The sequence below is a fragment of the Urocitellus parryii genome, chromosome 7 (genome assembly GCF_045843805.1).
Source record: "Urocitellus parryii isolate mUroPar1 chromosome 7, mUroPar1.hap1, whole genome shotgun sequence".
NCBI classification, from domain to species: domain Eukaryota; kingdom Metazoa; phylum Chordata; class Mammalia; order Rodentia; family Sciuridae; genus Urocitellus; species Urocitellus parryii.
Genome location: NC_135537.1, coordinates 109954247 through 110242604, shown reverse-complemented (window position 1 = coordinate 110242604; position 288358 = coordinate 109954247). Strand labels below are relative to the sequence as shown.

General features: G+C 44.9%; 1 protein-coding gene across 1 annotated transcript; it reads right to left on the bottom strand.

Moving 5' to 3' along the window:
- Positions 1-5482: 5482 nt before the first annotated feature.
- On the bottom strand, positions 5483-9062 carry LOC144255720 (enhancer of polycomb homolog 2). Its single transcript, XM_077800532.1, has one exon. It carries the CDS (start codon positions 9017-9019, stop codon positions 6596-6598), a length of 2424 nt encoding a protein of 807 aa, XP_077656658.1. The 5' UTR covers positions 9020-9062; the 3' UTR covers positions 5483-6595.
- Between the last annotated feature and the right edge of the window lie 279296 nt (positions 9063-288358).

The following is a 288358-nucleotide window of genomic DNA, read 5'->3' as shown; positions in this document are numbered from 1 at the left end:
GGGGCTGAGGGGGAAGCAACGGGCATCATCTCTTCATGGAGTGACTGCAAAATGATGACAGTCCCATTCTGGTCCTCACAACCCTACATTCAATGATACTTCGTTTCCGAATTCTGTGTTAGTCGGCTTTTCATCACTATAGAGAAATACCTGAGAAAATCAATTTATAAAGAGAAAATGTTTATTTTGGCTCACAGTTTGGAGCTTCCAGTTCATGATTGGTTGGCACTGTTGAGCATGTTCTAAACAGTTGATAACTTTTCTGCCATACTGTTGCTTTGGTCCTGTGGCCAGGCAGCACGTGATAGCAAGAGCATGTGACACCACCCAGGGAGCAATCAGAGCAGAGGAAGGGACCAAGATCCCACAATCCCTTTTGAGTACACACCCCCATTGACCTAAAGACCTCTCCTTAGGCCCCACCTTTTAAAGGTTCCACCACCTCCCCAGAGCACAGCACTGGGGACAAAGCCTTTGTTCCTTCAGGAGACATTCAAAATGCAAATTGTAGCAGACCCCAAACTACAACTCATTGTAAAAGTGACTTACTTGCAGACCATATCAGTCTGTTCTCTAGAATAGCAGCTCCCATGACCCATCCCTTCACCCTTACCCCAATCCTTCCCCATCCAAGGGCCTGGACAAGGGGGTGTAGGCTGCAATCCCGGAGTATGTTCTAAATGGTTGATAACTTTTCCATCCTGTGTGGTCTCCTGGGTCCCCGGGCCCAAGCTGGGGTCAAACCCTCCCAATAAGTCTGTACCTTGGTGGTCCCACATCACCGTTCTTCTCTGGCTGGGCCACCCCACAGCCCTCCAGCAGCAGACATGCCATGCTCAGCATCTGCTGTCCCTTGGGTCTGAGTCCTGCTGTGGGCACTTAGGACCTAAGGAGCCACTCATCTCTCCTTGCAGTTTAAGAAGGTTTGTGTTGCTGATGTTGGTAGTGAACCAGGATTCCATGCCCACCCCAGGGAATGCTGACTGTCCTCACTCGGCTCCTTCCCATCGCCTGACTCACAGGAAGTTCAGGCCTCAGTGGGACTGACTGCTGGGCCTTGAAATTAGGCTCTGGAAAGGGAGCTGCAGGAAATGGCCCTTGGGCTGGGGAGGTCACAGGGTTTAGGAAAACCATGCTGTCAGCTTTAGGGTGGAACCTCAAGGGAAGGCAAAGAACAGTGAGCGTGAGGACAGTTAGGGTCGACTGGGCCCTCCTTCCGTCTTGTGTAAGTGACCCAATGAGGTCACGAGACATTTTGAAGCCATAAGTTTTTCCCTTGACCGTGGCGTCTTTTGAGCCATGGATCAGGTGCTCCACGACTTCTGCAAGCTCGTGTCTTCTATCCCTGGCTGAACGCTCTCTGACAGCTGATTGATCTGTTAGGTGGGCACCAGGCCGTGCCATATCAGCAGCACGACCCTGGGGCTCATTGGTTCAGCCCCGATGCCCAGTCAGAGTGGGCATGAGTTCAGAGCGGGCATGAGTTCAGGCAGAGCCTCTTCCTTCAGCCAGCACCTGCTCCAAGGTGGCCAATTCCCCACAGTTGCACCAGCAGATTCAACCCAAGTGTAGCTCAGTTGCTTTGGAGTTTTTACCACCTGGATACGGGTACTAAATCCATGCTACAAAATCCCCTCAGCTGTGCCATCTTAGGAGATTCTATCCAAGGGAGAGGGTATGGGTCAGCAAGTGGGTGGCTGGAACCGTGTGCAGAGAGGGAAAATGGAGGGAAAGAGGAGATGGAAAGTGAGAATGGACGTGTCCTAAACTACTATCCCAGGATTTAGATCAGACAATGCTAGGTGCACCCTGGCCTCCCTAGGCTGCGATCTAATAGAGTGTGGGTGGATACCTCAGTGGGCCAAACCACTGCCCTGGAACAAAGACCAATAGTCGAGAAGAAACCTGCATCTTGTTCAGGCTCAATGCATAGATGGGTTTGTTACAAAGTAGAGTCCTAGGGATGGGTCCACTTCTAAGTGTGAGGGACACAAGCAAGAGAATGAATGACCACCCACAGACCACAGGTCTAACTAGCCAAGAGGAGAAAGTGGAGCCATCCTCCCAATAAATAAAATATGTCCTCTTCTTTTGATTTAGAAATATATTTGTCATAATTACCTATTATTTATCTATATTTATAGATGAAGCAAAATTATGTATATGTGTATATACATATATATGAATATATACATTATATATATATATAAATGTATGCATACCTCTCTTGCTTTATATATAGATAACATAAAATCTTGCTATGTTTACATACAAATATGTGGTGTATGTGTATATATACAGACAATTCATATATATTATATATAAACACATAACTTGCTTTATATACACATATATAAATAATCTGGCTTTGGTTTTTATCTGACTGAAAATCAACGAAACATCAAAGATGACTAAGTTCAATGTTCACTGCACATATCTGGGCTTTCTGTTGACAACCCACTGCTGTTCCAATGAGTAATATAGTGAAAACATACATTATTTACAAGTATTACATATTTATCCCATAAAATTTATGTTTTCCTGTCTTCATGAGAGCACAATCACTAATTGTGTGGTGATAGGCAATATTTTTTTTGTATTATATGTGTTTTATTGAAAGCCCTGTCAGATTAGACAGCTTTGCTTGACTCATTGGGATTTTTTTTTTAATTCATCGCCATTTGGACAAACAGCTCTGCCAAGACAAGTTGGGACTGGGATTGTCAACGGAGGTATTAAAGCAAGGCCTAGGTTCAAAACAAGACTATAAATTTTATATAAGGGTTCAAACGCTGCAACGGGGCTGTGTATGGTAATCACATCTCCGAAAATATTAAAAATGTGAATTTCATGGAAGATCCCTGTCTCACATCCTGCTTTTCATTAGTTTTTAGAGCAAAGTCGGTAACGAATCTGTACCACACTCCACAGATGCTCCACCTACATGTGTACACACACGTGCAAACATGCACCTCCACACACACACTTGAGGGCAAGATAAACTCTGAGTTTTTATTGCAAGAAAAGGCGCTTGGGCTGGGGAGGTCACAGGATTTGGGAGAAAGGTCAAGCAGCATGGCCTTGGCCTCCACCTGCAATGCTCCTGGTTTTGTGACTACCGCCCTCAGTCCTGAGCTCTACCAGAGCCACCCATGTAACCAAAGAGCAAGTGGGCAGATCTGCTCTTTACACAGAAACCACCATTTTCATGGTGTCTGGAAGGAAGGATTTGACGAGGTAATTAATTTCTCTTTCCGCTGGCTGAAGGCCTCTGCGGCTCATCCCCTCCTCTCCCTCGGGGACCGGCAGCCCTGCAGCCCTCATGGCCTGGAATTCTACACAGCTCAGTCTGGGGGGACGCAGGACTCGAGATGGGTGGGAAAGGCCTGTTTCCTGAGAGTGACAGCATTAGCCACCAATGGTCAGTAAGGTTCCATGTTGTTCTGTATCAATGCTGAGCCGTGCATCCGGAGGGCAGAGTACAGAACAGTGTTTCTAGACATTTATTTTTTTGTGCACCATTATCTGTGGGGCCCTGTGAAGACATGGGGTCCAACACAGGCGGCCTAGGAGCTGTGTGGCCCACCCCCTGTAAGAAGTAAGGAGCAGCTGCTATCACCAAGGCCACAGAGGGCAGCACGCACAGGGAGGAGGGCGAGACAGAGCAGGACTAATGACCAGCCACAGGCGACATGTCCATCTGTCTTTCAGCAGGAGGGGCTGGGGGACACCAGGAGGAACTAGCAAGCCAGAAGATACCTTTACTTCATTCTCATTAGCACAGGGACAGCGGTTCAGCCACAGAGGAGGATCTGCCAGCGGCTCACTGCTTATACCTTTGCTGGGGCTACGGAAACGGGAGGGAAAGGCAGGTGGGTTCCAGCCACTGTAGGAACCTCATAGCAGTTTCCTGAAGCTCCTCTTCTAGAGCTCAGCACCGGAGTCCGCTCCAGGCTCCTTCATGAAGGGCAGGACCTGGAGGCTTGAGATACACAAACACCTGGCTTTAGAGAAGGAGAACGCCTCCATATGGCTGTGGTTGGGGACTGAGTGCTTTAATGGATCATCCAGTGCCTTTGGGGGGCTGGTAAGATCTGCCAAGCAATGTGCTGGGCTTGCAGCCTACTGGAAGGTGAACCATGTTAGCCCTCCGAGAGCTTGCTGGGGAGTGGGGGTCAAACACGGGAGGAAGAATAATGATGCAAATAAGGATGTAGAGAGGACGGAAGGAACCAGTGATGCATCAGGGGACGAAGTGTCCGTGGACATCCACAGACCACTGAGCCTTGACTCAGGTATCCCAGGAGAGCTCCCAGGGCCCCCGTGTAGTGCAAGGTGGCTCCTTCAGTCTGGTGATGGCTGGTGGGCAGGGCAGGTGGCAGGGTGGCACGTGACCTGAAATATCTGCTCCTGTCTCGCTGAGCACACATGTGAATGGCCAGTCCACCCAGTGGGCAGCTCTGCTTCCCATTCCCCATGTAATTGAAAATTATCCCCAATCCTCTGCCTGTCGGCATGAACAAGCTTGATCAATGATTAAGATGTAACTTTCCAATGGACCATAGATTTAAGGGGCAGGGCCTATGGAGGGCCTGACCATGGCTCATCAGTGACTCTCCGGAGCCTTTTGTCTGGTGACTGCTTATGTGCTTGATGCCAGCCTGCCTGCCTAGGGTGGCACAGCCAGCCCTGGCTCTGAGACAGCTGCTGGCAGAGTCAGCTGTGGGCCTTCCAGACACCAGCCCCTCATATGCTGAGTGTGTCCCAAGCTGACTTGATGGGACTCTCAGATCAAGGGGCTGTGGCTTTAGGATTATGAGCTTGAATATAAGACCCCACACGTGGACCAGGGAGGGACCTCTGTCCGACATCAGAGCTCAAAACCAGTCTCCATTGTCCTGCCAGGTACACACATAGGAGCCCCCATAGGAAGGCAGGGCTCACCTTCCTGCAGTGGGACCCAAGAGAGGTTTGGGCGCCCTGGACTGGGGAAGGCACCCCCTCGCCCTGACCCTGGCCTGGCCAGCAGGGATTCTGCAAGCTGGGAAAGCTGGCAGACTATCTGAGAACCTCTTTGGGAATCCACAAACTACACTTAGGTAGCAGCCCAGAGGGACCCCAGGAGAGGGACAACAGAATCAGGAAGACGCTATCTCCAGTGGAGCATGCAGTACTCATTTCCTGTGGTGGCAATAATAAATCATCCCGAACCAGGTGGCCTGATGCAACACAGATGAATTCTTTTGCAATTCTGAGGCCAGAATTCTTCCACAGGCCCCACGGGGCTAAAACCAAGATGTGAGCAGCACCCTGCTCCCTGCAGAGGTTTCCCACCCTGGCCCAGGTTTCGGTGGCTGCCACGTTCCTTGGCTTGTGGCCACATCACTCCATGTGTTCTTTTTTTTTTCATGTTTTGATATGTATTTTTTATTTCCCTGCAGTTTTCACTTATCAAGAACAAGTAACAGAGAAAGTTGTCTGAACTAGTGCATAAACAAACATTCTGAAACACCACTACACGTATCTAATTTACAAGAACCGTATAAAAAAAGTCACTAAAACACTATACTATGAAGGTGTCCAACGCTTACAGTCAGACTTTTTCCAACCCGTTACTTGCCTTGTAGCCACAGGAAAACTCTCCAAAATTGAAAAAACAATCTTGCCACAACCCTCCCCCCTCCCAACACCTGGGATGGCTCGATATCTAGACTTCCAATATTTATTGCAATGATATAATGCAATACATACCTGGTAAATATCTTTTATGTGGTGTGTTACAGTTTTAAAGCCAGTTAAAATATGCAGTCTTCAGATAAAATGTAATCCTTGAAAAATTTTCATGTCTGCACAGTTTAAATGTGCTAGATGCATAATTTTCCTAGTCCGTTTTTTCTGTGTAATTATTTTTTATAAACTGGTATTATAAATAGAAAATACATTCAAAATATATGGAAAAGTGAGTTACTACATTAAATTTGCATGTATCGATCCATCCCTTTCCCCTGCACAGTAATAGAAAATACTATTTTGCCTTGAACTTCATATTTGACAGTGAAATGCCACTAAAGTATTTACCAAAAAGTCCATCTAGTCAAATTGTGAAACAAAATGAACCAAGTGAAAACTTTACAGTTCCTTTAGAAAAAAATTACAAGAATTTCATTTCCTAGCTATGAATCTTTAACTTTTTAGACACAAAGTTGGATTTATTTTTACAAGATACAAAATGTAAACATGGCAAAATAAATAGTTAAAACAAGTGATGCAGGATCCCATTTCATGCTCATGATCCCATTAAAGAATTATTTTTTAAAATCCATTCAGTTGCAAATTCAAGTGCAAAAGCATGATGATGAATATCTACTATTCAAGTAACAGAAATAATATTGATGATACAAATAAACTATTTTACAAGGTAGTGATTTTCCCAATTTTACAAAATATACATCATATATCGACTTAACATCCGATATACTGTAGTCCATTTAGGTCCATTGTTACGCTCTGTGATCCACAGAGTGTTGCCTTTTGCATTCAGCTGGAATATGAATGACTGCACACCATCCACACAGGAAAAGCCACATGTTTTAGGTTATGTCACTTCCATAGCTACTGTTGTCTCTGCTATTCCATTTAAACCCAATCTTTCTGGTTCATGGTTCTCTCTTGCTATGCTGCTGATGGCACTACTGGGAGTAACCTTTGGCACTCTGTCCATACTGGCAGCAACTGTGGCAAGTTTTAAGGCTGTTGGCGATGGTGCTGAAGTCCGTGTATTGATATGCACATTGACTGGAGAAACAACACTGACATTATTGAGGTGCACTGCATTTGTCAGGCAGGAATTGTTCATGGGAAGTGTTTGAGGACTGCTTGTGCACAATGCTGGGATTAAGTGGTTTGTAGTAGTGTGGCCAACTGTCCTTACAAGTTGTACAGCTGAAATCCCTGGGCTGGATGATAAAGCCATATTGGTGGAGTATAATGTTTTAGAGGTTCCTGAAGGTTGGACGACACCATTTATGTTGCTGTGGCCTGTGTTCTGTTCCTTGACTACCTCACTGCGACCTGGAACAGGTGCACTGACCACTGCAGATGCAGCAAAGTGGGCGCTGGCTGAGTCGAGTGTTTTAGACATGCAGTCAGAGGTGCTTGAGCCCTGTGCTTTTGGATGTGTCTGTTGCGAGGAATGCTGAGATTGCTGTTTCTGCTGAAGCTGAGCAAGTTGCTGTCTTTGCATTTGAACTAATTGCTGTTGATGTGTCTGAAACTGCTCTTCTGTGATGCCCCCTGTTACTGATATGCCATTCTTGCTGGTGTTCAATAAAGCTACAGATGCTGCAGAAACTCTTTTATTGTTCACAGTCTGCCCTGGTTTTCTTGAGGTACATTCTTCACTATCACTGTCCTGTAAATTTAGTAGCCTTGGCTGGAAACACTGTAGTCGACAAGATCTGATATTGCTTAATATTTCAGAAAGGGACAGTCTATTTTCACAAGGTTTACTGGAAGCATTGGTCCGAGAGAAATTAGAAGAAAAGTCTATATTCTGGGAAGAGCTTGAAAAACTATTCAGCATTTCAGGGTCTATCTGTTTCAGGACTGGGTCATGTTCTGTGGATATTCGGTCCATTATGACTCTTCCACCTCTGCCAATTCGCCTCCTTGCAAATCCTATACATCTTCTTGGGACTGAAAGTGTTGTAAGGCAATGCCTATACCTCAACTTATCCAAATCTGCCAATTCTGAATTCTCACATGTATGGTCAGCTTGGTCCAAACGAGGAGCATAATACTGGCATCCTGCCCGCCTTCTGAAAGCACAGGGACCATCAGGATCATTTTCTTCTTCGGGTTCTGATACTGGGGATGGTACCTGTGGAAATTCATCTTCATCTGAGCTGTGAAAGTCATATTGCTTAATGTCACTCTTATTGATCACAGGCAATGTCTCAGGAGTGGGCTGCTGAGACGTTATCAAAGCCTCTGCTTTAGGCTTCTTTGGGTACTTCTTCTTTTGACGAACAACATCAGAAGCCTCTTCTTTCAAAGATATATGATGAGGGTGCTTAGTTTTACATTCTTGGACTTTGTGATGATTTCCATTATGAAGAGTTGCTGGAGCGGTATACAACTCTTTTTCTGATCTACTGATTTTCACTTCATTAAGGATCTCACCTCCATAGTCTCCCAAATGGTATCTTTTTTCCACAACTTCTAAGGTTAAGTGCAATAATTCTCGTTTTGTTTTCTCTCTTCTCTTAATCATTTCCAAAATTGTTATGGCTCTACTAAACTCTCGTCTCAGTTTCAACATCTTTTCGTAAGAGGCTTCATCATTCTTACGATTCTTTCGAGTTTGCATTTTCTCTGTTCTCCTCCGAAAGGCAACATAAGGGTCATTGTTGGTAGAGCCATCTCTTTTCTCTTGTTTTATCTGAGGGATGAGGGATGGCCCCCTGCAGTTTTTACGTTTTCTCACCCAGTAGTCATATACAGCTTTAATAAGATAATCATCTTCGTTTAGCAGCAGTTTTGCTTCTTGAAGTGTTACAAGCTGATTAGAACTGGCTTTTTCAAGTCTGTCAATCATAATTTCAAATTGCAAAGGCTTAATTTCCATTTTTCTGTTAAGTCTATTTAATAAGGTCTCATCTTCTGAATCCATATCATAATCTGGTTGCTCGTTGTCTAGATTAAAAGGCTGAATATGAATGAACTGTTTGGGCTGTTTAAACTCTCCTTTGTACAAGCGATTGTAATAGTTGACGTTGCTTTCTGCCTCAGGAACGGGAATGACCATGCTTTCTTTTTTTTCTCTAAACACTTGCTGTGCTGAAATAGCTCGCTGTAAATGATGTTCCGATTCCTCCTCCTTCTCCATCCCGGTGGGCATCTGGGGCACGGCCCGGTTGATGGAGACGCAGTCGTTGAGATCAGGCATGTCCTTGCCGCGGTAGATGGGCAGCGGTTTGGCGGCGTCCAGCGCCCGCGCTCGGAAGGAGAGTTTACTCATTGTCTCCCCGCCTTACAGGAACAGCCCGGGCGGCGGCGGCGGGGCGGGCGGGGAGGGGGGGAGGACTCCCGCCGCCTCCTCCACCTCCTTCCTCAGTGCAGCGCGGCCGGCCCGCTCCTCCTCCTCCTCCTCACTGCCCCCGGCCACAGCATGGGCGCCCACCCCGCCCGAAAACAGCCCCCCGCCGCCCGCGGCCGCTTCCACACACTAGATCCGCCGCTCGCCCGCCCGATCCGCTCCCTGCGCCATGGCCAACATGGCGGACATTACCACAGCGGCGGCGAGCCACTCCATGTGTTCTTCATGTTGCCTTCTTTCCTCTGGAGCCTAATCTCCCCCTGCCTTCCTCTGCCTCTCTCCCATAAGGATATTGTGGGTGATCTGTTGATGATAATCTCCTTATTGCAAAATCCTAGACTTCATCCCATCGGCAAAGTCTGTGTTGTCACACAAGTAACCGTCACAGGTGTAAACCCTGCTAAGCTAGGACTAAGTGTCTTTAGGGGGCATCCTTCAGCCTACTGCAGGTGCTGAACTGTTATTTGATAAATTTGGTAATTCCAGTTTGCGCACAGACCCTGCCTTAGACGGGGGGCTCCTTCTGATAAAGAACACCAACATGGTGGACATGGGCCTCCCCTTGCGGCACTTTCAGGGTAGCTGGGGAGGCAGATGCATAATCAACTAGTTGCTCCCAGGAGCAGGAACCTCCCAGAGACCCAGGACTGAGGACTCTGGACTAATTCAGGGACCAGCCTGCCGGGCTTTTGTTCAAGAGGTCTTAGGGACACTCTGTGTAAGAGTGTCCATGTGACATCTGAAGCCGGTTGCTAGGGACCTTCACACAACGAATTGATCCCTGATGCTCTGGAAGCAGAATCTAAGAATACCTGATGCCGAAGGGTAAGAGAAGGAGGAAAAGATAGACAAGGAAGAGATTCACACCCTTTACCTGATGGAGAGCAGGGATGGATGGGGTGGAGGGGGAGGAAAAGAGGGAGGGAAGAAGGGAGTCTATTCCACCTTCCCACCATGCTTTTTATTTTATTTGTTTATTCAATTAATATTTTTTTGAGAAATTAGTGTATGGAAAAATTAAGCAGAAAGTTTAAACTGTTCTCTCCTCCAATCTACTTTCCCCTACTGTGAACATCTTATATCTCTGTGGTACATTTGGTACAACTGATACACCAATTTTGCTACATTATTACTAACTAGAGTCCATAGTTTGCCTTAGGGTTCACTCTCGGTGACAAATATTTAATGACATGAATCCACCATTACAATATCATACAGAATAGTTTCACCATCCCCCAAATCCCTTTTCCCCCCCAAATCCTGGCAACCCCTGATCTTTTTTTAACTATCTATATAATTTTCCCAAATGTCATATACAGTTGTTTAAATCACACAATATGTAGTCTTTTCAGACTGACTACATTCATGTATCAATGTATTTGGGATTCCTCCATGTCTTTTTGTGGATTGGTAGCTCCTTTTTTATCACTGAATAATATTCCAGTTATGGATATACCAGTTAGTTTAAGCATTCACCTATTAAAAGACATTTTGGTTGTTTCCTATTTAGGATAATTGTGGATAATGTTGCTGTAAATACTTTGTATGTGTGTAAATGTAAGTTTTCAACTCATTTGGGGATATGTCTAGGATCTTGATTACTTGTACATATGGGTAAAAATACATTTGAGTCAGGTACGTTGGCACCAGCAGCTAGGAAGGGAGGCTGAAGCAAAAGTATCACAAATTCAAAGCTAGCCTGAGCAACTTAGTGAGGCCCTAAGCAACTTAGAAAGAACCTGTCTCAAACTAAAAAAATAAATAAAAAGGGCTAAGGATGTGACTCAGTTGTTAAGCCCCCCTGGGTTCAATTCCCTAATTCCCTAATGTATATTTGGTTTTATAAGAAACTGCCAAGTTGACTTCCAAAGTGGCTGTACCATTTTGTATTTCTACCAGCGATAAAGGAGAGATCTCTGTTCCTAAACATCTTTGCCAGCATTTGATATTGTCAATGTTGTGGATTTTGGCCATTTTAGTAAGTGTATAGCAGTAGCTCATTGTTTTAATTTATAATTCTCTAAGAACATAAGAGGTACAACATCTTCTCATTTGCTTTATCTGCCATCCATCCAGATCCAGACTATGAAATCAGCGATTAAAAACAAATGGACCATCAAGCCAAGAAAAGACATCGATAAGCCTTAATTGTATCAATACTTGCTATTTTTTTCTTGGGTGACCTCTCTGTTCAGATCATTTGCCCATTGTTTTAACTGGGTTATCTGTTTGCTATTGCTTAATTTCAAAACTTCCTCATCTATTTGTGGATATGAGTCCTTTACCAGATACCTGATGCACACATTTTTCTCCCATCTGTGTCTTGTATCTTCCTTCTCCAAACTATCCCGCCTGTTATTTATTTATTTATTTATTTTTGGCTTGATGAAAGTTCTAGGAGTGTGCAGTATGCAAATACTTGAGGAGGAGAGAAAAGATGTTAGGTGAAGTGGTGCTGAGATTCACTTTAATTTCCTTCAAGAGATAAGAGGGCAAAACGCAATCCATGTTCAATCTTAATTTTAATATGCTTGCTCTTTGAAAGGGCCGTCCCTCAAAGGGGCCACCAGCCCGGGCTGCAGCCTCCACAGGGCTGCATGTCTCTGCAAAAGAGATCCCACTTTGTGAATCCATCCATATGCCCATCTCTCTGCCAAACTGTGACCATGTAGGGAAAAGGACTCAGCTCCTCCCTCACCATCCCCCTGTGCCTGCTCTGCAGCAGGCAAGTGTGGAATGTTGAAAGGACAACTTTAACAAGAATAAAATCAAAAGCATCATCATCCCTCTGTGCCTGCTCCTTCCTCTGGCTTCTCTGGATCAGCTGAGAAAAGTTCAATGTCCAGCATTCCCACCAGCCATTTGGCCTTCCTCTCAGCATGCCTAGAACATCCCCTGAGTCTTATCATTCTATAGGTCAGTCCATTCTCTGCAGAGGCAGCCCCTCTGCCCCTCCCTCAGCCGGTGTAATTGTGTCTCCTGTGGACTCACCTGAAACCATTCTGCACCGGAACCAGGGGAAAGGAGACTCAAATAACGTCAGGCTCCAAGTCGAGAAGAACTCAAGAAACACGGAATTGAAACATCATGCAAAAGAGTTGGAAAAAACGCAAAGGATGAAAACTTAAGGGATGGAGAATGTTCGTGTTTAAATATTCCAGCACTTTAATATTTCAGGAAAAAAAAATCAATGGGTTCAGAATTTTTAAATTTCAATCTTAAAAGCTATGCCCTTGAGCTAGTTCCTCTCTTAGATCTCAAATTCAGCATCAGTACAAAGGGCAGACTGGCCATCTGGTTTCCAAGCACCTTTCCATATCTTACCTTTTCAGAACGCAAGCAATTTCTGTTCTTTCTGGAAGGTGTTTTCATCATTAAAAAAAAAAAAAAAAAAAAAAAAAAGAACCCCCAAAATAGTTGTTTTCCTTCAGCAATTCCTGGATTGGCCACTAGATGGCAGAATGAGACCACAATGGGGCTGGCTGGAGATCTGTATGCAGCCTAGGTGGCAGCAAGCTAGCAAGCCTTTCTCCTGCAGGCATCTGATTAATAATAGAGCTGTAATTATCTTTATACAATCCTGATTGCAGCTCTGTTGTAGCCTAGCTGTTAAATTAAACTGCACAAATAAATATGCTGGGCAACTCTGCCTCCCTGCAGTCCCCACTCTGGGTGGCTTCCAGGCTTATTAACATATCAAAACACAAACTCAACCCTCCCAGCTCCCTTCATTTTCATAACAAAAGAGACCCCCTTTCATCTCCCCAGCAACCCATTCTGTATTTAAATAGCTCTGTGAAGACTGATAACATTATTACTTTATTTCCCCAGTCTAGCCCAGGGGATATCTCCAATCTGTTACCTCTGGAAATTGGATGGATGTGTTTTATTAGGAAAATGAATCACCCTCCACCCCAGCTGCCTTAAGCTCAGGGATGGATGTAGGTGGGAAGGAGAGCAGGCGGGACACCTCTCTTGGAAACTCTAGAAATCACTGATCAACCCTGCTGTTTCCCTCCCAGGCCGATCAGTGTTGTCTGATCTTTCAAAATGATCAAAGTGGAAATGAATGAAAAAGTAAAGACAAAAACCAAACACAATATAACATCCAGATGCATTCTGCACGGGTTTGGGGTCACAGGCATGGGTTAGAGTTACAAGAGTAGGGTCCTGGCACTTGGTCATCTTGGAGTGATTAACCACAGGACTCTGGGGAATTAAGACGTCTTAGGAGCTGAGAGTTTACTTTAAAAAAAAAAAAACAACACTTCCCCCCAGGCTCTTAGGGGGCTGCTGAGTACACTTAATTTATTTTGCCACATAGCCTCTGAAGGAGCACATCTGCAAAGAGCATCCATTTTTTTCCACCGAGGTGTTAAGCCTTAAGAACTCATCTTCCTTGCCTTGCAATCTGTTCATTGAAGGATGAGGAACCAAAGTCCAGGAAAGAGAAGAGTGTGACCCAGGGTCTCAGGCTGAATCCTTTGCAGAGTGGGACAAGGCTTCTCTGGGTCCTCTAACTCTACCACTTCTAATCGCCTCAAACTTGATCTCCGCAAGCCTGTGTCCCCCTCAGGAATTCTGAAGACCTGTGCAAAACAACCCTGTTCCCTAGATCTAGACAGACCAGGTCAGTAATAAACAAGAGTTAGGAGAATAAGTGAAGGAATGCATGAAAATCCCAGAAAGGAGCCGCCTTAGATCAGAGAGAGGCTGCTACCCAGAGCTGGTCCCCCAACTGGAGCACCCACAGCCCACAGAGAAAGTAACCCAACCCAGAGAGTCACCTGCAGTAATACTTCAGGGACAACTTAGCTGAGCCCCCGATCCTGTGTCTTTCTTCAACTCGGCTCAGGGTGGGGACAGGTCTGAGCATAAAGGCAGTGGGTGAGGGAATGGAGAAAGCAGAGCAGATATTACAGCCCACTCTCAAGAATAATTCTGGGTAATTTTATAAGGAAAGGTTTATTTATTTGACTCAGGGTTCCAGAGGTGGGGAAGCCCTAGGGCATGGCTGGGTTGGATTCCTGGTGAGGGCTTGAAAAGCCAAACTAACCTAAAGCGGAGCAAACCTGGGGTCTGCAGCAGTCTGTAGGCAGCGGTGGAATGGCACCTTTTCAGAGGGGTCTGTGTTCATAGGTCTTAATGAGAGTTAACCATACCAGGATGTGTAGTGTGACTTAATCCTTAGAGGCTGAGGGCTTGCCTTGGGGGCAGTCAGGAAGCTAATTTTGCAAGTTAAAAATCCAACTCAGGAAAACAGTTGCAAAGCTTGAAACTCATTGCTCCTGGGTTGAAAAATCCAGAGCCCAGAACCCATTTGTTTGTTTTCTCCTCTGGGACTCAGTGTTACTGGGAAAGCCCAGAGCCCAGGCCTATGTTCACCTTCTCTCTCCTCAGGGAACCCATTGTTCTCCCTCCTCCCTGGGGACTGTCCTTCCCCTTTTGGTGGTTAGGGTTAGGGTTAGGGTTGGATGAGAGAGTCAGGGGTCATGCACCAGAGTCCTCGGCCAGGCCCTGGGGTACAGCTCTGGCTTTGAGGGTTTTTCCTGGCATCTGAATGGCACCACAGGGCGGGGGGCGGGGGCCAGCCGCTTTTCAGTTTCTCAGCTTGTAGTGATTGCCTGTAGGAGGCTGGGATGGAGAAATGATTTAAAAGGACAGCTTCCAGGAACAAAGTGGAGTCATTCTGGACCACGGATCGGCCTTCTTAAAATCCTCCAATTTTAAAGGAGGTGCTGTTAAGCATAGAGTAACGATTCCAGTCTTCGGAAGAGAGAACTCACTTACTCCCTTGAGAGTTCACCCCTCTCAACCACCTATCACCTCCTAAAGGCCCGACCCCCAACCTGCCAAGGGCCACCAAGCTCCTCTTGAGTCCGGGAACTAGCCATGGTCCTAGCAGTAGGGCATCTGGCACTGTGATAGGTCATGGCAGGCAATACAAAGATGTCACCCTTTCCTCCCTCAGGGAAACAGGTCCATCCAGGGACAACTCCGTGAGGTGTGGGAAAGAGCCATGGAGATGAGGGCAGCCCTGAGTAAGAGCCCTGCGCAAGGGCAGGAGCAGCAAAAGCCTCGACCCACAGAGCCAGTGTGGACAAGGGATGCCCAAGACCCGGCCAGGGGCAGTGAGGACCTACAGACCCCACCTTGGTGCCCCATGGCCACAGGAGAGCAGAGTTGTACTCTCTGTCTCTCCGTTACAGAGCACATTCACCTCCAAGATTCATGGGACCTATACAAGGACACTAGGAGGCTGAGTAGAGATGGTCTTCACAGCAGAGGACACCATGGTCAAGTTGGCATGGGTCTATTTTCAGTCCTCTCAAAGTATGTTCCTAATTCTCAGTGACTTTTTTTTCCCCACTCATTGATTATTCAGTAGCGGGTTATTTACTTTCTGTATACTTGTGAATTTTCCAACTTCCTTTCTGTTCTTAATTTCTAATTTCACTTCCTTGTAATCAGTGAACACATTTTGAATAATGTCAGTCCTTTCACATTTATCAAGGTTTGCTTTGTGGCCTAGCATATGGTTCATCATGGAGAATGTTCCATGATAAAACAGAGAGAAAAAAACAATCATGAAGGCCCTGGAGGGTTAGGCCTGATTTCTGTAGAGTGTCCTTCAAGTCTTCTATTTGTTTGTTAATCTTCTATGTTCTCACCATTATTAGAGGTGTAGTATCAAAGTCTGCAGCTCAGTTGTGGAAGTGTCTCTTTCTTTCCTCAGCTGGGTCAGATTCAGCTTTACATATCTTCATAATTGTTACAGCTATCTGATAGGGTGATCATTTTGTCATTTTAAAATGATGTTTTGCAATGATAACTTTTTTTGTTTTAAAATCGATTTCATCAGATATTCATAAGCCACTGTAGTTGTTTTGTGCCTTTTTTTGCATAATATCTCTTTTTCTATTCTTTTACTTTCAACATTTTTCTATCTCCAAATCTGAACTGTGTCTCTAGTAAATAGCATATTGATTTTTTTTAAATTGACTCTGACAGTCTCTGAAGTAGGAGGAAGTTGGGTCTGCCTTGATGAACCCCAAGAGTCCTGGGGTTGCTCTAGGTCTTCCTTAGGTAGTATATTGCAGCAGATATGGATGCAAATAATTCTCCCCACCAGGGTTAAGCCTCTGGTGCTTCTACATAGCAGGCATAGTCACCCCTGGGTGGCAGTGGTTTTAGCAGAGTTCTTTAAATGCCTCTTACCCATCGTCTCTGCTAAGCTGTACACCTTATTGGGTCTCAAAACTAGTAGATATGGGAGGATGGTGACCAGGGCACCATCTGGTCAAAAGTGATCTGCTGTTTCTACATTTAAGACCAACCAGACCCCTCATGCCTGGGGACAGCTGTGTTCTGGGCCACTCTGCCCATTTCCTAGTTGCTAATCTCTAAGAAACACCCCATATGAATCCACAGTCCCCATCCTGAAGTTGTTTCTTGTATTGTTCCAGTCATTTAATCTATTCACCTTTGTGCTTTATTGATAATTCCTTCGTGTAGCCATCTTATAGAAGATACTAAGTTAAGTATGGCTCTGTCGATTTCGCCCTCTCTAGAGGAGATCAACTTGTCCACCAGCCAATTTTCCAGCATATACTCTCATTAATGCTAACAGGAGAGACCACAGGGCAGAGGTGGGCTCAGTAGGTGGAGTGAAGGGTCAAAAAATCCTGCTTCAACCAGGCACAGTGGGCCCACCTGTAATCCCAGCAGCTCGTGAGGCTGAGTCAGGAGGATTGAGAGTTCAAAGCCAGCCTCAGCAAAAGTGAATTCTGAGCAACTCAGTGAGACCCTGTCTCTAAATAAAATACAAAATAGGGCTGGGGACATGGCTCAGTGGTTGAGTGCCCCCCGAGTTCAATTCCCAGTACGCTAAATAAAAATCCTGCTTCAGCTGCTGGTGAAGATAAGTAGGAATCAGCCCCAGCTTACAACGTCAGGGGGCAGGGCGGAGACATTCTGGGTAGTGCAAATAGACTGTCGTTAGAGAAGCCTAAGCATCCATGTGCAGAGCTGCAGGTGGGTCCCTATGGCAGGAGCATGAGGGACAAACTGGGGTGGACAGGGGTATGACCAAGATGGATCCGGTCCCATTCTTGCTTTCTTATGTCTAGGATGATCTGAATGCTTAAAAGACCCTGGTCCACAACTGGCCTTTACACTCTCTCTGTTCATGCTCAAGTGAGATCCAATTCCAGGCCCGCTTCTCCCAGAGTCCCTGGTGCTCAGAAAGCACCCTCAGGGTGCTTGTAAGTTCCAGTCTCAATCACTGGCCCTTCCTCACGGCAGGGAAGTCAAGCCTGATATGCTCACTCATTCCATGGGCTCCATCCAGCTACCCCTCCCCACCACTGGGCCACCCAGCAAGGATTCATGGGTCAACTCATTTCTCTCCATCAGCCCACACAGATCCCCTGTCTGAAACCCTGGCAGGGCATCCAGCGTCGAGCTTCAGGGGCTGTCTGAAAATCAGCAAGAATCAGTGCTACAGCAGGCCTCAGCCTGGGCAGGCTGCTCGGGGCTGGGTTTGCAGCGGTTATGTCTGAGTAGAGCAGGAGAAAATTGCATTGTCTGTCACTGTCAGTGTTATCACCAGCAAACACAAACATTTTAGAAGCCAAGATGGATAACTCTGGCTACAGGCAATGCCCAGAGATGTTGCTCAGTGCCTGCCCAGGCTCTCAGGGACTATTTCATCCCCCTGCATCAGTACCCCCATATCTTTATGACCCATCAGAAATCTCCAGGGTGCTGAATTTCAAATCTTCCCTCCACTGAATTCTGTAGCCCAGCCAGCAAGAGGCCCCCAAACATGCTCATGGCCCCTACCTCCTGGATCTGATTTGGCCCTCCTCTTAGCCCATGTGGCAGGCACGATGACTGTTAACGTCCCCACTTCACGGATGAGGAACATAATGCGTCAGTTGGTGATCCGAGGCTATCAGATGGAGGAACTGGACAGCAAAGCAGATGTATTGGTTCCAAGGAGAAAGTGCTTCCCGGCTTATCAGTCCTTCTTGGCCTAACAAGGGAACCAAGAAATTTAGGATCTGGAAGCAAAAGGAGTGTCTTTCTTACCCCTCATGTCTTGGCCTTCCTGGATGCCCCTTAGAGAGCTCTTTGCACTCCCAAGGCTTCCTGCCTCCACCTGAGCAAGCACCCACTCTGGAAGCTAACACAGGGATGAGTAGATGTAAGGTAACAGGTGAGAGGGAGTCCCTGGGGTGCCAAGGGGATCTTAATGCAGATAACAAGGTGTGTGTCTTCTCACTTCTTGCAATGACACAGTCCTAGGGGCACTAGGATCTGTATGTTCAGAGATACCAACAGAGGCTTAGAGAGGTGGAGTGATTGTTCTCCACAAAGCCAGTCCCATTTGGTCCTAGAACCATCCCCACACTGTTTTGCAGGGGCTGAGCCATATGCTGCTGGGTCTCCAAGGGAGATTTGATGAGCTAATTAAAGGGTGTTCTTGGAATGTCATGGTTGCAACATCTCCCTGTCATCCTGCCCTGAAGGAGAGGGAAAGATCTGTTCCCATCTTTCCCAATGGATTTCTAGCCTCCTAGCTCCTAGTTTCTGTTGTAGCCAAATTATTGACACAAATTTTGGTCCTTGGGTGGCAGAGCTCTCTCTTTTTCAAACATAGTTGGGCCCCCCATCTCCATTATTCTAGCTCATTCTTCAAGCCTCAGGGAAACCAGTGGCCACCCAGACACCCTGTTATCCTCCCTGTCTCTGAGCTCTGATGGCTACCATCTGACCTGCCCTCTCTTCTGTCCATCTTTCCTTTCATTTTTATCTTATTAATGCAGTTCTGACACTCATGGCTTGCCCCCCCCTCCTTGCCAGAGGTTCTGGCCATTTTGGTAGCTTCTTCAAAGTCTTCCATAAAGATACTCACTGGATGCCTTTGGGAGGTCTCTGGGAGTGGACAAGATTCAGCTCAGCTTCCCACCTTCATAGAGACATCTGGATGGGAGCTCTGAGCCAGGCTTAGAGGTTGGGGACTTGCTACAATTTCATTGAGTGATATCTCTGCAAGGGCTGCTCTCCTGGCTGTCATGCACTTGGGGTTTAGAATGTGTCCAGAGCTGTGGTCACCTTTATTGAGGGTTTTAAAGTCACAGCATCACTTTCTTCTCAACTGTCTTCAACAATTTTATGGGGAGGGGAGCTGAGACCTATGACCTGGCACATTTATTCTGTCTCGGGCCCCTGGTTCTTCATACTGAAGCAAAGAGCATTTTTGTCTTAGAAGCTCAATTCTCTTTGACCTCGTCTTCCTGGTGCAGTCATGCTGTCAACTTTGCAGTTTTCAGTTGGAACTGGGATTGTTCTTCCCATCTTAGATAAGGGCAGCCAAGGACAAAAAAATCATGGTGGTTTGGTCTTTTCTTCTCCATAAACTTCAGAAACATTTCAGGTCAAGCCTGATATGTGAGCTACAGGTCAAAGACATGGACACGTTCAACCTTGAAAAGGAGAAAACTCAAGAGCTGACTTAAACCACCAGAGGACGGTTCTATAAAGACTCAGTGAGACTTGGTTAGCTCCAGGGGGAGGACCCAGAAGACCCAGAACCAGTTGGTGTAAATGCCAGAGAAGAGTTAAGCATTGTCTCAGTTTTGTCCTCCCGTGCCCTCAGCCCAAGAAACAGACCAGAGACAAGAATCATCAGGTGCAGATGGTTTACTTGAGAGGTGTGAGGATAGCAGGTAGAGAGGCTAGTGTGAGTGTTGCAGAGGGGCGGTGGTGGTGAGGATGTCAACAAGGGACTTGACATCAAGCCAATTTCCACTGAGGGGGATGTAGCTTACTGCTCCAGAAATGATTTCAAGACCTGTGTACCCCCACCAACACCGCTAAAGTCCCCCCACTTGAAGGTAGCGAGCTGGTTAATTGTATCCCAGGTGCTTCTGTGTTAGTAGGCAGATTCAATTCTGGCAGCCCAAGGGTAGATCAGGTGCTGTCCTTGGGAATATACAGAAACATAAGGGGTCCTTGGATATGGAGAAGATTAACAGCAACTGCTGCGAGCACCACATACAAGTTATGTAATGATTCAAACAATCCAGAGGAGGAGGGGGCTCTCTGTGAGGTGGTGAGCTCTCCACCACCAGCCCCAAGGCCAAATGGACTGGGCGGGGTCTCCAGTTTTGAGTAAGGAGTTGGACCAGATATCCTCCCAATTTGACTCTATAGGCAAGGTCTTCAGGTCCTCATGCTACTGAGAAGGTCCCCTGGCTTGCCACAAAAATGCAAGTCCTTCCTTTTTTAGTCTTAAGGGCTAATAATCTCAATTTCTTACACACTGCTTTTTTTTTAGAGCTTCATGGTCATTCATGGTAGTGGGTTTCTTTCTGACAAACTCAACATGCATGGAAATAATTTCAGTTCACGATCCCCTCTGTTCCCTCCCCCTTCTCCCTACCCCCCTCACCTTCTCCTTTCTCTACTGGACTTCCTTTTGCTCTTCTATTAATTTGTATTTGATCAGTTCCTTATATAATCTTATCCTTCCCTCCCCCTTTCCTTTATTTTACTTTAGCTTCCGAATATGAGAGAAAATATTTGAACTTTGAGTTTCTGAGTGACTCACTGTTTCTTATGTGGGTGGATTAACACTGAACCAGCAAGCTGTGATCCCGCGCTCCTGTTTGGTTCCCGTCAATTTTTCATTGAGTTCTCCCTCCCGCCCTGAAGTGGGCTTGGATTGGAGAGGCAGGGTCATTTCCCATATCGAATTGGATGGAAGTCTAAACGGTTTGCAAAGTGAGTTACTTTTAGGTCTGACTGGGACTTTGGTTCACTTTCCAAAGAAGTCACCCTTTCCTGTACCTGGGGAGAGTGGACACTGCATGCAGGTGGATGCCTCCCCATAGTTTTAGGAATCCGCTCAATAAGAATGGCTACCATTGGACATTCTACTGCACACATTGGCTTTCTCTGAATCCTCACAGCCCAAAGAGCAACGCACTCTTTATATCCCTGTTTTAGATGAGGAGGTTGAGGATCAGAGAAGTTAAACAGACCTATAATCTGTTGCAGCTTACAAGAAATAGTGTGAGTTAAACCCTGATCCAAAATTCTAAGAATTCTCCTAGTCCATTCAAATTCAAGGAAGCCAGCCAAGCCTCTCCCAGGGACTTTGACTTTCTCTTTAGGAAAGAGACTGAGGGTTCTACCAAGGTCTTTGGAACAGGGGATTCCCAAGGTGGTTTAAGTGAATGGTCCTAGCTTAAAGAGAGCAAACTGGGGACACATCCTGTCCATAATAGGGATGTCTGTGCTGTGGGAAACGAATCTGATGGACTGATTAAGATGTAAAATGGGCATATATTTGATCTATAATCCTACCGCTAATATTCCATCTCACAGAAGTAAAACCTCAAATGTACAGGGAAAATGTAGAACAGTAGGGATACAGTCGGGTTTATTATTTTTATTTTATTTTATTGGTATTAGCAAAAAAGAAAAAAGAAATGGAAGCAATTTTGACATCTGCCAATAAAGGAATAGATGAATAGATATGCTGCATTCAAGCAACAGTTTATTAGGCAACATTAAAGACTGTGCTATAAATGCTAAAACTTAACAAATCATACATTTTATTGTATTTCACACTTCCTCAATAAAGCCACTTTAAAAAAAAATCACATTAGATCCATGTGTGCATCTTGATCACGAAGATGTCCCTGATACGTGCCTGGTTGAGTAAAAGCAAGCTTCAGGGTAAAACGTGTGATTCCATTTGGGGCACAGTCGTGTGTGCATCTGTACGTGGGTTTATGTGAGTATCAGGGATGTTGGAAAGGACACTCTATAATGATCTTGGTGAGGAAAATATAATGGGCAGGAAAAACAGGAAGACTTAAACTTTTCTATATTTAGTTCTCTATTATTTGCCTTTTTACAACATGCTTCAATTGCTTTTGTAATAAAAAATACTGTAAAAAAATAATAGTGTCGGTGAATCACCACAGAAGCAAGCCTGTCTATGGATCCAACTAAGATCACTCGCCTCTAAGGAGACAGGTGCCTGTGGGTTTCACCGTCCCCTGGGGTTGCCAAAAACACTGAGGCAGGGGATTGTCCTGGCTCCAGCCATTGAATATACAGTCGTTGATGGGACAGTCTGAGTTTGGAATAGAAACATAATGGTCAGTCGCAATAGAAAATGTATTTCCTTTCCAAATGCCTGCATGATAAAATATGGAATTTTAATAATTTCACAGGGTGGGAATTATAGCTGCCTAGCTTTTATCACTGCCTCAGGCATTGGACTTACCCCAGCAAGACCTCACATTTCCTCTTCACCAGCAGGATGATTTTCTACTTCATCATCTTTTCTGTCATTGTGGGAGGAAAAACAAATTTCCCAGGTAGCCTTCCTGCAACCCCAGCCCAGCAGAACCATTGGGAGCAGGATTTCGTCCATTTGTTCAGCCAGCAAACATTTACTGAGCCCTATTGTCCCAGTTTTCTTACTTTGCTTGTATTGAACACTGAGGATACACAAATTCCAGGAGATCTTCTGGACAGCACACTTAAAAGTGAAATTACTGAACAGGCAGTCTGGGAAGGTGATGGTGACTATGAGAGTCGAGAATTCATTCCTTCCTTCATGCATGCATGCATGCATGCCAAAGGCAATTTTGGAAAAACAGAGATCTCGAGCTTTGAAGATGGAAAAAAAAAAAAAACTGTGAAGTTTTCCAAGGAAGGAAAATAAGATTCATTAGCTGTGGTTCTTAAGTACAGAACTAGGACCCTGGAGTCATACAAAGGGGCAGAGTTGGTAGAAAATGTGATGAGGTTGATCCAGAATCTATGCAGATGGCAGTATTCCAAGAGTAAGGGGGATGTGAAGGGCACCTGAGAGGGCAGTGTGGGTAATGCATGAAGAAAAATGAACATCGCAGGGGCAGAAGGATGGAAGGCAGGGCACAAGAAGGGCTGGCCTCAGACCAGAGCTCAGACTGTCCATCCTCTGTACCACGAGGCCAAGAGCATGCATATGTGACTGTCTTGGGAGGTGGGAGATTGATAGATGTTTTTTTTCTGGCTCCTTCTATTTTCTCAGTAAAATTGAATTCAAGGCCCTCAACCAAAACCAAAGGAGGGGTGCTGTCCTGGAAGTTCCAGGGCAGAGGAGAGAGTGGGAAGAAGTCATCTCTGAGGACAAGAGAACAGCTTGACCTGGGATATAGGACAGCACTGTGGAGCAGAGCCCGGGCTCACTGGATGTTGGTGGCCATAGTGAAAGTGAGACCAGTCGGCATGATGGTGCATTTTTCTCCAGATGCATTCCCTTCTCAGATCAGGGGGAGAGTAGAAAGGTAATTTCATCTCACCAGATTAGGATTTAACCAGGCAGCCCTAAAAGATAGAGAGAAGGTGACCACTGTTACAAGTCCCAGAGGCTCAGTGGGGTATGGAGAGGAGTGACAGATGGAGAAAAGATGGTAGGTCCTTAGCCACGGCAGGAGTGGGAGATGGTTAGCCCCATTTTGCCAGTGAACTGAGACTCAGGGAGGCAAATCATAATCTCTAGAAAAGTCGTGTTCCTGGGACTTCAGGATATGAGAAGGTGAGAAGCAGAGAGTAAAGTATTTCTACTACTGATGTCTCCCTCTCTGTCCCTTTCTCCCTCTCAGGGAGCTCAACACTGTGGTCAGCTCTCCCACTTGTCTGGGACTGGGCCCTATCAGGGTGCAAGACGTTCAGCACTAAAACTGAGAATGTCCCAGGCAAACAAGGTCGATAAGGCCCCAACCAACACACATGTGCATACACGCAAATGCACATGGGGAAAGAATTACAATTGATAATTCTGTTGACAAGGCCATCAAGGGGTTCCTCTCTTCTGCAGAGGTCAGAGTTGGAGGTGAGGGGGGCAGGCTCAGAAGCAACAGTTACATTCTATGCTACCATCTTATAAACACATCGAAATTATATTTTGGAGGGATAGGTAACAGCCAAGTGGCTCAAAATTCAAAGCCTTCCAAAGAGTAAACAAGGAAGGTTCCTGCCCTCTGGCTGGAGTCAGAAGTGGGAGGAGTGAATTGTGTGTGCTTCCACTGAGGCGGAATGCATAGCCGGCAATCACCTTAGAGTCTGCAACTTGATCTTTCCGTGTGGGAAAAAAAAAAAGATCACAGAGTTCATTCTCTCTGGGCACATCACCACCAGAATATAAGCGCTGAAGGTCAGGGACTGGGGCTGTTTTCTTACCGATAGCTCTTCAGCACTTAGAACAGTGCCTTGGAGGTGGGTGGAATCCAAGGATGTCCCACTAATTGAAGGAGTCCTTTGTTCTCCATGGCACCCCACTGAATGCCTGTGCAGCAATGTCTAATTGTACCCTTTTCTGCTTTCCTATTGTTTCCACACTTTTGATCTTATAATTAATGTCTCAGTGAATAACCGCACACATATGCCACTTTACATGTGTGTGAGCCTATCTGTAGGATCAACTCCCACAAGAAGAATTGCTGAGTCCAGGATCTGCACGTCTGTAATGGTGATGGACAGGACCACATTATCCTCTATGTAAATTTTCAGTTATTTCATGGTTTGCATTCGTCATACATTTTTCCTATCACCATTTGTCTTTGGTTTTAAGCCACCTTCAAGTGTTCTGTCCATCCGGCCCTTCACGGTTGGCCACTGTAGCTTACCACCTCCCAATTTTGGGACCATCCTTTTTTATGGGCTTTGCTGAGCATCCTGCCCAGGAGCCAACCTTCCCCAGGGTGGGGGAGGGCGCACGGGAGAAGAGGAAGTTCTGCATCCAGGTATCTGGGATTCCTGGAGTGGTGTGCAGCAGGAGAGAGGGCCTAAGCCAAAGTACTATTTAGAGACAAGCCAGGAACATCTGAAAACCTCACTCAGTTCAGCCTTTCTCAGAAGCTTTTGCTTAACATCCTTGGAAGGGGGTGATAGCATCCCATTTACTACTAAGCAAACTCTTCCCATCAATTCTGTTTCTTAAATCCTCAGCTCCTTCTAATTGCTTATTGACTAGTCCCAGGAGGACTCTAGCATAGATGGGGGCAGCAGAGAGATTTTTTTCTGGGCCTCAGGAGAGAGAGAAATTTTGTTCAAACTTTGCAGACTCTTGACTCTCAACTAATTTGGACCCAACTCTCTTTCCCTACCCCACCTGATACTCAGTCTCCCTCCAACACTCAATTCCAGGGTGATGCAGGAACTCCCAATGATATTTTAATTCCCTCTAATGAGTAGCACTTCTGTGGCATTGTCTGGCTTGAAAGCCAAAGACCATCAAAAGCCTCCATAGGTCTACTCTCCAAGGGACATTTGAGAGGGAGTAACCAGGGGTTTTGTTCTCCCTAATAAGTCTCTGCTAGATATTTCCCTGTAACTGGAGTGTTGTGATGATCCTTGGAAGTGGTGGAATATACATAGGGTGGCTGTGCCCTTGTGCTGTGAAGCTCATTTATTCAGACTCTGGTGCATGCACTGGTTCACCCTGTTGGCTCACTTCTGAGCAGCAATTGAGCGTCCATTGTGAGGTGGGCATTGTGCAGGACAGGCAGAGGAACACAAGTATGAACCAAGATGAATGCTGAAGATCAGGAACCAGGCACCGTTGCCATGGGCACTGTGAAGAGCTGGATCAATGTGAGAACACATCAAACCTCTTCTCCAAAGGAAGAATGGGGGAGGGGAAATACATTTTTCAGCTTTGATATTTGGTCCCTGTGTCTTAATCTTTGAGCTCCCCTCTATCAACATCAACCACAGAGAGATAAGAGACAGTGTCAGATGCGGTGGGAGATACAAACAAGAAAAAGGAAGGAAGGAAAGATAAGAACTGAGTTCAAATTCTTCAACCAGGACAAATCCAGGTAAAAATGTTCCTGCCACATCTCAGGAAAGGGTTCATGAGACAAATTAGCAAGGTAAGCAAAGGCTCAGGAGAGAAATGTTTTCCATACCAAACAAAAGCTAATTTTTCCAGCCTCTTCAAGCATTTCAAAATCATTCATTTACATTCAAGTGGCTAATCAGATAATTTTAGATCAGGATGAATGAGTTCCGTGAACCGGGTTTGAATTATTGTATGGTTTCAAAGTGACAAAGCAGCACGGTGGATTCTCAGTTCCGACTTTTCCGCTAACGCAGCCTCATTCTCCCACAATTAGTCCTCATTAATGAGACCTCACTGTCATCGCAGGCATTTGAGATCTGAGGTCCCTGGAGAAATGGTTGCATTGGAAAATCAAAGTCAGAAGTCTATTAAGCAAATTAACAGAAGAGGCGCAGTTTCAAAAGAAATATTTTGCCAATCAAAGGAGGTAGGAAGAATTTTTTATAAACATATTTTTTTAAGTCATCTATTCACAGGTAAACTATACAGGTGCTAATTAGAAGCCATTCTTTTGAACCCATAAAGTCTGTCCCCACCGGGCCCATATTTCAATCTTTGTTAATCACCTGAAAGCCCTGAATGTCGCTTAACATAATAAAATAGTTAAAATAAAGTATCCCAGATTTCTGGCTAGAGTGAGGCAGTGAGGGATGGGAAAAATCTCAGGCTCTCCATTTAAATGCCAGCATTACCAATTTCCAAATGCACGGCAGGCTTCAAGGTTCTAAACTGAAGAGCTGCATAATTTGGATCAACTTTCTTAACCTCTTTGAGCCTCAGTTTCCTTACCTAGACTAATACTATTGGAGCGATAAGAGCCATCCATATGCAAAGTCACACACACACACACACAGCATGAGGCTTTACTGCAGGTGCGGACACACAGCAACTCACAGACTGCTCTTTGCAACCCTAATGGGGGTAGTTTGCTAGCCTGCAAAGAGGAGGAACTGGAGAGAAAGTCAGGGTAAGGAATTGGCCCAGTTTGCATGGCTCGGATAGCAGATGCAGACTACGGCCAACCAAACTTCTGGAGTCTGTGGGTGTAACTCTTACCCTGCACTACCTCTCACATGAGCTGTTTAGAGAAGCCTAGAATCTCACCAGCAATATAGTACCCACCTATCCAATAATGGGTATTTTTTTTTCTTTTCCACTTCTCTGGAGTTAGGTGAATAAAGTTGAATTTGCTCAGTGATGATATTGTTGGGGATGGGGGGAGGGCCCAGCAAAGACTGAGAGCTCTCAAGTCCAGAATTGCACCTGCTGTTAGGAATTCTGCATCTGGGGCTCTGAGCAGTTCTGGGGCCCCCATGGCCTGCCCTGTGCTGCTCCTTTGTAGATGATGATCCCTTGGGTATAGACCCTGGAGGCTTCAAGACAACTCTTCCCGAGCCTTTCAACTCAATAGGATCTGCTCCCAAGACACATTCCCTCCCTAACTCACAGCTCCACAGCTATAACTCACTCTCACCTGACTTGCTTTGGAGATGTTCCCTAGGGCCCTGGACCCTCCTCAACAGCTAGACGGTCCCTGAACTGTCACACAGACCCCATCACGACCTGTAGGTCCAGATTTTAAATCATATGTACACCCAGAGAAAACCAATTTCCTTTTGTGATCAGTTCTGTAAGGAAAGGTCAGGCCCATAAATAACTGTGAGGGAGGCAAAGATGTGGTCCCTAACTGCACGCTACCTGGTACAAGGGAGCCGGCCTTCCACAAATGGTGCTTCTCCTTTGCTGTTAAAGCAAGGTCACAGAGGTCAACCCTTAAGAGTAACATGAGGAAGGAGGAGCGTCAAAGCAGAATGTCATTTTTAGGTGAAGGGAGTTCCATCTCAGCCTGATGCCATGGGGAGCTCTGGGGTATTGTTTACACGGCAGGATTTGTCCCATCTGGAAGCAAGCCCCTGGGACTCCACAATCTCCCAGGAACTTTGTGTGTCTTCTGAGGGAGGTGCAGGTGTGAGCCGGGCAAAGCCTGCAGAAGGAAAGACATTCCAGAGGGCAACAGGGACCTCAGGGGATCCTGGAGAGGACTGGCACAGCCCCATGCTCCTTCTCCCATACGCCTCCCTTGTTACGTTTTAATATTCGGTTTGCTCACCTTCTCCCTAACTAGCCTTTGGAGGGCAAAGATTTCAAACCCCAAGGTGCCTGAAGAACACAGATACTTGTAGGGGAGCAAGAAACAGCTTAATTCTGCTCTTCTTGTTATTTGGCTGGGCTACGAATTAAATTGACCCATTGCAGAGTCACAGGAGAAAACATCCTTTTAATTACGCATGTCAACCATGGGGTCCCACAAAATAGGTGAGTTGAGGAAGGGTAACTGAGGCTGAGATAGCTTCTGAGCTACTGCAAGGAACAGCCACGCGGGGCTCTGGAGAGGGGACAGTGGAAACCCAAGTTACCAAGCAGAGGGGAAGTAAACTTGCAGAAGAAAAGTCACCCAGGTAGTAGAAGTTGCCAGGCTCCGAGGAACAGGTGACAGTCTCCAAGGAATAGGTGACTACACTGAGAGACACCTCCAGTCTCCACTTTGGTTGATGTGATTCCTGCGGTGCAGATTTGTGACAATCGAGTTCCCTTTGAAGGGTCTGTCCTCAGGTACATTGGGGGAGCTCAGAGAAAGCTGGTTCCGCATACACTGTTCCCATGGTACCCTCAGTTCAAAGTCATTGGAGCACCAAAGTGTCATATTTTGGAGTGGCATTTCCCGAACTTCTTCATGTTCCGTAAATATTTGCTGATGCCTGGGAGATAGGAATAAAGTCTGGCTCACCCGCAGACTACTGACAGGTGCCTTATCTTGAAGAAATTCCATCCTCCAGAGCTGAGGAAGCTCACACCAAAGGGCCACTTTAAATTTAGCATAAAAAAAGTCAAACGATTTATGCCCATTTCAGGTCATGATAATGTACTATTTATTTTAATTTTAATTTATTTTATTTTCTAGTACTGGGGATTGAACCAAGAGGGTACTTAACCACTGAGCCCTATTCCTGGCCCTCTTTATTTTTATTTTGAGATGGGGTCTCATTTTTAAATTGCATAAGATAGCCTAAAACTTGAGATTCTTCCTGCCTCAACCTCTGGAGTCCTAGGGTTAGCGATGTGCCACTGTTTCTGGCTACATATATTGTTTTGCCAATAAGAGTTTAAAAGCACATTTGGTGCCCCACACAGATGTGGATTTCCCATGTTGTCCTCTTCAAGACTGAGAAACTGAATTTGGAACTCTCCAGGAAATTTGCCAACCTCTTGTAAGCCATCTCCCTTTATCTCAGCTGTACCTTCTCTATTAATAAAATTGACCAGTTCAAGGGTTTCTACTATTTTTTGAGTAAGAGACCTGTTTATGAGAGCAAAGTATCTTAAAGGCTCACCTTTGTTATTTATTCACCTCTCTAGTTGATTTTGGTATTCATTGAGAGAATATATAATGACAAAAAGCTCCTAGAAGATTCAGGCAGTCTTTTAAATAAATTTGCATTCATGAGTAAGAGCAATTTTTCAATTAGTAGCAGCAGGCAAGCAAGATGTATTATTTACTTATTCTACTGAAAAATTATCAGTGCATCTGGAGATGGTCACAGACCAGGTGTCCCTCAGCTTCCCTTCTGCCCTGAAGTGATCTTCTATAATCAGCTCATAAGGAGGTTCCACCCTTCCAAGTAATTTTAACAACTAACAAATGACTTTGCACTTGGATTTCTCTCATTTAATCATTACAGAGCCGGGAGTCCCAGCTTGTGGTTGGCTCAGGGATCCCTACAGAACTGTCAGGCCAGATTGCAGGTGTTACCCGTTGTCGGAGGGTTTTACAGCTGAAGGAGAAAAGGGGCCAGACCTTTTGAAGGCAATCTTGAGGGGAAGAAGAAACGAGGACCATTTATAGTGTCTCAGAATGGAACTTCTTCCTGCTCCCTAGGCAGGTGTCAGTAAATTCTTGCCCCAATGGAGGGAGGGTGCCACAGTCTGGCTGGGCACAATTCATGAGCCACTTATCAAGCAGAAACAAACTTTATTTGTAAAACATACACTCTGCACCACACGAGCTCTTCAGGAAGTCCCTCAAAGCCCAGCTGCCACCACTGGCTTCCCACAAGCCTCTCAACCCCCCACCCGCCTGCTCTTGAGGCCGATTGGCTGGGTTGCATGGGCGGAGCCAAAAGAGTCCCCCAATGAGCAGCTCCGTGGTCTGAAAGGGCAGGGAAACAGCCCAATGAGCATCACTGCAGAGGAGCCAATCAGCTGGCAGCTGGAAGTTTGCTGGTGTCCCTTCGGCTGTGGCTCTCAACAGGAGGGAGGTCCACAGGCTGCAGCTGAGGAGGCTGCTTAGCAATGGTGCTTTTGGAGAGGGGGGACTTCCTCCCCCCCTTCATGAGCTGCAGAGATGCTGGCAAACTCTACCTGCAAGGGAACACAAGCCACCTACAGCTGTCCTCATTGTTGCATCAAAACAACCACCTTTTTATTATCCCTCACAGTTCTAGGAATTGACTGGGTTCAGCTGGGTAGTTCTTCTGCTGGCTCTGCTTGGGTCTCTCATGCAGCTGTGGTCAGAGGGCAATTAGGATGCTAGAACTGTGGATCCCCCCCCCCCACTTCCCTTCTAATTTCCCTCTCTGCAGCTTTACAAACTTTCTACATGGCCTTTCTAGGTAGCCTTTTCTGTGGTCTCTCTGGAAGTCTTGGTTATTTCCTACATGGTGGTTCAGGATTCTGGAAAGCACAAAATGCAAATGGCAGGCTCAGAAGCGGCACCGCCTCTACCTACCTCCTGTAGGTTAAGCAAGTCACAGGGTCAGTTCACTTTCAGCTGCCAAGGAACCATACAAGGGTACAAGCATTGAGCGAGGAAGCTCAGGGAGTGCTTGCTCACAGCCCTCTAGCATGGCAGGGTGCCCCAGTTTGGGGCTCCTAGGAGAACGCACCTTGGCATGTCCTTGAGCTTGCTCCTGCACCAGGAAGCTGCAACACTGGTGAAGTGCTCCCTCAAGTGGCACCCTGAAGGCATTGCAAGGCCAGAGCACACCCCTGGGCTGCCTGTGAACCTTGGGCAAGACACCTTGAAATCCCAGGGAAATCTTGGAGTGGGTTGATGTTGCCAGCTTCCTGAGTTAAGAAAGAAATGTAAAAACAAACAAAAAAGTTATCTCTTAATGTTGGCACAATGCAATTGTGTGCACATGCTGAGGAAATCTGGGATGGGGTGAGAAGAGGGAAACAAGACTCAGCATTCTCAGTGTTCACCATAGCCCACGCTTCATGGAAGGTTCCCTCTGTAACTCATCTGATTTTGACTATGATATGACCCTATCTATGGGTCAATTTAAACGTGCAGAAACCAGGTCTGGAAGATCCCACCAGCTAGCAAGGAGCAGAGCTGGTCTGGAAAATCAGGCCTGTCTGACTTTAATGCCCTGAATGGAACCTCCTAATGAGCCTGCGACCTGCATGTTTAATGTTGTCACTATGGTTTTTCTTCCTTTTAATTGAGGCCCTTACCAAAATGACATGTCCCCTACTCCTCTGTGTATCCTGAACAGCTCCCTAATGGTGTGTTTACTCAACAAAGGACACAGAGGCTATTTGTTCTGACAGTTGTAGCACCTGCCGGCCAGCCGTTCCCCGCCCCCCCCCCCATTCCCCAGCGAGAGAGACTGCAGGGAGCAGAGCTCCATTAAGGAGAGCAGAAAGCAGAGGGCACCCAGGAGGATGGCCTCACGTTGTGCCAAGCCCAGGGACACGGGGGCCCATGAGGATCCAGGGAGGGTGTGGTGACAAGCTCGGGAGACCAACTTGTCTTTCTCATCTCAGCGGTTTTGCAGAGAAGCAGCATGCATGTTGAGTCCAATAAGTGTTAAGAAGACTATTATGGCTGGAGCAGATTAAAGGCAACTTCAGGATCTGTCTTCCCCACGGGGTGCAGCTGGATGACTTGTAATGTTCTATAGCTTAGTAGGGTAACTGTGGCTGAGGACAATTAATCGTGCATTTTGAGAGAGCTGGTAGAGAGGATTCTGAATGTTCTCAACACGAAGAAATGATCAATGTCTGAGATGATCTGCCAATCACCCTCATCTGATCCTTGCACATTGCATACATACTGAAATGTTACACTGCACCTCAAAAATCTATCCAATTTTTTATGTGTCTATCAAAAATTAAAAAAAAATAAGAAAAAAATTTTTGTTTCTTTCCTTTCTAAGAAGAAAAGGAAAGGTAAGAGATGTTTTATTTAAGCCAATGTGTACGTGAGCACCTGTGTGGATGTGTGGGTGGGTGTGTGCATGTGTTCAAGTTGGTGGATATGGATATGGTATTTATTAATCCTAACTCAATTAGGCAATAGCCTTTTTAATATTTCATTGGTGTCTAATAGGCATTTCACACTTACCGGGTTAAAAATAAAGTTCTTGCTTCCTCTCATCTCTCAAACTGCTCCTGCTCTGGTCCTCCCATCCCAGGTACTTGGCAGCCATATTCTGCCAGACGCACAGCCAGGAGGTGTTGGATTCTGCCCTGAGACTCCCGTCCACTCTCCACCGCACCCTGCCTTCCCCACTTGCAGCATTCACACAGGACCCCAGCCGTGCTCCTTCACCCTCCCATGACGGGGTCACCTTCAGTTCTCCCAGCTCCTCTTTCTTGACCCTTCACCCAGCCCACCTGGATCCCACCTCTGTCTTGCTCAACCCACAGAACCATCCCTTCCCAACATAAGACTGACCACGTCTCTGGCCTGCCCAGAAACTTCCAGAGGCTTCTTGCCTCTCTCAGAAAGAAATCCTAAGTCTCCATATGGCCACAAGCTCCCACCAGATCCAGCTCTCTTCTGCCTGGCAGATGGCACGTACCCTCCTGGTGGTTCTCTCCACTGAGTCACAGTCCACAAGCACTAACATGCACAATTCCAAGTGTGTGGCTCAGTGGGATTTTGCCCGGGTACGTAGCCAGGTGACCACCACCCGGTCCAAGATGCTGAGTATTTCTATTGCTCAGAAAGGTCTCTTATGTCCCTCTCTGTTAATGCCCACCTCCACCATGGGGGACCGACTAGCCTGGCCTTCACCACCCAGGATCCACTCTCTCTGCCCTTATCCTTCATTTAAGTGGAATCCAGGGTATGGGCTGTTTTGTGTCTGGATTCTTTCATTCAACATATTTTTTGAGTTTCAACTTCTGGTATCAGCATTTTGTTCTTTTCCATAGCTGAGAGATACTCTATCTTATGAATGAACCACTATTGATTTACATATTTGGCTGTGGATGGGCATTTATCTTTGCTTTCGGTTTGGGGGTCTATGCATTTTTCTGCTCATTTCCCCTGGGATATACCTAGGAATGGAATTTTTGGTTCATAGGATATGTTTACTTTTATTAGCATTGCCAAATAGATTTTCAGTGTGGTTTTATACTCCTATGAGTATAAAACCACAAAAATGAGAGTTTTGTTTGCTTCCTATTCTTGCAAATACTTGATATTTTTCAAGGTGTTTTTAGTCATTCTTGGAGTGTATTATAGTATCTTGTTTTGGCTCAAATTTTCATTTTCTTGAGAAATAATAAAGTTGAACATTGCCTATTCATATCTTTTACCTGTTTCTAAAAGTTAGGTAATCTCTTTATTATGGATTTTTAGGAGTTTATATATATGTATATACATGTATGTATTCAGGGCATGAGTTCTTTGCAGGTGTGATCACACACGTCTCCTCCAGGCCTGTGTGACTTTTGATGTGACCTCCTGCTTTCTCAGTCACTTACTATGACCCAGCTGCACTAGTCTTCACGCTGCTCCTGCCATACATGACATGCTCTGACCTCATCTGACCCCTCTGTGCTCACTCTTCTTCTTTTCCAGAATGTTCCTTCCCCAGATATCTGGATGGCTCACTCCCTCACTTTATCCAGGTCTCTGATCAAACCTTTTTTCTCAGAAGACTTTCTCTAACCACGGGTTCCCCAAAGCTATCCCAAGCCTCTTATATGTCCTTATAATAGGTGTCCCCTTAGGTCCATATTTTGTTTGTTGGTGTTCCTCCACTTGACTTATCTCTGTATGAGCAGGAACTGGGTCTGTTCTATTCCATATGGGTCTCCAACACCTACCAAGTGCCAGGATTTTTTTATTTTTTATTTTTTTTCAGTACTGATGATTGAACTCAGGACCTAACACATGGTAGGCTACATCCCCAGCAACTTTTATGAAGTCTTAAAAATATCTGATAAAGTGAATAAAAATGGATTGACTGTATCAGTCAGATAAGTATTAGTATGGTGTAGGAACCAACAACCCCCAAATATCAGGGTAGGAAGCCTCAAAAGTTTTATTTCCCACTCATGCCATGACTAACGTTGGCCAGAGGGGGCGTTCTTTTCATACATGTTACCCAGGGACTCTGGTTGATAGAGGAGCTATTATCTTATGATGCCACCTTCTCAAACCGACTCTGACATTTGCTATGGTGAGGGCGAGAGAGCCCAGAGAAAAGAGCAGTGACCATTAAATTGTGTTTCTCAAAGTCACAAGCATTGCCACTGCTCATGTTTTGTTGCTGAAAGCAAAGCAGATGGTGATGCCCAACTTCAAAGGGATGTGTGCCCAGAAAGAGGGAAGAATAGAAACTTCTGAGGAATACCATTAAGGTCTGCGGCAGTGAGTGAAAGTGTGAATGAACACCAAAGACTCAAACGAATGAATGAATAGAAAGCCAAGGGATGGAACTTGGCAGGCAGCAGGTTGGACAGCCAGTTCTCGACTCTCCTCTGCTTCTAAATCCCAGGCAGCACAATGGGACCAATGTCATTCTCTGTTGAGAAATGGTCATCTTGAATAATGCCCTTGACCATGTTCTGAGGATTAGAAGAATAGCATTGAAGGTTTGCTTTGCTGCATTTTTTTGTTATTTTCCAGACAGTGACCATGGAGTTCTACATTAATTACTTAAGTAGATGGTATGTGCCCCCATTGAACAGCTGGGTCAAGTAAGACCCAGAGAGATGAAGTAGACGGCCAAGTTCTCACCGTGGACTGGACCAGACCTTGATTGACTGTAAAGCACCTGCCCTCTGACTGCATGCTGAGAGACACACCCGGAAGCCATCACGGGTATCACCCTGTGATCCCCTCTCCCCACTTACGTCCAGCTGGAGTCACAGGCATCGTTCCAGTGTTGGTCTCTGTTGGCTATTTACTGAAGCCCTGGGACCTCCCCCACCCACCACTCAAGTTATCCCAAAGGAGGTCAAGCTGGCTAATTGGGGCACTTCCTCCATCCTATAATTTAACCAGGCTGCCCATTCATTTATGTTTATTCACTTTTGTCATTCACATGGCCACTCTTGAGCACTCCTGGCATGTCACATTGCTCAAGGTCCCAGGACCCAACACTGTCGTCCATGAATCAAGCTGAGTGTTCATGAATCCCTAAGTAAACACGTGACATTAAGTCACCTAAAACTTTGTCTTGCAATTTCTTCGTTTGCAAAATGAGGATCGTAGCCACTCTGCCTTTCACAGAGGAAGTATTGGGTGAATAAAATGATCTGATGAATATTAAAGCTTTTGGAAACTGGAGAGAGAGAGAGAGAGAGAGAGAGAGAGAGAGAGAGAGAGAGAGATGGATTGTTGTTTTGTAACGATGTTGATTGGCATCAAAGGAAACTCAAAACTGACTGCTTTATCACTGCTGTTCCTGGAGACACCACTTACTTTCTTTTGATTGTTTACAGAACAATACAAAGTGGGCTGGGCAACTCTTCTCTTTCTAACCGTCTCCCTTGGCCTAACTGGATAATATGCATTCCTTTTAGCTGTGCAGCAGAATTCTTGAAACGGGAGTGAGTTTGAAGTTTGAACTAGAAAGAGCAACAGAACTGAAGCTCCTCTGGTCCCTCCCAAGCCCTGAGCTTATTTGGGGAGCTGATTCTCCTGCCCTCCACCACGCCCAAGGCAAGACTCTGACTTACTGCAGCCCCCAACTACATCCAGCTTCAAAGTGTTTACTGAAGGCTTCGCACCCGACTGTGGTCTGTATGCTGGCAATGGGCCATCTCTCACTTTGCTGACATCTGAGACATATGCATTTATTATGACTGTTTTTCTAGCAGGTGGCAGTAAAATGTCTGGTTCTAACAAAATCAGTTGTGTTATGACAAGTTTCTGACAGATGCAAAGTAAGCATCTTGAGAGGGGCACTTTCTTCTGATCTGCGGGAAGGAGCCCGTGCACCCTGGGTGTGGGCTCTGAGTCAGGGATTGAAACTGGCTGCGTTGCCCATGACACGATGCCGGGCAGAGCTGAAATCCCTTCCTAGCCTCCTGGGTCCTGGCTTACCAGGCTCTCTTCTGTGGTCCCGGTGACCAAGCCCTCTGTGGTCTATCTTTCACTGTTCCTTGATCCAGGCCAACTTCAACCTGTAAAATGGGACCTAATACTTCAATTGCAAAGTGAAGGCTAACGATCTAGCCCGTCACCCTGTCTTTCCCTCCCACAGTGCAAGGACAGGAAGGTTCATCAGTTCTCACCAGTGCACCTCTAGGCACCAATGTGCCCCCAGGGCTGCTGAGCTGCCTGTGTGCTCTGGTACTGGTGATCTACAAAGTTCCCACCAGGGTGACTCTGACAGCCTTGCCCTTGTACCACTGCCAGATAAAGGTGATCTAATAGGTTTCTATGATGATCCAGACCTCAATGATGGAGGTCAGGGCTGCAGGTGGCATGCCTGGGCATCCCTGCTCCTGGAGCTTGCTGACTCCTCTGATGACAGACAGCAGTCAGCTGAATCTTGCTTGGGTCACCAGATACTCCCACAAGGCAGGAAGAGAAGGGGAGATGGAACCTCAGCTGCTACATTTACCAGGTAGGTCCCAGGGTTCTCCCTTTACTTCCTCTACCCCCCATCTCCCTCTACCCCCATTTCCCTCCTCCTCTGGGTAGACATGAGTCCTGTGTCTCTGCAGGATCATGTCAGGAAGCCGAGCGCTAGTACAGAATTCTACCCACAAGGACATTTCTTGCTGGTTAAGCTAAGCCACCCAGTTTTTGCCCTACATCATGCGGGAAGTAGAATAGGAGCTTGTACCCACCCTTATATGTTGGGGTGGAGGAGGAGGCCTTTACCACAGGGGCATCCTCTCAGACTTCTGGGTCATCCTGAGACCTGGCAGGTGAGGGAGCTGATTCCATTTTGGGGCTTTTCCCAGACCCCTTCCACTCTCCGCCTAAGAGCCCTGAGAATGTGCAAAGAAAAAAAGAAAAATTTACTCTTTCCATAAATAGATGCCCCTCTTGAAATGGTAGAAACAGCTTTGCCATGCCTCGGGATGGTTTCATAAAGTTTGAGTCACTGTATCGCTCCCTTTGATAATCATTTTTAATTGGCTTACTCCCTACAGTAATAAGTAATAATAGGAGGATAATACAATAACCAGAGAAGAGCTACCACGTACTAAGTGCCTTCACTGAGCTGAGCATTTTATATCCATTACCTCCATTTAGTTCTCACAGCAACCTCTTGAGGTTGGAGGAGTGGCTTGAGGTGTCCTTCAAGGACTCATGAGTTGGAAGCCTGGTGCCCAGTAGGATGGGATGAGAAGTGGTGGCTTCTTCAACGGGTGGAGCCTAGTGGAAGGGGATTGGGTCATGGGGGAGCATCACTTTTGGAAGGTACTGGTGTGGTTCCCATGGGACCCTGGTTAATTCTCAAGAGAGGCTTGTGATAGAAAAGACAACTGACCTCTCCCCACCCTCAGGCTTCATGTCTTAGGATGTGATCTTTCTCTTTGCCCTGAAGTCCCCTAGTGATGCCATCCACCATGTGGTGACCCAGTCAAGAGGGTCCTCATCAGAGACTGAACTGATAGGGCCTCCCCATCCTGGACCTCCAAAACTCCAAGCTTCTCTTCTTTACCAACTACCTGGCTTCAGGTATTTTATTATAGTAACGGAAAATCAATACACCTCCATTGCAGGGAGTAATTGTCTAGGATGTAGAGAAGCTCTCTTTATGAGCACAGAGAGAACCATTGGGTCCTCTGAGACTTAGGCTGGGCAGCTCTTCTCCTTTAGTTGAGGTTAGAAGCTGCATTTCATGACTCTATAAATGTATCTTGGAAGAACAGCAGCCTTGAAAACCCCAGGAATCCAATTAGAGCAACTTAGGTCCATCCTGGATACAGGGCATTTGGGTTTCCCAGAGTAGAGAGCCAGTATATCACTTGCTCCACTTGCTCCCACTTTGATTTGGACTTTCAATGCTCTTGGTGGGTGGGGAAGCCTCTCAGAGAGGCCCAGGCACCTCTGTGTTGGAAATGTCAACTGCAGCTGCACATTTGCCAAGCCCCTGTGGGCTAACCACCTTAACCATTCTGGTCTTGTGTCCCTCAGCAGCAGACTCCCATTCTATTTGAATTTGCTTACTACCTATATTTTGAGGGGGACGAAAAGTGTATTTTCCCCCATAACATTCATTTTTACAGCCATTTGATACAAGGGCTGAGAGTTGTCAGTGCGGTAATGCATTGCATCAAATTAACATATTTTCCTGAAATGTAATTACGCCCCTTTTGTGTGCTTCTGAATACACATTTCTTGAAGTGTGAATGAGGCGCTGACACCAAAGTCTCACTTTAAATCATCATTATTAGTGCATCTGTCCAAATGATTCAAGGGAAATGTCTGGCAGAGGTTTTCCAGCTTAGAGGAATTTAAAGGTGAGCCACGGAGCTTCTTTAGACATGCTGGAGAGCCCAGTATCTTCCATTCACACCTGAGAACCATCTCCAGGCCCTCTATGCTATTGAACTCAGCTCCTCTTTAGGAAACACCTACAGTATGGAAGCACTTGGTTAGATTAGAGATTCCGAGAAGACTCCCTTCCTATCCTGATAGCCCTGGAAGGAACGAGACAGAGGACTTTTAAGAAGAATCAATCAAATGACATTTGAAAATAGAGGATGACTCTGAGTGTGTGTGTGTGTGTGTGTGTGTGTGTGTGTGTGTGTGTGTGTTGGGGCAGGAGATGCATTTATGGAAGCCCCCAGTAGGTGGCATGAGAACCAGACCTTGAAGGATGGCAAAGATGGAGAGCTGATGTCAGTAAGGACATTCCAAGTTCAAGGACAGATGATTAAAGCCCATGTTTAGAAAGGCACCTATCGGATCCAGTTCTCCAGCACCTGATGTCACAGCGAGGGATCAGGGCTTCAGAGATGTCCTTTGCCTTGTAGATCCTTCAAACTGGGTGTATCAATTGCAGTGTGGCTGAAACACAGGGAAGAAGTGGACAGGTGGCCAAAAGCCGTCTTCGAAGGGCTTTGCAAAGCCACTCAAGAGTTTAGTTTTCATCCTAAAGGAATAAGAAGTCTCTGGAAGTCTGAGGAGGGACATGATCAGATTTGATTGTGAAATAATCTTCTGTTAAGGAGATAATGGATTAAAAGCAGTGGTGTGTCAGGAAGAATCGGTCAGAAGTCTGTTACTACCAGCTAAATAAGTCATTGAGGCCTGGACTCTGATGGTGGCTGTTGAGACGGATATACATGGATGACTTTCACAGGTGTTTAGGAGATGGATCAGGGAGTTCCTGATGATCAGTTGATTATTTGTAGATAGTAAAAGATAAAGAGGTATTAATCATTGTGTGAGTCGGCACTTTCACTGCTGTGACCAAAAGACCTGACAAGAACACTTTTAGAGAATGAAAAAGTTATTTGGGGCTCATGGTTCCAGAGGTCTCAGTCCATAGACAGCTGGATCCATTGCCCTAGGCCTTAGGTGAGGCAGAACCTCAGGGCAGAAGAGGGTGGTGGAGGAAAGCACCTCAGGATGTGGTACCGGGAATCAGGGAAGTGACTTACCCTCACCAAGGGCAAAATAGATACCCTAAGGGTATGCTCCCAGTGGCTCACCCCCTCCAGTCACACCCTATACAGTCACCACCCAGTTGATCCTTATAGGAGATTCATTCAGTGATTAGGTTCAGGCTCCCAGAACCCAATCATTTCACCTCTAAACTTCCTTGCATTGTCTCAGGCATGGAGCTTTTGGGGGACACCTCCCATCTAAACCCTGGCAATTATGATTCTGAGTTCCTGGCTTCTGCAATCAAGGAGGGGAACAGAGGATTGATCGGGGCTGCAGAAGAGTCCATGGGACATTGTGCATTCTAGGCCCTCTGAGTTGTTCTGTTTCCGTGTCTGGAAGATGCCTCCATAACGTTAGGAACCGTTTGGGCTCTTCTTCTGATGCTGCCCCATAAGGACAGGGTCTTGTATGGGACGTGGCTGTTTCAATTGCAGTGAAGCAATGTGCACTAGAGCCAGCTATGGAAAGGAACGGGAGGAAGCCACTGAAGGGTGCAGCAATGGCCGACAGAAATCCAGCACCAGTGACTGAACAGGGGCAGGCTTCACGTGAACCAGTGTAATAGTGAGCGGCCTAACAATGAAAATCTCTAGGGCTCCGTAGCTTAGTTGCAACCCAGGACATGAGTGTTGCTCATCAGCTCTCTGGCCTCTTTCTCCCTGTCTCTCTGGCCAGGGAAACAGCCCTGCTTGGGCCCATGTAGGTCACGCCCTACACAACCCCAGAGGGCTGCATTCCCACAGAGATTTAGTCTTGCCTATTAGGACATTTTCTTCATTCTTTCTTATTATTGAAAGTTGAAAAGGTGGCACACGCCTGTAATCCCAGCGGCTGGGGAGGCTGAGGCAGGAGGATCGTGAGTTCAAAACCAGCCTCAACTAAAGTGAGGTGCTAAGCAACTCAGTGAAACCCTGTCTCTAAATAAAATACAGAATAGGGATGGGGATGGGGCTCAGTGGTCGAGTGCCCCTGAGTTCAATCCCCAGTACCCCTCCAAAAGTCAGAAACTTACCAAAATTATATAACAAATACTACTGAAATAACAATATTTGTTTGCTTTTTTAAAAGCTTCTTTAAAAATATGTGAAAAAGAAATAGGATAGTACTGATAAAGTTGAAATCCTTGTTTTCCTCTTCAGTCTTATTCTCCTCCCTCTGTGTCTCGAGTTCATCAAAACTCATGAATTTGGTCAAATTCCTTCCTGTTCATGGGTTTTTAACTTTTACTGCACATATCCACGTCCATAAACATAACATAGCCTTGTTTTGTGTGTTTTTATTTAACATAAATAGCATCATTCAGGTTGTGATGGTTTGCAATTTGCTTTATTTTTCACTTGATTTTGTTTCCAATATCCAATTCTATACATTCACATAGATCTGGTCTCTTTAATTGGTGTACAATATTCCACTTTAGGAATATATGCCACCATTTACTTACCGGTTCTGCTACTGAAAGGCATTTGCATTGCTTCCAAATTTTGTCATTACACGCAATGAACACTTGCAATGAATATCCTTTTAGAAGCTTTATTGCATGCATTTACCTAAGTTTCTCCAGGGTGAATTAAGTATGTATTAAGTGTGTAGGTAGAGATGGCATTGCTGTGAATTGGGAATTGAGTGAGAGAGTCAGTTTAAAATTGTTGAAGATATTTCCAGACATCCTCGGGTGGGAGGAGGGGTGAAGGAGCCCATGGAAAAATTACATTCAAATACGTCACCCACCCAGAAATTTGTACATATTTTGTAGAGCAGGCACTTCTCCCCTCTAGGAAGATGTGGGTCCCCCACCCCATGAGAACCACTGCGTAAGTGAGACATAACTGTTTTCAGGGAACGTGTCCCTGGTTCAGATATATTTAAGGAGAAAAGGAATGGAGAATAACTGACTTTAAGATTAAAACAAACAAACAAAAAAACCCCCCCAAAATAAAAAGACATAACTGATTTGCTTGGATGTCTTTACCTTAGTTACCAAATCTCCCAAAGTCTTGTTTGGGAGAAATATTGTCCAGAAATATTGTGCAGATCTCAAGGGATTAGAGGACCAAAGTATAAAGTGCTTTACTCCTAATAATCCCTTGATCAAGTTTTGGGGTGAGGATGCTCCTGTAGCTGGTCCACTTAGAGGCACCAGGGAGCAAGTAACCAGATCCTTCTGGTGCCAAGTTCGGGCTTAGGAACAAAAAGGGTCAAAAGGGGAGTACAAATACGTCCAGAGCCAGGGAACGGAAGGAAGAGAATGAGAAGCTGTGTTAGGCAGCTGTCCTAGGTTAGAGAGTGTCCTCCCTGTACCTGAATCCATGTCTACCTGGAACCTATGGCAAGTGGTCCTATTTAGAAATAGTGTCTGCAGGTGTGATCAGATAAGGAATCAAACGGGATCAGGGTAGGTCCTAAATCCATTGTTACCGGTGTCCTGATGAGAGGAGAGAAATTTGGACAGAGACACACACACACCGAGGAGAATGTCATGTGAAGATGGACTCAGAGGAGGAGAAGACAGTGTGGTGGTGACGGAGAGGTTGGACCCCTATCACTGCAAGCTCAGAAATGCCAGGGGTTGCTGGGAGTCACCAGATGGTAAGAAGAACCCAAGAAGCATCCTACCTGGGAGCTTGCAGAGAGAGCATGGACCTGCTGAAACTGGGAAACTGACAGAGCCGCCTTCCAAGGTGGTCCCCAGAGACCAGCCTCCTGGTATTCACAGCGCCATACAGTCCCCTCCCATCTCATGTGGACTGGACCTCGTGACCTGCTCCTAGCTAGTTCAACAAACACGATGGGGTGTCACTTTCAAATCATATCGGAACCACAGTTCCTTTGCTTCTGCTGATGGGAGGGGTCTGTGTAAGCTGCAGGCCTTTGGCATCAACTCCGAGGGTCACAGCAGGCAAAGCCAGATTCTTCTCTACTAGTATCCAGAGGTATGTTGTAGCTCTCAAAGATGGGCTATGCCTGCCAGTGTGGCAGCAGATCCCAGAAGCTCACTGCCAATTTCTTTCTGGGTTCTTGTCTCACAAATCTGAAGAATGAAATCTGTGGACATGGAAGGTAAGAGTGAAAGAAGGAGGGTGTATTCAATTGTGAAGAATAGAGGTAGGGCAATCGGGAGACCCTGCAAAGGTTGCTGCCTCAGTATGCTAGTCTCGGGATTTATATAGCTCTTGGGTCAATGGATATTGGTCCAAATTTATGCTGATCAGTTTTCAGAAAAGTAGCCACACTATTGGTGCAAATGTATGATAATCACATCTTGGAAAATGTATGATAATCACATCTGTTCAGCCCGTAAGTAACTTTCCTGCAATCTCCATTCATTCCTGCCCCCACTTCCATTTTTTCCAAAGCTCATCAGGCAGGCAGAGCCACTGGCAGGAGAGGCGACAGGTTGGGTGACCTAGATCGCCTTGACCCTGTCTTGCCTTGGCCCTGGCTGGCTGTGCCTCAGGCCCACATTACATGGCAGGCTCCATGTGGCTGTGGCCCATGCACATCACCTAGGCTGGCCTCCCGGGCTTCAGCCAACCATGCCACCACACTGGTGCTCAGGGACTTGGCTTCATGGCTTGGCTTCAATAGTATACAAGACAATCAAATTCTTTTTGTTTTTTCTTACCATTTTTCTTGCTCTCTGATAACTGGTAAAAAGGCATCACACTATGACTTAATGGAGAGGTCCATATGATAAGAACTGAGGAAGGGCTTCAGCCAAGGAGGAACTGAATCCTTCCAACAACCACGTGACTTGTGATGACCACAGTCCTAGTTGTCACCCTATGTACTGTGTGAGATCCAAGAGGCTGAGAACCTGCCAAACCATGCCTGGATTCCTCACTGGTAAGACACTATGAAATAACACGTTTTTTACTTTAAGCCACCAAGTTTTGAGAGTGATATGTTTGCACAGCTGGTATAGAAGCGCATTATAGACCAACGTGGGTGACATATGTGGCCAGATGGTTCAGAAGGGAGAGGGATGGGCTCAGGGTGCATCGCGCTCCTGAGAGCTCAGGCTGGACTTCAGATGCCACAGAGGTGCACCTGCCCCACGGGACCTTGAAATCCTTGTCCAAGCTCAACAGGACTCTCCCAGTTCAAAGAAGCCTCATGCCTAGCTTGAAACCAATGCTTAAAAAAAATAGCATGTTACGTATAATCCAGGGTCCATAGTCGGCAACTAATTTGGAGAACAATTTGGTGAACTGAGAAGGGGGAAGGCTCATCATTTTTGCTAGAAAGACCAAAATCATTCAAGTAGGATTTCCCCAAATATTCCTACCAATATGCTTAACCAGTTCATAATCTTCCTTCTGCCTCGGTTTCCATATTTGCAAAATCAAGAGATTAGCTTTTTATCATCCTTACAGTCTTCTTCAGCATTTATATGTAATCATTCCTTATAGAATAATCAGAAGACCTGGAAATAATGTAGAAGCAAATGGACATTCATGTGAATCACTTCTCATTCTTCAAAACTTAGACCTGACCTCCTCTGGGAAGCAGTCCATAACCTCACCAGATTAAAAAAAACCCAACTGGGTTCTCCTATTGGTGACACCACTCAGGGACACATCTGCCAATCATGATGTACATGGTGCTTGCTGACTTTTCCAGATCTTCTTCCTCCACTAGCCAGGCAACGACTTGGGACATTTTGAGACTGATTTATGTCAAATTCTTCTTTGTATGCACAGGACCTGGCAGGCTGCTTGGTACATAATATCTATCCGGTAACTATTTGCTGAGTGAGTGAGTGACTAGACAGATTCATGGAGCTCCTTGGCCCATGGTGAGAACTTTGATTCCTGGGGAAGCAGCCTAGGAAGCTGTGTGTGTCTCTCTTGCCACATGGCTTGCTGGTGGTTGTGGCACAAGGTGGTGAGCCAAGGGCACACGTTGGTGCAGAAAGTCTAATCCCAGGATCCAGCAGACTCAAGAAGTTGGGTAGAAATTCCTCTCCTTTCTGCTCCAACCATGTATGGAGCTTGGAGCAGAGATAATTAATTCACAGCATATGGGGAGACAGATGTTAGGGAAATGTAACAAAGATAACAAGGTCAATACAAGAGAAAGAGGGGGTACAGATGCTGCAGTAATGGAGTGAGTTGTCTCATCGAGTCCTGAGCACCCATGTAATGAGATTTCCTAACAGAGGAGCCACACCAAACAGAAATAAATAGCTGTTTGGAAAGTTACGTAGTTTGTCCAAGGGCACAGAGGAGGTGACTTGAACTTATTCTGTCTCTTTGCATATCCAGGGTACTTTATTACCCCGGATCTACCCATGAGAACATCAGTTTCCCCCCAGTGCAGAGGCTATTTCAAAAGCAATCCCTTAGTGGGGAATCCTGGGTTCTAAGCCATTGTTCAGACCAGAAGTAAAGACATGACCTCACCAGTCCTGCTCTCTTCAGACGGTTATGAAAAAGTACCAGGGACTGGGTGACGTATACACAACAAAAACTTATTTTTCAGTGTCTGGAGACTGGAAGTCCAAGGTCAGGGCATCATGGTTGGGTTCTGGTAAGGACTCTTTTCCGGGTCGCAGACTGCTAACTTTCACTATCTTCCCATGGCGGAGGAATGAGCTAGCTCTCTGACTTCATCTCTTTGAAGAGAGCTCCGTCCTCATGACCTAATTACCTCCCAAAGGCTCCTTCTCCAAAATGCCATCATATTGGGGATGAGATTCCAACATGAATTTTGGAGGACACACAGACATTCGGTCCATAACAACAACCAAGGTAGGTCAGGTAATGGGCTTTGGTGGCGGTAAAACTGCCAAGGTTCGGAAAAGTCAAGAGTAGTAAATACTGAGTGTGGATGAAAAGAATCTCATGCATTTGTATCCTGTGTATATACCACTGATTTAGTAGAACAGGTAGAGCAGAGGGGAAGACTGGAGTGAGTATCCCAAAAGCCTGTGAGGGACTTTAAATTTTTAGTAACCTGTTTTTAGTATGATAAAGCAACTTTAAAGGCCATTTTTATTATACCTTGGATAGTTCTGGTGGGACCCGGTGTGGGCACTGACAGGAGAAGAGAGGAGTGAATGAGTGGAGAGATACCTTAGTACTTGTTACTTCAGCAAGGGGGCAATGGTCTGAGAACAAAGGAGGTTTGGGTTCCATTAGGTAGCCCCTGTATGTTCACATCCTTATGACTTACAGAAGAAGTCGGTTTTTCCCCCACACAGCCATGACTGTTTGTGGCTTTGATAGTCCACCCGGCAAACATAGTAATCTAGGTTAGCCAACCTACATCTGGCTTGCGTGTCCCTACATCCATAATGTTTGTTTCTATTATCTATGGTACGGAAGGGATTTAATGGAATTTTAGTGGGATCCTCTTCATCAGGGATACCCAATAGAAAATATCTATAGCCAGCTGACATGATTTGTGATTAGCCATCACTGTTGTACCGGCTGATGAGGGTTAGGACTATTGGTGGTCAAGGGGAGAGTCTATAGTCCTATCCACACAGCGAATACGCAGTTTGAGAGGGTTACCAGTTTTTTTTAATTCCCAGTCAGAGTCTGGACAGGGCGCAGGAAGTGATTCCATCTACCTTTACTGCTGTAGGTGTTATAAGTAGCACCTGGTATGGTCCTTTCCAGAGGGGTTCTAGGGATGACACCTGATGTCGTCTTACATAGATGAAGTTTCCCACTTGATATTGGTGTGGAATTCCTTCGTCCCCAGGTTGGTAGGCAGTGGCCAGCTGTTTCCACAGGTATCGCTGAGTTCTTTCAAGAGCTTTAAGTCTGTCAAGCAAGGGGGTGTGGAAGGGATTGTTAGGTCCTAGAGTTGGGGTTAGGTCCCTTACTGGAGGAGGGGCACCATAGAGAATTTCATAGGGGGTGAGGTTACACAAAGAAACAGAGGGAGTATTTCTTGCACTAAACAGTGCATAAGGCAGGAGCATAGTCCAATCTTTTATGCCGGTCTCCAAGCTTAATTTCATTAAGGTCTCTTTAATGGTTCTATTTATTCTTTCTATCTGTCCTGAGCTCTGGGGTCTATAAGCGCAATGTAACTTCCAATTAATCCCCAGGGTCCTGGCTAACCCCTGACTTACTTGGGCCACGAACACCAGTCCATTATCGGACCCTATTACTTAGGCAGGCCGTATCTTGGAAAAATATCTTCCAGGATCTTCTTGACCACCATTTGCGCCGTTTCTTTTTTTTGCGGGGAAGGCTTCAATCCATCCTGAAAATGTATCTACAAAGATTAGGAGATATTTAAGTCCATACCTTGCTGGCTTAATTTCAGTAAAGTCCACTTCTTAGAATTGTCCTGGTCTGGTTCCTCGAAGATGCCTTCCTATAGGAAGCTTGGAGGGGTAAGCATTAACCAATTGACAGACCCCGACAGGCTTTTGTTACTCATTCAGCTAATTTTTTTCACTGTAAGCCGGTTAGTGGAAAACTGTTCTTGATCTTTTAGGAATGCCTGCAGTTTCTTTGAACCAAGGTGAGTGAGTTGATGTACATTCTTAACGTAGTGTAGGGCTTTCTGAAATTGCAAGTTGGGTTCAGTGTTGTCAAGGAGTTCAGTGTTAGTGTCCTCAGATGTTAAGTTGTCAGGGTGCTCCTATGTAGTTAAATCTCCTGACTCATATTTCCCCCGTATGGAAAGTGTTAACATGGTTACTCTGTTTAGAGCTGCCAATTTAGCCTCTTCATCCGTCCTCCTGTTCCCGACCGCTACAGGATCGTTTCCTTTCTGGTGTCCTGGACAGTGCACTATTGCTAGTTCTTTAGGGCTTTGTATTGCTGAGAGGAGGCGGAGGATCTCATCTTTGTTCTTTATTTCTTTTCCCGCTGAGGTTAATAATCCCCTTTGCTGGGAGATAGCCCCATGTATACGAGCAGTAGCGAAGGCATAGCGGCTATCTATGTATATGGTGGCCTTTTTGCCTGCTGCCAGCTCTAATGCCTTTGTGAGGGTGATCAGCTCTGCCTTTTGAGCCGATGTTCCCTCTGGGAGGCTAGAGGACCAGATGACTTTAGTTATGATAACAATTGCTGCCCCAGCCCACCGCTTACCGTCCTGGAGAAAGCTGCTGCCATCAGTGAAACATATGATCTCAGAGTGGGGCAGTGGCTGATCCTTGAAATCCCATCGTATACTGGTTTCTTCTGCCAGTATATGTTGACAGTCATGAGTGACGGGTTCTGATGATTGTTCAGGTAGTAGTGTAGCCGGGTTAAGCGGGGCGGGGGGTCCCAATATTATTTTGTCCTTGTCAAGCAACAGGCTCTGATAGTGTGTTATTCTAGAGTTTGATAGCCATCTGTCTGGTGGCTGGCGGATGATGCTCTCTAGGGCATGGGGGGCTATAACAGTTAGCTTCTGCCCCAGCGTTAACTTATCAGCATCTTTGATTAGTAGGGTCGCCGCTGCTATAGCTTTTAGGCAATGGGGCCATCTACTAGCCACTGGGTCCAGCTTTTTGGATAAGTAGGCTATAGGCCTTTTTTAAGGTCCTAAAATTTGAGTAAGCACTCCTCGTGCTATTTCTTTCTTTTCCTCAATGTAGAGAGTAAAGGGTTTTTCTACATCTGGGAGTGCTAAGGCCGGAGCAGATAGCAGCGCCCTTTTGATGTTATCAAAAGCTTGTTGGTGTTCAGGGTTCCATTGGAATTGGGCATTTCCCTTTAACAACAGGTATAAAGGAGCAGCTAAGGTGGCAAACCCAGGTATCCATAACCTGCAAAAGCCAGCAGTCCTAAGAAACTCTCTGAGTTGCCTCTTATTAGATGGGGGTGGTATCTGCACAACAGTTTGTTTTCTGGGCTCAGTGAGCCATTGTTTATTGCCCCTAAGGGAATAGTCCAGGAAGATTACTTCTTTCTGGTAAATTTGGGCCTTTTTGGCAGAAGCTCTATACCCGAGTTGAGCAAGCTCGGATAATAGTGCTTGGGTCCCAGACTCACAGTTTTCCTTGGTATTGGCTGCCAGTAGCAGGTCATCCACATATTGAAGCAGGGTGACTTCAGGGTGCGTAGTTCTGAAGTTGTTGAGATCTCTGTGGAGGGCTTCATCAAAGAGAGTGGGGGAGTTTTTGAACCCCTGTGGGAGTCTGGTCCAAGTTAGTTGACCAGAGGTTCCGGTTTTTGAGTCTACCCACTCGAAAGCAAACAGCAACTATCTTTATGCAGAGGCAAGCAAAAGAAAGCATCTGTTAAGTCCAGGACAGTATACCATTTTCGTTCAGGGTTCAGGGTGCTAAGCAGATTGTACGGATTAGGTATTGTGGGGTGAATGTCCTGCACTCTGTTGTTGATCTCTCTTTAGGTTTTGAACAGGGCAATAGTCCCCGGTTCCTGGCTTTTTTACTGGTAGCAGGGGAGTGTTCCAGGCCAATTGACAGGGCCTTAGGACCCCTAAGGCCAGATATTTCTGAATATGGGGCCTTATCCCATCTTTAGCTTCTTTGCTCAGAGGATATTGTTTAATATTAATTGGGGAGGCTGAGGTTTTTAACTCCACCATTATTGGAGGTTGTTTTACGGCTAGGCCTAATTCAACAGTTTCTGCCCAGGCATCTGGGTAATCTGTTATCCATTTTTGGGATAGCTTGCCTGTTTGATCAGTCTTGGGGGGTGTGAAGAGTTGATGTTCATCTTCTACTGACATAGTTAAAGCCATGACTATAGGAGTTTTTACTGAATGATTTAGAAGTTTCATTTGGGGGCCTTCAGGGTTAAAAGTTATTCTGGCCCGGAGGTTGGTGAGCAGATCTCTGCCTATCAATGGGGCTGGGCATTCTGGGATCACTAGGAAGGAGTGATGGACTTTTCCTTTTCCCAGGTCCATGGTCCTCTTAGTTGTCCAAGCCCAATATTTACTGCCATTAGCCCCTTGAACTAGAGACCTTTTAGTTGATAGAGGGCCCAATGAGGCCTTAAGGGCTGAGTATATTGCCCCTGTATCCACTTCAAAATTTACTGGGGTCCCCTCCACTTCAAAAGTTATCCTGAGCTCAGGGAGGGGATCTGAGCCCCGACTTTCCTAGTCATCTTCCAGAGTTAAAATGGCTGGCTGGCGTGGCTGTTTCTTTCTAGGGCACTCTTTGACCTAGTGTCCTTTTTCTCTACAGTAGGCACATTGATTTGAGGCCAGATGTGGCTTCTGGCATGGGCCCAGGTATCCCTTTTTGTCTCCCTGTCTCCTAACTTCTGGCCTATTTGTTGTTGTGACCAGGACCTTAGTCAATGCCTCAGTCTGTCTTTTGCTTCTTTCATCCTCCCTTTGTTCCTTGTCTTCCTCAGTTTATCTCTTATAGTATTCCTTATCGACTTCTCTGACTAAATCTCTCAAAGTCATATCTTGTAATCCATCTAAGTGTTGTAACTTTTTTTTAATATCCAGGGCAGCTTGCCCAATAAAGGCCATCATGACAGATGCCTTTTGATCCTCTGCCTGAGGATCAAAAGGAGTATATCTCCTATACGCCTCCATAATTCTCTCCAGAAACATAGAGGGTGATTCATTAGGCCCCTGAATAATCTCTTTTACCTTGGTCAAATTAGTTGGCTGTCTAGCAGCTGCTCAGAGACCCGCTATTAGAGCCTGGCGGTAAGTGGACAGATGCTCCCTACCTTCAAAGGTGTTGGGGTCCTAGTTAGGTCGGTTCAAGGGGAAGTCAGCTTCGATTATGTTGGGAAGTTGTGTCGGTCGCCCATCTGGTCCGAGGATATATTTTTTTTTGCTTCCAGGAGGATTCTTTTTTGTTCCTCTGTCATGAAGAGAGTCCCTAGGAGTTGTTGGCAGTTATCCCAAGTAGGCTGGTGTGAAAACATCAATGACTCAATCAGACCTTTGAGCCGGTGGGGTCCTCGGAAAAAGGGGGATTGTTATTTTTCCAGTTATATAGATCTGAAGAGGAGAAAGGCCAATACTGGTAGGCTTGCATTTCTCCACCATGGCCATCCTCTATCATTGGCCCATGAGGACGGAGGGGAAGTATCACGGGGGCTTCAGGATTTTTAATCATTCGCTGCCGGTGAGTTCCTTTAGCTGGGCCAGCTTCCTCCAGGGGAGGAGGGGCTATGTGTGCCTCGGGTAAGTCATCTGAAGGGTGCTGGGCTTGCTTAACCTCCTTCAATGGTGGAGAAGCTGAGTCAGCAGCAGGAGAATCACTTAGAGGGTGTTGGGGGTTGGGGAACGGAGGCAGGGGATAAGGAAAGGGAGGAGAGTCCAGCAGAGTCAAATCTTGAGACTCAGGCAGAACAAAGGGTGGAGGAGGAGGTTTGAGAGATAGAATCGCAGGGGGAGGGGTAGGAGCAGGAACAGGGACAAGAAAAGCCTTCACCCAAGGAGGAGGAGATTCACAAAGGTCCTGCCAAGTTAAGATATACGGTTGTTGATCTGGATGGCTATGTGGCCCCGGCTGAAAGACAAAGACAATATCTCTGACTTTTCAAATTAGTGGGAAGTAGAAAGATCCTTCTGGAGGCCATCCAATTCCAAAGGCGGGCCATTCTGAGGCACAGAGAGTCTGCCAGGTCTGGTGTTTTACTGAAAAAGAAAGATTCTGAGTCCTTAAGCGGACTTCAGTCCAGTGAATGACTCTGTCCCATAATGAAAGTTACTTGAACAAAGACAGGGACAATACAAACGTGACACAAACATGGACACACAGTAAACAGTAAACGTGTAACACAAGTTCAGAGGCAAAGATTAAAAACAGACAGTGAATTCAACCTGAGAGAAAGAATAGTTGCCGGCAAGACCAGATGGGTTGGCAGCAGAATACAGATGAGGGCACCTTGTCCCTCCCAGATGGGGGCACCTCCGTCCCCCCCAGAGTCTGCCAAAGCGTCCTTTGAGGAGACGTGGTCTGTGGCTTCAGGGACACGTCTATCTACCACCGCCAGGGGGAGCTTATGCTCTCCGCTGACAACCACACTCTGCCAACCCAAAACCAGAAAACCAGAAAAACCAGAAGGCTCTGAGAGCTCACGCTCTCCAGCCCAAAACCAGAAGGCTCTGAGAGCTTACGCTTTCCAGCCTAAAACCAGAAGGCTCTGAGAGCTTATGTTTTCCAGCACAAAACCAGACTCTGAGCGATTGCAAAGGAAAAACAAGAAGGAGAAGAAGAAGGAGGAGAAGAAGAAGAAGATAAGGCGCCTTACTTACCCCACTAAAGGAGTCTTGTTGAGGTCTCCCTGTCCCGCGATGCGCAGTTCCCAGCCAATGCACCAAATGTAAGGGTCCGGCGAAACGTTGGAGTAAGAGACTACAAGAGACTGTCTTATGCAAAAGCAGAAGGGTGGGTTTATTTGGAGACCAGCATGCTGGGGCCCGAGCTCTCTATAGCAAAAAAAGATAGAGCCCTGAGAACAGCGTGAGCAGAGCTTATATACTTTCCCTGGAGAGGGCAGGGAGAGAAGTTACATTTTGTAGTTTGGCAGTTGGGGACAGCTCATTCTGGGAACAAGATTAGCAGACAGTCCACAGTTAGGATCAGCACATTCTGGGAACAAGATTAGCAGACAGTTCTTAAGATTTCAACAATGTTTTGTTAAGCATATAGAGAAACGGAATGACAAGTACCTATTTTATTAACCTTTCACGCTGACCACAGGATATGGATGCATCAGCTTTGACAGTCCGTTTCTTTATCCATGACATGGTGAAAATAACCCCTACCCTATAGAACTGTCATCAAATATTTTTTAAAAAGTGTGTGTGTGTGTAGAAGCATCTAGTAAATGAGTGGGGGTCCAAGTTCTGTTGACAGGTCTGGATCAGTCAGGTGAAATGCCTCAGCCACAGAAGCTGATCCAGGTAGGATATTTCAGAAGAGCTGGAGCAAGGTCGACACAGGAGGAGGTCTGAGGGAGAAGGGGCAGGTGTCAACTTCTTCTCATGAATATTTTTCTGCTGTGGAAAGTCCCCCCTGAAGCCCCAGCTGACTTCGCTCCTGATCTCATTGGCCAGGTTTACCTCTCATGCCCCTGGGTCATCCCTAGCAAGGAAGAAGGGATTCCAGTGACTGCTTTACATGATGAGACCACTGTGACTTGCCGCAGTCTGGCTGGGCACAATTCAGGAGCCACTTGTCAAAAGAAACGAACTTTATTTTTAGAACACACACACTGCACCACACAGCTCCTCAGGAAAAACCTTCAGAGCCCAACTGCCACCACCGGCTTCCCACAAGCCTCTCAACCTTCCACACTCCTCCTGCTCTTGAGACCGATTGGCTGGGTCATGTGGGTGGAGCCAAAAAAGTCCCCCAATGAGCAGCTCCGTGGTCTGAAAGGGCAGGGAAACAGCCCAATGAGCATCACCGCAGAGGAGCCAATCAGTTGGCAGCTAGAAGTTTGCTGGGGCAGCTGTGAGCCAATCGTCAGCTGGCACTGGAAGTTTGCTGGCAGCTGGAAGTTTGCAGCCCTTCAGCTGTGGCTCTCAACAGTGATTGGGATGGGGCACTGCCTCCCCTGGGTGCAGGCCTCATTTGCCAAATACCAAGATCTGATAGCTAGCCAGTCAGGTAGGAATGACCTGGGTGGACAGATAGAACCAAAGTCACACAGAGATCCATGAGTTTCCGGTTGCTGTTCTATAACTAACGCATCACCACAAGCACCGTCTTCAAACAGCACTCCTTTATTGACTTATGGTTCTGGAGACCTGAAGTCCAAAGGGCGTCCCATGTGGCTAACATCAAGGCCTTGACGGGGCTGGTTCCTTCCGAAGGCTCTGAAGGGAGAATATTTTCTTGACTTTCATCTTCAGGAGGCGACCTGCCTTTGTTGAATGGTGGGCTCTTCTTATCACATAACTCCAGCATTTTGATTCCATTATTATTTTATCTCTGACCCACCAGCCTCCCTCTTATAAGTATCCTCACGATTACATCGGGTCTACCTGGATAATCCAGGATCACCTTCCCTTTCAAGGTACTTGACAATCGAAAAGTCCCATCAATTCCTGGGAATTGGAGGTTTAAAACTTGCAGGGGGGCGGAGGCTGTTGTTTTTATCTTACATGAAAGACACATGGAACTTCATCTTCCAATTCAAGATGGTGAGGCAAAAGTGGAAGTAAGAGAACCTGGCAGTGGGAGTAGATACTGGGAAGATGAAGGTCTGGGAAAGCTTTGGTTTAAGGCATGATTCCATGAAGAGCCAGAAGGATGTGGCGCCTACCTTTTAGAAGGTATGGAATTATGTTGTTTTTATCCATGCTGGATACCTCCCCCACACCCCACCCACCCTCACATACAAAGAGAAGTCGGTCATGAGGCTTAACATTTTTTTTTTCTCATTTCAAAAGCTGAGGCATCAGGCAGGAAGCCAAAAATTGGACGTCAGACATTGTAATTATGGGATGATGGAGAATCGGCCCAACTAGATATATCTAAAACAGGTCTCCTGCTTGGTCCAGGAAGGAAGCTGGGGGCGTATGTAAAAGATCATTAAGTAGAATCTTGAAGACGTGGGGGAAAGGAGTTTCTCTGACCAAAATCACCAAGGAGACTGTGAGCCAGGAGGAGGAGAGGGAAGGGTGGGATGCAGAATGGCAGGATGGGGCGGTGCAGAATAATGAGACGTTTCTTTGCTGCACAGCCAATAGGGAACAGAAGTGGGAGCCACCTACCTGCACTTGGAAAGAAGTTTGGGGGCCACCAATTCAAACAAGGAGATACTGGCTTCGGCGTTAGAATAGTGGAAGAAAGAAAGAGTCAGATTCTTATAAAATGTGGGCCATAGGCATCAGTTGTTTCCTCTGCTCTGATCCAAGACCCCAGTAAAATAAGTGTCATGAGGTTTTTAAAAAGACACACACTCATGAAAACAAAGACCAAGTATGCAAAAAAAAAACAGAGGAATATCAAGAGAACTTCAGATGTTAATAAACAGATGGATAATTAAATTTTAACTTTGCGTGCCAGATAAATATAATGCCCATAAGGTTGCTGAGTAGAACAAGAAGCCAACCAATTTCTATTATGGAATTCTGTAAACACTCTGGAATTTAAAGCAATAGATGTCTTAAAAGGAAGGTATCCTTGAAGCTGAGAAGTCAAGGATTGGTTGAAACTCTGTGAGAGAAGCAGTCAGATGTGGTGCATTCCCCACTCCATCCAGAGCAACCAGCATTCCCACTCCCCTCCCTAACGGGAGGCTAGAGGTGTGCTAAGCCTTGGAAGAGCTATACTGGAGGAACTTAGGAGTCAAGAACACCAAGATCAGTTTGGGAAGAGTGGGAGGTGCAGTTAGTAACTATTGGGATTTAGGGAGTAGAAAGATGTTAGCCCTTTGACAGGAGATTGGAAGGAGTCACGCTGGCCCATAGGAGCAGAGTCTTACAGATACCAAGAGAGGAGCCTTGGTTAACAAAATACCTTGATGCTTCCAGGAGCATCCCACTGGAAGTCACTAATGCACAAGAACATCACATGTGCATGGAGCTTCTGTTCCTCCCTTTGGAATGTGAGAGGAGACCAGACTCTGAAACATTTGAGTGATGCCTCTACCTGAAAAGAGAAGAATAAAGAAAACTGACACCAGGCAGAAAGAAAAGAAGGAAAAATCTATGAGTGGAAACTTCTAATTTATATGCTCAGAGAGATAAGAAAATACATTAAATCCATGAAACCAGCATTGCCTGATTTTTTTAAATGGAGCTTTAAAATAACAAAATTTGTCTTGAAAATTAAAATCATGAGAGACAAATTACAAAGATAGAGGGATCTATAGATACAAATATAAATGTAGATATATAGATTATCAAGACAGAATGGAAACATAATGAAAAAGAACAGGGAAAGATAAGTGTCTTAGAAAGTTAATTCATTCAGAAGGTTAAAAATTGAACTGAGAAAAGTTTCAGAAAATGAATATATTAGAGTAGAAAAAAATGTTCCATAATTAAAGACTGTCGGTGTTCAGATTCAAAAGACTCACTTTGTGCCAGCACAATAAATACATCATTATGAATTTCAGAGTAATGATGTTAAATGAAAATCTCAAAAACTCTCAGGAAAAAAATATATCTATCACATACACACAGATGATCAGAAATAAAGCAATCATTAAAATTAGCTGCAATATCAGAAGCTGGAAGACAATAGAAATACCTTCAAAACTTGGAGGAAAATATTTGCCTAAATTTCTTTGTATAGCTAAGATAGAGATATGCAATAAATCAAAGTATTCTACATCATGCATCTTTTCTTTGGAAGCTACTATAACATCAAATCTTCATTTTGATAAGGTAAGATGAAGAGTGAGATAAAAATGCACAAAATGGCAATTTAAAAAGAAAGAGAAGGATGTCAAGAATGAGAGACAAGTTACAAATCTAGAAACCAACCACTTTTTATTGGATCAGGAAAATGGAGAGGTCTAGGAAGGGTGTTTTCAAGATGGAGGTGGGATGAAAATCATAGATTTTCTCCTATGTTTGAACATATTGAGAAACACTTTTTATTTCTGGAATAGAGTTTGGGGATGCAGGTGATTATGTATATGGAGGGAGTGGAAAATTTTTGAAATATTGAGGCAATTATTAACTCCAGGAAAAACAAAAGGTAGTTCAAGAAGGGAAATATAAACATTATAGTGCTGTGAACTGAACAGCTGAGAATACAATTTGAACACAACAAATCATATAAAATTATTTAGCCAAGAATTATATTACAGTTATTTGGGAAGATAAGTTCATGATGAAGAAAAGGGTACTTGTGTGCATACATATGTGAATATCACATATTAAGAAGGCATAAGAATTTAAAATTCTTTTTTTAAGGGGGGACTGGGGACTGAGCTCAGGAGCACTTGGCCACTGAGCCACATCTTCAGCACTATTTTGTATTTTATTTAGAGAAAGAGTCTCACTGAGTTGCTCCTGACTTTTGCTGAGGCTGACTTTGAACTCAAGATCCTCCTGCCTCAGCCTCCTGAGCTGCTGGGATTATAGGTGTGTGCCACTGTGCCTGACTTAAATCCTTTTTTAAAACAAAAATATCAACTCAGCAATTAGGCATAAAAAGAAAAGTTTTCACAGAGACTACTCCAAGATTTAAAATATTCACCTCTGGGGAGCAAAACGAAGGGTTTGTAAGGAGTGGGATAGTGAATCTCTGTTTTCCATTTCAACCCTTGAACACTTATTAGTTTTCTGTGACTTCTGTAATAAATTACCATAAAGCTGATGGTTTTAAACAGCAGAACGTTATTCTCCCACAGTCCTGTGGTTAGAATGCCAAAATGGATTTCCCTGGGCCAAACCCAAGGTGTTGGGAGGGCTGTGGTCTGTCTGGAGGTCCTAGGGGAGAATTTGTTCCCTGCCTCTTCTGAGTTCAGGTGGCTACTGGCACTACCTGGTTTGTGGCTATGTCACTCCAATCTTTAAATCTCTCTCCACTCCATCATCACAAGGCTTTCTCTCTGGGTATAAAATCTCCCTCTCCCTTCATCTTATAAAGATACATTTAGAGCTCACCTGGACAACCCAGAGTCACCTCTTCAATCATGATCCTTAATTTAATCACGTCTCCAAAGACCCCTTTCCCAAGTAAGATGACATGCACAGGTTCCATAGATGGGGCCGTGGGGATTATTCCTTAGCTAACTATGAACATTTTAGAAACATGTTAGTACATCTCTATATGATACATTAATTAATTAAAGGAAAGAAGGTATTTCAACATTTTTACTGTGATTATCCTTGGAAAGTTCTGGGAGGTTTCCCGTGGCCTCTCTAACGTGGTCTTGCATTTCGAGGATACATGAGTCATGTAAAATGTTAATTTGTGAATGGGGGAAAAAAGAGGCAAGGAGAAATATTTCATGCTTTGGCCAATCTGCATTTGCAGCTAACTGGTTCCAAGTTTTCCGCTTCAAATACAAACCCCAGGCAAGTCTCCAGTGAAGTGACACCGCCATTCACGTTGTTCTCTGGAAGACATGTGTGTTGCAAACACACGCCTCCCGGAAGCCAAGAGCTCAGGGGCTGGAGGGAGATTTTGTGGGGTTTCAAAACTGAAAAGAGTACTTTGAAACCCAATCTAGAGAGTCCTTTGCTCTCAGACGCACAGCCTATCTGCTTCCCACCGTTCAGCTTTTATCTATTTTTCTCAGACTGGCTGAACCCCCACATGACGAACGGATGATTTCCCAGGCAATGGAGACAGGACGTGGACCTGGGGCTCCTGATTCTGGATGCCCAGAGCACATAGGCTCTTCTTTAGTCCATGAATCTCTGCCCTTTGCTTCTCTGTAATTTAGGAAGTCCTGGCACCTTCAAAGAACAGGAAGATGAGAAGACAGAGTGACTTGGGCTCAGGGGAAAAATAGAAAAGTGTGCTGGAGATTTGGTAGTACTAAAAAGCCAGGTCTGGATGAAATCTAGGATCTTTATCCAAGTCAAAAACCTGAGGCCAAGAGGACCAATGGAGATGTGGGGTGAAGATCTGAGCCTAGAGCTTTGACCTGGCCCCTCTAGCTCTGGAGAAGAACAGAAGCAGGACTTCCCAGGAATCGTGGGCTCTGAGGGGCACCCTGAGTCTAAAACAGAACAGTGAATAACACTGAGGAGTAGGCTCAAGGCTCAGTTCCGTATCATGCCCTCCCCTGCCTAAAGCCTTCCATAAGTTTTCATTTCAGTTAATTAAAGTCAACACACTTTGTCATGATGCACCGAATGGCTCCTGTCTCTCCAGCCTCAGCTCCTCTCACTCTGGCAGGCATCTGGCTCTCCGTCCCTCCAACACACCAAGGTCATTTCTCCCTGAGGGACCTTGTACTGCTGTTCCCTCTTCCTGGGAACCCCTCCCCCCTCCCTGCACCCAACACACCATCCTTTTTGTGTCTGCTTCCTTTTTATCTTTCAATTATCCTCTTAAAGTAGTAGCCATCCCAGAAGGGGCTTTTCTAGGCCACTATCAAAATTAACCCTTCCGGAACCTGAGCACCATCCGCAATCCTGTTTAGTTTCTTCATGGAGCTTACTGCTGTCTGATCTTATTAGTGTCTAGTCTCTCAGCCCCATGAAAGCAGGGACCTTGTCCTGAAGCCTCCAGTCCCTGGTGCACAGCCTGGAGCGGAGAGGGTGAACAAATCACTAACTGTCCTGGGTTCAGTTCCAGAGCAGGCAACAGATGACCCAGGCACAGCTAACCCCGTCACTGAGTCTCCAAGTGAATGTGGTTGTGCTGTCTGTACATAGATGCTGCAGCCTCTGGACTATCAATGAGTAGGTTCCCTTGCTCACAGGATCTCCCCAGCTCCTCCCTCATGGCATGTCCACGTCCTTTTGAACAGAGGTGAAGGGTTACAGTGTGTACTGTTATTTTGAAAGCTGATGGTGTTGCTCCGGTTCTGCTCCCTTGATGGAAACTTCAGAGGTATTTGGGCTGCTCAGATTCCAAGTTCAAGTGACCTGTGCTGCTGGGAATTAAGAGATGCAGGTTTTTTTCTACTCTCCCCTCACAATAGGCTCCTCCTGCCTTGCAATCTTGGTTCCATGGTGTTTAATGGTTAAAATCAGAGGCATCCACTTCCCAGGAAGACAAAGGAGAGAAATGTGACTTTGTAGCTGCTACTCTGTGCCAAGCACCATGCTCAATCACTTGGTCTTTGCATCCCTTGGAGAGGTTGTAATCACCATTTTAAAAATGAGGAAATGGAGGTAGTTGACCAAGGCTCAAAAGCTAGTATGAGCCTGGTGTGGTGGTGGACACCTGTAATCCCAATGGCTCAGGAGGCTGAGGCAGGAGGATTGCAAGTTCAAAGCCAGCCTCTGCAACAGCAAGGTTCTAAGCAACTCAGTGAGACCCTGTCTCTAAATAAAATACAAAACAGGGCTTGGGTATGACTCAGTGGGTGAGTGCCCTTGAGTTCTATCTTCAGTACCAAAAGAAAAAAAGAAAAGTTAGTATGATTTCAAGCCAAGACACAAACACACATTTTCCTGATCCTAAACCAAAATTCTCTCCAGGATGGAAGACAGGAGCTATTGCCTTCCAGAATGAGCCCTGCTCCTCACCACATCATCAGGAGGAACACCCTGCCTAGTCAGTACAGCCAAGCGCCCGCCAGTCCACCAGCTCCCGCCATCTGTGGGGCTCCAGCTGTCACATAGACAAATTGGACTTTGGATCAGGAGTATTGACAGTGAAAGGCACACATCTTTGGTTGATCCTGAGACTAATACAGATGGATGTGGGGAGGCAGTCAGGAAGACTCCTCATGAGGGGACCATTGATGGAAGAAGCCTGATTGCCATCTTAATCCAAAAGCTTTCTCACTGACAAAGTGACTTGCAAATACATCACTCTGGCAGTCCCTAATGATCAAGTGAGTTGAACTGAATTATCCAAGGTGGCACTACAAGGATTATCTCTGCTTAGAACAGCCATGGTTGACCCTGACTAGGAAAGAGTCTACCTGTGTCAAGGTGCTTGAGCCCTACATTGAACTCTTCCCAAGTCAAGATAGGTGCTGAGATCAATGCCCTGCAGAGCTCAAACTATTGCTTAGAAGGTAGACACTGTCCTACTTCCTGTCCCTTGTATAGAAGTGAACTGGGCTAAGTACTGTAACACACACATACACACACACACAACACACACACACACACACACACACACACACATATATATGTGTGTGTGTGTGTGTGTGTGTGTGTGTGTGTGTGTGTATAAAACTGAAGTTAGGTATAAATGTAAATGGTATGATCCAAGGAGGCTTGGCCACTCAGATACTTTGTGCAGAACTGAATATTGAACCTTGAGCTGAAAGATTATTGCAGTTCCGTTCCCTTCCAGCAGGGGAGGCCTTGTCTCCCTGCCTCCACCATACACATTTTTCAGGGTACTCTGGGCTCTCCAGCTGATCCCCGGCTTCTCCATCTGCAGAGTCCCCAGCTCTATGCTATCCCTGATGATGTTGTGATTCCATAAACGATGATGTATTCTAAAGTCAGAGCGGACTGACCTCTTTGGGAACCGTATATCAAAATGATAGCTCCACACTATGACATCAGAGACATTATGCCTCTCTCCCATTGGCAACTGCTTTTAAGAAATTATTATGGTGAGGTTATTAGTTTTACAATAAGACTTAGAATGCTCCCAAAACTCTACTCTTTACCTCAGCCTTGGGAAGTCACATTTTCAATCTATAACAAAGGGGAGCAATTTTCGCGTGATAGCTTCAGGAGTCTGGGGGGATGCCAGGCTGGCAGGAACAAGCCTTCATCTCCTAACCTCCGTCCATCAGAACTACTGTCCCCTCTCCTTTGAGCAATATGGGGACTGCATTTCCAATTTATTTTCCCTTCCTCCTTGAATCTACTAAAACAGAACGGTAACACTCATGTAAGAGCTAACATTTATTAATTGCTTACTACATACTACTAGCTTTGCTATTTCTTTATTATTGGTGACTTATCCTTTTTTCTTTGTCCTTGTGTGTTTTAAATGACTTATTTCTCCATCTGGCAATTCCATTGTATTGGAGACTGCTGTCTGACCATGGATGCTATCTGCTGCCTCCTGTTCGTGGGGTACCACTTTTTCATGTGCTTTGTCATGGAGTTCATCTTTGGCAGGACCCTGTAAGAGTCCTGCGTAGGCTGGGTTAAGGTTATATCCATTAACCCAGAGTTTGATTTTATTCTGCTGGAAACTCTAGGGGTATTTCAGGCAGGAATTTCTTTATGTTGATGTCCTCTAAAGGTAAAGGTTCAGTGTATGTAAATAGCAAATCTAAGTGAGGTCAGGGTCATGATGACAAGCATCATTGACAGGAACAACAACTCCTCCTCCTCCTCCTCCTCCTCCTCCTCCTCTTCCGCCTTCTTCTCCTCTTTTTCCTCCTCCTTCATCTCCCTCATTTCTCCAGTGTTCAGAGGAAGGTATTCAAAGTTCCTTGCCATTTTTCTGAGTGGGCAGGGAAATTTCTTTATCTTCTATTCAGTTACTGAAGGTCCCAATTTACTCTGGAATCTGTTTCAACTCTTGGCCTGATATGAGTTTAAGAACTCATAACCTGTATCCAAGGGAATGTTAAAAATTCAAGCTACTTCAGTAAGTCTGTCTTTGTCTCAGGGCAGCAAAAATATGAGACTCTATTTAACCTTCTACGTTTCTGGGTTTAGTTTTTCTCATGAAGGACAGATATGCATTTAAAAATATGTTTATTATATTTATGTGGAATATCAAATCCCCTCCAACCCTGAGGAGAATTAAAGCCATGTTATTTTCTAGCTTTCTGAAAATTGAAGTCCTTTGGTAGTTCTTTATAGATATTCTTCTCTAATCCTACCAGTTCACGTCATGGATACTACTATTTTCTATTTTTTCTACTTTTTAAAATTATTTGGTACATTATAATTTTATGTGATAATGGGATGCACTGTGACATATTTGTACAGACACCTAACATAATTTGGTCAGTTTCTGGAAATGATAAACTTGCTCATAAATAGCGACCTCTTATTCACAGCTGGCTCTATCTTGCAACCAACCCGTATTCTGAACCCCTGCACAAAAAACCTGCTCCTTCACAGGCTTGTTTGGGGTGCTGTGTCTGTGGAAGCAGTACACTAGGAAGCAGAGGACCAAGCTGAGGGTGAGCCCCGTGATCCTGGAGGTATGACTCCCATTCCCTTGGTTTCCATCTGTTCAAGGTGGACCGAACCAATCATCTCTTCTCCACGGTATCCCATGGGGTTCTTATGAGAAGAGAACCCGTTATGAAAGCTTGGAGCTTGTCCTCAGAAGTGATGTTAGCACTACTCAGTTGGCTAAAAAAACAATTGTTCCCGCTTCATTGGAGATGTGTGTGTGTGTGTGTGTGTGTGTGTGTGTGTGTGTGTGTGTGTATCACGCTTGGTTTCTGAACAGATCCCTTTGGGAAATTCCTATTCTCCTGCCAATAACACATATCAAATCCCTAGTGAAAAGGAGGCACTCTGTACCGGGACAATGGTAAATAACGTGAGATGCTCAAACGGCAGAAGAGAAGGCACCTGCAATTTCCTCGCCACCCTCCTGGGCTCTGAGATAAAGTCAAACCTCTGCCCTCCCTTGCTGCCAGGAAACGAGCAGCTGGTCTCTGCTCCCCCTTCCTTTCTCCCAAGCCACAGACCCCATCCAGCCCAGCCACACCCCGCTGCCCTGTACCCTTTTCTCCCGAACAGAACAGTGTGGCCCTCCCATTGTATGTCAGTTTCTAAAGACTTTGCCTTACCTGTTAATTTATTGGAGTCTCATCAATACCTCCTGTAGCAGACTGGGAAGGACGTATTAGCCCCAACTTTCTACAGGTGATTTTTGCCCTAGAAACCCAAAGCGATGTCTCATGCATTCTCTCTGCTTTTACTGATGGCTTGCTCTTCTGATGGGGGCACTTATCAGCAGGCTGAGTGTTATGATCTGGGGTGACAGATCTCCTGTGTTAATGCAGGATTATCCAGGGGTAAAATGATTAGGTTGAGAGCTGCAAACTAATCCATCCACCCTAGTTTGGATGGATTAACTGGTGCTCACTATGGGCAAATGGGGCATGGCTGGAGGAGGTGGGTCACTGTGGTGTGACCTGGAAGGATGTATCTTCCCTGCAGCCTCTTGGTCCTTCCCTCTCTACTTCCTGTCCACCGTTAATAAAGGTCCCCTTCACCACACCCTCCTGCCATGATGTTCTGTTTCACCTTGAGTCCAGAGCAATGGAATCCACCCACTATAGATTAAAACTGTGAAACCATGAGCCAAAATAGGCTTTTCCTCCTCTACATTGTTCTCGTTGGTATTTTGGTCATGGTGACGAAAAGCTGACTAACACGGTGACCAAGGATGAAACTGACCCTCTTGAGTCTTATTTTCTACCTGGTCATAAAAAAATAAAGAAAAAGAGGATAGATAAGAATAACATTTGAATACTTCCCACATGTGGGGCACTCTTTTAAGCATTTTGTGTGTATGACTCAAGCTTATCTTCATAACAGAACTCTGAGGTAGGTACGATTTTTCTCTTCCTTGTGCAGATGAGGAAACTTCAGCACAGAGAACTTGCCTGTGGTTATACAGCCAAGAAGAGGGAGCACTGGAATGGCAGGCAGCGAGTTAGACAGCTGGGTGTTGGGGATTCAATGATAATAATAAGCCACTTCTACAATAATACCTACATCTAAACAGCATTCCTGTGTTATAACTCCCCGTGAAAATTAGAGTGAATGGTGTGTATGAAAGCCCCCTTGAATACCAAGAACTATGTGAGTATAAGCAGTTGTGATTTTTTGATTAGTAAAATCTACTTTCCAAATTAATGACATGTCAGCAAGCATTTTGATCAACCACTCCTCATATCAAGAAGTCCTAACTGAACACCTACTATGGGCACCTGGCTGCATTGTACAATAATGATCATGTCCTAAGTTGCTTTATGTACTCTGGGCCATAGACCATTTGCTTGCTCCGGTGTTGGATTGGAAATGCTTTGAGGCTTCAGCCAGGCTCAAGGTTGTAACCAGCAATGATGTCTGCTGTGGCTGCTTGATGGGAAAGTTGTATTTTGCTGCTGGCTAGGTATTGCTCATCAGCATCTTGGGGAGGTGTCCTTTTTTAATAGTGGCTGGTAGCAGCGTCCTGAAGCATTTGGAATTTGAATGGGGAAAGGGAGCATTAATCTGTAAGAGGGAGCATGGATTGATGACCTGGAAGAGTGTCCCTGGTGACTCCGGTTCCTCCTCATAGCACATGTGTTGAGCACCTACTATTTGTCCTTGGCCAACTATGTGGTCAGCAGAGCTTGGTCGATCGTGGATCCTAGTGTGATTACAGATTGGGAGAACTTACTGTGAGAAGCGCCTTATTTGCTGTACTCCTCCCACCAGTGGAACATTCTGCAGTGTTGTGGGTGCTGCCTGGTACAGTAGCTGCTAGGCACTTGGGGCTGTTTTGCCCTTGGCATGTGGCCAGTGTGGCTGAAAAACTGAGATTTTCATTTTCTTGGAAGCTATTTAAATTTAAATCCCTGCATTGATGGACAGATGCTTTATTGGACCAGGAGTCTTGAAATTTTCACCTCTTTTTTTTTTGTGTGTTATGCCAATTTCATGGACGTCCTCACTATAGGAAGACCAGACATGTCCACAAAACTTTCATGTGAGCGTCAGAAACTAAGCCAATGAACCCAAGAAATCTAGAGGAAGAGCGGAAATGTAAGGAATGCCAGAAAATGTAGCAAAATCCACTGGAGCTAATGTTTCATAGATATAAGGGAAGATCTTAAATCAATAAAACAAGAACTAGATGCTGTGAAGAGGCACAGAGAATAAGAAGCAGATTCAAAGTCCAAGGCAGGAGAAAGGTAAGAAGATATTTGAGGAAATCTTGAAAGTAGCTCTATGAATAGAGCAGGGAAATAGAAGACAGAGGATAAGAATACTAGAAGATTAATTCAGGAGTTCCAACACTTTGATTAATAAGAGCTCCAGAAATAGATCCCAAGCTAAGTAAAATAAATTATCAGATAAATAATAAAAGAAAAGTACTCAGAGTTTAAGGATGACTGAGAAGGCCCACACTGGATGCCCAGACAAATAGAGTTTAAATGAACCAACCAAGACATGGTACCATGACATTTCAGAAGCATTCAGACTTTATAAACTTCAGAGAGGTGTGGGGGTAGAGTAACACACAGACAGACAGACATTCCAATTATTTACTAACCACATTGGATTCAAAAATACCCAAAGACCAAGGCCTTTATATTTATGAAGGAAGATGTCTTGAAAATCTGTCAAAGCATAGACTCTATCTAAAATAGATGATCGAGATTCTCTCTTTGTAGATTTGATGCCAAAACAAATGATTGGGTCAAGTGCAAAGACAGATGAAGTCATATTCAGGTTTGCAAGAACTCAAATCCTTCCCATGCATTCTTTCTTAGAGACTCAAGAACTCAGGAAGGTGTGATTCAGGAACGAGGAGGGTCTGGTGTAAGCTCAACACAGCAGGGAGAGAAAGAAATCCCCCCAAAACAAGACAAACAAGTTCCAGGGTATGGAAAGGGCAGCATTCTTCACCTGCATTCGAAAATGGAAGGTTCTGGAGCCAGGTCTCCCAATAAATGCTACGGCAATCAGTACCGCTGTTAACCAACGAGCAATAGGTTAGTGCTTTAAACATGAGTTTGCGAAAACTGAAGATATATTTCAATCAGATTCCTGTAAGAAAGCTAAGCATTGTTTTAAAAGGAGCCTATTAATCTAAGAAAACCGGAATTGCACGAGAAAGGAAGTAAATCACAATAAAATTCTTTGTTTAGCAGTGATCAGTATTTATAGAGCTATAATAGTGCAAACACTGACTTGACATAATAAAAATTGAAATAAAATGGTATCAGGAGGAAATGAGAAGGGGCAGAGGGGTGGGTGGTGGATGTGAGTTAAATATTCCTCTTTCACAACAGGAAGTTCATGTCTGACTCTGAAGATCCAGAAAGAGCTATTTAAGCATAGGATTAGAAAACAAAGAAGGATCCAGAAGAGAAGAAGCAGGCTGCCATGAGCTTGTGGGGCTGAGCTGGGAGGGGTCAGAAGGTGTTTGTTCTAAGACTTTCTGTAGTTTTAATATCTTTTTAAACAAATGCACACATGCACTACTTTCAACATTTGCCGATCTAAAATGTCATGAAATAATGTCACAAATTTAACATATTTTTAAGAAGCTTCCGTTCCAAATGAGATGAGCTCTCAGAAACCTGGCAAGCTGAGTTGTGCAGAAGGACTTGTTTGCTGGGCTTCCCCAGAGTAGTATTTTCACTGGACAATTAAGCAGATGAAAAGCCTGGCTTGTTTGGTTTCAAATATATTTTACTTACAGACGTACACACACAAAAACACAAATACACACACACACACACACACACTCACACCTGTATAACCTTACAATAAAGATAGGTCCCCATTTCAGTCCTATGTACTCCATTTACAAAACACTATTTGGATCATACATTTAATTGCATTATTTTCAGTCTGTTTCTTTGTATTTTTACTACACACACACACACACACACACACACACACATGCACCTGTAAAGATATGTTAATTTATTTATTTTGCAATTTTCACTTAAATGCTCTCATGGGCTGTGAATTATTCTGCTGCTTCCTTTGCTCTTTCAATGCCCTGAGACCTGTCCGTGTTGGTATAAGGATCTGGTTCATTCGTTTTATTCCACCCTGGGAACACACCGGAATTTGTTTGTCCTTCTAGTTCTTTGCCCTTGCGGGCAATATAGAAGTGATTATGCTTTCCGGGGTTCATGCTAAGCATGTGCAAGGGTGTCCCCCAGCCTACATACCTAGAAACAGGATTTCTGGGTTACAGCGGATGCACGTTTTCCATCTTACCAGGTCACTGGGTTAACATCATTTTTAAACACTGTTAAATAATGTTTTCAGCAGACTCTGGCTCCTGGGTGACAGACTGGCACAGATGGCCTGTTTGGGGGGGGGGCTGTATCTGAAACACCATCTGTACAGCTGTCACAACAGCCCAGAGGGTCCCCTCTCCGAGGCGGCTGTGGGGACAAAGACACATGTATTCAGGTTCTTCCTGACAGGCTGGCTCTGACATTTAAAGGGCTGGTGAGGTTCTTTGTCCTTTTACAAACAGGAGGGACATCAGCTCAGAGGCTGGAGGGAGGCTGAGCAAGATAGAACAGTAGAGCTCAGCGTCTGGGCAAAGAAGCTCCCATGGGTGGGAGGGGGGTGTTCATGTTCCTCTACTCAAGTGTTAGGGTGACATTTGTGAAGGATGTGTCAGATGTGGAATTAGACTCTGGAGTCGAAAATCCACAAGAGAGGGACTCTTCCCTTCTGCTGAGACACAGTAGGCATGGCTGGAGAAATCTTCTCTAGCCACGTTCCTTTCCAGAGAAACAACCCCTGTCCTTGGGCCACCGCCTTGTTCCCAATCATTGCAGTAAGGGCCCTCACCCTTGGGCTGTGAAAGCTGTCTCAGACGATGGGACCAGGGGTCACTTGACTCAAAAGTGCTTGTTAATCTTAAGGCCATCCAACGTCCAACGGCTTAGCCCCACATTGAGAAGAAGAGTGGGATTTAAGCAAAGCAAGGCATGAGCTGGCTGCGGGCCCTGGGCTGGAAAGTCAGGAAGGCAGAGTCTGGGCAGCCATTTCACTTGATGGGTGAGGTGAGAAATCAGGGAAGAAACGGCACAGAGAGGAAATAGAGGAGAGAAGAGATCAGGGGAATCTCCCTGCCGCTGAGCAATGGAGAAAGCAGCATTGGCTCTTGTATCCCCAGTTCCCAGGTGTAAACTCCTCACCTGTCCTCTCTTGGGTTGCTCATGACACTCTCCACTGGAGCTTGATGATAAACCTCCCTTGCTGAGTGAGCTTGAGTGGAGTCCCTTTTTCTAACTCTGAAAGCTCAATCAGAAACTTGGGGAATTGGAGAGGTGGAAATATCTGAGATTGGCATTCAGGTATGGCTTGGTCTTGGCTGAGGAGTGGAGAAGCATGCTCCAGGTAGTGGGAGCAATGTGAATACCAACAGAGAGGAGAGAGCATGAGCATGTGTGGAACTTGAGTGAAGTCCAGCCTGGCTGGAACATGGGGTGCCTGCAGAGGAGGGTGGGTTGTGCAGAGAGAAGGAATGCTGGGCCAGACCACCACCCTGCTTTCCTCCCAGGCCTAGGTACCAGGGCTTTATTCCATTGACAGTGGGCAGTCATTGGATGGGATACAGTTTTGCAAGGAGGAATCAAGTTCCCCAGACTCTGTAAAGGTGTAGATGTGAGGTTGAAGTACAACCTCAAAGCCCACCCTTGACCTTGCCTGGAACTTCCAATGATAGAAAAGTTATCCACCGCCCCAGGCTGTGAATCTTCCTCATAGAGCCATGAAACATCAGATTGGGAAAGAATCTCAGAGATGCTACAGGTCTGCTCTGATTGTCTAGAGAAAGCAATGGGTCGCCATCTCCCTGTGAATGGGTCAGAGTGCTGGAACTAGGATCCAAGCTGTCTGCCTCCCTTTTAGCTCCCTTTCCTATCACTGTACCGTCTCTCAAAGCAGATCCTCCACCAGGCATCTGTGATCCCAGCCTTTTCAAAGGGTGAGGGTTCACCCTGACTGATGTTGAGACTGTCCCCATCTTCAGAGCTCCTCAAAGCAGGCACCAGATTCTAAGCGAGGGTGCTTGCTTAGCACTCTCCACGCACCTACTTTCTCCTGACAGGCCCCTCTTCTTCTCTTGGCTTTCCTGCCATCAACATGCTTTTGACCTTCTCAGACTTGGTGCACCTAATGGACCACCCAGATTCTTCTGGCACCCCTGAGCAACCCTGGTGAGTCCCCTGACTACAGACCTTGTGTTTGTCACAACTGCTTCCATGCAGTCCCCCAAGACACATCAGGTCTGTGTAGCCCTGCTCCTCCCACCCAGCTCAAGGCCAACCTGTAGCAGAATGTTCCCCTGGGAGAAGTGACATCAACAGACTTAGAAGCCCCCGACAAGATAGGACAGGAAGGAAAGTCAAAAATCGAGAGGATTCTAAGTTTATGTACAAATTTAATGTATGCCAGATAAAATTAACAGGACGTTGTTTTTCTAAAGATGAACTTCGCTTTAGAACATTGTGTGAACACAGCGTGGTGCTGGGATATTCTTTGAAATTATGCTACTGCTTAAGAAAGGATGGATAGATCCGTGGGACAGAGTAGCAAATCCAGAAATTAAACCAAATAATAAGGGAATTTGGCATATGAAACAGATAACATTTTAAAGTAATGGATAAAGAATGGATGATATCATATAGAATATTGAGGCAGCTGAGCAGCTATCCAGAAAAAAAATACAGTTGGATCCCTACCTCACAAGACACCAAAATTAATTTCAGATGAAGTAAAGAATTTAGTGACAAACTCATAAAGATCTAGAATTTGGGATGGACTTGCAGATACATACAAATATGAATATGTACTATACACACATCTATGTATCTATCTATCTACCTACCTACCTATGTGGTATTTTGATGTAGAAAGTCCTTCTAAGTATTTCCAGCAATATTTGGAAGTCACTGGAGGAGAAGGTACAGAATTCAATTTCTGTGTGAAAAAAAAAAATCAAAAACAACATCCCACCATAAATAGTTCCATGTTCAAATGAAGAAAAATCTTCAATTTATGTTGTGGCTATTTCTTATATTGAATATATAAATAGTTCACAAAAATTAGCAAAAAAATACTGACAATCCTGAAATATTGGGCAAAGCAAATAAGCACAGTTTACAGAAAGATAAGTAGATGGTTTAAAAATGGGCAAAGATGGGGCTGGGGTTGTGGCTCAGCAGTAGAGCACTTGCCTAGCACGTGCGGGGCCCTGGGTTCGATCCCAGGCACCACATTAAAAAATAAATAAATAAAATAAAAGTATTGGGTCAAACTACATCTAAAAATAAAAAACGGGCAAAGATGATTGATATTACTCATGTGAGAAAGATAAATCACAACCAAGAAGGAATTCCATGTTTCTCCTGTTGCATTGATAGAGAAAAAAGGGTTTGATACTGGCAGCTCCTGGGCTGTGGGGAGACAGCTGCTTTCATACAGTGCAGAGGGGGATGTAATTGGGTACAACCTCTATTGAGGACAATTTGCCTATCAGTGTCCATCAAAATGACATAAGCACAGTCTGTATTGGCAGCAATTCTGCAGCTGGGTATCCAACCTGTGGATTTTCTCACAGATTTACAAACTTTGTGTGTGTGTGTGTATGTAAAAAATATTTTTGCAACATTGATCTTAATAACAAAAGTTGGGGAGCAATGTAAACATCAATTAGCATGTGATTAGTTAAATAAGCAATGTCCTCTCCAGATAAAGAAAACACAATTCAGCTGTTAAGAAGAAAGAGCAGGCAATTTTGTCTAGCTTATGTGCCCCATGTGAATTTAGGCAAGAAAATGTGCAATTCTATGTAAGTTTGTATCCGACTCTTCCTTTGATGGCCCTCAGTGAACCACACCTCTCAGAACTCAAATGTGTCTAGTTCCTTCCCAGGTGTTTTTAGACTTGGCATTGACTAGTTTGGGGCAATGGAGGCCCAGTGCAAATGGAGGCTTAATAAGAACGTGCATGTCAGCCCTTACTATCTGGAACCTCTTCTTGCAACTCAGTCATTACACTGCAAGGAAACTCAAGTTTCAGTGTGGAGAATTGCCGGGGGGGGGGTGGCTACAGCAGAATAACTGGGGGGTGATGAATAACTTGTGTACGTTGATACAGCAGGAGTAGGAGCCGTTTATTGTAGGACAACAGAGCTATTTATACATTTTGCACAGCTTATCTTAATTAGCATAAACTAGATACATCAGTCAACCAATAAGGAATCTCCACACTTAATGGCTCACTTCTCAAACCACTCCCTCTGGCATTTTGCCAGGCACCATCCAGACTTGTTTACAAACTCTAACATTTCTCTGGCAAAATACCAGGTGTTATTTTGACTTATTTACAGACTCTAACAGAGAATCTATGTAGAGAGCAAGAGATGCCAACAGCTCCCACTCTCCTGGCCATCCAGGCTGATGAAGCAGACCTATCACTGACAGTTTTCAGGCAGCCCTGCGACATTTCATCTCAGCACAGGGGACAGAATGAGCAGCCCAACTGAGCCCTGCCTGATTTGCAGAACCACGGGCTAATAATAAACCACTGTCTTTAAGTTGCTAAGGTGTTGGCTGGCCTTTTTATACAGCAATAAACTCTGCATATTATCACTGTGTGTTTGTGGGGAAAATGTATGTACATATATTCATAGTGTGTTGGTTTCTTTGGGCTGCCCGAACAAACTGCCACAAACAGGGGGGCTTAAAACAGCAAAAATGTATTCTCTTAAAAGTGATGGAATCCAGAAGTCCAAAATTGAGGTGTGTTAGGGTTGCACTTCCTGTGTAGGCTCTGGAAGAGAATCCTTCTCTGCCTTTTCCAGCTTCTGATGAGTGATGGCATTGCTTGATGTCCTTGGCTTGTGGTCCCCTCACTCTAATCCAATCATGAAAGTCTCCTTTTCTGTCTCTTATGAAGACACTGCCATTGGATTTAGGGTCCATTGGATAATCCATGATGGGATATCTCAGGATGTTTAGCTTAATTATATCTTCAAAGACCTATTTTTTCTGTTCCAAATAAGGTGATATTTACTGGTTGAAAGATTTGGATGTGACATATCTTTTCCATCTATTATTTCTGTAGAAAAAATATACACAAGAAACTGGTACAGATTGGCTGCATCCATGGCAAGAGAAGTGAGAATTAAATGGTGGGAAGACAGAGAGAGGGAGAAAGGAAATCTGTTTTCTGTGTGCATGACTCTGAGATGCTTTTGGCCATCACACCTGGAGGAGAACTGCTGGCATCCTGAGGGCAGAGGCCAGGGATGCTCTCACACCTGTGATCTGCTTCTGCAGTCAGTGACCCAGGGAAGACAAACAAGCAAATGGAGGTGGAGATTTTACATTTATTTGGGGTTTGTCTTTGGGCAGAGGTTCCTTCCCAGGTACTATAGACAGACAGCTCTCAGCATTCTGATGCTCACACGGCCAGGCAGATGCATCTTGATAGTGACTGAGGGAAGGCAGATGTTCCAGTCCCATTGCCATTAAATGATCTCTGTGCAGATGGGGACAGCTGTGTTGGAGCTGGTGCCAACCATTGTTGTGCAGTGACCTCTGCTAGATCAGTGACTGCCCTTGCAACTGCTGCAGTCAAACATGTGCTTCCTGCATAGACACCTGGCAGAGAACAGGCCACTCAAAGGGGGACTCGCAAAACCTAGTTTCCCTAGCTAAATACTGGGGATAATGGTTCCCCAGCAATTCAGGGGGGACGATTCACATATCAGAATGTTGCAAGTGTGTGGAATATTGTCACATAAGTGGACTCAGATTTGGATGGAGCAGCCTTTGGTGGAAATGGAGGGATAAAGGAAGCAAGATATCCACGCAAATTATCCAGTCTGCAAACAGCCTGCCATCGTGTGAGTTGGCATAAATGATGTCACAGAATCAGGAGGCTGTGGGGTCTAATGTCATTTCCAAGACCTGACCCTGATGTCAACCTGGTCTCTCTCACAAAATTACACCACTGGGTTTTATGGCAGTGCTAAGATACCTTTCATTCTGTTTTGATCTATTTCATAGGAAAATAATTTGCAAACCTGCATGTTTTTACTGGCCTGCAACTCACCTCACGGTAGATCCTAACACAGTCTGGGATGACCAGGTAGTGGAGACTAGCTGTCCCGTTCTGTTCCGTTCTTCAATTTGAACACACACAAATGCACAAAGCCAACATAAGTCCCCAGAGCCCAAACACACCTCAGCCAGACAAGATGGAATCATTTGAAACCAGTGGCTAGCAGGCTGCTTCTTTTTGGATAAAGGTGGCTTATAGAATTTTCCACTTAACCCGCATGCCTCCCCAAACACATACACCCCCCCTCCCTGCACCTGTGAGGGACTGCGCGAGCTATAAATTGAACCCGAAATGAAAGGAAGTGAGGTTGATGCAGCCCTGAGAAAAATGCTATGATTAATCTCCTCTGGACCTTCCCAGGTTGCGTGTAATGGCTTGGGTTCCTCAAATACTCGTGGCTCACTTTCCTGAAGTGGCAAAATGACAGGTAATTGCTTTTGGAAAAAGCCAAATAGGGGAGATGGCTTCCCTCTGACCAGATTTATTTTAATTCTCAATAAACAGAATAATAGCATCCTTTTCTTTGCTGCCTGCCAGGTCATTAGAGGGGTTTGAGCTGTGACCATCCCTGGGCATTGGACCTGCCACCAAATGTCATAAATGACATCCAACAGATAATGACCCTCTTATTGTTCAGCTGCTGAGGAGATGGCCCATAAACTATCCCAGAGCCGCATTGAAAGGGGAGAGCACAGTGGAAAGAGAGCCAGATGGGCTTGGGGACACTGTGCTGGGAGGAGGTATCTAGAGTCCCTATCTTCTCCTCCCCCACCGCACCAAGACTGCCACCCATCGAGGCAGAGAGAGGAAGGGCCCAAGCTTCCAGTTGACAAGGCAGAGAGATCAGGACACAGCTTCCGAAGTCTCTGTCCTAATGCATGAGAAGTGTCATCCTGGGTTGCAGGCCAGGGTAGCTAGCTTTCTCTGTCCTTCACTTGTTTTGATAGTCTTCCTTTCCTCTCTCTTAGAGGTTTACCCAGCCCCCACCTCTGAATATATCCCTCCAGACTTCACCTCCTTCCATTTCTGTTATAGTTCTCAGGCAATGACTGACTTCTCAAGCAATGAATTTCCTTCCAGGAAAAGTTAAGAAAGAACTCACACCAGGGGGCACCAACTATATGCTAAGCACAGCATTCAGTATTTTCAGTGTTACCCCATTCACTCCTCACCATCCTGTGCAGAAAGCATTCCTCTTGTTCTTGCTACATTTGAGAAACCTGAGACCCAGAGGGGTTGAGCCATCTACCCAAAGACACACAGTAAGTAGAAGAACCAAAATTTAAACTGGAGTCTGTGTGAACTCAAAGCCTGTACGTGTTCTTCCTCCGTCATTCGTGATTTCAACGAGACTGTGTTTAGGCTTCTTTTCTCAACCCCTGCCCTTCACTGATCCAGCTTCACTAATATCACTCCAGTCCCCCTCTCCCACCTCACCCCCTTCTAATTTATGGCCTGGGGTTCTGCCTGCCCAGGTTTAATCCACAGCTGGGAATGGACCTCAGTTCTGCTTCAAGAAGGATGTTGAGGGAGATAAACACGTGCCCACTGGAGAACAGGGCAGACAAGCCTGTTCCCGGAGCTGCTTGGGAGGTGATCCCAGCATCTACCAGTGACCAGCTCTTCTGACCTCAAGGCTAGCTGGGCTCTTCCTGCAATATGAGGCCACCCTCAGAGAGTGTCCAGAGGACTCTCCTATCTTCCTGAGGAGCATTGAGGACCAGGAGAGCTGTCTATCCATCTCAATCAGCCCGAGCAGGGCCAGGGGAGAATTGGTGTCCAGGAGGAGAGAGGGCACAGGATGATCTAAGGCTTGGCCAATTAGATAATGTTGTGAAGAATTAAGTGTTGGACCTCAGGATGAGATTGGTTGGCATTCCAATTCTCCCCAGTAGGAGGAGTCCTTGCACCCTCAGTTCTTTTCTCAGAGCACCTCAGACTCTCTGTTTGAACCCCAGTTTTTCCTAAAGAATCCAGGATTCTTTGCTGTCCCTGTTATGTTGTGATTTTACCAGGAACCTTTCTGCTGCCTGTCCTGGCCTGTGCACCCCTCTCTCCTGCTTGGCTTTGGCTTTGTCTATTCCTCTAGGCCCTGGGGTGACATTGTAGGAGCCTCTGCTGCAGCCACAGGACCCCAGAACCCACTGGCCCAGCCATCCTGCTGGAGCAGATCCTAGCCTCCTCCTTCTAAGAAGGGAACCTGATGAACCAGGTGGGTCCTGTGGGAAAACAGCCTTGATCCAGCCTCCTGCAGAGACTGGCTCTCAAAGTGACCTAGGAAGAGGAAGTTTCAAAGCTTGCAGTGTGCCTAGCATCCTGTCTGAGAGCAGTGGCCGTCCAATTGAGAACAAACACATCAACGTTGGCCCCGAATCGCTGGGCCTTTTACAACTTAGCCAGGGCACAGTTATGGGCACCCTATCAGACACAGGCCCTTTTACTGAGAATCCTATTAGAGTGCTGTCCCTAGGCTTCTGTTGACCCACCTGACCAATGGGGCTCTACCATCCTGAAGCTGTAGAGGATAGCTAAGGAAAAAAGGACTGGAGGAGACAGTGTGTGCAAGACCAAGTGAGGGATAGACTCTCCTTCGCTGAATAACGTTCCCACGCCTGGCAGCCCTCTTCCTCTTAGAATTCGAGCCGGCCCTAACAGGCTGGTTAGGCCTGTCCCTTGTTTGCCAAGGACAGCATGCACTTTGGGGCCCAGGATTTGCATTTCACAGCTAGTCAACCCCTGATTGGAAACATGATCCTCAGTCATCCCTTATCAAGGAGAAACTGTCAGGGTAATTTAGAGCTCAGGCTCAGGCAGGAGCAGAGTGTTGGAGCATGCAGCGGGGAGGCAGGGGAGTTTCTGAAGGAGAAGAAAGAGAAGCCAGCTGTCCGTCCATCCGGTGTGAGCCACACACAGGCAGTGGTGAAGGCTGGAGAGCTTGGAGGTGGGCTGGGAAGAAGCCATTGATCTTCCTGCATGGTGATAGAAGGATCCTGGTGGATGGGGAGCTTGCTTGGGATCAGGAGTAAAGGATGGGTTTCTACCTACCTGGAAAAATGGCGGACACCATCTTCTGCCTTGGGAGAGTTGAGGAAGGGAGAAACAGGACTTCCAGATGCCTGAAGGCCAAGCTCCAGCTCTCTGAGGAAAACGAGCCCTCTGCAGGAATCAGAGCATCAGGGTTAGACCAAGGTCGTGCAGTCTGTGGGGCTTTCTTGCCTGCAGGTCTGGCCTTGGTGTTGGGTGGAAGGCTTGGGAGCAGACTGTCCAATGCTCTGCCATTTCTGCTTCCACACGACGGCTCTGCTTGAACCTGCCTCATGCCTAGACTTGCACATAATAGCTGCCTTCGCAGCAGGGACCCTGCTGTTATGTATTTTTCCAGCTTTGTACAAAATGCAGTGGTATTCCCACACGACACGGACGGATTTGTTCTTCCTCTGAAATCTGATAATGCACATTCCCCCCCCCCCAAACAATTAAAAAGAGAAGACAGGAATATAATTTCCTTAATTATGAGAATGTTTTTTTTTTCTTCTTGCCACCATCGAGGCCTGCCACTTCCTGTCAAAATCAGAATCTAGAAAAGATAATAATCAATTTGGCAGGCGATTAGACATTTATGATATTCAGGTTAGCTTCGCATATCAATATTTCATGGTGTTCCGCAAAGAGGAACTGGGAATTTCTAACTGTCATGCCACCCCCAACATGGTAGGAAAGTTGTCCCAGCGGCGGTGCCTGCCCTAGAAGCCAGCTCTGAAGTGAGCCACTGTAAAGAGGAGCTTCAGAGGGACCATGCGAAGAGACCTGAGCTCCTGGAACCCGACAGCCACTGCCTAAGCCATTTATCTGACACCCCTGCATTTTGGGGAGATTTGGACCAGCATTTGCTTTTGAAGATCTCAAGCAGTGTGATTTGTAGACTGGACTTGAGCCTAGAACCTGTTATGGCGTATCCTCAGAAGTCAGAAAAGCAGAAAGTATGGAGAATGATCAGTAGAAATGTCGCATCTGAAGGTTCAGGTGCTTTTCCCTCAAGCCGACTGCTGCGGGTGGCTGTGCATCCTTACCCCCAAGTTCATAGGCTGAAGTGTTAATTCCCAGCACCTCAGAATGTGACCTTAGGAGAATATAAGGTCATTCATTGCAAGTGTAATTAGTGGGATTGAGATGAAGTCTTTTCTGGTCAGCGCTTGGTTGCTGTGACCAAAATACCAGACAAGACCAACTGAGAGGAGATAAAGTTTATTTGGGTTCACGGTTTCAGAGGTTCAGCCCACGGTCGGCTGACTCCATTGCTGTAACCCAAGATGAGGTAGAACATCGTGGAAGATGGGGGTGGTGGGAAAGCACGGCCCCACTCATGGCAGCCAGGAAGCAGACCTCAGGAGAGATGTCCTCTTCCAGGGCATGTCCCCAGTGACCCACCTCCTCCAGCCATGTCCCATCTGCCTACGCTCACTACCCAGTTAGTCCATTCATCTTAGGGTGGACGAGTTAGATTCCAGTCCTCACAATCCATTCATTTCACCTCTGAACATTCCTGCATTAACACAGGAGTTTGGGGGGCACACCTCAAATCCAAACCATAGCAAGTGCCTATGGAAGTAGAGTGGACCCCTGATCTACTCTAACACACAGAATGCAGCCCCCTAATGCCTTGATCTGAGCCTCCAAAACTGTGAGACAACACATTTCTGTTTAAGCCACCCAATCTGGGGCACTTGTTACCGCAGCCATAGCAACTAATGCACTGACTGTCAGAGGTCTTGCAGAGGTTGCGGGCTACGGCCGATGCTGAGGTGCTATCCCGTGCACTTTTGGTTTATGTCACTCACTGTTAAAATGAACACTCCACCACCTTAGAACCGGGAAGCCCATCTGCGAAACTTGTATTAGCTGAGAATAATCTTGGCAGGCTAAATAGGCTGAAAGCTGGCTGTGATTGGAAGACTTAAGGGTATTTCTTATTTTATTTTTTTTAATATCTCAAGCAAGGCATTACTTAACTCCTAATTCCACTCCTTGGTTAAACATTAAAGATTTGTACTGGCTCTGTGGAACATGTAATTATCTGTTAACTTGCAATCATGCTAAATTCATAAATCTAATTTGACTCTGGCATTAAGCCAGGAGCAAATGCGAGAGATTAACTTTTTTTCCAATGACCAGGACTGAAAATGAAAATTTTTCTAATGTTATTGTTTTTTTTTTTTTTTTTTTTTTTTAACTGATCGATTTAATGTGATTTCTGGAGGCCACAGGCAGATCTCTTGAATGTGGAGAGAATAGGAAACGGGGAAGGGGACGCTCATTCCATTCCAGTTTCTTGCTTTATGGAAATTCAAACACAAAAGAGGTCACTGAAGTTGTCCAGTGTGGAGCTGGCTTCTGACTTATGGCATCACAAGGTTCTGCAGAGGTCCAGGCTCCACCCTTCACAGAGAAGGAAGTGTAGGTCAGGAAGTTATCAGCTGTCAAATGTCACCTGCGGAGGCTCCACCAGCTTCTAGCTGGGTCCCTGCCCTCTACAGTTGAAGCAGGGACAGAGGACAGTGAATCAACAATTCCAGTCACTGGAATAAATGCTGTGACCTCAGAGCAATGTAGAGAGGCTCTGGGACCTTTGGAAAGTGAGGGAGGATGGTTTTTGCAAGGGGGCCACCAGCTGTGTCTGCAGGGTGACTAGAACAGACCCTGTGTAGAAGGCGGAAAGACAGATCTTTCTGGAAATTGGTACAGCATGAGAAACAGTCCAAAACTGGGACCCAGGCCAGACTCCCAGCCATGCAGGACCTTTCCCACTGTTCCAAGGACCTCAGGCATCATTGGAAAACGACAGGGAATCTTTGAAATGCTTTGGGAAGGACACGCAGAGTTTTTTTTTTCCAAGGACCAGCCTGGGGTCACCCTAAATGAGTGATTTCCACGCTACAGGTGTGGGGGGGCATTGATTCTGCTCTCCAGGGGGCATTTGGAAATGCCTGGAGCATTTTTGGTTGTCACAGTCTGGGGAGCTGCAGCAGGTGTCTTGTGGTTGAAGTCCAAGAACGCTGCTAACCCTCCTGCAGTGCACAGTTCAGCCCTGCAACGGAGAATTATCCCACCCAAGAGCATGTGTGCTGAGGCTGGAGACTCTGTCCTCCACCAGTTATTAACAAGGGGGATGGGATGAACAGAGAGGCCAGCCAGGTTCCTTCGGGTCTGGGGAAGGAAACACCTGTTCAAAACGGGCTCAACCAGGAGGGAGGGGGTGGGGCTAGGTATGGGGCAGGCTCTGGCCAGGGTCATTGTGAGGAGAGACAATAGGACACTCAGCTTGACCTAAACAAGCCCCTTCCCACTGGATGCTGGAGAGAAGCAGAGAGCCAGCGCTTCCCCACTGCCTCGTCCCTGATAGACAGATGGCAGGACCCATCTAATTTTATGAGGTTTCCACAATCTGGGATGTGCTCTTCACAAATATACAAATTTAGATACAAAAGCTACTGTATAGTCAGAAGGAGAAAATACATGCAAACAAATTACACATTTACAATAAACCAACAAGTGTCGCAGATGGAGGCGCCGCACACACAGCCCCGAGTCGCCTCCTTGGCTTTGCAGGCTGAGCGAGGCCTGTGTGTTCCAGGGCCATGGGGAGACCATGAGCTTCCTGTCCAGCGCCCAGCAGGAGGCTCCATCACTGTGCACATTGGCAGCAGAGTCCTTTTTCTTCGAGGAGGGGTAAGGAACATCTTTTGGAAATTTGCTCCGGTGGAGACAGACACTGTGGGTCCTGGAGGACCTGCCACGGGTCAAGGGGGCTCTTCAGGGGCTACTACCCATTAGCTCAGGTACCTAGAGGACCAGGGAGAATGCTGGTCACTGACCACGGACCTGCCAGCCCCTCCTGGTGGCCCATGGTGGGGAGCATCCTGGTAATCCCTTTCTTTCCTGTAGGTCTCTCCCAGGTTCTCCAGAGAAGCTGTGCAGAAGGCCCCAGGGTCAAGGGGCTCCCTGTCTTGTTCCCGGACAGTTCCTGTCATTCCAATGAAGTCACAAGGACTCCCCACTGTCTGGATCCCCCACTTCTTACCATCATAGGAGGTGGTTCAACAAATGACACCCCACCCCAAGTTCAATACATCCCTCTTTTATATGCCATCCTCTGTTTCTGTAACTGTAAAATAGGAGCAGAAACTATATTTCAGGCTTCCTCAGGATATCACAAAAACTCAAACCCATGCTCTGTTCTGCAGCCTGCAAGGCCCCTTCCTGCCTCTCCCTTCTCGGCTCCAACCCCATCTCCATGCATACTGCACCTCAAGTTGTGGCCTTCCTCCTGTTCCTCAAATACACAGAGTCCTGCTCTGCCTCAGGGCCTTTGCTCTTTCTGTTCTCTCACTGGAAGGCTGTTCCCTCTGCTTTCACCTGCCTGTTCCTCCCGGGCCTCATTGTACATCCCCCAGGTTCTTCTTAGGGGGTCTTCTTGAGTGTCTCTATCTTAGGCAGGTTCCCATCCCTGTCCCCCAACTCCATCTTGCTCTTCATTGCAATCCTGCTTGCTCCCCTCCTAGTCCTGTTGGTCATGGTCGTCTGGTTCCTCCATTAGAAGGTCACCTTAGTGAGTGTAGAGCCCAAATTATTCACAGCTGCCTTTTAGGACCACAGAAACCTGGTCCAAGGTGGGCCTCCAGAGACCCACGCTGAATGAGTGCCAGGATTAATGAGCACACACAAGAACGAGGCAACAGAAGCCACAGCCTCGGAATACCAAAGACAACTGGAAAAGAGTCCTTCCTTCTCTTCTTTTGCTCTAAAAAAATGGGCTTACAGCTTCTGTTTGACCACGTACCTATAGGACAGAAAAGCACCAAGACAGGTCGGGGGATATGGGGGCAGAGGCCAGCGATTTGTGCTAGTGAGAGATCTTGAATCTCTGCCTGAGGATACTTGTGACTCCCTCTGCCTGTGCGAGGTGATCCAGGCTCACACACAACAGAAATATGGAGTTTGGTGGTTGTTTCTGCACTCCCATCTAGATATTTCTGGAAATATTGATTGCAAAGATACCATGGGACAGAGGTGACATATTTTAGACCTTGAACGTACATCTTTTGCTGAAACATGAACCCATTGAGTTCAGAGCCGGCGTGGATTTAGCTAGAACACATGGAGCTGGGGCGGGGTGGGTGGCCGGGTTCTGCCTCAACTTACCTGTGAGACTCTGAGCAAGTTATTGGACCTCTCAGAGCCTCAGTTTTCCCATCTGATACATGGAGAGGTACTACCAGCCTCTTTGTGCAAAGGAGAGGCACACAGACTTGGGAGAGTGTGGTGCGGTGATTGGCTGTGGACTGGCTGTTGAGAGATGTAATGTAATCAAGTCCCACAGACCCTGGGTGCAACTTGGGGCCAGTTCCTTCTCCTTTCTGGGCTGTGATACCTTCACTTCTACAGCACGCGTGCATGTGTAAAGGGGTAGGGTTAAAACAGGGACCATGATTCATAACTTGCAGTTTTTCATGAAACTTCCCTCACTCCTGGAGAACAGATGTAAGCCCAAGAAAGCAACATGGCTGCCCTGAAGCCCATCCACAGACACCAGGGGAAGGACCCTATTTTGGAGGATATTTAAAGGACCATGAAGCTGTTTAAGCTCATGATTCTTTGGGACAAATGCAGGTGCTACTGACCACAGAAACTGCACTGCGCTCAAAGGCAAGGATGCCTCTTAGGAATCCTCAGTGGCTGCGTGGACAGGGCACCCCGGCACCTCTCAGATCACGCATCTCACACCTGAGCTGTGGCCCAGCTGACTTGGGGAGGCACATGGGGCAACAACAAGAGCTCAGGTAGAAGGAACAGGTCAGGTGAGAGCAGGGTGAGGATGAAGGTGGGCTAGAGGTTAAAGGGGAGTAGGAAACAGGTAACACCAATGACTTCTGAGTGGTGAGTTGCTATGTGCCTGGTACCGTCTGAGCGCCTTGGAGGATGAAGGCACTCATCATCACAGCATCCGAAGGCAGAAGCCTGCATTTGTATGACCAGGGATCTCAAACTGCACAATGCATTCACTTCTACTGTTGTGACTCAGTGTCCCCCAAATCCCTGAGCAGTTTTCAGGATTGAGATGGTCCTTCTTATTGGAAAGACAAAGAGACAGGCCCAGAGAGATGAAGTGGGTCCCCCACAGTCACAGATTCCTCTGGGCTCAGACCTTTCCTAGGAAGCCAGGCTTGCTCTGTGCTCTTCCCATGACACCACCTCGGCCAGCAGAGGGCAGAGGAGAGCAACATTGCTCTTGCAGGACTGCCAGGGCCAGCCTTAACCCTGGGGATGTCATATGCATTCATTCACCCTTTTAAAAAAATGTTATATATATATATATATATATATATATATATCCTGAATGGGTTGGGGTGTAGCTCTGTGGTAATGGGCTTACCTAGCATGCCTGAGGTCCTGGGTTCCATCTCAAGCATCGCAGGAGAGGAGAATACAAATTAATAAGGAAAAAAATGGATTTTTTTATAACTTAAAATTGTTTGATTTGGACAACTCATTTAATCTCTCTGAGTTCAGTTCCAATGTCTATAAAATGAAGAAAATACTATCTGCCTTATAGGGATACAATTAAATGACAGACGGATACAAAATACTCAGCAATTCCTGGCTCTGAGCAAATATTAAAAGTAGTAGCTATGACGGTTGACATTCTTCATTGCTTGGAACAACATTTATTTCATTTCTTCAATCATTTTAATTCAGCAAATATTTATTCATTTCATATCTGTTATGGAAAAAAAATATACATTGCTCCAGGTGCTGGGGATGCACAGAGGGTGTTTTGAAAATGGTGCAGACATGGTCTCCTGAAGCAGGGGACAGAGATGTTACAAGGTAAGTGCAGGTACTGTGGGGAGGGGCCCTGGCAGCAGGTGGGGGAGATGCAAACACCTCCTTGGAGCACTGAGCCTTTGAAATAGGACTCAGCTGGGACCTACCGAGTCCCCAACTTTAAGGGTGGGAATCACTCATATGCACCTTTCCATCCTTTTGCAGGTGATTTTGATAATAAGCCAGGTTCAGAAAGGTGCTGGGTTGCACAGGGAAACGTGCGTGACTAATCTCCTGAAGATGAGATACCAGGACCCACGCTCCTGCCCTGTGGGTGGCTATCTCTGTGAGTAGTGGGTGGGGATCATAGAAGCCTTAAAATGAAAGGGACACAGGGGACACAGACTTGAAGTCCCCCAGTGGAGGACTCTTCTCCATCTCCCTGGTACTACATGGTCCTTGAGCTTTTCCTAAACACTACTCATCCCCTCTGAGCCTCAGTTTCCCCATCATTAGGAAAGCAGTTGCACCGGCCCATTCTCATGCCTGTCAGCCCTGACACTACATGACCATACCACATCACTGCTGGTAAGGAACAGGCTGGATCAGACAGTAGGGACCTGGAAATAAATCTGTTCCCTGCCTGCTGGAGCTTCTTGTTACCCACAGAAAATGCTCCAGCCCTTTCTCCTGGGCCTTGGGCTCTTCCTCTAGGCAGCCTCTATCTCCTTGGCCTTTTGTATCTTCTTTGTGCTTTAGTCGAAATCAAATGACTGGCTCAGTCTTTCCCAGATCCCCTCATCACATCATTCCACCATCCTGAATGTCTCCTCCTTTCTGGGCTTGCATACGAGACTGTCAAACTCTACAGGACTTTGTTCAAGTGCTGCCTCCTCCATGAGGCCTTCCTTGATTTCTCCCAAATCTTCTCTTCTTTACATCCTCCGGGTCAGACTGGACATCATGATCATTGTTATTACCATCAGCCGACATTCTCAGAAGGTTCACAGAGTAGGAGGCATCCCATAAAGAGTACTCCATGCCTTATTTTATGGACCCCTTTTACCCCTTTCATATTGGTACTATTGTTATTTTTATTTTGCTGCCAATTTCTCAGGTCCTACAAGGACAACTTGAAAACTCTCATGAAATGATGCAGCAGTTTCCAGGCAGATAACTGTGGCTGAATGGGATGGGTCAGGTGGAGAGTAAAAGAATTGTGGGGACACTTAAACATTGGGAAAATAGTCAACAGACAAAAAACTTAATGCAATAGCTAAGCTATGGGACCACGCTAGGTGCCCTTCAACAGATGAATGGATAAAGAAAATGTGGTACATATACACAGTGGAATATTACTCAGCCTTAAAGAAGAATGGAATTATGGCATTTGCCAGTAAATGGATGGAACTGGAGACTCTCATGCTGTTATGGTATGGATGTGAGGTGTCTGTATAAAGCTCACATGTGAGACAATTCAAGAAGTTTTGGAAGAGAAATGATTGTGTTATAGCCTTAACCTAATCAGTGAATTAATTCCCTAATCGGATTAACTGAATGGTAACTTAAGTGGTAGGGTGTGGCTGGAAGAGGTAGGAGTTGGGGTTGTGGCTTTGGGGGTGTATATTTGTATCTGGCAAGTGGAGTCCTCTCTCTCTCTGTTTTCTGATCCTCATGTGAGATGCTTCCCTCCACCGTACTCTCCTGCCATGATGTTCAGCCTCACCTCCAGCCCCAAGGAAGGGAGGCTGCCTTCTATGGACTAAGACCTCTGAAACCATGAGCCCTCAAATAAACTTTCCTCCTCTATCTACAGTTGTTCTGGTTGGGTGTCTTGGTGGCAGCAGTGAAACAGCTGACTAACACACATGCTAAGTGAAATACAAAAAACAAAGGTCAAATGCTCTCTCTGATAAGGAGGGAGAAATAGAAGTTCATTGGATTAGAAAAGGGGGATGAAGGGAAGGGAGGTGGGATGGGGATGGGAAAGACAGTGGAATGAATAGGACATAACTTTCCTATGATCATATATGAGTACGGGACCAGTGAAATTGCCATCATGGACAACCACAAGGATGGAATCCTAATTAGAATAAGTTATACTCCATGCATGTCTCGTATGTTAAAATGCACTCTACTGTCATGCATATGTAAAAAGAACAAAACAACAGCAACAAAAATAAACTTAGGACCAATGTGAGTGTGTCTGTCCTGTGCTGGAGCACGTTGGGTAAAACACCCCCATCAAAGGCAGTGGCTCAGACTCAAGCCTTGCAAAGACTCCGGAAATGTAATAGGTGATGCAATTTTTTAAAGTGAAGACTTTTTTTTAAAGCCAGGAGTGAGAAATAAAATCATAGCCACCATGCAAGTGCTATCCAGTGTTTACTTTGGACCTTGTAATATGGCAGAGAGGGTGCGCCATGGGCACTGGGAGAGGAGCAGAAGAGAAGAAACCCCTTTTGCAAGATCTGTCACAGAGCAGGCGCGTGCCCCCTCTTTTCCTGCAGAGTTGCTTTTTAATTCAAGGAGTTGTTCAGATGGGAAAAGCTGTCTGTCTGTAATGGTCCCAGTGGCACTCAGCATTAATGGAGTGTGTGAAACCGGCCCTTTGGGACAAGGTATTTGAAAAATGACTGCCAAGGGTTAAGAACCAGGAGGTTTATTTTCGGTTTGTGCAGAAATGAATCCCAGACACTTTTTTTTTTATGCTGGGATTTTTTTCCCCAGGCTTTTCAAACCCCCGAATGATTAGGAAAGAAGAAAAACTGAGCTGAAGTGGTTCCAATTTGCAACAGGAGTGCAATTTCAATTGATTTAAAGTAGGAGAGCAACAGAGGTAATGATCACAGGAAGAGGCTGGAATTAGTCAATAAATAAGGTTCAAGGTCCTAAGCCTGAAGTCTCTTTCATTAGCCTTAAAGAACAAGAATAAAAAGATAGGTGGGTCCATTTATCAGGCTCTAATAAAAGCATGCATTGGTATGTACATCCCATGGCTTAGGACTTGGATCGGGTCAAGGGAGGCACTGAGAACTAATCTAGAACCTACCACCCCAGCAGCATGATCTGACTCATAAAGATGGGCTTACTAATTGCAATCTTCCCAAGAGCCTCAGCAACCCCCAGCTGGATGCTCTCACAGGTTGGATCCATGCATTTCAATGACATGGGGTCTGATCACACATTGCCCTCGGTGAACACTAAATATCTCTCTAGTCATAGTTCTCATCTTTTCCAAACTCTGCACCATTCTGGAAGCCAGTCACAAGGAGCTGCTTCCCCTAACTCAGTGCTTGGTGCTGGTCAGTTCATTGTCCAGTGGGGACATGATCGTGGGCATGGTGCAGAATTAATAAAATGAAGGGTGTGTCATTCTGGCTGGCATACAGTGTACACTCAACGAGTCAGTCATTGTTACTGCAGCGGTTGTTTTCTGATTCTTACCCATAGGATGACAAATGTGTGTGTGTGTGTGTGTGTGTGTGTGTGTGTGTGTGTGTGTGTTGGAGGAGGAGCAATTAGCACAGCCTGAGGCCATGTGAGATAAAGAAAGGAGACCAAGGAAGGCTTGGGATGTGAGCAAATGTGACATCTGTTTGGAGCAGGAAGCTTCAGACTTCGGAGAACAGGACATGTCCACAGAGTGGCTAAAGCTACAGATCTTGAAGCATTGCAGGCAGCATCTCCAAAGAATTTGGATCTGTGCCCCATAGATCCTTGATCTTTTCCATATTGTAAAGCATAAATGAATATGCTTTAAGAATATGGAGGTGCTGGGGTCACTATTGGAAGAAGTTCTTCTCAGGGCTGATATTTTGAGGGAGTCTCATATTTTATCTCTAAAGCACATTCTGTTTATACTGTACTCTGCATCATAGTCCATAAAAAAAAGTTCAAATGCTGGGACTCTAGGAAGATGTGCCATGTCTTCCTGGAGCTTCTCCTGCCACACACCCCAGAACTTGTGCAGCCAGACTGAGACATGCCATTGTAGGGGATGGATGGACCTGGTGAAGGATTTCAGGAGGGAGAGAAGTGTGCTGGAGATTGCATTTCACAAAGATGGATGGGTGGGTTATGGGAGCCGGCCTGGAGGCTGGGACACTATTCCAAACCCAGCTCCAGCTGTTTTTTGCCTGATCTGAGGAGGGAGCAGGGGTTGGAGCCCAGCGAGGACTTGCCTTCTTCATGTTCCCATGTTTCCAGGAAATTGTCCTCACTGATAAGAAAAGGAGCACATTTGAAAACTGCTGCAACTCCCACTTTCTCTTCTCTTTAAAATTGGTGGTCCCTTGTGGGAGACCAAACTTGCATGTGACTGAGCCATTCCCTAGCTGGGTGATGGAGGGCATCTGGCAGCAGCTATGCCAGACTCCGCTGCCCTTCTTGGGTAACTGTGTCCTTGTGCATGGGTGGAGCTATGCTCACCTGTTCCTTTGTAATCTAACCCCTTGCCCTGTTTAGGATAGAATCTTCCACGGAAGTGCCTTGTGTGTGTCCCCTTCTCTTACTGTGCCCTTGGGTGTGACCTACTTAGATGTCAGTCAACCTGCTGACAGTGGACATCATACAGCTAGACTCAGCCCCCTGAAACCTGACCCCTTGCCTCATTTGAATAGCTTCTCCTCAATAAAAGGAGTCAGCACATGCGGGCTCGCTCTCTCTCTCTCTCTCTCTCTCTCTCTCTCTCTCTCTCTCTCTATCTCTCTCTTTCTGTGGACCCTTAAGGTCAGAGGAGCCATCACAGCACCCCCAAAGGAAAAACTATTTGTGTCTCTTGTGTGGTTATTTTACACAGCCCAGTTAGGCCAGTTCCCCTGGAGTGACCCCTGAGTGTTTTAGTCATGAGCAAACCCAGCAAATGGTGTCCCTGGGTGGGCAGAAAAATCTAAGTGCTTAAACCCCTGGGACAAAAGCCGCAGTCCCTAAATGTAAAGGTTCTTGATCCTAAGATTTCAATGTTCCTATGAACATAACTGGCTCAGACTGAAAAATCTTCTCTGTATTGATGACCCCTTAGCCACCCCGCACCTGCACAGCTGGTGGGCAGCCCACTGCAGATGTGTGGTGGGGAGGGGAGGTGGTAGTGTCGTTCAAACTCCGGGGAGGTCTCTATGCAGTGCAGCACATGTGCGGAGGGCCCTCTGGTTGGCAGTACATACTGGCCTTATAAGCCAGGACCCGTATGGAAGGTTGTTGGTCTCTGCCTTGGTCAAGTTTGGGCTCTGTGGTGAGTGAAAGGGGGTGTGTCCTGATTCTCTGTATTCAGCCTCTCTTCCTGCTCTGCTCAGCAGCGCATGGGTCCCACTTCTCAGGGGATTCACCGAGCCCCTGTCCACCCCACCAGTTCACCCAGTGTCCTAGTTCACCCCAGGCCTCGGAAGCCTCCTGCCTTCCCTGTCAACTATCCCCACCCTGTCTTTACGCTTCCTCAAGCTTGTGTTGTTGGTTTGGTGGGTGCCGTAGCTCTGCTCTGTCAAAACAGGCAGGCTCACAAAGAAACCCAAACAAACTAGACAAACACACAGGAGGGGCAGCCAGCAGCAACAGCAAGAACCCAACGCAAATGAAACCCTGTCTTTTTACCCTGTACTATGCCTTTAATGTTCCCAGATGAATATCCACGAATAGTGAGAGTTTCCTTGTTTTTTTTTTAATATATATAAAATTTGAGGATCTTTTCTGATTTTTTAATATGCATGACAGTAGGGTGTATTTTGACATGTTATACATACACAGAGTATAACTTCTTCTGATTAGGATCCCATCTTGTGGTTGTCTGTGATGTGGAGTTTCACGGTCACATATTCATAGACAAACATGGGAAAGTCATGTCTGACTCATTCTCCTGTCCTTCCTGTTCTCTGTGTTTGAGGGCAAGGGGCTTAACAACAAGCTGGTCTGTGGTAGTTCAAGGGGCCTGAGGAAGGCGCTCGATGGATGATTTAATGGTTGTGATGAACTGTGGTTTTGAAGGGGAAGGAAGTAATAGATTCCCTTCATGTCCGTCTGTCCATCAATGACCTACCTCTCTAGATACACATACACTCTTATCTCCTAGGCAACCCAATGCCCCTGAGCATAGGCTTTTTGAGTCTGCTGACATGGACTTTGCTCCTGAGAAAAGGAGCACAAATGGGCACCCCTGCGGTGACACATTACTCCTTTCAAGTAGCCTCTGGTCGCCATGCAGTGAGACATTGCTTTGTTCCAGTGATGTGAGGTGAGGTGCCTGGGGACATCTCTGGAGCGGCTGAACAGGCATTTGTGCCCACAGCTTTCCAAGTTCACAGATTTGAAATTTGATCACTTAACCCAGGAAGGACTCTCTTGATGACTGACTGCCAACAATCAAAGGTAAAAGTGATAGACCAGATATCCCAACGTCTGATACTGAAGTGGATCTGTAGTATCAGGATGCTGTGCCCCGTTTCAGCCACTTGTGTGGGCTATGTCCCCCTGGTGCTGTCTGGTGAGGGACCAGAGATAGGTGAGAAGCCTACCTGGTGAGCACAGATACCAGAAAGGGAAATTCAGTGTTGGGGACAGACCTGTTAGACAGGCAGCATGGTGGAAGGTGTGGGGAATGTATCTTTGCATCTAATACTGCACTGAACACAAGCCTGGCTCAGCCATGGAGATGGGACCAGGGAAACTGTGCCTGGGCACTGTTCATATCATTTTCGCCCAAGCAGGAATCTTTGAAGTCACTTGTCTATTTCGTAAGGGTTGGCTCAGTTAAAATTGCATAGTATGTTGTAAAAATCCTTTTAATGGGGCACACACAAACTGAACCTGAAAGGCCAAGGTTCGTCGTTGGAGATTAAAATGCACACCCACAGATAGCAGTGACAAAGATGAAGCACTTTACTGCAAGCTGGTGCTAGTTTATATAGAAAGTGAGAGTCAGTTATCTTAAACCAGGAAGCTCCCAGGGCCAATCATAGTAAAGGTCATATTATCACCTATGGTGCACCTAAGTCCACCCTGCATAAGATTCATGGGGGGCACGAGCTGTCCACGATCATGGAAGACGGGAGGACCAATTAGAAAATTTTCAAAACAATTTGTTATCCACCCACTGGCAACTTGCCCACTGTCATGTTGCATTAGGGGCTCCTTATCTGAAAGGCCCCAGGAGTTCTAGCCACCCACTGGCAATTTGCCCACCGCCATGTTTGAAAGGCCCGGGGAGTTCTCAGGGAGACTCCCAACAGAACCCATCAAGATAGATCTGTAAGCTAAAGAATCGGTACACTCCTCCCTGTCCTCTCTGTCCTCTCTGTACTGCTAGGACTTTTCCCAACCTCCCTGGGTGCTCGTAGACCATAGATGACTCATGGCCACTTGACAGATGGCCAAGTGAAAGTATGCATGAAATATGAGTAAGTTTATATTAGTAGATCAATAGACGTTCTCATTCCATCTTCTCAGCACTTATTAGATCACCTTGGATACTTACTTTGGAAACTCCCAAGCACAGGGTGAGACATCTTGGTATCAGTCAAGGAGTCCCACAGTGATGTTTAAGTATCAACTCTGATGCATGAAATGGGCAAAAACTCAGGCTGCAGAGAGAGAGCACAGATTGGAGGCTTTGGCTCTTTCCAGGTGGTCAGGGTCTGCTGCCTAGAGAATGCCTAGAGAATTGAGCTGAGATCCAAAGACAGAAAACATAGTTTGCCAGAGGAAGAGTCAGGGAGGAGATGTCCTCGTTATGAGAAACGACATTTGTCAGGGCCCTGAGGTTGGAGGAAGGGAGTCCGGTGGGACAGCAGCACAAAGGTGGGTGTGACTGGTGCAGAGACAGAGGGGACAGAGGCAGGAGCAAAGCCTGGCCCCCAGGCACAGGGACTCATACAGCCTGCGTGTCAGAGGAGGTGCCGAGAAAATACTCTGGGATGAGGGGTTCAGGGAGAGCACAGAAGAGCATCAGTGAGGACAGTTCACTCAGCACAGGTTGGGGTCCCCTGGTGGCAGCTCAGGCCATGGGACTCTGAGGAGAGCTGCCCTGAGCTCATTGGGATTCAACCCATAGCATCTGGGAGACAAGAGAGATTAATAATAAGAGGGCAGCAGAGTGTGCAGGGGAGGGCAGGGATCCACAGACAGCCATCACTGTGGCCAATAAGAGCCCCAACCTGCCATCCACCCGCCAGTCTTCCCCTCGCTTAACATTACAGTCTGTGTCCTTGTATCCTCTGTGCTGTGTTAAATTATAAATTGGTTCTCCTGTCACATGGCACTCACATACATCTCAATGTGACTCTGCCATATACCTTGAGGCACAGGGAAGATTTTTTAAATGAAATATAAATTATCTCATACCCCACACTTAATTAACACCATCTTCTACTTAAGATCTAACCAGAAGACTCTACAAACACAATTTAGCACGCATCCACTCCTGAAAAGATTGAAGGAGTGCAAAAAAAAAAAAATCTCAATTATGTCATCAGACTCAGTTACATTCAATTACAGAACACACTTCTCTGCTCTGGATAAATATATTAGTATCCACTGGAAGCTGTTTACCAAGCTCCTACTGAGAAACTAATATTGACACAGAGAAACGTTTGTGTTCCTGGGAGGCTGCATCATGTGGGTGAAAGAGCAGGCTTTGGGAATCAGACCAACCCAGGCTTGAATCCTGAATCTTGGACCCTCCTGCTATGTGCACCTGGAAAGTCTGAGTATGCTCTCAAAGCCTCAATTTCCTCGTTGGGGAAAAGGTATTTACCTTGAAAGCTCATTAGGAAGATTAAATGAGATGGTGAATGTGAGTGACTGATGGCTCTGGCACATTCCAGGTTCTCCATCTCTCTCTGTGTGTGTGTGTGTGTGTGTGTGTGTGTGTGTTGTGCACATGCAAGTGTGTGTGTATATACCTGTTTCATGATATCATCTAAACAGACTTGGCAAAGAGGCTACAATTGACAAGTCTTCTCTCCCTTGTCTTTTACTACAAGCCAAGGACAAATAATATCCCTTTTGAAAATTCCCTAACATTCTTAATTTTGGGACCATATTGTGGGTCTTGTGACCTTGGCCAATTCACTTCATTACTTCTTGTTGAATCTTACACGTTATTTTAAGAGGATTCTTAAGCTCTGTGGAGAAGAGAAAGGAAGGCAGGAGAAAAAAGAGAGGGAAGGAGGGAGGGATGCAGGGATGGAGGGAGAAATAATGCTACTAAAAATCAGAAGTGCTCCGATAGAGCTTTCTTTTGTCAGGTGCTGCTCCTGATGTATAACATATTTATTCATTCAATCATCACAACGATCCTATGACAAGGAACCACCTTCTCTGTTTTACAGTGAGAAAGCAGGCTCTGCTACTACTTGCTATGTTGCTTGAGGCCAAGTGACTTACTTGGCTTCTCTGAGCCTTGGTTTCCTCACCTGTAAGATGGGAGTGATGAAGATATCCACCTTGCAAATCTTTCTGGTGAGGATTAGATGATATCATACACATAAAAGGTCTTTGCCCTGTACTTAATACACAGTGGGAAGTGTTATTTCCCAAGGAAGAACAGAGCAAGGATGGTCTCATTCTTCTTTCCCAAGAGTCCCGGAAGACAAAGGAATGCAGACATGGGCAGAGTAGGGGCAGCTGGAATGATGGGCAGAGAACTGTGAGTTCTGATGTGGTGTGGAGCCGTGGTGTGGAACTAGATGTCACGGCACATCTGGGGGCTTTTCTTCTGCTAGACCCCCTCTTCTGGACTGCCATTAGTGTGGTGAACAGTGAAGGAAGCCCTGACATTTAGTCACAATAGTTCAGGGACTTCATACCACATCAAAAATCCACCAGGGAGCGTGACTCTGCTGCAAGCAGGCTTGAAATTTCCAGAACTTGAAGTACCCCCAAATGGATCCCCACTTCCTCATGCCTAGATAATAGCCAGTTCTCAACTGTTCTCCTTTGCAAAGCTTGAGGTCCTGGAGGAAGAGGAAACCAGGCCAGCAACCCAATAGGGAAGCCGAGGCCCAGAGTTATTTGGTATCTTGAGGCCATGCCAGGGGTGACAGGGGGTTACAGTCATTCAGTGACACAACTTTAAAATACACTGTTTATATTTATTGTGCAAAAGTGGTGGCCCATAGAGTTGTGCAGCAGGGCAGCCCTGAGTAGGGCCATGATGTAGAGATGGGGGGGTCTTCTAGCTTCCAGTCTAGTGCTCCCTCCACCATGCAAAAGGAACAGCCCACAGGTACCTGCCTGTGGACCAGAATAACACTCAGAAGCGTAGGTGCTGCTTGCTGAGCTTCAGCTTCCTGAGATCAGGGCAGCCACTTGCTAGACATAAGCCCTAGTTAGCACAGGCGCTTGATCTCAGAGGCTGGTGTCAAATAAGTCTATGCCCCAGTGAGGTGGGAGGGCAACGGAAGGGAAGATACAGATGCAGAAGGGGGCATCATGGGCACAGGAGCAGAAGGAAGTCAGCGTGGATCTTCTCAGGGGGCTGGGTCAAAGTCAGAGCACCGCTAGCAGAATTCAGCTGGAAAACTTAAAGTTGGGGTGACTTGGTAAGTGTGGGGATAGAGGTTAAGGAGCAAAGTCTCTGTTGAAGATGGGGCAGGCTTTGTGCATGGAGTGTGGACTTGTTGGTGTACGAAGGTCACGCAGTTCACCTTGTGACTGCTGTGCCAGGTGGGGCTCAGGAGTGTTAAGAAGGAGCTGGAGCATCGAGCTGGGATTGGGGTCTTGTCGGGCAGGTTGGCCTTATTGTAATGAGCTGCTTCTAGAAGGGGGAAGACACAATGCAAATACACCAGCTCAGTGGGCAGCCACTGTCCACACTCCACACTAGGACCCTCTGCCCTGGGAGCAGATGTGGTCTGAGTGTTTAGTCTCTCCAATATCCATGTTGAAAGCTGATCCTCATTGTGCTGGTATCATTGGCCCTGTAGGGGGTAATTAGAATAAGATGAGTGTCCATGTCAAAGAGGCTGGAGGGAGTCCTTTTGCCCCTCCCACATCTCAGGATGCAGCAAGAAGTGTCCCTCTATAAGGAGCAGACCCCCATCAGACACCAAATCTACCAGCACCTTCATCCTGGACATTCCATCTTCAAGTATCAGCAAATTTCAGTTGTTTATACATTCATGGGATGTTCTGTCTGTCCTCTTACAGGTGGGGATTATGTAAAGTATGCTTTTAGAGCAGCCCGAACAAAGACTCAGTCTTGCTGCCCCATTCCAGAATGAACTGCCTTACATGGAGTAGAAAAAAAAAAAAAAAGAGGTGGCATAGGTATCTGACAGGCTCCTCCAAAGCATGCTCTTAACCCTCATGCAGAAGAACTGGAATTTTCCCATTTGCCCCAGGAAATTTGGGGTTCTATCTTCTGCTTTCTGGCCCACTCAACATCATCTGGCCTTTTGGAAAATGTGAGACTCTTTGTCCCTCTTTGGTTTAAAACCAGACCCATTTGTCTGAGCTCATGCCACTCCTGAGGAAAAGAAAATTACAGATGGAGGCCAGGTTTGGATGTTCTAGCAGGCTCGGGGAGAGCCTGGCAGCCTTCAGCTCTGGGTCTTTTGGTCATAGTAGTTGTCATGCAATTGCGTCTCTGGACTGGCTTATTGCAGTAGTCGGAGGGCAGGCCCAGGCAGCATGAGCTAATTATATCCCCGAGGAGTTGTTAGAAGAAGACAGCCAGGCCCACGCCTCCCCAGGGCTCTGATTACCTCCAGCGCACCTTCCACATCCTAATCGTGCCCTTTATTAGATCGCTGTTGGATTCTAAGTTTAATTCGGCGTTCACTTTTCTAAACATCCTGGAGATGACAATTATGCAGCAGACATATTTAGGAACTGCCGAAGGTATCTGAAGCCACCAACTTAGGAGCTCTGATAACCGTGTTGCTTGTTTTAATATAAGCTTTCCAGGGAGCTGGCCCAGAACCTTCTGCCAAAGTCTTTGCAGACTGTTCCCTCCCTCCACTCCCCAAGCATCTCATTTAGTTAAGTGGGTTTGCCTCCTTCAGGTTGCTTTATAATTGGGGTGATTATTCATTCCCCTCACAAGACAGAGCTGAGAGGAAGAGGCTGGCTTGGGACCCCAAATCCTTTGTCTTCAACCTGCTGAATTTGATCACTCCTCTGGCCCTGGGTGCTTGATGTCTGTGATGTGAGGAGCTGGCATGGGGTCAGCCCCAGCTGCCTCATGGCCACTGTTCAGAAGGAAGAGCGCCATTGTTGTCAAGTTGTCAGCCTTGGGGAGAATGGCGATGGGGTCTTCACTCGCCAGCCAGCTAGGACTGTGTGGGGACCCACACCCTGGCTACTCTGTGAATTGCATCTTCTAAGCAAAGAAGTCCTGGATGGGGTGTTCAGTCTTTACTCTCTTGCACACCTAGGTTGTCAGGTTTCTGTTCTCACCACTGAAAGGCTGAGGGTTTACTCCAGTTGAACTGGGCCAACTGGGCTGCACAAAATAACCACACAAGAGACACAAATACCTTTTTGTTTGGGGTCACTGTGACGGCTCCTCTGACCTTAAGGGTCCGCAGGAAGAGAGAGAGAGAGAGAGCACGCGCTGACCACTTTTATTGAGTAAAAGCTATTCAAATGAGGCAAGGGGTCAGGTTTCAGGGGGCTGAGTCTAGCTTCATGATGTCCACTGTCAGAAGGTTGACTGACATCTGGGTAGGCCACACCCAAGGGCACAGTAAGAGAAGGGGACACACATAAGGCACTTACGTGGAAGATTCTATCCTAAACAGGGCAAGGGGTTATATTACAAAGGAACAGGTGAGCATAGCTTAGCCCATGGGGCTGTAGCAAGACACACCCATGCAGGAGACACGGACCCTCAAACCCAAGAAGGGTGGGGAAAGGTCTGCCACATTTCTGCGACTGAGTGCCTCAGCACCCAGCAGGGGAGTGGGACTCAGTCAAGTGCAAGGTTGGTCTCCCACACTAGGTTGTATGTGCCCAGATTCCCCTGGAGAGTGGTGGTTCATAAGAATGTTCTGCAATCTGCCATGTCAGAGTACGTAGGCTGGAGAGGCATAGGGCCATGTTGGGGAGCGCATTCATGACCCAGCTACATAGCACACTGAGTATACATCAGGAGAGCATCCTCTGTCTCCCACATTTAACCAAGACATCCTCCCTCCTAACCTGTTCTCATTATTTTGGCTATGTCATCTTGCTTCTGGCTCCTAGCCCATGTTTGGATAAAGCATTGACACCTGTCACTGGCCCATCACCCAAGCCTGAACACCCTGTCTTCTAACAACACTCTCCAGGAACTCGTACTTCTTCATAGCCAAAGTATGAAGGGGTTACTGGGCAGAGAACCTGTCCACAGGCTTTGGCCCCATGGAAAATAAGCTTTTTAGAGAGACAAGGAAGTAAACAGACCATTATAAGCTCCAGGATAGGAATACAGGGTGCTAGGAAAACACCAAAGAGCAACATGAAATCCAGGCTTAGAGGTGGCATGAACCCTCCCTGCAGGGAGAGATCTCACTAAGGGAGACCTGAAGAAGGAAAGGGGGACATATTCAGGCAGAGGCAGCAGTAAAATATTTCAAACTGGAGAAAATCAGGAACAGTTTGGCCTTGCCAGGAAGGACGGCGGAGACATGTTATGAGTTCTGTTGTAGAAAAGAGAATGGGTTCCGCCTAAGCCATGCATGATCTTGAGAGCAAGACCATACCTAGAGATCAAGAAATCAATAATTTCAGGTGAGAATTGAGCCTATGAGCTTATCCCCCTCAAAATGGCCTCACGTCACTTGTGAGAATTCTGATGTCAACTTGATTCTGTCCCCCTCCCCGCCCACTCTCTCTTTGGAAATTACATGTTTTAAAACATTGTCCCACTGTCAAAGTTTGAAGTCATTTCTAATCTTTTGCTCCATAAAATTATGTTTCCATAAAGTTATGATGAACATCTCTTAGGGTGGTCTTTTCTCTCCTTTCTTCTTCCTTTTCAGATTCATTTTTCTGAAAAAGAATTCCACAAATGGAATTGCTGGGACAATGTTACCAACCTCCGCAGGGCCCTTTCTTGTTTTCACTATGTCATGCTGCTTGTAAAAAACAAACAATGAACATAGAGATGATAATTCTTTCTGCTCCAAACCCCAAAAGCACTACCATAGGTTGAACCAGAAATCAGAATCACTGAATTTAATTTCCAAACCAGCTTGACAAATTTAAAAGCAAAAAATAAAAATTCTCTCCTTTCATTATTGGAGTAGAGAATTTAAGGGTTTTTTTTCAACATTTATTCCATAATGATGAATGATCGCTCCATTTTATTGGACAGGGAAAATGGAGCCAACAATTATAGCAGTAATAATATCAGAAATAGAGGTGAAGCTTTGAAGAGCACACCCAAATTAGAGAAGGATGGACCAGACATGGTAAATAAGAGACAGGGCTTCATGGAAGTCCTCTGCCATGGAGCAAAAGTGAGGTCATGTCTCACTTTTGAGGGGACATGCAGTGGCGCATGCACACCTGCAGTCCCACATCCTCAGGAGGCGGAAGCAGAAGGGTTGCAAGTCTCAGCTCAGCCTTGGCAACTCAGAGAGACCTTGTCTTAAAAAAAAAGTTATGGAGATGTAGATCAGAGGGAGAGAACCAGAGAGCCCCTGGGTTCAATTCTCCAGGTTGATGGAGTTATGAATACAAGGCAGACGGGCAGCAGCATGCAGCCCAAGAGTGCATTTGAGATTGTGATGTGAGGCATGGAACTGGGGTGAGGAGATGAGCATAGGTTGGTTGCAGTGGTGGTTAGTAGGAATCTAGTAGTAGATCCATGCTCCAACACATAGGGAGACAGATGAATCTAAATTAGAGCAAAAATCCAGACAGAGTTCTTGGATTTCTGGCATTAGGCATTAAGAAACTGAGGGGGAAATTGGAGGAGAAATAGGAAGACATGACCACATGCCAGATGTGGTGGACATAGTGCCCTGGACTTCATATATACCCAAATTCTGAGCAATGCCCAACTGAGAAATGTAAAGAAGACGGGCTTCTCCCAGGAGCTGGGGCTGTCTGGTATTTTACTGAACACTGTGCTGGAGGTAGAACCAGGATTGCTCTGAAAACTGTTCAAAAACAGCTACAAATGACCCCAGTGTACAGGGTACAGGTGACCCCATGGAAGGATGGAGAGAGGAGGGGAGCCAGTCAATACATTGCCTGAGGCTGTTTTTTAAGACCCCGGAGATCTTCTTTTTGATAAAGAAAAACTCATCCTATGGATGGCTTAGCATCCCCTAGACCTTTCAGTCTAATTTTTCTTCAGGCTATTTTATTTCACGAAGACTTAACTTGCAAGCATTTTTCATCCGGGAGCTCTGAACTGCAAACCCATGCCAACTGATGGTACCAAACAGGATGGCTTGACTTTAGGATTCCGAAAGATGTGAAGACGTCATAAACTGAGGCTTCAAAGAAAAATGTTGCCCCAGCCTCTCAGTCTTATCCCACCATTCTGACCTCTCATTGCTGAACCATGAAGACCTCGATGATTACTAGGAAGAGGGAGGGTGTATCCGTCCTGTTGCTTCATTTCTTCTAGGTCAGGAGCAATTATGATTAAGGTTCAGAGCCAGGTAGCTAAGCAGAGAGCCACAGGTCCTCCTGTTCATCCCTGACCCATCCCAAATGAACTGCTGCTGAGAGTTTTTGTTGAAGAGGAAACAAAATTGGGCTTCACTTATTGTGCAAATTCTTCATCTCTTCGTGATCTCTGCACACCAACAGAAGACACAGCAAGAGCACCATGCTCTTGATGATCCTTCAGGTATAAGGGAAGGGAAGGAGATTCTGCATAAGTCAAGCCCCTACTGAATACCCAGTATCCCGCTGCAATGGGACCTTACTTCATCATTATACAAACTGTGTAAGAAAACCCAAACAGGTCCCATTTTGCAAATGAATAAAATAAGGCTCAAAAAGAACAGTAAGTAGATTACAGAAAACAGCATCTATGGGATTTGGTGGAACTATAGTCATTCCAACTCATTCACTGTCCAAACTTGTGTTTCCTCATCTGCAAAAAGAGTATAATGTTTGCCACTTGGGTCATTTTAAGGAAAAAAATATGAAATTATGTATACAGATTTCCCTGCACAATTCTTGTCCTGTACATGAATCAGGACCTCCAAAACCCGTCACACTGTCAGGCAGAACTGGGATTTGATTTCTAGTCTCTTGATACCAGCATCAATTCCCTGTCAGCTTTATCAGGACAGATGCATTCCTTCCTCTGGTCCTTCAGGTCTTAGGACCACATTTTCCAATCAACAGCATTGCTATGTATGTGCACTGAAGGATTTGTGAAGCAGACACGTGCAAATTGCACGGATGCTGTGTTCCTCTTGCAAGGCAGCAGGTTCCCTGGGATGGGAGAAGGTTTCCTACCATAGGCATAGCAACTTGAACTGTGGGGCACCTGGCTCTGGCCTCTCAATGTGTGCCAGCAGGAAAGGAAATTGCAGAAAGAGAGAATGTAAAGTTGTGGTTCAAAACACAAACTGGATCTGGAGGTGCTGGTATCGCCTCCGCCACTAATGGGGGACTTGACACACGATGCTCGGCCTTTCTGCGCCTCCATTTCCTCATTTGTAAATGGAGGTAATGATAGGACCTACCACCCACGGTTGTTAGGAGGATCACATACATCAAGGACTTTGCTGCTATTAGATGTGTGTCGGCTTCTACCAATGCACCTGCATGACAGATGAGGTAGACATGAAGACATTCAGGTGTCCTGTGCAATTCAGACAGAATCCCCAGAGTGCAGTCAAAGCAAATAGTTCTCTCTCTCCTGTCATGGATTAAGCTCTGCATCTTTGGGTCACCAGGGCACTTTTGGAAAGGCTAAAGTCAGCCTCTGTTTCACTTCACATCCCTAAGTACTGACCCTATTTTCTTAATATCCTATATGCCAATACTTGCTTTCTGCCTGTGAGATCTAGGGAAAGAGGATTTGGCAATCTCCCTATTCTACAGAGGGCAAGCAGATGAGGCCTTTTTATTATAGCAGCACTTATACACACATACACACATGTGTGCACATGGATGCATACATGCCACTCTGGGATGCCTGACATCTCATATCAGGATGATGTGAGGGCTTCATCTCCATTTGACTCAAAGTGCATGCTCTCCCAGAACAGTTTTTCCAGGAGCAGGAGGGTTGTATTCTCCATGTTTTTCTTTTCATTTCTCTGATGATTGCCACGAGGAAGCTGCCTGAAAGTAGGAACAGAGTCATGTTAACACAGCTACAACTTGTGCAGGTGTCTTGTTGCCCAGCCTATCCTCTGCAGTGGACTGGGGTCCCTTGAGGTGGTCAGGCTTTGCCTTCCTCAACCTTGAAAAGTGAGCCCAGGTCTAGAGGAAGCACATTTCAACCCCAGCTCTCCTGATGCAGGAACTGAGCATGAGCTCCCTGAGGTGCATTAGGAAGCATCATGTCAGCTACATTCATTGAGTCCTATTTGCAGACACCGCTATCAGGATGGCTTATGGGAACTGCTCTCACCGAACTGTCAGTGTTGGAACTTCACAACCCTCCTAATAATATATGGTTTCTCTTTTGTTCTCAGCACTTTGGAAAAAAACACTTTTTTTTATTTGGAAATAATTATAGACTCACAAGAAGTTGCAAAATTAACAGAGAGGTCCCATATACTTATCACTCACCCAGCTTTTCTCAACATTTTACATAACACGCTACATTATCAAAAGCAGGAAATTGACATTGGCACAATACATTCGACTAACCCAATACAATTAACTAAATTATAGACTTGGCTCAGATGTCACCAGCTCTGAATGCACTCCTGTGTGTGCATGGAATTCTATGAGACTTATTCTATCTGTAGTTTTCATTCCCCTTTATTTTTTAAATTAAACTTTTTATTTTGGAATACTTTCAGACTCACATACAGCTATAGAAGTGATGCAGAGTTCCTGTGGACCAGTATCCCCTAATGGAAACATTCTGTATATCTAGAGTACAATATCACAACCAGGGTTTTGGCATCAATGCAGAATGGAACATTCCCATCATTGTAAAGATCCCTTATATTGCCCATTTCTTGCTGGTGGGACTGCAAATTGGTGCAACCACTATGGAAAGCAATATGGAGATTCCTCAGAAAATAGGGAATGGAACCACCATTTGACCCAGCTATTCCACTCCTTGGTTTATACCCAAAGGACTTAAAATCAGCATACTATAGTTATGCAGCCACATCGATGTTTATAGCAGCTCAATTCACAATAGCTAGACTATGGAACCAACCTAGGCATCCCTCAAAGATGAATAGATAAAGAAAATGTGGTATATATACTCAATGAAATATTACTCAGCTTAAAAGAAGAGTAAAATTACGGCATTTGCCAGTAAAATCATTGAAGGTGGAGAATATCATGCTAAGCAAAATAAGCCAATCCCACAAAACCAAAGGCTGAATGTTTTCTCTAATATGCAGATGCTCATTCACAATAAGGCGGGGGGCACTAGGGAAGAATAGTGTTATCTTAGATTAGGTAGAGGGAAGTGATGGGAGGGCTGGGGAGGGGATGTGGAGATAGGAAAGATAGTAGAATGAAACAGACATTATCATTGTATTTTATAAGTGACTGCATGACTAATATGATTCTGCATCTTGTACATTCAGAAAAATGAGAAATTATATCCCATCTATGTATGACATATCAAAGTGAATAAATGCATTCTATTTTCATGTATAACTAATTAAAACAAATTTAAAAATAAAAAATAGCTACATCCACTTCCCTTCTTTCCCCCAGCCCTTTGTAAGCCATTGGAACCACTAATATTTTCTGTTTTTTGTAACTTTGTCATTTCAAAAATGTCATCATTTGGTTTTAGTTTTTTTTTTCCTAAGCATAATTCTCTGGAAATCTGTATAGGTTGTTTGTCTGTCAATATGACATTTTTGTTTTTACTGCCAAATAGTATTACATGATATGGATGTACCACAGTTTTTTTTTTAACCATTCCCTCATTCAAGGACATCTGAGTTGTTTCTAGTTTTTGCTGTTATGAATAAAACTGCTTTAAACATTTGTATCCAGATTTTTTGGTGTGAACATGTCTTTGTTTCTCTGGCATAAATGCTCTGAAGTATAGTTGTTGGATTATGTTGTAGTTGCATGTCTAATTCTTTAAAGAAACCTCTCATTTTCCAGAGTGTAAATAGCTGAGCCAATTTACATTTCCACCAATAATATTTGTGTGATTCAGATTCTCCCATCTTTCCCAGTATTTGGTGGTCTTGTAATCATTTTGAACATAGTGATTTCTTCTTGTGCTTTTCGTTTACATTTTCCTAACAGCTAATGATGTTGAACATCTTCTCATGGGCTTATTTGCCATCGGCATATCCTCAGTGAAATGTCCTTTGTCCATTTTTCTAGTTGATTTTTTTTTGGTTTTTGCTGTGGAGTTTTGAGAGTGCTTTATATATGTCATATACGAATCCTTTATCTGATATATAATTTGAAAATATTTTATCTCACAATGTAGCTGCTGTATTCACTCTCTTAGTGAGTGAGCTCTTTCAAATGGCAAGAGTTTTAAATCATGAAGAAATTCATTTTATTATTTTTCCTTTATAGATCATGCTGTTAGTAACAAGTCCTGAGTAGTTTCTCCTATTTTTTTTTCCTAAAAGTTTTATCGTTCTACTTTTTACCATAAGTCTGGAATCTACTTTCAGTTAATTTTTGCTTAGGTGTGTGATATTTTAGCCTGTGAATTCCACTTGCCTCAGTACCCCTTGTTGAACGGTCTATCATTCCCCCATTGAATGGCTTCTGCTACTTTGTCAAAAATCGGTTGGGCATATTTGTGTGGGTTTGTTTGTTGGCTCTTTGTCCTGTTGCAACAATCGGTGGGTCTATCATTCCACCAGTATCATGTAGCCTTGATTAATGTAGCTATATAATAAGTCTTGAAATTGAGTAGACTGATTCTTACCACTTTATTCTGTTTCAAAACTCTTTTAGTGATTAGAGCTATTTTTCCTTTCTATATACAGTTTAGAATAGTCTTAACTATACCTACAAAAAAATCTTTCCAGGATTTTAATAGGAATTGAATTAAACCTCTGTATCAATTTGAAAAGAATTGCTATGTTGAGTCAGTCAATCTGTGAACACAGTATATCTCTCCATTCATTTGGATATTTGATTTCTTTCCTCAGAATATGTAGTTTTAAACCTACAAATCCTGTGCACATTTTGATTTTATTTTTAATGCCAGCACCCATGTGTTCTTTACTACTGTATAGGAACATAATTGACTTTTGTCTGTTGATCTTGTGTTTTACAATATTGCTGAACTCTTTTTTTATTAGTTCCATGAATTTTCTCAGGTCATTTGCAATTTTATAGGTTAATAATCATGCTATTTCAAATAGGGATAATTTTAGCTTTTGCTTTATGATCTACATTCCTTTTATTTCCTCTTCTTGCCTATTGCACTAGCTAGATCTTACAGCACTGTTCGAATAAAAATGGGGAAAGTAGATATCTTTGCTTTCAGATCTGAAGAGGAAAGTGTGCTATCTCTCATGATTAAATTTGTAAGCTGTAGGGTGTCATAGGGTGCTCTCCATCAAGTCTAGGAAGCTTCTCTCTATTTCTATTTTCCTGAGAATTTTTGATACCAAGAATGGGTTCTCAGGATATTTTAACAACCTAATTACCTAGTATCAAAGGTGAAAATCCTGTGAACATGTCTTCTCCTAAAAGTGCCCACACGTACGAAGAGTTTACAGAGACCATAGTTTTGTGACTGAATCAAGAGCGACTTCATGGACAAGGATTTAGAGTTCATTGTTCTACAGAGGTCTGGCTGGGCCCCGACACTGCAGTCTCAGAGGCACAGATAGCACTGTATTCTATACAAAAAGATCCTGGGGAATTGTGCAGTTCTGGCTGCCCCTTGTGGGAGATGCTCACTTTGGTCGCAGTAGTTGACCTTGCTTGGCTCACACCCGTGTATGCATAAGGCTTTTGCAGATTTTAGGTCTTGGGCAGTCCCCTGGCTTGCCTTTCACTTACTTATTTGATGTATAGTTACCAAGTCCCTCCTAGATGTGAGGTGCTGGTGTGCCAGGGGATGCGGTGCTACAGTGAATAACAGGCAGAGGCCTGCACTTTTCATAACTCCTTTGGAGGATGATGGTGGATCTACCCAGGACCGTTAAACGGAAAGGACCAGACTTGTTAGATTTTATTCTTGTGCTGCTTCTGCTCAGTCTCAGTGAGCAGGTGTGGTAGAGCTGGAAAGCAAGCCGTGGTCCCTCAGAATGGCAGGTGGCTGCCACTAGATGGAGTCCCCCTCTCTAGGCTCTTCTGGATTCTGTTCATCCTGATAACCAAGTCATTCACCACCTCACCTTCAGGTCATAGGCGAAAAGGAAAGCAAGCTCTTAGGAAATAAAGTATCACGTGATTCATGACGGTGAGCATCCAGGCATGCTAAGCTAAGATGAAACCAGGAGGCCATTCAGAATAACTGACAACAGTGTACAGTGGGGGCTGTGCCACACACCCTCCCACCCAGTGCCTGGAATCCAGGCCCCGTCACCCAGAGAGGCAGGAAGGGACTGGAAGAGGTCGAGTTGGGAACAGTCTTCCATGCAGCAAACTTTGATCATCCAAAGGGCATCCTTCAGGCCTCTAGCTCAGCAGCCAGCCATGTGCACTGCTTTAATTGGGCATTTTCAGACCATTAAGTAGATCGATCAATGACAATTAATGTTGATTTTAATTTTGCCCCTCCCCTGTCTTTATCTAGGCTTTAGAATTGCTGAAAAGGATATACATGAGCCGAAATACATGTGCATGGGACCCATTCTTCAGTTTGTGCACCCTTCCCCCCCCCTCCACACACACACACATGCACACTCAGGTAGTGGGACAGAGGCTATCAGAATAGTTAGCATGTGGGCTGGGGTTGTGGTTCAGCAGTTGAGCACTCTCCTAGCACGTGAAAGGCCCTGGGTGTGATCCTCAGCACCACATAAGAATAAATAAATAAAATAAAAGTCTTTAAAAAATAAAAAGAATAGGTAGCATGAGCCGGATGTGGTGGTGCATGCCTATAATTACAGTGGCTCTGGAAGCTGAGAAGGGAGGATCTCAAGTTCAAAGCCAGCCTCAGCAACGTCAAGGTGCTAAGCAACTCAGTGAGACCCTGTCTCTAAATAAAATACAAACCAGAAAAAAAGAATAGGTAGCATGAGACCCCAGCCTCTACCTGTCTGCCCCCTCATCTTTGGGGAACAGGCCAAAGGAAGAAGAGAAGTTGGAGTCTCTTTGGGTACCTATAAAGTTCTCTAGCTGACTCTTTGGGGAGCATTATTTTCTTTTTGAGAAGGACCCACCTAAACATACATGAGAAGAGCCCCTAAGACCCATCATCTGCCCTTTTTGAAGGAATGAAGAAAGTCTCCATTTATAGAGCACCTGTATGTTGACAAGCAGGGCACTGGGCCTTTAACAGATACTATGTCTTTTAATCCTCCTGGCATCTCTATACAGCAGGGATAATTTCTCCAATCTGCAGATTAGGAAACAGGCAGTGAGGTGCTATGGCCCCCCGGAAGGTGCTTCCCATGGCACTTTTCCATCTCTTCCCCACACACCAATGAACTCATGTCTCCATACTGACCCAAACAATGGTTTAGGACCTGGGGTTCTAGCCTCAGTGCCTTTCCTAAGCAGGTTTTCCACCCAGCAATGCCATCTTCTTTCTGCATGTGGGTTGTACTTACCTCATCTTCCAAGACTCAAAATGCATCCACAGGGAGCCTTCTCTCATTTCCCGTCTTCTCTCACCCACCCCTGCCCAGCGCTCTGTTAGCCCTCAGCTCTCCCAGCCTGGCTTGGGTTGGCTTTGTCTCCCTTCCTTTTGTCATTGCTGGGTCATTCTGTTTCCATCACTGGTTGCTGATGGTAAGCCCGGCAGGGGCACAGAACATTCGGCTCCTCCCTCCGCCCTGGCCTCCTACTGCAGCTGCTCTGCACCCTGAACCTGTTATTGCAAGGCCTGTGGCTTGCTCATGGCCCTGTGCCAACTTGTTGGAGAATCTGGATTTCAGTAGAACTGAGTCTATGAAAGCCCTGAATTGTTTCTATGTCTGTTTTTAATACCTGAAAGTCAAAGGAAACCAAAGTCTATCAAAGCTTGTCCTGTGGGAAACACAGAAGCTGAAGAACCCGCAATGTCCAAGGCCCTCTGCCCACTCCAAAGGCACCTCTGCTATGGCTCCCTGGCTATCCTCTGGTGCACCCAGCCGCTGCACTATCCAAGGGCAGAGGGAGCCCAGCACTCTTGTCCTTCTGCCCTTCAGTCCCTTCCCCCTTCTACCTGCACTGCCACACCAGCTTCTTGAGACCTGGCCAACAGGTGATGTGTTTCTTTCTTACCTTGCATAAAGTCATTTCTCAGTACAGTGGAATCTTTTCCTTATCCAAGGCTTTTGCCCATAATCTGTAATAGACACACCTCTTATCTTCTTCCTGTTCCTGATCTGTATCAGGTTTCAGAGAACTTTGTGCCTGTGGCTGAAAAAATTTCTCACACTGCTACAGATCGTTGTTCTTAGTCTGAAGAACTGAGTTGGAAGATAGTGTTCTTTTAAATGTAGGTTCAAATCCCTGCTGATGAGCTGGGGATCTGAAGACTAAGTCCTCAGTTGCTCAATGACAGCAATTAATTAATGCAATTGGGGTGATAACATAGAGCATAGACTTTGGCATCAGCCAAATGGGGATTTGAATCTTAGCTGTACCAGGCATTAACTATTCACTACTAATGACTACTCCACAAGCTTTACGCTTCCTGCCTATACAGTGGGGCTAATAATACCAACCTCATAGATTTGATTGAGAATTATAATCACATGATAAGAAGGGCTGGCATGATATAGATGTACCATGAAATGAGCCAATTAATTGATCAAGGCTGCCTTACGTCTGAAGGACTGAGCTGCATTTTGACAGCCAGAGATCAAAACAAGGCAGTCCAGTGCCCAACAAAGAATGGACACAGATGAGATGAGAGGACCAGCAAAATGCACTTGGGGATTGACTTTTTCAGAACTCACCAGGGACTGACCTTTTCACCTGTAAAGGGCAGAGGTCAAATATCTCATAAAGATCATCATTAGACATCAAAATGTTGCAGTTCATAGCTCAGTGTCCCTACTCACAAGAAGCAAGGAGATCAGGACTCCAGCAAAGCTGGTCAGAAAAACTGGAAAGTAAGATTTCTCTACTTCACAAGCTTGTCTGGCACCAACACGGGCCACTGCACAAGGGGTGACCTAGGGCCATTTTGCTTTAATGCTGCTTTCTGAGATAGCCAAAAAGGCTTGGACCAAGGACTGGGACCTGTTCTAGAATGTTTTAGGCACAGGAGGAATGAGGAGAGGAGTACCCTTTGTTGCCTCCAGCAATCCCTCATCTCCTCTGCCTGCCTGGTAGAGTAGAAGGAGCACTGAATCAGGAGCTCAGGGACTGAGTTTCAGACTTGCCATCGAAGTGTGGCATTGTATCCCTTCACCTCTCTTTGCTTCTATGATGCCTTACTTTGTCAGGTAAGAATATTTATTCTGCCTCTATTACTGAATGTTTAGGAGTCAATGAGGGTGAGTGATTTTGGCAAAATAAGAGACCTGTAACACCCAAAACAGATGATATTTGCTGCTACCCTGAAAACCAAAGCAAAAATCATCATCATCATCATCACCATCATCATCATCATCATCAAATAATAATTGCAACAATTATTATTATTATTGTTGAATTGTTTTTACCATCCATTCATCCATCCATTCCTGTTTTTTCCTCTCCCTCTCTCTTTCTCTCTCTCCCCTACCTATGATTGCTACGGTCCTTTCTTCCTACCTATCTTCTTACCTACCTTCCTATACACTGCCTAAAACATTTCCCATATTCGATCATGCCAATGAGCACACAATCACCTAGTATTCACCAGAAAAACCATGCCTGTTAATTTGCAAATGTTGATGGTAACAGGTGACAGGTGGGAAGTAACCTGTTTATTAAAATTGAATGCATCTCTGAACCCTCAACTTACTTAATGCTTTTGAAATGAAGCTTAGGATTTCCTCGGCATGTAATTTTAAACATGCCTCACCTATTTTGAACCTAATACAGTGTGTTAAAGTATTCCTCATAATTGAATGCATTTCCTAGGGTTAATTTATGTATTCAAAAACGGTTCTGCATCTGTGAGCAATTCGTTCAGTTGTTCAAAAGGCTTAAAAGTTTCAAGAAGTGTATAATGGCTGAATCATGGGAAATAACCTCGAGAAACTATAGAAGAAATGCTAATGAACCATCAGAGAGGAGATCAAATAGATGTTAAAACCAAAATGAACACCCAGGCCAATCAGGATTGACAGAGCACATGGATAAAACAGGAGGGTGATTGGAAATGAAAGGGAGTGGGATGATGGAGAGGTGACCAAGTAGCAGTACGAGGACCAAATAGTCAATAGGCCCTAAGAACTAACAAGGGGGGAGGTCCTACAGGAAAGATGCGTTGCCACAGTAAGCAAACAAAGCAATTCATTGGATACACGTTAATATGTCAAATGCAAGTCTACCAGGGTTGTGTTGGAAAGGCTACAGTCTGGAACCTACACTCGGATGGACATACACCAAAAGCAAGAGAACCTGCCCCAAAAGGGCAACTTGGTCATAGTTCTCCCACCACTGGGGACCCACATGTGTCTTCAGAAGATTCACTAAGTGTCACATTGCTAGGAGCCACAGCAAAAGTATTATGATACATGGTACCTTTGGTTTAGGTGACTGCCAGCTAGCCATTGAGATGATATGATTATGTTAAGCTTTACATTCATATGAAAATTGGACTCCTGCTGTTCACCTCGGCCTGTTACTGGACTCAAGTTACTCATGTCACTCATGTAATGGGAGAGTTCCCATTGGTTGGGGAAGGATAGTAGGAGGGAACTTCCAGGGGAGGTCCAGGCGCCCGGTTCAGGTAACACACGTGGGTCCACCAGCATGCTAGCAGGGCACACGGGACACTGGCGGCTTTTTTAAATAAAGCTTTGTTTCCCACTTGAGCGGTTCGTGTTTCTGTGCCCAGCCGGGTTGCGGCATCACATTACATAAGAATAAGAGTGTTCATTGTGGTGCCAAGAAAATACAATTAAATGAATAAAGTAAGTTTCAGTTATGACAATAATTGTGAAGCTCTTTGGGCTAGCTTCAATGGTTTGGAGATGAGGTGCCCCCTGAAAGACTCAGGTGTGAGACGATGCAGGAATGTTCAGAGGTAGGATGATTCAGTTAGGAGAATGGTAACTTGATGTGTTTGATCTGTTTGATGGATTAATAATTTGAAAGGACAACTGGGTGGTAAATGTAGGCAGGTAAGGTGTAGCTGGAGGAGGTAGGTTACTGGGGTGGGGCCTGGACTCCATCTCTCCCTGGCCTCTCCCTCTCTCTCCTTGCTTGCCAGGTGCCATGAGCTGAGCGGATTTCCTCCGCCATGCCCTTTCACCATGATATTCTGCCTCTCCTTGGGCCCAGAGCAATGAAGTTTGCTGACCATGGACTGAACCTTTGAAACTAGGAGCCCAAAGTAAACTTTTCCTCCTCTAAGTTGTTCTTGTCGGGTATATTTTGTCACAGTGACAGACCGCTGACTAACACACCAGTTATTGTTACATTGGATGCAAGCTGTTTTAGTTACTTTCAATAATAACACCTCCGTTTTCTTGAACTTCATCAACATCACCAATTACATGATTATTATCCTTCATTGAGCACCTCTACATGCAGGCCCTGGATCAACGCTTCATACTCTTCAATTCTTGTGCTTACTACAGCTCTGAATGGGAAGAGCTCTGTTCAGTGTCTCACAGGTGAGCACACTGAGAGACTACTAATGGAATAACTTAGCCATGTTTCTATAGTTGGTAAATAAGGGACGTATAGAAACTTGGGTTTTTCTGACTTGCAGACACATGTTATCTTTCCTCTTCACTCTCCTAATTATAACCATCTCCACCTCCTGATCCAACAACTCAATCCTTGTAAATCTCAGGTCTGACCTTTTCCTGAAAACTCTTCAATCACGGATTCACTGACACCTTCAGTGTGTCAAAGACAGCAAAAGGAGACCTGTTAGAGGGTGGTGAGACTAAGTGGGAAATGGTGAACAGCAGTACAAGAAAAAAAAGAAAAGAAATAAAAATAGCTCATAAAAAATGACCATAGCTCATCATGCAGATTTTTAAGTAAAAACTACTTAGTACCGTATCTGCCCTACCCCCACTGAATCAAAAGCATCAATTGGAAGACACAAAATGTATAGACCACTCAGAAAGAAAAAAAGGCTTCCAATTAGTGGCAATATGTCATATTTTGTTAAGACATGGCCAAATTCAGGAGATGTTAAAATGCAAAAAAAAAAAAAAAGAAGTCTTAGAGTAGGGGTAATGTTGTATGCACACACACCTGGGTGACTCTAAGAAGTGCATTTCTTACCATGGGTCATGGTCAATAGAGTTTTAAAACCTCTAGCTTTTTGTGATGGGAAAGGTGACTGGGCATCCACGAAAGTGGTTGGAGCTGCCAAGAGCACCCAACCTGGACATCCAATTAGTGTGCTTAGCCACGGACAGCCCTGGCTGAGCTCCGGCAGTGAGTTGCCCTGTGACCTGGCCCTCGGGCAGCCATGCTTCAGTGAGGCTCACAGCTCTCCCCCTGTGCCAGGGCCAAGCATTAATGAAGGTGCTTGGCATTTCAAGGATGGTGACCCGGGAGGTGTTCCTTTCTCAGGTTCACTTTACATGGAAGCAAGGTCCTGGCCAGACAGCATCACATAAATTAATTGAGGTGTTGGGGGATGATCAAATGGGAATTCATAATCCCCAGGGGAGACTCATGAGGCTCAGAGCCAGAGACTGTATAAAGTGATTGAAAGGCTGGCCCAGGGCATTGCAAAGTGAATCCTGGCTTCGGACAGGCAGGTTTCTTTATAGAAAGTGAGGGGATAACGATTTTAGAGTTTGGAGTTCCAATTTGACTTTGGTCTATATCATTGGTTGATTGACTCATTCAGAAACTATTTATGGAGCACCATGGAGGCCAGGCATTATGCTAAGGCTGCTGGAGATCAGATTGGGTGTCATAGTGCATCTGACTTTAGAAATGATTTTGGGTGGATGTCCACTTTGTTTCCCCACCTCTGTCTTCCCCAGAGCTGCATGACCTGGTCATCAGGGCCCCTTGCTGCAAGCTGAGACCAGTACCAGCTCCTAAGCCACTCCCAATGGAGGCTGAGGGTGTAGATTCATGTCCTCTGCCTCTCCTTGGTGAAGCCCAGCATCAAGTAAGTCCTAAGTTTTCCTATGTGGAAACCCAGTGGACAGCCCTCACTATTAGGGTTCTTCTAACTCCTCTGATGGCCCCAAGTTACAGAACTGTCTACTTTCTGCTTGAAATCATTTATGAGATATCAATCTGACCATCACAGTCTGGTTGCCTTACTCAAAATCTCAGTGAACTTTATAAACATAGCTAAATTTATTGTCCTGTGCAAAAATATATATGATCTTGTTAGGTCTCATTTCCTTCTTTCCACAGTCCTGTGTGATAGATCCTGTTAATATGCCCATCTTACAAATGAAGAGACTGAGCTTATTTTATCTCTTATCAGCTGCTTTTGTGTGGACCAAGTTGACTGGTGCTAATGGCATTGCTGCCTGACTTTGAATTGCCCAGCCACCAGGAATCCCTCACTGTCTAGCTCCACAGGTACAACCAGGAAGGAGTGAAGTTTTAGCACCTTCAAGGAGGTGCCTGTGTTTTTCTATACCTTAGAGGGATACCATTAAATTGGAAAATGAAGAGCTTCCAGGATGACAAAATGAGGCACACTCTGCCTGCACTACTGTGTGTCCTTGTGAGCTCTGAGTAGGAGGAGCAGTGGATGAGGAGTCTGGACTGCTGGGGAAAGTCCTGGGTCAGCCCCAGCCTGCTGTGTAGCCCCAAGTGAGTCTGTGAGCTTCCCTGGTCCAGTTCCCTTATATGCTAAATCTCCAAGGCCCCTCCAGCATTTATATGCATGAGACCATGGTGGCAGAGAACATCACTGCTCAAAGCTGTGTGTCATTGGAATGAGAACAGAGCTTGTGTTATATGCTGAGCATGATACAGGGGACAGTGTGCTGATGTTCTATAGAATAGCAGAAATGGTTACGGTAGCTTTCACTAGGGTGTACTCTTCTGGGGCACACCCTAGTGACCCACCTCCTCTAGCTCTGACCCACCTGCCTACAGTTACCGCCCCATCCATTCATACTTGGATGGACTGATTAGGGTTCAACTCTCACAATATGATCATTTCACCTCTTAATAATTCTGTGGAAACACAAGAACTTTGAGGGACACTGCAAATCCAAGCTGTGACATGGCTGCTTTTATTTCACAAGATTCAATCTGCTCAGTTTTCCTCTCTGAGCCTTGTCCATAGTCTGGTGCTGGACAGAGGGACAGATCTGTACATGCTGGGCTGAAAAAACAGGGCTAAAAGCAGGAGATCCTGTGAAGGACCTAGGAAGCCACTCTTTTGGCCCAAGAGAAGAGCTGCCTTCATGGATCATCCTTCCCCTAGCGGGTGTCTGCAGCCTGACCCTACCAGGCATAATTTCAGCATCGAAGCAAGTTACTTCAGAGCTTCAAGAAGACCTCCTGTCACATGGGGGCTGTGCTGCTTGCCATTTCTTTATCTAGGGACAGGGTTTTTCTTTTTCTGAAGTAGGAACTCAAGTACACGTGTAATGTATAGCAAACCCAGAATGACAGGTACTGTGAGGGCTTTGCCTACATGAACCTGTGTACTCTGAGCAGCTGGAACCTCTCAGCGGGGGAGAACAACAGGGTTTTGGCTCAGCCCTGCCTGTGAGGGGCTCTGGAGAGAGCCAAGGCGCCCCTCAAGACTGACTGGCTACACACTCTGGAATGAGGACTACGTGTGCTTTCCTGCCCAGTTAACACTGACACACCTTCCTACTGCAAACTCTGAAGGCTACTACTCAGTGGGATCCCGAGAGGCTCTTGTAGTTTCTCACCACTAAGAATTTGATAAGTGCTCTTAAAAGGACAGTCACTGAAAGAGTCTCTGTGCTAGTTTGATTTGAGTTCCTCTTCTGGGCTCTGCTGATCCTTATGTGTCACCTAGGCCATCTGCAGTCTCAGATGTTCACTCAGTGTCAGATTGCGTCGTTCTCCACAGAGCCCCTCACAGGCAGTGCAGGGGTGAAACCCTGCTGCCCTTTCCTGCCTGCCACAGTCAGTTTCCAGATGCTGAGAGCAGGTAGCTCCCTGTGTGGGATCCGTTGTCTAATTCAGGTAGGTAGATCACGGGTGCTTTTTTTTTTTTTGCTTTTATTCACAAAGAAACACAGACTGGCAATCTAAGAATAATTAAATGTGTTCTGTTTTTAATTTGTGTTTTAACAAAATGCAAAAGGTGAGTGTACGTTCTTACTTCAAACAAAATCTCTTTTAAATCCTCTCATCCCTTGTTACTCTCCTAAATAATCTATTCCAAGCCATCATGTACCCCAAATCTCTCTGTCCCCATAGCAGCTCATCCCCACCCCACCTTCATCTCCTCACTTCTGTTTCTCTTCTCCCTTACATATTTATTATGTAGATCAAACATCTCAGTTAATTTTTTAAAAACATTCTTTCACCTGATTATTCTCCATGTGACACAGGCCAGAATCTGACTTAGCCAGCTTTAAAAAAAAAAAAATCCTCCCCCACCCCAGGTTCTTGGGGTGATGGCCGAGGAATACTCATACATTGGTAATCTTTTCTCCTGTTACAGTCCTTATATTGGGACTCCTGTTAGGATTTTCAGACTGTTCTTCAGGTCTGCTAATGTAATTGCTTAAAGGGCACTTTAAGTATAATCATTATCCATTGATTTTTTTTTCCCGGAGGATTTTATTTCCTCCAGGAAGCTCAGCCAAATTCTGGCTGCTGGGCACCATTTGTTAAACCAGGGAGAGCTTTGTTCTGTTTGGGTATTCTCTGTCCTGAGCTTTCTGTCCACCATCGGTGGGGCAAAAGGGAGATTTTCTGCCACTTCCTTTTATTGAGAGAAGTCACTTCCTGATTATTGGAGCTGAAATGAGGTCTCCTTTAGGAAGAAACACGGATGCCACAGCACTTTCTGTGTCACACTGTTAGCAGCCCCCATTTCCCCTCACCCAAGAAGGTAGTTGTTCAAGGATGTTCCTCTTTGATAATTTCAGTCAACAGTAAATAGACTCCTCAGGGACCTCAGACAGGGAAACTTTTGATAGAAAGTCACCCAGAAGGGTATAGGATAAACATCAGAGTCTTTTCTTAGAGTAAATTTTGAAAGAGGTAAGAGAGTAAAAGGTTCAGAGAGAGTAATAGGACTACAGAATTCTAGAAAAAGGCCCAGAAAGGGAGGCTGTGGCTAGAAGATAAACTGCCTGACCTCACAATTTTACCCAGTGCAGACCCAGGAGAGATGAAGTCAGAGCTCCGTCTGGTCCTGTTCCTCTACAGTGATTTTTTCACACAATAGGCCCCTTGCCAGTTTACCAAGCACTTCCACAGGCATTACCTCATTTGTGTCTCTTGAGCAGACTACATCTTCTGAAAGCACCCTGCCTCTGCCTGTCACCAGCTTGGCCCTCATCCTTTCCTTGGGACACTCCTCAACACCTGCAGTCTGGAGTATGTGTCCCCCGGTGTCTTCTCCTCTTATTACTCACTGGACTTTGGTAATGACCTCTTTTCATTCTTTTTGGATAAAGAGGAAGGAAATGGGAGAAAAGGAAGAAATCTCTAAAAGGTACCTTACCAAGCCTGTGACCCCAGTCCAATTGGAGAGCCTAGGAACTAATCCTCAGGGTGTGAAACTGCTGACCTGGGAGAACATCTGTTTTAGTCAACCTTTTCAGAGATGTGACCAAAAGACCTGACAAAAACAATTTTAGAGGAGAAAAAGTTTATTGAGGACTCATGGTTTCAGAAATCTCAGTCGATAGATGGTCTGTACCATTGCTCTGGGCCCAAGTTGAGACAGAACATCGCGGTAGAAGTGTGTGGCAGAGAAAAATAGGTCATAATGTGGACTCCAAGGAGAGAGAGAGAGAGAGAGAGAGAGAGAGAGAGAGAGAGAGAGAGAGAGAGCGAGCGCACTCCTTACCACAGACAAACTATACACCCCAAGGACACTCCCCCAACACCCCAGCTCCCCTAGCCACACCTACTTGCCTATCATTATCACCCAGTTAATCCCTAGCAGTGGGTTAATTCACCGATTGGGTTAAGATTCTCATAACCAAATCCTCTCATCTCTCAATCTTCTTGCATTTTCTCACACACAAGTTTTCTGGGGACACCTCACATCTAAACCATAACATACTCACTCATGCCCCATCTATCCTTGGTTGAGGGCAGGTCCTGGGCTATTCATCCTCTGGTAATTTTGGCTTGTTTTATGCAACCATGTTCTTGTACAGCTAGGAAGTAGGGAGAATATTCCCCAGGCAGAATCACAGGCATTCTCAGCCAGTAGCCTTCTGAGTTTGGGACATTGGACGATCCACCACACCCATCTCTCTATTCCACCATGATTCCTAGAGTGTAGGTCCTAGACCCATCCCAACATCAAACCTGGGACATAGGAGTCTCCAAAAATGCCAAATGATTGTGAACGGGGGCATGCAAACCAGGGCTGCCTGCACTTATGCAAACAGCACAGTTGTAGGCTCTTGCATGTAACACCCTTGGCAGAGAACACTCATCAATCAAAGTGTTCTCAGTGATGTTAACAAAGGTGTGGCTACTTATTTATTTATTTTATACTGACAGATAAAATTGTATGTATTTATTGTGGACAACATGAGGTTTTTGCAGTGACTCTTAAGTGTGACTCTTAGTTGGCACCAGAGTGAAGATTGGAAAGATCCTTAACCAGCCCAAATTTTGATTGGAACTTGGGGGAAAAGTACATGAAAAATATCTCCCTATCCATCCCATCAAAAGCATATTTAGTGGGCTGGGGATATGGCTCAAGCAGTAGCGCGCTCGCCTGGCATGTGTGCGGCCCAGATTTGATCCTCAGCACCACATACAAACAAAGATGTTGAGTCCGCCAAAAACTAAAAATAAATATTAAAATTCTCTCTCTCTCTCTCTCTCTCTCTCTCTCTCTCTCTCTCTCTCTCAAAAAAAGCATATTTAGTATAAATGAGTCCCTTTCTGATGCTAAGCATCTCCTTCCCATCCCTCCTTCTTCTTTCTCCAAACTCACCCTTTGTATGTGGAAGTGAGGCCACCCAGGGAGCCCTGGAGGTGGCCAGAATGGGCCATAGGGAGCCAAATCAATGAAAGTGAAGGAACTGGGAGCAGGAAATGGGAGATAGAAATCCGGGGGGGGTGCTGTGTTTCATATTGAGAGACATTTCAGTTGCCAGCTTATTGTTTGGGAGGGGCAGGGGACAGGAAGGAGGGACAGGAGAATAAGAAAAACAAACAAGACAAAGTCTGGTCCTTGCTGCCCCAGACAGCTATTAATCTGTGGTCCAGCTTTTACTTCTGCCTCTGCATCATTTAGCCTCTGGCACTAATGAAAAGAAGGAAGCTTACAAAAAAAATCTTGTGTAGAGATGAAAACTGAAGAGCAGAAAAGGGAAAGGGCTAGCAAGAGGGCAAGATGAAACCTTCAAGTAACGAAGGTTCTGTGATGGGCCTGCTGGAGGGGCTGGGGGTTCTCTCAAACTGGAGAGAGTGGGGACAGGTGCCGATTGCATGTGTCCGTGTGTCTGGGTTGGGGCCCTGTGTCTCTAGCTTTGTGCCATGGGGTGGGAGCAGTTCTGGGCTGCTTGCCTTGGTCACTTGGTGTGTTGGTAGGCCCATGTGTGACTGTCCAGGCATAGAGCTGGAGACCGCTTTGTTCCTTAGAAAGGAACAGAGTCACCAGGTGAACCATCTCCCATTATTATTTTCTCAGCTTCAGAAAGCAGCCCAGAAATATGTTTTCCCCCAAATCTGGACTCTGAAAAAGAAATTAGGGGCCACCTTATGGAGATGGGAGAAGGAGAATCAAGCATCTTCCCAAACTTCCAGGCTGGATGCTGCCCCCCAAAACAGCCAGGGCGGGTTCTGTGACCTCTCCCCAGGACTTCACTTTAGGGGTGAGCTAAAATTGCAGTTTGGGGCCAGATGGCCTGACACCTAGCAGGATAATGATAGGGTCCTAGAGGCTTCTTCTTTCCCTACCAGGTATTTCATGCTGTTTGGGGCTGGGGGCGGGGGACAACAGCAATACAGATAAGATTATTTTGTTTCATTTAAATGATCACTTCTTTTTTTTTAATTTAAAAAAAAATTATTATACTTCTTCGAGGAGCCACAACAAACATATAATACAGAGTTTGACTCCTTTATGATAAAGCCAAAGCATTCGACAAAAGAATTTGCCTTTTTAAATTTGTCCTAATTAGTTATACATGACCATAAAATGCACTTTTATACATCATACATATATGGATGATAATCTCTCATTCTTCTGGTTGCACATGATAGAAACCTTGTAAACATTATAGCATTTTAGAAATGCACAACTTAAAGCATGAAATTCTCCCCAGCCCTTATTAACATTTTGACATTATTTCTTGTGATTTTTTTTTTTTGCACTTTGGATGGACATCAGTCTGCATCTATGCACATAATGTATCAGCATAATGCATATATGTATATACATATAAATCATTGTTAGTTTCTACAAAAATGAAAAAAATGCAACATTGTACTTCAACTTGCTTGCTTCTCTAAGCAACACTTCATGGGCATCCGTCCATGTCAGTTCCCACAAAATTGCATCCATCACTGAAATGGCTGCACACTATGACTTTGGTATGAGTGGGCTCCAATCTGGCATCCAGTCCCCTGATGAAAAACATTTCCATGGTTTCCTAAGTTTTACAGTTTCAGGGAGCATTTTTGCGTGTGCCTCTGCATACCTGGAGTGCCTCTTTCAGTAGGATTGTGGTGATGGGGTACTCCACACATAGGGTCCTTCTAGGGAAGCAGAGAAGGCAAACCACGTGCTTCCAGCCGTTATAGGTTCTAAGCTTTCCCATTAATATGCAGAGCAATTTCTTGTTCTCTGTCTTTGGTGCCTTCTCCACACAGAGAGAGGCTAAAAATAAATTCACCTGTCTCCTCGTCACTCTGTTTATTTAACTGTCTTTCTTAAGGATCCTCAGCATATCCACTAGGGTTTAAAAATACTCCAACAATTCACCTGCAGAACAGAAGATTAGATAGTGCTTCCCACTTTAGGATTTCACCAGCACTGCTCTGACATGCTAACACCCCCACACTGGCATAGACTGTACTTCTGCAGGTATAGACCGGCCAATACAAGAGCAGAATGACCTGGTTGGCGTCTCAGCTGCTCTGCTTCCCACCTGGGAGGTGTCAGTCAAGGAATTTGTCTAAGCTAAACTCCTGTTTCTGGAAATATGGATATAATACCTAGAGTATTGAAGGAAGCAATGCATTTATAGCAATTAGCACAGCATCAGATGTAACAAGCGCTCACTGAATCTTAGCTACATTATTATTACTACCATTATGGACCTAAAATAACAAAGATTGTGTCTAGTTCAACCTCATTGCATATGGGTCTTCCTCATCGCCATGAAGGGCATCACCCAATACTTGTATGATTTAGAAACAGTGAGATGCAGATGGAGTCCTAGACTTGGGTAACCAATATTCTTTTCTTGGTTTGACATATTTGCTTCTTTCCCTCTGTGCAGTATGCTTGTAAAGTTTCTAGTATTACAGAAGAGTGTGACTTGGAGTGCGTGAAGGTCCACATAATTCTCTGTCCAACAAAATCACGATTTGCCAACCAACGTTTCTCTATTTCCTTGTTTGCCAGTTTATTGACTGTCTTCGTCTTCCACTAAACCAAAGCTCCAAAAGCACAAGGATTATAAAAATGTTCCTCCCTGTGTTAGACAGTTTTTATTGTTTGTTTGTTTTCCACTGTAGCAAAATAATCAATTTGAAAACAAGAAAGTCTTCTGTTGGCTTACAGTAGGAGAGAGCCCACTTCATAGCTTTGGGGTATCTGGTGAGGCAGAACGTGATGGGGCAGAAGATGAGGTGTCATGGCAGCCAGGAGACACAGGGAAGAAGAGGAGGAAGAGACTGGAATCCTACAATTCCCTTCAAGGACACACTTCCCGAGGGCCCAGCTTCCACCCAGAAGGCCTCCTCTTCTAAAGGTTCTGCCACCCCTCAGTAGTATCAGGGGCTGGAGAGCAAGCCCCCTACACAGGGGCCTTTGGGAGACATTCAAGACCCAAACTCTAATGCTTTCTCTTTTTCTCTCTGAATATTTAGCACCAGGCATCCTTGTCTGGCATATTACAGGAAAGCAGTAAATGCGCTCTTGGATGAGTATGTTAATAGTTATTATTAATAACCTAGGTGAGGCTCTGGCAAACTCTGAAAGAGTGCCAGACGTAGCCATATCTGTTGCAGCTAGACAGGGCAGAACAGAGTCGGGGGAATTCAATCAGGACCTAGTTAGACCCAAAGGGAAGGTGTATATCTAGCAGAGGACTAGTTACCCTCAAGTCTGGAGCCCAGATAATAGAAGCCAGTCTTGCAACCCTGTCAGCATATAGCAGTGTACTTAGGGAAGTAGATGTTGTGTCAGGCATGTGGGACCTAGAAATGGAAAATCTAGGACCCCCAATCCTAAGTGGGTGGGTCATTTGGCTCATGGGGACTCATTGCAGAGTTCTGAGGCATGAGCTACGGTTCAACACAGCCACTAGGTTTGGAGAATACCTGGAAGGTGTCCCCAGTGATCCAGGTACAGGAGTAGGATCCTGAGACATAGTCCATGTGACATTCCCATGACTTCCTACAGACTTCACCTTGGCCAGTCCTTGGAGAATGGGAGGCATTATTAAGGTCAAATCATGTTGCCTTGTCTTAGGTTTCTGTTTCTACGGGAGGAGGCCTTGTGCTGGTGCCCACGTAGAAGAAGAAAACCTGGGCAGTGCTTCTGTGTCTCCCTAAACTAAGCTGGAATCCATGGCTCTGCTCATTCATTCCCTGTGGCCTCGGGCAAACGTCAGAACCTCCCTGAGCTCCATCGTACCTCCATCTGTGTGGGATACTTTTAAAAAGTGTTTGAAGATTAATTTAGGTGATATGCAGAGAATGCTTGGCATAGTGTCATCTGTAACTAGAAGGCCAAGGTGAAATAAATGGCAGCTGTGTGGTTATCATCAGTGTTGTTGATGTGGTCAGAGGTCAGTGGTCAGAGACAATCCTCATAGAGAAGGAGAGTTTTCAATGGGGCAGAGGGAGTTTCACACTGTAGCCCAAACCTTGCAGTTCCCTAGGTAAAACAGCTTCCAGTTCCTCTAGATCCATGGTCAAGGTTTGAGGTGGGGAGAGCATGCAACCTTCTTCTGCTTGGTCTCTAAATTTGTGACCAAAGAAACTGTCCTAACACTGGGCAGCCAGGATGCTTCCTTATCCCCCAGTTCTGTGTTTAATCTGAACCAACATACAGGATAGTGTATTACATCAACAATAGCAATTACAGTCATAAGCATTATTATTATGTAGCTTTGATGTATCCTATTACAACTGTAGGTAAAATCATCTTATTATTATGGGTATTACTGTAATTAATCCATTACTTACCATGTTCTATGTATCAGGCCAGGGCTTTCCAAACATTATTTGATCCTCACAAAAATCCACTTGGTAGGCTGAGGCAGGAGGATCAAGGGTTCAAAGCCAGCCTCAGCATAAGCAGGTGCTAAGCAACTCAGTGAGACACTGTCTTCAAATAAAATACAAAATAGGACTGGGGATGTGGCTCAGTGGTCAAGTACGCCTGAGCTCAATCCCTAGTACCCCCTGCTAAAAAAAAAATGTCCACTTAGTAAATATGATCATTTTCCAGATAAGAAAACTGAGAGTCAGAGAGGTAAGTTATTTTCCCAAGGCCACACAGCTAATAAGTGGCAGAACCCCTCCCAAACCTACCCTGGTAACCTCTGCCTGGCTACCTCCTCTTTGCTAAGACCTGTGTGGCCAGCCCTGCTTTGAACCCAAAATGGCATCATTTCCAGGGTCTTCCTATTGGGGGGAGTGTGGTGGGGCTGTGGAGGATCAGGGGGCATCGTTAGGGTCCCTGGGCACCAGGGACTTCACTTGGGCTTGCTCATTCAGATGCTGTGCCTCTTCTGAAGGCCGTTCATGCTCTCTTCTCTGTTCATGAATCACACTTGGAAGGGACCCCAAGGTCATTGGCCCTCCACCATCCCCATCATCCTTCTCATCAAGTACATAAAAATGTGATTGAGTCCCCTCAAGGCAACAACGGCCTTCAGTATCGAAGACAGCAAAGAACTCTCCCAGGTGAGCAGGTTGCACCCTAGAAGGAAGTTCTCAGGTGCTCCTGGGTTCACTGGCCTCTTGTGACTCTCAGAGCTGGACCCTCCCTTCCCTCCTCATGCCCTCACCATCTATGGACGCTACGCCACCCCCATGCCTGGAAGCCCTGGCTCTGTCCTCCGTCAGCGTACCAGCCCTGGTACTAAGACCTGGTGCTAAGAACTCCACAGGCACCATCACATTCTGTCTTCCCAGCCATGCATTGCTGTGGATGCTCTTATTACCCCAATTTTACTGATGGAGAAACCGAGACAGAAAAACAGTCACAGAACTGACATCAAACTCAGACAGGTTCGTATCCAAGGCCCAAGCCATCATCTCTTGACTGCATTCTCTATGCATCTTCCAGTTCAGTCACTTTCTCCATTTCCCCTCAGAACAGCTGAGACAGACGAGTGTCCAAAACAACCCACTTCTCCCTCCTCCCTTCCACAACAAAAATTTAAAAACTATAAAAATAGCACACACCTGAACTCTATGCAAGGGCTTCTTCTCCAGCTTCACTCAGTCTGGGAGTCATACTTCATCCCGGGTTTTTACTTCCTCCTTCATCCAATAGGTATAGGCAGATAAGAAATGAAAGAAGGAGTTAGGGCCCTCCATACCACTCCTGACTTTGTGCCTGTCATATATCACACCTACTAGGTAGCAGACAGGTTTTGAATACCAGAGATGTTGATACTGGTTATGATAAAGACGGCAATAATAAAAGCAACAATAACTAATGCTTACTCAGAGGCCACCATGGGCCAAAGTAGCTAACCACTGCCTGAATGTTCACATGAGTTTCTTGCAAAACCCAGTGGGGGAGGCACTCCCATCAGCATTCCTATTTTGCAGATGAGAAAAACAGGTTCAGAAGGTGAAGTGAGTTGCTAAGGTTACACATCATGGAGGGTCGGAGCTATGAGTTGGGCACCAGAGCCCAAGATTTGACCCCCTGTAGTAGTGCATCATAGAGAGTTGAGCAGCGTGGTCCTGAAGGGGACATTAGGACACTAAAAGGTGCAAGTTAGACATCCCCACAGGTGAACACAAGGATCCTGCTCCTGGGAAACTGGGGAAGGGGACAGAAAAGTGGTGAGGAAAGGCTTCCTGGAGTTGGTATATGTAGGTTGGTTACTGAATGCTCAGCAGGTGGTCACGGGCCAGAGGAGGGGAGGGTGATACTCCAGGCAGAGAAGAATGTGGGCCAGAACCTAGCAGAGGGACACAGCCTGGCTTTAAGGGGTAAGTGTTAACACATGGCTTACTTCAGTGTGGTGGGAAAGAGAGGAAATGATGGATAAAGAGACTGGAGATATTTCCAGGAACAAAATCCCAAAGCCACCCCACCCCCAGATGATAAATAACCACTGAGGGACTGAGGACAGGGAGAAGGGTGACCAGATGCAAACTGCAGAAGGGTCCCTCAGGCACCTGCATGGAGAGGAGTGAGGCTGGTGGACCTAGGGTGACCTGTCCCATGGAAGGCTCAGCAGGGAACCACCCCTTAGTCACATGTAACCTGAGTAGGTTTAGCTTCAGGTGGGCCCTCAAATCTCAAACCAGACCCTCCCACTCTGCTAGTCCTCTTGCTACTGCACCTGAGAAACACAAGGCTCTTCAGGGGTTTCCATCAGTGGAATCATTCCAAGCTCCCCAGCTTTGCTATGGGTCCTGGCTCTTCTACCTGGTAATATTTAAGGTCAGGGACTGGTGGTGGAAATTGCTCTCCTTTTCTGACAATTTTCCTGGAGCCACTGAGTAGCACCCATTGTTTTTCAAGGGCTGAACTGATCCCAACTTGTTAAATTCAAAAAGATAGCACTGGAGGGTCCTGGCTCTTGTGCCCTCCCTCTAGGATCCTCTTCTCCTGGGGAATATACTCTCTTCCCCATTTAACCACCTGGGAGTCACTAAATCTAGGGCTAATCATCTCCCTCCTTCTCTAGCCAATGCTTGTGTTAATGCAATTCAAAATGTGCCAATCACTCGGTTAGCACTAGCTTCCTAACCTATCTTGTTTTATAGATATTTTATGAAAACAGAGTAGCCCTCTGATTTCCATCAGATTCCTCTAATTAGCAGAGCCAGGCATTGATCTTGGAGTTGATTAGAAACTCTCCCCCTGGAATGAAATGTCAACCCCTTCCGACAGCCCCTAAGTGTCTTCTGATTTTTAGCTTAATCATTCTTCCCTAAGAATGGATCCAGGGAGACTCTAGATCTTAACCAAACTAAAAAGTGGAAAAAAAAAAAACACTGGTATAGACGAGGGAGGACGCCAGGACAAGAGGTGTGTGGGGGTCACCCCCTAGCTGTGGATTGGCTGCACAGGGCCTAATCCAGTGGGCAGGCTGCTCCTGGGGTCTGGGTAAAGGCAGCTGCGACTTCCGGGAAGGTCTGTCCACAGCTGCTCCTTCCCAGAGCTCAGCAGACTTTGCACGTGTGGGTCACCTGCCTGTGTGCCTTTATCCACCACCACTTCCTTGAGCGCCCCTCATGGGCAGTGAGTACAGGGTTTGATATCAAGCCACCTTGACTTCAAACCCAGCCTGGCCTCTTGCTAGAAGGTGAAGGTTGATGCTGATAAATGCTTAAATCTCTTTTGACTCAAGTTTCCCCTGCTATTAAATAGAGGATAAAAATAATAGGATCAACCTGTAATGGGGATTAAGTATAATAAGGGGTGTTCAGAGTGCTTAGCTCTCTATACCCGGCTAGGAACGGGCCAAAATAAACATGGACAAAATGGGTTATTATCATTATCAGCTGGGGATGCCAACATAAATGCAACAGAGCTCTCTGCCCACTGAAAAGCCAGATGGGATAGGGATCCAACTCCACCAGCACATTAGAGGGTGCCTGGGGTCAAAGGACTCAGACCAGGTCCACAGGGAAGGAGCTGGGCAGACCCCAGGCATTTGGGACTACTCTCTCTCATCAGGAGAATCCCGGCCTTCTTTCCCTTCTTGGGGTCCAGTCAGGATTGTTCTGGCCACTTAGGTAGCCCTCCCATGGCCTCTGCCCACATGCAAGCAGGAGACAGAGCCTAAGAGCTCACTTGGTGCTGGCTGTGTCGCTGGCGAGGGCCATTAGAGCAGCTCAGCAGCTGAGGCTGAGCAGCTTATCTCCGCTCCCCAGCGAAACCAAATCAAATCAGTGGAAAATATTAGGTTTTCCAATAAAAAGGCAAGCCAGGTCGAGTAAACCAGCTACTGCAGCAGACAGCTAATTGGCTCATGTCTGTCTGAAAATATGGTACATTTAATAGCCATCAGGAAGCATTGACGAGAGCCTCACCTTCTGGGGTTGGGGAGGATCTTCCCAGGGGTCATCACGCCTGTCACTCCCACCTGTCACTCCCAGCCCCCCAAGCCCACTAATTTTTCCCGTTAGGAAGGAGTATTTCATCAGAGGCAGGTGCAGCAGCAGGAGAGACCAGCAGCAAGAGGGAACTGGAATTTTTGAGTTCCTCTCCTGGCCAAACCACAGACCTACTGCTGTGCCCCTTAACGGGCATGCATTTATCAGAGAGACATTTAATTGAGTGACTGCTATGTACTGGGTATCAAAGATAAGGACTCGATACAACATTTTTTCATGTTTAGGGATGATCAAAATATTTATGTGATAATTCCATAGGCCCACAATTTCATTTCCTGTCTGTGTTAGTTATCTCTTTCTGTGTTCTCAATTATTCCCAAATTGGAAGCTTAAAACAGCAAATATGGTTTAGCCACAGTTTTTGTGGGATTCACTTAGGCATGTGATACAAACTCAGGGACGTTCCTGAAGTTATAGTCAGGCTGTTGGCTACAGCTACAGTCGTTGGAAGGCTGGACAGGGGACACTACATGCCTACATTCACTCACGTGGTTGTTAGAAGACGCCAGTTCTTCAGGTGGAGACTGACCACATTGTAGTTCCTCACAATGTGGGCCTCTCCATAGGTGGTCTGGATGCCTTTGCAACATAGAGCTGCTTTTCCCTGGAGCAAGGAAACAGAGGAAGAGAGACAGACATGTCACAGTGTCTTCTATAACACAACCTCAGAAGCCACATGCCATCTCTCTTTGGCATTTGGTATTCTACTGACCACACAGACTGACCCCGATACAATGAGGGAGAAGATTATACCCCAGGGTGAGGATATCAGGACGCAGTACCCATTGGGAGTCATGTTTGAAGCTACCATGCTTTTTTGCAATCTATGCTTTGAAGATAACTTTAGGGTTGAATCCATTTTATAGTTTGTAGCTTAATCCTTGCCATATCAAATGTTCTTAGTGAAGGTGAATGGACGGATAGCTAGTTGGATACATGGACAGATACACGTATATATGTGTGTAGGAATGGATGGATGGACAGAAATGATTTTTCCTTTGTTTATATTCCCAAATGCTGAGCACCGTGATGAACAATGATTTTTGTGGCTTGGTCTTATATTGAAAGGATTTAAGCTCTAGAAAGGATCACGGAGTGTTCCACTTAGTTTTACAGAAGCAAGAGCAAATGCCAGGAGAGGCCATGTGAGTCACTAACGATCAAACAATAACTTAGTAACAAAACCATAACTAGAACCTGAAGTTTCTCTTCTAAGGCTCCTTCTCCACCACCAAAATAAAAGGCACTGCCTATGTTGGTTCTAGAATTTCTACCCAAAACTCATCTAAGAGGAAGCCTCAGAGAGAGAATATGACTTATTCATGTCCCAAACCATCTGAACTTTCCTGAGCCAGACATGTCCCCCTCTGGCTGTGGCTTGAGCACCCATTTCCTTCTGTTCATTTGTCCCTGAAGAGGGACAACTCCCATTCTTTCTGGCCTACCCCAGTGTGCATTGCTGCTCTGCCTGAAAACCCCACTCCTTGTCAAGTTAGGATTTTCTTAAGTGGATCTTCTCCTCTGCCGATACATCCCCCATGGATGCACCAGAAACGCTGACATTTCTCCAGAGCAGGATGTTTTTGAAAAAATATTTTAGATGAATGCCAGGCCAGGCCTCATGAAATGTCATGGTGACTTTCCAAAGAGACCTGCCAGAAACTAGGGTGAGTAAAAAATGGCCTCTGCTCTCGGTTCGGATGTGAAAAAGAGTAAAGATCATGAAGAGAAGAGTTTATTTGTTTTTCCAATAATTATTTCTAAGTGGTTCTGGGCCTGAAGAATGCGTCAGACTGGCAGGCAGGAAAGCAGAAGGCCTGTGTCTGACGCCAGACGGGGGGGAAAGTAGAGGAGGGCAGCAGATGGGAGAGGGGGTTGGAGCCTCTGATTCCAGCCCCAGCCAAACACTCCACACACTTGGAAACCCCTCAGAGATGGGGAGCCTTAGTTTCTCCAGCTGCACAGAGGAGAGGAGGAGAAACACAGGAAATGGTATACGTGTGACTGCGTGTGGGGAGTGCAAAGAAACACTAGAATAAATGCAGACAGAGAAATGGGCAGGAATAACACTAGCTTTCAGTTAAGGAAAAAAAATACGCACCAGGGACAGATCCAAGTCACCCCAGCTCTGCTCTCCACAGCTGCTAACCCTGGGTTGGAGAATACACCTCGAGATACTATGAGAGTCTTGGATGAGCAGTTAGGGTTGAAATCGAAACAGCTGGGAGACAACCCTGCAGTCTTCATTGGCCAGAAGACTACTCTTGAGCTGGTTACTTAGCTTCTCTAAGCTTCAAATGCCTTCGTCTGGAAAATGGGGAAGAGTTCCTAGCCTCAAGCTTCTTTGGAAGGCTAAATGGATACAGAAACCAAGCACCCACCAAGGAATATGCCACTTGGTAGTCTCAAAACAAATGTCCACACGCAATGTACCAGCAACCAGCTGGTCTCTGTGTTTGGGCAGGGAAAGCCCTGCCTCTCATTAAAGCCCGTAACTCAGCTCAGTGGTTGTGCTCTCTAGAGTTTGTCCGTGGTGCAAACAGTGATACTGTTTTGTGAATTTCAGTTCAGGTTGACTGCATGGTCAGTGTGTGGAGCCAGAATTTAGAAGGAAGGAAGGAAACATGTATCAAACATCTGCTGTCTGCCAGGCCCTTAGTACACATTTTTTTACATGTTATTTCATTGAATCCTTAAAAGTTAATTCCTGTGAAGTTAGAATAATTACCTCCCTCCCTCCCTCCCTCCCATATTGTTTAAACTGGTAAAGAACCTAAACATCAGAGAGGTGAAGAAACTTGACCAAAGGCACATGGCTTAATGGTCATTCTGACCCCAGGCTGGGAGTAAAAATCATGTTCGTTCCCTCAAAAAGGAGTTGCTTCTGTAAAACTGGATTGGAAAGATGACAGAAAGGTTCAATTCAGTCATGACGTACTCGGCTTCCACCTCTCTATGTGCTTCTTCGTGTGTGTGCATGTGCATGCGTGTTCACATGCTTTTGCTCCTTTGCATCTTTTCCTTAGCTGCAATGAATTTGTCGGTTCCATTGTAGACTCAGTCCAAAAGCCCAGTCCTGACAGAAGTTTCTTTGTACCTTTTTTATGGGGGAAGGGGATTGGGAACTGAACCCAGGGCCACCTAACCACTGAGCCACATCCCCATCCCTCTTTTCAAAATATTTTATCTAGAGACAGGGTCTCACTGAGTTTCTTAGGGCCTTGCTAAGTCGCTGAGGCTGGCTTTGAACTCGTGATCCTCCTGCCTCAGCTCCTGAACCATTGGGATTACAGGCGTGCGCCACTGTGCCCTGCCATCTTTGAGCCTGTTTTTTTTTTCTCTCACTGCTTCATCTGGAAGAATTCCCTTCTGTCCTTTAAAGCTTAACTCAAATGTCAGCAGCTCCACATAGGTTTTCAGCAATCTTTTAAGCAAAGGTAGACATTCCCTCCCTCCTCCACTCTCCATGGAGCATACGTACCACTTTCAGTGAAATCGTCTTCTATTCGTCCTTAGATCTCAGATGCCTAGCACAATGTCAGGCACCTAGTAGAACAAGGAGGTGCACGTGGGGACAAAGGAATGGAGGGAGGGAAACGCTCCAGAAAGGTAAGTTTTATGGCAATGATGAGAGTCCTCATAATGCCCACTGCCAGCCTTTACTGAGGCACCTGATCATCTAGGCTCTGGTCCGGGGGCTCCTGTGTGTCATCTCATGTAATGCTCACAGTCACCTTATGGTAAGCACTATTTATTATCACACTAATTACACAGATTGGATTTTCAAGTCACACAGCTAATTGAGGATTTTTAGTAGATTGTTTAGAAGATAAATCTAAAAGATTCAGAAGAAATATTTTAGTACAATATCCAATTAGTAGAGGATTAGTAAGAGATAAATAGAAATTTTAACTCCAGCAGTTTGGTGCTAGTGCCCTGAATTGAATCTTTGTGCTGTCTGCAGGACTGGAGGGGGAGGGACACGGGGGTCCTCATCAGACACACTGGCCCCAAAGCACATTCTTTTTTGGAGGGGGCGTACTGGGGATTGAACTCAGTGCATTTGACCACTGAGCCACATCCCCAGCCCTATTTTGAATTTAATTCAGAGGCAGGGTCTCACGGAGTTGCTTAGTGCCTTGTTCTAGCTGAGGCTGGCTTTGAACTTGCAGTCCTCCTGCCTCATCCTCCCAAGCCTCTGGGATGACAGGTGTGCACCATTGTACCCTGGCCAAGGCACATTCTTGCCTTGTTAGTTCTGTGGTTTCAGATGTCAGCTATGTGAACTGCAAAGGTTACACTTCCCCATCTGGGTGATGGCATCTCTCCCACCTAGCCTAGTGGGTTGTGCAAGGGATGACACATTTCCCACTTGGGACCAGCATATACTTAATGGACATGTAACAAACCATCTATAGTTCCCTGATTCCTCCACCATAGGCCTTACACTCCTGCTATTTATTGCAGCTCCAGATTCTGTTTGGCGAAAAGTGACCTGCTTTAGACATTTGTAGCATTCTGCTCATTTATTCATTTAAAAAAATATTTACTCATCAGCTACTATATTCCAGGCACAATTACAGGTGTTGGGGGTACAATGGGTCCCCCCATTGTACATGGATATGGTCCAGACTCTTATAGCACTTATATTCTGATAAATCACTGATAGCTTCCAATGGCTCTTGTAACTAGTGGACAAACACACACTCAGACCAAAATACTACGAAATAAGGTGATGGGACAAAAATGGCTGGGGGTGGTGCTCCATCAGGAAGAGGAGGCGAGGAAAGGCCTTAAGCAGGTGGCTTTTGAGCTCAGCTCTGAATGGGAATGAGCTAGTCTCAGCAAGATCTGAGGATGGGCACACCTGGAAGAGGTCACAGCATGGATAAAGATGCTTCGGCAGGATAAGCCTGTGTTGCACTCCTGGTTCATGAGTGAGGGTGGAAGGGAATGAGCTTCGAGAGGCTGGACAGAGATGGAACATGGGGACAGGAGAGCTCACTTAAGATCTTAGAATCCCTGGAACAGGCACAGATTGGATTTACAGGGTAAAATGTGAATATTACTTGAAGGAGCGATTGCAGAAGCATTATCCACCAGTTTAATTGAGATTTACAGTCTGAATCCACTCAAATAGATCCTTTCCTTTAAAAACCATTCTTTCCACCTCATAAGAAATGAGAAGGGGGCAGATGAAACCATTGTCTTAAAAATTGTCTTCTGAATTATTTTCTGAGAGAGATGAACATCAGTCTCTGTTCAGAAAAAAATGGCAAAGTTGCTATGTTATGGAAAGTTTCTAAAATAAGGCTGGTTTCACTTCTCACAGGCTGTCACTAGAGTCTACTGGAGACTTTACCAGCTTCAAACACTGCACAAAATACCAAAGGTCTGTGATTAAGGTGGACAAATGGACCTTCTTGAGAGTCAACTTTGATGTGGTACAGAGGAGTCCATCGCACATTACCCAGAAAAAAGAATTGCTGAAATTAAGTGGACCAGAGACTTAAAGGACTTTGGCTTTAACTTGCAGTAGCCGGATGGCTGCAATAGCTTAGGGGTAGCATGGAAAACACAGGGGGTGATTTTTACCTTCTACTCTGCATAGGTCCAGACAACTTCCAATATCCTGTAAGTTGCTAAATCAAGAATATTGCACTTCAATAGTTTCAACAACTGGCTTCAAAATTCCACAGAAACTTTCCTTTCAGGGGTCTTTGAAGGTAGATCTGAAGATCATTCCTTCCATGGATTTGGAGTGCACAGATATGAAAATTTTTCTAGGGAAAGCAATATATATATATATATATATATATATATATATATATATATATATATATATATAGTCACACAACAGTGGTGACATTTCCAAACATCTGTTTTTCCAAATGCCCTCTCCATGCCAGGGTTTTTGTTTTTGATGTCATTGCTCTCTCATATGTTGTTAAAAATGTCACCTTTACCTTGCATTTTATACTTGCATTTTTTTCCCCAGAAAATATCTGCTAGGTAGCATACTCTTGACAGCCACTTGTCATCTCAAAGTATGTCAGCAAATTGGGATGTTGGTCTTTTTCAGAAAGAATAACATGCAGCTCTGCTTTAAGTGTAGCACCTGTTTTAGGTACTTGGTTTGACATAATGAAACCCTGAGCTACAAGAGATGTTATAGTCACCTCCCTGCTCATTACAAAGCAGCCTAATGATTGTATTTGAGCTCTGGCTTTTCTAAACATAAGCACGTTGATAACACTGTGGCCTCTCGTTTATTGCTAGTTTCTATTTCCTGGTGCCATCACTCACCTGGGAATGAATCAGTGAATCCTTCATCCCAGAATCATCTTGTATTATAATCAAAGCAGCCTCTACATCAGAGGTCACACTTATGCTCTCCCACCTCCCGCCGCCTTTTGAACAACATTGTTTTTTTACTCAAGAAGCAATTTATGATTGAGAATATAACTTTTCAGGTCCATCATTTGAGGAGCTTATGAAAAGTAGCTCTTCATATGTTGAAATGGAATTATTATTGAATATGCATGAAATTATTATCAAAGTTATTCTTCAGGGCAAATCACAATTATTGTTGAAATTATAATTGCATCTGAATTTTAAAGACCGATGCATTTATAACAAGTTTGAATTGCCTGTATTTTCATTCAAGTGTGTAACAAAACTTCTATGCTATGTTTTGTCCTAATTTTATTTTCCTGATTTTCAGGGCTGTTTTACATACTTTATTGTCTATCATACATTATTTCAGCTATTTACTGCAATATTTACTTCGGTAGTGTATTGCATTTCGATATTAGGTAAAAAATCTGGAAAGGAATATCCAGTAACTGTCCTTAGTTTTAGTGAAGTAATATCAGTGCTGGATGGACTGTTGTGTGAATGTAAACATCACACACCTGAACTCCCAATGACTGGGTTCATGTTCTGTCTCCTGAACTCTGAATGTGTTGCTAACCTAGATGGTTTTACACCCTCATTAACACACAGGGTACAACTCAACTGTGCCTGTGATTGAGTGCAAAGAAGGTGCATGACATTCATGAATATGAACCCCCATCCCGCGTGGTCTTCTGGATAATTCTGTATAATCTTGGCTGTGTTCTTGCCAGACTTGTTCTTGTGTCACTGTTTTACCTAATAGTGTCACCAGGTTCTAATGCAGATAAATGGAGCACAGGTGAGCACAGCTGCTCAAGTGCCAGACAGTGGGGACACAGAAAAACTCTTAAAAATGTCGTGTCAGATATGGGCAGAGGAGACAGGCACATAGCATCACCCAGACCTCGTTTATCCTCTCTGTGCTGGAAGATGCGTGGAAAGAGCTCACTCGGGGGTAGGGGAACTGACAACTTTGCCATGTTTGGTTTCGGTATGGATCATTTGAACACCAAAAGTCACTATCAAAAGGGTGAAAAGTCAACCCATAGAATGGAAGAAAATATATGAGATGGGGGATTAATATCAAAATAGGTAAAGAACTCTGACAACTCAACAATAATAACAGCAATCACAAACTCCACTCTTAAAATGGATAAAGGACTTGAATAGATAGTTTTCCAAACAAGATAAACACAGGGCCAACAGCCCAATAGCACATGCAAAGATGTTCATGGCTGGTTAGGCTGTTGCAAGTGAAGTCCGTAATTCTCATTATGATGTTCAGTATACGTTTTTGTTTGTTTGTTTGTTTTTTAATGGAAAATAAGTGTCAGTGAGGTTTTGGGAGAATCAGAAAACTTGTGCTTCTCCTGTGGGGATGTGAAATGGTGCAGCCACTGTGGAAAATGGTATGGTAGATCCTCAGAAAATTAAACATGGGGTCACCTTGTGGTCTGGCAATTCCATTCCTGGTAGTATTGAAAGCAGGGATTCAAACAGGTTATATCACAACAGTGCTATTCACGGTCCACAGAGGTGGAGGCTAGCTAAGTGTCCATGGGTGGATGAACAGGTAAACACTAAGGGGGATATATATGCATCTGGCCTTAAAAAGGAAGGAAATTCTGATGCAAACAATAATAAGGACAAACGCTGAAGGCATAGTGTGGAACAAAATAAGCCAGTTATAAAATAACAAACGCCACGTGGTTCCACTCACATGAGGAGACTGGAGTAATCAAATTCAGAGTGATGGTAGAATAGTGTTTGCCAGGGGCTCGGAAAAAGGGGGACTGGGGAGTTATTTTTAAATGGGTGCATAATTTTAGGTTATGAAAATGAAAATATTCTGGAGACCTGCGGTGGTAATGGCTGCACAGTAATATGAATGTACTTAATGTCACTGATCTGTAGGCTTCAAATGGAAAATTGTACCCAATGTATATGTTACCATGGTAAAAGGAAGGCCTCCAGGAGATATCAATACCCACTAAGGTTTGAGAAGCTTCATTAAGGTTGTGTTATATTACAATGTGATTTGTTATGCTATGATCTTAGGAAGAATTCTATAAAGCCTAAACATTTTTCCTATTAATACTGAAAATAAATAAGTTCATGTTTTTTTTTGTTTGTTTTTAAAAAGAGAAGTCAGTCAAGATTATCTGAATTGGTTACTTATAACTGAGAAAAATTCTTATTTCCTTCCTTTTATATTAGTTTGGTTTTGTTCTTGTCTCAGTGCCAAGGGCTGTACCCAGGGTTTTATGCACACAGGAAAATGCTCTATCACTAAGCCACATATTCAGCCTTTGTAAGTCACTGGGATTTGGAGGTGCTTGTTACACAGCAATACTGCAGTAATAACTGACAGATACAAATTACCTTTTTCAACTCTGGTCTGCTTTCAACTCCTTTTAGAGTCTACCGCTATGAAAGATGATCAGGTGTGTGGAAAGATCTTTCAACATGAGTATTTTATTATTATTAGATAAAATTCCCCTACTAAGTAATCTTTTCTCTTTCCTTTCCCATTTGTTCCTCTCCCCACCTCCCCCAGAAACAGAGATTACCTTTCCTATTTTCCTTCTTCTCTATCTGCCTTATTTCTTATTTTCTGCATTTCTTTCTTGTTCCCACTCCCATCTTCCTCTCACCACTCCTTAACTTCCCTACTTGCCGTGTTAGAAAACAGCAAAACAGAGGTGTTGAATGCATGACTCCTCACCACTATGACCACTCTAGAAGCTTCCTAGCCAGTTAGAAGGCAAACATGGAGACAGTGGACCACCAGGGTAGGCGATGGGGTGAAATCATTGGAGAAGAAGTAGGAGGGAAAACTTACATAAGAGACATATGGGGGCTGGGGATGGACAGATGATTAGGGATCCCCAAAACAAACATTAGAAAGAGAATATGTGTGCAGTGGGCATGGCATGTATAAAGGCCAGGCTCATGAGAGCCACTGCCTTTGAGGAACTGCTGGTAGCTCAACACAGATTGGGTTATTGGCAGAGGTGAGCTTATAAAGTAGGAGGTGAATCCAGAAAGACAGCAGCCAGGGCCAATTCATGAGAGAATAGTTATGCTATGCGAAGCAGTTTTGAATTTTTTTGCACAGCCAGTGGGGAGCCACAGAAGATGAGGAAACCAAGGCTTGGAATTTTTATAAACTAGTAACAACATTTATTTACGTGGAGGAAAAGAAGGCAAATTTCTACTGGAGGTTAATATCCCGATGGCATTGTGTCCAGCAAAAATGATCTTCAATTATGAGCAGTTGATTATTTCTTTTTCATGGCCATTGTATGCTTTTTTGGGGGGAGGGGGGCTTTAGACATACTTTCTACTAATAAAACAGACCAGGCCAGAGCAAGCTGGTGGGACATACATTTGACCCCTATAAGGGGGTTTGATGTGGTTTAGATATGTGGTATCCCCCAAAAGAAATTTGTGGTGTGAGATATTGCAAGAATGTTCAGAGATGAAATGATTAGATCATGAGAGACGGAGCCTAATCTATGGATTAATCCAGTGATATGTATTAAATGGGTGGTAACTACAGACAGGTAGCAGGAGGCCGGAAGAAATTCAGAAATTCAGACGCATGCCGTTAGGGTTTCTATTTGTCCTTCATGAACCAAGCTCTCTCTCTTTCTGCTCCCTGGCTGCCATGCCCTGAGCTGCTTTCCTCTGACAGTCTTCTCCCGTGATGCTCTGCCTCACCCCAGGTTCAGAGCTATGAACTTAGACGGCATCTCTGAAACTTGAGCCCAAACAAACTTTTCCTCCTCTGGGTTGTTCTTACAAGAAGTTCTGGTCACAGCAAAGCAAAAGATGACTAAAACAGTGTTGCAGAGTTAGGAAAATAAGGGAAATTGAAAGCCATTTGTGAATTCAAATCCATCATGGTAGAAGAACATGGATAGAGCAGTGGTCTCAACTCCTGAGAGTGGGCAATAACTATGATTTCTCTACAACCACCTGTGGATCTGACCAAAAGTATACTAGTTGCTCTTGTGGATAGTATGAGGACATCTTTATTTTCTCAAAAAAAGGCGGGGGGGGGGAAAGAAGACAAAAATAGTACTGATCTTCCTGTGTAGGAATCTGAACCCTTTAGAACCTCCAGTGTCTCCATGAACCCCCTTTAGCCCTCATGTTAATCTTGTGAAGTCATTAGAACATATATGTTCAGTTCTCTTTTGTAAAATGAGCAACCTACATTACTTTCTGAGGGCCACGTGGATTGCATTGGAATTTAAACCCCGGGACTGAAGCCCTAAACCCAGGGTGCTGTCTCCTTCCTATTTGTAGTGCATTCACAAACATTAGGTCAGAGAATCAGAGCCACTTTGGGTGTTTTAAGTAGAAATCTATTTAATATAGGGAACTGGAGGGAGGAGTTTCATAAGACCCTTGCAAGGGTCAGGAAAGACATTAGAGAGGCATTGCTGAATTTCAGAAAATGTAGGAAGGAACTACCAATCTCAGTACCTGGAGAAGAGGGCCCACAAAGCCCTGTCAAAAGCCCCACCTAGGCCAGGCATGGTAGCACCCTCCTGCTATCCCAGCTGCTCAGGAGGCTGAGGCAGGGAGATTGCAAGTTTGAGGCCAGTCTGGATGCCTTAGTGAGACTTGGTCTCAAAAAAAAGGGCTTGGGATGAGCTATAGTACTGAGCTACAGTAGTACAGAATTCCCAAGTTCATAGCATTCCCACCTACTGCCTGATGAAGGCTGCACTGTGCACACTTAGCTGCTCCTGGACAAGAGAATCATCCACACTTGCACATTACGGATCTCAAAATGCCCCTTCCTAGCAGAATCACACTGATCAGAACTGCTAGTAAGGGCATCTGCGAAAGTGGTTTCCAAGCTTCTACCCTCTGAGTTTCAAGGATAAGTTCTAGAAAAGCAGATGTGATACTGAGTATTAGCAGACAATATGCAGCCTGTCCAGTTCTCAGCCAGAATAAAAGCCCATCAGGTGGGTTGTTAAAACCGAAGAGGGATTTTCCTATCTTGTTTCCTCCCACATACTCCTATGGTGGATCCGCTGCCTTGCCCTCTTGGTGACCTAATGAGGCAGCCAGGAAGAATTGAGTATCCTCTGAATGGTGAAATCAATGGGAAAGGAAGGGCAGAGGAAGATTCATTCCATACTAAGGTAGATCATCAGATGGTGAGTAGTGGGCAGAGGGCTGTGTGGAGACCTGAGCCTGTTCCAGGTAGGAGCCAAGGTAGGATTGCAATTAGACGATAGCCTGTGCATTATGGGGTTCTTGGGAGCACTTGTCATAGAGTCTGTTTGGCACATAGTACATGCTCATGCAACATTAACTGTTATTAGAATGAGCTCAGGGAGTTGAACTGGCTATCAAGATACTCTTCATGGAGTGGTAGAATTCACTCTCCATAGTGCGTTACGCTGTGCAGAATCTTACTCCTGTGGCTGGATACAGAGGTTTTAACAGACTGCTTTCACCTCACACCTCATTATTTTTGTTACTGTTATCATCCTTGTTACTATTATCTCGTAAGTGCTCTACCACGTTATATCACATGTACTTTCCTTGCTGTTCTTCCTATAATTATAAAAATGGACAGCAAACCTCTAGTGCAGGTATGCTCTATTTTGCAGATGAGGGAAACCAAAGATCAGGAAGTAAAAAGGGTTGTTGGTTCAAGGTCACCTTGTCAATTAGTAAGGAGCTTGACCTCTGAATATCAGCTTTGGATGGATTGCAGGCAGTTAGGATACCATCTTGCACATGATGATTCTCCAAGGGCGCCCCCTCCCCCCCATTCCTCCAGTACCTAAGAATTGCAGGATCATTTACGGACATTCTTGACCTGCAGACATCTTACCCATTCCCATGATTTTCTCTGGCTTCAAAACTTCTGATACAAACACACTTTAGAACATATCATGGTGGCTTTTCAGGTATATTTAACCATTTCTGCCCAATTACCCCTGGGGGGGGATATAATTATTTTTCCTGACTCTGCAAGAATATCATGGTCTCTGTGTGACCATGAACAAACTCCTCAACTCTGCTGAGCCCCAATTTCTTCACCTACCTAATAACACTTAGGAACATGTGGCTGGTGCTTCATCTATGGAGAAACACCAGCCCAGCGCCTGGTAGATGAGAAACACAGCTTTCCCTCATTTTCCCGCCCTCCTTCCCAGCCTCCTTCTTCCTTTATCTCCTGCTCCCTGTCAGTTTCAACACCATCCTTCATCTTAAGCTGCCATCTCCAACATCCCACAAACTCTGATGGCCCTGGAAAGGACTAAAATAAAAACAAACATATTCTAGAGGTATCAAACCACTATCGTGGCCTTGACCTTTACAAATGGGAACCCAAGATGAAAAATGTTAATTTCACTCTGTGCCCTGTGAAAGGTTGAGACATTGGCCCGGGTCTTGTGAAAGCCACAGATGTGGCCTGAGTGATGGATCTCTCTTCATGGCAGCAGATGACACTTCTGACCTGGGACCCAGAAAGACTCCGTGACCTTCCCTACCTCCTTCTCCCCACTCCCAGTCTGACTCCCTTATAGGTCAAGTTTTCATCCTCAACAGTCTAAGACGGGGGCCCCCATGTTCCCCCCACCCCCCACTAGTTCTGACTATTACTCTTTAGCTGTGTGGTATTAGACAAGACATTTAGCTTCTCTGGGCTTCAGTTTTCTCATCTGTAAAATAGAGACACTAATACCATCAACCACATGGGGTCTCTGAACACACTGTTAAAATAAACCTGACAATCACAGTAACTGAGTATCTGCTACTTGTCGGGGCCTCCGCTAAGTCCTTTGTATCCATAAGACCTACCATAAAGCTGGTGCTGCAGAATCTGATTCACAGGTGAGGGACCCATTTCTCAGAAATAGTGTAGCTTTCCTTAAGGCAAATAGCTAGGAGGACTCCAACCCTCTTGCTCTTTTCCCTGTAATGCACCAATCCCCCCGCTCTAAGTTGTTTATTTACCTAATTCAACAATGCTCATCTAAAACTTACTACGTTACTGCCAGCCACTGTTCTAGGGAATTCTCAAGTACTAACTCAAGCTGTCATCCATGACAAGTCTTTGAGGTAGATGCTGGTTCCATTTAAGAGGCAAGGAAACTGAGACATAGGGAGTTCAAGCAATGGGCAAGTTGCCCTAGGAAGTGTAGAGACAGAATTGATGTCAAGGAAGACTGGCTTCTAAGTCTAAGCTTGGGAACACCAAAGCCATGCCACAGTTGCCTGTACCTGGGCAGATGGCTGAGGCTTATACGCTGGAGGATGCTCTTAGCATCAGCCTCCACCCCTGTTCTCTGATTCGGGCTCTCTGCCTTGGATGTGGCTGGTACCATTCCCCCTCCCCCAAATTCTTTCTATTTTGGAAGAACAAGGAGAAGGCCACATGGCTCCAGCCCAGAGAAGATAGAGCTGAGCTGAGAAATTGGGGTGACCAGACACCCGCACAGCACAGACTGCCTGGCCAGAGCAAGGGCTGCTGCAGTCGCTGTGATAGCTGGTGGTAACAGACTCTTTTAGGCCAAGACCTGCTAATGCATTTTGTCACTTTGAAGAGTGCCTCCAATTACACGTGCTGGTCAAAGGCTGTGGTTTAAAATGTGTTGCACTGTACTCGACTAATCTCTTTCGTAAACTCAGGTAGTACATGCTGGTGAAATGTCAGAGCTAGAAGGATCTCCAGGAGCGTGGTCTGGGGCTTTCCACCCTTTACTCACCAGACTCCTAAATGAAGGAGGATGGGGACGTGACAGCCAAGATTATGCCTGCAGGGAGTGGCCAAGTTCCACTGGGTCAGTTGTGTGCTGTTGGATGCCCTGTTATTTTTTTAAAGACATTCTTCCCCAAATCCCAAAGGCAAGGACTCACATGGCTTTTTCTGTTGAATTTCAGAAGTGGGCTATGTTAGCATTCCTGGGTCTCACTGCGCCCTCTGCCTACCTCGTGCTCCCTTAACCAAGGGCCTGGGAACTCAGTGAGTGAAATTAGGGGTGTTCATGCTCTACATGATGTTAGAACCATGACTCCAGCTTTTTAGTAGAAGGTATCCTGGACATAACCCCAGACGTTCTCATTTTCAAAGGTTCATCCGAGAAGTATCTTTGCAGCAGCTTCAATGCAATGTTCCTAATTTGCCATTTTTCTCCTGAAATGTTTTGCTCTTTACAGGTCTATAGAATCCTACATCCTTGGACAGGGTGGAGGGAGCATAATAGGTTTTTTAAATGATAACACCTAGATGTGGTGAAAGAGCAGGGAAATAAGTGCTCTCGATACAGCTGATGTAGAGGCAAGGCATCACAGTCTCCAGGGACAATTTGGCAATGCACATCCAAACCTTTGAGATTAGCTGTATTATTAGATACAAAATCCCCACAGCTAGAAATGGCCACAAGGGTTCATAGACAAGATGGGGAAAACTGGAAAAATCCTTAAATGTTCCATAGAAAGGAATTTAGATAAATCATGGTTCATATATATAAGGAAAAAAGAAATCTTTTATAATAATAAAATAATAGCATATGTAGCTCTTACTACTTTCCAGCTTAATTCATGATCAATGCATGTAACACAAAAATCCTATGAGGAAGATATCATTATTATGTCCACTTTATTGATGTGAAACTGAGACCCTGAGAGTAAAAGTGACTTGCCCGTAGTGCCCCAGCTAGTAAATGGTAGAGCTGAGATATACATCCCAGCTGTCTGGCTCAAGAGTCTATACTGTTAACCACTAGGCTGCAATTCTTCTGGATGAACAGCTAGTAAATGTGTATATATGAACATAGGTGTGTGTATATAAAGAGACTTGAAATCTATGCACCCACATGAATGAGGGATGATATGATTGCAAGTTTTATTTTTGTTTGTACTTTCTTCTTTATGCTTTTCTATACTTTCCAAATTCACTTCAAGGATACTATTTTTGTTTAACTGGAAAAATGTGGTGGATAATTTTTTTAAAAGAAATAAATCTAAGATGTGATGTTATCTAATTCCTTATCGAATGCATTTCTGTACCATCTCCAACAAGCAATCACTTGACCCTCATTTGAACTGCTCTCTGGACAAGGAGCTCTTGGATCTGGCTTTAGGAAGCTGGCTTGGTCTAAGAATGGAGGGGAAGGTGATCTTGGGATTGTATATATGTGGTGCGTCCCAGCCCACAATGGAGGAAACCAGTCAAAAGATTTGAGGCACAGGTGTAGGGATGTTGAGAGCTTCAGGGGGTAGCTTGATGAGTGACAAAACCCCCAGCACACTGAAGGTGACAAAAATCATTCATGGCATTGGCTTCTTTCTCATTTATTTCACAGCCTGTTGCTGAAATCATTCAAGAGACAGGTTTCTGGTGAACAAGATGAGGACTCCCATCTTTAAAGAAGTCACCCTGAAAAGTGTAAGATACCATTTTTCAATGACAAAACTGGCAAATAAATAAATAAATACAACCAACTGCAGGTGAAGTGGTGGAGCCTTCTCCTCTACTGTAAGAGAGAACATAAAGTGGTGCAACATCACGTAAGACAATTTGCCAATATTTATCAAAATTAAATGAGTGCTTTCCATTTAGCTCAACAACCTCGTCAGCCAGGAACCTGCCTGATGAATATAAGCACAGAAATATTCAGTACTATCATTACGAGATTGGTTGTAATAGATAAAAACAATATTGGAAGCAAAGTGTTCTTCCGTAGGGGTCGCACTAAATAAATTATGGTGCCACCATATGGAGTGTTCAGAAGACATCAACATTGTGAGAGAGAGAGACCCACACGTGCCAATGCGGGGAGATCTTGATGCAGTCTTATTAAGCGACACAAAGCTAAATACTGAACTGAATCTTCACGAAAGGAGACTATTAATGTACATATATACGCAGGCTGGAGTATACTCATGGATTTCCCCTCCCCCAAAAAGAAACTAAAAGGAACTTTTCCTACACTTTTTAAAAAGAAGCCACCTTTGAGCAGAAGGGCTGCAGGAGTAAGGAGGGAATTTTATGTTCATCTTGTGCCTATTTTGTTTGAATGCTCCATTATATGTTAGTGATTGTTTTTCCCAATGGAAGCAGGGGTTATCTAGGAAATTGTAGACCATTTTTTTTATTGTTGGTTTTCTCTCTATCTATAACAAACAGAACACTCTCACACACACCCTAGTGTCATCTTTTTTTCTAAAATAACAGAGACTGCTCCTCCAAGGCTCTTAGGTACCCACTTTCTCCCCTCAAAGTCAAACACACAACCTGTCTGCACTTGTCACTCCTGGGTCCTGTCCCTGTTGTCTGCCCAGTCGGTCCCCTAACCCCTCTTGGTCATGAGTCACTGCTCCCGATTCCAATTTAGGACTAGAAGAAATGATGGGCTTTTACAGGAAGCCAGTTCAATATCAGGGTATGCATCAGAGTATGCTATAATAACAAATAAACCTTAGCAGCTTGATGATATAGAAGTTTAATTCTTGCTCATGGTGTGATGTGATGTGATTGTGCTCCTCTCCTCCATATGGTGATGCAGGGGTTGAGGCTGTACCCACCTGTGTTTCTGCTCTTTTGTGGTTTCAGGTTTGTCCCAGCATGAAAGGAATCTTTTCCCTAAGCTATCTTCCTGGTACTTAGCCAGGATCCCCAAAATGCTATTTCATCATCTCTTTATCCATCGAAGGCCTCAGAGTTCTTCTCTCACTCCTGTACTACAGCCATGTCTGCAAACCCTGTGTGATGATGGCTTTTTATCTGTCAACTTGACAGAGCCACTGTGTGCCCAGATATTTGGTGAAACACTATTCTGGGTGTTTCTGTGTGTGGAGGGCTGGGATGTATGTCTGGATGACATTAACCTTTGAATCAGAAGACACTAAAGCAGATTGTCCTCCCTAGTAAGGGTGGGCCTCATCCAATTTGTTGCAGCCTGAATAGGATAAAAGCTGAGTGACAAATAGCTACCTGTCTTCAGGCTGTGACATCTGTCTTCTCCTGCCTCTACCTTGGACTTGGACTAGAACTGACATCAGGGCTCTTCTGGTCCTTGAGGGTTTGGATTCAGAATGGAGCACTATTATTGGCTCTCCTGGGTATTCATTTTGCTGCCTGAAGATCTTGAACTTCTCAGCTTCCAAAATCACATGATCCAATACCCAATAACAAATATGACTGTGTGCGTGTATGTGTGTGTGTGTGTGTGTGTGTGTGTGTGTACGTGCACGCATACGTCTGTGACTTTCTCTTGGTTCTGTTTGTCTGAAGAACCCAGACTGATGCTTCCTTTGTGACACTGCCACTGCTTTCCACTAGAGCAGCCAAAGAACACTTCTCCACTCCATGGAGTTTGCCATGAAGTCATGTGACTTTCTCAGGACAATGGAACATTAGTGGACACTAGATAAGCAGAGACCGTCACTGCTCCTTCAACATGGACCCACGTGTAAGGGTACATGGAATAAACTTGAATCTGGATTGACTTAACTCAGCTTATCTCATCCAAAATCAGCCAAAACTCAGCCTATCAACAGACCAGTGAGCAAAAGAATAGAGTCATGAATTGCTTCATGATGGGAATATGTTCTGAGAAATGCACTGTTAGGTGAGTTCATCACCATGCCAATATCACAGAGGGTGCTCACACAGAGCTCCATGGCATAGCCCCTGCACACCTAGGCTATATGGTACAACCTATGGCCCTAGGTTACAGATCTGTACAACGTGCTCCCATACTCAATATTATAGATGATTGTTACACAATGGTAAATATTTGTGCCTCTAACCATAGAAAAAGGACAGTAAAAATACAGTATAAAAGAAAAAAAAATAATGAACCTGGTGTGGCAATCCACTCCTGTAATCCCAATGGCTCAGGAGGCTGAGGAATGTGGATCACAAGTTCAAAGCCAGCCTCAGCAACTTAGTGAGGCCCTTAAACTTAGCAAGACCCTGTCTCAAAATAAAACCTAAAAAGGGTTGGGGATGTTGTTCAGTGGTCTAGTGCCCCTGGGTTCAATCCCTGGTACCAAAGGGGGAAAAAAAGAGATAAAAATAATGGTCCAACGACATAGGGCCAAGTGAAGTCCCAGCACACATTCACGCACACTGTGCACTTTGTAAACACTGTACATTTAAGTGACCACAAAGTCACTAAAGAATTCTTTTTTCAATAATAAATCAACTTCACTGTAACTTTTTTTACTTTAAAAACTTTTTACTTTTTCAAAAGCTTTTTGAGACTTTTATAATGACACTTTGTTTAAAACAGATTGTACAAATGTAAAAGACATCTTCCTTATACGTTTATTCTATGTTTTTATTCCATCTTTTAATGTACTCTTTAATTATTTTGACTTTTCAAACTTTTCAAACATCTTCCTTATACGTTTATTCTATATGTTTTTATTCCATCTTTTAATATACTCTTTAATTATTTTGACTTTTCAAAGACTAAAACACACACACACTCATTACCCTAGGACTCTGCAGGGTCAGTATCAGAACAACGGTCTTCCACTTCCACATCTTGTCCCACCAGGAGTCCTTCATAGGCAGAGACTGGCATGAAGCTGTTGCCTCCTGTGATAACCAGGTCTTCTTCTGGAATCCAACCCCTCCCTCGAGGACCTTCTAAGGCTCTTTTTGAGCAGGTATCACTCTTTTCAGAAATATGTCCATGGTGGTTTGATGGTTGGTTTTCTTCTTTCCTGGTAGATTTTCTGTAAGCAGATAAGATTCCTTGAACATTCCTCTCTATCCATGAAAACCCTTTGGTGTTGGGGTCCATGTATTCAGATATTTTGGGGAGCTTGCTGAGGTCTGCAGAAGTTTCTGCTAAACTCTTGACTGAATTCCCTTGAGGGTTCTTTTCTTCTCCTGAACTTCCTTTTCTCTTGCCTCTTCGTTAGCTATGCATTCACTAAGTGATCAGAAATTTTCAGCCCTATGATAATCTTATGGGATGGCAATTGTACCTGTGATGTATCGTTGACCACAACATTGCTTAGAGTTGCATGATTGTGATTATTGTTGTAAGCCACACCATGGAGTCACATCCCCAGCCCTATTTTGTATTTTATTTAGAGACAGGGTCTCACTGAGTTGCTTAGCACCCTGCTAAGTTGCTGAGGCTGGCTTTGAACTCACGATCCTCCTGCCACCACTTCCCGAGCTGGTTGGGATTACAGGCATGTGACACCGTGACAGGCCTAGAATCCCAATTTCAAAGAAAGCATGAAACATTCAAAGCCTGGGTCCAAGGACTTCTGAAAAATCCCCTTGTGAACAACTGAAGCTCAGAGTGGGCAGGGTTGTGCCTGAAGTCACTAAGCATTGACCAGAGCCTAGGTTTCCAGAGCTAAAGACAGAACTTTTTCATGACAAGATAGCTACCATCCAGCACAGACCCAAGGGATGCTGGGGTATTGATTTGGTCAGGAAAATGGGGAATGAATGAAAAGGGGACACAGAAGAGACTGGAAGGGATACGTGAGACAGCAGAGGCTATAAGCAGCTTTCTATTTCCTCAGTTAGCTTGAATCTTGGTATCTAGCAGTTTGTGGGTCTCTGCTCAGCGACAGAACTGATTCTCAGAAATCATCCTTGTGATAAACCAGATTCCTGGACCCCTGGAGGAAATGGCAGACTCTCTGTGCTGATTTCCCAGGCACCATTTGTATGGCATACCCTCTATTTCCTGCTCTTTGCTTGCTGTGCCTGTTGTTGTATCCAAAAGCCTTAATCCACTAGGGAAAGGAGCCCAGAGCATGAGGCAACATGGAGAAAGAGAGAATAACATCTGCTTCTTCTCTGATCCAAGCACACATCCTGATGTGTGGGCAGGTGTGTGCATGTGACTCTGTCCAGGGTCCTGCAGGAGAGATGGCAGGTGCACTGACTCCATCTGTCAGGAGAGGGCGCCAGCACTCAAGTGGAGCTCACCAGGAGGAAGCCAGAGTCAGCCAGGAGGGCTCTGATCCTTCCTAACCCTCCTCTATCTGGTTTCCTTCCTCAGCCTCTCTCTTCTTCCCCCATTCTTGCCTTCTTGATTTTTCTTCTCTTTGCTCCCTTCAACATTTTATCTCCACTTCGCATTCTTTTTCTTTTCTCTCCCCTTCTCTTTCTCATCATGTGTCCCATAGATAAGGAATAATCTTCTCTAGAGGATACCAGGCTGAACAGAGTAGCCTCTGCTTCATGATGCATATATTCCAGAAGGGATAACATCTGAAACCAAATACAAAAATGAATCTATAATTGCAAACTATGATAAAATCAATGAAGGAAAAAAGGGAGATGTCACAGGAGGGAATTGGTGGGGAAATCTAGTTTAGAATCTGGTGTAGGAAGGTCTCTACTGAAGGACTATTTAACCTGATGCTCAAAGAAGAAACATGAAGGAAAGAATTCCAGGCAGTAGAGCCAGTGCATGTGAAGGAATGTCCTTGGAGTGCTCGGGGAACTGGAGGGAGGCCAGAGAGACCATGGCTCAGAGACCACAAGGAGATTATTGGGGCGGCAGGAGCTAAAACATCTGGTATTTGTGGTTTATCCCAAGGGCACGGGAAGCTGGGAAGCTGTGGGATTTCACTTAAGCAGAGGATTGACATGATCCAGCTTTATCTTATAAAAAAAATACATTTGGTAACCCTTAGCAAGATGGATTGGAAGGAGGGCTGTTAAAATCCAGTCATGGAAGTTCAAAGGGAAGGTGAAGGTGGTGGAGCTCTGTACTTGGAGAAAAGTAGACAGAGTCAAGACATGTCTTTGCAGCGCTTTGATATTCATGAAGGCTTTGCCTAACCTGCACCCCCGCACTCTCTGAACTCCCAGTACCCCTGACCTCCCCATTCTGACCTCTTAAGGTGATACACTTGTTGCTTTAGCAGAGATTCCAGGTTGGCACTAAAGGATAATAACATCATACCCTTGATCTTTAGGTTAAAGAGCCAAGATGACGAAAGACCTGCAGGGAAATGAAATTAGGCTGAACCAAGTAGGGGCAGAGCAAGGAAGAAAGCATGTAGTGATGATGAGGGCCCCTGTAACCCGTTGTATGCTCACCTAACTCAGAGAGGCAGGGTCGGCCCAGAAGTCTCCCCTCCCCACCACACACACCCTGATATTTTTAGGATCTTAGAGAAAAGAAGATAAGTGTTGGTTCCCAGGTGGGACCCAAGAAAGTAAACAGAGTCCCAGAATTCACCCATGTTCCATCAGCCCGGTGCTGGGTCTTAGGGACCCCCAGGCACTGCCAATCTTGGCAGGAAGACAGCTCCGGTGTACTACCCACTCACGGAATTTCAGGCAAGTCTGAATTTCAGGCGGGACTGAATTCATCCAATTAAAATTCTCAGATCTTGCTTTTTGTACCTATGACTTAATGATTGGAAAAATGCCCCAAATGCAGGAGTCTTTTCCAATATCCCCAAGACTCGCAATGAACCCCAGAACCTGGGGCCCTCAGGGAGGAACACTGGATTGGGAGAAAAGAGACTCTGCTTCAAATTCAAATCTGCCCCATGCTGAGATGATTCCAAACCACCTGACCTCTCTGAACTTCACTCTTGCCCTGTGATATGGGGCAGTAAAATAAACCTGACCTCCCTCAGAGGGATAGTGAAAAATCACAAGAAATAAACCCATGGGGAAATTACGTGATTCCATGATCACAGAGTGTTCTGTTTAGAGGGGCTCAGCTGCCACCATGCTGAGAACACTGAGCTCAACTTTGAGAGTTCTAGCAGCTTCCTTTCCTTGACCTGATCCTACTTCCCGTAACTCCTACCTATCGGTCTGCTTCAGCCCATGGGGCTGCACAGAGCAAGCCCCATGCCTCTTGCCCCCACAGCTCTCAGACTGAAGGCACAACCAGGGACCCCCAAAGGCTTCCTCTCTTCAGGTGAAACCATCTCAGTCTCTCCAACAATTGCTGTTGGCCTTACATTTGAGTTCCTCACTCCTCACATCTTCCTAGGGGCACTTTTGTTTGTTGATGTTCAACGAAATATGGTACCCTGGTGACTCATGGGTTACCAGTTTTGCTCAGATTCCTATAGTGAGTGCACCAATTATGGCACTGATACCCTCCCTTGGCTGGAGGGTATCATGCCAGGAGTGAGGGAAAGGAAGATCAGGTGGGTATGTTACAAGAGTGGGCCCAGAGCCTGCTCTGGTAGATGGTCTTCATGTGAATGTCCTCCCTCAGGTTGATGTCTCCTCCTGATTCATATTCGCCCAGGAGGATGCATTTGGGCAGAGAGAACCCAGAGAGCTCTTCTGCTCACACTGGATCTTTGTCCCCACTTGATGCTCAGGCTATTCCATGCTCCCAGGATCCTGTGATCCCAATTGTGATGGTTATCATTCCAGGAGCATCTTAGTTTTCTGTAGGATGCTCAGCCATTTCCCCACTGGGCCAAACCAGAACCCAAGACCGTGTTTCTGGACATGCTCCTGGAATCTGCAGAAGAGCTCTGCTGTTCTCAAATGGCACTTTTGCGGCATAGTGCCACACACCATGGGGAAGAGATGGAGGTGCAGGCCCTCAGCATAAGCCTAGAAGGCTCTGTGAGGACAGGATGGGATTAGATGAAAATGTGAAGTTGGCAGAGAGGTTCTCAGAACCTCCAGACCCTACATGGGTGTGCTTCACCCCTTCAGCGACAGCTTACCTTCCCTGGGGGTGGTTCCTCCTCTGTTTCAACGTGTGCTCTGGAACTGGTCGGTTTCAGTGTGGTCCACTTAGCCACTTGCTGGTTGACCATGCATACCTGCATCAGCAAGTGCCTCTCAACTGCCCAGTATGTGCCTAGTACTCTGCTACATACTGGGATAAATGGGGCACTAAGACAGTCCTTACCCTCAAGGACTTCAGAGTTTAGAAAGTGAAGCAGTACAGACCGCATTAATACTGTACTAAGGATAAGTTGGGGGGCAGTGGGAAGCATCTTTAGGAACTCAGCCTTAACCTCAAGTGGGAGGGTGGGGATCTACATATGTGCCGCTGGCCATATGTCTGTATATATCGCAGCTCTTCACACAAGTCTCACTCTAGGGAGGACCCAAATAAAGCTGTGTGGAGTGACTCAGATGCTCTCTGCACCCCAGCTCTAAGCCTCAGCGATTCTAGAAGGTTGGTGCCAACTTGCCAGGTGTGAGAGTCTGATTCTAAAAAGTATTCAATAGAACTGAAATGCATTGGAAACCAGGTCTGCCATTGTTCTCGTGGCCTGTTTCAAGAGCTGACTTTTATTCTTCCCTCTGTTGGCCCAATCACCTCATGCTTGCAACCTGGCCCTCGGGCCCACTGACTGATGGCAAATATTTCAAATCTGGAACAGCTCATTGGTGGGAGCCAGGAAGAATAATAATAGCTCCTGACAGTCTTTCATGGTTTTCCCTAAATGTACCTTCCTGTACCCCCCAAAAAAAGTTTAATAAAAATATGGATTAAAGTGGAGACTGGGAGCAGGAAATCAATGGCAGTCTTGTGGCTGTTAGTGTAATACCGATGCCTGTGCTGCTTGCTCACTGGGGAGGGGAGAGAGGCGAGTTCAGAGGCCTGGGGAGAGAGGGAGCACAGCATCCTGGGAAGGAGTGTTATGCCTGAGACAGGAGGGATGGGCTCAACCACATGTCAAGGCTGCCAGGGAACCAGTCTGGGCTCTCATTGCTCAGTGCCCAACCAACCTCCTGGTCTCCCAGCCTGCTCTGCCCCCAGCCACCCCCAGAGCTGAAAAATACTGTACCTTGCTTCCTTCCCTGAAGACTCCAATTCACCTCCCATCCCAGGGGGAGGCAAGGGACCTGAGTCAGGGAATGCTGAGTCCTCTGTTTGCAGGGGATGGAGAATCTCCTTGACCGATTAGTGTTATTGATAGTATGGTCTATGCCTTTGCTTTATTATCATATGTAAATCAAAAGTTTTGCATGCAAAGCAAGAACATACTAGTTTTTTTTTTTTTTACTTACTGCTGAATTATTACTATTTTTAAGTTAAAAAATAAGTTGGTTTTAAATACATGGAATATCAGCTCAGCAGCATAAAGCATGTTAATTACATGGGATTTTTTTCTATTCTTTAAAGCAGCCCCCCAAATTCCTCTAATGAAGCTTGTTTTGCTACCTTTCTGTGCATTTGATTGCTGAATAATTTGAAAGCAGTTAAAAAAAGTCATCTTTAAAAGTTTTCTACAATTCAAACTTTATATCCCTCAGACCAGGCACCTCCACCACTACTCTGTTTGCATATGACTCTGTTTGCATATGCAGCGGCTTTTCAAAAAGCGCTATTGTTGAGATGACAGGCCTTTTGCTCCTGGGCTCCCCCAGGGCAGAAACCCATTACTATCCTTGCGAACTGCAGCTAGGTCTCTGGCCAAGCGGGCAGGCACAGAAGGTACCAACTGCCCAGTGTGAGATGATAAATATGGATTAGATCTATGCAAGCCGCAGGATCAATTATGGGAACATGCGGCTAAATCAGCTTCTAACCATCAGAGTGTTGTGTTTCTGCTGGAAATTTTGAGTCCACCTGGGTTCCTCAGGAGAGTGTGTGTATGTGGTGCGGGGGGGACACAGTTATAGGAGTTCAGCCATCTCTTTTCCAGGAGATATGAGCTGAGAGTTCTAGAACAGGCTCTGCTTTGAACTAGTTTTGTAGCTTTGCAAATATCATTCCTTCCTCTTCCTGTGAGTCTCTTTATCCCATCTATGAAATGAATAGGTTTGGGAAGGAGATTTTTTTTCACTGGAGCCCCATCCCTGAAGAATCTGACTCCAAAGGCCTGGGGTGGGGCCTGGGTCTTTTTATAGAGGTCCCAGGTGGCTCTGATGTGGGCCTCCTCCCACCCTGAAGGCCCCTCCAGGCTCTCACTCTTCAAGGTGCTCAGTGCCCAACCTCCTCATCTCCCAGCCTGCTCTGCCCCCAGCCACCCCCAGAGCTGAAAGTGCTCTACCTCACCTCCTTCCCCAAGGACCCTAACTCACCCTAGCCCTCAGGTGGGTGCCCTGGACTGAGCGCTGCTGGATTCCAGAGTGATGTCATTTATATCCATCCCCGCACTTCCCAACCATCCATCCACCGCTGTTTTGCACATTGACCTGAGTTCTCCTTTAGGTCCAAAGAGGATGGGAACGAAGTCTCTTGATCTAACGAATACCAAACATGGGCGTCACTTGCACCATGCCCAAGGAGCCAGGTGAGGGTCCCCTGTCTAGGCTGAAGACACGCTTTGTCATTACCTGCTCAACAAGTCCACTCCACTTCTTCCCTATCTGCTCCCACTTTTTCCTCCTTTCTCTTTCCTCTAGCACCCAGGAAACTCCTATGGGAAGAAGCTTGAAGTGAAGGGGTTGGAGTCAAGCCAATGAGTGCCCCAATCCTGAGTGGGTTTATCACCGGGGGCTCTGTTTGACTGGGGTGCTGTCTACCTCCAGCCCACTTTCTTCAGACCCTGCCACCCGCCTTCTGCAGACTATGCATCACGCTGGCTTCCTCTTCTTCTTGGCTGCAAAGCTAGACTACATTTCCCAGAACCACCTGCTGTCAGCTAGGTCATGTGACAGTTCTGGCAGAGGGCTGTAGCCTATTTCTAGATCTGGCCATAAAAGCCCCCAAGTGACCCTCTACTCTTCTTCAGTGTCTTCTGACATTGATCTGGAAGCCACCAGACAGACCCTTTATCAGCCTGGGCCCCTGAACATTTCTTCATTCCCTTTACCTTTAATAATGCTGATTAGACTTTATGCAGAGTGGGGAATACACTTTTACTGAGTTAAATCACCAATATTTGGGAATTTATCTTTTATAACAGCTATCATTGCTTTAATATCTAACCCATATAGACAGTCAGGCCAGACCTTTATCCCAAGGGAAGGATCTAGAATCCAGTTCTGGTTTCTCCTTATTTAGACGCAATACTTGAAGTTAACCAGGACCTATATCTATGGTTAGACATATGAATGGACCAACCCCTCACTTTTCAATGCATTTCTTTTCTTTCGTGTCCATTTCTCCCTGAATCTGCCTTGCTGAGTGCTGAACCAGGCCAGCTCAGTCCCTGGCAGAACATGTGGGCCATACCCACTGAGTACCTCTTTCCAGGATTCGAAACCACTGCCCCCTATGCAGACTCATCTAAAGTTAATTGTGCCTTTGTGTTAGGATCATGCTCCTTCCATACAGTGCTTAGTCACAGGGGCCATTATTGGGAGTCCTAATCAGGCTCATCAGCCACGGGAGGGAGGAGAGAGAGGTGACTGGCACCTCTCCCCTTCAGATGCTTGCATCCTGGGACAATCCATACAAGCAAACCACACCCCTATTCCTACCCATCACCACCTGCTGCTGCTAGCTTGATAAACTCCAGATGCACACTGGCCAGGCCCCCTGTGAAATTGTGTTGTCCTCGTTGCCATGACGACCAGTCACAGTGAATGATGACAACAGTAACTTCATTCCTGCTGGGAGGGCAGAGAAAAGCAGGCACATGGAGGAAGACAGACAGCTGGGGGTGAGGAAATGCCAGGCCAGGAGGAGGGCTGATGAGGGATATTTTGAAAGTCGTGCTCACACTTTATGTCCTCCGTCTCCTCTGTGCAAAACTAAAAAAAAAAAAAAAGGTCCCTGGAATGAACTCAGACTTTCCTCTTAGAGCTCCATTGAGGATTCTAAAGTGAGCTTTGGAGGAAAAATGCAGATGAAAAGTGCAGAATAGAAGTATAGAGCAGGAAGCATTGAATTTTCATTTAACCATTGTTTCCTTAAGGCTGGATTAGCCCCACTGGTAGGCTATAGCAGTGAGACAAAAGGGATCCCACACCTGGACGGAGGGACCCCCACCTGGACGGAGGGACCCCCACCTCAAAGGATCTGAGTCAGGAGATGCCCATCTGTCTGCAATCAGTGTGCAGCCAGTAGGAGGTATAAGAGGTGAGATCAGAGAGGTCTTTGGTGGGAGATGCAGCTCACACAGGACTCTGTAGTGTGGGAGCTCGGGGACCATTCGGGCTGTCTCCCTCAGAAAGAAGCCAGCGTCTGACTTACCCAGGAGCAGGATTTCTCTGGCCCCTGTGCAGAAACCAGATGACAGCAAGGGAGAAGCAGGGAGATGCAGGAGCCCTAGGGAGAGATGCTGGGGCTGGGACAGGGTGGTGGCATTGAAGAACTGGTGAGATTCTGACATAGTTTAAAGGAGGAATCCACCAGGAGGGACAGAGGAGAATAAGAGGTTGTATGAAGATTTTCAGCCTGAGAAGCTACATAAAGGATCAAAAATGAGGGAAGAGCAGGGAGTCTGAGCCATTTTTCTGAAAGAGTGGTAGAAGATCAGGAAGGAGACAATGAGGGGCTAGCACCTTCTCCACCCAGAGCACAGGCAAGGCCTGCTCCCCAGGCTCTGAGCCTCCTGGGTACAGAACACCTGTCTTCCCTTCACCTGTCCTTTGAGTGTTGCTGGGGGGAGAGCCCTGGATCTGGAGCCATGCTGGCCTGTGTCCAACCCTGTGCTTTACACATCCCACCACATGGCCTCAGCCAACTGTCTGTCGCTCTCCCAGCATGTTTCCACACCTATGCTAGAGCTCCTCCACACGAGCCAGCTGTCAGCCAGGGATGTGGACCCTGGGCCTCAGCAGCTCTGGCTAGAGACCTTGGAACCCTGTTAATCTGGTGAGTGCTCAGAATAAGGCAGCCTCACACTAACTTGGAGACATGTCCGCTCCAGTCTCTACCTTGTCAGCCTCACTCACCAGCCTCCGGTGGTGCCCTGCCCAGCTGGTTGTGGACTGCCCTTGTGTCAGGTCATGTGTGTTGAGTAAGGAGGTCCCAGAGGTGTCTAGAGAATGGCCCTTCCCTTCATTTGTTTCCCAGACAGGCAAGCTTGCCCCTTGCAAGCACAACATCCTCTAATTCTGGGCCTACCCCACTCATGATGGTGTTTCACTCATATTTCCAATTTTTTAAAATGTGTCCAAAAGTGAATTTATATTCATGATATTCTTGACCCCCTCCCATAATTAGAGCAGATTTCAGGACTCCCATTTGGAAACTGTCTGGTTTCAGTTTTTTCCTCTATGAAGAGTTGAACTGAGCCAGGTATGGTGGCACATGCCTGTAATTCCAGCTACTGAGAAGGCTGAGGCAGGAGGATTGCAAGTTCTAGGTTAGACTCAGCCATTTAGCAAGACTGTATATCAAAATAAAAAATAAAAATGGCTGGGGATATAACTTAGTGGTAGAGCACACCCCTGGGTTCAATCCCCACTACAGAGACAGAGAAAGAGAGAGAGAGGGGGGGGGATTGGTGATTGCTGTCAGTTCTGAGTTTCTGTGACTCTAACACACACACACACACACACACACACACACACACACACACACCGTGGAGCAGATGGTCACATGTACATACGCTGGCATGACTGTGGATTTTGTGATATGCACAAATATAGTCCAAATGGTGGTGTGTCTTTCCAGCCAAACACACCATTGCACACCCTATAGATAGTCTTGGCCTTTCTGACAAAGCTCCAGAGAGGGGTGGAACTAGATAGTTTTCAAAATTGCTGACCTGACATGTTCTGAATTTCATTCTTCCTTGTTCTATGGGCACCAAGGTCTCTCACAGCTTAGCACAGGTGTACATCCAACCCTGAAATTCCAGGGTCTGTAACAGACACTGAGGATATAAGAAATAAAAGATGCAAAGTCTATGAGCCAGCTAGAAAGGAAAAAAAGAGAACACATGACCAATACCAAGTAGAAAATAATGTGTGCACTTGCTTCTTCTCCCTGAGTAGTTTCCACTCGCATCTCTACACACAGTCCTTGTCCCAGAAAGCCACCTGAAGACGTGCTGTTCTATTGCATTCACATCCACAGGACCCCCAGGGCCTTCCTGCTGCAGGCACTGAAGGAAGCTCTAGCTGCATCATTGGCCTAGAGCATAAGCAAGAACCTGCAAACCCTCCATGTGAAACCCAGCCCTCCTGGTGGACACCATCTTGGTTGAACTGGTGGAAATGGAGAGGGTCTCAGAACTCGGAAATTTAGAGCAATGAACTGCAAGGGATGGGAGACATACATTCGATCTCAAGGTGAGAAATGTGAGGATGACTCAGTGAGATATGCACCCTGACCACAAGAACAAGTCAGATCAATAGGCAATTTGACTACAGTCCCCAATGGCCCGCCACAGAGTTTAAAATTCCATTATTAGTCATTTTTCTTTCTTTGAGGTCTGTGAAGGCCTCTGTTGAAATGAAAGTTGTCCCAGGTGGAGGGACACAGTTGGTCACCTGGTCACAATGGTTTCTTCTTTTGTAACCCCTCAACACAGATTTATAACAGATTTATAAATCAGTTTTTTTTAAAGGCACAACACAGAATAGACATATTTGGAGAAAAGAATATCTGTGGATAAGGAATATTTGGAAGGCATCTTGCCATTGGATTTTGAGAAAGGAAAAAAAAGGAGAAGTCAAGGAAAGAAACGCAGATTACAAACAACAGCTAGAGTTAAGTGTCTGGAACAGAGGGAAGTGAGCTGGGAGGCCAGGTTCTGGAGTCCGCCCTTCCTCTTACCTACTGTGTGGACCTGCATGATTATTGCTTCTTTTTTCTGATATCAGTTTTCTCACCCCAAAATGAGGCACTGGGCAACGTGCCTGGAAGACAGACCAGGTTTGCCCCTCTGGCTATTATAATCACATCAACAAAGGAGTTCTGTGTATTTATATAGAAATTTCTGTTTTGCAAACCTTGTTCACATTTTCTATACCCACATACCTGATTCTTATTGGAAAAGACAAGAGTTATGCACAGAGAAGAGATAGATCATTTCACAGAGCAGGGACATGCCATCTGTACAGGGGATCAGGACCATTATCTCTGCACACACAGTGTCATTAGATCCCAACACGAGTTGACAGATTCAAATGTATGAGGTAACATGTCTTTGGGGCCCTATGAGAAAGAGACCTGGAATCCACAGTAAGTGAAAAATCCCTTTGGCCACCTGTCAAGGTATTTCTCCCAGCCAGCAATCACATCTCCTTCCTGAAATAGCCCATGAGCATCCTCAAAGACATGTGAGATTTGTGATATGCACACATACAGTTCTTGGGGACCTTGATGATTACAAAATGACACGTCCACAATGGTTTCCTGGGGACAATCCACAGGTGTCCTCTGGGTCGATAGGAATGAGGTTCTGAAGCAACACAAGTCTGGTCTCTCTTGCCAGTCTTGTCATTAAGGCTTTGGCTGTATGCCTCTGATCCTTTGCCCAGCATTGCAATTGGAAATCTCTCATCCCATGAATGTCCATAGGGCACCGACTATGGCCAAGACTGAGGCTGGAGGTCCTGAGTCTTTCCAAGAGAACATCTCTGAGCTATATGACATTGTGCAAGTAGCTCCCTTGAGCTTGATTTCCTCACCTGTCAAGTGGGGTTGGCCCTGCACAGGACTGCTGTACAACTCACCTGGGACCATCTATGGGTACAGAAGTGTTTTCAAGAGCATAAGCTGCTCTCTTGCATGAAAGATGACTGGTGACCATGAACTTGGTATTGATATGGAGGAGGAAGAGAAGAAGAGAGAGAGAATAGAACTCCTTTTGAAATCTGCCTCCCACGAGTTAGGCAGGTCCCAATTTACTAATGAAGACGCCACACCACAGGGCCTTACCATTAGACACAAACGTGCTTGAGAAGAATATTTTAGTGAAAGCAAACTAGGAAGATGAATTAGGTGGAGGGTGGGTGGATCATAAAAAAACGCAAACAAATCACTCTCTTCGTGCCCCCACGCACTTTCCTCTCCTGCCTGTTATTTCAAAGTTATTTTGTTTTCTCCACGTACTTTCCAGGAACCAAAAAAGAATGTGTACACTTAGGTTTTACTCCCCCTTTAATTCTTTCCTGAACATTTAAATAAGAAAAACCTGTTTTCCAACTGAATCTGGACCTTCAACTCTGCAAACAAAATAAATCAAGCCACAAAGTCCTTGGTGTGGTTCTGCTCTATTAGGAGAAGGAGGAGAGGGGAGGGGAGAGGGAGGAGGGGGAAGCCCCCCACTCACAAGCAATCGCTGAAAGCCCCAGAGAGACAGAGAGAGCTTGGTGGGCTAGAGCAGGGAGAGAATCAGAGCTCCAGGATCTGGCGCTTGGGTCTAAATTTAGAACAGATTTGTAGACAAGTTGGAGGGAGTTCAGAGAAAAGCCACCAAAACAATTAGAGGAATGCAGTTTAATTGGCCCAGCTAGGGTAAGCAACTGCTAAGCAGGGACTGGTATGGAGTCTGTAGCCAGAGGAAAGGCACAAACATCAGTGAGGGGGAGGAACTGTTTAGCTTGCAACAGAAGGGGATCCAGAAAATAAATGAAGCCCAGAGAAAGCAGGACACAGCTGGACCCCCTGCAGGGAGGCTGCTAGGCTTTCGATGGCCATGTAGTTAGGCTCTTTATGGGCTGCTACTCCCCAAGTCGTCTCCATAACGACACATTCTTTAATTCTTTAATTTAATGTTCATAGCCACCCTGCAAGTCAGATGTGTTGATTCCGGATTTTTTTTTTTTTTTGCAAAGGAAGAAATATAAGCTCAGGGAGGCTGAGTAATTTGCCTAAGATCTCTCTGTAGTAAAATCAAGATTTAAACTAGGATCTGATTGGTTTCAAAGCTTGTGCTCATCTCCGTGACACTTCAACTCCTAGGGAGCTGTGGCAGGAAAGGAAGAGAGGAGGAGCTGAGCTGAGACTGTTAACTTTAGCCACAGTGGGCTGCTTAGGTGGGAGACAGGAGGCCAGACCCCTCATGTGTGCCTTGTCCTTGGAACAGCCCTGGCTCCCCACCTAGCCCTCTTGTACCCTGTCTGTTCTCCGCTTTCCACATTCTCTTATCCCATGGACCCTCTGATGTCCCATCTGTGGCATAACTGGAGGAAAATGGACTTCAGGTGAGACAGACTTGGTTTTCAATTTTACCTTAAAAAAAAAATAAAAACTTGTGGTCTTAGGCAAGTCACTTAATTCCTCCAGGCCTGAGCTCAGTAACCACTTAAACAGAGATAATTAAGTCTGCATTATTTTAAGAGGGTTGTAGAAGCAAATGGGATAGAGTGAACATAAATGTGCTTTGTAAATTGCCAAGCGCTGAACGCAAAAGAAGGTTGTTAGTGATAGTATAGTGAATGTACTCTTGCTCATCACAGGTGAGGCTGGCCAGCTCTGGGTTTCTCTCACTTTCTGCCTGAGCCAGTCCTTCTCAAAATCCACACATGTCCCCGTATGAGTTGGGGATTGGCCTGAGATTAAAGCCGACCAGAGAAGGCTCTGGAAATAGGCAACTGGTGAATACTGAGGTTAAGACCATGTCCTCCTTCCAAATGGGAGCAGGGAGAGATGTCAGAATATGACAGAATGTCTGATAGCCAGTGGCAGCCTGGAAGCCAGACACACGAAGAGATCGTGCAAATCACATGGGAAATGCGACCTGGGATTTCTCAAGATGTCTTGCATCTAAGGCAAAACCCGGAGCTTCTTCATGGGACAAAGCCCAGAGACAGGACTTCTAGGGCTTGGCTGGGCTGGGGTGGGAATGAGGGTTAACAATAGCAGGAGCTTACTACTAGGAAAGTAAGCTTCAGAGCTCCTTGACTGGGGTCATCAGAAGACATAGATACAAGGTTTTCTGAGGCCATGGTGATTTGTGCCTTGAAAATACTGAGAAATCATAAATCTTCTGAGAAATGAAGAGTGCCAGCAGATGCAGTAATTAGGGAGGTGTAGGAGCTCCGACCAGGAGTCAAGAATCCTGGAGTCATTCTGTCTCATTCTATTGACCTTTCAAAAAATCACTCCTGGCCCTTGAGTTCTCCCTTCTATAAACAAGTTATGCAAAAGCCAACACTTATGGTGTACCTAGTGTATGCCTGACTCTGATCTAGCACTTCACATGACCAGCTCATTCTTTTGCTCTTCAAAGGAACCCAATGGAGAGGTGCCATTATCATCACCGTACCCAAAGGCCCAGAGACAAAACCTACCCATGTGGCAAAGCTGAGATCCAGTCCTGGGCTTGCTAGCTCCGGAACCCCACATTAACCAATGCCCTCTACAGACTTTTTTCTCCCCGCTTTCTTTTTTTTTTTTCTGGACTCCAAATGGAACTCAGGGCCTCACACATTCTGGGCAAGGGCTCTACCCGAGTTCCACCCCCAATCTCTGCTCTGCATCCTGTTTGATAGATCCTGTAATAGATGGTTTCTGAGGCTCTTTACCAAATCACAAGTTATGTTCAACCTGGAACTTGAAGATAACTTAGCTGGATGTGCTCATGTTGCCAATAAAGAAACCCAGAGAGACAATCAAGTGCCCAGCAGTGGGCAAGCATCCAGCTCCAATATATTCGTGGTGTGATTCAAGGTCACAGGAAGGAGGAGAATTCATTTGCCAGCCAGCTGTTCCATCACAACCATGCCACACCCACAATTGCTGCATGAGTCTTGGGTGTTTCTATATTATCCAAAACTCCTGGAACATTTGCATTTACTGGCCATGCAATCTAAGCTGCAGTTCTTGACTTTTAGGGTACCCATATGGATGCCTCCTGGAATCTTGTGAATGGTTCAGCTCATTTTGCAAGTAAAAATAGATGTGCATTTCACTTTCTGGGGGGAGGGGATTATGAACACTCTGAAGCTCTTGCACAAATCTCTAGGGATCTATGAGCCTCAAATTGCAAAACTTCTACTCCAGCTAATGAGAACGCCAGAGAAGAATGGAGTGGAAAGAATTCTGAAGAATCTCTCAAGACAAAAAAAAAAAAAAAGTCAAGTAAAAGGACCAAAGACCTGTGTGAGACAGAGCAATAGGCAAGCAGGACTGGGATCCAGGCATCCACGCTTTCTCCTCTATTTTCTCTTTCAGTTTAGGAAATAGAAGGTATTTGGCCCTTTTGCTTGACCTTCTGTCTCCTGAGACATTCTTCAGAACCTTTTCTACTCCCTCCATCCTACCCTGATTTTCCTCTTTGGTTGGAAGGTCCACACTCTAGTCCAGTCACATCTATACCCCTGTTTTGGTCAGCTTTTCCACTGCTGTGACTAAAGGATCCAACCAGAACACCTGTGGTGGAGGAAGACTTTACTGGAGGGCCCACGGTTTCAGAGGTCTTAGTCCATAGAAGGCCAGCTCCATTCATCAGGGCTCGAAGTGAACCGGAGCATCATGGCAGAAGAGGGTGGAGAGGGAAGCAGCTCCCATGACAAACAGGAAGCAGGGAGAGAGACTTCACTCTACAGACACATATATACCCAAGGCCACGACCCAGTTCCCACCTCCTCCAGCCACACCCTAGCACTTCAGTTACACTCAGTTAATCCCTATCAGAGGATTAAATCACGGATTGGGGTAAGGCTCTCACAACCCAATCATTTCTCCTTGGAACCTTCTTGCATTGTCTTACATGTGAGCTTTTGGGGGACACCTCACATCCAAACCATAACAACCCCTCCCTGCTAGAATGGAAGTACCATGAGGACAGGACCTGCTTGCTCTTATCCAGTATGTCCTCCATGCCAGCTCAGTACGGACACATGGCCAGCATTCAGACAGCATTTGAGGGATGATTGTCTATCGATCGTGCTGGAGTGAGGAAGTAGAAAGTTCTACACATTAGCTTAAGTTGTCCTTGTCCTTGATTTTTCCTTCTGGAGTATAAGGTCAGAGGTAGGTATGACAAATGACCTGGATTAGGTCCCGTTCCCTTGGAACAGACCCAGAGATGGGAATTGTCATGTGGGTGGCTTATTGCAGGTCTGCTGTCAGACAACACCTGTGGGGATGTGAGGGAAGCAGCCCAGAGCTGGAGGAGAAGCTCCACAAGGCTCTGGTCCATGCTCAACTTGATAAATAGCACTGCAGATGGTCCCACGTTCAGACAAATGAGTTGTTCTTTTCTCCCCCTATGTCCTTTAAACCATATCATCTGAGACATTTCTCAGTGGAGCAGCTCCCACTGGGGACAGCAGAGAACAGTTCTCAGGAGACAGATGCAATTACAGGCTTGAAACTTCAAATCCCAGAAGCTGGGGACCAAATGCATGGCTCAGAAAGGAGAGCCAGGTTGCTGGGCACGGTGGTCCATGCCTGTAATGCCAGTGGCTCAGGAGGCTGAGGTAGGAGGATCATGAGTTAAAAGCCATCCTCAGCAATTTAGCAAGGCCCTCAACAACTCAACTAGATTTTGTCTCTAAATAAGATATAAAAAGGGCTGGAGACATGAATCAGTGGTTAAGTGCCCCTGGGATCAATTCCTGGTACCAAAGAAAAGAAAAAGGAGAGCTGGGTGGTCCCAGACTGTCCAGCATGTACTGTGAATGCCTCACATCAATTGCACCAATCAGTGGGCCCTGCCTAGAGTGTTGCATAGAGAAAAGGGCAGAAGCCAATCCCCTGCTTGGTCAAAAAGCTACCCAGACAGATTAGCCCTGCCTGCTGAGAGAGGATTATTGCCCAGGGGGGCATCTCTTTGCCATGCTGAGCCTAAGGGGAACTGAGAGCCCTGTTTATTTATGATCAGAGGCCTAGATTGGTTCAGGGATGCTGGGGGCAAGTTTATGTCACAATTTAGAATCTTAGCATATACCGCGTCAGATTCCTGTGTTTTTATTGACTACAGGGAGAAACCAGACAGGTAGACAGTAGTTAAGAGATCATTTTTTCCAATTAAAACATAGGAATTATTGAAAAAAATCTTTTATCAATGAGATGAGAAAGTTGAAGTCCAGGGAAAAAAATTGAATTTCCCAAAGCAATAGACAAACAAGAACTGGAATCCAGGTAGCCCTGTTCACAGGCTCATTGCTATTTCCTTTCCAACACCATAGGCTCCGTGCTCTGCTCAAAGTCAAGGTTTCTCCTGTTCCAGGGGATGTATGACATCATACCTTCAAGAAGAAGCCATAAGCTCACGTCATATATGGCTTTTAGAAAGTATCATCCAATTTAACAGAGACATTCTGGGGACAATGCATTAAACACTGGACTTGGTGGGTGGGGAATAGAATGGGAGGTATTTTTCGGTCCCTTTTGGTGTCCCTGCAATCCTGATTCATAAAACCAAGCTACTGTCTTAGGAAAAATCTAAATCAAGTGGGATGGGATGTTATGAAGTCAAACAAGATCTGCTTGCTTGAAGTTATATTATGTGGTCAAGGTTGGGGACATAATGATAGAAAGAGCAAAAGGTTAAATATCCATCTGATATCCAGAAAAGGACCGCTGAGTGATAATATGCACATCTGTTCCTAATTCTGTCAAGGAGAAAGAGTATGCAAACCTTCAGTCTTTAACAACCAAGTCAAGCAGGAAGGAATGTGCTTCATTCTGCGGTTTCCTCTGTACTAAAGGCAACATGTTGCGCCTCAAGACAAGACTGACCTAATCCAGCAGGGCAGTGCCCTTCTCCTCTGCCAATGACTGCTCCAGCCATGAACAGGTGATCCAGTTCTAGCCAATGAACACAAAGAGATGCCTATCTAGTGTCTTTGGGAAGAGGATTTCCTTCCTGAGTGAGAAGGAAGCCAGAGTTTGCTCCCACCAAGATCCTTCCTGCTTGTATCCCTGAGTTGTAAAGATAGCCTATGACAGCCATATTGTCACACAGAGGAGGGCAGAAGAGGAAGACTACAAGTTCATGGTGACATTACTGAGCCACTGAACTGACCCTGATATCTCCTGTCACATGGTTTCTTGTTAAGTCAGATGTTTAATGTTCATATGGATTAAATCATTGTCAGGTTTATGGTTTACACCCAAAGTCAGCCATATTTCTGTGAAGATTCAGATGGTAAATATCTTCAGTTTTGTGGGCTCTATGATCTCAGTCGCAAGTACTCAATTTAGCCAGCCGAAAACAGCCATAGACGATCTATGTAAATGACAGTGTTATTTACACAAATAGGCAGCAGACAAGATTTGGTCCATGGGCCATAGTTTTCCAACCCCTGGTTTAAGTCATCAGTAGTTCACGTCACAAATATTTATTAAGAGCTTCCTATATGCCATGGCAGCTCTAGGTGCTGGGGTACAGCAGGGATCAAAACAGATCAAGTATTTGCTTTCCAAAGCTTATCTGCTGCTCAGGGAGGCGTGAAATACACAAATGAATAAAGAAGGTAATTGCAGATTGTCATAAATGCTGGGTGGAAGTACCCTGTTGTGATGGGGAGTTTTGAGGTTAGGCAGAGTGTTGATGGTGGAGCCGGTAGAGATAGGCTCATGAGAAAAAGTGCTTTTGACAAGGTGACATTTGAGACCTAAAAATGAGAAGGAACTTGTTATATAAGAAACAGGAAGATCTTGGAATTGAAAATGCAAAGGCTTAAGGGCAGGAGTGCCTTTGGCTTATTTGGGGACCCAAAGGGAGAGAAGCAAGGCAGGGATCAAATCATGTGGGGCCCTGGATCCTGGGAAGAAACATGAACTTCATGCTACGATGTTGCAGGGTTCTACATAGGAGGATGGCATAGTGATGATTTTTTTTAAAATATATTTCCTTTTTTCTTTCTTCTTTTCTTTCTTCCTGCTGGGGATTGAACCCAAGGATACTTTACCACTGAGCCATATCCCCAGCCTGTTTATTTAATTTTTTTATTTTGAGATGGGGTCTCCCTAAATTGCTTAGGGCCTCACTAAGTTGCTGAGGCTGGCCTCCAACTTTCAATCCTACTGCCTTGGCCTCCCATGTCACTGGGTTGTAGGTGTGCACCATGGTCCCCTAATGATTTATATTTTAAAAACACCAATATGGCTGTTCGTTTATATGGATTAAATCATGGTCAGGTTTATGGTTTACACCCAAAGTCAGCAATATTTCTGTGAAGATTCAAATAGTAAATATCTTCATTTATGGAATAGGGTGGGGCAAGAGTCAACAGCAGTGACAGGAGAGATGCTATTGCAAAACCCAAGAATTTTATTAGGAGTTTATTAAGTCATCCAAGTTATGGTGACAGTAGGGTCTCCATTGGATGGTAGACACGGGCTGAGAGAGGAAAACCTGAGAACCAGAAGAGCCAGAAAGAAGACTGCAGACAGACAGGCAGGCTTCTCTGTGAGGGTGCTCATGAGGCCATAGTCTAATAAGGTCTAGGAACAGTATTGCCTGGTGCCAGGAGCCAAGAGCTGTGGTGGGCACTCTCTGCCCTACCCCTAGCACACCTGCTTCTCCTGAGTCGGGGAAAGGGTGACCCAGCTTAGTGATGGCTGCAGGCCAGCTCAGGCAGGGGTGGTGAGCCATCCGCTGACCATTGTGCTATCCAGCTTTCCTCTTACCAAGTCTCACTCCATAGCACCCAACCAAAAAAGGGCATTAGCTGGGGTCGAGGGAGCAGCCCTGGCTGGATGGTGTATGTATCCCTCACTTTGTTCTACAGAGGATTTGAGATAGCTTTCGAGAAACACAGGTAACAAAATAGAAAGGTATAAATTAAATATATAGAGACTAAGGAAAATATAAATCAGATAAAAGATCAAGACCAGAGGGCAACAGAGGAAAAACTAAAATGTGGGTTAGATTACATCCTGCCAGCTGCCACCACAGAAAAAGGATGATCCTGAGTCCTATGATCTTATTTGTATTCCCTCCAGCTTACACAGCTTCCCATACATAACCAACCTTTGGGGCGCCACATGGTAACCCCAGGCCTGGTGGAGGTGGCCATGATGAGGGCACCACCATCTCCACCCACCTCAGTCAGTGGTGATCACAAGAACAATGTCTCCTCCATTCTGGGAGGTGGGGGCGGGAAAAGGGCAGCTGATTTTCACAATTTTCTACTCAATTGCATTGTTCTCGTCTCAGTTTAGCTTAATGATTTCCCAATCAGATCTGAATCTTTTCACATTAGTAAAATCAAAATGCTAATGAGCAGGGCAAGTGCAACCCAGACCTGCCATGGCATTCTAGGTTGATGAGGGGGAAGGCAGTTCAGTTCCTGGTGCCAGAGGTCCCGGAAGTGGGTCAGGGCTGGAGTGAAGCTAACAAGGGTGCACCTGGATGAAAATCAGCCAGCGGTGGCCAGACTGGCTTTGGCTCCAATCCAAAGCTACATGTCCCTGAACCCAGACTAGGGAGCTCAGTGCACGGCTCAGGCTCTGGTCACTTTGGGCAAGTCACCTCTCTTCTCAGCCCCTCCTCAACACAGTAAAGGCAGCTAGATTATCAGGGAGGGTTGGCCCCCAGGCTGGAGGAAGGCAGTCTGCAGTCCCCAAAGGGGAGAGATAACTGTCATGGCAGCACAGCCACACAATTTTTCTCCATCGGCAACTACCTCCCTATACCCATCTCTCTGCCCATCCTTCTCTGACCATTGCCTTCCTTCTTCCATCATCCTGTGGACCCTCCTTGAACCTCTGCCCTGCTTTTGTCTTTGGGCCTTTGGGGTGGTCTCTCTGGGGTCACTCTGACCAAGCAGTGTCTCCTCTCTGGCTCGGGACTCTCAAAATCCTTCTGTTGTGCACTGACTCCACAAGCAGGACAGGCCGCTCCCTATGAGACCTGCCACCCTACAGCCCACCATCTCCAGGCCAAGACCTGGTTTTCATGCACCATCTGCAGGTCTCTGAGGATCCACAGGGTCCAGCCGGTTGTGCTCAGCCAGCAGCTCTGGCTGGCTGATCCAGGTACAGCACCTGCCTCACCTGTTCACGGCCCACCTCCCTCCCTTGAACCTGATGGATTGACAGGCACTTCACAAGAGACAGCCTGGGGTCCTGAGGAAGGGAGAGCAACTCCTCCCAGTTTTCCCAGTTAGGATTAAAAGTCCCAGCTTCTGGAAACTTCTTCCCTCCTGGATAAACTGGGATGGCTGGTTCTCCTGCACAAGAACTAGATTTAGAAAATAAGATACAGCTCCAGGTCCCATCTGGGTTGTGTACTACCTGTAACCACGGGCAACACACATCTTCCTCTCTGCAGACTTAGGGCTGCCAGCCCTTCCCACCTACTTCTCAGGGCTGTTCTAAGGGTCACATCAGATAATGGATGTGAAAGCGCCTAGTGAACTCTAAAGCATCAGACAGACGTAAGGGGGCTTTATTACCCAGTGTTTACGACCCAGAGGCCAGAGTATTAGCAAGTTCAATTAATCAAATAAATGGAAAAATAAATTGGTTTTATAGAAACAGATTCCCACACCTCACCAAGGGTTCAGGGCTGGGGCACAGCAAAGGAAAGAGTCCAAATTCTCATAGCTCTGACTGGGCTAAACCCAAACCAGAGCTTGCCCAAGCCCACCCACGGCTCCGGAAGCCCAAAATATGCCCAACTGGTAATAACAGCCTAATCTCCAGGTCAGGGTCTCATCCACATCCTTTCTCAGCCACAGAGAAATCCCAAGCAGTGGATTCTGAGTTGCCCATGATGTAGCTGGGGTGAAACTGGACGCGTGAGCTGAGCATCATTGATGGAGGCTTCATGGGGTGCATGAGTTGCCCTTGGAATACAGGTACTGTGGAGCTCAGGGCTTCCAAACCCCTCAGGCATGTTCTCTCAGACTCTAAGTGAGTCCTCTGTCCTGCAGTGTCTGTTATAGAGCTTGTCCTCCGCCACTGATGTAACACATGACCTCAACAGGACAGGCACTGTCTTGGAGTTCGAATCCTGATGCTTAGAGCTGAATGAGGACTTGGCTATGAGAAGCGGGATACCTTCTTCCCTCCTGGAAGGAAGGGCATGGCTGGGGTGTAGAAGAAGCTCAGTGTGATCGAGAGCTAGCACGGTGCCCACTCTAAAGGCACTTGGCTTTTTGGTGCCCACATAGAAGCAGTTGTAATAGAAGGCTTTCTAAGTCCACAGCAAGAAACCAGGCTATTCGTGCCCATGTGGACTTGGGCAGGCTAAGTGCCAAACTCATCAAAAATTTGTGAGCGAGGTCTACTGTGGACAATTTGTAATGCAAATCATCTGTCCCTGTATAATTAAGAACAGACAGGATGCAGCGCCGGTTTATGAGTTTATGGAATGAGGCACTGAATCCAGTGAAGAAAAACAACAATAGCAAAACAAAACTATAAGCCCCCTCTCCCCAAGGCTTGGCTAATCCAGGAGACGGTCAGAAAAGAAGCTTTGTCTCAGACCAAGCCGCGGGCAGACTGCATCTTCAGAATCAGCCTTTGTGGAAGTTACTGGAGTTCCCATCCTCTTTCCACATGGGAGTGGGGTGAGAGCCAGCCAACCCCCAGCCCCACGCCTCTCTCCCTCATTCCCCGTACTGGTGGTGTAATTTGCTGAAGACTTTCACTTTGAAAAGCCAGCCATAGTGAGAACTCTAGGGATTTCCTCCATTAAAATAACAGCGCCTTTTTTTTAACATCAGAGAAGTTTTAAAAGTGGAAAATATTCTTAAAGTTCATCTCCTTATTTTATAAAGGGGGAAACAGAAGCCTGGGGTGTGTCTGAGGGGGATGGAGCATGGAGACCAGTCAAGCATGTTGTTAGAGAAACGAAGATTGAAGTGCATTCTGATTCTAGATGTGAACTCTTGGCAAGTAGCTACTGAATAATTACTGTAGGCAAGCCACTCTTCTAAGAGCTTAACATGGATTCCTTATTTCACCCTTATAACAAACTTAGAAGGTCGTTGTTATTGGTAACTTCATTTTGCAGATGGCAGAACAAAGGCATGGAGAGGTTAAGTAACTTGGCTGGGGTCACACATTAGGCAGACTAAACTGAGATTAGACCTCAGGCTCTGGATGCCATGCTCTTCAACAAACACTTCTGGGCTGGCCTGCCTCTCAGCTGAGCAGGTTCTGGAACCTTCTGGTGCTTAATAAGTTACTCATTCATGGCCTGACTCTGGCTTTTTTGCTCATTCTTTTAAAGTGTATTCATTGATGCATTCACTTATTTATTGAGCATTTACTACATATTCAATTCTCGGGGCTCCCAATAAGCAACACCCAGCTTCTGCAGTCATAATCCTCTCCTAAGTGGTCATTTTTTATTTTTTCAGAATATGGTCATTTTTTTATGACTGCTGTTAAGAAATCACTGCAAACTCCGGGGCTTAAAACTACACCCATTTATGAGCTCACAGTTCCAGAGGTGAGAGTACAAGCTGTCTTGACGGGGCTCTTTATTGAGAGTCTCACGGAGTAAAGTCAAGGAGTCAGCTGGCTCTGGCTCTTTTCTGGAGTCTTTAGGGGAAAATCCATTTCAGGGATCATGGAGATTGTTGGCAGGTTTCTGTTCTATGTGGCTAGAGGACAGAGGGTCTCAGCGGTCATTCTCAGCTTCAAGAGGCTGCCCTCCTTCCTTGGCCCAGAGCCCCATCTTTATTATTTTTTTTTTTTTTTTATTGGTCGTTCATAACATTACATAGTTCTTAATACATCATATTACACGGTTTGATTCAAGTGGATTATGAACTCCCGCTTTTACCCCGTATACAAATTGCTGTATCACATCAGTTACCCTTCCATTGATTGACATATTGCCTTTCTAGTGTCTGATGTATTCTGCTGTCTGTCCTATTGTCTACTATCCCCCCTCCCCTCCCCTCCCCTCCCCTCCCCTTTTCTCTCTCTACCCCTTCTACTGTAAATCATGTCTTCCATTTGTATTCTCTTGACTTACCCCTCCTTACCTCTTATATGACATTTTGTATAACCCTGAGGATCGCCTTCCATTTCCATGCAATTTCCCTTCTCACTCCCTTTCCCTCCCACCTCTCATCCCTGTTTACTGTAAATATTCTTCTCAAGCTCTTCGTCCCTACCCTGTCCTTGTTTACACCCCTTATATCAAAGGAGTCATTTGGTATTTGTTTTTTAAAGATTGACTAGCTTCACTTAGCATAATCTGCTCTAATGCCATCCATTTCCCTCCAAATTCTATAATTTTGTCATTTTTTAATGCAGAGTAATACTCCATAGTGTATAAATGCCACATTTTTTTTATCCATTCATCTATTGAAGGGCATCTAGGCTGGTTCCACAGTCTTGCTATCGTGAATTGAGCTGCTATGAACATCGATGTAGCAGTGTCCCTGTAGCATGCTCTTGTTAGGGCTTTAGGGAATAGACCGAGAAGGGGAATAGCTGGGTCAAATGGTGGTTCCATTCCCAGCTTTCCGAGAAATCTCCATACTGCTTTCCAAATTGGCTGCACCAATTTGCAGTCCCACCAGCAATGAACAAGAGTGCCCTTTTCCCCGCATCCTCTCCAGCACTTATTGTTGTTTGACTTCCTAATGGCTGCCAGTCTTACTGGAGTGAGATGGTATCTTAGGGTAGTTTTGATTTGCATTTCTCTGACTGCTAGCGATGGTGAGCATTTTTTCATGTACTTGTTGATTGATTGTATGTCCTCCTCTGAGAAGTGTCTGTTCAGGTCCTTGGCCCATTTATTGATTGGGTTATTTGTTATCTTATTGTCTAATTTTTTGAGTTCTTTGTATATTCTGGTTATTAGGGCTCTATCTGAAGTGTGTGGAGTAAAGATTTGTTCCCAGGATGTAGGCTCCCTATTTATCTCTCTTATTGTTTCTTTTGCTGAGAAAAAACTTTTTAGTTTGAGTAAGTCCCATTTGTTGATTCTATTTGTTAACTCTAGCGCTATGGGTGTCCTATTGAGGAATTTGGAGCCCGATCCCACAGCGTGTAGATCATAACCAACTTTTTCTTCTATCAGATGCCGTGTCTCTGATTTAATATCAAGCTCCTTGATCCATTTTGAGTTAACTTTTGTGCACGGCGAGAGATAGGGATTCAGATTCATTTTGGTGCAAATGGATTTCCAGTTTTCCCAGCACCATTTGTTGAAGATGCTATCCTTCCTCCATTGCATGCTTTTAGCCCCTTTATCAAAAATAAGATAGTTGTAGTTTTGTGGATTGGTTGCTGTGTCCTCTATTCTGTACCATTGGTCCACCCGCCTGTTTTGGTACCAGTACCATGCTGTTTTTGTTACTATTGCTCTGTAGTATAGTTTGAAGTCTGGTATCGCTATACCGCCTGATTCACATTTCCTGCTTAGTATTGTTTTTGCTATTCTGGGTCTTTTATTATTCCATATGAATTTCATGATTCTTTTATCTATTTCTACAAGATATGCTGTTGGGATTTTGATTGGCATTGCATTGAACTTATAGAGAACTTTTGGTAATATCGCCATTTTGATGATGTTAGTTCTGCCTATCCATGAGCAGGGTATGTTTTTCCATCTTCTAAGGTCTTCTTCTATGTCTTTCTTTAGGGTTCTGTAATTTTCATTGTATAAATCTTTCACCTCTTTTGTTAGGTTGATTCCCAAGTATTTTATTTTTTGGGGGGATATTGTGAATGGAGTAGTTGTCCTCATTTCCGTTTCAGAGGATTTGTCGCTCATATACAGGAACGCCTTTGATTTATGCGTGTTGATCTTATATCCTGCCACTTTGCTGAATTCATTTATTAGCTCTAATAGCTTCTTTGTAGACCCTTTTGGGTCTGCTAGGTATAGAATCATATCATCTGCAAATAGTGATAATTTAAGTTCTTCTTTTCCTATTTTTATGCCTTTAATTTCTTTTGACTGTCTAATTGCAGAGCCCCATCTTTAATACCAAGAGCAGCGAGTCCTTGTGCTCTGAGTCTCTGCCTTCACCTCAGTCCTCTTCTGCTTTTAAAGACACCTGGAATCATACAGAGGCCATGCAGGTCATCTGGGACAGTCTCCCTATTTTAAGGTCAACTGATTGGTAACCTAAATTATCTGTAAAGTCCGATATGGGGTGAATGTAACATATTTATGGGCATGAATCTCATCCTATTTGAGGGCCTTAGAGTGTGGTTGTAGAAATTAGGGCATCATTAGATTCTACTAACCATATACATTAAATAGATGGTACCTAGGTGACCTTTATGCAGATGACACTCTCTCTGGTTTGAAACTCGGAGACCCCTAAGCCATATTGGAGTTCCTTTTTGTACCCTGAGGAGCTGCTAGCAGAAGACACTATTATCAACTTAAGGAGTATTAGCTGAGAAGAAACAAGAGTTCAAAGCTAACTGGAGAGGCTCCTGGGAACCCCAGGATCACCAGAGGAAAAAGTGCCGAACTGGGATTACTCAATGGATTTCACTCAATGGTTTCACTCAAATAGTTTCACTCCCAATCTGAGCTTGACCTTGAGGGTCAGGGAGCCATTAGGACCCTCGACCTCACTTTGCTAATGCAACCCATCCTTGGTGTAACAGACCTACTGTCCAATTTGCCTGCTCTGGACCCTGGGCCCCTCCGTGTCCACCAGGAGCATCATTTTCATTCTTCTATGACATGGATGAGATCTGTGGAGCTGTTTCTGCTCAGATCTGCAGCTCTCGCTTTCCCTCCCTCTGTGCACGCACCTCTCCCCTGACCATGGTCCAAGCTCTGCTCTGATGGAACCCCAAGCCTGAAGCCACAGCAGTGCTGCACTCCTGACTCTGAGCCTTACCTGCCAACTGCACTCTTGCTGCTTGCCCCACCCACTGGGTTGGATTCTGCTGGGATTAATACTAATCTATACAGAGGCTGAGTTCTATGTGTCAGTTTAAATACTGTCACGTGGGCTGGTGGTCAAGTTATCACCTGTGCACACTGACCTCAGGGTTCAGGCTGGAACTTTATAAGCTTCTGAGGGTGGAATGATACATCTCCCATAGCCATGGATATATCTCTGTTCTCTACCTCCTCCTCCAGAGCTATGCAGCTGAGGTCCCAGCATGCCCTGGGCCAAACACCCAAGTCACCTGTATCCTGCAACCATCTCTAAGGTCATCCTAGGACTAGGGGAGGATGAAGAAGAAGCTAGAGAATCCTGATCTCACCTGTCTCCTCTATGCTGTGACATGCACAGCATAGTTTACTGTGGTTCCTGTTTCAGGTAACAGGCCCAGTGCTAGCTCCACTCCTTTAATTACCAAGTGCTAAACTATTTGAATTCTGATGTCCTTTTAGCTCTGACCACTGGCAACCTTGGCATAACGCAAAGTTGGCACCTACCAGACAGGACTGCCCTGTGGAGTCTCTAGTGCCATCACAGAAAGGCCATACAGGGAAGTTGAGGTAGTGAAGTAGTACTGGTATGGAAGAGGAGGGAGGATTGAGGTAAATGAAAGAAGGGACCAATCTAGTAATATCGACTGAACCCAAACCGTGTCTGAAAATGAGTAAAAGCTGCCCCCCAAAACCTGTCTGAATTTTTCTTTAGTGTCCCTTAGGCACTGTGTCTATGACCTTCATCCTTCTGTTAGTCCCATTTTCCCTCTCATCCATTTCCCTTTGTCCAAAGTCTTCATTCAAACTCAAGGAATAAATTACTAATATTGTAAGTGAGTCTTTAAAGTAAAGCAACAGGCCTGATGCAGTGGCGCACTCCTGTAATCCCAGCTACTTGGGAGGCTGAGATAGGAGGATCACGGGTTTAAAGCCAGCCTCAGCAATTTAGCGAGGCCCTAAGCAGCTTAGAAAGACCCTGCCTCAAAATAAAATGTAAAAAGGCCTGGGTTCATGGCTCAGTGGTTAAGCACCTCTGAGTTCAATCTCTGGTACCAAAAAAAAAATTATAAAAAATAAAGTGTGGGGCTAGGATTGTGGCTCAGTGGTGGAGCGCTGGCCTAGCATGTGTGAGGCACTGGGTTTGATCCTCAATATCACATAAAAATAAATAAATAAAATAAAGGTATGGTGTCCATCTACAACTAAAAAAAATTAAAAATAAAATAAAGTAACAGAGTGAGAAGAAATTTTAGAGATTATCTAGCCCAACCCATTCTATAGACATAAAAATTGAGCTTGACAGAATTTAAGGGTTAGTTTGAGTCCCTGCCAGGTTTAAAAACCTTGCAGGACTAAACCACATGTGTCCACTGTGCTGTCACTGGCTGGTGATAATCTGTCAATGAGGAACAAAGCTAGGAGCATTTGGAACTTCTCACCACACCTGACTCAGAGCAGACAGCTCAACCAGGCTGGAAAAGGTTCAGACATAAAGTGAGTGCAGGGGCCTCCACATTGCCAGGAAAGTGGATTCCCGAGGTCCCCTGTAAGCCAGCTGTTTAGGAGGCAGAATATATGTTCATGCAGAAATTCAGCACTGTGCAGCCAACTCAGTCCTGAGTGTTCTCTGTGTGAGGCTGTGAGTGGATGCTGGCAGCCCAGGTCAGAGCCTGTTCAGGCTTGATGCCGGGCGGGGTGGGGGGGCTTAAAAAATGCATTCATCTCACACCCCAGGGACCAGAGACGCACCCATGGCTGCTCCTGCAGACCATTCTCCTCTCCCCTGTGGATATCTCCTAGGATTGGGGCCAGAACCACAGGAGTAGTAGTGGAGAGGGGCTGGTGCTGGAGAGGCTAGGGCATGATGTGCAGATGGAGCAGGGTCTCTGCCCTGCTGCTGGCTTGTAGGTGGGCATCTCTCAGTTCAGGCCCTAATTCCTAGATGGGGAACAGGGGCATTGACAAGAGTACATTGTAGGGAACTGGTTCTCCACTGCTGGTTTCTCACCCTGCACCCAGATTCACGCTGCACTCAGATTTCTGGGTTCAGGGCCACCACCCTGAAATGTGTGATTGACTGATGCGAGGAGATGCCCAGGAAAAACCGATGCACAGCCAGTGTGGGTAGTGAATTCCAGGTCACGAGTGAGCTAGGCCCTGCTGTCTCTGGGGCACAGGAGGATCTCTTGGCAACATTTGGATCCCGTCTCTTGTGGGCCCGCTCCCCATGCCTCCTCCGTGCCCTCCCTCTCCTCAATTCCCCTGCAGAAAGAGCAAAGCTGTTTCTCAATAGGAAATGCTTCTGTTTCCTCCAGGTGCACAGTGATTCAAGGGCTGCACTTAGACCAGGGGCCAAAGAGGGGAGCGCAGAAAGCTCTTGAAGCCTCAGATTTCTCTTAACTAAAACGCAGCTCACTTTGCTCCATTGCGTCACTGAGAGGAGACTTCCCTGGGGCGATGTGTACAAAACACACAGGGCTCAGTGTTCACTGTCATTCTCTCCAGCCCTATCACCTGGGTACCAGGTGGGTGGTGGAAAGGAAAAGCAAAGGGTAGAAGGTAAATGTAGCAGCTCCAAAAGTCCACAAGGAAGGCACAGAATCATTCCAAGGATATGATTAATAGAATCTAGTGCATACTAACTTCCGGGCACTTATCACCTGAGAATATTACACGTATCAACTCTGTAACCCCTCGATGCTCTGGAATAGGTGCTATTGTCACCCTTGATTGGTGGAGCAGGAAACAGAAGCCCAGAGGAGTTCTATAGCTTCCCCAGGACTCAACTGGAGGCACTGGTGTGGTCCCAGCTCAGGTCTTCCAGACCCAAGAAAAAGTGTCCCTTCCTTTCTCATCAGGCTCCAGAATGGAGTTTACAGAAAGGACTGGGGTACACACCCATCCCCTGCTACTCCATGCCACCACTGCTGGGACCCAGAGCTCTGAGATGAGTTGAGTTGTCACTAAGCACTCACTTGACCCTCACAAGTCTCCAGTGAGTTGGTAGCACCACCATTCTCATCTGCTAGTTGAGGAAACGGAGGCACCAGGAGCCCAGGTCAGTCACCCAAAGCCACACGGTTAGAGAGGCGCAGAGCAGGATGGGGAGCCAGGTGGTCTTCACCGCAACCTGCACTCCATAGGCTATCTTGTTTTTCCTGCCATAGATTCAGAAAGCATGGGGAAGGAAGATGTGACCCTCATTCAGGACGGAGTGAGGAGCCTGTTCTGTGCCCGATGCTGTGTGAGGGGCTTAGTGTAGCCCATCTCCATGTGAGATCTGTATTTCAACAAGCCTAAACTTACCAGCTTGCTTCATGTGTTAGTCAGCTTTTTGTTGCTGTGACAAATAACTTCAAGGAGGGAAAGCTTATTTGGGCTCAAACAGTTTTGGAGGTTTCAGCCCATGGTAGGCCAACTGCATTGCTCCTGGCCCAAGATAAGGCAGAGCATCATGGTGGACAGGCATGGTGGAGGAAAGCTGCTCAGCTCAAGGAAGCGAGGAAGCAGAGAGAGAGAGAGAGGGGAAGGGGCTGGGGCAAGAAACACCCCTTCTGGAGCACAACCTCACTGACCTACTTCTTCCGACCATGACCCACTGTCTACAGTGTCCACCACCTCCCAATAGTCCATTCAACTACTCATGGATTAATGCACCAATGGGGTCGGAGCCTTCATGATCTAGTCACTTCCTAAAAGCCCCACCTGTGAATGTTGCTGCATTGAGAACCCAGATTTCAACCCAGGAGACTGTGGGGGACATTCCACATCCAAAATGTAGTACCTGGGGTCATACAGCTTTGACATGCTAGAACCAGGATTTGGACTGGCTTCTGTCTGAAGTCGATGGTCTTTTTCCATTTGCCAAAGACACACACAAGGCACAGAAGAATAGTGTGATCCAGCTGTGGCCCTGCAGGCACCACAGTCTGGGCAGAAGGAAAACCTGAAAGCCTGAGGCGGGAGGGCTCAGGCAGCTCAGTCTAGTCTGGGTGGGCTTCTTGGAAGAGGAGACAGAGAAAGCAAATGTGGAGCCACATGGATGGTTTGGTTCTGACTAGGAAATGTGTCCAAAATTCTTGCATTGGATTGATATAAATAAATAATGATATTCCTCAGGAAAGTTGGAATGGAACCACCCTTTGACCGTCCTCACAGCTATCCCACTCCTCGGTTTATACCCAAAGGACTTAAAATCAGCATTCTACAGTGATGCAGCCACATTGATGTTTATAAAAGCTTAATTCATAATTTACCGAACTGGAACCAACCTAGGTGTTCTTTAGCAGATGAATGGATAAAGAAAATGTGGGTATATATTCACAAAGAGTATTACTCAGCCTCAAAGAAGAATAAATTATGGCATTTGCAGGTAAATGAATGGAACTGGAGAATACCGTGCTAAGTGAAATAAGCCAACCCCCAAAAGCCAAAGGCTGAATATTTTCTCTGATATGTGAATGCTAATTCACAGTAAGGCAGGGGCTAGGGAAAAATAGAGGTACTTTGGATTAGACAGAGGGGAGCAAAGGGAGGGAAGGGGGTATAGGGTAGGAAGGATACTAGAATGAACCAGACATTATTACCCTATGTGCACATAGGATTACACCGTGTGTGAATCTACATCATGTACAACCAGAAGAATGAGAAGGTACGCTCCATTTCTGTATGATGTGTCAAAGTGCCTTCTACTGCCATGTATAACTAATTAGAACTAACTAAGTAAATAAATAAATAACACATTGTTTTAACAACTGATTACTGGTGCACTTTGCATGCAAGCCCTCTCTGAGTCTGTACCACCATCAGCTGTGGCGGCCCCTGCTCTCTTGGCATACATGTTTGAGGAGTCCCTTGCCTCTTGGCCTTTCCTCTTGGAAGCGGGAGAGGGCTGCTCTCTGACAGCCTGCCCAGAGCTCTGAGTCCACAGCAACTTGATTCCCTCCTTTCAGGTCCAATATTCATGGAGAGGAAAGTAAGGCAGGCATGATCCCTGGGACCTCGTGGGCTAAAATGTATCTTTGTAGAGTTTTTGCAGCTAGCCCTGCCCAGCTGCCAAGTGCTATCTTCACTGGATGTGCAATTCTCTTGGGAGCAAAGGACAAGTCCTAGCTGGGCTTCATTACCACTTTGAAGTGCTGAAATCATTCAAGCTAGGAGTGAATCACAGAGAGGCTTTCTTCACCTTTTCCCCTAAGGGAGGTTGCTGACTGATGGAACTCCTCTTCCTGGGTGCAAGTATTTATACCTCAAGGTGGAGAAATATTGTTTCTTTACATTATAATCTGTATTTCTCAGAGCTTTCTCATCCAGACTAACTGGTCTCCTCTTTGTGGAAATAGAGGATATTCTATGGAACTTTCTCTGTGTGTCAAGTGCTTTATATAAATTGTCTTGCTAATTCTTCCAAAAGCCCTGGGAGTTTAGTACAACATGCACTTCCATCCTCAGCTGGGGAAAACAGGGCTGGGGAGGGACAGAGATATGTCACACACTTGGTAACAGCAGAGATAATTGCTCTACTCTGTTGGTAGAAGGGGCCAGAACATTTGAGATCTCAAGCCCAGCCTCTTTGTCTTCCTATGAGAAAACTGGTATCTCAATTTAATATGAAGGGCAGGACTTGATCACAGAGCCAGCTGGTGACAGATCCTGGACTAAGACCCAGACTCCTTAGTACTGATGCCATATTTCTTCCTCTCTGCTGATGCAGCCAGGCAGCCCTGATCTGTACCTGGCTGCCACTGTTTGTTGGCTGAGTTGCCTTGGGAAAATGAGCAGAGTGTTTCCTTATCTGTTTGATAGAGGTATTAAGGTGTGCTTTCTACAAAGATCTGTAGATTTGGCAGCAAAGATAGGGAGAGAGTACCCCAATTAGCATCTTGGACAGAGTAAATATGCCATTCTCTCTTCCTCTCTTCAAACAAACTACAGAGGACCCACATTTACTGAAATCTTTGGCGATTTTTGTCAGAATATATATAATCGATGTAACTAACCCTGGATTAATATGCATGACAATTAAAGTTTTTCTGTAAGTCAGGTTGATATCACTCCCCAGGGGATATCTGGCAGAAATTTTTGCTTTGGTGAGATTGGGGGATTTGCTGCTGGCATCTAGTGCATGAGGACAGGAATGCTGCTAAAGACACTGCACTCACAGGACAGCCCTCCACCCTACAAGGAGTTATGCAGCCTAAAAGGTCAATAGTGAAGCTTAAAAAAACCCTGCTGTAAGTCAATAAGAAAAAGATCAACAATTCAATAGAAAAATAGACAAAGGATATGGAGAAGTGAGATAAAGAAGTGGAATCAAAAATGGTCAATAAGCATGAAGTACACCCTGCTGCACTGGCTGAGAAGGGGGATGCAAAATAGAGCAAGAAAACACACTGTTTTCCAGAATCCAATAAATAAGGATTTAAAACTCTGAGAGCAGCATGTGCTGGTTGGGTGGCAGAGCAATGAGAATTTGGATGCTAGCAAGGACAACCACTCTGAAGAGCAATTTAGCCATATTTAGTTAAATCAAAGATATATATAGCCAAATAGAGCAAATCTACCCCTGAGAAATCCTTCTCCAGGCTCAGAAAGAGACAGGAGAAAGAAAACTAAGGGTAGCACACCAGTAGGGAGAGATTAGAAACAAACTAACTGTCCATCAAAAGGGAAGTGTGTGATTAAATAAAGAAATGAATAAGCCACAGGTGTCAATGTGGTTCCATAACAAAACTTGATGTTGAGGAAACAAAGTTCCAATGGATCAAGTTACAATGGCTCCTGAAGATAGTGTTTACAGAGGTGAAGATTTAAACCAGGCCAACGAAACTGTTGACAGAGTTTGTGTTTTGCTCTCACCAGAAGAATAATATCTAGCACAAAAACTAGAAGCATAATATCTAGCACAGGAATGTCCACTTCAGGATGGTGGTTATCTACAAGGCAGGAAAATAGTAGGGAGTATCATTTAGAGTGGTCACACGGGGCTTCTGCTGTATTTCTAGCGTCTCATTTTCTTAATATTTATTTTATTAGTCTCTATTTTGTTTGCATATTTTATGTAAATAAAATAAAATGGCACAAAACTCGGCAGGTTCCTCTAAATGGTTTAGTAGCCCCATTGAACCCAGGTTGGAGAAGAGAATCTGAGTAAAGGGTCTTCAGGGAAGAACCTACTGTGCATCTGACTCAATCCTTGTAGGAATGTGACTCATCTATGCAAATCTGTACCAGGAAGTCCATGTGTCACCCTTGTGATGAGGCCCAACATTAAAATATGTGTTTTGAAGGACCTCAGTTCTGGACCTTGAGAATATTAGTCTCTCTCTCTCTCTCTCTCTCTCTCTCTCTCTCTCTCTCTCTCTCTCTTTGGAAGAGAGAACAGTCAAGGTCTGGGCCATTCCATGTCACCTTCCAGGTCTGACAGGCAGGTGTTTGTAATAGTCTCTGGGTGCAGAGGTGACAGGTGGAGTGAGCACTTAATGGGGCATCTGCAGTGTGGTAGGTGAAGGAAGGAGGGGACAGGGAATGGAGTTACCCCAGACATGACAGCTGTGTACTTCCTGCTCAGCCAGACCATGGAACAGGGGGAAGCCCAGGGCAGGTACTGCAGACAGTGCCCACTTTTACCTGCTGACCCCATCAGGGAGGCCTGGGGTTCTCTTTGGGAGTGCTCCCGGATGGTGTTCTCTGGCACTGACTCAGCTGTGATTCAGGTGAGCAGCTGGACCTGGTGTAAGAAGATTCAACTTGTAGATAAGCCTGAGATTCATAGTCGTGGATCATCACTTGGACCTGGAGGCAGGAGCTCACCACCCTCAGTTTGAGAACTGAACCCGTGGCCAGAGGTTAGGATGTGGTAGAGGCACTGGGCTCATCGGATTCCTCATTACATTTGGGGGGAGCAGGTGTGGCCAAGATTCCAAAGGCCAATCAAGCTCAGCCAGGACACTGGAATGGAGACACAGACAGGTGGTGGCTGTGGACATCACTGCTAGTTTTCTGGAAACCTATCAGCTGTCCCAAGAAGGTGTAGGCAGGGCCCACAAAGACCCCTACCCTCATGTGAATGTCTCTTTTTTGAAAAAGTAAGAGATCTGTCCGAGTGATCACATAGACTCTCTCGGAGGCCTTCTGCGCACTGAGATGTAGAGGTGAGGGGTTCCACAAACCTCCTGGGTGAAGAAGCCACATGCAATGGGGGAAGGCATGTAGCTTCCAGCCAAAATCCTACTAATACATGTGAATGGAAGCTCCATCCCTCCCTTAGCATCTAGAGTAAACTGTGCTCAATGTGGTCAGCAGACTAGTGTTGACTGAACACTGGATTGTCTGACTTAGGAAAAGGAACAGAGAGCAGTCTCCTTGCAAGAGAAAAGCCCAGAACTCTCTCCCACATGAAGTCTCCTATAACCGGGGTTGTCACCTCAACAAAGAGCTGAACAAAACCAGGGATGTCTTGAAGGATTACTGGTAAACCCCTTCCTTGATGAGTGGTCATCAGGGGTGAGCTTCCCCCCCACTCTTTATGTCCACCAAGCAAGCATCTGAATGGCTGGTATGAATTTATCTGAAGGAATTTAGTTGAATCAGACAGTATCCTCTTATCTTTCCAGATGTTCAAGCTTTGTCTTGCCAAGGAAGTTATACACTTCCAAGGAGCTCTCTCAGGACACATAAGAGTCTCTTAGAAACCTTCACAAATGGGTATAAAGAGGATCTCTGTTGCCTCCAAAGCATTCTACACTATGTGTGATAAATGCCTGAATTATCCTCAAATAACAGGTGTAATCACCATAAATGGGCATCTTCTACCAACAGGAGATGAGAGAGGGGCTATAAACAGTCTGAGGTCTAATCAGAGTCATTATGAAGATTTCATTCACTCAGAAAATATTTACTGAGCACATACTCTGTTCTAATATACCTCTAGGTGCTAGTAATAGTGGGGGAGGGGGGAACAGAACAAAAACGAAGCTCTTATGGTACTGGAAGACATACAATATATAGGCAGACAAAAAACAATAGGTAGGTTTTAGATATAACTGCTCTAAAAAGTATGCAATGAAATGCTCTAGAGAGAGGCTGGGTTCAGGCACAGGTTCTGCTCACACAGAGAGTGTACTGTGGTTGGGATGCCCTACATGAGCAAAAGGATGGAACTAGCCAGGGTGTTACATATCATCTCCAGAACTGAACTGGGGCATGATCTGTAGTGGTGCACTGGCCAAGGGAGATCAGTCTGGAACAATATAGACAAGGTGGGTAGATTGAAAATCTGGAATCAATATTTTAGAGCTCCTTCCATCAAAAGATGAACTCTATTCTCCATTCCTTGATCCCAGGCTGGCCTTGACCAAGAGAATGTGGTAGGGAGATATAGGGAGAGTACCTCCCCAGGCCATACAACTTCTATTTTCACACTCCTGGAAACCTGAGATGCTCACTCTGTAGAAGCCCCCCCTCACCTCCTTGAAGATGAGAGACCATGTGAAATGAGAGTCCAGGCCAAGCCTAACATTCCAGCTGAGGCTCCAGGCACATGGGTGAGACATTCAGGATAGCCCGACTCTTCTAAATGAGCTTAGGGGAGACCAGCAGTTGGGACACCTAGCTGACCCACAGGATCATGAGAAGTAGCAAGTTTAGAAATGGCTCGGCAGCCATAGGTAACCAGAGATAGGTGGTAACACTCAAAGACACACGGGGTGGTAGTGGCAGGGTTGTCTGAGACCAGCCAGTTCATGGAAAATACTCATCAGATTTGGGGTGAGACAGATTCCATTCAAATGCTGGGGCTCAGAAGAGTGACACAGAGTCAAAGCTATGTTGTCTTGTTGGTGAGCCCACCCTGTACCTATCTCTAAGTACTGAGGGTCTGAAATAGTGGCTTCAGGTCAGGGGCTCACAGTTGCCTAGGATTCAAGTCTAGAACTGTGAGCACCAGCCTTGAAGTGCCAAATCTCCCTCCTAATTCCTTTCCTAGAGTCCCAAGGAGATCAAGGCTAAGTGGGACAGAGTCAAGGAAAAGGACTTTAGCAAGAATTAAGAGTGGGATTATTGGGGAAGAAGGAATATATTTATAAAGACAAATACAAGGACACAAAAGTCCAGTATCCAAAGTGTGGGTCAGATGCTAAAAGCTTTAGGAGTTCAGAGAAAGGATGGATCACCCAGGACACAAGCAGCTAGTGCAGAAACAAAGTGGAAAGTCACTCAAGGGTGTGAAGACATAAATGAATGAACAGCTGGACAGCAACAAGCAAGAAGTGGACAAGAGTGACATAGAGGGCACTTAGGAACAGAGAAGAGAGCCAGGAAAGACCCAACTTGCCCTCTTTATTTGACAAAGGAAAGGCTTGAATGTATATGACCAAGAAATAAAGGCTAATGGTGAAGGTTAAGATAAATAACTTTGCTTCTAGCTATGGCCCATGAGAGCCACTCAGGGGTTTTGAGCAAAGAAATGGCATTTACTTTAAAAAATAGAGATATGCATAAATGAATAAATGCATACTTGCATAGATGGTGGAAAATGGCTGGGTGGATGGATGGATGAATGGATGGATGGATGGATGGATGGATGGATGGATGGATATGTATCAATGAATACAATAGATATGTACTTTAAAGAAAATGATCTGAATGAAGGGATAGATGGATAAATGAACAAATCAGGGAATATATGCATGATTCATGGATAATAGAGGATGAAAGGGTGGACAGATGGATGGGCAGATATGTACCAAAGAATATCCATAGTCATGTACTTTAAAGAAAATGATCTGAATCAATCAATGAACATATCAGTGGATGCATGCATGGACAGATGCATGGATGGATGGATGAATGGATGAATGAATGCATGGCAGAAATATAAGTCCAAGGAAGTCAATTTAGTCTGCTGGTGAGCAGCTTTGACACATCTGTTCTTGCTGCTGCTTCCCTCCACTGCCTCACTGTGTATGAGCCCATCCCATCAGCTCAGTATTTCCAGCTCATCTGAATGCTGGTTAAATGGTTAAGATGATGGTGTCATCAGTATGATAGGGCTCAATAATCACAGACCCAAGATCCAGGTCTTGTAATCTTTCTAATCAAGCCCAGATGTCTGGAGCTTCAAGTTCCTGAAAGAAGATCAAAATGACATGGGATGAGGCTGCAAGACATGTCACACTTCTACATGCCTCATAGGACCAACCTCTAGGGGTTTGGCCAAGGAGCTTCTCAATCACCTTGCCTTATTATCACAGCATTGTGCACAGTTCCAGGCACACAGTAGATGTTTGATGAAAGTTTGATGAATTGAAATGACATTTTCTGAAGCTCCCTATATAGGAAAAGCCAACAAACTGCATGATTGACAGCATACCCACATCCCATCCTTAAGTAAGTCCTTGTTAGGGAGATAGACAGAGTGAGTTGAACAATCCATAACCTGACCTTCAAGGGAAGACATAAATCAAACCTCATCAATTTTCAGGGAAATAAATTTCATGAAATGAGGCTGCTATCTGCCTTTTGTGATATAAATCAAGCTCCTATTGCCTCATTTATGCCTACAGGCTGAGGTCCATATTCCTTAGCAAAATATGCATAGTCCCCCACCTCAAGCTTTTAAAATATCTATATGCTCATTCATTTATTAATTGTTAATTTATGTAAAGGGACATATCAGGCATTGGATTGCTGTGATGAATGAAATTTATATCCCTGAAAGAAAATATTTTCTACTCGAGAGACAGATTATTTACACATGTAATATACATTTTATGTATTTTTACAGATTAACAGCTAAGAAAGTGGACATATCCATATGGTTTTAACATGAGGGGCGAAGGGACAAGCAATTAATTCTGCCTGAAGGTCAGGGTCATTTCACATTTAAGGTGATTCTGGAAGTTTCAGTGGAAGTTTCCCGGGCCAACATGAAGAACAAGGACACTTCAGGTTATAGAAAAATGCATTGTAAGCTACAAAGTGAAGGCAAAGACAAGGGTTTATTATAGAGTGCTCAGTAGCTGAGTGGTGATTGATTGGCCAATTTGCCACAACCCAGTGGGAACAGATAATACCCCAAGAACCAAGACATGGTAAGGTAATAGAATACCTATTGAGGAGAGTGCTTAACTTGGAAGCCTTCCTGGTATTCATTTGTGGGTATGTTTTACCTCCCAATGAAAGAATTGATGGAAGGGATGGGAAAGGGAGAAGGTCAGCTTGACTTGTGACTAAAGGCCGATGGTCATTGCCCTTAAAAAAGGCATCAAAAAATAAAAATAAGCAGGACACAGTGGCACATATGGATAATCTTAGATACTTGAGAGTCCGAGTCAGGCGGATCACAAGTTCGACACCAACCTGAGCAACTTAGCAAGAACTGTCTCAAAAAAAAATTTTTTTAATTAAAAAAATGCGAAGGTCTGGGGATGTAGCTCCTTAGCATGCAGGGGATCCTGGGTTCAATCTCCAGTTCCACAAAAGAAAAAAATGGCTTAGTGGTAACCGAGCAAGCTCATGGAAGGAAAGACATCCAGGTGCCATATGCATTTTTTCAGGAATAAGGACATTGTGAAAATCAAAGTATTATTCAATAATGGACTAAGTGCACTCCATTTGTGAGACCTTGCACTATGTAGGAGAGAGAGTTGGAAAAAATGTGTGGGTCCTCCCCTTGGGGAGTCTGAGATCAGTAGCAAAATCTTGCCATATGACTAATCAGAGCTGTGTCCAAACCCAGCTATGGACCTCCACCCTCAAAATCACTCCTCCAGTTGTTTCCATCTGGATAAATGGTGCCTCCATCTACGAAATTGTTCAGGACCCAATCTAAAATTCAATGTCTTTCTTCTTTTTTTCTTTTTTTTATTGGTTATTCAAAACATTACAAAAATTGCAGAATCACATCGGTTACACATCCACATTTTTACATAATGCCATATTAGTAACTGTTGTATTCTGCTACCTTTTCTATCCTCTACTATCCCCCCTCCCCTCCCTCCCATCTTCTCTCTCTACCCCATCTACTGTAATTCATTTATCTCCTTATTTTTTCCCATTCCCCTCACAACCTCTTATATGTGATTTTTTATAACAATGAGGGTCCCCTTCCATTTCCATGCAATTTCCCTTTTCTCTCCCTTTCCCTCCCACCTCATGACTCTGTTTAATGTTAATCTTTTCCTCCTGCTCTTCCTCCCTGCTCTGTTCTTAATTGCTCTCATTATATCAAAGAAGACATTTGGCATTTGTTTTTTAGGGATTGGCTAGCTTCACTTAGCATAATCTGCTCTAATTCCATCCATTTCCCTGCAAATTCCATGATTTTGTCATTTCTTAGTGCTGCGTAGTACTCCATTGTGTATAAATGCCACATTTTTTTATCCATTTATCTATTGAGGGGCATCGGGGTTGGTTCCACAGTCTAGCTATTGTGAATTGTGCTGCTATGAACATCGATGTGGCAGTATCCCTGTAGTACACTCTTTTAAGATCTTCAGGGAATAGTCTGAGAAGGGCAATAGCTGGGTCAAATGGTGGTTCCATTCCCAACTTTCCCAGGAATCTCCATACTGCTTTCCATATTGGCCGCACCAATTTGCAGTCTCTCTTCTTTTCATCGTCCCTTCTCAGGACCACCTTATCAACAAGTCCTGTGGGCTCTACCTCCACAGGAGGGGCCCAGGCTGCCACTCCCCATCCCTCACCAGCCACTGCCCTGCCTGGAATGCCGTTTCTATCTCACCTTCCCACCATCCAGCAGCTATATTAACCTTTCAAAAATGCAAATCAGATCATGACACCCGCTCCTCTCAAAGCCACCCTTCACCCAAAACACACACACACACACACACACACACACACACTTAGAACAAATCCAGATTCTTTTCAGTGGCCCACCAATGCTGCAGTCTGGCTGGGCACAAATCACTGAGCTGCCACAAAGCACTTGTATGTTCAAGCAGGAAACTTTATTGCCTGAACTCCAACAGCACTCCACGCACACTCCCCGGGAACTCTCCCGAACGCCACCCATGTGGCCCCTCTATGGCACCACACCAACTGGAACTCCCTCCACCGGAACTTCACCAACCAAGAAGAACTCTCCAGGAAATCCCCACAAGAACTCCAAAGTAGCGGGTGCCTGAGGCAGACAGCAGGGATCTATATATAATTGAATCAATCTAGCATCATCTTAATGGCTTACCTCTCAGCCATTACTTCTGGCAAAATGCCAGGGGCCATTCCGACTTCATGTGTGGTTCTCAACACACCAAGGCTACAATCTCTCTTTAATTTTACCCCTGACCATGACTCTTGCCATTTTCTGACCATTACTCTCAGCCCTGCTCACTGCATCCTGGTCACGCTTGCTTCCTTTCCTAACAGAATGTGTTCCTACACCAAGACTTTCGGCCTCTGCCCTTCCTTCTGTTAGAAACACTCTTCTAGCAGGACTTCGAAGGGTAATTCCCACACTATATTCAGATCTCTGTTTAGAGACACCTTCCGTGGTAGCCCTTGCTCAATTAGCCATCACTGCCACCATCCCAACCCTATCAACCACTTCCTCCTTATCTTCTTTTGCTTTCCTGGCAATAACATAGTAACAAGTAGGCACTAAATGAACTCAGTATTTTTTGAAGGAATGTGTAGAAGAGAAAGGTTACAAAGGAATAGCAACAGAAAAAACTTGTGGAACTGCTGGGGTTGAGTTCTGGAACATGGAGATGTTCTCACCAGGCAGACAAAAGGCAAGGGCATCTCAAGCATAGAGAATAGTGTGAAACAAGGTTGATGCAAAAAAAAAAAAAAATCAAAGAACAAACAAAAACGAGGCACACAGAGGAGAGTGGGGTGATTCAGTTAGGAGGAATGTGGAAGAGGACATGTGTCTGGCCAGGAAGCCAGTATCTAGTTGCAAGGAAAAACCTCTCAGATAACAGGATGTTATTGCAAGGGGTGATAAAGGGCATCCTAGAGCTTGGGGTTACTAAACTTAGAGGTGAAAGAGCTTCCCAGTGGTCTAGGAAGGGTTTGCAAATTCTGCACGGCTGCAATTGTAGCCTGTGACACAGCGTGACCCCATTGCACACGCCTCCTCTCACCCTCAGGTCTGTCTAGGTCTGTCCCTCCACTGGCTGGTAACCCTTTTTCTTTGTCCTTAGTTCAAATTCCTCAGATGGAAAAAAAACGTCTGACTGGCTTATCTTTCTTCTGTCAAGAGTGGCTGCACTTTACAGTCCACTGGCCCCACAAGTGTCATGTTACTGCCTGGATCTGTCAGCTGAGGCCTGGTTAGAAAGAGGTTCCCAGCATGGACTGTGGGCAGGGTGATTCTCATATAGGAGAAGTGAAAGCATCTCCCACGCCTCTGGCTGTTAAGTACAGCCTGTCTCTAGGGCCAACACAAGTAATTTCCAAATTAAAACACAACGGTCAGTTGTCTCAACTCTAACAAGAATGTGTCCAGAGCTAGGCAGAGCCCCCATCTATTCTCTACTTCAGGCTCCTCTCTTTGTTTATGTCTTTGGATCAAGGGAGGGAGGCAGAGCAGTAGAGTGAGCAAGGAAGGCCTCAGTGTGCTGAGAGCCTGATTCCAGTCAGTAAGGGTGCTCCCACGACCCAAGGAGAAAGTCCCCTCTGACTGCCACACATCGGAAGGACACCCCTGCGTGAGCCCAGGCTCATGTCCTCTCCCTGCTCAGGAGGTAGGGGACCTCAGTGCTGGCTCCATGTTTGGGCTGGTACCAAGATGTCTGCAGAGGTCCTGGCCAGCGGAGGAAGACAAGGTCTCTTCCTCAGTCCTTTAGGAGAAAGGAGAGGTTTTCCAGAAACTTCTCAGCCAACTGCCTCCCTTCTCATTAGCCAGAATGCGGTCACATGGCCTGTTCCATTGTTGAGGAGAATGGGATTATCCTTAGGTCAGTCTGGGGAGTGGGGCCATTTTCCCCTGAGCAGGGAGACATGGGTTTCTGAATCAGTCTGGATTCTTTTGGTGAGAAAGATGAGGGGGTGTGTGGATCCTTGGAAGGCAACAAAGAGGGTCCCTGCACTTCAAGGACCATTCCCGAAACAACAGAGACTGAGGCACAGAGAAAGCTGAGGTCAGGAAGGACAGAGGTGGCACTGTGTGCGAGAATTGTGTAGACATGGAGCGGGACAGTCTTCTTTCAAGTCCCAGCTCTGACATCTGCTCACTGTTATGTACCCCCCAGAGCCTCAGTCTGCTCACCTGCAAAAGGGAGAATATGAATATCTGCTCTGACTCAAAACCTAAGCGCAGCAATGGGGACAGAGGAGTTTCCCAACCTGCAGGATGATGGTTCATATGGAGAAGCTGGTTACTATTAATAGGAAAGAGAGAAATCCTGCAGGAGAGTTGAAGTCAAGGGCAGGTCAAGGACAAAGGCTAAGTGTGGCTGGCTGGCCCCTTAAGGTGCAAATGGCAGGCAGTGCCATTCCACTCTGCTCCTCAGGGGAACAAACACCCTCTGAAGCTCTTGGATATTCCTATTTGCAGAAAGTCAACGAATAACAAGAGCAATTAACTCAGAAGATTCAAGCAGAGCTTTATAATTTATGTGACTTTGTACTGACCCTGGGTCTGGGCTGGTTCTTTGCTACCAAAGATCCTTATCTCTAGGATTGAGGGCTAGATCCCCTTAAATCAGCCCTCCTGGAGATGGTGGGGAAGTCAACATCAGCTCAACCTATCCTTTGCAAACTGCCCAGGGTACTAATGAGGCAAGGTGGGCCTCCCTGACGGAGATTTTTGTTTTGCAATTTTAAGGCTTTTTTTTTTTAAATCTCAGTTAATTGGATCACCACTTTAGAGACAGGGATTCAGGCTTTCAAATGAGAGAAAAAGACAAGACAGTGTGGTCTGCATGTCCCAGAGCAGTGGGTTCTGCTGATTCTCAGCTAAGCCTGGCCTCTTCAGGGAGGCTGGACTGGGTAAGCCCTGCAGGGATCTGGGGGTGTCTCAGTGGCCGGCCTCTATCTCTGATCGGGACTTGGGCCATCTAATATCTTCAAGGAAATTACAGTACCAGGTTGGGGCTCCCCATCTAAAGTCATGTATAGGACTTGACTCTCCAAATGGTGACAGTAGGAGGAATCCAGGATTCCTGAAGGTCAAAGCACCCAAGAACTGAGACAGATGCCTAGAGGTCAGGACTCTGGGCCCAGCACCCTGCCCATCCTTTTATGGCAGATGTGTCTCCGACAGACAAGTCATTGTCCTCCAGGCCTTGTTCCCCATATTAAAGTTGATGGGTTGGGGCTCTCTGACATCATTTCCAGGGGAACCCCTATCTGGTTCTTGACTTTGAGCCATGGCTACAGGGTTGGGTGCACCCAAGAGCTTTTTGTCTCACTGAGCCCACTGCACTTTAGAAGGATGGGCAGACTCACCAAGGAGAAGAGCTGGGGTCATACAGCCACAAAGGTAAAGAGCAGGGAAAGGCCCCGGTGCCGTCAGCACTCAGTGGAAAATATCCCGGTGATAGGCTGGGTGCAGAGGGGACAGGGAGAGCTGAACAACAAATCTCCCTTTAAAGATACCCAAAATGCAGGTATCAGAAGGAGCCAAGGCTGGGAATGAGGAAGCCCGGATTTAGTCCCAGTCCTGCTGTACACTCTGCCTGGGAGCGGTCACTCAAGCTTTGGTTTCTTCCACCATCAGAAGGAAAAATAATCTCTCTCTCACCAGGCTACTGGGCAGATTGGATTTGAAGGATTATAAGTGGCTGGTACAGAACAGGTACTGAGGCAGTGCCATTTCCCTATTTGTCCTGTGCTGACTGAGGTACCACTGTCTTCCAGCTCCTCAGAAGGCCTGAGTTCTGGGAAGGAGAGAAATCTTATTATCTTAACAGCAAACACACAGAGACTTGAGCTTTGGCAGGAAGCTTTCCAGGTGTGCAGGGCAGCTGGCTGGGCCACTGGGATCAAGAGTGACCGTCCCTTTGAGCAACCTACCTACAGCAGCTCTTCCCGGGATTTCCTTGTGAAACAGCTGAGACTGATCACAACAGGAGAGTTGATTAATTATAAAGGGAATACAGAGAAGAAACAAAGAGGACATCACCCAGTCTCATTTTCTCCTCTGGTCTCAGTAGAGAATGTACGTGCCCTTGGAGGAAGCCGCCCATCCAGCCCCTCGCTCCTCCTAGGTTCTGCATCCACTTGGAGAGGATGGCACCAACTTACCCAGGAGCTACCTCATGATATTTCAGTCCCCTCCCCTGAGACCAAGCCTTGGGGAGTACCATTCCCACAAGGAGCTGTCAAGCCTCACAGATGCCAACTCTGGTCTGATGAGAAGTTCTAATTCTTTAGACATGAGTGCCAGGCAGAAATCACTTCCCCTTTAAGGCAAGACCCACTTTTACACATAAGAGCATGGATTGTCATCTCCTGATGGTGGCCCCCCAGGACAACACATTTTTTGTTATTACCCTAACGCAGCAAAGAATCCCAACAAACCTTCTGTCTTCTTCTTTCTGGGCTGGAAAAGACAAGACTGATGACCAGGGATAGGAAAGGCAACTTGAAGGAACCTAGGAAATCTCTAGGATTCTGGTGATTCTCAGAGATAAATCAGATGCAATCAAGAAGTGCCAGTCTGTGGGCTGCAGCACAAAAGAACTAATTATAAACAAGAAGAAGAAGAAGAAGAAGAAGAAGAAGAAGAAGAAGAAGAAGAAGAAGAAGAAGAAGGTGCTATAAGAGTAGGTCAAGTTGGAGAATTCAGAGGAAAGTGGAAGGGAAGGACATTTAGCCCGGGCAGGTAGGAGAAGTTTTCTCCAAGGAAGTGACCTTCAAGCTAAGACTTGGGGGGATGGTACTGACTATCCTGAGATTGTCAGCAGCTGCTCTGATTCCCCAGAAGAAATCCTTTCATCACCATGGATTGAAACACTACCCTGAGATAAAACCTGAGGAATCTGCTAAGCCAGGAGCAAACTTCCAAGAGGAGTCCCAGGAATGTGAATATCCAAACACAATTCAAGATGGTAAGAGCTGGCTGGGGAGACGCTTGTGCACACAGCCCTGGTTAAAGCAATGTCAATAAGTGAGCCAGGGCATGCATCTAATTTTTTTTCTTAAAACAACCTGCACTTCTGGGAATAGCCCCAGAAGGGACATTGGCCACTGATTGCTAGGAAACCAACCGTTCCTGCTGGGCTCTCTGCTCCCTGCCACGTTTGCGCATGTTTTCCCCAGGTTTCTGCCCGCTTTCTTCTCAACACACACATCCAAACTCACACCAGCATATGTTCCAGCTCATGCCTCCCTCGTCTTCCTAAATAACTACACTGGGGCGTGAAAGAAAATGGATGACGTTCTGCAAATTGTGGCAGTGCAAATACACTGTAAACAGTGGAAGCAGAGCCCTTGGGTTTCTGAGTTTTGTTTCTGTTTTAGACTTACATTTTTATGGCTGACCCTTACATTGTTTGCTTTGCTGAGGACCCTTAGCAAATGGAAAGTGGGCTTGCCTTGCTACTGGGGGGTAATGGATTTTATAAATGCCACATGGCACAGAAAGGAACTAAGCTTGAGAGCACCCTTAGGAGCTAGCAGTTCTCAGATCAAAGGCTCTCTTTAATTGATCTTTAAACCCAAACATATCAAGCCAAGCACACATATGTGCATGTTATTGTCGTACCTCCAAGACTCCAGGGTAAAACCCAGAATCTAGTCTTTGGCCATGACACTCATGCATACATAAATTCTAGCGTGGGCGGGCATGAGTGGAGAAATGATTGACAGGCCGGACATTCCCATTTCTGAAATGACTATCATAGCAATCATCATGAATCTTCTCTAGTCTACCCTGTGACCCAAGAAACCTAAAGGCTCAATCTCTGAAAATTTAAGACTGCTCAGAAATGTGCACCTACTGCCTACAAAATCAACACACCAGGGCAGGAAGATGGAGTTTGGGAAGGGCTGTGGGCTTTATAATTAGATAAATATGGGTCCAAATTGAAATCCTGCTAAGTATTAGTTATGGGATGCCAGACAGCTATTTTAACTTATCTAAACCTCAGTTGTTTTTCACTTCTAAAGTGAGAATAATAGAACCTAATTCACAGAATCGCTACAAAGGTAACATAAGCTAAAGCCCCAAGCAGTGTGCCCTAACTCAGAGAGTACCCAATAATATGAATTGCCATCTTCTGACCTCCTTCTCACATTATTGCTCCTTTCACCTTAGGAGTATTTGCCAGTGCACCATTGTAACTACACATCGGAGAACTCCTGACCTCATTTGAGTTCTTCTTCCCAAAGTCTCCTACCACTCTTTCCTCTGAACATTTTTAAAATTGACCTTCAAAAAAAGGTCTTTGATAAATTTCTACCCAAATTCTATTTTTCCCTCCCCTGAATAGAGCAGATGTTAATTATTTTTATCTAAAATTTCCTATCAAAGTTATTTAATCAACTCATGAAGACCTTTGGGGAGCCTTTCTTGGTTCCAAAGTAGCTGTTCCCTTAATCATTTACTCTGCTGCCTTGGGAGAAAAAAAAAAGCCCTGGTCTCCAAGGTGATTTCACTCTCTCTGATCTGGGGAGGGCGTCAACATCTCACAAATGGTATGCTTGTGTTCGATCTGTTTACTTTTAGGGTTTCTGTGAAAAACTGGTCGAAGCATTCTTTTTAGCAAATCAATGATTCCTTCTGTCTACACCCATGTCCATCTGTCTGTCTGTCTGTGAGCATAGGCAGCCCAGGTCTAAGAAAGCCTTTCCTGCCTTGCCTAGACAACTCCATCCATCTTAAGAGCTTCATGCTGAGCAAACGGTCTAAGATCCCTGGTAATTGAAAAAAACGGCAACGTACTGCTATGATCTCCCATTGTCATATTTTCTACACAAGGAGGCTTTGAGTCATTGGTAGTCAGCATCCTGGGCTGAAATTTTCCTGAATAATTCACTATTTCCCATACCATCTTATGCTACCCTGACTTGTTTATATTGTTCACACTGCCAAAAACTTGTCATTTCTCATTCATTCACTTACCCAAAAATATTTATTCCGTATCGGTCATAGGACAGGCACCATGCCATCTGTGAGGCATTCGCTAATGGGCAAAAACAGATACTATCCCTTTGAGTTGTCTGAAGAGCAAAGGGAACTCACTGAATCATTTTAGGTAGGGCACCAGTTATGATTAGACGGAAAAGATCATTTTGGCTGCAGAGCACAGATTGAAGGAGACAGGTATGAATGAGATTTCTGCTTTGGACCATAATGGAGAAAGTGGCTCTTGCACTAGCCCTCTGCTATCAATAAGCAACTAAAAACAAGGCCGAATATATAGGGAAACTGCTTTCTGGCATGGACAACAGCCAACACAAGACCCATGACCTCCAAAGAAAAGAGAAAATCATGAGGCAAGGTCTTATTCTTTTTCCAGTTCTCCTTATAGGGACAATTTCCTAACTGTAAGGTAGGGAGGTAGAACTCAGAGCAAATAGAGCATGACATTCCTGTTGATCTTGAAGGAGTAGAGATCAGATTTTAGGACTACTGAAGAAAGTCGAATCTGTGAGACAGGCCATCAAAGAAGAGGGATCTGTGAAGAAATCTAGGTAATAGGGAGGATGGGCTGTGTGTGCATAGGAAGAGAGTATGCAAAGCTAACCAGGAGGGGATGTTAAGAGGTGGACGGTAGACATAGCAGAGGTCAAGCAGAACTAGGAGATGTTGCAGTTCTATCTCAGCCAGAGTATTGTGACTTTTTAATCGCAGGGCATTCAGTTTAAAACTTCAGAAAGGCTGTGCCTTAAGAATAAGGACCGTGTCCAAGAGAAAGTGTCAACAAATTATGGCTCTTGATTCAGCCACCAATGTTCATAAATAAAATTTTCTTAGCACACACCCTACCCATTCATTTATATTTAAGCTATCGTAGTAGAGTTGATTATTTGCTACTGAGACCATATGGCCCAAAAGCCTAAAATATTTACAATCTAGTCCTGAAGAGGATGTGTTAGGGTAAGGACTGATCTTAAAGTTAAGACTATTCTAGACTTGTTCTAACAAAACCTAAAAGCACGTCTTGCCAAGATTCACAGGGATTTTTGCAATTTTAGTCCTATGAAGTTAAAGGAGCTTTGAGAGAGCATCACAGAATTCTCCCTGCCCCCCAACAAAACATAAAATCATAACCTCTAAAAGTTCAACAGCCTAAAATGGAATGATTCCTTGGAACAAAACTGAAGCTCTTCAGAGGAAGATAACAGAATCTAGAATCTCTATGACATATCATTAATAATGCCCAGAATAAAGCAAAAATTACTAGACATGCATAGAAATGGGAAAACTAAATATTAGGCAAGGAAACATCTTTAATAGAAATAGGCTCCATGAAGGTCTGTATGTAGGATTTGGTGATACTTTAAAGTCTATATTATAAATATAAATTATCTACTAGAAAAATATAGTGCCAATAACTAAATAAATTACTCTGTAACGGAACAAAATTAAGTTTAAAAAGCAGTGAATGTGGGAAGATCACTGTAAGAAAGCTATCACTAAGTCACAGGTGGGATAGATACTCTTGATAGGTTACACTGGGATATTAGCTATGACTCTGGAGTAAGTAAAAATATTTAAAAGACTCTTAGGAAGAAAAATAGAATTAGGTCATGAGCTGGATGTGGAGGAAAATGTAGTAGGATATAAAAAAAGAAAACTTTTTGATTTGAGGCTTAAAGTGTTTTTGATAATGCAGTTTACTGAGTTGGGAAAGTCTGCAGAGGTATATTTGATTAAATTGAGTTAGGTCTTGAATATCTATAGTTTTTGATCTCAATAATTGTCAAACATTAAAAAGTTGTGCTCAAACATCCTGTTTCTTTCTCAATTTCTCCTTCACCCAGTCAGAATTGTTCACTCTTCAGTATTCCTATAACACTCCATTAAGACACTTGTTATAGCCCTATTCTCTTTTCTAATCATCTACTTACATGCCTAGACCATGAACTCTGTGAATGCAGGGACCATCCCATGTTCATCTTTGTAGTCATGACTCCTAGTATACATTTAGGACATGGTGGGCATTGAGGCAGAATGAATGAAAATAATTCTTAATTTCATTCTTGGAGGTTTGTGACTGGGTACCATTTTTTAAAGGGAAAGGGAGAGATTTTAGAGTTAGACAAATCTGAGATCAGTCTTGACTTCTCACTTACTTCCTGGTAACTGTCTAAGCAACTTCATGTTTGTGAGATGGAGATAAAAAATTACCCCTTAGAGTAAATGAGTTTATTCTTGGAAAGTGATCAACAGAGAAACTCCTTCAAAAAAAAATTCTCTATATTTTGTTAGCCAATGTAGTGGTGATGATGATAAATAGATTAATGTTGCAAAAGCAGCTTCCCAGAAACGATTTTTGCACAAAACAGCAGGAAGTGCTCATTGCAGGAAGGGCTTCCAGGCCCCTTCCTGTGCTTACACTGGTGTAAGGACACCTCTCACAGATGAAAACATGTTCTGTTACCTAGCAGCATTTGCTCAGGCATGCTTACTGGAGAAATATGGGAATTGGAACTATGCTTAGGGGAATAGCTTCTGTTTCCTACAGGTCATTAAAGAAGATGGAAAGAAAAAAAATGGTCATTTTTGGCTACCTAACTTGTAAGTCCTAGTTCATACACTTACAAGTTCAGCAAAGCTCTTACCTCACAGATGGTCATGAGCAACTTTCTGGCTCCACAGACCCCACAGCCTATGAAATTCGGGTGTTTGGTGTACATTCACTGTCTTCAGTTGTGCTTCCCAAATTTTGCAATTTTATTGAAGCAGCCAAAAGAGGGCTCTGCTTAATTTTCTGTTATAAGCTGTATTTCAATACACTTTAAATAAATAATCATGTTTCCATTTGCCCCTATGTATTACAAGGTCACGAGACAGGAAAGAAATTTTACATTTGCTTCCAACCTTCATTTCTTCCTACAGGCTGCCACTCCCTACCAGTGCTCTTAGACACAAAAGCATCCCTGCTTCATTCTCTGGTCCTTACAGGAACTTTAGTTATTCAGCTCCTTGTGAGACTTGATTTTTAATGTTGTATCCACTCTCTGGGTCTCTGGTGTAAGTGCAAAGTGAGTTGACAGTCTGAGGGGCTACCATGATGCACCCTTGGACCTTTAACTCTAGTTATGACCTTTAACTCTAGTTATGACCTTTACCCTCAGTCATTAAGCTTGTCTACCATATGATGGAAAGCCTGAGAAGACAGTGTCCCACATTGCCAAATAACCTATCACAGAAATGGGCAGTTGCTACCCTTCAAATAGTTAAACAGGTGTCTTCTCCAGAAGGTACCTTGGTTCAATGACCAAAGACCCCCTTCCTGCTAATATTCACAATATGCCTGAGTCCTAAAGTCTCTGAAAGCAAAATGCTTTTGTCTGAGTGTGTCTTGCTCAGGAGAGGAAATTTGGTAGAGCTCAGCTAGAGTCTCTCTACCCCTTGGAGATCTAGGTAAACCTAGCCAAACTTCCTAAGCTAAGGCCTGTGGAAGTCCAATCCTCTTCCACCATCTCTGTGAATTCCCAGCAGCTGACACCCTCCTGCACAGTCTTGTCTCTGCTGTTCACACCTGAGGCCTAATTTCTGCCCATACTAACCTAAGCATAAGCTCAGTGTTTCCACAGGTGTACAACAGGGACATTTGGACCAAGAATTTCACCAGTCTCATACACATGGGTTCAATCTCTAGTATTAAATTTTTAAAACATGAGAATAAGCATTTGAGGCATAGTTATCGGAGTCAGGCAAATATGAATTGGATCTTCACATCCACCTCTTATCGATTTTCTGAGAAATAGGGATAATAATATGAATCTCATGGAGTCATTAACAGTATCAGGATAAGAATTTAATTAAAACCTCCAGCTTCTATTTGGATGGTGTGAGGTTCCTTACTTTTATTCATGTTCTCATGTGGCTGTTACTGCATTTCAGATGGGTTTCAATCTCCACTTTTTCCACTGGGAGTCCCTTCCCAGTGAGATGCTAGTATCAAAGATCACTCAGCTTTATTTCCCAGGGCTCCGTCCCTGACCAGCCTTGGGGATAGGACCCTCCCTGTTGGAGGGGGATATGTCCCTTCTGATGCTGCATCCTGCATCCTGCATTAGCCAGGTGGCCTATTCCTCCCTCTCAGATCCCACCTCCTCTTCCCATCAACTCAGTCCACGTGAAGTGCAGAAGACAGAGGACCCATGTAGGAGTGACCTAGTCACAGTTACTGGAAGGGTTTGGTGCACTCCTTGGATGGTCTTTGAACAAATAACCCCAGGCTGTTTTGCATCTTTGCCTCTGTTCTTCCCACTTCCTGGACTGTCCCTTCCTCTACACCTGTCTTATCTCTAAGGTAAAAAGCCCTGGCATCTATAGTCAGTCCCTTCAGGTGATGCCCTGAGTCATGCTAAAATAGATTCCATTACTATTCCCTCCTGCACTGAGCTTCAAACTCCCCTAGGGTGGAGCTTCTGACAGCTTTGTGTAGAATCAAACTGAATCCAACAAACTAAATCACACTGCCTCCAATTAAAGGCTATGTCCTCTCACAGCTTCTCCAAGCAGTTGGAAATCCCCGGCCTCCTTACTGCCAGTCAGCACTGCTGTCCTAATCGTCTATTACTGGGCCATTCCAGTGCTTCTGAGTGCTCAAAAAGCCCCTGGAAAGGGACCTCAACCACAGGAAAAAGGAAAGGGACACATCCTCCTGTCTCCTGCTGATCAGTGAGTTCTAATACTGAGTCCTTCTACTCTACAAAATGCTTCTTCTACCCATTTAAGCCTCAAGTAGGTTTGAGATGTAAGAATATGTTTCCTTTAGAATGAATTATTTTTCCTAGCCTGAGCTTCTTCATCCCTGTAGTTAGTATGATACAACTAGCAATGAAGTCTACTGCTCATCATGTTATCGCGAGAAAGAACGGCGTGGGAAATGGAAAGCTTGGCATGTGTAAGGAACTCCGTGAAAGTTAGCTGGTGATGAAGGAGCGTTCTCTCCCAGTCCATCTCCACTATCAGGCTGCAGAGGTGAAGAGCTGTGAAACATGTTCCTACCTCTCCTTGTTACTCTCGCATGAGAGTGTGACCCTTCACTTTGAATTGTGGTATCTGTTGTCTTTGGGCCTCTGGAGGCTCTGAAACAGGAAAAGGTTCATTGATATTATGATAATTGTTATAATAACCAGTGGAACTTTTATGGGTTTTATAATAATCAATGAAACTCTATTAAAACATTATTTTAGAGCCCAAAGCAAACAGCATATTCAGTTGTCACCTGCTCCAATGCCAGTTTAGCACTGCTTTAACTCATCTGCTGCCTCCAAAGAAGACCCTTTCCCTTTGGGTCATATGCAATGTCATCCCCCCCCCCCAGAAGAGACCAATTACACCCTGGCCCTTGCTACTCCAGGGTAGGGGATGGGATTACCAGGGTTCTAAGAGTCTCCTTCTCTTGGTCACTTGCAAGTCCCCCAAACAAGTGATTTGAATGTTCCCCACCATTCAGAAACTGTCTTCTGCAGACAGTGACCAAGTGCCCAAGACCCAAGGCTGAGGAGGCAAAAAGACACAGCAAATGCATGTACCCCCAGCTCTGGGACAGTCTTGGGAGCCGGCAGTGCTTCCTGAAGAAGACCCTGGAAGGATTTGGTGCACAGACACTGGAAGGATTTGGTGCACTCTGATCTTTGAACAAATAACCCAAGGCTGTTTTGCATCTTTGCCTCTGTTCTTCCCACTGCAGCCAATAGCTGTGCCTCTCACTTACAGAACACCTGATGTTGGCATCAGTCAGACTACGGATCACAAAGCTTCTCCCTTTGCCAAGAAAACACTAAGTAGCTTTTGCAAAGCCACGGCCCTAACATCTTTATCTGAAAAATATAAAACAACAAATCACACTGGTTTATCTTCAGCTGAATAATTTTCGAGAGATCTGTGATAGACAAGAGGGAAAAGATGTGGGTAGCCTAAACACACCCAACACCTCACACACGGGGTCTCACTCCCACTTACAGCAGCCTACAAGTCTCTTTTTACAAAAGGAGAAAGGGCAGGTCAGGTATATAAGAAAGTGTGGTCTAGGACTGGGTCCCAAGTCCATTGACCACCAAGCCTAGGCTTTCACTCTTACATTGTGCCGCGTCCCATTAGGAAAGAAAATCAGTGCAAAACACAGAGAGTTAGCAAGAGGCCCATTGCACGACGGAGGGGAGAAGGTGCTTATCTCTTTGACCATCCTCCCTTCCCCTAGCAACCATCCAGGTGATCGCGAAGCTCCTCTTCCCAGCTGGCCAACCCAGCTCAGCCTGGCAGGAGGCAAATCTTCCCAATGCTCTGTAATAACAGGTCTTAGAAATTGGGTTACAAGGAAAAATCATCTTCCATTTCCTCTAGTAAGTGAAAAGCTATTCAATAGAGACCCTTTCTCTTTCAGGGCCCTTCCAGGTTTGTTAACTCTCTGAAAACACTGCTTATAAAACAAAACTTGAAGCGAGGCAGCCAAGAAGTGGTGGGTGATGGGATTTTAATGTGGTCCACGCTGTGAGCCCATCCTGGCTGTCTGCAGAGCCTTGTTCACAGGTCCTCAATTATCCGTTCTCTCAATCTTCCTCCATCCGTGGAGCACATCTCATTCCTCAGACCTGCCCGGGGCTCCTTGGTGATAAACTTCATTTTCTGGGCACAGCTGGGTGGCAGCATGATGTGGCTGGTGGCGGGAGGGAGGAAAGCTAGGGCTGTCATCCGCGTGGCTGAGGCTGGAGAGGTGAGGAGGAAGCCGGTCCAGGCCTCTGGGGTCAGGGCTGTCTTGGTAACCTGAGGTTTAGCTGTCTCATGGGAGGGAGAGTTCACATAGGGCTGGGATGGGATGAATCCCATTGTCATCCAAGTCGGTGAGGTGGAGGAAAAGGAGTGACCAAACACCATGGAAGGAAGAGGCAGCCAGAGTTGGGAGGAAGATCCCTGCTTCCTTTGGGGGAAAAGATTGGGAACTTCTCTATCATCCATCACATTCACAATGGTCCCTAAAGGAAGTGGGGACAGACTCCTGGATTCAGAGTCCAAGAAAGTACTATCGTAAAGATTCGCATTCTTCAAAAACAGAAGTGTCCCCCAACAGTGGCCCCCAAGGCAGCATTGATCAGAGGTGGTCTAGGCTACTTTGCATCATAAAGGGAGAGTCCTGGTCTCCCTAGAATCCCAGAAAGCAGGTTGATGAAACAGGTAATGTCTTAGCTTTTTCACTGCTGTGATTAAAGGATTTGAACAACTCTAAACAGGAAAAGTTTATTTGAAGGCTCACAGTTTCAAGAGGTCTTAACCCTTAGAAGGCTGGCTCCATTCCTTGGAGCTTGAGGTGAGGCTGAACATCATGGCAGGAGAGTGTGGCCGAGGGAAGCAGCTCACATCAGGAAGCAAAGAGAGAGAGACTCTGGCTTGAGATACAAAATATACACCCCATAGGCACACCCCCAATTAACCACTTCCTCCAGCCACACCCCACCTGCCAATAGTTACCACCCAGTTAATCCCAGCAGAGATTAATTCACTGATTGTGTTGAGGCTCTCATAATCCAATAATTTCTCCTCTGAAACTTCCTGCATTGTTTCACACATGAGCTTTTGAGGGACACCATATATCCAAACCATAAGAGGTAATAAAATATTAAGGAAGGAGGTCATTTCTTAAAGAGGTGACCCTTCAATTATAAGTTAGAGAAGGAGATGTGAACAGGAGTCCCACTGATCCTTGGGAACTCTATTTATTTATTCATTTAATTTGTGGTGCTGGGGTTGGAACCCAGGGCCTTGTGCATGCTAAGCAAGTACTTAACCCCACTAGGCTGCAGCCCTAGCCCTGATCCTTGAGAATGTTAGAACCACAGAGATGAATGGATCCCAATCTACAAACAAATACTTCCTGAAGAACCGCCATGGGCAAGGCTTTGCTAAGGACCAAAAGGGAGATACCAAAGAGGGGCAAGACACGCGGTCTCCTGGAGCATTTAGGTCTCTCTTGGTTCTCTGCAAGTTCAAACAATCCTTAAGTGCTGTAGCTGGAAGGAGCTACAGAAGTCTTGTTGTGCTCTCATTTTCATTCATTAATCAACAATGTTTTGATACCGCCTATTTGCCAGGCAGTGTTCTAGGTACTAGGGTACAATAGCAAGAAAACAGACATGGTTCCACTTAGTGAGGGAAACATTTAATAAATAGGTGAGCAAACAAATGTCAAAGATGATTCCACAGCATTATTATCTATGTGAATAGAATAAAAATACTGCCATGCAATAGAGAATAAAGGGTGCAATGCTGGATTGGATGGTCAGGGAAGGCCCCTTGAGAAGAACTCATTTGAACTGGGTGTGAATGATGGGGAGAAGCCCTGCATGGAAATTCAGTAGAGACTCCAGGCAGAAGAAATGGTGAATGCAAAGGTACTGTGGTGGCTACAAAGCTGATTTTGCCCAAGGTACAGCAAGAGGGTCAGATGGCTGGATCTGAATGAGCAAGGTGGGAGGATCTTGGAAACATAGCTAAGGATCTGGCCATACGTTACCAGATAAGAGGGCTTTGGAATTTATGAAACATCAAGGCCACCTGTGAGCAGTTTTAAACAGAAGAAATAAAGCAAAAGAAGAAAAGAGCAGGAGAGGAACACCTAGGCCTACAGACTCCCAGCTGAGTGCCCTCTCCCACCACTGCATGCCCACGAGCTCCCTCTGATTTCCATCCCAGTTTTCTAACATTGGACAGAGAAGGGCTTGGGCCTTGCTTCCAAAGAAGCACTGAGTCAAACAAGAAGAGAGCTGTGCTTTAGCATAGAGCAGAGCCTCCTCCTGAGCATATCTTTAGCCCTTAAAGGGGAACGAAACATGATAATTAGTAAGCAATTAATGTGCATTTCAACAAACTCCATTTTAATTACTCTGTCATAGGTTGTCTGCCTGTGAAATATTCCATGTTAATTAAATCCTCTTAATAATCCAATGAAGGCGCCTCTTTTTCCTTGATGTGTTGCTGGGAAGGAGGGCAATGACAGACTTACAGCTCATGTAATTTGAGTTAATGGCATGGAGCCTGCTTTGAGCGTTCGGATGCTTATTGAACTAGTCATCTCTTAATGCTTCTTAGACTTTTATATATATATATATATATATATATATATATATATATATATATATATATATATATATAATTATCACACAATGGCCCTGTTATGTCTGAGAGACTGCATTCTGACAAGACAGGGCTCCAGGAACTTTGCCTGGGAAATACTTGACCTGTATCGTGTGCCTAGCTGTGATCACTGATGCATCTCAGCAACACGGATGAGTCCCCCCGCCATCTGTCAGCCTACACACTGCAAATTATCCCAATCTCTACCTCAGGTTCCAACACAGTGTCTTTGGTTTTAGGACCCAAGTACCTTCTCTGTTAAAAAAAAAAAAAAGGCAGCGTTGAGGACCAAGGAATTGGGTACAAGGCAGGTGAGGCTCTGAGGTAGAATTCTGCTTCCTACTGCAAGGAGACTGGGGTCCTCAGACCAGAGGGGCAACAAAGGGTAATGAAATTGAACAGAGGGGGTGAGCTGTCCAGCCGGGCAGAGGCCTTGACCTTGAACCCACATTACCAAGTGCAGTGGGTGGAGGGAACTCTTGGCTGCTACAAGGTGGAGTGACTCTTGGCGGGTTCATGGTAGGGAGCAGGAGAGCTTGTTGGAGATGGGTGCTCTCTGTCTGTGGGTGACAGTCCAGGTGCTGTCATATACCTGGGAGAGTGTGAGGAATTCCACAGTAGAGCTCAGGCCAGGAGGGAAAGAGCCAGCACCCAGACAAGGAGTCTAGGCCCCAGCCCCATGAGGAACTGGAATAGTGCTTTGAAGGACTGATTAACCTGCTGCAGTATATATAGACTCCTCAAAATCTACCAATTCTCAAGTTAGAGGCCAGCCTCAGCTACATAGCAAGGACCAAAGCAACTTAGAGAGATCCTGTCTCAAAAAATAAAAAAAAAAGAGCTATGATGTAACTTAGTGGTAAATGCCCTTGGGTTCAATTCCTGGTAATAAATAAATAAACAAATGATAAAATGCTGCGTCATCAACAGACTGATGACAGAAATTCAATATGGAAAAAAAAAACATGCAAACAGCAGACTCAGAGTCAACAAGAGATGCAGAAGACTGTCAAGAGGTATATGTTCTAGGCATTCCTTGACCTTTTGTTTTGTTTTGTTTTGTTTTTATCTTCCATTTGTATGTATACAAGAATGATACACAGTCTATTTGAATAAGAATGAAACTTTTTTAACATTCTTAACTTTTTAAGTAAGAAAGCATTGTGTCAAGCTGGGAGCTGTGGCACATGTCTGTAAGCCCAGTGGCTCTGGAGGCTGAGGCAGGAGGATGGCGAGTTCAAAACCAGCCTCAGCAACTTAGTGAGGCTTTAAGCAACTCAGCAAAACTCTGAGAGCCTTAACCCAGTCAGTGAATTAATCCCCTGATTGGATTAATTGAGTAGTGACTGAGGTAGGTAGGGTGTGGCTGGAGGAGGTGGGACATTGGGGGTGTGGCTTTGAGGTACGTATTTGGCAAGTGGAGATCTCCCTCTCTCTCCTCTCTCTCTGCTTTCCAATGATCACCATGTGAGCAGCTTCCCTCTGCCACACACTACCATGATGTTCTGACTCACCTTGAGCCCTGAGGAATGGAGCCGGCTGTCCATGGACTGGAACCTCCATGAGCCCTCCAATACACTTTTCCTCCTCTATCATTGTCCTGGTTGGATCCTTTAGTCGCAGCAGCAAAAGCTAACTAAGACAGTCCTACTTCTCAGGGGTGAAAAGACAGACCACTGGTTGACATCATGGGTGAGTGTCAGAAGAATTCTGATAAATGGGAGAAATCAGAGCCACAAGACGACAAACCACACGGTGCCATATATATAGCATTCTAGAAAAGGCAGAACTAGAGGCCAATAAAATAAATCAGTGGTTCCCAGGATTGGGTTTGGGGTTGGAAGAACAGGTTGACTGCAAAAGGGCCAAGAAGGAATTTTGGGGATTGATGAAAGGTTCTATTATTTGATGGTACAACTGTATACATTTGTCACAGCTCATCAAACAATTTCCTTTAAAAAATGCAAACTTTCTTGTATGTAATTCATACCTGGTATGACTGAAAGATTGAAACAGACCTGGATTCAAATCCAGTCTTTTCCTCCTACTAGTTGTTTGCCCTGGGAAGCTTCCTTAACCTCTCTGAACTGACCTGGGCTTTCCATGCATTCAACAAAGCTAACAAGTCCCGGCGAATAAGGCTTTACTGAGAAAACGAAGTGAGGCAATATACATAAAGTACTCAGAGAACACAAGAAAAAATAAAGGCTCCATCGTGGTAGTCAGCATGCTACCAGGGACCACAGGCAGTTTCATTACAGAGGGATTAATCAGTTGTTGGGATGACAGAATTGTATAGGCCAATCAATTGTTTGTAGCCGAAACCATCATTCTGATCAAAACAATGTTGAATAGAGACTCCAGGGAGACGCAGCTATTTACAGTCTGTGCATTCAAGCCTTCAACCCCGCTGCTCACATGATCCATCTCACTCTGTGAAATTTTATGGAAAGGGAGAGAGTCCTGGGTGAAAGTTTTTTTTGTGCAGGAGTCCCAAGTGATGTCTGGAAGGCTGGGCACCGTCCCTGGCACACAGATGGAGGATTGATTTGACTTTCACTTCCCACTTATGTTGGGATCTAAACACATCCCAAAAGGAATCAAGTACTTTAGTATAGAACAGAGAAATGTACTGAGCGTTTCGCATGCATTGGATGCAGCTAGTCTTTGTAAGAACCCCATGAGTTATAAACTTTGATAATTTCCATGAAGCCCTGAAACAGAGGAAGTCTTGGTCCCATGGTCCTCACCTTACTGTAGATGCTGATGAGCTCTAAAGCCATGGCCTGGGTTTCCCCTGGGCTTCTCCCTTCTGGACCTCAGGTGAGCCCTTGTCCCTTGCCCCATCTGTAAAACTAATGGCAGATCTAGAGGATCTTTGGCTCCCTTCCCACTTTGATGCTGTAACATAACAAACACATCTTCTTTCACGTGTCCTCTACCGTCAGCCCCTCAATGGCTCAGACTGGTGAGATCTGAGCTCTGGCTCTCCATCTTTCAGAAGGCCAAAGATTGGGGCCAGGGTGACAAAATTGTGCTTCTCTTAAAGCAAACCTGTAGGAGTAAAATTGATAAGAGAGGAGACAAGAGAAAGAGACTCAGGCAAATCTTGAAGTCTAGAAGTAGATCATTAAACTTTTACAACTTCTAATAATGTTGGGGTTGAATAAAGCTCATTTTAAGTGTTAAACCTGTCAACCTTAAGATGGCAAAACCAATTCTAGTCCTTCCTTCTACATTAAAGACACACCAATAATTTATTGATATATTTTCCCCTAAGAAAAATATCAAAACACCCAGTCAGATTAATTCTGCAAACCATATATTATAAGACACAGGAGTCTGGAAGAATATAATGAAAGATTCTGGTTTTAAGAAGATGGAATAAACATTTCAATCTAAGAAATAAAGATTATGCATAAAGATGTGCAAAAGATGATCGTGCATTTCGCAACAATCATACGAAATGTACAAAAAAGCACATGCAAATGAAGAAGCGACACTGGGCTCAGCTAATTTAATAGTCAAACTCAAGGTTTTCAATTAATAGACATTTATTAAGCATGTCCTATGTGCTGATCTCTGTGCTGGGGGTGTCTGGGAATAATAAGACTTGGTCCCCAGCCTCAGAGAACATACCATTATATGAGGAAACTTATACCCACCCACCCAGGAAAATGCTCTTGGGAAATTTCATGCGGCCCCAAGACCTTGAAGGAATGACCAACTCTGTGAAGATGGTTTCTCCTTTTCCCTTATATAAATTGCAAAGTTTTCTGTGGTTTATGAGCCCTCTCTGAGAAGATCCTGGTATACCAGATGGCCTCATCTCCCCTAGTTGTCCCCCACCCTTCAATCTCTATGCCACCATCTCTAATTCTCTGAGCAAGGCTATATTGAATTGTTCCCTATGACGTACCCCCCACTGCCTATGGAGGTGACCTTGTTTGGAATAGGATCTTGGCAGATGATTTTTTTATGGGCTTGGTGTTGGAAGCCAAGGGCAATGGGGATGGAAAGGAGTGAGGAGAGAAAGGAGACGGGGCAGGGGGATGCTTCCAGGGAAGAGGCCAGGCTGGGGGAGGTCCAGCCTCTGCTCCTGCTTCTGAGACAGAGCAGAGAAGGACACAAGCTGTTCCTGCCAGCAACCTGGGCAGCCTTCCCAAGGGAGCCAGCAGGGGCAGCAGGGTGGGGAGCACTGAGCACCAGGCTCGGACAGATCTGGGGGTTAATTTTTATTTGCATCTACAATGTGACTTTCACTGGTTGTTCTTTCCTAGGGTCTCAGTTTCCCCATCTCTAAAGAATCGGTTGGATTAATACATTACTTATCAGACTCTAAGAACACAGTGGCTCCTTCACTTTCCAAATTAAATCTTCCAACTAATGAGGTGAATACAATGTTATTGCCTCATTATGATATAAAATAAACAGTATTTTAACAGCTAACATGCACAGGGTGTTTACTATGTTCTGAACACTGTTCTTTAGTACTTTGCACACATTAACTAATTTAATTCCCACAGTGGCCCTGGAAGGTAACTATTTTTTTTTATGACCAGCCTATTTTATTTTACTTTATTTATTTGTTTTGGTAACGGGATTAAACCCAGGGATGCTTAACCACCGAGCCACATCCTCAGTCCTTTTATACATTTTTTATTTTGAGACAGGGTCTCACTAAGTCCTTAGGGCTTTGCTAAGTTGCTGAGGTTGGTCTCGAACTTGCAATCCTCAGCCTCCCAAGCCACTTGGGATTACAGGTATGCTCATTATCCTATTTTACAGAGAAGGAAGCCAAAGCACAGAGAAGTAAAGTAACTTTATAATGTCACACAGTTTGTGACCTGAACTTATATAGGGAGGCCCCAGGGCCTTACTCTTGGCCTTTTTGCTTTATAAAGAGAAGCAGAATGGTGCTGGCAGACATGGGGGAAGAGCTCTGGAATATCTCTGCATCTTTTCTCTTTCCCTCTTTTTCCACTGGGCCTGCCCTTAACTACAGTTAGAGACCTCTTGTGGATTTATTTTCTGTTTTGGGTTCTGACTCTGAATGGGCTATATCTCTTAGTGGAGTCTGCAGACACCTTCACCTGGACCATCTGAGATGCTTTATTAGAATCCAGATCTCCACTCACCTTGCAGGTCAAGTCTCTGGGTGTATACCAGCAACCTCTACATTATTCAGCGTGTGGAGGGTTGCAAACTCACTGACATAGAAGAAACCCTACCTCGTGAACAGAGGTGGACAGCTCAGGCAGCCATAGAGCTTGGTAGGGCCTAGATTTAGCAATGGCCTTACAGAGGGGGACACCAGAGTCTGAGAGCCTTGGTAGGGTCTTGTGATTGCATCTCCATGCCTAGGCACTGCTAGACCATCTGCCAAACTTGAGCTCATCTTGGGCTCCCAGCCCAGGTTGTGGTGACCCAGAGTGGGCCAGAAACACCAACTGCCCAAGAGCAAGGCCTGGGTCTTGGTCATTGTGACAGTCTGGACCATAATTAATCAGCACATCTGTGAACACACCAGGTGATGCGAGAACATTTTTATGCTTGGGAGAGAAAACAATTTTCATTACTGTTCAGCACAGCCCAGGAATCTGAGAAACAAATGGCATAAACATTCTTGTGTTAATTATTGTAACTCCTCGAGTTCATTACCACCCAGGAACTGATTAGGACTGCGGAGCTGCTCACTGGAGAAGGCATCTTTGCAATGGGAAATTTGGATGATTATGGCTTCCCCTCCGGGGCCTCTTGGGCTGTTAGATTTGGGGAAAGGTCATTAATAAATGTACACTAGCCACGGGGTAATCAGGTCAGCTGTTCCGTTGAAAAGAACCTGCCCTAACAGAAAGGAACATATAAGGACATGGGACAGAAAGAAGGGATGGCGGTGGGGCACTGGAATCAGGCCTGGGCTCAGGCTCGGGTCTGGTCCAGGAGAACAGACTCTTTGGTCATTGTTTAAGTGTTGGATGCACCATGCTCTCTCTAGCATTCCTTCAGGAATTCCTGGACAGTTTTATTCCTGGGTTCCATTGAATCCTGCGCATAGCTAGTCCTCTACCAGGGGCAGTTTAGTAAATAGCCACTAGAGGGAAGCAGTGAGCCCATAGTCCTCCTAATCCCCTTCTAAGGTGCAGAGGTCCCTGGAGGAAAGCCTAGGGCCCTGAAGCTTAAACTTTATTACTTCAGCACAGATGTGTCTCTGGGCCTCTCTGGCATTTCTATTTTGGACTTTTGAGATAGCAGGAAGTTCTGTTTCTAGGAGGCCTGGACCTTCCCCAGGGAGAAATTACAGAGGGTATTTTGAAGTCAACCTTCAAGCCCTGGGATTAAGCCAGAGGGACCAACAGGCTTGTGTACTAGACATAATGGGGCATACTAATTAATTCTTGTCTCACCCTTTGCATGTGGGGGTGCTGGAAAGATGATGGGCTACTTTTGAAGAGCAGAAGCTTCATCCTGAAGCAGGAGAGAATCAATATGCTGATGTTGGCAGCTGGATTACATCAGCCAGGAGCCTGGATTATTACTATTATTTCATAAAGGCAGCTGACACTATGTTCATTGTGCCCAGATGCTACCAAGCAACAGGCACTGCACAGATGAAGGAACTGAGGTTCAATGACTTGGACAGAGTCACGTGGCTCAGCAGCAGATAAAGTCTAGGGACCCGGGCCTGGTGCTGAGTCATGTCATATTTTGCCTCCTGGGTGGGAAGCGGAGGATAAAGGCCTCTGAGACTTGGTAAGCGAGGGAAGGAAGGACTCTCTTTTAAAGGACAGACATTAATTGGAATTGAAAGAATTTTTGGACCCTGTGTGAGGAGGTGGGAGAGGAGGAAGGTCCCTGCCACTTGAAGCCAGACTTGTTGACAATTACTCATCCTGAATGTACCTCAGGGGACACACAAGGAGCAGTAGCCATGGTGACTATATGGACAGGATGGCTGAGAAAAAAACGTTCCCCCACCCCTGATCGCCAGCACCCTGGAGACAGGAGAAGCCACATGTCCAGTGAGTCAGCCCTCCCAGGGAACATGCACAGGGGCGACGTTGCAGGGCAGGATCTCATGAGAGCTTATGAAGAGGGCAGCAGAGATGGGCAGAGCTGGAGGGGGACTTCTGGAATCTTCTAGTTCACTCTGTCACATTATGGGTGGAGAAACCTGAGATCTGTGGGGGACGGGACTGCTCAAGCCATACAGCTGGATAATAGTGCCACTGGCACTGGGTCCCGGTTTTTCTGTCCCCAGTGCATAACCTCCCTTCAACAGCTCCTTACTGTACTCCACAAAACCTGGCTCTTGCTCCTGCTGATCCAAGCCCTGCTGCAGGACCTGTGAAGACCAAGCACCGGGCTGCTGCTGTGGGTGGCTGGGGGTGGCGGGGTGGGGTGGGGGTCAGGGCCTTGCCCCCTTCCCTGCCACTTGGCCACTTGGAGGGGAGAGATTCCCCTTGGCCACCAGGAGCAGTATGATTTGGCCAGGCTTGGGGGCCCTCTGCTGGGTAGCCATTGCCTGACCTGAGGGACAGGGACCAGAAAAGAGAGGAAGGCTGAGGGAAGCGGGCTGGCGGGACTGAGTCTCAGGTTGGCACCAAGAGGGTCATTTGAAGCAGAATCAGTGGTGGCAAAATTGTGACCTGGAAGCCTCCTGTCTTTCTGCTCCTTTCCTGCCACTATGCCCTGCCAGCAATTCAGTACCCTCCATTCAGAATCCCCCCTGCTCTGGGCCTACCTGGAACATTCTCCTCCATTCTAGAGTTGCTAATACACATTCGTCTTAAAGAGTAAATGCATCATCTCCCCTCTCCTGAAAGACTTAATTTGCAGAGCAATAGGCCTCTTTGAACAGAGGAAGAAACCTTACTCCTGGCATGACCCACCAAGGTGGAGGCCCACCTACTCCCCTCAGCGGGAGGCCTTTACAGAGGCACCTGTCTGACACTAGTTCTGCCCTTGGTTCTACCCCTTTCTGTTTCTTTAGCAACTCGTTGTCATTTCTGACTTTCTGTTTCTTCATCTACACAATGGGAAGAATCCCCACCTCCCATCTTGCCTTGGGTGTTGAGATGCACTAGGAAAGTGTTTATCTTGGGACCAAGAAACCATCCATTTCCTTCACTGAGGTTCCTCAGTTTTCTCATCTGTGAAACAGGAATTCTTGTTTGCCCCAGAAGATTGGAGCTGGAAGTGTCATGCTTCAGAAATCAGGGAGTGCAACAAATAGATTTTATATTGGCCGTGCTATGGATTCCCACTGGAGCACTCAGACTAGGGAGGCAGTCTCGGTGCAGATCAAGCTGTGTGGCATCAGAAGACCCAGTGAGAAGGACCTCCAGGAGCCTGGGTGCCTATCATTGATTCCCGTGGTGCACAGTCCTCAGGACAAAGGTCAGCCCCTGCCTCTTTCATCTCCACCGGAAACCCCAAGGAAGGGTCAGACCAGGTTGCAGAGAGGAGAAGTGATCTGCACAACGTGTTGGGGAAAAGAAGGGCCAGGACAACCCACCTTCTGCCATGAACCTCAGTTTTCTCTTCACATAGCCCTTCTTCCCTTAGAGAGATGGGATTTCCAAATAGGATTTTGAGGGCAAATTCCAGCTCTGTGATCCTGAGCAAGTACTTGGCCTTTCTGAGCCTTTGTTTCTTTACTTCTGAAATGGGGACCATAAAACCTCTGCAGAGGACTATTTGGAGCCTTGAAGTAGCAGGAGTCATGCACAACTCCTGGCAGGTCCCCTTCCTATGTGAACCCCGGACCAGGAGCTTTACTTTCCTGTGCTATAAGTCATCCCAAGCTATTCAGTTCTGTGCCCTCTGTGTCCCTCTGTGTGACCTCTGCCAAGGACACATTTATCTACTCCCTGCTGTGTCCCTGCAGGGATGGGAGGCTCACCCTTCCCTGCCTGGGAGTTTTCATACAGTCACTTGGTGGGGTATTGTAATGACAGATCCTGTCTCATGCAATCCCACCCATTGGCAGTGTCTTGGGAAATTTATGGAACACTTGAATCCACTGTTCAGATGACCCCTGAACTTTCTTGTCTCTCAACCACATCTTCATGTGAATCAACCTCTACCTTCCTCAGTTTCTCCCAGCTTGGAACTGCTGTCTTCTACTTTCAGGATATGCTCTGCATGCCCTTGGGCCAGTGCTGACCTCAGCAGTCGCCTCTGCAGGCTCAGATCCATGGGGCTGGGCTCAGGGATTCTTCCAGCCTCTAAGCCTCTGTCCTGCTAATCCCTTGTTCCCAGGGCTCTACCATCTCTTAGGAGGGCACTGAAGCAGATAGTTGCCAGGCTCCTCAGAGAGAGGCACTTGGGAAGTTATTCTCCTTTTAATCTTCAGGGTAAGTCCGCCTCATAAATGAAGAAACAAGGCTCAGAGTGATGTCATGACTCGCCCAAGGTCACATGCCAGCAAATCGTGAACTAGGAGGAGAAGCCTGATCTGTTTGATTAGAGATGACAGAATGAGTTCTTCCCACACGGGTATGAAGGAAATGAGATTTTTTTTTTTTTGTAATAGAAGACAAATAATATTTCACTGTTATTGTTTTTATATGTTCTGGATGAAATGTAAAAGCACTAGGAGGCATGTTTGGGGAGGTAATCAGATCTGGTTAGGTGCTATGCAGAGCAAAGCATTGGGCAGCCACTTGATTGGCCAACAAGAAGGGTGGCGTTGAGGGGCCGGCTTGATGTGGCAGCGTGGCCAAGCTGAGTGGTGCTGCTTCTTGAAAGAATAAGATCCTGCATTTGATTCTCCCCAGTCTCCATCCAATCGCCTGCTCCCAAGGTTTTGCCTTCAGTCATAAGTGAGTCTGGCTGGGATCCTCGGCAGGGCCCCTCTGGAAATGTGATTCCTGAATACAGGAAAGGCACAAGGTCCTGTGTGACCTTTAAAGGCAACTTTCACTATGCCAACAACATTAACTCCAGTTTCTTCTGTCCTCCCCACAACTCCAATCCTATTCCCATGGCCTTATTCTTGCTTTTCCCTCGACTGGGACACCTTCTCCTCTTTGAATCTTATTATGTCCTCCATCATGTGCATATGAGAATGTGCCACGGCTGACTCCTGCTCCCTTCTGCATTCCCCTCTATGTCTCTGGTTAGGGAGGCCAAGAGACAGATTCCTTGGGAAGGTGGCCAGGGCAGAGGGGAAGCAGCCATATTGTAGCTCATGTAGTTTATCATTCATCCTTTGGCTTGCCCTGTTGGTCAAAGGACAGCCAGGAGGGAGGAATAGGCCTCCTGCCGTTGCCCCACCATTCCCTGGAAATAGCTATAGCTTCTCAAACTCCCCAAGTCAGGTGTGAGTTTAGCCTTTTGATAGAGGATCCTGTCTTTTGCAGAAACTCATGCCATCAAGATCAGAGCAATAAAACTGACAGAGGTCTCCGTCCACCCTGGTGTGATTCAAGCCCAAGTTCATGGGTCTGGCTCATCCTTGCTTCCTGCACTCCATTTTCATCTCTCTCTCTCCCTACCTCCTGCATTGCAGACACAGAGATCCAATATCAGATGCAGAGACCACAGGCTTAGACACTGATGGACCAGCCCGCCATCAAAGCAGAAGGTGAAGAGCAAATCTCTATAACAACTCTCTTATTATTTTTATCTCCTAGTAGTTCAACTTTTTTTACATAATTTTAATTGATGCTAAACACCTGCATTGGTTGATGGGGACCCATGACTCTTATCCATCTTGCGGAGCCCAGCTCAAGTCTCACTTTCTCCACAAAGCCTTCCCAGAGCCTACCAATTATCAGAGTTTGCTTCTGTCTCTGGGCTTTTGGGAGCACTTAGTAGCTGGTCCTGCTTCAGGTTTAAGTTTTCTATTCCCCGATGGGTGTCTTATTGCTTTAGGTCAAAGCTTCCTACATTTTATAGATGGTACAAATCTTTAGTCTCTCCCTGGAAGATTCTGATCATGTGACTCTTCTTTTAGAACAAGAATAGGATGATCAAAACGTTTGAGAAACTTAGCTCCAAGTAAATGATGAGCTCTAAGATGACAGGACCCATGTCCTTGACTTATGTGACAGAAACTGTTCTGGCCAGCGGTGACAGTAGTAGATTGGGGAAGGGGTGCCCAAATCAGCCAGTCCTGAGGCGACAGCTGGATTAGAATTCCAAGTGACTCAGGTCTCTCGCATTCCTTTCTTTCTGCTTGCAGGGAAGCAGGAGATGGGGTCCCCCAGGACTCAGGGCTGGGGACATCATTCCTCCCTGTGATTCTGAGTGTGTTAATTATCTGACCAAGATGCCCCAGGACTCCCTCACCTCTGTGCCTCTGGAGAGGAGACTGTCCTCATGACCACCCCAGCAGTCACCTCCTTTCTAGCCCTCATTACCCTTGGCTTTGACCCTCCCTCTTCTCCATCTCCGAGCGGAAGTCCCCCAGGGCCTAGGCCCGCCAGATCCAGGATCCCACCTTCTCTTTGGGGCTTTGTTTCCACTTGTTTCTCCAGCACATTGTAAGATGAAGCACTCAGTTAAAACAGGGGCCAAAACTGTTCTGGTCAAGGCCAGGTCATCCCTGGTGGTGGCAAATGAGGCAGTGCAGAAGGTCCTCTGGGTGTGCCTGTGGGGCCTTTCTGGCCAGGTGTCTGTGAGATTCCAAGTCTGGTGGCAGTCATCCAGGTTGTCACCCTCCCGCCTCTTCAAAACCCAGATTCTCCATTGGCAATTGTCCTGTGACTGCGTCTGCTGGAAAGGTCAGATCTGATGTCCATGCCGGAAGCTTTTGCGAGAACCCCTCACGGTGGACACATCTGCTCCCTAATCGAAACACGAGCAGGTTTCTCATGCTGGGCTCTAATTTGCAGAACACATGCATAATTGGCACAGATTATCTCTGTTTTCCAGCTAGAGTTGTTCCTTGCTGTTTCTGGATCGATGCTGGGCTCTCCGTTGCGGCCATTAGGGGCCCACACCCACTTCCAGTGGAGGAGGGCCGGTGGCCTCAGCACCTGTCTTCCTCTAGGGTTTAATCCTGAGGAACATAGATGAATGCCTTGCTTGGGGGAGATGGAAGACTCCTGCTCTTCAGCAGGAAGAGGGTGAAGAATGGTGGGTGGGCTCTCTCCAGGGGGCAGAACTGAAGAGAGTTTCTGACTTGTGTCTTTGAGGATGATCAGAATCAGGAACCTGAAGCCATCTAAGGGCCACAGAACAGCTAAAGCCTTTAAGCTTAGGCTCACCAAGAGGTAGAGGTTGAAGTGAACCCAGGCCTGGCTGTCCATGCATGAGTGTGTGTGTATGTGTGTGTGTGTGTGTGTGTGTGTGTGAGTTTTCCCTCCAGAATCCTGCAGGATAAGGAAGGTAGGCAGTCAATGAGCCTCACTGTACCATTCTAAGTCGGGACAAAGAGGGAGGGCCACCACCTGGGCCCCTTATGGGCAAAGGGAGGTCCATCTACTTAATACCACCCCACTGGACCCCTGGAATCCTCCCTCCAGCCAGAGTGTCAGCAACCCTGATAGCATCTGAGTTGCTCCAACACAAATCTTTAAGCAATTCATTTTCTACATTTATAAATAAGTCAATAATAAAAGATGTTCAACATAATTTCCCCAGAGAATGAAAGGAGGGAAAAAAAAGCATGAATTGGAAACTCCTATTATCTTCTGTTGTCTTGTCTCTGATGACAGATAATGGCGAGTGGTGAGGAGGAGGATTGGCTGGGGAGAATAATGCTTGGGTAGCGACAGACTTTAGAATGTGTCATTATGCATCCGATTCAAAGAAGAAGGGGAAGAAAAGAAAAGAAAAAAAAAAAAAAAAGAAAGGTACGATAAGATTAGCCAGGCTGCTCTACCCAGGCCTGGCTTCCCTGCACATCCGGACAAGGAGCAGCCCCTTGTACTATCGGGAGCCATTGCATGAATCTCCCACTTCAAGCTCTCCCCTGGGTTTTCAGAGAGCTGATTAGTTGGTCCGATACTCAAGGCTCGGCATGAAGATCTTAATTAAGAAAGAAATCGCTACATTGTGAGTTCCCTGGGAATCGATAGCCCTGGGGAAGTCTTTTCCTCCTGATACTCAAGGGATATCGAGGACAAGAGGACAGAGGCAGGCACTGAATTAATGGGATTAAAATACTGGAGGCGGTGAGAATGAAAGGGCAGGGAAACTCAGCAACTTGGGGCCAGCCAGGAGGGAGGGATTATCAAGGAGGATCTGGCCAGGCTGGGGATGGAGCTCAGTTTAGAGTGCTTGCCTAGCCTGCTCAGGGACCTGGGCTCAATCCCCAGTGCCAGGGGTCTGGCCAAAGGATTCAAGCATTCAAGGCTGAGTGGAACTGGCTGGAGGCCCCCCCCCCCCAAGGGGGTGAACATGGGGGGCATCTTGGAATTAGGGTCAGCCTTTGAGATTCCATTTAAAGAAGATGCACAAACTATCGCAGTTGTTTTCAACCCTGACTGCCCATGAGAATCACCTGGGGAGTTTTAAATGCAGGGACACCCAATGCTCCAACCCAGACCAACCAAATCAGAATTGCTAAGGAATAAGAACCACACGCTGAAGCATTTTAAAAGCTCGCTGGGGGGGGGTCTTTGGGGGCACCTAGGCTGAGAGCCACTAGTCACAAACCTGGGGTATAGATCCCATTTCCTCTTCAAGTGTACTCCATGGACCACCAGCATTAGCATCACCACAGAAATGGTGAGAAATGCAGAATCTCAGACCCTGCACAGATCTACTGAAGTAGAATTGTGAAGATTCCTAGCCTGGTCACACGAATACCAAAGTTTGAGAAGCCAAGATATAGATGGCAGGTTTTCTGATTTCCATTCTGACTCTAGCAGAGAGGCAAAAGACAGCTGGTTCTGGGTGTGCATGGGTTCTCCTCTGTGGGATTCAATCAGCTGCAACCCTGGATGGAAAGTATTTGAAAAAAAATTGCCTTTCTACTGAACATGTAAACTTTCCCCCGTTGTTATTACTTCTTAAACAATACAGAGTAATGACTCTTCACGTTTGCATTGTATTAGGTATCATTAGTAATGCAGAGAGGATTCCATGTGGATAGGATGTGCACAGGTTATATGCAAATACTATATCATTTTATAAAAGGGACTTGAGCATCCTCAGATTTTGGTCCTGAAACAAATTCCCCAGAGATACCAAGGGTTCACTGTACTAGACAGGACACATCCATTGATGCATTCTCTTTTCTAATGTCTACAACCAGGGACACAGTGAGATACACAAACTTAGAAACACTCGCCTTGTCAAAAGACTTACTGGAAACAGTCCACTCGAAACAAACAAACCGCCTTTCCTACCTATTCTCAGAACATGACACAAATCCACAAACTCACCCCCACACCCACAAAGGCACCTCCTTCCCCCAAGTAGGTCTGTGACTACCCGGAGTGTCGTCTGACTGCTGGGCCGTACTATGTTGCCCCGAAATGGCCTGTCCTGTCTCAGATCTGGCCTCCTTGGCCAACTCTGTGAAGTTGTCAGGAGCCAGCGGTGAGCCACGACCTGCTTTCTCAGGCAAGGCCCTCTTCAGTGCTTTCCTGGCATTTGGCCATCCTCACATAAGTAGGGACCAAGGAAAACTGACTCTGTCCTTGGTAAATCCAAACAAGTGAGCCCACTGGGACTGGGACTGGGACTGCCTCTGGGTGCCTGGCTTCCTGGATCTCAAGTTCAGAGAGTTCCATCACCAAGGAAGTGAGGTGAGGTCACTTCCTTCAGGAACTGAATGAGGTCACTGCCTGGCAACCACTGTGTCCTAACAGTTGCTTGCAAGGGTCCCAGGAGATGGAGGCTGCCCCTGCTTCCTGTGACACTTTCACAAGTTAGAATGGAATATCAACCATAGGCACCAAGGAACAGCTCTCCACACAGGCCTGGTTTGGTCCATCTTGTCTACATTAAGAAGAGAGAGGCTCATTCAGACACATCCCTTCATCCTGACCAGGTTGTTTGCCATGGAAGATGACTTTTGCTCTCTCAGGTCCTTCATAGCTGCCTACATCTTCTCCAGGGTTCATTTCTGCATGGACCTTTGAGGTTCTCAGCAGGTGGAAGATCCCCTCCATTCCTGTATTGTAAGACCAACTCTGTCCCTGCTCTTCTGTAAAGTTAGATTGAGGGAACAGTGTCTGGTTAGGGTTAAGAACATGTTTGATTTGGGTTAGGAATCATTCTGCTAGTTGTAGAATGGTATTGGGAACCTGCGATATTTATAATCATATATAGGTGAAATATATGTATGCAAACAGAAATCTAAGTAAGATTTGAAGGCCAGAAGGGCATTGGGCCCTTGATTGGGATACTTAGCTTTGAATCACATTCTGCACAGATGTCTCAGATAAATTGATATACAATGGCATAGGACCTCGTACCTTGGATGATTGAATGTAGAAGAGAACATCCAGTCAAAAAGGGATAGTAGGTAAGATTAGGAAGCTAGTCGGTAGGTTTAGGAAGAAGAGTGAGTGTAAAATTTGGACCAAAAGTTCTTTAGCAATTGGGTGTCGGTTAGAGAGTGAATGTAAATGTCAGCACAAGTGAAGAGTCAGTCACAATGATGAATTGGGGAAAAATATGTAGGAAAGCAGATATCAATAGAGACATTAGGAAATCAGGCAAAGTATAAGGTGAGTGATAGGATTAGACATTTACACCAGGGTTGAGGTTGAATATGTAATCTTAGGAAGAAACAAGTGTTTAGTCACCAATAGGATTGACATTGGAGAGCATTAGGCAACCTGGAGAAGGAAGTTTTTAGTAATCCATGCTCACTTTCCAATTAGGCTTTGCTACAATCATAAGTGTGACCTTTGCATTTTGTGTCCAGAATATGACAGTGATAAAATGTATATGTAGATCAGGTGACATGAGTATTTCTTCCACCATTGCTGGGAGCAATATGTTGAAGACGTATTAATTAGTATTTGGGGGTACAAATAGGTGTACCCTGGGTCTATGAATATAGAGATAATGCATGAATAGACCATACTGTGAATAAATAATATAACTGCTTCCAATTTAAATAATGGATTGAGTTGATATCTGAAAGTATATAGGAAATCTTATATTGATACACAATCATTCATTCCTACCAGTTATACATCTAATGGCAATATTAGGGTTATGGTTTACCCTGAAGGGTGTGTGAGTTTTGCTTCAAAAGTGATTATGGAAATGGAAAATCATGTGTTTGGAAAGAAGTCTCATGAACAAACCAGTCAAGAGACATGGAGGAATACATGTGTTCTGAAGCAGGAAGGGATTGAAAGTGAACCAAATGCCAAGAAATTTTTAAACTTGAGGATGAAATATACATCTTATGATGTGCATCAGCTGAAGAAATAGTAAGGTACCAGTGTTGAATAAAAATGAACGTCAAAATACACATCAAGTCCCATAGGAATCTACTTGCATTGATGTTAAACTGGGTCAGTTACTGTAGAAAGATTAGGATTTCTATGCACCATCCACTGAAGTTAGTTTTCAGTACTAGGAATAAAATATGTATTTCAGGTGGATAAATATTTCTGAGAATAATCTTGTGAAAGTCGATTATAAATCCACATATATGAACATGAATGAATTTAGGGAATGTATCATAAGACACATATATTTCATATTTTGAAAAGTCTGGAGAGAGTTTGTGTGTGTCTGTATATATATATCTGTATATACACACACACACAAAACACACACACAGACATTAAAAATTCGAAATATATATGCCATTCGAAACTCATGATGAAATACATATCATCCACAGATCCAAAAATATTTATTTTACTGAACATGGATTTTTGTATCCTGTTGTTCAAGTAGGAAGCTCACCCATAGTTTGAATTTTCAGTTCCAACAGTGTTTGGGAGGAGTGATCTCTTCTCACAATTTGTATCTGCCAAGTCAGCCACCTCACAAGAATATACGTGGGATACCAGGTAGGATTCTTTATGTGCATGTAAAAATACATGTGCTGAATAGGCTACAGAGAAAGGGAGACAGGAATTCACATATTTGTTAACTTTAAAAACACATGGAGAACTATTTCTATTCAATTGGACTAGATTTATAACACCTACCCTTTATAATGCAAAAGGCAAGTGCAACTATACACCATGCCTCCTCTGAACTGCTTGTATTTCTATTCTGTTTGGGTTCTTTTTCTCCATCATATTAGGATTCATAGTCAGAGTCTAGTAGGGTATGGGTTAGTGTCAGGGAATCAGTATTTCAAGTGGAAAATAGGAAATGAATCCAATGTGTATGCAAATACGTGCTACACAAAAATCTTCCCACTCTCATCCAGAACAATGCTTTGACATGACCTTCACCCCAAGGAAGAAGCAACTCGAGGGGAAGAGTTAGAAAATCTGTGGATACATATGTGGAATGGAAAATGCTCAGGAGTTCCCAACCTTGGAGGTGGTAGAGGAGTTTCCATAAGTAAGGGACAGGGTAAACACTCCACAAACATGGAGCTCTGCTGGCCTAAAGACTTCGTGAGAAACTGCCTCTGAGGTTGGGCACTTGAAATATATGTTGTTGTCAGGAGCTTTAGCTTCCTTTGGAGTGAGACCATCAAAGCTGGGTCTGCATCTATGTGACCTGGAGGACATGGTTGCTGATTTTCCAATGAACATGAGGCAGAAGTGCTGAATTCTCTCTTTGTAGGTCCACAGTGGCCACTGGAGGCTAAGTGTCTCCCCGTGTGGACTGTGAAGCCATTTGGTCCTCCTGTACTTTTCGTGGTGTTTCTTGCTGCTGCACTGGGAGTTTGGTATTTGCTTCATGAAATACAAGGAGTTCAACTGGGACACAGTGCTGGAGGGAGTTGTGTCACGTGTGGTGGGTCAGGGTCCTAGGAGAATGCACCAACCAGTCTTCTATCCCACAGAGCTCGCCCCCTTGACCCTAGCAACCTGATTCTGAACATTGCCCTGAAACCTCTCCATATAACAAGATGCCTTTCCATATAAGTGTCTGCCAGCTGCACCATGTCAGTCACAAGCCATTTGGAAGCCAATGTCAGATCCACATGGCCCTACCACAGATGTTTTATCACACTCCTGCACACCACTTCTCTAGGCCCACTACTCAGCAGGCCCCAACTTACTGGCATCTCTGTTCTACACCATTTTCATGAAACCCAGCCAATCAAGGCACTGTCTGGTACACTCCTGAGCAGCAACAGGACATCCAAAGGTTCTCCAGTGCCACCTGGTCATGGGAACTTAAGAATTTCATGGTATTTATCTAGCCATTTTTCAAGGATGAAGTTGGAGGCACTGTGGGTTTCCATTCATTCAGGAACCATTAAATGGTGAGGAAGCTCATTTCAATGAAAGCTCTGGAGAACTCTCACAAACAAGGCTTCCCAAAGAGTGGCCAAAAGGTCTCATGAAGCCAGGCCCATTGAGGTCTACCATGTGAGGTCCATGTGTGTTTTGACTCTCAACGATGGCTGCCAGGTCTGTAAGAATAAAATCATGTGATATCCTGGCTGAGATTCCCAGTGCTCTGTGGAAAGCCAACCTGGGCCTAGATCTCAGTTTCCAAGGGCGACTCTCATGCGTGGCCTACTAAAATCTCAACACAGTTCATGGCAATACTTCTCTGAGGTCAGTTCCAGAACTCAGTCTCCAAGGGGAATCACACCAGAGTTCACGCCAAGGTGGACCCAGTCATCTCTTCCAACTGCCACACAAAGGACCACAATTCCAACCAAAACACTGCCACATGGCCCTCATCTTCTTCCATATACACACTCATCATAACCTCTGGCTGGAGGTTTCCATCAGGGGCGCAGCCCAAGACAGTGTCCACAATAAGCTCCCTTGCCCCTCATTTGCCTAATATCAGGGTGGCCTGGACAGCCTTCCTGTGCACCAGGAGTGATCAAATAGGCCTGCCTTTACTACTGCTCTGCTTCTCCAATTTGAGGCCTACTGACTGCGGGCTATAGATTCTTTGTGTGAATTGGAGTCAGGAGAAAACCCAAGCACCTATGGGCTAGCCTCTGCAGGGCTTTGAAGAACTCATTTGACCCAAAGGATCCCTATGCTCTCTTGATGGAGGTCAGGAACCTTACAGAGGAAGGCAAGAGACTTCATCCAAAATGACTGCTTTTTTGCCATTTTGGCTTTGGATGCACACATGGGATCTTTCTTCAATCCATCAGGTGCTGACAATCTAAGCCACAGCCTCACACAGGGCCAAGAGGCTGATTCAGACCCATCCCTTTGCAAAGCAATGACGCAAAGAGCCACAGGTGATGCCCATTCATTTCCATTTGAAAACTGTTTTCTTCAGGCTTCACAAAGGGGTGCCCTGAGGCAAAGGCCTTCCTGACATTCAGGACAACAGAACAATAGGTAAGCAAAAGGCCCAAAGCAGGCTTTCTCCACTGAGACTTTACTGGTCCCACTGATATCTGAGTTTTCTGAGATGCTCACCATTCCTTTCAGCTCTCCAGTACTTGGCCATGTCACACAGCTTGGAGGTGGTACATATCTTGGACACAAAACCATGAGCATATTCTGGAGAGTGGCCAGAATGCAGGAAGAAAACAGGAACTTAGGAAGATAGTAGGTGTTGCCCATCCATCAGGCCAGCCGCAGTCCATTCATAAATTGGGCAGGATGAATACTGGGAAGCTTTCTACTAGACAGGACACATCCATTGATGCATTCTCTTTTCTAATGTCTACAACCAGGGACACAGTGAGATACACAAACTTAGAAACACTCGCCTTGTCAAAAGACTTACTGGAAACAGTCCACTCGAAACAAACAAACCGCCTTTCCTACCTATTCTCAGAACATGACACAAATCCACAAACTCACCCCCACACCCACAAAGGCACCTCCTTCCCCCAAGTAGGTCTGTGACTACCCGGAGTGTCGTCTGACTGCTGGGCCGTACTATGTTGCCCCGAAATGGCCTGTCCTGTCTCAGATCTGGCCTCCTTGGCCAACTCTGTGAAGTTGTCAGGAGCCAGCAGTGAGCCACGACCTGCTTTCTCAGGCAAGGCCCTCTTCAGTGCTTTCCTGGCATTTGGCCATCCTCACATCAGTAGGGACCAAGGAAGACTGACTCTGTCCTTGGTAAATCCAAACAAGTGAGCCCACTGGGACTGGGACTGGGACTGCCTCTGGGTGCCTGGCTTCCTGGATCCCAAGTTCAGAGAGTTCCATCACCAAGGAAGTGAGGTGAGGTCACTTCCTTCAGGAATTGAATGAGGTCACTGCCTGGCAACCACTGTGTCCTAACAGTTGCTTGCAAGGGTCCCAGGAGATGGAGGCTGCCCCTGCTTCCTGTGACACTTTCACAAGTTAGAATGGAATATCAACCATAGGCACCAAGGAACAGCTCTCCACACAGGCCTGGTTTGGTCCATCTTGTCTACATTAAGAAGAGAGAGGCTCATTCAGACACATCCCTTCATCCTGACCAGGTTGTTTGCCATGGAAGATGACTTTTGCTCTCTCAGGTCCTTCATAGCTGCCTCCATCTTCTCCAGGGTTCATTTCTGCATGGACCTTTGAGGTTTTCAGCAGGTGGAAGATCCCCTCCATTCCTGTATTGTAAGACCAACTCTGTCCCTGCTCTTCTGTAAAGTTAGATTGAGGGAACAGTGTCTGGTTAGGGTTAAGAACATGTTTGATTTGGGTTAGGAATCATTCTGCTAGTTGTAGAATGGTATTGGGAACCTGCGATATTTATAATCATATATAGGTGAAATATATGTATGCAAACAGAAATCTAAGTAAGATTTGAAGGCCAGAAGGGCATTGGGCCCTTGATTGGGATACTTAGCTTTGAATCACATTCTGCACAGATGTCTCAGATAAATTGATATACAATGGCATAGGACCTTGTACCTTGGATGATTGAATGTAGAAGAGAACATCCAGTCAAAAATGGATAGTAGGTAAGATTAGGAAGCTAGTCGGTAGGTTTAGGAAGAAGAGTGAGTGTAAAATTTGGACCAAAAGTTCTTTAGCAATTGGGTGTCGGTTAGAGAGTGAATGTAAATGTCAGCACAAGTGAAGAGTCAGTCACAATGATGAACTGGGGAAAAATATGTAGGAAAGCAGATATCAATAGAGACATTAGGAAATCAGGCAAAGTATAAGGTGAGTGATAGGGTTAGACATTTTCAACAGGGTTGAGGTTGAATATGTAATCTTAGGAAGAAACAAGTGTGTAGTCACCAACAGGATTGACATTGGAGAGCATTAGGCAACCTGGAGAAGGAAGTTTTTAGTAATCCATGCTCACTTTCCAATTAGGCTTTGCTACAATCATAAGTGTGACCTTTGCATTTTGTGTCCAGAATATGACAGTGATAAAATGTATATGTAGATCAGGTGACATGAGTATTTCTTCCACCATTGCTGGGAGCAATATGTTGAAGACGTATTAATTAGTATTTGGGGGTACAAATAGGTGTACCCTGGGTCTATGAATATAGAGATAATGCATGAATAGACCATACTGTGAATAAATAATATGACTGCTTCCAATTTAAATAATGGATTGAGTTGATATCTGAAAGTATATAGGAAATCTTATATTGATACACATCATTCATTCCTACCAGTTATACATCTAATGGCAATATTAGGGTTATGGTTTACCCTGAAGGGTGTGTGAGTTTTGCTTCAAAAGTGATTATGGAAATGGAAAATCATGTGTTTGGAAAGAAGTCTCATGAACAAACCAGTCAAGAAACATGGAGGAATACATGTGTTCTGAAGCAGGAAGGGATTGAAAGTGAGCCAAATGCCTAGAAATTTTTAAACTTGAGGATGAAATATACATCCTATGATGTGCATCAGCTGAAGAAATAGTAAGGTACCAGTGTTGAAAAAAATGAACGTCAAAATACACATCATGTCCCATAGGAATCTACTTGCATTGATGTTAAACTGGGTCAGTTACTGTAGAAAGATTAGGATTTCTATGCACCATCCACTGAAGTTAGTTTTCAGTACTAGGAATAAAATATGTATTTCAGGTGGATAAATATTTCTGAGAATAATCTTGTGAAACTCGATTATAAATCCACATATATGAACATGAATGAATTTAGGGAATGTATCATAAGACACATATATTTCATATTTTGAAAAATCTGGAGAGAGTTTGTGTGTGTGTGTATATATATATCGATATATACACACACACACAAAACACACACACAGACATTAAAAATTCGAAATATATATGCCATTCGAAATTCATGATGAAATATATATCATCCACAGATCCAAACATATTTATTTTACTGAACATGGATTTTTGTATCCTGTTGTTCAAGTAGGAAGCTCACCCATAGGTTGAAGTTTCAGTTCCAACAGCGTTTGGGAGGAGTGATCTCTTCTCACAATTTGTATCTGCCAAGTCAGCCACCTCACAAGAATATACGTGGGATACCAGGTAGGATTCTTTATGTGCATGTAAAAATACATGTGCTGAATAGGCTACAGAGAAAGGGAGACAGGAATTCACATATTTGTTAACTTTAAAAACACATGGAGAACTATTTCTATTCAATTGGACTAGATTTATAACACCTACCCTTTATAATGCAAAAGGCAAGTGCAACTATACACCATGCCTCCTCTGAACTGCTTGTATTTCTATTCTGTTTGGGTTCTTTTTCTCCATCATATTAGGATTCATAGTCAGAGTCTAGTAGGGTATGGGTTAGTGTCAGGGAATCAGTATTTCAAATGGAAAATAGGAAATGAATCCAATGTGTATGCAAATACTTGCTACACAAAAATCTTCCCACTCTCATCCAGAACAATGCCTTGACATGACCATCGCCCCAAGGAAGAAGCAACTCGAGGGGAAGAGTTAGAAAATCTGTGGATACATATGTGGAATGGAAAATGCTCAGGAGTTCCCAACCTTGGAGGTGGTAGAGGAGTTTCCATAAGTAAGGGACAGGGTAAACACTCCACAAACATGGAGCTCTGCTGGCCTAAAGACTTCGTGAGAAACTGCCTCTGAGGTTGGGCACTTGAAATATATGTTGTTGTCAGTAGCTTTAGCTTCCTTTGGAGTGAGACCATCAAAGCTGGGTCTGCATCTATGTGACCTGGAGGACATGGTTGCTGATTTTCCAATGAACATGAGGCAGAAGTGCTGAATTCTCTCTTTGTAGGTCCACAGTGGCCACTGGAGGCTAAGTGTCTCCCCGTGTGGACTGTGAAGCCATTTGGTCCTCCTGTACTTTTCGTGGTGTTTCTTGCTGCTGCACTGGGAGTTTGGTATTTGCTTCATGAAATACAAGGAGTTCAACTGGGACACAGTGCTGGAGGGAGTTCTGTCACGTGTGGTGGGTCAGGGTCCTAGGAGAATGCACCAACCACTCTTCTATCCCACAGAGATTGCCCCCTTGACCCTAGCAACCTGATTCTGAACATTGCCCTGAAACCTCTCCATATAACAAGATGCCTTTCCATATAAGTGTCTGCCGGCTGCACCATGTCAGTCACAAGCCATTTGGAAGCCAATGTCAGATCCACATGGCCCTACCACAGATGTTTTATCACACTCCTGCACACCACTTCTCTAGGCCCACTACTCAGCAGGCCCCAACTTACTGGCATCTCTGTTCTACACCACTTTCATGAAACCCAGCCAATCAAGGCACTGTCTGGTACACTCCTGATCAGCAACAGGACATCCAAATGTTCTCCAGTGCCACCTGGTCATGGGAACTTAAGAATTTCATGGTATTTATCTAGCCATTTTTCAAGGATGAAGTTGGAGGCACTGTGGGTTTCCATTCATTCAGGAACCATTAAATGGTGAGGAAGCTCATTTCAATGAAAGCTCTGGAGAACTCTCACAAACAAGGCTTCCCAAAGAGTGGCCAAAAGGTCTCATGAAGCCAGGCCCATTGAGGTCTACCATGTGAGGTCCATGTGTGTTTTGACTCTCAACAATGGCTGCCAGGTCTGTAAGAATAAAATCATGTGATATCCTGGCTGAGATTCCCAGTACTCTGTGGAAAGCCAACCTGGGCCTAGATCTCAGTTTCCAAGGGTGACTCTCATGCGTGGCCTACTAAAATCTCAACACAGTTCATGGCAATACTTCTCTGAGGTCAGTTCCAGAACTCAGTCTCCCAGGGGAATCACACCAGAGTTCACGCCAAGGTGGACCCAGTCATCTCTTCCAACAGCCACACAAAGGACCACAATTCCAACCAAAACACTGCCACATGGCCCTCATCTTCTTCCATATACACACTCATCATAACCTCTGGCTGGAGGTTTCCATCAGGGGCGCAGCCCAAGACAGTGTCCACAATAAGCTCCCTTGCCCCTCATTTGCCTAATATCAGGGTGGCCTGGACAGCCTTCCTGTGCACCAGGAGTGATCAAAGAGGCCTGCCTTTAATACTGCTCTGCTTCTCCAATTTGAGGCCTACTGACTGCGGGCTATAGATTCTTTGTGTGAATTGGAGTCAGGAGAAAACCCAAGCACCTATGGGCTAGCCTCTGCAGGGCTTTGAAGAACTCATTTGACCCAAAGGATCCCTATGCTCTCTTGATGGAGGTCAGGAACCTTACAGAGGAAGGCGAGAGACTTCATCCAAAATGACTGCTTTTTTGCCATTTTGGCTTTGGATGCACACATGGGATCTTTCTTCAATCCATCAGGTGCTGACAATCTAAGCCACAGCCTCACACAGGGCCAAGAGGCTGATTCAGACCCATCCCTTTGCAAAGCAATGAAGCAAAGAGCCACAGGTGATGCCCATTCATTTCCATTTGAAAACTGATTTCTTCAGGCTTCACAAAGGGGTGCCCTGAGGCAAAGGCCTTCCTGACATTCAGGGCAACAGAACAATAGGTAAGCCAAAGGCCCAAAGCAGGCTTTCTCCACTGAGACTTTACTGGTCCCACTGATATCTGAGTTTTCTGAGATGCTCACCATTCCTTTCAGCTCTCCAGTACTTGGCCATGTCACAGAGCTTGGAGGTGGTACATATCTTGGACACAAAACCATGAGCCTATTCTGGAGAGTGGCCAGAATGCAGGAAGAAAACAGGAACTTAGGAAGATAGTAGGTGTTGCCCATCCATCAGGCAAGCCGCAGTCCATTCATAAATTGGGCAGGATGAATACTGGGAAGCTTTCTACTAGACAGGACACATCCATTGATGCATTCTCTTTTCTAATGTCTACAACCAGGGACACAGTGAGATACACAAACTTAGAAACACTCGCCTTGTCAAAAGACTTACTGCAAACAGTCCACTCCAAACAAACAAACCGCCTTTCCTACCTATTCTCAGAACATGACACAAATCCACAAACTCACCCCCACACCCACAAAGGCACCTCCTTCCCCCAAGTAGGTCTGTGACTACCCGGAGTGTCGTCTGACTGCTGGGCCGTACTATGTTGCCCCGAAATGGCCTGTCCTGTCTCAGATCTGGCCTCCTTGGCCAACTCTGTGAAGTTGTCAGGAGCCAGCGGTGAGCCATCACCTGCTTTCTCAGGCAAGGCCCTCTTCAGTGCTTTCCTGGCATTTGGCCATCCTCACATCAGTAGGGACCAAGGAAGACTGACTCTGTCCTTGGTAAATCCAAACAAGTGAGCCCACTGGGACTGGGACTGGGACTGCCTCTGGGGGCCTGGCTTCCTGGATCCCAAGTTCAGAGAATTCCATCACCAAGGAAGTGAGGTGAGGTCACTTCCTTCAGGAACTGAATGAGGTCACTGCCTGGCAACCACTGTGTCCTAACAGTTGCTTGCAGGGGTCCCAGGAGATGGAGGCTGCCCCTGCTTCCTGTGACACTTTCACAAGTTAGAATGGAATATCAACCATAGGCACCAAGGAACAGCTCTCCACACAGGCCTGGTTTGGTCCATCTTGTCTACATTAAGAAGAGAGAGGCTCATTCAGACACATCCCTTCATCCTGACCAGGTTGTTTGCCATGGAAGATGACTTTTGCTCTCTCAGGTCCTTCATAGCTGCCTACATCTTCTCCAGGGTTCATTTCTGCATGGACCTTTGAGGTTCTCAGCAGGTGGAAGATCCCCTCCACTCCTGTATTGTAAGACCAACTCTGTCCCTGCTCTTCTGTAAAGTTAGATTGAGGGAACAGTGTCTGGTTAGGGTTAAGAACATGTTTGATTTGGGTTAGGAATCATTCTGCTAGTTGTAGAATGGTATTGGGAACCTGCGATATTTATAATCATATATAGGTGAAATATATGTATGCAAACAGAAATCTAAGTAAGATTTGAAGGCCAGAAGGGCATTGGGCCCTTGATTGGGATACTTAGCTTTGAATCACATTCTGCACAGATGTCTCAGATAAATTGATATACAATGGCATAGGACCTTGTACCTTGGATGATTGAATGTAGAAGAGAACATCCAGTCAAAAAGGGATAGTAGGTAAGATTAGGAAGCTAGTCGGTAGGTTTAGGAAGAAGAGTGAGTGTAAAATTTGGACCAAAAGTCCTTTAGCAATTGGGTGTCGGTTAGAGAGTGAATGTAAATGTCAGCACATGTGAAGAGTCAGTCACAATGATGAACTGGGGAAAAATATGTAGGAAAGCAGATATCAATAGAGACATTAGGAAATCAGGCAAAGTATAAGGTGAGTGATAGGGTTAGACATTTTCAACAGGGTTGAGGTTGAATATGTAATCTTAGGAAGAAACAAGTGTGTAGTCACCAATAGGATTGACATTGGAGAGCATTAGGCAACCTGGAGAAGGAAGTTTTTAGTAATCCATGCTCACTTTCCAATTAGGCTTTGCTACAATCATAAGTGTGACCTTTGCATTTTGTGTCCAGAATATGACAGTGATAAAATGTAAATGTAGATCAGGTGACATGAGTATTTCTTCCACCATTGCTGGGAGCAATATGTTGAAGACGTATTAATTAGTATTTGGGGGTACAAATAGGTGTACCCTGGGTCTATGAATATAGAGATAATGCATGAATAGACCATACTGTGAATAAATAATATAACTGCTTCCAATTTAAATAATGGATTGAGTTGATATCTGAATGTATATAGGAAATCTTATATTGATACACAATCATTCATTCCTACCAGTTATACATCTAATGGCAATATTAGGGTTATGGTTTACCCTGAAGGGTGTGTGAGTTTTGCTTCAAAAGTGATTATGGAAATGGAAAATCATGTGTTTGGAAAGAAGTCTCATGAACAAACCAGTCAAGAAACATGGAGGAATACATGTGTTCTGAAGCAGGAAGGGATTGAAAGTGAACCAAATGCCTAGAAATTTTTAAACTTGAGGATGAAATATACATCCTATGATGTGCATCAGCTGAAGAAATAGTAAGGTACCAGTGTTGAATAAAAATGAACGTCAAAATACACATCATGTCCCATAGGAATCTACTTGCATTGATGTTAAACTGGGTCAGTTACTGTAGAAAGATTAGGATTTCTATGCACCATCCACTGAAGTTAGTTTTCAGTACTAGGAATAAAATATGTATTTCAGGTGGATAAATATTTCTGAGAATAATCTTGTGAAACTCGATTATAAATCCACATATATGAACATGCATGAATTTAGGGAATGTATCATAAGACACATATATTTCATATTTTGAAAAATCTGGAGAGAGTTTGTGTGTGTGTGTATATATATATATCTATATATACTCACACACACAAAACACACACACAGACATTAAAAATTTGAAATATATATGCCATTCGAAATTCATGATGAAATATATATCATCCACAGATCCAAAAATATTTATTTTACTGAACATGGATTTTTGTATCCTGTTGTTCAAGTAGGAAGCTCACCCATAGGTTGAAGTTTCAGTTCCAACAGCGTTTGGGAGGAGTGATCTCTTCTCACAATTTGTATCTGCCAAGTCATCCACCTCACAAGAATATACGTGGGATACCAGGTAGGATTCTTTATGTGCATGTAAAAATACATGTGCTGAATAGGCTACAGAGAAAGGGAGACAGGAATTCACATATTTGTTAACTTTAAAAACACATGGAGAACTATTTCTATTCAATTGGACTAGATTTATAACACCTACCCTTTATAATGCAAAAGGCAAGTGCAACTATACACCATGCCTCCTCTGAACTGCTTGTATTTCTATTCTGTTTGGGTTCTTTTTCTCCATCATATTAGGATTCATAGTCAGAGTCTAGTAGGGTATGGGTTAGTGTCAGGGAATCAGTATTTCAAGTGGAAAATAGGAAATGAATCCAATGTGTATGCAAATACGTGCTACACAAAAATCTTCCCACTCTCATCCAGAAAAATGCCTTGACATGACCTTCGCCCCAAGGAAGAAGCAACTCGAGGGTAAGAGTTAGAAAATCTGTGGATACATATGTGGAATGGAAAATGCTCAGGAGTTCCCAACCTTGGAGGTGGTAGAGGAGTTTCCATAAGTAAGGGACAGGGTAAACACTCCACAAACATGGAGCTCTGCTGGCCTAAAGACTTCGTGAGAAACTGCCTCTGAGGTTGGGCACTTGAAATATATGTTGTTGTCAGGAGCTTTAGCTTCCTTTGGAGTGAGACCATCAAAGCTGGGTCTGCATCTATGTGACCTGGAGGACATGGTTGCTGATTTTCCAATGAACATGAGGCAGAAGTGCTGAATTCTCTCTTTGTAGGTCCACAGTGGCCACTGGAGGCTAAATGTCTCCCCGTGTGGACTGTGAAGCCATTTGGTCCTCCTCTACTTTTCGTGGTGTTTCTGGCTGCTGCACTGGGAGTTTGGTATTTGCTTCATGAAATACAAGGAGTTCAACTGGGACACAGTGCTGGAGGGAGTTCTGTCACGTGTGGTGGGTCAGGGTCCTAGGAGAATGCACCAACCCGTCTTCTATCCCACAGAGCTTGCCCCCTTGACCCTAGCAACCTGATTCTGAACATTGCCCTGAAACCTCTCCATATAACAAGATGCAAATTGGTGCGGCCAATTTGGAAAGCAGTTTGGAGATTCCTGGGAAAGTTGGGATGGAACCACCATTTGACCCTGCTATTGCCCTTCTCGGACTATTCCCTGAAGACCTTAAAAGAGCATGCTACAGGGATGCTGCCACATCGATGTTCATAGCAGCAGAATTCACAATAGCTAGACTGTGGAACCAACCCAGATGCCCTTCAATAGATGACTGGATAAAAAATGTGGCATCTATACACAATGGAGTACTATGCAGCAATAAAAAATGACAAAATCATAGAATTTGCAGGGAAATGGATGGCACTAGAGCAGATTATGCTTAGTGAAGCTAGTCAATCCCTAAAAAACAAATACCAAATGTCTTCTTTGATATAATGAGAGCAACTATGAACAGAGCAGGGAGGAAGAGCAGGAAGAAAAGATTAACATTAAACAGAGACATGAGATGGGAGGGAAAGGGAGAGAAAAGGGAAATTGCATGGAAATGAAGGGAGACCCTCATTGCTATACAATATTACATATAAGAGGTTGTGAGGGGACTGGGAAAATTAACAAGGAGAGAAATGAATTACAATAGATGGGGTAGAGAGAGAAGATGGGAGGGGAGGGGAGGGGGGATAGTAGGGTATAGGAAAAGTAGCAGAATACAACAATAACTAATTGGGCATTATGTAAAATTGTGGATGTGTAACTGACGTGATTCTACAATCTGCATTTGGGGTAAAATTGGGAGTTCATAACCCACTTCAATCTAATGTATGAAATATGATATGTCATGAGCTTTGTAATGTTGTGAACAACCAATAAAAAATATATATATATATATAAATAAATAAAAAAAAAAAAGATGCCTTTCCATATAAGTGTCTGCCGGCTGCACCATGTCAGTCACAAGCCATTTGGAAGCCAATGTCAGATCCACATGGCCCTACCACAGATGTTTTATCACACTCCTGCACACCACTTCTCTAGGCCCACTACTCAGCAGGCCCCAACTTACTGGCATCTCTGTTCTACACCATTTTCATGAAACCCAGCCAATCAAGGCACTGTCTGGTACACTCCTGAGCAGCAACAGGACATCCAAAGGTTCTCCAGTGCCACCTGGTCATGGGAACTTAAGAATTTCATGGTGTTTATCTAGCCATTTTTCAAGGATGAAGTTGGAGGCACTGTGGGTTTCCATTCATTCAGGAACCATTAAATGGTGAGGAAGCTCATTTCAATGAAAGCTCTGGAGAACTCTCACAAACAAGGCTTCCCAAAGAGTGGCCAAAAGGTCTCATGAAGCCAGGCCCATTGAGGTCTACCTTGTGAGGTCCATGTGTGTTTTGACTCTCAACGATGGCTGCCAGGTCTGTAAGAATAAAATCATGTGATATCCTGGGTGAGATTCCCAGTGCTCTGTGGAAAGCCAACCTGGGCCTAGATCTCAGTTTCCAAGGGTGACTCTCATGCGTGGCCTACTAAAATCTCAACACAGTTCATGGCAATACTTCTCTGAGGTCAGTTCCAGAACTCAGTCTCCCAGGGGAATCACACCAGAGTTCACGCCAAGGTGGACCCAGTCATCTCTTCCAACAGCCACACAAAGGACCACAATTCCAACCAAAACACTGCCACATGGCCCTCATCTTCTTCCATATACACACTCATCATAACCTCTGGCTGGAGGTTTCCATCAGGGGCGCAGCCCAAGACAGTGTCCACAATAAGCTCCCTTGCCCCTCATTTGCCTAATATCAGGGTGGCCTGGACAGCCTTCCTGTGCACCAGGAGTGATCAAAGAGGCCTGCCTTTAATACTGCTCTGCTTCTCCAATTTGAGGCCTACTGACTGCAGGCTATAGATTCTTTGTGTGAATTGGAGTCAGGAGAAAACCCAAGCACCTATGGGCTAGCCTCTGCAGGGCTTTGAAGAACTCATTTGACCCAAAGGATCCCTATGCTCTCTTGATGGAGGTCAGGAACCTTACAGAGGAAGGCGAGAGACTTCATCCAAAATGACTGCTTTTTTGCCATTTTGGCTTTGGATGCACACATGGGATCTTTCTTCAATCCATCAGGTGCTGACAATCTAAGCCACAGCCTCACACAGGGCCAAGAGGCTGATTCAGACCCATCCCTTTGCAAAGCAATGAAGCAAAGAGCCACAGGTGATGCCCATTCATTTCCATTTGAAAACTGATTTCTTCAGGCTTCACAAAGGGGTGCCCTGAGGCAAAGGCCTTCCTGACATTCAGGGCAACAGAACAATAGGTAAGCCAAAGGCCCAAAGCAGGCTTTCTCCACTGAGACTTTACTGGTCCCACTGATATCTGAGTTTTCTGAGATGCTCACCATTCCTTTCAGCTCTCCAGTACTTGGCCATGTCACAGAGCTTGGAGGTGGTACATATCTTGGACACAAAACCATGAGCCTATTCTGGAGAGTGGCCAGAATGCAGGAAGAAAACAGGAACTTAGGAAGATAGTAGGTGTTGCCCATCCATCAGGCAAGCCGCAGTCCATTCATAAATTGGGCAGGATGAATACTGGGAAGCTTTCTACTAGACAGGACACATCCATTGATGCATTCTCTTTTCTAATGTCTACAACCAGGGACACAGTGAGATACACAAACTTAGAAACACTCGCCTTGTCAAAAGACTTACTGCAAACAGTCCACTCCAAACAAACAAACCGCCTTTCCTACCTATTCTCAGAACATGACACAAATCCACAAACTCACCCCCACACCCACAAAGGCACCTCCTTCCCCCAAGTAGGTCTGTGACTACCCGGAGTGTCGTCTGACTGCTGGGCCGTACTATGTTGCCCCGAAATGGCCTGTCCTGTCTCAGATCTGGCCTCCTTGGCCAACTCTGTGAAGTTGTCAGGAGCCAGCGGTGAGCCATCACCTGCTTTCTCAGGCAAGGCCCTCTTCAGTGCTTTCCTGGCATTTGGCCATCCTCACATCAGTAGGGACCAAGGAAGACTGACTCTGTCCTTGGTAAATCCAAACAAGTGAGCCCACTGGGACTGGGACTGGGACTGCCTCTCGGGGCCTGGCTTCCTGGATCCCAAGTTCAGAGAATTCCATCACCAAGGAAGTGAGGTGAGGTCACTTCCTTCAGGAACTGAATGAGGTCACTGCCTGGCAACCACTGTGTCCTAACAGTTGCTTGCAGGGGTCCCAGGAGATGGAGGCTGCCCCTGCTTCCTGTGACACTTTCACAAGTTAGAATGGAATATCAACCATAGGCACCAAGGAACAGCTCTCCACACAGGCCTGGTTTGGTCCATCTTGTCTACATTAAGAAGAGAGAGGCTCATTCAGACACATCCCTTCATCCTGACCAGGTTGTTTGCCATGGAAGATGACTTTTGCTCTCTCAGGTCCTTCATAGCTGCCTACATCTTCTCCAGGGTTCATTTCTGCATGGACCTTTGAGGTTCTCAGCAGGTGGAAGATCCCCTCCACTCCTGTATTGTAAGACCAACTCTGTCCCTGCTCTTCTGTAAAGTTAGATTGAGGGAACAGTGTCTGGTTAGGGTTAAGAACATGTTTGATTTGGGTTAGGAATCATTCTGCTAGTTGTAGAATGGTATTGGGAACCTGCGATATTTATAATCATATAGCTTTGAATCACATTCTGCACAGATGTCTCAGATAAATTGATATACAATGGCATAGGACCTTGTACCTTGGATGATTGAATGTAGAAGAGAACATCCAGTCAAAAAGGGATAGTAGGTAAGATTAGGAAGCTAGTCGGTAGGTTTAGGAAGAAGAGTGAGTGTAAAATTTGGACCAAAAGTCCTTTAGCAATTGGGTGTCGGTTAGAGAGTGAATGTAAATGTCAGCACATGTGAAGAGTCAGTCACAATGATGAACTGGGGAAAAATATGTAGGAAAGCAGATATCAATAGAGACATTAGGAAATCAGGCAAAGTATAAGGTGAGTGATAGGGTTAGACATTTTCAACAGGGTTGAGGTTGAATATGTAATCTTAGGAAGAAACAAGTGTGTAGTCACCAATAGGATTGACATTGGAGAGCATTAGGCAACCTGGAGAAGGAAGTTTTTAGTAATCCATGCTCACTTTCCAATTAGGCTTTGCTACAATCATAAGTGTGACCTTTGCATTTTGTGTCCATAATATGACAGTGATAAAATGTATATGTAGATCAGGTGACATGAGTATTTCTTCCACCATTGCTGGGAGCAATATGTTGAAGACGTATTAATTAGTATTTGGGGGTACAAATAGGTGTACCCTGGGTCTATGAATATAGAGATAATGCATGAATAGACCATACTGTGAATAAATAATATAACTGCTTCCAATTTAAATAATGGATTGAGTTGATATCTGAATGTATATAGGAAATCTTATATTGATACACAATCATTCATTCCTACCAGTTATACATCTAATGGCAATATTAGGGTTATGGTTTACCCTGAAGGGTGTGTGAGTTTTGCTTCAAAAGTGATTATGGAAATGGAAAATCATGTGTTTGGAAAGAAGTCTCATGAACAAACCAGTCAAGAAACATGGAGGAATACATGTGTTCTGAAGCAGGAAGGGATTGAAAGTGAACCAAATGCCTAGAAATTTTTAAACTTGAGGATGAAATATACATCCTATGATGTGCATCAGCTGAAGAAATAGTAAGGTACCAGTGTTGAATAAAAATGAACGTCAAAATACACATCATGTCCCATAGGAATCTACTTGCATTGATGTTAAACTGGGTCAGTTACTGTAGAAAGATTAGGATTTCTATGCACCATCCACTGAAGTTAGTTTTCAGTACTAGGAATAAAATATGTATTTCAGGTGGATAAATATTTCTGAGAATAATCTTGTGAAACTCGATTATAAATCCACATATATGAACATGCATGAATTTAGGGAATGTATCATAAGACACATATATTTCATATTTTGAAAAATCTGGAGAGAGTTTGTGTGTGTGTGTATATATATATATATATCTATATATACTCACACACACAAAACACACACACAGACATTAAAAATTCGAAATATATATGCCATTCGAAATTCATGATGAAATATATATCATCCACAGATCCAAAAATATTTATTTTACTGAACATGGATTTTTGTATCCTGTTGTTCAAGTAGGAAGCTCACCCATAGGTTGAAGTTTCAGTTCCAACAGCGTTTGGGAGGAGTGATCTCTTCTCACAATTTGTATCTGCCAAGTCAGCCACCTCAAAAGAATATACGTGGGATACCAGGTAGGATTCTTTATGTGCATGTAAAAATACATGTGCTGAATAGGCTACAGAGAAAGGGAGACAGGAATTCACATATTTGTTAACTTTAAAAACACATGGAGAACTATTTCTATTCAATTGGACTAGATTTATAACACCTACCCTTTATAATGCAAAAGGCAAGTGCAACTATACACCATGCCTCCTCTGAACTGCTTGTATTTCTATTCTGTTTGGGTTCTTTTTCTCCATCATATTAGGATTCATAGTCAGAGTCTAGTAGGGTATGGGTTAGTGTCAGGGAATCAGTATTTCAAGTGGAAAATAGGAAATGAATCCAATGTGTATGCAAATACGTGCTACACAAAAATCTTCCCACTCTCATCCAGAAAAATGCCTTGACATGACCTTCGCCCCAAGGAAGAAGCAACTCGAGGGGAAGAGTTAGAAAATCTGTGGATACATATGTGGAATGGAAAATGCTCAGGAGTTCCCAACCTTGGAGGTGGTAGAGGAGTTTCCATAAGTAAGGGACAGGGTAAACACTCCACAAACATGGAGCTCTGCTGGCCTAAAGACTTCGTGAGAAACTGCCTCTGAGGTTGGGCACTTGAAATATATGTTGTTGTCAGGAGCTTTAGCTTCCTTTGGAGTGAGACCATCAAAGCTGGGTCTGCATCTATGTGACCTGGAGGACATGGTTGCTGATTTTCCAATGAACATGAGGCAGAAGTGCTGAATTCTCTCTTTGTAGGTCCACAGTGGCCACTGGAGGCTAAGTGTCTCCCCGTGTGGACTGTGAAGCCATTTGGTCCTCCTGTACTTTTCGTGGTGTTTCTTGCTGCTGCACTGGGAGTTTGGTATTTGCTTCATGAAATACAAGGAGTTCAACTGGGACACAGTGCTGGAGGGAGTTCTGTCACGTGTGGTGGGTCAGGGTCCTAGGAGAATGCACCAACCAGTCTTCTATCCCACAGAGATTGCCCCCTTGACCCTAGCAACCTGATTCTGAACATTGCCCTGAAACCTCTCCATATAACAAGATGCCTTTCCATATAAGTGTCTGCCGGCTGCACCATGTCAGTCACAAGCCATTTGGAAGCCAATGTCAGATCCACATGGCCCTACCACAGATGTTTTATCACACTCCTGCACACCACTTCTCTAGGCCCACTACTCAGCAGGCCCCAACTTACTGGCATCTCTGTTCTACACCATTTTCATGAAACCCAGCCAATCAAGGCACTGTCTGGTACACTCCTGAGCAGCAACAGGACATCCAAAGGTTCTCCAGTGCCACCTGGTCATGGGAACTTAAGAATTTCATGGTGTTTATCTAGCCATTTTTCAAGGATGAAGTTGGAGGCACTGTGGGTTTCCATTCATTCAGGAACCATTAAATGGTGAGGAAGCTCATTTCAATGAAAGCTCTGGAGAACTCTCACAAACAAGGCTTCCCAAAGAGTGGCCAAAAGGTCGCATGAATCCAGGCCCATTGAGGTCTACCTTGTGAGGTCCATGTGTGTTTTGACTCTCAACGATGGCTGCCAGGTCTGTAAGAATAAAATCATGTGATATCCTGGCTGAGATTCCCAGTGCTCTGTGGAAAGCCAACCTGGGCCTAGATCTCAGTTTCCAAGGGCGACTCTCATGTGTGGCCTACTAAAATCTCAACACAGTTCATGGCAATACTTCTCTGAGGTCAGTTCCAGAACTCAGTCTCCCAGGGGAATCACACCAGAGTTCACGCCAAGGTGGACCCAGTCATCTCTTCCAACCACCACACAAAGGACCACAATTCCAACCAAAACACTGCCACATGGCCCTCATCTTCTTCCATATACCACTCATCATAACCTCTGGCTGGAGGTTTCCATCAGGGGCGCAGCCCAAGACAATGTCCACAATAAGCTCCCTTGCCCCTCATTTGCCTAATATCAGGGTGGCCTGGACAGCCTTCCTGTGCACCAGGAGTGATCAAAGAGGCCTGCCTTTAATACTGCTCTGCTTCTCCAATTTGAGGCCTACTGACTGCGGGCTATAGATTCTTTGTGTGAATTGGAGTCAGGAGAAAACCCAAGCACCTATGGGCTAGCCTCTGCAGGGCTTTGAAGAACTCATTTGACCCAAAGGATCCCTATGCTCTCTTGATGGAGGTCAGGAACCTTACAGAGGAAGGCGAGAGACTTCATCCAAAATGACTGCTTTTTTGCCATTTTGGCTTTGGATGCACACATGGGATCTTTCTTCAATCCATCAGGTGCTGACAATCTAAGCCACAGCCTCACACAGGGCCAAGAGGCTGATTCAGACCCATCCCTTTGCAAAGCAATGAAGCAAAGAGCCACAGGTGATGCCCATTCATTTCCATTTGAAAACTGATTTCTTCAGGCTTCACAAAGGGGTGCCCTGAGGCAAAGGCCTTCCTGACATTCAGGGCAACAGAACAATAGGTAAGCCAAAGGCCCAAAGCAGGCTTTCTCCACTGAGACTTTACTGGTCCCACTGATATCTGAGTTTTCTGAGATGCTCACCATTCCTTTCAGCTCTCCAGTACTTGGCCATGTCACAGAGCTTGGAGGTGGTACATATCTTGGACACAAAACCATGAGCCTATTCTGGAGAGTGGCCAGAATGCAGGAAGAAAACAGGAACTTAGGAAGATAGTAGGTGTTGCCCATCCATCAGGCCAGCCGCAGTCCATTCATAAATTGGGCAGGATGAATACTGGGAAGCTTTCTACTAGACAGGACACATCCATTGATGCATTCTCTTTTCTAATGTCTACAACCAGGGACACAGTGAGATACACAAACTTAGAAACACTCGCCTTGTCAAAAGACTTACTGCAAACAGTCCACTCCAAACAAACAAACCGCCTTTCCTACCTATTCTCAGAACATGACACAAATCCACAAACTCACCCCCACACCCACAAAGGCACCTCCTTCCCCCAAGTAGGTCTGTGACTACCCGGAGTGTCGTCTGACTGCTGGGCCGTACTATGTTGCCCCGAAATGGCCTGTCCTGTCTCAGATCTGGCCTCCTTGGCCAACTCTGTGAAGTTGTCAGGAGCCAGCGGTGAGCCATCACCTGCTTTCTCAGGCAAGGCCCTCTTCAGTGCTTTCCTGGCATTTGGCCATCCTCACATCAGTAGGGACCAAGGAAGACTGACTCTGTCCTTGGTAAATCCAAACAAGTGAGCCCACTGGGACTGGGACTGGGACTGCCTCTGGGGGCCTGGCTTCCTGGATCCCAAGTTCAGAGAATTCCATCACCAAGGAAGTGAGGTGAGGTCACTTCCTTCAGGAACTGAATGAGGTCACTGCCTGGCAACCACTGTGTCCTAACAGTTGCTTGCAGGGGTCCCAGGAGATGGAGGCTGCCCCTGCTTCCTGTGACACTTTCACAAGTTAGAATGGAATATCAACCATAGGCACCAAGGAACAGCTCTCCACACAGGCCTGGTTTGGTCCATCTTGTCTACATTAAGAAGAGAGAGGCTCATTCAGACACATCCCTTCATCCTGACCAGGTTGTTTGCCATGGAAGATGACTTTTGCTCTCTCAGGTCCTTCATAGCTGCCTACATCTTCTCCAGGGTTCATTTCTGCATGGACCTTTGAGGTTCTCAGCAGGTGGAAGATCCCCTCCATTCCTGTATTGTAAGACCAACTCTGTCCCTGCTCTTCTGTAAAGTTAGATTGAGGGAACAGTGTCTGGTTAGGGTTAAGAACATGTTTGATTTGGGTTAGGAATCATTCTGCTAGTTGTAGAATGGTATTGGGAACCTGCGATATTTATAATCATATATAGGTGAAATATATGTATGCAAACAGAAATCTAAGTAAGATTTGAAGGCCAGAAGGGCATTGGGCCCTTGATTGGGATACTTAGCTTTGAATCACATTCTGCACAGATGTCTCAGATAAATTGATATACAATGGCATAGGACCTTGTACCTTGGATGATTGAATGTAGAAGAGAACATCCAGTCAAAAAGGGATAGTAGGTAAGATTAGGAAGCTAGTCGGTAGGTTTAGGAAGAAGAGTGAGTGTAAAATTTGGACCAAAAGTCCTTTAGCAATTGGGTGTCGGTTAGAGAGTGAATGTAAATGTCAGCACATGTGAAGAGTCAGTCACAATGATGAACTGGGGAAAAATATGTAGGAAAGCAGATATCAATAGAGACATTAGGAAATCAGGCAAAGTATAAGGTGAGTGATAGGGTTAGACATTTTCAACAGGGTTGAGGTTGAATATGTAATCTTAGGAAGAAACAAGTGTGTAGTCACCAATAGGATTGACATTGGAGAGCATTAGGCAACCTGGAGAAGGAAGTTTTTAGTAATCCATGCTCACTTTCCAATTAGGCTTTGCTACAATCATAAGTGTGACCTTTGCATTTTGTGTCCAGAATATGACAGTGATAAAATGTATATGTAGATCAGGTGACATGAGTATTTCTTCCACCATTGCTGGGAGCAATATGTTGAAGACGTATTAATTAGTATTGGGGGGTACAAATAGGTGTACCCTGGGTCTATGTATATAGAGATAATGCATGAATAGACCATACTGTGAATAAATAATATGACTGCTTCCAATTTAAATAATGGATTGAGTTGATATCTGAAAGTATATAGGAAATCTTATATTGATACACATCATTCATTCCTACCAGTTATACATCTAATGGCAATATTAGGGTTATGGTTTACCCTGAAGGGTGTGTGAGTTTTGCTTCAAAAGTGATTATGGAAATGGAAAATCATGTGTTTGGAAAGAAGTCTCATGAACAAACCAGTCAAGAAACATGGAGGAATACATGTGTTCTGAAGCAGGAAGGGATTGAAAGTGAACCAAATGCCTAGAAATTTTTAAACTTGAGGATGAAATATACATCCTATGATGTGCATCAGCTGAAGAAATAGTAAGGTACCAGTGTTGAATAAAAATGAACGTCAAAATACACATCATGTCCCATAGGAATCTACTTGCATTGATGTTAAACTGGGTCAGTTACTGTAGAAAGATTAGGATTTCTATGCACCATCCACTGAAGTTAGTTTTCAGTACTAGGAATAAAATATGTATTTCAGGTGGATAAATAATTCTGAGAATAATCTTGTGAAACTCGATTATAAATCCACATATATGAACATGCATGAATTTAGGGAATGTATCATAAGACACATATATTTCATATTTTGAAAAATCTGGAGAGAGTTTGTGTGTGTGTGTGTATATATATATCTATATATACTCACACACACAAAACACACACACAGACATTAAAAATTCGAAATATATATGCCATTCGAAATTCATGATGAAATATATATCATCCACAGATCCAAAAATATTTATTTTACTGAACATGGATTTTTGTATCCTGTTGTTCAAGTAGGAAGCTCACCCATAGGTTGAAGTTTCAGTTCCAACAGCGTTTGGGAGGAGTGATCTCTTCTCACAATTTGTATCTGCCAAGTCAGCCACCTCACAAGAATATACGTGGGATACCAGGTAGGATTCTTTATGTGCATGTAAAAATACATGTGCTGAATAGGCTACAGAGAAAGGGAGACAGGAATTCACATATTTGTTAACTTTAAAAACACATGGAGAACTATTTCTATTCAATTGGACTAGATTTATAACACCTACCCTTTATAATGCAAAAGGCAAGTGCAACTATACACCATGCCTCCTCTGAACTGCTTGTATTTCTATTCTGTTTGGGTTCTTTTTCTCCATCATATTAGGATTCATAGTCAGAGTCTAGTAGGGTATGGGTTAGTGTCAGGGAATCAGTATTTCAAGTGGAAAATAGGAAATGAATCCAATGTGTATGCAAATACGTGCTACACAAAAATCTTCCCACTCTCATCCAGAGAAATGCCTTGACATGACCTTCGCCCCAAGGAAGAAGCAACTCGAGGGGAAGAGTTAGAAAATCTGTGGATACATATGTGGAATGGAAAATGCTCAGGAGTTCCCAACCTTGGAGGTGGTAGAGGAGTTTCCATAAGTAAGGGACAGGGTAAACACTCCACAAACATGGAGCTCTGCTGGCCTAAAGACTTCGTGAGAAACTGCCTCTGAGGTTGGGCACTTGAAATATATGTTGTTGTCAGGAGCTTTAGCTTCCTTTGGAGTGAGACCATCAAAGCTGGGTCTGCATCTATGTGACCTGGAGGACATGGTTGCTGATTTTCCAATGAACATGAGGCAGAAGTGCTGAATTCTCTCTTTGTAGGTCCACAGTGGCCACTGGAGGCTAAATGTCTCCCCGTGTGGACTGTGAAGCCATTTGGTCCTCCTCTACTTTTCGTGGTGTTTCTGGCTGCTGCACTGGGAGTTTGGTATTTGCTTCATGAAATACAAGGAGTTCAACTGGGACACAGTGCTGGAGGGAGTTCTGTCACGTGTGGTGGGTCAGGGTCCTAGGAGAATGCACCAACCCGTCTTCTATCCCACAGAGCTTGCCCCCTTGACCCTAGCAACCTGATTCTGAACATTGCCCTGAAACCTCTCCATATAACAAGATGCAAATTGGTGCGGCCAATTTGGAAAGCAGTTTGGAGATTCCTGGGAAAGTTGGGATGGAACCACCATTTGACCCTGCTATTGCCCTTCTCGGACTATTCCCTGAAGACCTTAAAAGAGCATGCTACAGGGATGCTGCCACATCGATGTTCATAGCAGCAGAATTCACAATAGCTAGACTGTGGAACCAACCCAGATGCCCTTCAATAGATGACTGGATAAAAAATGTGGCATCTATACACAATGGAGTACTATGCAGCAATAAAAAATGACAAAATCATAGAATTTGCAGGGAAATGGATGGCACTAGAGCAGATTATGCTTAGTGAAGCTAGTCAATCCCTAAAACACTAATACCAAATGTCTTCTTTGATATAATGAGAGCAACTATGAACAGAGCAGGGAGGAAGAGCAGGAAGAAAAGATTAACATTAAACAGAGACATGAGATGGGAGGGAAAGGGAGAGAAAAGGGAAATTGCATGGAAATGAAGGGAGACCCTCATTGCTATACAATATTACATATAAGAGGTTGTGAGGGGACTGGGAAAATTAACAAGGAGAGAAATGAATTACAATAGATGGGGTAGAGAGAGAAGATGGGAGGGGAGGGGAGGGGGGATAGTAGGGTATAGGAAAAGTAGCAGAATACAACAATAACTAATTGGGCATTATGTAAAATTGTGGATGTGTAACTGACGTGATTCTACAATCTGCATTTGGGGTAAAATTGGGAGTTCATAACCCACTTCAATCTAATGTATGAAATATGATATGTCATGAGCTTTGTAATGTTGTGAACAACCAATAAAATATATATATATATATTAATAAAAAAAAAAAAAAAAACAAGATGCCTTTCCATATAAGTGTCTGCCGGCTGCACCATGTCAGTCACAAGCCATTTGGAAGCCAATGTCAGATCCACATGGCCCTACCACAGATGTTTTATCACACTCCTGCACACCACTTCTCTAGGCCCACTACTCAGCAGGCCCCAACTTACTGGCATCTCTGTTCTACACCATTTTCATGAAACCCAGCCAATCAAGGCACTGTCTGGTACACTCCTGAGCAGCAACAGGACATCCAAAGGTTCTCCAGTGCCACCTGGTCATGGGAACTTAAGAATTTCATGGTGTTTATCTAGCCATTTTTCAAGGATGAAGTTGGAGGCACTGTGGGTTTCCATTCATTCAGGAACCATTAAATGGTGAGGAAGCTCATTTCAATGAAAGCTCTGGAGAACTCTCACAAACAAGGCTTCCCAAAGAGTGGCCAAAAGGTCGCATGAATCCAGGCCCATTGAGGTCTACCTTGTGAGGTCCATGTGTGTTTTGACTCTCAACGATGGCTGCCAGGTCTGTAAGAATAAAATCATGTGATATCCTGGCTGAGATTCCCAGTGCTCTGTGGAAAGCCAACCTGGGCCTAGATCTCAGTTTCCAAGGGCGACTCTCATGTGTGGCCTACTAAAATCTCAACACAGTTCATGGCAATACTTCTCTGAGGTCAGTTCCAGAACTCAGTCTCCCAGGGGAATCACACCAGAGTTCACGCCAAGGTGGACCCAGTCATCTCTTCCAACCACCACACAAAGGACCACAATTCCAACCAAAACACTGCCACATGGCCCTCATCTTCTTCCATATACCACTCATCATAACCTCTGGCTGGAGGTTTCCATCAGGGGCGCAGCCCAAGACAATGTCCACAATAAGCTCCCTTGCCCCTCATTTGCCTAATATCAGGGTGGCCTGGACAGCCTTCCTGTGCACCAGGAGTGATCAAAGAGGCCTGCCTTTAATACTGCTCTGCTTCTCCAATTTGAGGCCTACTGACTGCGGGCTATAGATTCTTTGTGTGAATTGGAGTCAGGAGAAAACCCAAGCACCTATGGGCTAGCCTCTGCAGGGCTTTGAAGAACTCATTTGACCCAAAGGATCCCTATGCTCTCTTGATGGAGGTCAGGAACCTTACAGAGGAAGGCGAGAGACTTCATCCAAAATGACTGCTTTTTTGCCATTTTGGCTTTGGATGCACACATGGGATCTTTCTTCAATCCATCAGGTGCTGACAATCTAAGCCACAGCCTCACACAGGGCCAAGAGGCTGATTCAGACCCATCCCTTTGCAAAGCAATGAAGCAAAGAGCCACAGGTGATGCCCATTCATTTCCATTTGAAAACTGATTTCTTCAGGCTTCACAAAGGGGTGCCCTGAGGCAAAGGCCTTCCTGACATTCAGGGCAACAGAACAATAGGTAAGCCAAAGGCCCAAAGCAGGCTTTCTCCACTGAGACTTTACTGGTCCCACTGATATCTGAGTTTTCTGAGATGCTCACCATTCCTTTCAGCTCTCCAGTACTTGGCCATGTCACAGAGCTTGGAGGTGGTACATATCTTGGACACAAAACCATGAGCCTATTCTGGAGAGTGGCCAGAATGCAGGAAGAAAACAGGAACTTAGGAAGATAGTAGGTGTTGCCCATCCATCAGGCCAGCCGCAGTCCATTCATAAATTGGGCAGGATGAATACTGGGAAGCTTTCTACTAGACAGGACACATCCATTGATGCATTCTCTTTTCTAATGTCTACAACCAGGGACACAGTGAGATACACAAACTTAGAAACACTCGCCTTGTCAAAAGACTTACTGCAAACAGTCCACTCCAAACAAACAAACCGCCTTTCCTACCTATTCTCAGAACATGACACAAATCCACAAACTCACCCCCACACCCACAAAGGCACCTCCTTCCCCCAAGTAGGTCTGTGACTACCCGGAGTGTCGTCTGACTGCTGGGCCATACTATGTTGCCCCGAAATGGCCTGTCCTGTCTCAGATCTGGCCTCCTTGGCCAACTCTGTGAAGTTGTCAGGAGCCAGCGGTGAGCCATCACCTGCTTTCTCAGGCAAGGCCCTCTTCAGTGCTTTCCTGGCATTTGGCCATCCTCACATCAGTAGGGACCAAGGAAGACTGACTCTGTCCTTGGTAAATCCAAACAAGTGAGCCCACTGGGACTGGGACTGGGACTGCCTCTGGGGGCCTGGCTTCCTGGATCCCAAGTTCAGAGAATTCCATCACCAAGGAAGTGAGGTGAGGTCACTTCCTTCAGGAACTGAATGAGGTCACTGCCTGGCAACCACTGTGTCCTAACAGTTGCTTGCAGGGGTCCCAGGAGATGGAGGCTGCCCCTGCTTCCTGTGACACTTTCACAAGTTAGAATGGAATATCAACCATAGGCACCAAGGAACAGCTCTCCACACAGGCCTGGTTTGGTCCATCTTGTCTACATTAAGAAGAGAGAGGCTCATTCAGACACATCCCTTCATCCTGACCAGGTTGTTTGCCATGGAAGATGACTTTTGCTCTCTCAGGTCCTTCATAGCTGCCTACATCTTCTCCAGGGTTCATTTCTGCATGGACCTTTGAGGTTCTCAGCAGGTGGAAGATCCCCTCCATTCCTGTATTGTAAGACCAACTCTGTCCCTGCTCTTCTGTAAAGTTAGATTGAGGGAACAGTGTCTGGTTAGGGTTAAGAACATGTTTGATTTGGGTTAGGAATCATTCTGCTAGTTGTAGAATGGTATTGGGAACCTGCGATATTTATAATCATATATAGGTGAAATATATGTATGCAAACAGAAATCTAAGTAAGATTTGAAGGCCAGAAGGGCATTGGGCCCTTGATTGGGATACTTAGCTTTGAATCACATTCTGCACAGATGTCTCAGATAAATTGATATACAATGGCATAGGACCTTGTACCTTGGATGATTGAATGTAGAAGAGAACATCCAGTCAAAAAGGGATAGTAGGTAAGATTAGGAAGCTAGTCGGTAGGTTTAGGAAGAAGAGTGAGTGTAAAATTTGGACCAAAAGTCCTTTAGCAATTGGGTGTCGGTTAGAGAGTGAATGTAAATGTCAGCACATGTGAAGAGTCAGTCACAATGATGAACTGGGGAAAAATATGTAGGAAAGCAGATATCAATAGAGACATTAGGAAATCAGGCAAAGTATAAGGTGAGTGATAGGGTTAGACATTTTCAACAGGGTTGAGGTTGAATATGTAATCTTAGGAAGAAACAAGTGTGTAGTCACCAATAGGATTGACATTGGAGAGCATTAGGCAACCTGGAGAAGGAAGTTTTTAGTAATCCATGCTCACTTTCCAATTAGGCTTTGCTACAATCATAAGTGTGACCTTTGCATTTTGTGTCCAGAATATGACAGTGATAAAATGTATATGTAGATCAGGTGACATGAGTATTTCTTCCACCATTGCTGGGAGCAATATGTTGAAGACGTATTAATTAGTATTTGGGGGTACAAATAGGTGTACCCTGGGTCTATGTATATAGAGATAATGCATGAATAGACCATACTGTGAATAAATAATATGACTGCTTCCAATTTAAATAATGGATTGAGTTGATATCTGAAAGTATATAGGAAATCTTATATTGATACACATCATTCATTCCTACCAGTTATACATCTAATGGCAATATTAGGGTTATGGTTTACCCTGAAGGGTGTGTGAGTTTTGCTTCAAAAGTGATTATGGAAATGGAAAATCATGTGTTTGGAAAGAAGTCTCATGAACAAACCAGTCAAGAAACATGGAGGAATACATGTGTTCTGAAGCAGGAAGGGATTGAAAGTGAACCAAATGCCTAGAAATTTTTAAACTTGAGGATGAAATATACATCCTATGATGTGCATCAGCTGAAGAAATAGTAAGGTACCAGTGTTGAATAAAAATGAACGTCAAAATACACATCATGTCCCATAGGAATCTACTTGCATTGATGTTAAACTGGGTCAGTTACTGTAGAAAGATTAGGATTTCTATGCACCATCCACTGAAGTTAGTTTTCAGTACTAGGAATAAAATATGTATTTCAGGTGGATAAATAATTCTGAGAATAATCTTGTGAAACTCGATTATAAATCCACATATATGAACATGCATGAATTTAGGGAATGTATCATAAGACACATATATTTCATATTTTGAAAAATCTGGAGAGAGTTTGTGTGTGTGTGTATATATATATATCTATATATACTCACACACACAAAACACACACACAGACATTAAAAATTCGAAATATATATGCCATTCGAAATTCATGATGAAATATATATCATCCACAGATCCAAAAATATTTATTTTACTGAACATGGATTTTTGTATCCTGTTGTTCAAGTAGGAAGCTCACCCATAGGTTGAAGTTTCAGTTCCAACAGCGTTTGGGAGGAGTGATCTCTTCTCACAATTTGTATCTGCCAAGTCAGCCACCTCACAAGAATATACGTGGGATACCAGGTAGGATTCTTTATGTGCATGTAAAAATACATGTGCTGAATAGGCTACAGAGAAAGGGAGACAGGAATTCACATATTTGTTAACTTTAAAAACACATGGAGAACTATTTCTATTCAATTGGACTAGATTTATAACACCTACCCTTTATAATGCAAAAGGCAAGTGCAACTATACACCATGCCTCCTCTGAACTGCTTGTATTTCTATTCTGTTTGGGTTCTTTTTCTCCATCATATTAGGATTCATAGTCAGAGTCTAGTAGGGTATGGGTTAGTGTCAGGGAATCAGTATTTCAAGTGGAAAATAGGAAATGAATCCAATGTGTATGCAAATACGTGCTACACAAAAATCTTCCCACTCTCATCCAGAAAAATGCCTTGACATGACCTTCGCCCCAAGGAAGAAGTAACTCGAGGGTAAGAGTTAGAAAATCTGTGGATACATATGTGGAATGGAAAATGCTCAGGAGTTCCCAACCTTGGAGGTGGTAGAGGAGTTTCCATAAGTAAGGGACAGGGTAAACACTCCACAAACATGGAGCTCTGCTGGCCTAAAGACTTCGTGAGAAACTGCCTCTGAGGTTGGGCACTTGAAATATATGTTGTTGTCAGGAGCTTTAGCTTCCTTTGGAGTGAGACCATCAAAGCTGGGTCTGCATCTATGTGACCTGGAGGACATGGTTGCTGATTTTCCAATGAACATGAGGCAGAAGTGCTGAATTCTCTCTTTGTAGGTCCACAGTGGCCACTGGAGGCTAAATGTCTCCCCGTGTGGACTGTGAAGCCATTTGGTCCTCCTCTACTTTTCGTGGTGTTTCTGGCTGCTGCACTGGGAGTTTGGTATTTGCTTCATGAAATACAAGGAGTTCAACTGGGACACAGTGCTGGAGGGAGTTCTGTCACGTGTGGTGGGTCAGGGTCCTAGGAGAATGCACCAACCCGTCTTCTATCCCACAGAGCTTGCCCCCTTGACCCTAGCAACCTGATTCTGAACATTGCCCTGAAACCTCTCCATATAACAAGATGCAAATTGGTGCGGCCAATTTGGAAAGCAGTTTGGAGATTCCTGGGAAAGTTGGGATGGAACCACCATTTGACCCTGCTATTGCCCTTCTCGGACTATTCCCTGAAGACCTTAAAAGAGCATGCTACAGGGATGCTGCCACATCGATGTTCATAGCAGCAGAATTCACAATAGCTAGACTGTGGAACCAACCCAGATGCCCTTCAATAGATGACTGGATAAAAAATGTGGCATCTATACACAATGGAGTACTATGCAGCAATAAAAAATGACAAAATCATAGAATTTGCAGGGAAATGGATGGCACTAGAGCAGATTATGCTTAGTGAAGCTAGTCAATCCCTAAAAAACAAATACCAAATGTCTTCTTTGATATAATGAGAGCAACTATGAACAGAGCAGGGAGGAAGAGCAGGAAGAAAAGATTAACATTAAACAGAGACATGAGATGGGAGGGAAAGGGAGAGAAAAGGGAAATTGCATGGAAATGAAGGGAGACCCTCATTGCTATACAATATTACATATAAGAGGTTGTGAGGGGACTGGGAAATTAACAAGGAGAGAAATGAATTACAATAGATGGGGTAGAGAGAGAAGATGGGAGGGGAGGGGAGGGGGGATAGTAGGGTATAGGAAAAGTAGCAGAATACAACAATAACTAATTGGGCATTATGTAAAATTGTGGATGTGTAACTGACGTGATTCTACAATCTGCATTTGGGGTAAAATTGGGAGTTCATAACCCACTTCAATCTAATGTATGAAATATGATATGTCATGAGCTTTGTAATGTTGTGAACAACCAATAAAAAATATATATATATATTAATAAAAAAAAAAAAAAAAACAAGATGCCTTTCCATATAAGTGTCTGCCGGCTGCACCATGTCAGTCACAAGCCATTTGGAAGCCAATGTCAGATCCACATGGCCCTACCACAGATGTTTTATCACACTCCTGCACACCACTTCTCTAGGCCCACTACTCAGCAGGCCCCAACTTACTGGCATCTCTGTTCTACACCATTTTCATGAAACCCAGCCAATCAAGGCACTGTCTGGTACACTCCTGAGCAGCAACAGGACATCCAAAGGTTCTCCAGTGCCACCTGGTCATGGGAACTTAAGAATTTCATGGTGTTTATCTAGCCATTTTTCAAGGATGAAGTTGGAGGCACTGTGGGTTTCCATTCATTCAGGAACCATTAAATGGTGAGGAAGCTCATTTCAATGAAAGCTCTGGAGAACTCTCACAAACAAGGCTTCCCAAAGAGTGGCCAAAAGGTCGCATGAATCCAGGCCCATTGAGGTCTACCTTGTGAGGTCCATGTGTGTTTTGACTCTCAACGATGGCTGCCAGGTCTGTAAGAATAAAATCATGTGATATCCTGGCTGAGATTCCCAGTGCTCTGTGGAAAGCCAACCTGGGCCTAGATCTCAGTTTCCAAGGGCGACTCTCATGTGTGGCCTACTAAAATCTCAACACAGTTCATGGCAATACTTCTCTGAGGTCAGTTCCAGAACTCAGTCTCCCAGGGGAATCACACCAGAGTTCACGCCAAGGTGGACCCAGTCATCTCTTCCAACCACCACACAAAGGACCACAATTCCAACCAAAACACTGCCACATGGCCCTCATCTTCTTCCATTTACCACTCATCATAACCTCTGGCTGGAGGTTTCCATCAGGGGCGCAGCCCAAGACAATGTCCACAATAAGCTCCCTTGCCCCTCATTTGCCTAATATCAGGGTGGCCTGGACAGCCTTCCTGTGCACCAGGAGTGATCAAAGAGGCCTGCCTTTAATACTGCTCTGCTTCTCCAATTTGAGGCCTACTGACTGCGGGCTATAGATTCTTTGTGTGAATTGGAGTCAGGAGAAAACCCAAGCACCTATGGGCTAGCCTCTGCAGGGCTTTGAAGAACTCATTTGACCCAAAGGATCCCTATGCTCTCTTGATGGAGGTCAGGAACCTTACAGAGGAAGGCGAGAGACTTCATCCAAAATGACTGCTTTTTTGCCATTTTGGCTTTGGATGCACACATGGGATCTTTCTTCAATCCATCAGGTGCTGACAATCTAAGCCACAGCCTCACACAGGGCCAAGAGGCTGATTCAGACCCATCCCTTTGCAAAGCAATGAAGCAAAGAGCCACAGGTGATGCCCATTCATTTCCATTTGAAAACTGATTTCTTCAGGCTTCACAAAGGGGTGCCCTGAGGCAAAGGCCTTCCTGACATTCAGGGCAACAGAACAATAGGTAAGCCAAAGGCCCAAAGCAGGCTTTCTCCACTGAGACTTTACTGGTCCCACTGATATCTGAGTTTTCTGAGATGCTCACCATTCCTTTCAGCTCTCCAGTACTTGGCCATGTCACACAGCTTGGAGGTGGTACATATCTTGGACACAAAACCATGAGCCTATTCTGGAGAGTGGCCAGAATGCAGGAAGAAAACAGGAACTTAGGAAGATAGTAGGTGTTGCCCATCCATCAGGCCAGCCGCAGTCCATTCATAAATTGGGCAGGATGAATACTGGGAAGCTTTCTACTAGACAGGACACATCCATTGATGCATTCTCTTTTCTAATGTCTACAACCAGGGACACAGTGAGATACACAAACTTAGAAACACTCGCCTTGTCAAAAGACTTACTGCAAACAGTCCACTCCAAACAAACAAACCGCCTTTCCTACCTATTCTCAGAACATGACACAAATCCACAAACTCACCCCCACACCCACAAAGGCACCTCCTTCCCCCAAGTAGGTCTGTGACTACCCGGAGTGTCGTCTGACTGCTGGGCCGTACTATGTTGCCCCGAAATGGCCTGTCCTGTCTCAGATCTGGCCTCCTTGGCCAACTCTGTGAAGTTGTCAGGAGCCAGCGGTGAGCCATCACCTGCTTTCTCAGGCAAGGCCCTCTTCAGTGCTTTCCTGGCATTTGGCCATCCTCACATCAGTAGGGACCAAGGAAGACTGACTCTGTCCTTGGTAAATCCAAACAAGTGAGCCCACTGGGACTGGGACTGGGACTGCCTCTGGGGGCCTGGCTTCCTGGATCCCAAGTTCAGAGAATTCCATCACCAAGGAAGTGAGGTGAGGTCACTTCCTTCAGGAACTGAATGAGGTCACTGCCTGGCAACCACTGTGTCCTAACAGTTGCTTGCAGGGGTCCCAGGAGATGGAGGCTGCCCCTGCTTCCTGTGACACTTTCACAAGTTAGAATGGAATATCAACCATAGGCACCAAGGAACAGCTCTCCACACAGGCCTGGTTTGGTCCATCTTGTCTACATTAAGAAGAGAGAGGCTCATTCAGACACATCCCTTCATCCTGACCAGGTTGTTTGCCATGGAAGATGACTTTTGCTCTCTCAGGTCCTTCATAGCTGCCTACATCTTCTCCAGGGTTCATTTCTGCATGGACCTTTGAGGTTCTCAGCAGGTGGAAGATCCCCTCCATTCCTGTATTGTAAGACCAACTCTGTCCCTGCTCTTCTGTAAAGTTAGATTGAGGGAACAGTGTCTGGTTAGGGTTAAGAACATGTTTGATTTGGGTTAGGAATCATTCTGCTAGTTGTAGAATGGTATTGGGAACCTGCGATATTTATAATCATATATAGGTGAAATATATGTATGCAAACAGAAATCTAAGTAAGATTTGAAGGCCAGAAGGGCATTGGGCCCTTGATTGGGATACTTAGCTTTGAATCACATTCTGCACAGATGTCTCAGATAAATTGATATACAATGGCATAGGACCTCGTACCTTGGATGATTGAATGTAGAAGAGAACATCCAGTCAAAAAGGGATAGTAGGTAAGATTAGGAAGCTAGTCGGTAGGTTTAGGAAGAAGAGTGAGTGTAAAATTTGGACCAAAAGTCCTTTAGCAATTGGGTGTCGGTTAGAGAGTGAATGTAAATGTCAGCACATGTGAAGAGTCAGTCACAATGATGAACTGGGGAAAAATATGTAGGAAAGCAGATATCAATAGAGACATTAGGAAATCAGGCAAAGTATAAGGTGAGTGATAGGGTTAGACATTTTCAACAGGGTTGAGGTTGAATATGTAATCTTAGGAAGAAACAAGTGTGTAGTCACCAATAGGATTGACATTGGAGAGCATTAGGCAACCTGGAGAAGGAAGTTTTTAGTAATCCATGCTCACTTTCCAATTAGGCTTTGCTACAATCATAAGTGTGACCTTTGCATTTTGTGTCCAGAATATGACAGTGATAAAATGTATATGTAGATCAGGTGACATGAGTATTTCTTCCACCATTGCTGGGAGCAATATGTTGAAGACGTATTAATTAGTATTTGGGGGTACAAATAGGTGTACCCTGGGTCTATGAATATAGAGATAATGCATGAATAGACCATACTGTGAATAAATAATATGACTGCTTCCAATTTAAATAATGGATTGAGTTGATATCTGAAAGTATATAGGAAATCTTATATTGATACACATCATTCATTCCTACCAGTTATACATCTAATGGCAATATTAGGGTTATGGTTTACCCTGAAGGGTGTGTGAGTTTTGCTTCAAAAGTGATTATGGAAATGGAAAATCATGTGTTTGGAAAGAAGTCTCATGAACAAACCAGTCAAGAAACATGGAGGAATACATGTGTTCTGAAGCAGGAAGGGATTGAAAGTGAACCAAATGCCTAGAAATTTTTAAACTTGAGGATGAAATATACATCCTATGATGTGCATCAGCTGAAGAAATAGTAAGGTACCAGTGTTGAATAAAAATGAACGTCAAAATACACATCATGTCCCATAGGAATCTACTTGCATTGATGTTAAACTGGGTCAGTTACTGTAGAAAGATTAGGATTTCTATGCACCATCCACTGAAGTTAGTTTTCAGTACTAGGAATAAAATATGTATTTCAGGTGGATAAATAATTCTGAGAATAATCTTGTGAAACTCGATTATAAATCCACATATATGAACATGCATGAATTTAGGGAATGTATCATAAGACACATATATTTCATATTTTGAAAAATCTGGAGAGAGTTTGTGTGTGTGTGTGTATATATATATCGATATATACACACACACACAAAACACACACACAGACATTAAAAATTCGAAATATATATGCCATTCGAAATTCATGATGAAATACATATCATCCACAGATCCAAAAATATTTATTTTACTGAACATGGATTTTTGTATCCTGTTGTTCAAGTAGGAAGCTCACCCATAGGTTGAAGTTTCAGTTCCAACAGCGTTTGGGAGGAGTGATCTCTTCTCACAATTTGTATCTGCCAAGTCAGCCACCTCACAAGAATATACGTGGGATACCAGGTAGGATTCTTTATGTGCATGTAAAAATACATGTGCTGAATAGGCTACAGAGAAAGGGAGACAGGAATTCACATATTTGTTAACTTTAAAAACACATGGAGAACTATTTCTATTCAATTGGACTAGATTTATAACACCTACCCTTTATAATGCAAAAGGCAAGTGCAACTATACACCATGCCTCCTCTGAACTGCTTGTATTTCTATTCTGTTTGGGTTCTTTTTCTCCATCATATTAGGATTCATAGTCAGAGTCTAGTAGGGTATGGGTTAGTGTCAGGGAATCAGTATTTCAAGTGGAAAATAGGAAATGAATCCAATGTGTATGCAAATACGTGCTACACAAAAATCTTCCCACTCTCATCCAGAAAAATGCCTTGACATGACCTTCGCCCCAAGGAAGAAGCAACTCGAGGGGAAGAGTTAGAAAATCTGTGGATACATATGTGGAATGGAAAATGCTCAGGAGTTCCCAACCTTGGAGGTGGTAGAGGAGTTTCCATAAGTAAGGGACAGGGTAAACACTCCACAAACATGGAGCTCTGCTGGCCTAAAGACTTCGTGAGAAACTGCCTCTGAGGTTGGGCACTTGAAATATATGTTGTTGTCAGGAGCTTTAGCTTCCTTTGGAGTGAGACCATCAAAGCTGGGTCTGCATCTATGTGACCTGGAGGACATGGTTGCTGATTTTCCAATGAACATGAGGCAGAAGTGCTGAATTCTCTCTTTGTAGGTCCACAGTGGCCACTGGAGGCTAAATGTCTCCCCGTGTGGACTGTGAAGCCATTTGGTCCTCCTCTACTTTTCGTGGTGTTTCTGGCTGCTGCACTGGGAGTTTGGTATTTGCTTCATGAAATACAAGGAGTTCAACTGGGACACAGTGCTGGAGGGAGTTCTGTCACGTGTGGTGGGTCAGGGTCCTAGGAGAATGCACCAACCCGTCTTCTATCCCACAGAGCTTGCCCCCTTGACCCTAGCAACCTGATTCTGAACATTGCCCTGAAACCTCTCCATATAACAAGATGCAAATTGGTGCGGCCAATTTGGAAAGCAGTTTGGAGATTCCTGGGAAAGTTGGGATGGAACCACCATTTGACCCTGCTATTGCCCTTCTCGGACTATTCCCTGAAGACCTTAAAAGAGCATGCTACAGGGATGCTGCCACATCGATGTTCATAGCAGCAGAATTCACAATAGCTAGACTGTGGAACCAACCCAGATGCCCTTCAATAGATGACTGGATAAAAAATGTGGCATCTATACACAATGGAGTACTATGCAGCAATAAAAAATGACAAAATCATAGAATTTGCAGGGAAATGGATGGCACTAGAGCAGATTATGCTTAGTGAAGCTAGTCAATCCCTAAAAAACAAATACCAAATGTCTTCTTTGATATAATGAGAGCAACTATGAACAGAGCAGGGAGGAAGAGCAGGAAGAAAAGATTAACATTAAACAGAGACATGAGATGGGAGGGAAAGGGAGAGAAAAGGGAAATTGCATGGAAATGAAGGGAGACCCTCATTGCTATACAATATTACATATAAGAGGTTGTGAGGGGACTGGGAAAATTAACAAGGAGAGAAATGAATTACAATAGATGGGGTAGAGAGAGAAGATGGGAGGGGAGGGGAGGGGGGATAGTAGGGTATAGGAAAAGTAGCAGAATACAACAATAACTAATTGGGCATTATGTAAAATTGTGGATGTGTAACTGACGTGATTCTACAATCTGCATTTGGGGTAAAATTGGGAGTTCATAACCCACTTCAATCTAATGTATGAAATATGATATTTCATGAGCTTTGTAATGTTGTGAACAACCAATAAAAAATATATATATATATTAATAAAAAAAAAAAAAAACAAGATGCCTTTCCATATAAGTGTCTGCCGGCTGCACCATGTCAGTCACAAGCCATTTGGAAGCCAATGTCAGATCCACATGGCCCTACCACAGATGTTTTATCACACTCCTGCACACCACTTCTCTAGGCCCACTACTCAGCAGGCCCCAACTTACTGGCATCTCTGTTCTACACCATTTTCATGAAACCCAGCCAATCAAGGCACTGTCTGGTACACTCCTGAGCAGCAACAGGACATCCAAAGGTTCTCCAGTGCCACCTGGTCATGGGAACTTAAGAATTTCATGGTGTTTATCTAGCCATTTTTCAAGGATGAAGTTGGAGGCACTGTGGGTTTCCATTCATTCAGGAACCATTAAATGGTGAGGAAGCTCATTTCAATGAAAGCTCTGGAGAACTCTCACAAACAAGGCTTCCCAAAGAGTGGCCAAAAGGTCGCATGAATCCAGGCCCATTGAGGTCTACCTTGTGAGGTCCATGTGTGTTTTGACTCTCAACGATGGCTGCCAGGTCTGTAAGAATAAAATCATGTGATATCCTGGCTGAGATTCCCAGTGCTCTGTGGAAAGCCAACCTGGGCCTAGATCTCAGTTTCCAAGGGCGACTCTCATGTGTGGCCTACTAAAATCTCAACACAGTTCATGGCAATACTTCTCTGAGGTCAGTTCCAGAACTCAGTCTCCCAGGGGAATCACACCAGAGTTCACGCCAAGGTGGACCCAGTCATCTCTTCCAACCACCACACAAAGGACCACAATTCCAACCAAAACACTGCCACATGGCCCTCATCTTCTTCCATATACCACTCATCATAACCTCTGGCTGGAGGTTTCCATCAGGGGCGCAGCCCAAGACAATGTCCACAATAAGCTCCCTTGCCCCTCATTTGCCTAATATCAGGGTGGCCTGGACAGCCTTCCTGTGCACCAGGAGTGATCAAAGAGGCCTGCCTTTAATACTGCTCTGCTTCTCCAATTTGAGGCCTACTGACTGCGGGCTATAGATTCTTTGTGTGAATTGGAGTCAGGAGAAAACCCAAGCACCTATGGGCTAGCCTCTGCAGGGCTTTGAAGAACTCATTTGACCCAAAGGATCCCTATGCTCTCTTGATGGAGGTCAGGAACCTTACAGAGGAAGGCGAGAGACTTCATCCAAAATGACTGCTTTTTTGCCATTTTGGCTTTGGATGCACACATGGGATCTTTCTTCAATCCATCAGGTGCTGACAATCTAAGCCACAGCCTCACACAGGGCCAAGAGGCTGATTCAGACCCATCCCTTTGCAAAGCAATGAAGCAAAGAGCCACAGGTGATGCCCATTCATTTCCATTTGAAAACTGATTTCTTCAGGCTTCACAAAGGGGTGCCCTGAGGCAAAGGCCTTCCTGACATTCAGGGCAACAGAACAATAGGTAAGCCAAAGGCCCAAAGCAGGCTTTCTCCACTGAGACTTTACTGGTCCCACTGATATCTGAGTTTTCTGAGATGCTCACCATTCCTTTCAGCTCTCCAGTACTTGGCCATGTCACAGAGCTTGGAGGTGGTACATATCTTGGACACAAAACCATGAGCCTATTCTGGAGAGTGGCCAGAATGCAGGAAGAAAACAGGAACTTAGGAAGATAGTAGGTGTTGCCCATCCATCAGGCCAGCCGCAGTCCATTCATAAATTGGGCAGGATGAATACTGGGAAGCTTTCTACTAGACAGGACACATCCATTGATGCATTCTCTTTTCTAATGTCTACAACCAGGGACACAGTGAGATACACAAACTTAGAAACACTCGCCTTGTCAAAAGACTTACTGCAAACAGTCCACTCCAAACAAACAAACCGCCTTTCCTACCTATTCTCAGAACATGACACAAATCCACAAACTCACCCCCACACCCACAAAGGCACCTCCTTCCCCCAAGTAGGTCTGTGACTACCCGGAGTGTCGTCTGACTGCTGGGCCGTACTATGTTGCCCCGAAATGGCCTGTCCTGTCTCAGATCTGGCCTCCTTGGCCAACTCTGTGAAGTTGTCAGGAGCCAGCGGTGAGCCATCACCTGCTTTCTCAGGCAAGGCCCTCTTCAGTGCTTTCCTGGCATTTGGCCATCCTCACATCAGTAGGGACCAAGGAAGACTGACTCTGTCCTTGGTAAATCCAAACAAGTGAGCCCACTGGGACTGGGACTGGGACTGCCTCTGGGGGCCTGGCTTCCTGGATCCCAAGTTCAGAGAATTCCATCACCAAGGAAGTGAGGTGAGGTCACTTCCTTCAGGAACTGAATGAGGTCACTGCCTGGCAACCACTGTGTCCTAACAGTTGCTTGCAGGGGTCCCAGGAGATGGAGGCTGCCCCTGCTTCCTGTGACACTTTCACAAGTTAGAATGGAATATCAACCATAGGCACCAAGGAACAGCTCTCCACACAGGCCTGGTTTGGTCCATCTTGTCTACATTAAGAAGAGAGAGGCTCATTCAGACACATCCCTTCATCCTGACCAGGTTGTTTGCCATGGAAGATGACTTTTGCTCTCTCAGGTCCTTCATAGCTGCCTACATCTTCTCCAGGGTTCATTTCTGCATGGACCTTTGAGGTTCTCAGCAGGTGGAAGATCCCCTCCATTCCTGTATTGTAAGACCAACTCTGTCCCTGCTCTTCTGTAAAGTTAGATTGAGGGAACAGTGTCTGGTTAGGGTTAAGAACATGTTTGATTTGGGTTAGGAATCATTCTGCTAGTTGTAGAATGGTATTGGGAACCTGCGATATTTATAATCATATATAGGTGAAATATATGTATGCAAACAGAAATCTAAGTAAGATTTGAAGGCCAGAAGGGCATTGGGCCCTTGATTGGGATACTTAGCTTTGAATCACATTCTGCACAGATGTCTCAGATAAATTGATATACAATGGCATAGGACCTTGTACCTTGGATGATTGAATGTAGAAGAGAACATCCAGTCAAAAAGGGATAGTAGGTAAGATTAGGAAGCTAGTCGGTAGGTTTAGGAAGAAGAGTGAGTGTAAAATTTGGACCAAAAGTCCTTTAGCAATTGGGTGTCGGTTAGAGAGTGAATGTAAATGTCAGCACATGTGAAGAGTCAGTCACAATGATGAACTGGGGAAAAATATGTAGGAAAGCAGATATCAATAGAGACATTAGGAAATCAGGCAAAGTATAAGGTGAGTGATAGGGTTAGACATTTTCAACAGGGTTGAGGTTGAATATGTAATCTTAGGAAGAAACAAGTGTGTAGTCACCAATAGGATTGACATTGGAGAGCATTAGGCAACCTGGAGAAGGAAGTTTTTAGTAATCCATGCTCACTTTCCAATTAGGCTTTGCTACAATCATAAGTGTGACCTTTGCATTTTGTGTCCAGAATATGACAGTGATAAAATGTATATGTAGATCAGGTGACATGAGTATTTCTTCCACCATTGCTGGGAGCAATATGTTGAAGACGTATTAATTAGTATTTGGGGGTACAAATAGGTGTACCCTGGGTCTATGTATATAGAGATAATGCATGAATAGACCATACTGTGAATAAATAATATGACTGCTTCCAATTTAAATAATGGATTGAGTTGATATCTGAAAGTATATAGGAAATCTTATATTGATACACATCATTCATTCCTACCAGTTATACATCTAATGGCAATATTAGGGTTATGGTTTACCCTGAAGGGTGTGTGAGTTTTGCTTCAAAAGTGATTATGGAAATGGAAAATCATGTGTTTGGAAAGAAGTCTCATGAACAAACCAGTCAAGAAACATGGAGGAATACATGTGTTCTGAAGCAGGAAGGGATTGAAAGTGAACCAAATGCCTAGAAATTTTTAAACTTGAGGATGAAATATACATCCTATGATGTGCATCAGCTGAAGAAATAGTAAGGTACCAGTGTTGAATAAAAATGAACGTCAAAATACACATCATGTCCCATAGGAATCTACTTGCATTGATGTTAAACTGGGTCAGTTACTGTAGAAAGATTAGGATTTCTATGCACCATCCACTGAAGTTAGTTTTCAGTACTAGGAATAAAATATGTATTTCAGGTGGATAAATAATTCTGAGAATAATCTTGTGAAACTCGATTATAAATCCACATATATGAACATGCATGAATTTAGGGAATGTATCATAAGACACATATATTTCATATTTTGAAAAATCTGGAGAGAGTTTGTGTGTGTGTGTGTATATATATATCTATATATACTCACACACACAAAACACACACACAGACATTAAAAATTCGAAATATATATGCCATTCGAAATTCATGATGAAATATATATCATCCACAGATCCAAAAATATTTATTTTACTGAACATGGATTTTTGTATCCTGTTGTTCAAGTAGGAAGCTCACCCATAGGTTGAAGTTTCAGTTCCAACAGCGTTTGGGAGGAGTGATCTCTTCTCACAATTTGTATCTGCCAAGTCAGCCACCTCAAAAGAATATACGTGGGATACCAGGTAGGATTCTTTATGTGCATGTAAAAATACATGTGCTGAATAGGCTACAGAGAAAGGGAGACAGGAATTCACATATTTGTTAACTTTAAAAACACATGGAGAACTATTTCTATTCAATTGGACTAGATTTATAACACCTACCCTTTATAATGCAAAAGGCAAGTGCAACTATACACCATGCCTCCTCTGAACTGCTTGTATTTCTATTCTGTTTGGGTTCTTTTTCTCCATCATATTAGGATTCATAGTCAGAGTCTAGTAGGGTATGGGTTAGTGTCAGGGAATCAGTATTTCAAGTGGAAAATAGGAAATGAATCCAATGTGTATGCAAATACGTGCTACACAAAAATCTTCCCACTCTCATCCAGAAAAATGCCTTGACATGACCTTCGCCCCAAGGAAGAAGCAACTCGAGGGGAAGAGTTAGAAAATCTGTGGATACATATGTGGAATGGAAAATGCTCAGGAGTTCCCAACCTTGGAGGTGGTAGAGGAGTTTCCATAAGTAAGGGACAGGGTAAACACTCCACAAACATGGAGCTCTGCTGGCCTAAAGACTTCGTGAGAAACTGCCTCTGAGGTTGGGCACTTGAAATATATGTTGTTGTCAGGAGCTTTAGCTTCCTTTGGAGTGAGACCATCAAAGCTGGGTCTGCATCTATGTGACCTGGAGGACATGGTTGCTGATTTTCCAATGAACATGAGGCAGAAGTGCTGAATTCTCTCTTTGTAGGTCCACAGTGGCCACTGGAGGCTAAATGTCTCCCCGTGTGGACTGTGAAGCCATTTGGTCCTCCTCTACTTTTCGTGGTGTTTCTGGCTGCTGCACTGGGAGTTTGGTATTTGCTTCATGAAATACAAGGAGTTCAACTGGGACACAGTGCTGGAGGGAGTTCTGTCACGTGTGGTGGGTCAGGGTCCTAGGAGAATGCACCAACCCGTCTTCTATCCCACAGAGCTTGCCCCCTTGACCCTAGCAACCTGATTCTGAACATTGCCCTGAAACCTCTCCATATAACAAGATGCAAATTGGTGCGGCCAATTTGGAAAGCAGTTTGGAGATTCCTGGGAAAGTTGGGATGGAACCACCATTTGACCCTGCTATTGCCCTTCTCGGACTATTCCCTGAAGACCTTAAAAGAGCATGCTACAGGGATGCTGCCACATCGATGTTCATAGCAGCAGAATTCACAATAGCTAGACTGTGGAACCAACCCAGATGCCCTTCAATAGATGACTGGATAAAAAATGTGGCATCTATACACAATGGAGTACTATGCAGCAATAAAAAATGACAAAATCATAGAATTTGCAGGGAAATGGATGGCACTAGAGCAGATTATGCTTAGTGAAGCTAGTCAATCCCTAAAAAACTAATACCAAATGTCTTCTTTGATATAATGAGAGCAACTATGAACAGAGCAGGGAGGAAGAGCAGGAAGAAAAGATTAACATTAAACAGAGACATGAGATGGGAGGGAAAGGGAGAGAAAAGGGAAATTGCATGGAAATGAAGGGAGACCCTCATTGCTATACAATATTACATATAAGAGGTTGTGAGGGGACTGGGAAAATTAACAAGGAGAGAAATGAATTACAATAGATGGGGTAGAGAGAGAAGATGGGAGGGGAGGGGAGGGGGGATAGTAGGGTATAGGAAAAGTAGCAGAATACAACAATAACTAATTGGGCATTATGTAAAATTGTGGATGTGTAACTGACGTGATTCTACAATCTGCATTTGGGGTAAAATTGGGAGTTCATAACCCACTTCAATCTAATGTATGAAATATGATATGTCATGAGCTTTGTAATGTTGTGAACAACCAATAAAAAATATATATATATATTAATAAAAAAAAAAAAAAAACAAGATGCCTTTCCATATAAGTGTCTGCCGGCTGCACCATGTCAGTCACAAGCCATTTGGAAGCCAATGTCAGATCCACATGACCCTACCACAGATGTTTTATCACACTCCTGCACACCACTTCTCTAGGCCCACTACTCAGCAGGCCCCAACTTACTGGCATCTCTGTTCTACACCATTTTCATGAAACCCAGCCAATCAAGGCACTGTCTGGTACACTCCTGAGCAGCAACAGGACATCCAAAGGTTCTCCAGTGCCACCTGGTCATGGGAACTTAAGAATTTCATGGTGTTTATCTAGCCATTTTTCAAGGATGAAGTTGGAGGCACTGTGGGTTTCCATTCATTCAGGAACCATTAAATGGTGAGGAAGCTCATTTCAATGAAAGCTCTGGAGAACTCTCACAAACAAGGCTTCCCAAAGAGTGGCCAAAAGGTCGCATGAATCCAGGCCCATTGAGGTCTACCTTGTGAGGTCCATGTGTGTTTTGACTCTCAACGATGGCTGCCAGGTCTGTAAGAATAAAATCATGTGATATCCTGGCTGAGATTCCCAGTGCTCTGTGGAAAGCCAACCTGGGCCTAGATCTCAGTTTCCAAGGGCGACTCTCATGTGTGGCCTACTAAAATCTCAACACAGTTCATGGCAATACTTCTCTGAGGTCAGTTCCAGAACTCAGTCTCCCAGGGGAATCACACCAGAGTTCACGCCAAGGTGGACCCAGTCATCTCTTCCAACCACCACACAAAGGACCACAATTCCAACCAAAACACTGCCACATGGCCCTCATCTTCTTCCATATACCACTCATCATAACCTCTGGCTGGAGGTTTCCATCAGGGGCGCAGCCCAAGACAATGTCCACAATAAGCTCCCTTGCCCCTCATTTGCCTAATATCAGGGTGGCCTGGACAGCCTTCCTGTGCACCAGGAGTGATCAAAGAGGCCTGCCTTTAATACTGCTCTGCTTCTCCAATTTGAGGCCTACTGACTGCGGGCTATAGATTCTTTGTGTGAATTGGAGTCAGGAGAAAACCCAAGCACCTATGGGCTAGCCTCTGCAGGGCTTTGAAGAACTCATTTGACCCAAAGGATCCCTATGCTCTCTTGATGGAGGTCAGGAACCTTACAGAGGAAGGCGAGAGACTTCATCCAAAATGACTGCTTTTTTGCCATTTTGGCTTTGGATGCACACATGGGATCTTTCTTCAATCCATCAGGTGCTGACAATCTAAGCCACAGCCTCACACAGGGCCAAGAGGCTGATTCAGACCCATCCCTTTGCAAAGCAATGAAGCAAAGAGCCACAGGTGATGCCCATTCATTTCCATTTGAAAACTGATTTCTTCAGGCTTCACAAAGGGGTGCCCTGAGGCAAAGGCCTTCCTGACATTCAGGGCAACAGAACAATAGGTAAGCCAAAGGCCCAAAGCAGGCTTTCTCCACTGAGACTTTACTGGTCCCACTGATATCTGAGTTTTCTGAGATGCTCACCATTCCTTTCAGCTCTCCAGTACTTGGCCATGTCACACAGCTTGGAGGTGGTACATATCTTGGACACAAAACCATGAGCCTATTCTGGAGAGTGGCCAGAATGCAGGAAGAAAACAGGAACTTAGGAAGATAGTAGGTGTTGCCCATCCATCAGGCCAGCCGCAGTCCATTCATAAATTGGGCAGGATGAATACTGGGAAGCTTTCTACTAGACAGGACACATCCATTGATGCATTCTCTTTTCTAATGTCTACAACCAGGGACACAGTGAGATACACAAACTTAGAAACACTCGCCTTGTCAAAAGACTTACTGCAAACAGTCCACTCCAAACAAACAAACCGCCTTTCCTACCTATTCTCAGAACATGACACAAATCCACAAACTCACCCCCACACCCACAAAGGCACCTCCTTCCCCCAAGTAGGTCTGTGACTACCCGGAGTGTCGTCTGACTGCTGGGCCGTACTATGTTGCCCCGAAATGGCCTGTCCTGTCTCAGATCTGGCCTCCTTGGCCAACTCTGTGAAGTTGTCAGGAGCCAGCGGTGAGCCATCACCTGCTTTCTCAGGCAAGGCCCTCTTCAGTGCTTTCCTGGCATTTGGCCATCCTCACATCAGTAGGGACCAAGGAAGACTGACTCTGTCCTTGGTAAATCCAAACAAGTGAGCCCACTGGGACTGGGACTGGGACTGCCTCTGGGGGCCTGGCTTCCTGGATCCCAAGTTCAGAGAATTCCATCACCAAGGAAGTGAGGTGAGGTCACTTCCTTCAGGAACTGAATGAGGTCACTGCCTGGCAACCACTGTGTCCTAACAGTTGCTTGCAGGGGTCCCAGGAGATGGAGGCTGCCCCTGCTTCCTGTGACACTTTCACAAGTTAGAATGGAATATCAACCATAGGCACCAAGGAACAGCTCTCCACACAGGCCTGGTTTGGTCCATCTTGTCTACATTAAGAAGAGAGAGGCTCATTCAGACACATCCCTTCATCCTGACCAGGTTGTTTGCCATGGAAGATGACTTTTGCTCTCTCAGGTCCTTCATAGCTGCCTACATCTTCTCCAGGGTTCATTTCTGCATGGACCTTTGAGGTTCTCAGCAGGTGGAAGATCCCCTCCATTCCTGTATTGTAAGACCAACTCTGTCCCTGCTCTTCTGTAAAGTTAGATTGAGGGAACAGTGTCTGGTTAGGGTTAAGAACATGTTTGATTTGGGTTAGGAATCATTCTGCTAGTTGTAGAATGGTATTGGGAACCTGCGATATTTATAATCATATATAGGTGAAATATATGTATGCAAACAGAAATCTAAGTAAGATTTGAAGGCCAGAAGGGCATTGGGCCCTTGATTGGGATACTTAGCTTTGAATCACATTCTGCACAGATGTCTCAGATAAATTGATATACAATGGCATAGGACCTTGTACCTTGGATGATTGAATGTAGAAGAGAACATCCAGTCAAAAAGGGATAGTAGGTAAGATTAGGAAGCTAGTCGGTAGGTTTAGGAAGAAGAGTGAGTGTAAAATTTGGACCAAAAGTCCTTTAGCAATTGGGTGTCGGTTAGAGAGTGAATGTAAATGTCAGCACATGTGAAGAGTCAGTCACAATGATGAACTGGGGAAAAATATGTAGGAAAGCAGATATCAATAGAGACATTAGGAAATCAGGCAAAGTATAAGGTGAGTGATAGGGTTAGACATTTTCAACAGGGTTGAGGTTGAATATGTAATCTTAGGAAGAAACAAGTGTGTAGTCACCAATAGGATTGACATTGGAGAGCATTAGGCAACCTGGAGAAGGAAGTTTTTAGTAATCCATGCTCACTTTCCAATTAGGCTTTGCTACAATCATAAGTGTGACCTTTGCATTTTGTGTCCAGAATATGACAGTGATAAAATGTATATGTAGATCAGGTGACATGAGTATTTCTTCCACCATTGCTGGGAGCAATATGTTGAAGACGTATTAATTAGTATTTGGGGGTACAAATAGGTGTACCCTGGGTCTATGTATATAGAGATAATGCATGAATAGACCATACTGTGAATAAATAATATGACTGCTTCCAATTTAAATAATGGATTGAGTTGATATCTGAAAGTATATAGGAAATCTTATATTGATACACATCATTCATTCCTACCAGTTATACATCTAATGGCAATATTAGGGTTATGGTTTACCCTGAAGGGTGTGTGAGTTTTGCTTCAAAAGTGATTATGGAAATGGAAAATCATGTGTTTGGAAAGAAGTCTCATGAACAAACCAGTCAAGAAACATGGAGGAATACATGTGTTCTGAAGCAGGAAGGGATTGAAAGTGAACCAAATGCCTAGAAATTTTTAAACTTGAGGATGAAATATACATCCTATGATGTGCATCAGCTGAAGAAATAGTAAGGTACCAGTGTTGAATAAAAATGAACGTCAAAATACACATCATGTCCCATAGGAATCTACTTGCATTGATGTTAAACTGGGTCAGTTACTGTAGAAAGATTAGGATTTCTATGCACCATCCACTGAAGTTAGTTTTCAGTACTAGGAATAAAATATGTATTTCAGGTGGATAAATAATTCTGAGAATAATCTTGTGAAACTCGATTATAAATCCACATATATGAACATGCATGAATTTAGGGAATGTATCATAAGACACATATATTTCATATTTTGAAAAATCTGGAGAGAGTTTGTGTGTGTGTGTGTATATATATATCTATATATACTCACACACACAAAACACACACACAGACATTAAAAATTCGAAATATATATGCCATTCGAAATTCATGATGAAATATATATCATCCACAGATCCAAAAATATTTATTTTACTGAACATGGATTTTTGTATCCTGTTGTTCAAGTAGGAAGCTCACCCATAGGTTGAAGTTTCAGTTCCAACAGCGTTTGGGAGGAGTGATCTCTTCTCACAATTTGTATCTGCCAAGTCAGCCACCTCACAAGAATATACGTGGGATACCAGGTAGGATTCTTTATGTGCATGTAAAAATACATGTGCTGAATAGGCTACAGAGAAAGGGAGACAGGAATTCACATATTTGTTAACTTTAAAAACACATGGAGAACTATTTCTATTCAATTGGACTAGATTTATAACACCTACCCTTTATAATGCAAAAGGCAAGTGCAACTATACACCATGCCTCCTCTGAACTGCTTGTATTTCTATTCTGTTTGGGTTCTTTTTCTCCATCATATTAGGATTCATAGTCAGAGTCTAGTAGGGTATGGGTTAGTGTCAGGGAATCAGTATTTCAAGTGGAAAATAGGAAATGAATCCAATGTGTATGCAAATACGTGCTACACAAAAATCTTCCCACTCTCATCCAGAAAAATGCCTTGACATGACCTTCGCCCCAAGGAAGAAGCAACTCGAGGGGAAGAGTTAGAAAATCTGTGGATACATATGTGGAATGGAAAATGCTCAGGAGTTCCCAACCTTGGAGGTGGTAGAGGAGTTTCCATAAGTAAGGGACAGGGTAAACACTCCACAAACATGGAGCTCTGCTGGCCTAAAGACTTCGTGAGAAACTGCCTCTGAGGTTGGGCACTTGAAATATATGTTGTTGTCAGGAGCTTTAGCTTCCTTTGGAGTGAGACCATCAAAGCTGGGTCTGCATCTATGTGACCTGGAGGACATGGTTGCTGATTTTCCAATGAACATGAGGCAGAAGTGCTGAATTCTCTCTTTGTAGGTCCACAGTGGCCACTGGAGGCTAAATGTCTCCCCGTGTGGACTGTGAAGCCATTTGGTCCTCCTCTACTTTTCGTGGTGTTTCTGGCTGCTGCACTGGGAGTTTGGTATTTGCTTCATGAAATACAAGGAGTTCAACTGGGACACAGTGCTGGAGGGAGTTCTGTCACGTGTGGTGGGTCAGGGTCCTAGGAGAATGCACCAACCCGTCTTCTATCCCACAGAGCTTGCCCCCTTGACCCTAGCAACCTGATTCTGAACATTGCCCTGAAACCTCTCCATATAACAAGATGCAAATTGGTGCGGCCAATTTGGAAAGCAGTTTGGAGATTCCTGGGAAAGTTGGGATGGAACCACCATTTGACCCTGCTATTGCCCTTCTCGGACTATTCCCCGAAGACCTTAAAAGAGCATGCTACAGGGATGCTGCCACATCGATGTTCATAGCAGCAGAATTCACAATAGCTAGACTGTGGAACCAACCCAGATGCCCTTCAATAGATGACTGGATAAAAAATGTGGCATCTATACACAATGGAGTACTATGCAGCAATAAAAAATGACAAAATCATAGAATTTGCAGGGAAATGGATGGCACTAGAGCAGATTATGCTTAGTGAAGCTAGTCAATCCCTAAAAAACAAATACCAAATGTCTTCTTTGATATAATGAGAGCAACTATGAACAGAGCAGGGAGGAAGAGCAGGAAGAAAAGATTAACATTAAACAGAGACATGAGATGGGAGGGAAAGGGAGAGAAAAGGGAAATTGCATGGAAATGAAGGGAGACCCTCATTGCTATACAATATTACATATAAGAGGTTGTGAGGGGACTGGGAAAATTAACAAGGAGAGAAATGAATTACAATAGATGGGGTAGAGAGAGAAGATGGGAGGGGAGGGGAGGGGGGATAGTAGGGTATAGGAAAAGTAGCAGAATACAACAATAACTAATTGGGCATTATGTAAAATTGTGGATGTGTAACTGACGTGATTCTACAATCTGCATTTGGGGTAAAATTGGGAGTTCATAACCCACTTCAATCTAATGTATGAAATATGATATGTCATGAGCTTTGTAATGTTGTGAACAACCAATAAAAAATATATATATATATTAATAAAAAAAAAAAAAAAACAAGATGCCTTTCCATATAAGTGTCTGCCGGCTGCACCATGTCAGTCACAAGCCATTTGGAAGCCAATGTCAGATCCACATGGCCCTACCACAGATGTTTTATCACACTCCTGCACACCACTTCTCTAGGCCCACTACTCAGCAGGCCCCAACTTACTGGCATCTCTGTTCTACACCATTTTCATGAAACCCAGCCAATCAAGGCACTGTCTGGTACACTCCTGAGCAGCAACAGGACATCCAAAGGTTCTCCAGTGCCACCTGGTCATGGGAACTTAAGAATTTCATGGTGTTTATCTAGCCATTTTTCAAGGATGAAGTTGGAGGCACTGTGGGTTTCCATTCATTCAGGAACCATTAAATGGTGAGGAAGCTCATTTCAATGAAAGCTCTGGAGAACTCTCACAAACAAGGCTTCCCAAAGAGTGGCCAAAAGGTCGCATGAATCCAGGCCCATTGAGGTCTACCTTGTGAGGTCCATGTGTGTTTTGACTCTCAACGATGGCTGCCAGGTCTGTAAGAATAAAATCATGTGATATCCTGGCTGAGATTCCCAGTGCTCTGTGGAAAGCCAACCTGGGCCTAGATCTCAGTTTCCAAGGGCGACTCTCATGTGTGGCCTACTAAAATCTCAACACAGTTCATGGCAATACTTCTCTGAGGTCAGTTCCAGAACTCAGTCTCCCAGGGGAATCACACCAGAGTTCACGCCAAGGTGGACCCAGTCATCTCTTCCAACCACCACACAAAGGACCACAATTCCAACCAAAACACTGCCACATGGCCCTCATCTTCTTCCATATACCACTCATCATAACCTCTGGCTGGAGGTTTCCATCAGGGGCGCAGCCCAAGACAGTGTCCACAATAAGCTCCCTTGCCCCTCATTTGCCTAATATCAGGGTGGCCTGGACAGCCTTCCTGTGCACCAGGAGTGATCAAAGAGGCCTGCCTTTAATACTGCTCTGCTTCTCCAATTTGAGGCCTACTGACTGCGGGCTATAGATTCTTTGTGTGAATTGGAGTCAGGAGAAAACCCAAGCACCTATGGGCTAGCCTCTGCAGGGCTTTGAAGAACTCATTTGACCCAAAGGATCCCTATGCTCTCTTGATGGAGGTCAGGAACCTTACAGAGGAAGGCGAGAGACTTCATCCAAAATGACTGCTTTTTTGCCATTTTGGCTTTGGATGCACACATGGGATCTTTCTTCAATCCATCAGGTGCTGACAATCTAAGCCACAGCCTCACACAGGGCCAAGAGGCTGATTCAGACCCATCCCTTTGCAAAGCAATGAAGCAAAGAGCCACAGGTGATGCCCATTCATTTCCATTTGAAAACTGATTTCTTCAGGCTTCACAAAGGGGTGCCCTGAGGCAAAGGCCTTCCTGACATTCAGGGCAACAGAACAATAGGTAAGCCAAAGGCCCAAAGCAGGCTTTCTCCACTGAGACTTTACTGGTCCCACTGATATCTGAGTTTTCTGAGATGCTCACCATTCCTTTCAGCTCTCCAGTACTTGGCCATGTCACAGAGCTTGGAGGTGGTACATATCTTGGACACAAAACCATGAGCCTATTCTGGAGAGTGGCCAGAATGCAGGAAGAAAACAGGAACTTAGGAAGATAGTAGGTGTTGCCCATCCATCAGGCAAGCGGCAGTCCATTCATAAATTGGGCAGGATGAATACTGGGAAGCTTTCTACTAGACAGGACACATCCATTGATGCATTCTCTTTTCTAATGTCTACAACCAGGGACACAGTGAGATACACAAACTTAGAAACACTCGCCTTGTCAAAAGACTTACTGCAAACAGTCCACTCCAAACAAACAAACCGCCTTTCCTACCTATTCTCAGAACATGACACAAATCCACAAACTCACCCCCACACCCACAAAGGCACCTCCTTCCCCCAAGTAGGTCTGTGACTACCCGGAGTGTCGTCTGACTGCTGGGCCGTACTATGTTGCCCCGAAATGGCCTGTCCTGTCTCAGATCTGGCCTCCTTGGCCAACTCTGTGAAGTTGTCAGGAGCCAGCGGTGAGCCATCACCTGCTTTCTCAGGCAAGGCCCTCTTCAGTGCTTTCCTGGCATTTGGCCATCCTCACATCATTAGGGACCAAGGAAGACTGACTCTGTCCTTGGTAAATCCAAACAAGTGAGCCCACTGGGACTGGGACTGGGACTGCCTCTGGGGGCCTGGCTTCCTGGATCCCAAGTTCAGAGAATTCCATCACCAAGGAAGTGAGGTGAGGTCACTTCCTTCAGGAACTGAATGAGGTCACTGCCTGGCAACCACTGTGTCCTAACAGTTGCTTGCAGGGGTCCCAGGAGATGGAGGCTGCCCCTGCTTCCTGTGACACTTTCACAAGTTAGAATGGAATATCAACCATAGGCACCAAGGAACAGCTCTCCACACAGGCCTGGTTTGGTCCATCTTGTCTACATTAAGAAGAGAGAGGCTCATTCAGACACATCCCTTCATCCTGACCAGGTTGTTTGCCATGGAAGATGACTTTTGCTCTCTCAGGTCCTTCATAGCTGCCTACATCTTCTCCAGGGTTCATTTCTGCATGGACCTTTGAGGTTCTCAGCAGGTGGAAGATCCCCTCCATTCCTGTATTGTAAGACCAACTCTGTCCCTGCTCTTCTGTAAAGTTAGATTGAGGGAACAGTGTCTGGTTAGGGTTAAGAACATGTTTGATTTGGGTTAGGAATCATTCTGCTAGTTGTAGAATGGTATTGGGAACCTGCGATATTTATAATCATATATAGGTGAAATATATGTATGCAAACAGAAATCTAAGTAAGATTTGAAGGCCAGAAGGGCATTGGGCCCTTGATTGGGATACTTAGCTTTGAATCACATTCTGCACAGATGTCTCAGATAAATTGATATACAATGGCATAGGACCTTGTACCTTGGATGATTGAATGTAGAAGAGAACATCCAGTCAAAAAGGGATAGTAGGTAAGATTAGGAAGCTAGTCGGTAGGTTTAGGAAGAAGAGTGAGTGTAAAATTTGGACCAAAAGTCCTTTAGCAATTGGGTGTCGGTTAGAGAGTGAATGTAAATGTCAGCACATGTGAAGAGTCAGTCACAATGATGAACTGGGGAAAAATATGTAGGAAAGCAGATATCAATAGAGACATTAGGAAATCAGGCAAAGTATAAGGTGAGTGATAGGGTTAGACATTTTCAACAGGGTTGAGGTTGAATATGTAATCTTAGGAAGAAACAAGTGTGTAGTCACCAATAGGATTGACATTGGAGAGCATTAGGCAACCTGGAGAAGGAAGTTTTTAGTAATCCATGCTCACTTTCCAATTAGGCTTTGCTACAATCATAAGTGTGACCTTTGCATTTTGTGTCCAGAATATGACAGTGATAAAATGTATATGTAGATCAGGTGACATGAGTATTTCTTCCACCATTGCTGGGAGCAATATGTTGAAGACGTATTAATTAGTATTTGGGGGTACAAATAGGTGTACCCTGGGTCTATGTATATAGAGATAATGCATGAATAGACCATACTGTGAATAAATAATATGACTGCTTCCAATTTAAATAATGGATTGAGTTGATATCTGAAAGTATATAGGAAATCTTATATTGATACACATCATTCATTCCTACCAGTTATACATCTAATGGCAATATTAGGGTTATGGTTTACCCTGAAGGGTGTGTGAGTTTTGCTTCAAAAGTGATTATGGAAATGGAAAATCATGTGTTTGGAAAGAAGTCTCATGAACAAACCAGTCAAGAAACATGGAGGAATACATGTGTTCTGAAGCAGGAAGGGATTGAAAGTGAACCAAATGCCTAGAAATTTTTAAACTTGAGGATGAAATATACATCCTATGATGTGCATCAGCTGAAGAAATAGTAAGGTACCAGTGTTGAATAAAAATGAACGTCAAAATACACATCATGTCCCATAGGAATCTACTTGCATTGATGTTAAACTGGGTCAGTTACTGTAGAAAGATTAGGATTTCTATGCACCATCCACTGAAGTTAGTTTTCAGTACTAGGAATAAAATATGTATTTCAGGTGGATAAATAATTCTGAGAATAATCTTGTGAAACTCGATTATAAATCCACATATATGAACATGCATGAATTTAGGGAATGTATCATAAGACACATATATTTCATATTTTGAAAAATCTGGAGAGAGTTTGTGTGTGTGTGTATATATATATCTATATATACTCACACACACAAAACACACACACAGACATTAAAAATTCGAAATATATATGCCATTCGAAATTCATGATGAAATATATATCATCCACAGATCCAAAAATATTTATTTTACTGAACATGGATTTTTGTATCCTGTTGTTCAAGTAGGAAGCTCACCCATAGGTTGAAGTTTCAGTTCCAACAGCGTTTGGGAGGAGTGATCTCTTCTCACAATTTGTATCTGCCAAGTCAGCCACCTCACAAGAATATACGTGGGATACCAGGTAGGATTCTTTATGTGCATGTAAAAATACATGTGCTGAATAGGCTACAGAGAAAGGGAGACAGGAATTCACATATTTGTTAACTTTAAAAACACATGGAGAACTATTTCAATTGGACTAGATTTATAACACCTACCCTTTATAATGCAAAAGGCAAGTGCAACTATACACCATGCCTCCTCTGAACTGCTTGTATTTCTATTCTGTTTGGGTTCTTTTTCTCCATCATATTAGGATTCATAGTCAGAGTCTAGTAGGGTATGGGTTAGTGTCAGGGAATCAGTATTTCAAGTGGAAAATAGGAAATGAATCCAATGTGTATGCAAATACGTGCTACACAAAAATCTTCCCACTCTCATCCAGAAAAATGCCTTGACATGACCTTCGCCCCAAGGAAGAAGCAACTCGAGGGGAAGAGTTAGAAAATCTGTGGATACATATGTGGAATGGAAAATGCTCAGGAGTTCCCAACCTTGGAGGTGGTAGAGGAGTTTCCATAAGTAAGGGACAGGGTAAACACTCCACAAACATGGAGCTCTGCTGGCCTAAAGACTTCGTGAGAAACTGCCTCTGAGGTTGGGCACTTGAAATATATGTTGTTGTCAGGAGCTTTAGCTTCCTTTGGAGTGAGACCATCAAAGCTGGGTCTGCATCTATGTGACCTGGAGGACATGGTTGCTGATTTTCCAATGAACATGAGGCAGAAGTGCTGAATTCTCTTTGTAGGTCCACAGTGGCCACTGGAGGCTAAATGTCTCCCCGTGTGGACTGTGAAGCCATTTGGTCCTCCTCTACTTTTCGTGGTGTTTCTGGCTGCTGCACTGGGAGTTTGGTATTTGCTTCATGAAATACAAGGAGTTCAACTGGGACACAGTGCTGGAGGGAGTTCTGTCACGTGTGGTGGGTCAGGGTCCTAGGAGAATGCACCAACCCGTCTTCTATCCCACAGAGCTTGCCCCCTTGACCCTAGCAACCTGATTCTGAACATTGCCCTGAAACCTCTCCATATAACAAGATGCAAATTGGTGCGGCCAATTTGGAAAGCAGTTTGGAGATTCCTGGGAAAGTTGGGATGGAACCACCATTTGACCCTGCTATTGCCCTTCTCGGACTATTCCCCGAAGACCTTAAAAGAGCATGCTACAGGGATGCTGCCACATCGATGTTCATAGCAGCAGAATTCACAATAGCTAGACTGTGGAACCAACCCAGATGCCCTTCAATAGATGACTGGATAAAAAATGTGGCATCTATACACAATGGAGTACTATGCAGCAATAAAAAATGACAAAATCATAGAATTTGCAGGGAAATGGATGGCACTAGAGCAGATTATGCTTAGTGAAGCTAGTCAATCCCTAAAAAACAAATACCAAATGTCTTCTTTGATATAATGAGAGCAACTATGAACAGAGCAGGGAGGAAGAGCAGGAAGAAAAGATTAACATTAAACAGAGACATGAGATGGGAGGGAAAGGGAGAGAAAAGGGAAATTGCATGGAAATGAAGGGAGACCCTCATTGCTATACAATATTACATATAAGAGGTTGTGAGGGGACTGGGAAAATTAACAAGGAGAGAAATGAATTACAATAGATGGGGTAGAGAGAGAAGATGGGAGGGGAGGGGAGGGGGGATAGTAGGGTATAGGAAAAGTAGCAGAATACAACAATAACTAATTGGGCATTATGTAAAATTGTGGATGTGTAACTGACGTGATTCTACAATCTGCATTTGGGGTAAAATTGGGAGTTCATAACCCACTTCAATCTAATGTATGAAATATGATATGTCATGAGCTTTGTAATGTTGTGAACAACCAATAAAAAATATATATATATATTAATAAAAAAAAAAAAAAGATGCCTTTCCATATAAGTGTCTGCCGGCTGCACCATGTCAGTCACAAGCCATTTGGAAGCCAATGTCAGATCCACATGGCCCTACCACAGATGTTTTATCACACTCCTGCACACCACTTCTCTAGGCCCACTACTCAGCAGGCCCCAACTTACTGGCATCTCTGTTCTACACCATTTTCATGAAACCCAGCCAATCAAGGCACTGTCTGGTACACTCCTGAGCAGCAACAGGACATCCAAAGGTTCTCCAGTGCCACCTGGTCATGGGAACTTAAGAATTTCATGGTGTTTATCTAGCCATTTTTCAAGGATGAAGTTGGAGGCACTGTGGGTTTCCATTCATTCAGGAACCATTAAATGGTGAGGAAGCTCATTTCAATGAAAGCTCTGGAGAACTCTCACAAACAAGGCTTCCCAAAGAGTGGCCAAAAGGTCGCATGAATCCAGGCCCATTGAGGTCTACCTTGTGAGGTCCATGTGTGTTTTGACTCTCAACGATGGCTGCCAGGTCTGTAAGAATAAAATCATGTGATATCCTGGCTGAGATTCCCAGTGCTCTGTGGAAAGCCAACCTGGGCCTAGATCTCAGTTTCCAAGGGCGACTCTCATGTGTGGCCTACTAAAATCTCAACACAGTTCATGGCAATACTTCTCTGAGGTCAGTTCCAGAACTCAGTCTCCCAGGGGAATCACACCAGAGTTCACGCCAAGGTGGACCCAGTCATCTCTTCCAACCACCACACAAAGGACCACAATTCCAACCAAAACACTGCCACATGGCCCTCATCTTCTTCCATATACCACTCATCATAACCTCTGGCTGGAGGTTTCCATCAGGGGCGCAGCCCAAGACAATGTCCACAATAAGCTCCCTTGCCCCTCATTTGCCTAATATCAGGGTGGCCTGGACAGCCTTCCTGTGCACCAGGAGTGATCAAAGAGGCCTGCCTTTAATACTGCTCTGCTTCTCCAATTTGAGGCCTACTGACTGCGGGCTATAGATTCTTTGTGTGAATTGGAGTCAGGAGAAAACCCAAGCACCTATGGGCTAGCCTCTGCAGGGCTTTGAAGAACTCATTTGACCCAAAGGATCCCTATGCTCTCTTGATGGAGGTCAGGAACCTTACAGAGGAAGGCGAGAGACTTCATCCAAAATGACTGCTTTTTTGCCATTTTGGCTTTGGATGCACACATGGGATCTTTCTTCAATCCATCAGGTGCTGACAATCTAAGCCACAGCCTCACACAGGGCCAAGAGGCTGATTCAGACCCATCCCTTTGCAAAGCAATGAAGCAAAGAGCCACAGGTGATGCCCATTCATTTCCATTTGAAAACTGATTTCTTCAGGCTTCACAAAGGGGTGCCCTGAGGCAAAGGCCTTCCTGACATTCAGGGCAACAGAACAATAGGTAAGCCAAAGGCCCAAAGCAGGCTTTCTCCACTGAGACTTTACTGGTCCCACTGATATCTGAGTTTTCTGAGATGCTCACCATTCCTTTCAGCTCTCCAGTACTTGGCCATGTCACACAGCTTGGAGGTGGTACATATCTTGGACACAAAACCATGAGCCTATTCTGGAGAGTGGCCAGAATGCAGGAAGAAAACAGGAACTTAGGAAGATAGTAGGTGTTGCCCATCCATCAGGCCAGCCGCAGTCCATTCATAAATTGGGCAGGATGAATACTGGGAAGCTTTCTACTAGACAGGACACATCCATTGATGCATTCTCTTTTCTAATGTCTACAACCAGGGACACAGTGAGATACACAAACTTAGAAACACTCGCCTTGTCAAAAGACTTACTGCAAACAGTCCACTCCAAACAAACAAACCGCCTTTCCTACCTATTCTCAGAACATGACACAAATCCACAAACTCACCCCCACACCCACAAAGGCACCTCCTTCCCCCAAGTAGGTCTGTGACTACCCGGAGTGTCGTCTGACTGCTGGGCCGTACTATGTTGCCCCGAAATGGCCTGTCCTGTCTCAGATCTGGCCTCCTTGGCCAACTCTGTGAAGTTGTCAGGAGCCAGCGGTGAGCCATCACCTGCTTTCTCAGGCAAGGCCCTCTTCAGTGCTTTCCTGGCATTTGGCCATCCTCACATCAGTAGGGACCAAGGAAGACTGACTCTGTCCTTGGTAAATCCAAACAAGTGAGCCCACTGGGACTGGGACTGGGACTGCCTCTGGGGGCCTGGCTTCCTGGATCCCAAGTTCAGAGAATTCCATCACCAAGGAAGTGAGGTGAGGTCACTTCCTTCAGGAACTGAATGAGGTCACTGCCTGGCAACCACTGTGTCCTAACAGTTGCTTGCAGGGGTCCCAGGAGATGGAGGCTGCCCCTGCTTCCTGTGACACTTTCACAAGTTAGAATGGAATATCAACCATAGGCACCAAGGAACAGCTCTCCACACAGGCCTGGTTTGGTCCATCTTGTCTACATTAAGAAGAGAGAGGCTCATTCAGACACATCCCTTCATCCTGACCAGGTTGTTTGCCATGGAAGATGACTTTTGCTCTCTCAGGTCCTTCATAGCTGCCTACATCTTCTCCAGGGTTCATTTCTGCATGGACCTTTGAGGTTCTCAGCAGGTGGAAGATCCCCTCCATTCCTGTATTGTAAGACCAACTCTGTCCCTGCTCTTCTGTAAAGTTAGATTGAGGGAACAGTGTCTGGTTAGGGTTAAGAACATGTTTGATTTGGGTTAGGAATCATTCTGCTAGTTGTAGAATGGTATTGGGAACCTGCGATATTTATAATCATATATAGGTGAAATATATGTATGCAAACAGAAATCTAAGTAAGATTTGAAGGCCAGAAGGGCATTGGGCCCTTGATTGGGATACTTAGCTTTGAATCACATTCTGCACAGATGTCTCAGATAAATTGATATACAATGGCATAGGACCTTGTACCTTGGATGATTGAATGTAGAAGAGAACATCCAGTCAAAAAGGGATAGTAGGTAAGATTAGGAAGCTAGTCGGTAGGTTTAGGAAGAAGAGTGAGTGTAAAATTTGGACCAAAAGTCCTTTAGCAATTGGGTGTCGGTTAGAGAGTGAATGTAAATGTCAGCACATGTGAAGAGTCAGTCACAATGATGAACTGGGGAAAAATATGTAGGAAAGCAGATATCAATAGAGACATTAGGAAATCAGGCAAAGTATAAGGTGAGTGATAGGGTTAGACATTTTCAACAGGGTTGAGGTTGAATATGTAATCTTAGGAAGAAACAAGTGTGTAGTCACCAATAGGATTGACATTGGAGAGCATTAGGCAACCTGGAGAAGGAAGTTTTTAGTAATCCATGCTCACTTTCCAATTAGGCTTTGCTACAATCATAAGTGTGACCTTTGCATTTTGTGTCCAGAATATGACAGTGATAAAATGTATATGTAGATCAGGTGACATGAGTATTTCTTCCACCATTGCTGGGAGCAATATGTTGAAGACGTATTAATTAGTATTTGGGGGTACAAATAGGTGTACCCTGGGTCTATGTATATAGAGATAATGCATGAATAGACCATACTGTGAATAAATAATATGACTGCTTCCAATTTAAATAATGGATTGAGTTGATATCTGAAAGTATATAGGAAATCTTATATTGATACACATCATTCATTCCTACCAGTTATACATCTAATGGCAATATTAGGGTTATGGTTTACCCTGAAGGGTGTGTGAGTTTTGCTTCAAAAGTGATTATGGAAATGGAAAATCATGTGTTTGGAAAGAAGTCTCATGAACAAACCAGTCAAGAAACATGGAGGAATACATGTGTTCTGAAGCAGGAAGGGATTGAAAGTGAACCAAATGCCTAGAAATTTTTAAACTTGAGGATGAAATATACATCCTATGATGTGCATCAGCTGAAGAAATAGTAAGGTACCAGTGTTGAATAAAAATGAACGTCAAAATACACATCATGTCCCATAGGAATCTACTTGCATTGATGTTAAACTGGGTCAGTTACTGTAGAAAGATTAGGATTTCTATGCACCATCCACTGAAGTTAGTTTTCAGTACTAGGAATAAAATATGTATTTCAGGTGGATAAATAATTCTGAGAATAATCTTGTGAAACTCGATTATAAATCCACATATATGAACATGCATGAATTTAGGGAATGTATCATAAGACACATATATTTCATATTTTGAAAAATCTGGAGAGAGTTTGTGTGTGTGTGTATATATATATATCTATATATACTCACACACACAAAACACACACACAGACATTAAAAATTCGAAATATATATGCCATTCGAAATTCATGATGAAATATATATCATCCACAGATCCAAAAATATTTATTTTACTGAACATGGATTTTTGTATCCTGTTGTTCAAGTAGGAAGCTCACCCATAGGTTGAAGTTTCAGTTCCAACAGCGTTTGGGAGGAGTGATCTCTTCTCACAATTTGTATCTGCCAAGTCAGCCACCTCACAAGAATATACGTGGGATACCAGGTAGGATTCTTTATGTGCATGTAAAAATACATGTGCTGAATAGGCTACAGAGAAAGGGAGACAGGAATTCACATATTTGTTAACTTTAAAAACACATGGAGAACTATTTCTATTCAATTGGACTAGATTTATAACACCTACCCTTTATAATGCAAAAGGCAAGTGCAACTATACACCATGCCTCCTCTGAACTGCTTGTATTTCTATTCTGTTTGGGTTCTTTTTCTCCATCATATTAGGATTCATAGTCAGAGTCTAGTAGGGTATGGGTTAGTGTCAGGGAATCAGTATTTCAAGTGGAAAATAGGAAATGAATCCAATGTGTATGCAAATACGTGCTACACAAAAATCTTCCCACTCTCATCCAGAAAAATGCCTTGACATGACCTTCGCCCCAAGGAAGAAGTAACTCCAGGGGAAGAGTTAGAAAATCTGTGGATACATATGTGGAATGGAAAATGCTCAGGAGTTCCCAACCTTGGAGGTGGTAGAGGAGTTTCCATAAGTAAGGGACAGGGTAAACACTCCACAAACATGGAGCTCTGCTGGCCTAAAGACTTCGTGAGAAACTGCCTCTGAGGTTGGGCACTTGAAATATATGTTGTTGTCAGGAGCTTTAGCTTCCTTTGGAGTGAGACCATCAAAGCTGGGTCTGCATCTATGTGACCTGGAGGACATGGTTGCTGATTTTCCAATGAACATGAGGCAGAAGTGCTGAATTCTCTCTTTGTAGGTCCACAGTGGCCACTGGAGGCTAAATGTCTCCCCGTGTGGACTGTGAAGCCATTTGGTCCTCCTCTACTTTTCGTGGTGTTTCTGGCTGCTGCACTGGGAGTTTGGTATTTGCTTCATGAAATACAAGGAGTTCAACTGGGACACAGTGCTGGAGGGAGTTCTGTCACGTGTGGTGGGTCAGGGTCCTAGGAGAATGCACCAACCCGTCTTCTATCCCACAGAGCTTGCCCCCTTGACCCTAGCAACCTGATTCTGAACATTGCCCTGAAACCTCTCCATATAACAAGATGCAAATTGGTGCGGCCAATTTGGAAAGCAGTTTGGAGATTCCTGGGAAAGTTGGGATGGAACCACCATTTGACCCTGCTATTGCCCTTCTCGGACTATTCCCTGAAGACCTTAAAAGAGCATGCTACAGGGATGCTGCCACATCGATGTTCATAGCAGCAGAATTCACAATAGCTAGACTGTGGAACCAACCCAGATGCCCTTCAATAGATGACTGGATAAAAAATGTGGCATCTATACACAATGGAGTACTATGCAGCAATAAAAAATGACAAAATCATAGAATTTGCAGGGAAATGGATGGCACTAGAGCAGATTATGCTTAGTGAAGCTAGTCAATCCCTAAAAAACAAATACCAAATGTCTTCTTTGATATAATGAGAGCAACTATGAACAGAGCAGGGAGGAAGAGCAGGAAGAAAAGATTAACATTAAACAGAGACATGAGATGGGAGGGAAAGGGAGAGAAAAGGGAAATTGCATGGAAATGAAGGGAGACCCTCATTGCTATACAATATTACATATAAGAGGTTGTGAGGGGACTGGGAAATTAACAAGGAGAGAAATGAATTACAATAGATGGGGTAGAGAGAGAAGATGGGAGGGGAGGGGAGGGGGGATAGTAGGGTATAGGAAAAGTAGCAGAATACAACAATAACTAATTGGGCATTATGTAAAATTGTGGATGTGTAACTGACGTGATTCTACAATCTGCATTTGGGGTAAAATTGGGAGTTCATAACCCACTTCAATCTAATGTATGAAATATGATATGTCATGAGCTTTGTAATGTTGTGAACAACCAATAAAAAATATATATATATATTAATAAAAAAAAAAAAAAAACAAGATGCCTTTCCATATAAGTGTCTGCCGGCTGCACCATGTCAGTCACAAGCCATTTGGAAGCCAATGTCAGATCCACATGGCCCTACCACAGATGTTTTATCACACTCCTGCACACCACTTCTCTAGGCCCACTACTCAGCAGGCCCCAACTTACTGGCATCTCTGTTCTACACCATTTTCATGAAACCCAGCCAATCAAGGCACTGTCTGGTACACTCCTGAGCAGCAACAGGACATCCAAAGGTTCTCCAGTGCCACCTGGTCATGGGAACTTAAGAATTTCATGGTGTTTATCTAGCCATTTTTCAAGGATGAAGTTGGAGGCACTGTGGGTTTCCATTCATTCAGGAACCATTAAATGGTGAGGAAGCTCATTTCAATGAAAGCTCTGGAGAACTCTCACAAACAAGGCTTCCCAAAGAGTGGCCAAAAGGTCGCATGAATCCAGGCCCATTGAGGTCTACCTTGTGAGGTCCATGTGTGTTTTGACTCTCAACGATGGCTGCCAGGTCTGTAAGAATAAAATCATGTGATATCCTGGCTGAGATTCCCAGTGCTCTGTGGAAAGCCAACCTGGGCCTAGATCTCAGTTTCCAAGGGCGACTCTCATGTGTGGCCTACTAAAATCTCAACACAGTTCATGGCAATACTTCTCTGAGGTCAGTTCCAGAACTCAGTCTCCCAGGGGAATCACACCAGAGTTCACGCCAAGGTGGACCCAGTCATCTCTTCCAACCACCACACAAAGGACCACAATTCCAACCAAAACACTGCCACATGGCCCTCATCTTCTTCCATATACCACTCATCATAACCTCTGGCTGGAGGTTTCCATCAGGGGCGCAGCCCAAGACAATGTCCACAATAAGCTCCCTTGCCCCTCATTTGCCTAATATCAGGGTGGCCTGGACAGCCTTCCTGTGCACCAGGAGTGATCAAAGAGGCCTGCCTTTAATACTGCTCTGCTTCTCCAATTTGAGGCCTACTGACTGCGGGCTATAGATTCTTTGTGTGAATTGGAGTCAGGAGAAAACCCAAGCACCTATGGGCTAGCCTCTGCAGGGCTTTGAAGAACTCATTTGACCCAAAGGATCCCTATGCTCTCTTGATGGAGGTCAGGAACCTTACAGAGGAAGGCGAGAGACTTCATCCAAAATGACTGCTTTTTTGCCATTTTGGCTTTGGATGCACACATGGGATCTTTCTTCAATCCATCAGGTGCTGACAATCTAAGCCACAGCCTCACACAGGGCCAAGAGGCTGATTCAGACCCATCCCTTTGCAAAGCAATGAAGCAAAGAGCCACAGGTGATGCCCATTCATTTCCATTTGAAAACTGATTTCTTCAGGCTTCACAAAGGGGTGCCCTGAGGCAAAGGCCTTCCTGACATTCAGGGCAACAGAACAATAGGTAAGCCAAAGGCCCAAAGCAGGCTTTCTCCACTGAGACTTTACTGGTCCCACTGATATCTGAGTTTTCTGAGATGCTCACCATTCCTTTCAGCTCTCCAGTACTTGGCCATGTCACACAGCTTGGAGGTGGTACATATCTTGGACACAAAACCATGAGCCTATTCTGGAGAGTGGCCAGAATGCAGGAAGAAAACAGGAACTTAGGAAGATAGTAGGTGTTGCCCATCCATCAGGCCAGCCGCAGTCCATTCATAAATTGGGCAGGATGAATACTGGGAAGCTTTCTACTAGACAGGACACATCCATTGATGCATTCTCTTTTCTAATGTCTACAACCAGGGACACAGTGAGATACACAAACTTAGAAACACTCGCCTTGTCAAAAGACTTACTGCAAACAGTCCACTCCAAACAAACAAACCGCCTTTCCTACCTATTCTCAGAACATGACACAAATCCACAAACTCACCCCCACACCCACAAAGGCACCTCCTTCCCCCAAGTAGGTCTGTGACTACCCGGAGTGTCGTCTGACTGCTGGGCCGTACTATGTTGCCCCGAAATGGCCTGTCCTGTCTCAGATCTGGCCTCCTTGGCCAACTCTGTGAAGTTGTCAGGAGCCAGCGGTGAGCCATCACCTGCTTTCTCAGGCAAGGCCCTCTTCAGTGCTTTCCTGGCATTTGGCCATCCTCACATCAGTAGGGACCAAGGAAGACTGACTCTGTCCTTGGTAAATCCAAACAAGTGAGCCCACTGGGACTGGGACTGGGACTGCCTCTGGGGGCCTGGCTTCCTGGATCCCAAGTTCAGAGAATTCCATCACCAAGGAAGTGAGGTGAGGTCACTTCCTTCAGGAACTGAATGAGGTCACTGCCTGGCAACCACTGTGTCCTAACAGTTGCTTGCAGGGGTCCCAGGAGATGGAGGCTGCCCCTGCTTCCTGTGACACTTTCACAAGTTAGAATGGAATATCAACCATAGGCACCAAGGAACAGCTCTCCACACAGGCCTGGTTTGGTCCATCTTGTCTACATTAAGAAGAGAGAGGCTCATTCAGACACATCCCTTCATCCTGACCAGGTTGTTTGCCATGGAAGATGACTTTTGCTCTCTCAGGTCCTTCATAGCTGCCTACATCTTCTCCAGGGTTCATTTCTGCATGGACCTTTGAGGTTCTCAGCAGGTGGAAGATCCCCTCCATTCCTGTATTGTAAGACCAACTCTGTCCCTGCTCTTCTGTAAAGTTAGATTGAGGGAACAGTGTCTGGTTAGGGTTAAGAACATGTTTGATTTGGGTTAGGAATCATTCTGCTAGTTGTAGAATGGTATTGGGAACCTGCGATATTTATAATCATATATAGGTGAAATATATGTATGCAAACAGAAATCTAAGTAAGATTTGAAGGCCAGAAGGGCATTGGGCCCTTGATTGGGATACTTAGCTTTGAATCACATTCTGCACAGATGTCTCAGATAAATTGATATACAATGGCATAGGACCTTGTACCTTGGATGATTGAATGTAGAAGAGAACATCCAGTCAAAAAGGGATAGTAGGTAAGATTAGGAAGCTAGTCGGTAGGTTTAGGAAGAAGAGTGAGTGTAAAATTTGGACCAAAAGTCCTTTAGCAATTGGGTGTCGGTTAGAGAGTGAATGTAAATGTCAGCACATGTGAAGAGTCAGTCACAATGATGAACTGGGGAAAAATATGTAGGAAAGCAGATATCAATAGAGACATTAGGAAATCAGGCAAAGTATAAGGTGAGTGATAGGGTTAGACATTTTCAACAGGGTTGAGGTTGAATATGTAATCTTAGGAAGAAACAAGTGTGTAGTCACCAATAGGATTGACATTGGAGAGCATTAGGCAACCTGGAGAAGGAAGTTTTTAGTAATCCATGCTCACTTTCCAATTAGGCTTTGCTACAATCATAAGTGTGACCTTTGCATTTTGTGTCCAGAATATGACAGTGATAAAATGTATATGTAGATCAGGTGACATGAGTATTTCTTCCACCATTGCTGGGAGCAATATGTTGAAGACGTATTAATTAGTATTTGGGGGTACAAATAGGTGTACCCTGGGTCTATGTATATAGAGATAATGCATGAATAGACCATACTGTGAATAAATAATATGACTGCTTCCAATTTAAATAATGGATTGAGTTGATATCTGAAAGTATATAGGAAATCTTATATTGATACACATCATTCATTCCTACCAGTTATACATCTAATGGCAATATTAGGGTTATGGTTTACCCTGAAGGGTGTGTGAGTTTTGCTTCAAAAGTGATTATGGAAATGGAAAATCATGTGTTTGGAAAGAAGTCTCATGAACAAACCAGTCAAGAAACATGGAGGAATACATGTGTTCTGAAGCAGGAAGGGATTGAAAGTGAACCAAATGCCTAGAAATTTTTAAACTTGAGGATGAAATATACATCCTATGATGTGCATCAGCTGAAGAAATAGTAAGGTACCAGTGTTGAATAAAAATGAACGTCAAAATACACATCATGTCCCATAGGAATCTACTTGCATTGATGTTAAACTGGGTCAGTTACTGTAGAAAGATTAGGATTTCTATGCACCATCCACTGAAGTTAGTTTTCAGTACTAGGAATAAAATATGTATTTCAGGTGGATAAATAATTCTGAGAATAATCTTGTGAAACTCGATTATAAATCCACATATATGAACATGCATGAATTTAGGGAATGTATCATAAGACACATATATTTCATATTTTGAAAAATCTGGAGAGAGTTTGTGTGTGTGTGTATATATATATATCTATATATACTCACACACACAAAACACACACACAGACATTAAAAATTCGAAATATATATGCCATTCGAAATTCATGATGAAATATATATCATCCACAGATCCAAAAATATTTATTTTACTGAACATGGATTTTTGTATCCTGTTGTTCAAGTAGGAAGCTCACCCATAGGTTGAAGTTTCAGTTCCAACAGCGTTTGGGAGGAGTGATCTCTTCTCACAATTTGTATCTGCCAAGTCAGCCACCTCACAAGAATATACGTGGGATACCAGGTAGGATTCTTTATGTGCATGTAAAAATACATGTGCTGAATAGGCTACAGAGAAAGGGAGACAGGAATTCACATATTTGTTAACTTTAAAAACACATGGAGAACTATTTCTATTCAATTGGACTAGATTTATAACACCTACCCTTTATAATGCAAAAGGCAAGTGCAACTATACACCATGCCTCCTCTGAACTGCTTGTATTTCTATTCTGTTTGGGTTCTTTTTCTCCATCATATTAGGATTCATAGTCAGAGTCTAGTAGGGTATGGGTTAGTGTCAGGGAATCAGTATTTCAAGTGGAAAATAGGAAATGAATCCAATGTGTATGCAAATACGTGCTACACAAAAATCTTCCCACTCTCATCCAGAAAAATGCCTTGACATGACCTTCGCCCCAAGGAAGAAGTAACTCCAGGGGAAGAGTTAGAAAATCTGTGGATACATATGTGGAATGGAAAATGCTCAGGAGTTCCCAACCTTGGAGGTGGTAGAGGAGTTTCCATAAGTAAGGGACAGGGTAAACACTCCACAAACATGGAGCTCTGCTGGCCTAAAGACTTCGTGAGAAACTGCCTCTGAGGTTGGGCACTTGAAATATATGTTGTTGTCAGGAGCTTTAGCTTCCTTTGGAGTGAGACCATCAAAGCTGGGTCTGCATCTATGTGACCTGGAGGACATGGTTGCTGATTTTCCAATGAACATGAGGCAGAAGTGCTGAATTCTCTCTTTGTAGGTCCACAGTGGCCACTGGAGGCTAAATGTCTCCCCGTGTGGACTGTGAAGCCATTTGGTCCTCCTCTACTTTTCGTGGTGTTTCTGGCTGCTGCACTGGGAGTTTGGTATTTGCTTCATGAAATACAAGGAGTTCAACTGGGACACAGTGCTGGAGGGAGTTCTGTCACGTGTGGTGGGTCAGGGTCCTAGGAGAATGCACCAACCCGTCTTCTATCCCACAGAGCTTGCCCCCTTGACCCTAGCAACCTGATTCTGAACATTGCCCTGAAACCTCTCCATATAACAAGATGCAAATTGGTGCGGCCAATTTGGAAAGCAGTTTGGAGATTCCTGGGAAAGTTGGGATGGAACCACCATTTGACCCTGCTATTGCCCTTCTCGGACTATTCCCTGAAGACCTTAAAAGAGCATGCTACAGGGATGCTGCCACATCGATGTTCATAGCAGCAGAATTCACAATAGCTAGACTGTGGAACCAACCCAGATGCCCTTCAATAGATGACTGGATAAAAAATGTGGCATCTATACACAATGGAGTACTATGCAGCAATAAAAAATGACAAAATCATAGAATTTGCAGGGAAATGGATGGCACTAGAGCAGATTATGCTTAGTGAAGCTAGTCAATCCCTAAAAAACAAATACCAAATGTCTTCTTTGATATAATGAGAGCAACTATGAACAGAGCAGGGAGGAAGAGCAGGAAGAAAAGATTAACATTAAACAGAGACATGAGATGGGAGGGAAAGGGAGAGAAAAGGGAAATTGCATGGAAATGAAGGGAGACCCTCATTGCTATACAATATTACATATAAGAGGTTGTGAGGGGACTGGGAAATTAACAAGGAGAGAAATGAATTACAATAGATGGGGTAGAGAGAGAAGATGGGAGGGGAGGGGAGGGGGGATAGTAGGGTATAGGAAAAGTAGCAGAATACAACAATAACTAATTGGGCATTATGTAAAATTGTGGATGTGTAACTGACGTGATTCTACAATCTGCATTTGGGGTAAAATTGGGAGTTCATAACCCACTTCAATCTAATGTATGAAATATGATATGTCATGAGCTTTGTAATGTTGTGAACAACCAATAAAAAATATATATATATATTAATAAAAAAAAAAAAAAAAACAAGATGCCTTTCCATATAAGTGTCTGCCGGCTGCACCATGTCAGTCACAAGCCATTTGGAAGCCAATGTCAGATCCACATGGCCCTACCACAGATGTTTTATCACACTCCTGCACACCACTTCTCTAGGCCCACTACTCAGCAGGCCCCAACTTACTGGCATCTCTGTTCTACACCATTTTCATGAAACCCAGCCAATCAAGGCACTGTCTGGTACACTCCTGAGCAGCAACAGGACATCCAAAGGTTCTCCAGTGCCACCTGGTCATGGGAACTTAAGAATTTCATGGTGTTTATCTAGCCATTTTTCAAGGATGAAGTTGGAGGCACTGTGGGTTTCCATTCATTCAGGAACCATTAAATGGTGAGGAAGCTCATTTCAATGAAAGCTCTGGAGAACTCTCACAAACAAGGCTTCCCAAAGAGTGGCCAAAAGGTCGCATGAATCCAGGCCCATTGAGGTCTACCTTGTGAGGTCCATGTGTGTTTTGACTCTCAACGATGGCTGCCAGGTCTGTAAGAATAAAATCATGTGATATCCTGGCTGAGATTCCCAGTGCTCTGTGGAAAGCCAACCTGGGCCTAGATCTCAGTTTCCAAGGGCGACTCTCATGTGTGGCCTACTAAAATCTCAACACAGTTCATGGCAATACTTCTCTGAGGTCAGTTCCAGAACTCAGTCTCCCAGGGGAATCACACCAGAGTTCACGCCAAGGTGGACCCAGTCATCTCTTCCAACCACCACACAAAGGACCACAATTCCAACCAAAACACTGCCACATGGCCCTCATCTTCTTCCATATACCACTCATCATAACCTCTGGCTGGAGGTTTCCATCAGGGGCGCAGCCCAAGACAATGTCCACAATAAGCTCCCTTGCCCCTCATTTGCCTAATATCAGGGTGGCCTGGACAGCCTTCCTGTGCACCAGGAGTGATCAAAGAGGCCTGCCTTTAATACTGCTCTGCTTCTCCAATTTGAGGCCTACTGACTGCGGGCTATAGATTCTTTGTGTGAATTGGAGTCAGGAGAAAACCCAAGCACCTATGGGCTAGCCTCTGCAGGGCTTTGAAGAACTCATTTGACCCAAAGGATCCCTATGCTCTCTTGATGGAGGTCAGGAACCTTACAGAGGAAGGCGAGAGACTTCATCCAAA

Coding starts and splice junctions, on each gene's coding strand:
- LOC144255720 (XM_077800532.1), bottom strand. CDS start 9,019: ATGAGTAAACTCTCCTTCCGAGCGCGGGCGCTGGACGCCGCCAAACCG.